At 42.9% G+C, this 288,358-nt stretch overlaps 4 protein-coding genes across 21 annotated transcripts; 2 read left to right on the forward strand and 2 right to left on the reverse strand.

Annotated features, from left to right (window-relative positions):
- Positions 1-13,064: 13,064 nt before the first annotated feature.
- Positions 13,065-17,559, reverse strand: LOC129865334 (probable G protein-coupled receptor 85). 2 transcript variants are annotated; one of them, XM_055938021.1, is made up of 2 exons: positions 17,186-17,559; positions 13,065-15,951 (listed from the first exon to the last, which is right to left on the reverse strand). In XM_055938021.1, exon 2 carries the CDS (start codon positions 15,794-15,796, stop codon positions 14,663-14,665), a length of 1,134 nt encoding a protein of 377 aa, XP_055793996.1. In that variant the 5' UTR covers positions 15,797-15,951; positions 17,186-17,559; the 3' UTR covers positions 13,065-14,662. The 2 variants fall into 2 exon arrangements, with proteins under 2 accessions (XP_055793996.1, XP_055793997.1); XM_055938022.1 differs by having other exon boundaries at positions 17,027-17,559.
- Positions 17,560-61,672: 44,113 nt separating this feature from the next.
- LOC129865336 (uncharacterized) lies at positions 61,673-73,027 on the reverse strand. Of its 2 annotated transcripts, none has more exons than XM_055938024.1 (4): positions 72,676-73,027; positions 66,305-66,357; positions 66,121-66,224; positions 61,673-65,620 (listed from the first exon to the last, which is right to left on the reverse strand). In XM_055938024.1, the coding sequence occupies exons 1-4, from the start codon at positions 72,693-72,695 to the stop codon at positions 62,636-62,638; spliced, it is 3,162 nt and encodes a 1,053-aa protein (XP_055793999.1). In that variant the 5' UTR covers positions 72,696-73,027; the 3' UTR covers positions 61,673-62,635. The 2 variants fall into 2 exon arrangements, with proteins under 2 accessions (XP_055793999.1, XP_055793998.1); XM_055938023.1 differs by lacking the exon at positions 72,676-73,027 and adding an exon at positions 66,964-67,991.
- On the forward strand, positions 71,193-182,627 carry foxp2 (forkhead box P2). Of its 16 annotated transcripts, none has more exons than XM_055938033.1 (20): positions 71,193-71,581; positions 81,244-81,323; positions 84,189-84,242; positions 119,094-119,280; positions 137,534-137,623; positions 147,897-148,034; positions 149,036-149,095; positions 149,551-149,640; positions 151,836-152,019; positions 152,894-153,161; positions 155,174-155,278; positions 161,565-161,652; positions 163,231-163,314; positions 167,136-167,346; positions 167,956-168,032; positions 168,168-168,269; positions 170,827-170,947; positions 171,227-171,303; positions 172,614-172,939; positions 178,859-182,627. In XM_055938033.1, the coding sequence occupies exons 4-20, from the start codon at positions 119,104-119,106 to the stop codon at positions 179,001-179,003; spliced, it is 2,343 nt and encodes a 780-aa protein (XP_055794008.1). In that variant the 5' UTR covers positions 71,193-71,581; positions 81,244-81,323; positions 84,189-84,242; positions 119,094-119,103; the 3' UTR covers positions 179,004-182,627. The 16 variants fall into 16 exon arrangements, with proteins under 16 accessions (XP_055794008.1, XP_055794000.1, XP_055794009.1 ...); XM_055938025.1 differs by having other exon boundaries at positions 71,194-71,581; positions 167,929-168,032; XM_055938034.1 differs by having other exon boundaries at positions 71,194-71,581; positions 170,827-170,948; positions 171,234-171,303.
- Positions 182,628-211,241: 28,614 nt separating this feature from the next.
- LOC129865339 (myoD family inhibitor domain-containing protein-like) lies at positions 211,242-240,094 on the forward strand. Its single transcript, XM_055938042.1, has 5 exons — positions 211,242-211,487; positions 211,773-211,935; positions 213,763-213,891; positions 231,158-231,460; positions 237,348-240,094. Exons 2-5 carry the CDS (start codon positions 211,842-211,844, stop codon positions 237,599-237,601), a joined length of 780 nt encoding a protein of 259 aa, XP_055794017.1. The 5' UTR covers positions 211,242-211,487; positions 211,773-211,841; the 3' UTR covers positions 237,602-240,094.
- The last annotated feature ends 48,264 nt before the right edge of the window (positions 240,095-288,358 follow it).

The raw sequence follows: 288,358 nt of genomic DNA on the forward strand, positions 1-288,358 counted from the left end.
TTATAAATTAATGCTATGTACCCATTGATTCTTGAAGAATATAACTTATAAATGCCTCGGGAATTTAGCTCAACTGTCATACCCCATCAGAACACAAAATATACGTTTTATAAATATAAGGTTTGTAAACAAAGTAAATTTAAACAAACACTATATTGCCTTAAAACATGGTTAAAAATATAATGTTGATATCATGGATGGCCCGTCCTAGCATCCATAGCTGTGTAAATGAATTTGAGAGTAAGAGTGGTGGGTACATTTTTCCAGCCCCGTCCCTCAGCTTTTTACCGAAACAGGGCTGGGGAGTTCGCTTTGTTATTGTTTAAACTGCTGATGCCGCTTTAACTTTCACAGAAGTAGAAGTAATTAGAGTGAATCAGAATCAGTGATTTAATTTGGCCATGGATTGCTCTTGACCCAAGAGACGCTGCATGCATGCAGAGCCAGGGCCACAGCCACCCTCCTTTGTTTTCAGGCATGGATGGCTTAGTTAGTGAGGGGAGGACTGACAGCAGTGAGGACGGCCTCAGAGCAAGTGTGTGTGCATCCCAAATGGCACCCTATTCCCTACACTCTTAGAACTAGTGGTGACTCGAGGAACCGTGAAGATCCTCAAGGAAACCCTGGAGTTTATCAGGGAACCATTGCTAGTCAATGGTTCATATTTGCACCTTCGGTTAGTTCAGGGATTCTTGGAGGAACCTTTAATGGTTCTTGGAGGATGGACTCTTGGAAGATTAATCCAAATGAGGACTAAAAGAGATCCTAATAAAATCAAATGGTTCAATGTAGCAACGGGTTACTGTAGAAAGCCTCTAGTGGAGGCGTGGCTTAGTAGTGGTGTGGATTTAAGTTTAATCTTTTTTCGGCCACCCGTTAGAGTAAATGTCATTCTTATTCATGTGTTCTGTCATCACATCATAAGGTTGAACACTGACAGTTTTATAGCTTTAATGACATCAACAGTGGGGTATGAATTCCTGTAGATCCCAACTAAATCCCTAAATTGGAATTGTTACCACTATATCTACATTTCAGCAGATGCTCTTATCCAGAGCGACTTTCAGCAGTGAGTGCCCACATTTTCATAATTGTGAGTACTGGTCCCCTGTGGGAATCAAACCCACAACCCTGGTGTTGCAAGTGCCATGCTCTGCCAACTGAACCACATGGGACCACAAGTGATATTACGTTTGATGCCGGAGCTCTGTGTCAAAATAGCTAAGCAGTTTATTTCGAACAGTATGCCGATGCTTGTATCACTTTATTAGAAGCACATGATCAATGATGTCCAAAGCTTCGTTACGTCAAACAACTACCTGATTGGTTTGGTAGAAGACAAAAAGGATACACTGCGACGTCATCCATAATTTGTCTGTTCTAAATTATTTGACCAGAAGCTAGTGTACACTGTGTGTTGATCAATGCCTAGCGTAATGAACCTATTTTAGACACAATTGGCTGGAAATGCTCAAAGTTTCATTAAGCTTAATTTCATCATCAGTAGTTATTACTTTATTACTGTATGTAATTAGCAATATTAATATTATTAATACTATATTAGAATATGTAATATGCATAAATGTTCAAGAAATATTTTCAATTTGCAGTGTACAAACTAAACATGACGAACAGCAATGACATTTATGTTAACGGGTGACCAAAAATAACTATCAGAAAGCCACGCCTCCAATAAACCATGCCTCCAATCTGATAGGCTGCCACCTCTACCATATATTATTAAAAAGGTTCAAAATTGAATCGCTCCCATCACAAAAAGGTTCCGGTTCAAACCTTTACACAGGGGTTCCTCGAAGACCCTTTTCAGAGGGGTTCCTCGAGGAACCTTTTTCAACTTGCAAGGTTCCGCCGGTGTGGCAACCCAAAAGGTTCTTCGAGGCACCTTTACTTATAAGAGTGTATATAGAGCACTACTTTTGACCAAAGCCCTAAGGGTCCTGGTCAAAAGTAATGCACTATGTGGGGAATAGGGTGCCATTTAAGACTCAGCCTGTGTGTTTTGAACAACACTGGATCCCGACGTCTCACTGGCCCAGATTTGGCTGACTCCTCTTACTGTTCTGCACAACTAATCTCAGAGGCTGGAGGCCAATGAACCGCTTCTTTCCACAAAAACACAACAACATATCTGTTTTTAACGTTTTGCTTCTTCTTCTAGGGTTGCGGCCTAAGGACTGAAATCGGTTTAGAGAAGGAAGGAGGAAATGCTTTCTCCAAATTCCCCAAACCCCGTCCTCCTTCTTTCTAGTTTTCTTTACTTTATTGCTCCTGATAAAGAACCTGAGCGTCACTCTTTTTGCTACTTGATATTTCAACACAGCACTTTGAATACACTGTCAGTATCTCAAGTACCGAATTGCTGTTATGTCATTTCCAAGGCTTTTATTTTCCTTAATTCAGTGCATATATCCATATGTACATGGAACAGTGGATATCCTGTGGACTGGGCCCTCTCTTGTCTGCTCGGTATGGCCATGATACAAACATCCACAGTTCTAAAACAAGAGTCGGAGGCTTGAACACCATGGGCTGACACTGAGCTGCCAAGGAGGAAGCGGAAGACTCACACGAACATTTACATTGTGTAACATTACATTGTTATGTGTATACAGTACATACTGAATCATGAATGAGTCTGCGATAATGATAGTAAATGTTTTATGATAAATTCAATAGGAATAATTTAAACACTACAGTCCAAAAACAATGGGGGAAAAAATAAGTATACAAAGCTTGAATTCTATGGACATAACATTCATGAGCGTGTTAATAAAAAACTATAAGCTATATTGCAGCACCACCATACAGCACTGTGCACGTGGCTGTGTGAATTCATAGCCTACAGTGGTAAGAACTGCAGGAAAACCAAATAGGGTCCGGCTCCAGCAGATACTTTCTCATGCTACAGACACTGTGAGACATACCAGATGAGACAGGATGTCGAATAGTGCCAGAGAGGATGGTCCGTTATCGCCACCAATAGCAAGGGTGGTCAACTTACATTTAGAATTAGAAGCTAGGTACTAGCTAGTGTGTACTAGCTAGTGTGTACTAAGCTAGCAAGTGTTGTACTAGCTAACTATTGTGTACTAGTGTGTACTATCTAGGTAGCTAGTGTGTGCTAGCTAATGTAGGGTGTACTAGCTGCACAAAACAACAGTGGTTGACATAACGCATTGGACCAGAGCTAGTGCGCCGATTGGTATGTACGTAGCACACTGATGCCCTGGAACAAAGCTACTGACTCAAGCGATACGCGAGACCAACAAAAGTCCACAGGTTGCGCACGCACATTTGAGAAGAAAAAATACACTCTGACCTTCGCAGACCATGTGGCGTAAACGCGCATAATCTTCAGATGGATTCTTCTCTGAAAAACTGTACACGAGACACAATCCCATAAGAGAGCAATAGGTCTTAAAGGGATCATGTTCTGGAATCAATATTAATTGTGTACCATGGACACACACGACTCCCCCCACACCGCACTGCATTTCAATAGGCTAAAATGTATTTGGCCTATGAGGTCGTTACATAATCTGTATTGTTTTAAAACATTTGCCAGAAACCTACAGTAATACTGTGTCCCATATGACACACTAGTCCCTATATACTGCATATTCACTATGGGCCCTGGTCAAAAGTATTGCACTATGAATGGAATAGGGTGCCATTTGGGATGCAAGTTGATTCAGAACTCAACTGTGTGGTTTGTACTGCATGCATAGAGGAGCCATGGGCAGGATGACTCATCATGGCCCTGGTGCTTACTGCTTAGCTCCGGGGACATTGTGTTACAGACAGCAGGACTGACTGTATCACTCTCCTCCTCTCCATCATACTCATAAACAAACATGTTTTCACCCGTATTTATGTTTCCCAATGCATAGGCAGAATTAGTTTAGGATACGCAGTACTTATCAAACATTCAGTGGTGCATCAGTGATGACAGCATGGTATGTATCCATTGTATCCCAAGCCAAAAACACGTCTTTTTCAAGAAATGTCTATGAGTATCCAGCATCGGGTACATAATGTAAAGCAAGTCTTGACTTCCTACAACCACGGAATAGCCCGTAAAATCAAACATTTCCGAAAATAAAGTGAAGAGCATTTGCAAGCTGGTATTTTGGCGAATGTACAAACTCCAACGGAAAAGTCATAGGGCTCTAATGAATGTTTTGCCCTCACGTAATCCAATGCCAGAGATTGATGTGCACAATTTGTTGAAGTGCTTCTAATGATAAAAAGAGCTAGGATGCACAGAACTGCACAAAACCTCATATATCAATTCAACAGCTTTGAAAAGAGAACCAATGCTCAGCTGTGCCATAGCTCCCTATTCAGAAACAGTAGCTCCAAAAACGGACAATAGCACTTCAAAATACAATTGCAGAATATTACATAACAACGAACGCACTGTTTGTACAAAACTCTATTCATTAGCCTTAGGCATGATTATTCCTCATCAAATATTACGCAAATCCTCATTAGGGTTTTTAGTAGAGTGCAGAAAATGTTTGATTCGTTACAGCAGGTTATCTTTTTCATTAGCTAAAAAGATGAATCATTCAGTAACCACACACTTTAATAACAGAGGCTACGACACTTTGAAATAATGTAATTGCTACGACTGAACAAAACGTGCACAGAGGCTAGGTGTTTCACATATTCCGGTGCACATAAAACATGATAGAAACGTGAGTGGCATGACAATGAATCAATGTAGGTGTCATCCTTCAATGTCAACGTCAACGTCAGCGACAACAAGGCAAGTTGTGAACGCTCTCATTTTGTAATAGACAGATGACAAATATACAGTACGTTGTCATCTGTATATATTAGCTCACTTGAGTCATTTCAACTCAATTTCATGAAAATGTTCACCGTTGCTGGTGTTCATTTGTCAACACACGTGTACAGCATATGTATGGGCAGGAAGACAAAGAAAGAAAGCCCTGCAAATGCTGTCTTCCACGCCAAACATCATCCAACATGATCAGCACAGTCGTTCAAGTCACATGATGTTTGATCCTGACAGCTCATCCGTATCCAGGGAGATTGGTTTCCTTTCCATGCACACTCAAACATTCTAATGAGGATGTGCTGGAAGACACAGAAACAGTAGCGCTTGCTTTAGCACAGGCAGGCCTGCCAAGGAACTCAACTCATCAGCATAGCTATATACAGCTACATTCTCCCATTCACCTCTCAATGCAAGCTAGCAAGTTTCCATTCACTAATCACCTAGCATGACAAAGGTTGTGTGCTATAATTATGGTGAATTATGATGAAGTCACATGGTGGTAATTGTTTAATGTTTGTGTCAGTTGAGGGGGAAGCGGGAAAGCTCCCAGTTCTGGTCTTTGCTAATTTCACGAGTAGATGAGGATGAGGAGACAAGCTCAGCTCGCAGCTATAGATCCGGGCCCTAGACCCGAGCCGAGCGTGACAGGCCTGACTCACGAAAATGAGATATTTCCCAAAACAAAAGGAGAGAGAGAGAGAGAAACAGAATGTGCTGAACAAGAAGAAACGAGATTAAAAACCCTCCAAAGCCCAGTGATTCACGACAACACATGCAGAATTAACAGGATCAAAAAGCATGTATAAACACGGATGCATATTTTCACCACAATGTAGTAGCTACTAAAAAACATCATATTACATTAGCAATAGATCAAAATCAAAATCATGACAGTGAAGCAAACTGGATAGAATTGCTTTCTCATATAAGGACACGACTCTATAGGCCTGTGTTTTGCGGAAAATATGCAAAAGATACGCATGCACAAAGCAAAAAAATATATTATTTGCGTTCACTGGGTTTACATGTGAATACATGCATAAATGCAGGACTATCTCTTTAATATTATAATATATTCAATTTGTCCTTCAAATAGATACACTCCTGTTACGCAATATGAATGGTTTACATGTTGTAAATAGACGCGGTAATGCATTTATTTTTGCTTTTAGCATGTCACTTGCCCTCCGCAAAGCTGGTTTTAAGGAGTATGATGTTTCTCCTTCCCCAAAGAAAATAATACTCCATGGGCAGGGACAACCTCTAAATATTTCAAAACAGTTAGATAAAATGTTTGCAGTAGTTCTTGAACTGTAGTAATGTATCTCCTTCCAGATTTGATATGTTTTTAGTAGGTTAGTGACAGTGAAATGGGGAGCACGTACAGCACGTACACTTGTTGCTTGCAGGGAGGTTTTCTTTCACTATATAACCCACAATCAGGGATACCCATTCAATTTTCATGTGACCTAAATATTCCTTTTCATCTGCTGACTAGATATTTTCCACATTTCTCCACATTTCACACCAGCACATCTACTGTGTGTTAGACTAAATTCATCTCCGTAACCCAAGTTACAGTGAAGATGATAATCTATACAGACAGAAAGACGACTCTCTGGTCTCTGGATGTTTAATCTATTGGAAAAAAAAGACAAGGCTGTCATTAGGATCTGAGTCAGAAACACATTCAGTGAAGATGATGACGATGATGACGGAGATGACGGAGATGACGGCGATAACAATGATCGTGACGATGGTGACATTTTGTATCAGACCCATTGATTCCCCCATCAAGATTCGGACAGCACGATGTGTATCATGGGAGACTTTAATCTAGCATGAAAGATGCAAGTAATCCTTGTGCGGATTATACCAAACCAAGCTAAGCCAGCATTCTCCACTTATTCTAACATGCAAACCTCACCGGACACGTTTGCCTGCGCAAGCTTTAGTATTTTTTTTTACACATACATGTTATTCAATCATTTCACACACACCGCTCGCACGTGTGAACGAGTAGAACTAAAGTAGAACTTGTTTCTATTTGAGACGCGCCACGCTCTGGATATCAGGAAGATACAAGCCCCCGTGGACGCTTGAAAGACAAACGAGGAGAGATGAATTAAAGATAAGTAACAAAAAAAACGAACTAGGTTTCCCTTTTTATCTGTGGATTAATCGTCAGAGTAGAGAAACACAAGATTTTGCATGACTCCAGGTCCAAAATTCTACAAAGAACCAGCTACAAAGAGGACCATATGCATGTCAGATAAAACAACAACTCAATGTTCATCTCCCAGGACAAACTAGCTAGGAACAGCTAGCTACCTAAATGTCCATGAATGTCTCATGTGTGTTTCGACCTGACCCCTAAATTAATATAGATGAATAATTGTTTTTGATATTTTAACCTGATCGTGTCTGCTACGTATAGACAAAATCAACATGCACACGCGTGCGTATGGCAGTGTAGTCAGCATGTAACTTTAGAACATGGTAAGACAGCATGGGCTTGTCCACCATTCTCTGACCAATATCCACCCACAACCTCAGTTTCCAGGGTCTATGATATTCTGCATACCCCTAGCCTAGTCCCAAATCTGTTTGTATTTTAGTCAACTCCTCTATCATTTGCTGACATATCATAACCTACGACAAGGAACACAACATTGGCTGAACCACGAATTGACTCTACCAAGCTAGCCTACCCTTGACTGTGCCTGAGTGTACACAGTGTGTTTGCACTGACCATCCACTATGGCTGGTGGGATCATGAAGTAAGGTAAAACACCACAAAATGGGGCCAAACTGGTTGAAATGGTGGCATGATCAAAATGGTTGTAATGATGTCATTTCAACCTGTTTTGACCGCTGGGACAAGACAAGACTGATGCACAGTCTCCATAGCCCCATAGCCCCATAGCACCATAGCTCACCCCCCAAACTGATACATGGCACCCTAATCCAGCTTGCAGGTGAGGAGGACAGAGAAAACACATCACCCTGACAGTGGCATCCCTCCCCAGGTTGCCATTGAAGACCATGTCTGCACACCACCACAGCAAGTAAATAAATAACAAGCCAAGTAAATAGACAGATACACAAATACTGTGGGTAAATAAATAAATAAAGTCGCCCTCCTGCCTGTCAAAGTGTTGTCAAGAAAATACAGCAACCCCAGAAATATCCTCTGCCTTTACCAGGTGAGAAGTGAGTGATTCTGCCCAGCCTAAATCCCCTGCAAGTTTGTGTAATGTATCTCCTGACAAGAATGATCCTTGTGCTCCTCTAAATCCTACATTAGAAAAAAAAAATGCTGTTTAAATATTAAATATGCAAGGCGAAACCTTTGAAGCATCATCCACAATTTAATCAGTTAATATTTAAAGCGGAGATATTCCTTCTTTAAGCCAGAAGCATGGTGGCATGGTGGCCTGGGGAAAATAAAGAGTGTTTAGTTGGTCATTATAGACAGATATCTTCTCTATCCATCACGCCCACATGCAAATCTATTGGAAAAAACATCTGCTTTATCATTTGTATTCAAAGGCCTGAGTTCCCCATAATAGATATCAGCTTGTCAGACGATAAATACAGCAACACATTTTCAAGGCCGGCCCCTAGGGAATGATAATCATCATCTTGTATTTTATAGCTCACTTTCATTCCAGCATCTCCATCTACCATATTTCCCTTTCCATCAACCACCCGCTATACATATTATACATCATATTAGACAATATGTTACATTTATATCCAACCACACATATTTTTAGGGCCAGCATGTCTCTAAACGGATTTGAACAGCATCTGTCCAGCTGTTTTGTTATCAGATCACAACAGCTGAACTTGGCTGGTTTAATACCATAGTAGCTTAAAGAAAAATGACAATGAATTATGAATGTACATAAAGAGCAGAAAGGACCTTACACTTTGAAGCCTACATTAATTTTTAGAAAGGCAGGCAAAGCCTCTGGTGTGAAACCGATGCATTATTTCCCCTTCACACAGTGTTTATAACAAACACATTAAACACAGTAGGATGCAATGATCCCCACATTATCATTCACTTACAGTATTGATTAGCAGTTTACACATTAGTCATACAAGACAGTAGGCTATAGGGTGCATCCTGGTAAAGGAAAAGAATAACCCTCTGGATGCTAGACCCTGGTAGAAACAAAATTGCTGCAGCTCTATCCCTGGAAACATCGATAACTCTTAGACATGTATGTGATATTTTAAAAAGGAGGCTGATGGAATCAGGGACGTTGAGGCCCCTGTCGTGCTTTATAGCGTGTTCTAACAGGCCAGTAATGGAGTGGCCTAGCTCCCTACTGCTTTGTACGGCCTGCGTGATGCATTGGGGAGGGTACAGTAACACAGAAAGGCCACAAAGAACAACACAATGGCACTTCTAGCTTCTAGCAGAGCCACACATGGCTGTATGTGTGATATGTGGAGTCATGAAAAGCAAAGGAGTATTCTCCCTTCACTTTCCTGCGCCGAGTAGTTTGTCTTGTCATGGGCTGAGTCGTCCACTCCATTTCTAGGCAGTTTTCCATTTCCGAGCGCTTGTTGATAAAGACCCTTGAACCAAGCTTTAATCAAGAGCTGGCTTGCATTATTTTTTTAAAACACTAACGTTTGCAAAAAGGCTGCCTCAGATTAATTATTCCCCACCAAAAAGCAAATGTGTCAGAGTCAGGTTATCAACTGAGGATCTGGGGGAGACTATGTTTTCACATCCATTGGGCAGTCCATGAAAATTATACTTAATACCACTGAGATATACAAAGACTTTGATTCTTCATTAGAAGATCACTGTCATTTTAAGGGTAGACCCAAGAGAAGTTCTCAGATCTGAGATAAATTCCTTTCCACCATCAACAAAATCAATGGGAAAATGCTTTTCAAAGTAACATTCAATGTAAAATATACATTCACAGTGATACATGGATAAAAGAAAGGTTTGATTGTAATATTTTATACTGCCGGTAAATACCTGGGCCAAAGTATTCTTTGTATTCTGTGCTACACAGTTTCTTGTGAAACCACCACCATATAGTAGACGTTCAGTCAATGGAAATGAATGACCTTTTACAGATAGGTGAAAACAAATTCAAGAAGACCCAATAGACAATGTGATGAAATAGTCCCATTACTTTCATGATCACAAACGGCATGTTACTAAATGAATATTATGTGATAGGTGATAACCATTGCAGTCATCCCTGGCCCATAGCTAAATGTGACTGACCGACTCAAATCGGTCTTATGTAGCAAAATTGTATTTATTTTTTATTTTTACATTGGATAAAATTAGAGACTCAGAGCTACAAAATGGTTTAATAGTATATCATACACTGCATTTAATGCATGCAAAATGTCCCAGTTAAAATCCCACAGCCACAGAGCAACCACTTCAATCCTAGCTCCATACACGACAAGGTTGGGTTTGCCTCATTTTAGTCCTCCTCTCACTCCTGTCAAAACGTCATAACATTTCATTAAACACTAAACAAAACAAGACTGCTGTTACTGAAAGCAAACAAACACAGTGTTAGATACAAACTAGGGCCGATGTAATTTCTGGCCATGATCTATTCCTGACAACCTCCCATTATCAACATAAGATGGTCTGTAATGATTGCATCCAGAGAAAACTGACAAATGCAAATAGATTGCAAGACGCATATAGTAACTGACAGACCTTTTGGGGTGCACTAATGACATCTCCGACATAATGAGTTGCTTACCTTGCTATGCAAAAAGGCCCTTAAAAAGATTTTCAGGTCAACTGCACCTTCGCAATTTGGCTGTCTTGTTTACAAGCAAGCTTTTCAAGATTCCAGCATCATATTTTGTGTTCCCAAGCAACTGGGCTAAGGTCATTTAATAATTTTTTGAGACTGGCATAGAAACGAAGACGCTTAAATACATGTTCCACAAAAGCAGAAGATAAAACAGTGAATGAATGGGAAGCCTTCAACACAAATACAGCATAAAACTCAATTCACTATCAATACATCTAGACAAAAGAGAAGCAGATTGACAATTAGAAATAAATACAAATTGAATAACTAAAATATAGTTGTTGCATTCACCCCCTTTGTTTAGGCAAGCCGAAATTAGTTCAGGAATACATTTTGACATAACAAATCACATAATAAATAATAGGGATTGACATTATTTGTTCATGACTACTCCTTCCTCTGTCCCCCATACAAGGTCCCTCAGTCAAGTATTGAATTTCGAGCACAGATTAAACTACAAAGACCAGGGAATTTTTCAAAAGCCTCATAAAGAAGAGCAGTGATTGGTAGATGGGTAACAATAACCAATCAGACATGAAATATCTCTTTAAGCATGGTCAAGTTAAGAATTATGCTGTGGGTGATGTATTAAACCACCCAGATAAAACAAAGATAGTCTTCCTTCTGAACTGAGCTGCAGCACAGGAAGGAAACTGCTAGGGAATGTCACCATGAGGCCATTGGTGACCGGGGCAGACTAGTCACTAAGCCCATCTGGCATTTTGTGCAAATACCAGGTGGGCTTGTCCATTGTTAGCCCAGTGGACCTGTCTAACTTGGGTTTTTGTACAAAATAATAATTATCTGGATAATAATGGGGGCCTGAAGGACTAAAATGGGCCGTTGTTGGGTCATTGAGGAAAATAATGGACCGGTGTGTTAGGTATGTGTCACACTCGTTATAATGAGTGGACCAAGATGCAGCGTGGTATAGTTCCATCCTCTTTATTTTGAAGTGAAACTCAAAGAAAACAATAAATGCAAAACGAAACGTGAAGCTGCTATAGTGCTCACAAGCAACTATACATAGTCAATATCCCACCAAGCACAAAGGGGAAATGGCTGCCTAAATATGATCCCCAATCAGAGACAACGATAAACAGCTGCCTCTGATTGGGAACCATACCAGGCCAACATAGATCATTATTCACCTAGATAACCCACCCTAGTCACTGTCACGCCCCAACCAACATAGAGAATAAGCAGCTCTCTATGGTCAGGGCGTGACAGTATGCCAGGGACGATTTCTGATCCCAGTCCGCCCCTGATTGGGGATTTTAAAACAGCTACAGAGTTCAATGGCAACATTGTAGTTATTTCACAATAATGACCTAAATGACATAGTGGAAAGAAGAATACAAATATACAGAATGCATCATGTATGCAACAAGGCATTAAAGTTATACTGCAAGAAAACATGGCAAAGGAATACACTTTTTGGCCTAAATGCAAAGCCTTATGTTTAGGGCAAATCCAACACAGCACATTACTGAATAACTGCCTCCCTTTTTACAAGCATGCTGGTGGCTGCATCATGTTATGAGTGCGCCTGACATCGGCAAAGACTGGTGAATAATTCAGGATAAAAAGAGAAACGGGGTGGAGCTAAGTACAGGCAAAATCCTAGAGGAAAACCTGCTTCAGTCTGCTTTACACCAGACACTGGGAGAGGAATTCACCTTTCATAGGGACAATAACCTACAACACAAGGCCAAATCTACACTGGAGTTGATTACCAAGAAGACCGTGAATGTTCCTAAGTGGCCAAGTTACAGTTTTGACTTAAACCTGCTTGAAAATCTATGGCAAAACTTGAAAATTGCTGTCTAGCCATGACCCCAAACACCTTGACAGAGCTTGAAGAGTTTTGAAAATAATAATGGGAAAATATTGTACAATCCAGGTGTGCAATGCTCTTAGAGACTAACCCAAGAAGCCTCACAGCCGTAATCAGTGGTAAAGGTGTTTGTGACATATATTGACTCAGGGGGGTGAATACTTATCTAATCAAGGTATATTAGTGTTTCATTTTTCACAATTTATAAAGAAATCTTAGATTTTTCCCCCCATTTTGACATTAAAGAGTATTTTGTGTAGATCATTTACAAAAAAAATGACAATTAAATCTATTTTATTCCCACTTTGTGACAAGAAATCCAAGAGGGGTGAATACTTAAAATACCCACTGTATTGGGGAAGTACTATGAAACTGTAACTAGGGAAGAGGATTTATAGTTTATTTCTTTTGATACAACATAGATTATCGGATGGGATGGAATCAAAAAAATCTAAACAAGTGTTACAAAACATCAGATTAAAGTTATGGATTTTTGAACAGTGATCAAATCTCTTGACTTGGTCAAACATGAAGGCCAGATTGAACATGAAATCTCTGTCAGTGAAAGGAAAAAAACAAGTTTGCAAAATGTAAAATTTTATTTTCAAAAATTTAAGCAACAGATTACACAGTTAACTTTCAGCAAATGCAATCCTAATTTAAACTGTACTCACATTCGGGACTTCAAAATGAAAGACTCACATACTTACACACAATCTATCTATAATATACAAAAAATAATACAGAATAAATATTAAAATGGCCACAAGAGAAAACGTAAATTATTGAAAACAATCCGTAGAGAGCAAATGTAGGGAAAGTATAAACATGAAGGTATGCCTTAAATGTTTTTTTCCTTTAACACTTTTTACAAATTGTGCAAGATTTCATACTAAGGCTCTGGTCTTGAAGTGACAGTTGTCTGAAGATTCACACACACGTGCCCGCACACACACACACTCCCTGTGCTCTGAGCACTCTGTGGGGTGTACATAGCAAACCTTTGCAGAATAAACAATGGGCTGCTCTGCTGAGTGTACGACCTGTGATGCTTATGTGAGTGGACCAGCTTTTTAAAATGAACATGCACTTCACATGGATGTGAAACGAATCAAGGACTTTTCAGGAGTGGATAAGAAAACCCAACAACTGAAAAACAGAACAATATCAGAACCATTATGGCAAGAACACCTGGAGTGGCTTCAGCAATACTGTAACAATATTTCAGTGTTTAGGGAACATGGATGTGACACATTTAAGTATATCTTCACTCTCTTTTTTAAGGTTTGTTTGTTCTCAAAAAGCAAGGTTTTTCTCCAAACATCATTTAATCTGTTTAGTTTTTTTGTCAAATGTGAGCAGATTCAGAAAAATAACTATTCCAGACAATAGGGACTTACGGATCATAAAACTACAAGAAATAATTTCTAAATTTAAGTTGCAACTTCAAAACCACACATCATTATTCCCTTAATTTAAGCCCCCCACCCCTGCCCCCCTCACCCCCCAAAATAAAAAAAAGATATCACTTACATTAAAACCAATTTAATCCTCTTGTGAAGGTGTATTCCAACAGTTAGTCACCCAACATTGTTTTGCTTTACATACAGCGAATGGGGTGTCTGTTGCAAATTAAAGCATTCATTGTTTAGTTAGAGGGGAAAACAAGTTGTCCTTGCACCTTGCAATGCAGCCGTTGATCAAAAAAAGCATCTTTACATCTTCTTTTTAGTGCAACTTTTAAATGTAAAACAATTCCAGTGACTCCTTAGAGGAAATCGTTTCTTAGTTTTCTGGGGGGGTTTCACCGTAATCTTTTACCTCACTGAATTATCTTCCAAATATCCAAAGCAAGGGGTCAGTCCTTTGTTTTTGTAGTTTCACCATTTTAATTTTTCTTCTTCTCTGCTTCTAAATTACCTTCCACAGCAGTTGTTTACTAGAACATAAACATAGGAAGGGTTCTCAGCTACCTGCTTATTTCATTCCCTTCAACCTCCATGTATGATGTTCAATCACAGAACCAAGGGAGTGATTGACAGTCCAACTTCTGCCTCAGAAGAGAGGGGAGGAGGAGGAGGAACAGGAGGATGAAGAGAAAGAGAGCTGTACAATGGGACAAAACCCAAATTGATGTCAATCAGTGGAGGAGTGGAAGGAAAAAAACAACCCAAGCCTTCATATAACGCAGTAAGGTTCCCTAGGTAACCTGGATTTTCTGCAGTAAAGGAGAGTGGTGCTGAAGCAGCGCCGGAGCTCCCTGTTGGAGAAGATGCAGATAAAGGGGTTGACTCCCGCCTGGGCGAAGCTCATCCACACCGCCGCGGTCAAGTACCCCCCTGGTACCGCGGGGCCCCTGGCAAACACCCTCCAATAGCAGGCCACTAGGTAGGGGCCCCAGAGCGTGAGAAAGAAGAAGGTCATGATGAAGAACATCCTACTTATCCTCTTTTCAGTCTTAAACTCATCCAGCACCAGCAGGCGTCGCCGGCCCACTGCATTACTGTTCTGCCTGATCCCCAGCAGGGTGGGCGGGGTGGGGCCCCTGCCGAACCCCGCCAGCCAGTTAGCCGCAGCTTGGCCGCTGGCCCCGGGGCCATGGAAGGTCCAGTTCTGGCTGACGGCAGGCACGAACTGGACCGGTTTCATCTTCCGTCGGTCGTGGACGAAGAAGATTAGCTTGAGGTAGACAAGCTGGGTGGCCAGGAGGATCAGGGCGAGGAGCAGCATGAAGCCCAGGGAGTCGTTGGCTCTGAATGAGCGGTGCTGGAACGTACACTGGTCCTCCTCCCTGATGAAGGAGTACGTCCCCACGTCCAGCACCGGGGGAAAGGCCATGGCCACCGACAACGTCCACACCATGCAGATGACTGCCAGACACGTCCAGAAGGTGAGCCTCTTGGTGTAGAAGCGGTGGTGGGCTATGGCCAGGTAGCGTGTCACACTCACACAGAAGAGCATGAACGCTGTGTGAAAGCAGGACAGCACCCCCAGGAAGGCTATCACTTTGCAGGTAAGCGTGCCGTACGTCCAGGTGGAACCATTCTTGACGGAGGTGAAAACAAAGGGGAAGCAGATGGCGGAGCGCAGGATGTCCGAGGCGCACAGGTCCAGCAGGAAGTAGTATGGTGCGCGGTGCAGGCTCTTGTCTTTGACCAGTAGGATGGAGATCAGGAGGTTGCCAACGACTCCGACTCCAATGATAAAACCCAGGGATGTCAGTTTAAGAAACGTGGCGAGAGGAGAGACATTCTGCAAGATGTTGTGGTCCCCTGCATGGCTATAGTTCGCCATAGATGGAGGAGGGATCATAAAGATGTAGTAGCTTCAGCCAAGTATCATTATCTAGAGGCGGCAGGGGGAGGCGATAGATCCATTTGTTGTGCTTTGAAGCAGATTCCCGGCTTGTAAGCAGCCTCTCTTCTACGGCATCCTTTGTTCTTTTGTCTCATCACACCTAAAAATACCTGAAAAATACCAGCCACCGATCAGGATTCACTCATACTCTTTTTACATTGCATTGCACCCTCGAGCCTGTATCTGGGTGTATGATAAACTACAATTCCCCCTAGCCTTTGTCATTTATTTTCCATTTTCAGTTGAATTGCTCATTGCATTTATAATGGTATGCAGTCAGTACAGAGCAGTGCCCTAGCTAGAAAACTTAAGTCTACAGATGAGCTTAATAAGACACAAGCATTAATCCTGGTTACAATAATATACTTTCTTTTATGGGCCACCCTTTTAGAAACCCTTTTAGAAAATACAAGCAATATTATGATAAGACAACGTTTTAAGTCACTATTAAAGGGGAAATGCATATCATTTTATGTCTGGTAGGAAAGGGGGTAAACAAAAGGGCTCCATTCGATTTGGCCGTTTTATTAAGTCGTAAAACGTGTTTAACATTATGCAGCAAGAAAGCTGTTGATCACACCCAAAGACCCTGCAGAATTGATCTGACCAGGGGATGCTTACTATAAACTCTGCCTGTGCCTTCATGATTTGTTGAAAATTAACGGATGTTGCATACAGCATAAAAAGCATCCATGTTTTTGTCTGGTTAACCGTTGACTGGAATTACACGGCAGACGTTATAATAAACTATTCACCTGATTAAGGAGGTTTATTGACCTGGGCTTTTATCTATTTCCCAGCTCAGCTTTGATTTTAGGCGATAGAATATCGAATCTCACGAGCATATTAACAAAGAACACCGTCTTTATATTTGATACCCTATGAATAGTTTACTGATGCTTATAAGAATGAGGTGATAAATCCAATTCGGCATTTCGATGCAAATAAATCACGAATTAAATAAACAATTCAATACTAGATAGCTATGCAAAAACATGACATATTCGTTTTAATTTTATATATATATATATCAAACAAAGGCTATTCGTGGCGGTTATTTTCCGAATTCTGTCATTATAGCAGAGATGCACTTTTAAGCATTATCTATCCTTCGGATGAGCGTCATACGAGTGGTTCCCATGCATTTTGGTTGGAATTCATTCGATTACAATATATCTTTCTCACCGTTCACTGTTGGATTGAACATTACAGTGTAGCGAATCCGCACGTCCATTAGGCAGAAGAATTTCCAAGAACCCGCTATGAATTGAAGGGAATCCAAAACCACAGAAAATAAGCCAATAAAAATCGAAATAACTGCCAAGATATCAATTAAAAGCATACCTGTTGATATTCCTTTTGGTTTCCCTGGAGCGTATTTACATTGTAGAAGCCACTTTTCTGTAAAAAGCTTGGTTTGTTGCCTGCCTGCCCTTTTACCACAGTGAATATACAGTAAACGGAACAGACGGAGCATGCGCACTGATCCTATTTGTGATCCAAGACGTGTCTTGTCTCTTGTTGCAGCACTATAGTCTCTGGTGGCAACATCTTCTCAATGGGTGCAGCATCAAAAGTCCCTCGTTACCTTCGTCAGTCATTATAGCCTACAGTGGGAGAGAGTGCGACCGGATCACTCATTCTGAGATTCATTGCAATAGATTCCCATTTCTGCATAATATGCGTTTAGGTTATAGTCGACCTATATAGCTTATCAATTCTACTAAGCCTATAGGCGGCTCCCACGTTCCTATGCACTAGACCTACACCCACACCCAACACTAATTCAGAAGCAAGGATTAACAACAACAAATCCAGTAGATGTAAAATGTGGTTTTTAGATAATGCTATATTACATTGCTTCATGTATCATGTCATAAATTAATATGTAACAGTAACTGAGGGGTTAAACTAGGTGATGGTTCACCTCAGGCTAAACTGACTTCTCATATGTATAATTAACAAGCACTTTATACAGTATGTGTGTTGGTGTGCATGCAAATAGCATCTTTTGTTATAATTGTAGTGCTTTTCATTTCAAGGTTATGTCAGTAGAATACAGTGATGTCATACCCCACACCCACAGGCTACAGCGAAAGAATATTGACTGGCAACATCCATGCAACCGCTGAAATATTGTAAATCTTTCATTGTTTATGGATTGTTGCTATTTTATGAACAGTGTTGTGTAGGCTTTTCTATAGTCTAAGTTCAGGGGTCACCAACTGGTCATGGAGAGCCGCAATGTGTCGAGGATGGTGTTCCAGCTCAGCTCCAACACATCTGCTTCAAATGACCGTGGTCTAATTATTTTAATTGGCAGCAGTGTTTGTGCTGGACTGAAACAAAAGCCTGTATCTCTCCATGACCCCCCTGAGCTATATCTTATGCTCAGGGGGGTCATGGGGAAGGTTGCTTAGTAGGTCGTTTGGTATGGAGAAACTCAATACTAGACCAGTGTTCAATCTTTACACTGTGTGCACTGTCAATTGTTTTACAGCATAGAAGCTAAGGACATTACACTGATGGTTTAAATATTAGAAGGCTACAAATTCCCTTTTGTGAGCAATATAGTAAAGGACACTGGTCATTTACATGTATGTGTGAAATGAAGGACCCGTGACGCAATTAACAAAGGTATTTATTTTCTATCAAGCGGATGTTATAACATTGTTAGCAGTGAAAGCACTTCTGACAGAACAAACTTTAGCTACTGTGCTTGTAACAGTTGACAGGTGGCAATTCACCTGGCATGGCAATGTTAATTTTTCGTGAAAGGACAGACAAATCATCACACTCTCTTTGGAGGGACATACATTATTTAGAGGTACAGTATCTGAAGATATTCAAGTCCAAGCAAATTCAAATGTTGTTGTCATATTAAGGTAACATAGCCTACTATGTATAGTCCAAAATATGTCATGTCTCAGGGCCTTGGTCTTATGGTGATAGGAAGTAACCTACAGGTACAGGTATGTTATTTTGTCCTGCAAATCCAACAGTGCGCATGCTCCCAGTTCCTGTTCTCAAATTCCTGGTTTTGTAGTTCATTGTTTGTCTTCTTCATTCAGGCAACTTCGTACATTTCAGCAAAATAAGGCACACGACTCTTGTTCTGTCAGTCAAAAATGACCCAGGATAGTCAAGATACTGTAGACCGCGGAGAAACATTTCCGGATACAGGCCAGCAGCCAGTCCCTCGAGCCGTTTTGGTTTCTCAGAACTGTCCATTTCTCTGTCGTGTGTACCAGCCGATGCACGCGCAAATGCCCACCACCGATATGGTAACCCCGAGCAGAAGTGCAACGGCGTCCCCTCCGTCAAATGCCTCCGCGGAGGGAATGAGCGAAATAAACATCACCAACAGCATCGCTAGAACTTTAGGGAGCTCGGGCATGAGAACCATGTTACTTCCAGTGCGGGTCAGATGATTGTTGTGACGCACGACGTAGTCAGATGATATGGGCGCATTTCCTCATTCGTCTGTCGACCAATTAAATTGCTGCATTATTCCTTGTTTTGCCGCTCGTTTTCACTGTCATACGGGATTTGTATAGTTTTGTTACACATTTACACTATACGTACCAACCAAAAGTTTGGACACACATACTCTTTTTAGGGGTTTTCTTTATTTTTACTATTTTCTACAATGTAGAATAATAGTGGAGACATCAAAACTATGAAATAGCACATATGGAATCATGTAGTAATCAAAACAGGTTTAAAGAAATCAACATAGATTTTAGATTCTTCAAAGTACCCATTGCTTTGACAGCTTTGCACACTCTTGGCATTCTCTCAATCAGCTTCATGAGGTAGTCACCAGGAATGTGTTTAAATTAACAGGTGTGCCTTATTAAAATACCATTTGCGGAATTCCTTTCCCTCTTAATGTGTTTGAGCCAATCAGTTGTGTTGTGACAAGGTAGGGGTGGTATACATAACATAGCCCTATTTGGTAAAAGACCAAGGTCATATTATTCCAAGAACAGCTCAAATTAGCAAAGAGAAACGACACTCCATCATTACTTTAAGTCATGAAGGTCAGTCAATGCGGAACATGTCAAGAACTTTAAAAGTTTTTCCAAGTGCAGTTGTAAAAACCATCAAGCGCAAAGATGAAACTGGTTCTCATGAGGACCGCCACAGGAAAGGAAGACCCAGAGTTATCTCTGCTGCAGAGGATAAGTTCATTAGAGTTACCAGCCTCAGAGATTCCAGTCCAAATAAATGCCTCACAGAGTTCAGGTAACAGATAAATCTCAACATCAACTGTTCAGAGGAGACTGCGTGAATCAGGCCTTTGTGGTCGATTTACTTCAAAGAAACCACCACATATCATATAATCTGGACACCAATAATAATAAGAGACTTGCTTGGGCCAAGAGACACGAGCAATGGACATTAGACCAGTGGAAATCTGTCCTTTGGTCTGATGAGTCCAAATGTGCAATTTTTAGTTCCAACCGCCATGTCATTGTGAGTAGGTGAAGGGATGATCTCCGCATGTGTGGTTCCCACACTGAAGCATGGAGGAGGAGGTGTGATGGTGTGGGTGTGCTTTGCTGGTGACACTGTCATGATTTATTTAGAATTCAAGGCACACTTAACCAAAATCAAATCAAATGTTATTTGTCACATGCGCCGAACACAACCGGTTGTAGAGATTTCAGTGAAATGCTTACTTACAAGCCCTTAACCAAGAATGCAGTTTTAAGAAAATACCTACAAAAAAGAAGTAAGAGATAATAATAACAAATAATTAAAGAGCAGCAGTAAATAACAATAGAGGGGCTATACACAGGGGGTACCGGTACAGAGTCAGTCTGCGGGGGAACCGGTGTCAAGGTAATTGAGGTAATATGTACATGTAGGTAGAGTTATTAAAGTGACTATGCATAGACAATAACAGAGAGTAGCAGCAGTGTAGAAGAGGGGCGGTGGGCAATGAAAATATTCTGAGTAGCCATTTGATTAGCTGTTCGGGAGTCTTATGGCTTGGGGATAGAAGCTGTTGAGGAGCCTAGACTTGGCGCTCCGGTATCGCTTGCTGTGCGGTAGCAGAGAGAACAGTCTATGACTAGGGTGGCTGGAGTCTTTGACAATTTTTAGGGCCTTCCTCTGACACCGCCTGGTATAGAGGTCCTGGATGGCAGAAGCTTGACCCCTGACAACCAGTCAGGTTGCTCACGATGATGCAGCTGTCAAACTTTTTGAAGATCTGAGGACCCGTGCCAAATCTTTTCAGTCTCCTGAGGGGGAATAGGCTTTGTCATGCCCTCTTCTTGTCTTGGTACGTTTGGACCATGATAGCTTGTTGGTGATGTGGACACCAAGAATCTTGAAGCTCTCAACCTGCTCCTCTACAGCCCCTTTTCCTGTTGTCCATAATCATCTCCTTTGTCTTGATCACGTTGAGGGAGAGGTTGTTATGTTTGCACCACACGGTCAGGTCTCTGACCTACTCCCTATAGGCTCATTCATTGTTGTCGGTGATCAGGCTGGATCTGTTGTGTTGTCGGCAAACTTAATGATGGTGTTGGAGTCGTGCCTGGCCATGCAGTCATGGGTGAACAGGGAGTACAGGAGGGGACTGAGCACGCACCCCTGAGGGGGCCCCGTGTTGAGGTTTAGCGTGGCAGATGTGTTGTTTATCTACCCTTACCACCTGGGGGCAGCCCATCAGGAAGTCCAGGATCCAGTTGCAGAGGGAGGTGTTTAGTCCCAGAGTCCTTAGCTTAGTGATGAGCTTTGAGGGAACTATGGTGTTGAACTCTGAGCATTAGTCAATGAAAAGCATTCTCACATAGGTGTTCCTTTTGTCCAGGTGTGAAAGGGCAGTGTGGGGTGCAATAGAGATTGCATCATCTGTGGATCTGTTGGGGTGATATGCAAATTGGAGTGGGTCTAGGGTTTCTGGGATAATGGTGTTGATTTGAGCCATGACCAGCCTTTCAAAGCACTTCATGGATAAAGGCGTGAGTGCTACGGGTCGGTAGTCATTTAGGCAGGTTACCGTAGTGTTCTTTGGCAGAGGGACAATAGTGGTCTGCTTGAAACATATTACAGACTCAGTCTGTAATGTTGGTATTATAGACACTTTCCAGTTGGTCAGCTCATGCTCGGAGTACACGTCCTGGTAATCCGTCTGGCCCTGTGGCCTTGTGAATGTTGGCCTGTTTAAAGGTCTTACATCGGATACGGAGAGCGTAATCACCTCGTTGTCCGGAACAGCTGATGCTCTCATGCATGCTTCAGTGTTACTTGCCTTGAAGCATGGTTATAGAAGAGATTTAGCTCGTCAGGTAGGCTCGTGTCACTTGGCAGCTTGCGGCTGTACTTCCCTTGTAGTCTGTAATAGTTTGCAAGCCCTGCCACATCCGACGAGCGTCGGAGCCGGTGTAGTATGATTCAATCTTAGTCCTGTATTGATGCTTTGCCTGTTTGATGGTTCATCGGCGGGCATAGCAAGAGTTCTTATAAGCGTCCGGGAGAGAGTCCGCCTTGAAAGCGGTAGCTCTACCCTTTAGATACACTACAAAGTATGTGGACACCTGCTCGTCAAACATCTCATTCCAAAATCATGGCATTAATATGGAGTTGGTCCCCCCTTTTGCTGCTATAAAAGCCTCCACTCTTCTGGCAAGGCTTTCCACTAGATGTTGGAACATTACTGCAGGGACTTGCTTCCATTCAACCACAAGAGCATTAGTAAGGTCGGGCACTGATATTGCGCGATTAGGCCTGGCTCACAGTCAACATTCTAATTCATACCAAAGGTGTTCATTAGGGTTGAGGTCAGGGCTCTTTGCAGGACAGTCAAGTTCTTCCACACCGATCTCGACAAACCATTCCTGTATGGGCCTCGCTTTGTACATGGGGGCATCGTCATGCGGAAACAGGAAAGGGCCTTCCCCAAAATGTTGCCAAAAAGTTGGAAGCACAGAATCGTCTAGAATGCCATTGTATGCTGTAGCGTTAATATTTCCCTTCACTGGAACACAAGGGCCTAGTCTGAACCATTAAAAACAACCCCAGACCATTATTCCTCCTCCACCAAACTTTACAGTTGGCACTATACATTGGGGCAGGTAGCATTCTCCTAGCATCCGCCAAACCCAGATTCTTCCGTCAGACTGACAAATGACAAAGTGTAATTCATCACTCCAGATAATGTGTTTCTACTGCCGACGCTTGGCATTGCTCATGGTGATCTTTGGCTTGTGTGAGGCTGCTCGGCCATGGAAACCCATTTCATGAAGCTCCTGATATACAGTTCTTGTGCTGACGTTGCTTCCAGATGCTGTTTGGAACTCAGTACTGAGTGTTGCAACCGAGGACAGGTGATATTTACGCGCTAGGCGCTTCAGCACTCGGCGGTCCTGTTCTGTGAGCTTAAGTGGCCTACCACTTCGTGGCTGATCCCTTGTTGCTCCTAGATGTTTTCACTTCACAGTAACAGCGCTTACTGTTGACTGGGGCAGCTCTAGCAGGGCAGAAATTTGACAAACTGACTTATTGGAAAGGTGGCATGACGAAAGTCACTGAGCTCTTCAGTAAGACCATTCTACTGCCAATATTTGTCTTTGGAGATTGCATGGCTGTGTGCGCAATTCTATACATCTGTCAGCAACGGGTGTGGCTGAAATAGCCAAATCCACTAATTTGAAGGGGTGTCCACATACTTTTGTATATACAGCACCAGTCAGAAGTTTGGACACACCTACTCATTCAATGGTTTTTCTTGATTTTTACCATTTTCTACATTTTAGAATAATAGGGAAGACATCAAAACTTTGATATAACACATATGGAATCATGTAGTAACCCCCCCCAAAAAGTTGCCACCCTTTGCCTTGATGACAGCTATGCACACTCTTGGCATTCTCTCAACCTGCTTCACCTGGAATGCTTCCCACATATGCTGTGCATTTGTCGGCTGCATTTCCTTCGCTCTGCGATCCAACTAATCCCAAACCATCTCAATTTAGTTGAGGTCAGGTGATTGTAGAGGCCAGGTCATCTGATGCAGCACTCCATCACTCTACTTCTTGGTCAAATAGCCCTTACATGAAAAACAAATGATAGTCCCACTAAGCCTAAACCAGATGGGATGGCATATCGCTGCAGAATGCAGAGGGCAGTGCGTGCGGCCCAGTACATCTACGGGGCCAAGCTTCCTGCCATCCAGGACCTCTATACCAGGCGGTGTCAGAGGAAGGCCCTAAAAATTGTCAAAGACTCCAGCCACCCAAGTCGTAGACTGTTCTCTCTGCTACCGCATGGCAAGAGGTACCGGAGCGCCAAGTCTAGGTCCAAAATGCTTCTTAACAGCTTCTACTCCCAAGCCGTAAGACTCCTGAACAGCTAATCAAATGGCTACTCAGACTATTTTCATTGCCTACGCCCCCTCTTCTCACTGCTGCTACTCTCTGTTATTATCTATGCATAGTCACTTTAATAACTCTACCTACATGTACATATTACCTCAATTACCTCGATACCGGTGCCCCGTACACTGACTCTGTACCGGTACCCCCTGTATATAGCCCCTCTATTGTTATTTACTGCTGCTCTTTAATTATTTGTTATTCTTATCTCTTACTTCTTTTTTTCAGGTATTTTCTTAAAACTGAATTCTTGGTTAAGGGCTTGTAAGTATGCATTTCACTGAAATCTCTACAACCGGTTGTGTTCGGCGCATGTGACAAATTACATTTGATTTGATTTTGGTTAAGTGTGCCTTGAATTCTAAATAAATCATGACAGTGTCACCAGCAAAGCACACCCACACCATCACACCTCCTCCTCCATGCTTCAGTGTGGGAACCACACATGCGGAGATCATCCCTTCACCTACTCTGCATCTCACAAAGACATGGGGTTTGGAACCCAAAAAATCGCAAATTTGGACTCATCAGACCAAAGGACAGATTTCCACCGGTCTAATGTCCATTGTTCGTGTCTGTTGGCCCAAGCAAACCTCTTCTTATTATTGGTGTCCTTTAGTGGTGGTTTCTTTGCAGCAAATCGACCATGAAGGCCTGATTCACGCAGTCTCCTTTGAACAGTTGATGTGTGTCTGTTACCTGAACTCTGTGAAGCATTTATTTGGGCTGCAATTTCTGAGGCTGGTAACTCTAATGAACTTATCCTCTGCAGCAGAGATAACTGATTTGAATTGATGTTTTTCAATATTAGTTTAGCTTTTGTGTGTTCCTTTATCTTCGGATGAACATTTTGCAGTGACATGCTGTTGCTATGGCATTCGTTCTACTTCTTTTATGGTAGACTACTCATAGCTTTATTGTTTCATTTATCAACTTTTGTCATGTAAAATACCTGTTCCATCACCATACACAATTTCTATTCTTATAATAAATCTATAATTGTCACGTTCTGACCTTAGTTCCTTTTTTATGTCTTTATTTTAGTTTGGTCAGGGCGTGAGTTGGGGTGGGCATTCTATGTTGTTTTTCTATGTTTTGTTCTGTATTTATATTTCTATGTGTTTGGCCTCGTATGGTTCTCAATCAGAGGCAGGTGTCAGTCGTTGTCTCTGATTGGGAGCAATGATTGGTAGCCTTTATATTGTGTTTTGTGGGTGGTTGTTTCCTGTGTTAGTACCATACGGTACTGTTTTCATTTATTCTCTTGTATTTTGTATTCATTCTCGATTAAATGATATTGTGGATACGTACCACGCTGCATTTTGGTCCTCCTCTCCTTCCACCAACGAAAGCCGTTAGAATAATTATTTTATTTTTCACCGACCATGCTTATTCAGTGATTTTTTTTTTATTTTTTTTTTATTTTTATTTTTTTACCTTATTCCTTTGCTTATAGTCTTTCAATATTCATCTCATCACACGGTAAACCAAGCTCGTTAGCTAGTTTTGTTTGAACTGAAAACTTCAATTAGATAGGCCTATGTAAAGTGGCGATTAAGAAATGCACTCTGCACTATACATTGGATGTGCGTCAATGTTTGTGAGTTTTCCTATGTTGTTTCACAGTTCTGAGGGAGAAATAGTCAAAGGAGTTGGCTACATTGAAGTTTTCAAGGCTAAGGGGGAGAATGACAGCCATGTGTACAATATTAACTCCTCTGTGGAAAAAGGATGGACCTAGAGATGACATCATCAGAGGAGATGTGTCAAGTAGGACCTGGGTGAAGCCTTCTGATGTTTCTTGACAATCTTGAATTATGGCCTGATCTTCTAAAAGGCATGTGGTTTGTATCTGTAACAATATGTCTACCTCTTTGGTCATGAGGGCATTAAAAAATGTATGCCTTTTAAAACCCTGTTTGTGTAGCTAATACTTTTCCTGTTGAACACAAATAGACTACACATGTTATGTTGTTGATATTGAACAAACGCGAGGCCCTACTATTGAAATCAAAATGGCTAACAGGAAATCCACACACACTAACACACTGGACTTTGTATTTGATCAATGGGCAGCCAGCCTAGTTATGCTAATTTCGAACATGCCCCCATCCCCTGCTCTGCTTACTGTAGCCTATTCTTGTTAGATGAAATGCATTGAAACTCATCCAAATCAGTCATGTTTCCCCTAACTGACACGCTGTGCTACGTTTCACCTCATGCCACAAATTAATTGGCATATGGTACGACGATGGTGCGGGAGTTTGCATATCTCTGTGCTTGCTCACGTGCGATGCCATGCTGCGGAGTTCTAGTAATTTAATTAGGATGCACCAGCCAAGCTAAAATATCGACCTTTGCCGTGCCACATTACTTGACCTGTTCCACCCCCGCTTCCCTCTCCCCTCCACCTCACCCCTCTCCCTGTGACACCCCAGCAGCATGCCACACACATACACACAAACACACACATATACACAGTTTTGTATTGCTATCCTTGTGGGGACAAAATAATTGATTCCTATTTTCCCTAACACCTAACTCTAAATCTAACACTAAGCCTAACCTTAAGCCTAACCTTAACGCCAAACTCCTAACCCTAAAACTATACCTAACCCTAACTCCTAACCATAAACCTAACCGTAATCCCTAACCCTAGTTGTAACCCTAACCCTAAACCTAACCCCTAAACCTAAATTAGCATTTGTTCTCGTGGGGACCGGAAAAATGTCCCCACTTGTCCAAATTTTCCTTGTTTTACTATCCTTGTGAGGACTTCTGGTACCCACAAGGATAGTTAAACAAACACACACACACACACACACATACACACATACCAGCAGCACACAGGGCATGCAGAATTAATAACCCATGTGGAATGGTGAGCCTGGTATAGCGTACTGATGAGGACATTACAATGCAGAACACACTCCCAGAGAGATTAATGGTACTGTCCTGACCCGTTAGACAAACACTCTAATTTCTATATATTCGCTCATACCCGGTGCTGATCAATTACCAGCCCCAGTGAGAGCCTGGGAGGCTGGAGGCTGAAGGCTGGAGTGAGTGGTGTGGGATCTGGGGTGGTGTGAAGGCTGGCAGGGTGGAGGTGGTACTGCATTGTGGTAATTGTGTCAGGCACCTAGTCCTGTCTTTCCTGTCCCAGCTGACCAGCTCTCCGACAGCCTTCAGATGGGCACTTGTCCCCCGGAACTGATAAAGCTCCAGACAATGCAGAAATCCTTCATGGTCATCTGTCTGTCTGCACGGATTTAAGTACTTGCGTAGTCATACGTGCATGTGTGTGTGTGTCACTGGGCTCCATGGCTGTGATTGAAATGCATATTTAGTCATAGAATCCGCCACTGCCCAAACCACTGAGATTTTGTCAGAAATAGGCCGGCTAAGGTTATGAGTTTTTAACTGTGGTTCAAGAGAGAGAAAATATAAGACACATTTTAGAACCCCAGGGTTTTAGTGAGTGGCATCACTTTGCAATTACCTTCTCCAAATGTGGCGAAAGTGTCATCCACCTTCACTAAATAGCATAAAAACATATTTTCTGAAGATAAATTATACACCAAAATAGTTTTTTTTAGAAAAGAGGTAGGAAAGGACTCTTCAAAGTGATTGGTGCTTTTGTAGTGGCCTTTGGAACGGCCCTAATGAATTCCTGTGTAGGCGGACATGACAAATTGATTGTCCTGTGGTTTTTGTTCTAATGTGTTAGATGTTAAATACTTAACAGGGCCTGAATCATTGGCTCGGAATTAAAGAAGGGCAACTGGTCCTATGGTCCTTCTGAATTACACCATGCATGGACACTGATGTAAGGGATGTAAGACTTTGAATCATGCAGGGACGGTGGATCTGAAACCATGCATCACAAACCTCTGAAACAGACTGAGACATGCTAATTATCTCGTCGCACACTATCTGTTTATGCTGCCTGTGAGGATGCTCACTGCTCACCAATAAACCATCCTCCTAGCAATCCTTGACAGTTGAATAGCACTCAAAGGGTAATCAGTTTGTTTAATTACAATATCAAATGATCATACAACAAACTAGATTTTTTCTTTGCCTCCTATTTTCCAGGTTACAACGAAATGGCGTTCAGTTTCCAAGTTGGTGGAGTAAGTGTGAACTCTTTATGGAATTTATATGTTGTTTTTTTTCAATCCAAACCACTTTATTTTCATGTTTTTGGTCGTATTCTGGACGATATGTATTTTTTCTTCAAAGGAAGATAAATGACACGCTAGAAACAGATGCACGGAGAGCCCTTTACTTTAAATTGATGGACATGTTCTAAAAGCAAGTGATGCGAGTTAAGTGTGTTGTTTATAAGTCGGCTACAGGCGCTGGAGGGATAGTGTTTCTTCAGTAGACTACCGTGTGTATGCGTGCCCTCGTGGGTGTGTGTGAGTATGTGTGTGAGTGTCCCTGTGTGTGTGTGTGTGAATATATATACATACAGTACGAGTCAAAAGTTTGGACACACCTACTCACTCAAGGGTTTTTCTTTATTTGTACTATTTTCTACATTGCAGAATAATACTGAAGACATCAAAACTATGAAATAACACAAATTTAATCATGTAGTAACCAATAAAGTGTTAAATAAATCAAAATGCATTTTTGATTTTAGATTCTTCAAAGTAGCCACCCTTTGCCTTGATGACAGCTTTGCACATGCTTGGCATTCTCTCAACCAGCTTCATGAGGAATGCTTTTCCAACAGTCTTGAAGGAGTTCCCACATACGCCGAGGACTTGTTGGCTGCTTTTTAAAAAAGAAATTTGATGTCATCACTATTATTCTACAGTGTAGAAAATAGTAAAGATAGGGAAAAACCCTTGAATGACTAGGTGTGTCCAAACTTTTGACTGGTACTGTGTTTGTGGGATGGATACCTCATCATGTTTCCTGCCGTAGCCTAAATGACATGAGTGAGCACAACCATGAGTTGCATCTGCATCTATCTATCTCCATGGAGGAAAAAAATTAAAAGTCAGACAGACAGCAGGCTCTCCTCCTCATCTGGAAATGTAATCTAATGTCAGAATGGCTTTATAGCTGGATAATCCTGATTATTCTCCAATGTCATATGTTGTTATGTTTTGAACAGTTGGTTTCTTTGTTTTATAAAAAAAAGTTAATAAATGAATGGACAAACAATGGTTGCCCAAGAACATCAATGACAGATTGGAGCTAATTCATATTTTTTTTTAAATATGAATTAACAAATTATTAGCGTAGCATGATGTACTGCATACCATCCATGGGTAGTGCCGTTGAAGTATCAGAACCCATTTGATATTCCTTACTGCTGCTTTTCAGTCATTTTTGGGGAATGAGGCTTGAGGGATTTGGAGGTGGGGAACAGTCTTCACTCTGCGGGTTAATGGCTACAGTGCCCCTGCTAGGGGAGAGTGGGAGCTGCGAGGCGGAATGAGAGCAGATGCACAAAGAGACAGATGCTGCTGGAGATAGATTGTGCTCCCCAAGTGTACTGGGTCAGAGAATATTCACTATTCCACTGGACTGGCTCAGATTCCTCTCTCTAAGATACAGTAAATGCATGGACACTTCCATCTGCGTCTAGCCTCAGTCTTGCCTTCCATGTAGTCCACTTTCCATAAATGAAATAAATACCCACAGAGAGATTGCTGCCGTCTTTCAGTTGACGTGCATGCTAACATGCTAATAGTGTAGCTGACAGTTTGATCAGTTACATAACATAAGATAATTACGCAATATTATCTCCAGTCACTCAAGGAGCTTCTTGTGTAAACAGGTGGATAAAATTCATCTGGCTTAAATCCTCACCTTCACGATTTGCTTGTAATTCCTACATTATTTGTGTTTGCCTACCTATATTGTATCCAAGTCAAATTTGAATTAGGAAAATGATTGCCATCGTTGATTCTTCTGTGTTAAATGGTTTGGTAAAGTGTAGAGAAAGGGCACCATCTCTGTGATATTTCTGTATCCATGGTGACCCAGTTTCACTTGTCTCTCACTAGTGGAACGTGTGGGCCCGTGCTGACCCCTTTTAAAGTTCACTGCATGTGGTAATAAGAATATCATGGTTATCAAACGTGACTCGTACTGAATGCCCTTGGCTGTGGATCTAAACAATTGTTGTTGTTTTTATCTAGAAAACGATACCGTGCGTAACAACCCAATATAGCTGCTTTATTTAAAGAATTATGCCATACACAATGATTCAATATGACTCCTTTATAAAGAACAAAATATATGACTTAATATGATAATAATAATAATGATAATTATTATTATTATTATAATAATAATATTACTTTTTTATTTTCAACCCAAAAAGATTTTCCCTGACTCAGTACTCACCATATGGGCATGTGAGCCAAATAGAAGACACAGAATGTCAAAGAAGGTCAATGTGGTCATAAAAAGCTGAGATGCAGCTGTTGAAATATCTATTACTTGGACTAGGAGAGCCTGCTCTCCTCACAATGTTGTGTCTGGGGCGTTGGTGAGAATCTCTTGTTTCTCGCCACACCACTTGCTAATGCATTCCATTTTAACCAAAGCTCAATGGTCCCCGCTTTTAGAGATGGAGATCTCTGGTCTCTACTCGCTCCATTTTAGTAATCGTTCTGCCATTGTCACGTTCTGACCTTTATTTTCCTTTGTTTTGTCTTTAGTTAGTATGGTCAGGGCGTGAGTTGGGGTGGGCAGTCTATGTTATGTGTTTCTATGTTTAGGTTTATCATTTGGCCTGATATGGTTCTCAATCAGAGGCAGGTGTTTTGCATTGTCTCTGATTGGGAACCATATTTAGGTTGCTTGTTTTCACTGTTGGTTTGTGGGTGTTTGTCTTCCGTGTCAGTGTTTGTGCCACACGGGACTGTTTTTCGGTTAGATTCTCTTTGTTATTTAGTTATTTCCCTGCTACTCTTCAGACGAAGAGGAGGAAATCAGCCATTACAGCCATGGCGGTTGGCAGAGCACGAGCAGCCCCCCCCCTCCCCCCCTTTCCCATGCATAGTGTCCGATCACGCAGTAAACAACGTATTAGGAGACCATTTGATCTGGGCCAATTCTGCTGGCTCACTCACCTCAATTACTTTGCCTGGATGCCTGTGCTCAGGAATGCTTCTGTTCGGTTTGTTGCTTAATCGATGACTTTGCAGGAATCCCCCATTCTCTCCCTCCCCACACAAGATGAATGGGTTATGATTACTTTACAATAATATCTATTTTGCAAAAGGTAATTTGGGAGAAAAAGAGATGAGCATTGCATTGTGGCTTTTTTCCAAAAGCCATGGTTCTTTCGTCCTTTCCTTCTCTTTTCTCGCCTTAGCAAAACTATTCTCTGTTATTTAAAGATGTCGCAGTGACGACATAGGCCACCGACATATATTTGTAGGGGATCTAGTGTGAGCTGTGAGATGAGGAATGTGCACGGATGTCAGTTCCATTTACTTATGAAGTTGTAGCAGTGCATTTCCTGCAAATGAGCCATCAGCAGTTGTCAGTGGTGGGGAATTAACGATGCTGCTGATTACACTGCTGGTAATTACAGAGTGCGGCCAAAGCACTGCTGTGTCAAAGCTGGGAGTTATTTTTGAAGCTTACGTCTACTCTTTCTCCCAATGACCTGGTACAGCTAATGCACTGCCAAAGGATCAACAAGGATCAAAGTGTCCACTTGGGTGAATGATTGGCCCAGAGGTATAGGCTACTGGAGTGGAGACATGACTTGGGATTGGGAGTTCCTTTGGCTATAACCTGAAAATGGCAGATATAGGCTGAGATTAGTTAAGCACAGGTAGGCAAAAAATTCAATATTTGGAATCCATTTGGACCTTTGGTTATTAATCAATCAATCAATCAATCAAATGTATTTATAAAGCCCTTCTTACATCAGCTGATGTCACAAAGTGCTGTACAGAAACCCAGCCTAAAACCCCAAACAGCAAGCAATGCAGGTATAGAAGCACGGTGGCTAGGAAAACTCCCTAGAAAGGCCAGAACCTAGAAAGAATAATAATAATAATCACAGTGGTTGTAGAGGGTGCAACAGGTCAGCACCTCAGGAGTAAATGTCAGTTGGCTTTTCATAGTCGATCATTCAGAGTATCGCTACCGCTCCTGCTGTCTCTAAAGAGTTGAAAACAGCAGGTCTGGGGCAGGTATTACGTCCGGTGAAGAGGTCAGGGTTCCATAGCCGAAGGCAGAATAGTTGAAACTGGAGCGGCAGCACGACCAGGTGGACTGGGGACAGCAAGAAGTCATCAGGCCAGGTAGTCCTGAGGCATGGTCCTAGGGCTCAGGTCCTCCGAGAGAGAGAAAGAAAGAAAGAAAGAAAGAAAGAAAGGGAGACACTGTGGCCCCGTCCGACTATACCCCCGGACAGGGCCAATAGGGTGTTATCGTTGTTATTTGAGTGTGAATACATTTGATAGAATGATGCTCTCTAGTATCATGGTTCATTAGATGTCCTCAACTTGTCAATGGCTCAGTATACTTGAAAGATACCATTACAAGTCAGGAGGAACAGCTGTGATGTGGTCATTTGAATTCTGTCAGTGCTCTGTTGGCCTTGGCAACAAGGACGTTCGGGCGAAGGGGGGGTCAGAAAAACAAGAACACCAAAACAAAGCGAGGTAATCAATAAGGCAGTAGGACGTGACGGTTTGGAAAACTTGGGAGATCGGAGAATTTCAAGCTTTGTCGTCATCAGAGGGCACACTGCAGTGTTCGTGATTCCCAATAGATTGTGTCTCAGAAAACAGAACCGGGTTTAGAGACACCCACATGACTGGGACTCTATCAGCATAGCAGATTATAGTTGGGGACTGGAGAAGGCGAGGTTAGAAATTGGAGAGTAGGTTGTTTGATGTTGTTAAAGACCTTTCTATTTCTCTGACAGTTTTTTATAAATTTTTACATTCACTATTCATTGCACAGTGTTCAATCATTATTTTTCATTTATTCTTCATTCTGTCTTCACCTTTTATTATTTTTCGTTCTTCAACTTCTAAAGGAACTGCACCTAGGCTATTTTTTTGTGATTTCGACCGACTTCACAATTTCCAAGTTTGCGTGTACTGTAAAGATTTTTTTTGTTGCTGTGTAAACCCAAAGATCATCCTCAGTGTCAGACAGAACCAATCAATTCAGTACATCCTACATACAGTACATGTTGTCCTGTTTGGATCACGAGTTCTTTGTAGGGATTGTTCATTCTGAGCAGCTTCTACTGCAGTAAAACCTTGGGTGATGTGTTTGACAAATGGCATTCTGAATGGTCCTAACAAGAGGCAGAGCTCTGATTAGATATTAAGTGTAGGGAGTGGGGAGAGGGAGGAAAGAGGGGGTTGAGCAATGAATGACATCCATCTTATTGTCAAATGGACAGTGGACATAGATGAGTATGACTCAGCTCTCTCTCTCTCTCTCTCTCTCTCTCTCTCTCTCTCTCTCTCTCTCTCTCTCTCTCTCTCTCTCTCTCTCTCTCTCTCTCTCTCTCTCTCTCTCTCTCTCTCTCTCTCTGTGTCTGTGTCTGTGTCTGTGTCTGTGTCTGTGTCTGTCTCTCTCTCCTCTGATAGGCTACATGCTGTGATGATGTCACCATCCATTCTGGACTGACTGGTCCCACTGAAGAGGCTTACATAATGGGAGAGAGAAGCTAATCAAACCAAATGCCGTTTTCCAAACCATCATGGAGGAAATAGGCCCAGTTCACTGTGACGTTTCTTTTTTTTATGTCAAGTTCTGAGAATGATTATGTTTGAAGTTGTATTTCCCACTTAATTGACGCAGGGAATGCGGAACCAACTTACTTTATTAGCCTGTGTTCTATTGTTTTGATGTCATGCCAGGATAGGATTTCATCAGTTCAGCTCAGGCCGTTATTGTGAGCCCAATTGAGTGTATGTGTTTACAAGAACGCCAGGCAGCCTTGTACTGTATTTGAGGCGATGCCCATTTCCGTGTGAATACCAAACCGAATAAATGGCATATTTCCATTGGTTGAACTCCCATTCTGGCTCCTATTTTTTGAATGCCATTAGGCTCGTTCGCTTCACACTGCAAATTGCCACGCACACAACAAACACCGTGGCAATGTTCGGCAGCCTCATCATTTCTTATGGGAGAGGCAAAAAATGAAATATGCCACATAGGGAAATAATGAGTAGTATAATAGAGCAGTTCTTTAACAGCAGAGAATTTCCCTCATCTTTGAGGTCAGGCTCATCTTTGCCTGGAAGGTGCATAAGAATAGAATTTCATGGAAGAAGAAGGGCAATTGGCACAGGGCATCCGCCTTCACTCGGTTACTCTCTGTGGTTTGGGGCAAAGTGTTATGTAAAGGCCCTCTCAGTATCCTCGCCTCCCATTGGTCAAAGCGGGCGGGCAGGGGAGGAAGGGGCCGACCAGGCCAGCTGTCATTGTGTGTGTGTTTGTGTGGGTGAATACGCTAAGGTTCTCTTTGATGGTGATGTGTGTCAGATGTCAGATGGGGACATGGGAGCGAAGCAATCTCCGGGATTTAATAACATAATCCTAACCACCTCAGGAGCAGAGTGGAGGAGAAGTTCTCTTTGGTTTCAAATTTAAAGTCACGCAACCAACAGAAAACTATAATTTTCCCTTTCTCTAATTGATTTTCTTCTGTTGTACCTTGATTTGTATGGCAACGCCGTCCTTCACCTGGGGGATATGTTTGGAATATCATTCATTCATGAAAATGAAATACAACAGAGATTTGGATTTATCTGTTTGTTAGGCTCTGGCTTAAATCTATAAAAACATGATTTCATACACAAGGCTTGCATAGATTTCCAGAGCTTTGCCATTGATTTTGCTTGTAATTTACAACCTCCGAAAACCTTTGGGCTATTTTCAACATTTCCTGTCTATGTATGTCAAAAAATGCGAAACACACAACAATGGAGAAAAAAATGATTGTTCACAGTTTTTGCTTTAAAATTACAAACAGTTTGAAAGAAAACAATAATAATTAATGAACCTGAGACAAGTTGGAAAGAGAAATTCTTTTCATCGATTTGATTCAAGATTAGAATCTTGAACACTTTTAAGGAGCAATAAGCAGTTGAAACGATGAGAAAGCGTTCTCCCCACCCCTGTTTCGATAAAACGCTGAGGGATAAATTGAACCACTCTCAAAACAGACAGCTGTGGATTCAAGGACTAACCATTCATGATGTCAAAATGATAGTTTAACCATGTTTTGAGCCTATATAGTGTTTGTTTACATGTTCTATTTTTTACAAACCTTAGATTTTGGGTTCTGATGGGGTACAACAGTTGAACTAAGCTCAACAGTTGAACTAAGCTCATTTACAAGTTATATTCTTCAATAATCAACGAGTACATATCATTGATTTATAACACATTGATGTAGAAACTGTCATTGTAAATAAGAATTTGTTCTTAACCTGTTGAGGATGGGGGCGCTGTTGTCACTATTTATGCTAATCGTGTAATTTTTGAAACAGCTTCCCACAAAATTCTTGATCGTACAATATGCATATTATTATTATTATTGGATAGAAAACAGTCTATAGTTTCTATAGGAGTTGAAATTTTGTCTCTAAGTGGAACAGAACCCATTCTACAGCAATTTCCCTGACATGGAGTCAGATTTCAGAAATGTTGGCCCCTGATCTGGAGTCAGTTAAAAGGCCGCAGTTATTGCTATGAGTATACGGACACTGCTTACGTCTTCCCCTGGATGCCTTTACATGATGACGATTTGAATGAGGTCGATTGCGCGTTCACAGGCACTACAAATTAAAAAACCCTGTAGCTAGGAACTCTTTTCTTGCTGCGTAATGCGCCTGGAGGACATCGACCCGCACTTGTTCCAAGCATTAGTGGAGGGAGTAATATTACTCTGGTCATGTTTCTACTCGTTATCGGAGTTAAAAACATCATAAGGTAGTTAATTTAAAGCGTTTTATAGCAATTTATATCCGTTTAGTGCGATTTTGGGACATTTATTTCTGAAACGCTGTGAATTGCTGGGCAAGCTTCCAGTTCATCCCGAACGCAGTTGGCATTTCCACATGGCAAGAGGACAGCTTTCCACCAAAAGACGATTAGACCCAAGAAAGGATCCTTTGCCCAAGATACTGATGGAAGAACAGCTCAAAGTAGGACATTTTTATTATGATAAATCGTGTTTCTGTCGAAAAATGTTAGTGGCTTAGGACGCCATGATTTTTGACGTAGCTTCGCTTGGCGCAAACTGTATTGAAAAGTAAGGATAATTAAAAAAATGTAATTCCGCGATTGTATTAAGAATTAAATTGTCTATCAATCCCTGTCCACCCTATATTTTTTAGTCACGTTTATGAGTATTTATGTATAAGAGTAGATCACTGTCTAATATGGCGCACGGACATTTTCTCACCAGCTGGGCTACATTTCACATTGTCTAACCATGATTTTGGTGGCTAAATATAAACATTTTCGATCAAACTCTATATGGATTGTGTAATATGATGTTACAGGAGTGTCATCTGAAGAATTCTGAGAAGGTATCCTGGTTCCTCTCCAGGTTTCTTCCTAGGTTTTGGCCTTTCTAGGGAGTTTTTCCTAGCCACCGTGCTTCTACAGCTGCATTGCTTGCTGTTTGGGGTTTTAGGCTGGGTTTCTGTACAGCACTTTGAGATATTAGCTGATGTACGAAGGGCTATATAAAATAAACTTGATTGATTGAAACTTGACTTGCCAAGCTAAATAAAGGTTAAATAAAAAATGAATAAAATAAACAGAATTAACTTCAGATTGCCCTTTAAATCAATACTCAAATCTAAACTGAGAACATTACGATGAGCCAACAACAGCTGTTTAGCATTGTGTTTGACCTCGGGTCCCCAGGTTTCCCCAGGGGGAAATCCTGGCATTGGCCCAAGTCAAGGCCCAAGTTACATGCTCTGGGCTTGACCTTGAGGCCTGCGCCCCTGAAACGCACACACACGCACGCACGCACGCACGCACACACACACACACACACACACACACACACACACACACACACACACACACACACACACACGCATTCACACATACAAATACCCCCCCCCCACACACACACATACAGTGCATGCGTAAATGAACCAAGAGGTATAGGACGTTGGGAAGAACTCAACCTTGAAATGTAGAAAACCTGAGGGAGTTCACTCCCTGAATTGCCTGCTTGAGTAAGCTTGAACAATCCTTCAACCCTTCAATGGTCCTTCCTTCCAATGTAAGGGAGGAATGACACCCTCATTCACAGTCCATTTTCTCCACAGAAAGATGATGTCCTGGAAGGAATGACATGACACGGCAATGGATGGTGTTGACTTTCTGATGTTTGACAAGACCAACGACAACCCATGGCTGGAGAACTTATTCAAACACAAGACATTCCTGCTCGATAGACCTGCACCTTTCTCTCTTACAGTCAAAAAAGGAAATCCAGCCTGGTCACAAGACGGAGACTTCGATTTTGGTCGTTTGAAAATGTCCCCAGAACGTCGATATATGCCTTCCTCTGTGCTCACCCCCCCCCCCCCCCCCCCAAAAAAGGTGATGGTCGGAGCAGTAGCACGCTTCTTAGACCACTGCACCACCGCAGTTCACAATGTAAGCTGTGAGAATACTTGATGATAGTTGATGTAAACAGTGCGTTTTTCTTTTATCATTTAGTTTTCACCCTTCCCCAAACCACATTGCTGAGTGATAAAAAAAAATAGACGTTCATCCGTAACACGTCGAATTTAAAAGGGAAACTATGAGATCTTGCTGAGGAAATCAAGAAGCCGATGCTTTTCTCAACCTGATGATCAGCTCCAACTTACTGTTCCATATTAATGTTCCATTTACCTTCATTCCGTCAGAATAGTAGCCTAGATTTATGCAACATTTCCAACAACAACCTGGGGTAGAGGTGCACTGGTGTATATTGGAGTATTGGGGAATTGGCCTACACCCCAAAAGCTGTACAGTAGCTAAAATGTGGGTTTGGCTTTGTCCTTGGCTCAACCTGCCCCAAAACGGGTATACATTTGCATGCATTAGCGATCTACCGTGGTCTACCCGCCCCCGCCACACAGCCAAGCCTGATTAATGATCTATGTGTGCCACCACCTCTCTAAGCCTCTCAGCACAGCTAGCTCACAACACAGTCACACACACACACACACACACAGACACACACCAATCCACCCACTCCTCCCACTCTTGCTCCTGCACCTGCTCCATCAATGCCCAGGGCTACATTATTTCACATGTAATCATAAGCTTTCTTAAAGACATCTTCACTCAATAGCTGTGGTGTTATCCAAGGGTTCTGCCAGACACCAAATGGCTGTAGTTTTCCGTTTACTCTGGTTCTTAAGAATTGATGAGTGATGTAACACAACAAAGAGCCTATTGTCACGCTTCTCGTGGGCTGAAGGAAGAGTGGACCAAGGTGCAGCGTTTAAAGTGTTCATGATTTAATCCAAAAAAACAATCGAACAAAAACAACAAACAGGAGAACAAAAGCGAACAGTTCTGTCAGGCAAACAAAACAGCTAAACAGAAAATAACTACCCACAAAAACCATGTGGGAAAAAACTACCTAAGTATGGTTCTCAATCAGAGACAACGATAGACAGCTGCCTCTGATTGAGAACCACACCCGGCCAAACACACAGAAATACAAATCATAGAAAAAGGAACATAGAATGCCCACCCAAATCACACCCTGGCCAAACCAAAATAGAGACATAAAAAGCTCTCTACGGTCAGGGCGTGACACCTATGATATTTCAAAGATGATCAAGTGTACACATGCCAATCATGATTTTGTCCGAAATGGCATTGCAAATAGCATAGAAGCTATTTTGAGGTCTTTATTTGCTATGGTCTAGTACTTCTCTAATTAGTTTCAATATGATATACTGACCAACATTATCCTCGGTGTACATGTTCTATTTTCTAGCTGACTGGAGATGGACATCAGTCACATAAAAATAACATTCACATCCTGAAGCAACAATCAGCCTAATGTCAGAGAAGAGGTGGTGAATATTCCCTCCATTGAAAACGTTAGCAGAATAAACAGCAGAGATCAGAGAGGGGCTGGTGTTATGTAGTGTATGTGTAGTAGCCAGATGGATTGGCTGCTAAACCCAGACACATTGTGAGTGTGTCGGTCGGTTTGGAACGAGCGTTCTCAGTGAGCCCCCGTGCACACACAACCAGTCCTGTTGCGTTTATTAGCTATTTGACATTCAGACAGGGGTGGAGGAGAGGGGAGAGGGATGGAGGGAGGGAGGGATGAAGGGAGGCGGGGGAGAGAGGGGTAGCCTTTGAAACCGTCAGACTCGCACTGCATGTGCTAGCTGCCATTGGTGGAACGGTCTCTGTGTTCCTGATAAGGATTTCATAGTCTGCAGATGGCTCCCGAGAGGCGCAACGTCTAAGTCACTGCATCTCAGTGCAAGAGGTGTCACTACAGTGCCTGGTTTGATTCCAGGCTGTATCACATCCAGCTGGGATTGGGAGTCCCATAGGGCGGCGCACAGTTGGCCCAGCGCCGTCCGGGTTTGGCCTGGGTAGGCCGTCATATAAGAATTTGTTCTTAACTGACTTGCCTAGTTAAATAAAAAAAATAAAAACATGGAGAGAGGATGCCTCTGTTCTGCTCCCCTCGCTATCTTTCATTCTCCTCTGTCTCTAGGTCTCACTCTCTCTCTCCCTCACACTCTGTCTCCCCTCCCTCCCTCTCTCCCTTGAGCCTTAGTGTGCCTGCCTGTTCAAATAGGAATCCACATCCCCCTTTCAAAACGAGGGCAGGTTCATTTCTGGTGATTCACAAATGGAGAGAGAGCTGGAAGATGGGCTTGGAAAAGGGGCAGTTTCTTCAATATATTTCTTGTCAGCCGTCCCCATGTTTTCTGTGCCATTGGGATAGTAAAGGAATGTCTTTCAGTTTTATCATCATTTGTGTGGCACTCAATTCTCACTGGATTTGGCAGGTCTACTTCACACTGAGATTAATGTGATCTCTATCACTCTCCTCTATGGTTGTAGATCATGCCATGAACCGCAGTAGGTCTTGTGAGGTGTGTGTGTGTGAGAGCGAGAGAGAGAGAGCGAGAGAGAGAGAGAGAGAGAGAGAGAGAGAGAGAGAGAGAGAGAGAGAGGAGAGAGAGAGAGAGAGAGATGAGAGAGAGAGAGAGAGAGAGAGAGAGAGAGAGAGAGGAGAGAGAGGAGAGAGAGAGAGAGAGAGAGAGAGAGAGAGAGAGAGAGAGGAGAGAGAGAGAGAGAGAGAGAGAGAGAGAGAGAGAGAGAGAGAGAGAGAGAGAGAGAGGAAGAGAGAGAGAGGAGAGAGAGAGAGAGAGAGAGCGAGAGGCGGCGAGGAGGAGAGCGAGAGAGAGAGAGCGAGAGAGAGAGAGAGAGAGAGAGAGAGAGAGAGAGAGAGAGCGCGAGAGAGCGAGTTTGTCTGTTTGTCTGTATGTGTGTAGCTTTGCATCTATTTGTGTATGCATGGATGTGCGTCTGTGTGTGGGCGGAGGAGCGGCTGCTACGAAGCGCAAGAAAAGTAGACGGATGTTTGTCTGTTTTTTTAGTGTGTGTTGACACCATCCTCAAACCTGCAACGGACCGAAGAACAACATGCAGTATAAGTGAACTGAGGACTTCATTGATTTTAGAGTGAGTTATATACAGTAGGTCCCCACTTTCTCAACTAATCTTCAAAAATGGCTACCGGCCAAGATGAAAGACCTCCCCACCTTTCCTCCTCCTCCTAGCAGCGCCACGGGGGTTATTCCATCTTTCTCTCGTCAAACTATTTTCATCTCAGTGGGACTACACCTGAGCCCATTGACATTAATGCAAATCATTTCCGATATGTAATGCTCTTTTAATGTGTCTAATATCTTCTGTGCATAATTCATCAGATCACATGGCGGAAGTGAATGAGACACAGCTCTATGTCTTGCCAACTCAAACGTTCCGTCTATGTCGAAGCAGATCGCATGCAGCCCCGTGGAGCGACCTAATCGCTAGCTTTTACACCGATTCAATGCAAAGACAGTCACTATGGCAACACATCAGTCCTGCCTTGAGAGCGTTTCCGGCCCCCTTGCGCTGCTCCTAGACGAGGTATAGGGTCGCTGTATGCTTTGTGATATGTTTGCCTTTCCATAGCTTAGTGGCAGTTGGGAGAGAGGCAACTCATTTCCTAGACTGTCTCAGTGCTATTGCTTCTTCATTTGGGAGTTATGAAACCATTCAAGGCTTTAAAAACGTTTCAATGAGGTGTGTTGAAGTTGAAGATTGGTATAGAGATACTCCTAAAAGGCACAGCCATGTGTTCTAATGATGGCTTACTTGGGGCAAGATGCTTCCTCTGTATTGTGAGTGAGTGAATGTGTGAATAAGTGAGTGAATGAGTGAGTGAATTAGTGATGGGCATTCTCTTTTCAGTGAGCCGGCTCGTTCGGCTCAGCTCACCAAAAAGAGCCGGCTCTTTTGGCTCCCAAACGGCTTAAAAAAAAGATGTTTTGTATGTTTTCAAGTCAAACAGTTTGCGATAGTTTGACTATGATTGGTGTTGAAGCAATTCTAATTAAATTATTACATGAAATCATACTCTACCTTAACCACAATGTATTTAAAAATGCATTGGTTTGTTTTTTTACCTTTATTTAACTAGGCAAGTCAGTTAAGAACAAATTCTTATTTTCAATGACAGCCTAGGAGCAGTGTTCAGGGGCAGAAAAACAGATATTTGCTTTGTCAGGCCGGGGATTTGATCTTGCAACCTTTTGGTTACTAGTCCAACACTCTAACCACTAGGCTACCTGTCACCCCTAGGTCTCAAGCTCTCTCTCCCTGAAAAATCCCACAAATTGAAATAAATGTAAAAAAGAAGTATGCTATTACACATGTGCATTTAAAGTATAACTTTTTTAATGTATATAAACAAAGTGCATATAAATGTAACAATTCAAAACGAATACAATCTGAACAACATAATAATAGAATATTGCACCATATCAAAGTAAAAACAAATAACAATGTGCAAAACTGCAGCATCCCACTTAAAACATTAAACTGGTCCCTCTTTTCTATCTCTTCTTTATTGCCATGTTATAACCAGCAGCACACAGCAATGCTGACCATGTTTTGCTTTTATGAGAGATTTGCATTCAGAAATGCAAGCTGCCTCACTTTCGAGTTGATGCGGTTTCTTCTCTCAGTAATTATTTGTCCCGTTTTCGAGAAGACCCTCTCTGAGGGAACGGATGTGGCCGCTATGCAGAGTCTCCCTGTCATGACTTTAGTAAGCCGTGGGTACACAGAGGCCTTGTTCTTACACCATCTCAGAGGATCTGCAGATTTGGGGCTCCTCCAAATAGGATCGGACCTCCATTATAGCATCTGCTGAGGGATTCCTTCGTGCTGCATCCCCAGTTACTCTCTCGTCAAACAGCATCTAAACAGCAGACATTTGTGGCACTACTGCTGGTGCTTCTGCTCCATCTGATCCCTCTCCTTCCTGTTGCCCTGGTGCCTGAGCCAGCTGACTGCTGGGGCTGTCCCTCCCTGCTGCTGAGGTTATTCTTTAAAGAGCCTCATCAATCGCTCTGGCATCACCTGAAGGCTAACTTCTTAAACCTGGGGTCAAGTGCAGCAGTTTCTGATAGCACGTGATTATATTCCATTCTGTGGAACTTTCTGCCCGTTGAGGATCATAGGGTGTCCATCAACTCTGTCACATGTCCGGTGGTTACATTTGCTTCTCTCTGGCGGCTGGCTGTGATTCGCTGCAGACCCTTACATAGGAGTATAATTTTTGAGGCTGTCACATAGCTGAAAAGAAAGAACAGTAGCTTATTAGTTCAGGTTCATGTTTTGTCTACTGTTACTACATTCTCATCTACTGATTATATACATATATAATACTGGGTTAAATAATGATGTAGTAATAACTGGGTTCCAGGACTCTCCACACCTCCTCCACCACCTCCCATTCCTCTTGGGTCAGAGCATCAACAGGTGCATTGACAATGGCCAGGGTAGAGATGATGGCATCCTTTGACTCAAGAAACCGCATCAACATATAAAATGTTGAATTCCACCTTGTAGTGCAGACTTGTTTAAGCCTCAGCTCAGGCATCCCCATCTGGCGTTGTGTAGACTTTAGTTTTTCAGCACCTACTGTGCTCCTGTGGAAGTATTCCACAGCTGCTTTCACTTTGTCCTCAGTGGGCTTCATCACCTTCAGAGCACCTCTTACAATCAGGTTGATTGTGTTGGCAAGACATTAAGGATGGGTCCATTTAAACATTTTCATGGCTTTGGTTATGTTAGCTGCATTGTCGCTAACACAACAGACCACTTTTCCATCTACTTGCCATCCTCTGGCCAACTCTCAACAGTTCCTCTGCCAAGTTCTCTGAGGTGTGTCTGTCGCTGAACTCAAAGCAGTCCAGAAGACAGCTAGACATCGGAAAATCTTCAGTGAAGTGACATGTAACCGACATGTAAGAAGTGGTTACCCTTGATGTCCAGCAGTCAGTGGCGTTGCAGTTTGCCTTACAGTGTGGGAAAGAGCTTTTTGTACTCTTTCCCACACTGAAGCCTGTGTGCTCTCATACAGCGGTGGAGTAAGTGATTTTGAAAAGATTTTCCTGCTTGGAATTGTGTACATTGGATTTAGACTATTGCTATAATTTCTAAAACCTCTGTCCTCCATGATCGAAAATGGCTGGAAATTGGTGGCAATCATTTTAGCCAATGCAATGCCAATTTGGTTTTGTTTTGCTACAGACATTGGCATAAACTGGTCCATAAGAAGACTGCGTTGTTGTGAGTCGCGGAATATGCCTACTTAACTGAGTGGATACATCTCCACGTGTGGAGGTACTGGCTCCACCACTATCACTAGCAGGCCCGCTAGTTTCTTGAAGCTCCGCTACAGCTCGTTCCCGAACGACCCATCACTAGAGTAAGTGAGTGAGTGAGTGAGTGAGTGAGTGAGTGAGTGAGTGAGTGAGTGAGTGAGTGAGTGAGTGGAGTGAGTGAGTGAATAGAGTGAGTGAGTAGAGTGAGTGAGTGAGTGAGTGAGTAGAGTGAGTGAGTGAGTGAGTGAGTGAGTGAGTGAGTGAATGATCGCGCAAATGGGTGAGAGAGAATGAATGATGGAAGGAGAAACAAAAGGGGGGAGAAATTGAGGGAGGAATTGAAGCAGTAATTCACAGAAACTGACAGCAACAGGCCGAGATCTTGTTTTTCCCCTGGCATGTCACTCAAGTCTGAAATCAATTGGTGTAAAGCAACGAGGAAAACTGCACATCCAGAAATCTTGATCTACTCCTCACATCCCCATCACACAGTAGCCAGTGCCTAGAGATCCGAGCCCAACCCGTTCTCTGACTGTGTCCCTGTTAGAAAGATCTCTGAGAGTCATGGCTAATTTCACACTGCCTAGATCAGTGGTTCCAAAACTTGGTGGTTCCAAAACCCCTTCTAGAACCAGGGTCAGCACACTCTCAAATGTAGTTGTTTTGCCATCATTGTAAGCCTGCCACACACACATTATACTATACATTTATTAAACATAAGAATGAGCGTGAGTTTGTCACAACCCGGCTCGTGGGAAGTGACAAAGAGCTCTTATAGGACCAGGGCACAAATTATTACATAATAATAATCAATTATTTTGCTCTTTACTTAGCCATCTAACATATTAAACCTTATTTGTTCATCACAAATTGTGAATAACTCACCACAGGTTAATGAGAAGGGTGTATTGGAGAGAGTCTCAGTCATTTTCCACACACAGTCTCTGCATGTACTTAGATTTCATGCTAGTGAGAGCCGAGAATCCACCCTCACATAGGTACGTGGTTTCAAAGGGCATCAGTGTCTTAACAGCTCAATTTGCCAAGGCAGGATACTCTGAGCGCAGACCAATCCAGAAATCTGTCAGTGGCTTCTGATTAAATTCAATTTCACAGAACCGCCTGTTGCAATTTCATTGAGGCTCTCTTGTTCAGATATCGGTAAGTGGATTTGGAGGCAGGGCATGAAAGGGATAACGAATCCAGTTGTTTGTGTCATCCATTTCGGGGAAAGTACCTGCGTAATTGTGCACCCAACTCCCTCAGTTGCTTCTCTATAACACATTTGACATTGTCCAAAAGCTGGAGTTCATTTGCACAATAAAAATCATACATTGATGGAAAGACCTGTGCATTGTCCTTGTTAATGCAGTCAGAGAAGAGCTCCAACTTCTTAATCATAGCCTCAATTTTATCCCGCACATTGAATATAGTTGCGGAGAGTCCCTGTAATCCTAGATTCAGATCATTCAGGCTAGAAAAAACATCACCCAGATAGGCCAGTCGTGTGAGAAACTTGTCATCATGCAAGCGGTCAGACAAGTGAAAATTATGGTCAGTAAAGAAAATTTTAAGCTTGTCTCTCAGTTCGAAAAAACGTGTCAACACTTTTCCCCTTGATAACCAGCGCACTTCTGTATGTTGTAAAAGCGTTACATGGTCGCTGCCCATATCATTGCATAATGCAGAAAATACATAAGAGTTCAGGGGCCTTCCTTTAACAAAGTTAACCATTTTCACTGTAATGTCCAAAATGTCTTTCAAGCTGTCAGGCATTCCCTTGGCAGCTAGAGCCTCTGTGGATGCTGCAGTGTACCCAAGTGGCGTCAGTAGCAACTGCTTGCAATCGCGTTACCACTCCACTATGTCTCCCTGCCATGGCTTTTGCGCCATCAGTACAGATACCAACATATCTTGACCACCAAAGTCCATTTGATATCACAAAGCTGTCCAGTACTTTAAAAAATAATCCCTGATGTTGTCCTGGTTTCCAGTGGTTTGCAGAATTCGGATGTATTCATTAATTGACCCCCCATAAACGTAACGGACATATACCAGGAGCTGTGACAGGCCCGCCACATCTGTTGACTCATCCAGATGTAACGCATATAATTCACTGGCTTGTATGCGAAGCAGTAATTGTTTCAAAACATCTCCAGCCATGTCACTGATGCGTCGTGAAACAGTGTTGGTTAATGAAGGCATTGTCTGTATAGTTTTTTGAGCCTTTTTCCCCATCATTGTCCCAGCCATATAGAATTAAGTCCTCCACAATAGTATGGGGCTTGCCTGTCTAAGCCACTCGGTAGCTCACCATATAAGACGCTTCTAGCCCCTTCTTATGAATGGTATCCGTCGCTTTTATTCATGTCTTACTACTCGAAAGTCATCTTTATTCTCGCTCAAAAAAATCCTGTGGCTTATTTTTCAAATTGCCATGTTTCGTTTCTAAATGTCTGCGCAAGAGGGAAGGTTTCCCGCGAGAGAGTAACGGTTAATGTGATTGGATGTTCATTATTTGACTAGGCTACCTGTATTTGACATTGTGTTGATATTTCGCTGAACACTAGATGGTTTAATTCTATTTTTGGCAGTGAAACAAGGCTACTCAGGCGAGAAAAAAACCTCACCCAAATGTATAGCCCCAGTTTGTGAATACCTGGCCTAGGGTATACAGTACAGGTCAGACTTTTAGCATGCTCAGAGGGCAGAGGTGAGGCTGAAAGATGGCTCAGAGCTTGGCTTGACTATCATGGCTTACATGACTGGTTGAATAAGGTTTTTTGATAGTTCATCATTGTATTTTAGTTGTATATGTTACTGTTCCATGATACAGATTCACACAAATCATATCATATAAACCATTGTTAAATGTACACCAATCTACTGCTCGTTTTAGTAACCCAGAGCCATCCTTACTTTCTCTGCTGACTACGCATTTCTACTTCATAAACTATATTTTCTGCCTTCAGATCTTTATCCTACTTCTTCATTTCAGTCTGGTAAATCTAAATTGTTCCCATGGCACTATTTCCCTCAAGCATTCTCTCCTTCCTTCCTTCCTTCCTTCCTTCCTTCCTTCCTTCCTTCCTTCCTTCCTTCCTTCCTTCCTTCCTTCCTTCCTTCCTTCCTTCCTTCCTTCCTTCCTTCCTTCCGTCCTTCCTTCCTTCCTTCCTTCCTTCCTTCCTTCCTTCCTTCCTTCCTTAATTCCGTCCTTCCTTCCTTCCTTCCTTCCTTCCTTCCCTCCCGCCTTCCTTCCTTCCTTCCCTCCCCCTCTCTCACTCTCTCTCTCCCTCCCTTCCCTACATTCTCTTTTTCTCCCCCCCCCCCCCTTTTATGTTCCCACTAAGCCCACGTCTCCTCCCGAGTTAATCATGGGCCTTCCCAATGTCTCTCTCTTTCTTGGGCTGCCTGTCTGGGATCAGCTGATGACCGTGCGCACACATAAAAAGGACAAGAACACACACACACACACATACAGAACAACCAGACCAACAGGCCCTGCTGGCCTTGCTGCTTGAGCTGTTATCAGCTGATGTTGTGAGACAACACAGATGTTTGGGGCGTTAAACACGCAGTGTGTCTGGGCTCATTATCATCCAGCCTTCAGAGCCCATGATGGTATGTGTGTACATGTTTATGATGTCTATGTGTAATTGTGTGTGTGTGTTGCGTAATAAAGACACAATTAAAAAACATAATTTATGTGCTGTACTCACCAGACATAGAAGCACACACACACACACACACACACACACACACACACACACACACCCTACACACGAATCCCTTACATACATACTGTCATGACATTACCTGTCTTGGCCAATAACCACACCATCCCCAGTCCAGGGACATTGTCAGTGGGTTTCTGCCTGTCACAGAGTGATGGCAGTAGCTATGGCGCGCAGACCCAGAACTGTGCAGCATGTGTGTTGGTTGGAGGTGGAGTGTGTGCTGGAAGTGGTCTCCCATTGGGAGCACTGTGGAGAGAGCATTAATCAGGCCCACCAGGGCCCCTCTCATTGACAGGGCCCACTACACAGGGGGCCTGGGCCCTAACACTGCCACACTGACTACCTGACAGGCTGATGAGAACTGATGGAGCACCGTATGGCACAACATCCCCACCAACCATACACTCTGCCTTTTCCCTTTCCCTCTCCCTCTCCCTCTCCCTCTCCCTCTCCCTCTCCCTCTCCCTCGTCCTCTCCCTCTCCCTCTCTCTCTCTCTCTCTCTCCTGTCTCTCTCTCTCCTGTCTCTCTCTCTCTCTCTCTCTCTCTCTCTCTCTCTCTCTCTCTCTCTCTCTCTCTCTCTCTCTCTCTCTCTCTCTCTCTCTCTCTATCTCTCTCTCTCTCCTGCCTCTTGGAATTGGAAATTGATAGCATTACCTAGTGCTTGTCCTACGAGTTACAGTGTTTTACAATACAAGATGTTTAGAGGTTTTAATGTACGGTCACGTTTCAGTCACTCAGGTCCTGGGGATTGTGTTTGGGGGTGAAAAGAAGGAGAAGGAAGATGGATTTCATGACGGGGGCCGTGTTTTGTGAGGCAGCGATAACAAAGCATTATTCGGTGGCACCTGCGCTGAGCACTGAAACATTGTGCGGATGGGACACAGGTGATTTAGGGTTGTGTAGCTGTTCCACAGAAAATCGATCAGACCCAGGGTCACCTCCTAGTCGCCAGGCAGGGAACACAACAGTCTTTTCCTCCTATCCCTCACTCTATCCCTCACTCGATCTTTCCTTCTATCTCTTCTCTTCCTCCTTCCTCCTTTCTCTCCTTCTTATCTATTCCCATCTCCTTACTACCCAACTTTCACCATCCCTTCTTCCTCCCTCTGTCATCTGCTGCTCTGGGCCTAGTGGTGAGGGGGAAAGATGAAAGAGGGGAACACGACAGCCCAAGCTATCTCTGACCCAGAAGGATTAATGCCAAGGAGTGAGTGAGGGGAGAGAGAGATGGAGGGAGGGAGGGAGGTGATAGAGAGGGGCAGTGCTGCTGCTAATGACCTTCCCCTTCAGGAGAGAGAGACACAGCGTCGCATCCCAAATGAAATCCATTCAGGTGAAGCGGTCAGTATTGTGTTGTGTCTCAATATGGGTCTTCGCTCTGTATGAACTTCCACAGGGCACACTCACACACAGACAGGCAGTTGCAGAGGATTGATCTAGCACACAAACACACACACACACACACACACTCTTATCCACATTAACTCACATATACACGCGCACACACACAGTTTCACTTCATCTCTGAACTTTGGATGAATCACCCAGAAATCACCCCTTTCTGTCCAAGATTGTCAATCTCGCAATCCTACTGTGCTGTATATTGTACCCAATATTGCATACTAAATGTGTCCTTTGAAAATTTTAATTAAAAGGCTTTATGTTATTGTGGTTAATGTTGTGTCAATTCTACTTTAATCTTGAAAAAGCAAATATTTGTCACGTTCTGACCCTAGTTCTTGTGTTATTTCTTTGTTTTAGTTGGTCAGGACGTGGGTTGGGTGGGTATTCTATGTTTTGTGTTTCTATGTTGGGTTTCTCGTTTGGCTTGATATGGTTCTCAATCAGAGGCAGGTGTTAGTCATTGTCTCTGATTGGGAACCATATTTAGGTAGCCTGTTTTCTGTTGTGTTTTGTGGGTGGTTGTCTTCCGTGTCTGTATGTTCCACACAGAACTGTTTCGTTTTTCGGTCGTTACTTTATTGTTTTGTATTTCAGTGTTCAGTTTTGTTCTATTAAAATTCATCATGAACACTTACCACGCTGCGCATTGGTTCTCCGATCCTTGTTACTCTTCATCCTCAGAGGAGGAAGAGGAAAGCCGTTACAATATTAAAATTAATTTCGTAATGAACATGATTGAAATAATACTGTTTTTCAATTCACAAAGGGATTAACAAAAGCTATTAACATATTTTGCATAAAAACAGAACAAAACGGTTTTGAAGCCAGGCTCATATATCTGCCTCGGTGCATTAGGAGCAAAGTCTCTGTGATTGAACCCTTCTGTCACCTGAACGCCATGCCAACACCAGTGCACAGCTGTCCATGAAGAAGTGTAGGACAGCAGCCATTACTGCCAACCCAGTGCCCTCACTGTTACATGTTACTCTGGCATTTAGCTCAATCTGGCTTCTATGTAACTTCTGTTTTTTAGACAAATCTAGGGGTTACATTTCTACAAAAGGCTGTAAGATTATCTACACACTGTTATGGGCTTTGGGGTCATCCTCAAGAGAACACCCTCTTCTTACAGTAACCATACGTTAACCATTGGGGCGACAGTGTCACGCCCTGACCCTAGAGATCCTTTTTCTGTCTCTATTTTGGTTTGGTCAGGGTGTGAGTTGGGGTGGGCATTCTATGTTCTGTGTTCTATGTTTTGATTTCTTTGTTGGTTGGACTGTGTGGTTCTCAATCAGAGGCAGCTGTCTATCGTTGTCTCTGATTGAGAACCATACTTAGGTAGCTCTTGCCCACATGGGTTTTGTGGGTAGTTGTTTTCTGTTTTGTGTCTGCACCAGACAGGACTGTTTCGTTTCGTTCACTCTATTTGTTGTTTTTTGTTGTTTCAGTGTTCCGATTATTTATTAAATTAAAATGAACACTTACCATGCTGCGTTTTGGTCTCCTCCCTTAGACGATCGTTACAGGCAGGCAACCTAGTGGTTAGAGCGTTGGACTAGTAACCGAAAGGTTGCAAGATAAAATCCCCGAGCTGACAAGGTAAACATCTGTCGTTCTGCCCCTGAACAAGGCAGTTAACCCACTGTTCCTAAGAATTTGTTCTTAACTGACTTGCCTAGTTAAATAAAGGTAAAAAAAAAAAAATATGTATTAGTTACCAATAGTAAACATTACCTCTGCCTTTCCCTTAGATTGTGGTTGACTGAGTTGGTTGGTTTTTCAAGTTTCAAACCCAACAATGCAGTGATCAATGTAGTACTAAAAATAACACGAGGTAGAACATAAACACATGAGAAGTACACGAGAAAGTAAGAAGCCACTGTATATATAGGGTCAGTTCCAATACCATATTTGCAATGTGCAGGGATACTGGAGTGATAGACAGTGAGTAGATACAGAGCATTCGGAAAGTATTCAGACCCTTTTTCCACATTTCTGTTATGTTACAGCCTTATTCAAAAAAAAAATCCTGATACAGTAGGGAGAACAAGTATTTGATACACTGCCGATTTTGCAGGTTTTCCTACTTGTAAAGCATGTAGAGGTCTGTAATTTTTATCATTGGTACACTTCAACTGTGAGAGACGGAATCTAAAACAAAAATCCAGAAAATCACATTGTATGATTTTTAAGTAATTCATTTGCATTTTATTGCATGACATAAGTATTTGATACATCAGAAAAGCAGAACTTAATATTTGGTACAGAAACCTTTGTTTGCAATTACAGAGATCATACATTTCCTGTAGTTCTTGACCAGGTTTGCAAAATGTGGAAAAAGTCAAGGGGTCTGAATACTTTCCGAATGCACTGTATGTATAGGGGAAAGGTGACTAGACATCAGGATGTATGATAAACAGCAGCGTAAATTAAGATTGTATGTGAGTGTGTTCGTGTGTGTAGATAAATGTGTGTGCATGTTATGTGTGTGTTGTAGTGTCAGTGTGTGTGAGTGTGTCGAGTCCTGTGAGTGTGCATAGAGAGTGTAAATACAAGGGTCAACTCAGTCCGTTTAGCCATTTTGTTAGCTACTTAGCAGTCTTCTGGCTTGGGGATATAAACTGTTCAGAAGCCTGTTGGTGTCAGACTTGATGCACTGGTACCGCTTGCTGTGCGGATGCATAGAGAACAGTCTATAGCTTGGGTGGCTGGAGTGTTTAACAATTTTCTGGGCCTGTGCGTGTGTGTGTAGACCATTTTAAGTTCTTAGGGATTTGGACCCCAAGGAACTTGAAGCTCTCGACCCGCTCCACTGCAGCTCCGTTGATGTGGATGGGCACGTGTTTCAGCTCCTTGGTCTTACTCACGTCAAGGGGTGGGTTGTTGTCCCAGCACCACACTGTAATGTCATTGACCTCCTTCCTGTAGGCTGTCTCATCGTCGCCGGCGATCAGACACTGTCGTATCGTCAGCAAACTTGATGACGGTGTTGGAGTCGTGCGGTCCCAATGGATCTCTGATGAATCTAGGGCCTGGGTGATTTATGGTGGCTCTGTGGCTGTCACAGTGGACATGATGACAAAAGGACAGGCAGGGTAGCCAGGGCCGTACAGGGGTTTTATGAAGAGTTCAGGCCGGGCCAGGGCAAGTGTCCCGCGGGACATTTCCTCAGGAATGGCTTGTCTCCTTGCATTAGGAGCCCTGGCTAAGCCGTGGCTCACAAAAACAACTCATCATATATTCACTCACTTGCTGGAGCCGCTGCTGCCATCGAGAACCTCGGGGGACCTCGGCTCAAACACTTCCTCTCCTGCCTCCCTCCCTACCACCCTGCTTCCTCGAAGCTCATCCAAAATGCTGCTCACCAACAAACCCACCTCATTTCCCCCTCACACATCCTCCACCTCCTCCCCTCATCCCTCTATTTCCTCTCCTTCTTATACCTTATCGCCGTGACATGAAACAAACACACTTGACACTACTAAGGATGACATAAACAACATTGGATCACTGTGATGCCTGCTGAAGATACATGCAAAGCAACTTGAAGCATCATGATGAGTGCTATACATACATACATACATACATACATACATACATACATACATACATACATACATACATACATACATACATACATACATACACACATACACACATACACACATACACACATACGTACATACGTACATCCACACATACATACATACATACATACATACATACATACATACATACATACATACATACATACATACATACATACATACATACATACAGGCAGGCAGGCTGTCTTCTGGGGTATACCCTGGGCTTTCAGGACATACTGGTCTCATGCGCTTTGTCCGCAAGCATATTTTTAGACAAATCATCTCACACGGTGTTGGCTTAGGCTAATTATCAGTGAAAGTGGTCCCACGCAAACAGTATTAAATGCCAAGTGGCAAAAGCAAAAGCAGAAGCCCTAGCTGTTTCTCTGATGTGCAGCCAAATCCTGTGCAGTGTTGATTCAGAGGGGGACAAAGTGAGACAAGAGAGAGAAAGATAGAGAAAGAGAGAGAGAGAGAGAGAGCGAGAGAAAGAGAGAGAGAAATATGGAGAAAGAAGGAGAAAGATGGAGAAAGATGGTGAAAGAGAGAGAGAGGGATGAAGAAGGGTACTGTAGAGGGAGAGAGGGGGGATATAGTGTGTGTGTGAGAGAGAGAGAGAGAGAGAGAGAGAGAGAGAGTGTGTTGGTCCCCAGTCTGTCAGGAGATCATCGGTCTGCCCAGAGAGCTTGACAAACAAGCCCCTGTCTGTCTGTCTCTTATGCAGCATCGTGTCCTCAAAAGTACTTTATCACTCACATATACCTAACAACACGCCGGATAGTTATATTATAGTTCAAATAGGTCTTTATGTCTTTAAATAAGCCTCATGATTATTTGTGTCAATGATTTCAGTTCACATGAGGTTAGTGTGTTATGCTCATATTACATAATATATATTTGCATTGGGAAGGTTTCTGACACTTTGTGACTTTACCGCTGATTAAAAACTTGTGCTGCAGTGCCATCTGCTGGTGGTAAGGGGGAATTGCACTTTTATTATGGTTGTGGCTTTTGCTTGCATTGTGGTAATTTAGACATATTTTTAATTTTAATTTAACCTTTATTTAACTAGGTAATACCAGGTAATAAAATAAATAATTGTGTGCAGATATCACTAATTGAGATATTTTTTGTATATATATATATATAAATATATATTAAAACTCAGCAAAAAAAGAAACGTCCTCTCACTGTCAACTACGTTTATTTTCAGCAAACTTAACGTGTGTAAATTTTTGTATGAACATAAGACGATTCAACAACTGAGACATAAACTGAACAAGTTCCACAGACATGTGACTAACAGAAACGGAATAATGTGTCCCTGAACAAAGGGGGGGTCAAAATCAAACGTAACAGACAGTATCTGGTGTGGCCACCAGCTGCAATAAGTACAGCAGTGCATCTCCTCCTCATGGACTGCACCAGATTTGCCAGTTCTTGCTGTGAGACCCTCCACCTCCAAATCGATCCCGCTCCAGAGTACAGGCCTCGGTGTAATGCTCATTCCATCGTCGATAAATGCGAATCCAACCATCACCCCTTGTGAGACAAAACCGCGACTAGTCAGTGAAGAGCACTTTTTGCCAGTCCTGTCTCGTCCAGCGACGGTGTGTTTGTGCCCATAGGCGACGTTGTTGCCGGTGATGTCTGGTGAGGACCTGCCTTACAACAGGCCTACAAGCCCTCAGTCCAGCCTCTCTCAGCCTATTGCGGACAATCTGAGTACTGATGGAGGGATTGTGCGTTCCTGGTGTAACTCGGGCAGTTGTTGTTGCCACCCTGTACCTGTCCCACAGGTGTGATGTTCGGATGTACCGATCCTGTGCAGGTGTTGTTACACGTGGCCTGCCACTGCGAGGACGATCAGCTGTCCATCCTGTCTCCCTGTAGCTCTGTCTTAGGTGTCTCACAGTACGGACATTGCCTCCTTGCAGCATGCCTAAGGCACGTTCACGCAGATGAGCAGGGACCCCGGGCATCTTTCTTTTGGTGTTTTTCAGAGTCAGTAGAAAGGCCTTTTAGTGTCCTAAGTTTCCATAACTGTGACCTCAATTGCCTACCGTCTGTGAGCTGTTAGTGTATTAACTAATCACCACTTTATTTTAAGAATGTGAAATGTCAGTAATATAGTAGAGAGAATGATTTATTTAAGCTTTTATTTCTTTCATCACATTCCCAGTGGGTCCCAGTGGGTCAGAAGTTTACATACACTCAATTAGTATTGGTAGCGTTGCCTTTAAATTGTTTAACTTGGGTCAAACGTTTCGGGTAGCCTTCCACATGCTTCCCAAAATAAGTTGGGTGAATTTTGGCTCATTCCTCCTGACAGAGCTGGTGTAACCGTGTCAGGTTTGTAGGCCTCCTTGCTCGCACATGCTTTTTTATTCTGCCCACAAATGTTCTATAGGATTGAGGTCAGGGCTTTGTAATGGCCACTCCAATACCTTGACTTTGTTGTCCTTAAGCCATTTTGCCACAACTTTGGGAGTATGCTTGGGGTCATTGTCCATTTGGAAGACCCATTTGCGACCAAGCTTTAACTTCCTGACTGATGTCTTGAGATGTTGCTTCAATATATCCACATAATGTTCCATCCTCATGAAGCCATCTATTTTGTGAAGTGCACCAGTCCCTCCTGCAGCAAAGCACCCCCACAACATGATGCTGCCACCCCGTGCTTCACGGTTGGGATGGTGTTCTTCGGCTTGCAAGCCTCCCCCTTTTTCCTCCAAACATAACGATGGTCATTATGGCCAAACAGTTCTATTTATGTTTCATCAGACCAAAGGACATTTCTCCAAAAAGTACGATCTTTGTCCCCATGTGCAGTTGCAAACCGTAGTCTGGCTTTTTTATGGCGGTTTTGGAGCAGTGGCTTCTTCCTTGCTGAGCGGCCTTTCAGGTTATGTCGATATATGACTCATTTTACTGTGGATATAGATACTTTTGTACCCGTTTCCTCCAGCATCTTCACAAGCTCCTTTGCTGTTGTTCTGGGATTGATTTGCACTTTTCACACCAAAGTACGTTCATCTCTAGGAGACAGAACGCGTCTCCTTCCTGAGCGGTATGACGGCTGCGTGGTCCCATTGTGTTTATACTTGCATAGTATTGTTTGTACAGATGAACGTGGTACCTTCAGGCATTTGGAAATTGCTCCCAAAGATGAACCAGACTTGTGGAGGTCTGCAATTTTTTTTCTGAGGTTTTGACTGATTTCTTTTGATTTTCCCATGATGTCAAGCAAAGAGGCACTGAGTTTGAAGGTAGGCCTTGAAATACATCCACAGGTACACCTCCAATTGACTCAAATTATGTCAATTAGCCTATCAGAAGCTTCTAAAGCCATGACATAATTTTCGGGAATTTTCCAAGCTGTTTAAAGGCACAGTCAACTTAGTGTATGTAAACTTCTGACCCACTGGAATTGTGATACAGTGAAATTATAAGTTAAATAATCTGTCTGTAAACAATTGTTGAAAAAATATCTGTAACATGCACAAAGTAGATGTCCTAACCGACTTGCCAAAACTATAGTTTTTTAACAAGAAATATGTGTAGTGTTTGAAAAACAAATTTTAATGACTCCAACCTAAGTGTATGTAAACTTCTGACTTCAACTGTATATATATATATATATATATATATATATATATAATTATGCTTGTATACTATAAACTCAAGAAATCCACTTAAAGCTGTGTGAAGTAGGCCTAGTCCTATAAATGGCAAATGGCAAAACCTGACATGATCGATCTAAAAATATCATACAAAACCTTGACTAAGGGAACAACTTAGCAGGAATGGACTACTCAAAACCATGAATTTACTCTAGGATCCTTTTGGGGAAATTCCTCGTGACACAGACATGAGAGCAAGAGAGAGTGAGAGAGCATTTGGGGTCGAGACAAGAAGCCTTTGCCAAATCTTTACAGGAACGTATCCCTGAAAATATCTCTCACATGATGGCAACTACTGTCCAATTATAGGCCAATCTCTTTCACACATGTCCTTTCTAATAGCTGCAGCTGAGGGCGTGTGAGGTGGGATGGTTCTGTAAAAAATGACTCCTTGGATCAACCTAAAAATTAAAATATTCAACTGGTTACAAGTATTAGGTATATTCAATTGAAAAAAATTGAAATATTTTGAAACCAAATATATAATTAAATTCAACAGTTTTATTGGATTTTTACCAAACCTATATTTGAAGATGCAACCTATTTCTTTCAACACTCAACGTACTTTTCCCCTTTGGTTAAACCTAATAAATAACAAATACAAACTCATTTTTTATGTAAATTCAACCCATATTGTTCCAAGTTCACTTTTAATTTGTAATTACCTATCCACGTTTCTTAAATTTGGTTACAAACAATTAAATACATTCCCTGTAGATCAAGAAATGAAGCTGGTTTAATAACTTGAAATAATGTTTCCAAACATAAGACATTTAGTAGCGACAATATTGAAACCAAGCACTGGCTAGCTTAACATAGAAAGTGTATAAGGCTAATTAGTATCACATGCACTTATGAAATGGCCAATATAGTTTAAAATGTGAATGAGGAAGGCAATAGACCACAATCACGCTCATGGGTGGGTAAAAATAACAAACTGAAAGCCACGCCCCATTAAGCCACGTCCCCAACACTTCTGATAGGCTGCCGTCACTACATTGCCCCCACCACTATCCAATGCACAAAGGGTGTTGAAAGCAATATAGAAGCTTTCATTCAATATAAAAAATCACCTTGATGTTTCGAATTTATTTGATTTCAGACAAATTTTATAGAATAGGTTGAATGAAGCAAACCGTACTTTTCAATCATTCTAACATTAAAAACACTTCAGATTAACAACAGCATCGACCCAGATTTTACACTATATTACACTATACAACCTAGTCATTATATCTATCATATGATTTGGGTCAAAGCCAACAACCTTTGGTCAAAGACAATTTTTCTTCCTATGGTGGCTCATCTTTTGGTGGCTCATCTTTTGGTGTCTCTGTTTGTGGCCAAAATGGCATCCAGCGTGGGTCAAGGTAATCAAACATGCATTTGGACTATGACCTCTGCAGAGCCATCAAACAAGCAAAAGGACAATATAGGAACAAGGTGGAATCGTATTACACAGGCTCCGACGCCCGACGCCCGTCGCATGTGGCAGGGGCTCTAGTCCATTCCGGATTACAAAGGAAGACCCAGCCATGATCTACCCAACGATGCCTCTCTACCAAACGAACTGAATGCATTTTATGCACGCTTCGATAATAAGAACACAGAGCCGCGCACGGGAGCCCCCGCTGACCCATGGGACTGGGTGATCTCGCTCTCCGAGGACGACGTGAACCTTAATCAGGTCAACACTCGTAAGGCCGCGGGGTCGGACGGTATTCCTGGGCACGTTCTCAGAGCATACGCACAACAGCTGGCAGGCATATTCATGGTCATTTTCAACCTCTCCTTGACCCAGTCTGTAATCCCCACATGTCTCAAACTGACCACCATCATTCCTGTTCCCAAGAACTCTTAGGCTACCTGCCACAATGACTACCGCCCTGTAGCACTCACATCTGTAATCATGAAGTGTTTTGAAAGGCTGGTTATGGCACACATCAACTCCATCATTCCAGACACTCTAGACTCACAATTTGCACACCGCTCAACAGATCCATAGACGATGCAATCTCAATTGCACTCCACACTGCCCTCACTCACCTAGATAAGAGGAATACCTATGTGCGAACGCTGTTCATTGACTACAGCTCAGCGTCTCTGGGGCCCCAGGTGGTGATGGTAGGCAACGTTACCTCTGCCACGCTGACCCTCAACTCGGGAGCCCCACAGAGGTGTGTGCTTAGTCCCCTCCTGTACTCCCTGTTCACCCACATCTACATGGCCACACACGACTCCAAAACCATCATCAAGTTGTCTTACGACATGACGGTGGTGGGCCTGATCACCGGTGACCACGAGACAGCCTACAGGAAGGAGGTCAGTGACCTACAATTTGGTGCCAAGACAACAACCTCTCCCTCAACTTCAGTAACTTTTTAACTCTGCAGAAAAATCACAGCACCTCCAACCTCAAACTACTTCCCACGGCTATGGTTGTAGCCTAGTGAGCTAAAAATGTATAAACTGTAACAAATGCTGATAAACGCTAAAACATAAACCATACAGATGTATAGACAAACTTGTAAATACAAGTAGGCCTAGTGATGCTGCACAGTAGGCCCTATCAGTAACACAGACAGATAAATAAGAAATGGACAGGTCATACTTAGGAACAAATGGTTTTTGAAAGAGAATTCAAACATTTGTAGCCTAAACTAGATGCGCAAGCAATACGTGTCACATATCAAATTAATCATTGAGTTAATAAAGGAAACATGATCTCTTTTTTGATTTCTTGAGTAAGGCAGCTCCAAAATGCAGGTATTTCATCCTAGCTCAGTGCTTTCTGTGGTGGAGGGGCAGCCAGCAGAAAATACGGAGCTTAAGGGTTAGTAATGTTCTCAAGTTGCGTCGTGATTGGCTCAGTGTTCTGTCACTCATGGGGACACTACGTCACCTCAAAATCTACGGGTAGAGCTCGGAAATTCAAGCCCCTTGGGTGCTGCCATAGACTTACATTAGAAGTGCCCATCCAAGAAGCCTCGAGGTCATTGGCCACAGATAAAAAATATGTCAAATCACGCTATATCTACCGTAGCTTTGATTGGACTGATCATGTTAACATCATACATTCAAAATCTTAGCTAGCAAGCTAGATAAAAGCAGTCATCCTCAAGTCGACAATCTACTGGCAAATCCTTTTCAATCCTTGTCATATGAAGAGAAATTATAGATAAAGCATATCGGTGCTCATCGGCCATTGGACATAAACATCACACAACAAGTTGGAAATCGTAAATTCAACAATGAGTGCTGAGGCGCGACTGCAGCCTCGGGATCGATCCCAGGCTGTGTCACAGCCGGCTGTGATCAGGAAACGTATGGGACGGCGCACCAATGGCCAAGCATCGTCAGGGTTAGGGGAGGGTTTGGCCAGCCGGGAGTCTCATCGTGCTATAACGACTCCTTGTGGCGGGCCGGGCGCCTGCAGGCCGACTTCGGTCGTCAGTTTGATTGTGTTTCCTCCGACACTTTGGTGCGGCTGGCTTCCGGGTTAGAGTGTAGTCAGCTGTGTGTGTAGAGTGTAGTCAGCTATGTGTGTAGAGTGTAATTAGCTGTGTGTGTAGAGTGCAGTCAGCTGTGCTGTAGTCACCTATGCTCTGGTCAGCTGTGCTGTGTGAACCCCTTGCAGCCAGTGCCACTGTGTTTTCCAGATTCTGAATCTGTCCTCCTTGTTCTCCTGTAGGCAGAACCAGGCTGGGTTGGACTAGCAGGGGCTCGGGCAACTCTGTGATTCCTCCAAGCAGTTTCCTGACGAGCAGCTCCAACTATGCCAGCCCTGGACTCGGATCGACGCCAGCCCACCAAAGGTCAGCAGTCACAATGCAGCAGACTGGATCAAGTGACTGTCCTTACTGCAGTATCAGTCAAACCACTGCTTTATCTAACACTCAAAGGTGAGTACGTGCCCACGCACTAATGCATACACACACACACACACACACACACAAACACACACACACTATCTTTCACACTCTCTCCCTCTCTTTCTATTTCTCTCTCTCTCTTGCTCTCTCACACACACACACCTACATTCACGTAGTTGCACATAGAATACTTCCTTCTGAACTCTGAAGGATGTCAGTGTGATTTATCAGTTCATTAAACGAGGGCACGAAGGTGGATGACGGGAATGCTGAGTCAACAATAGGCATACCTAATTGTATGTGCATGACCTGCATGCATTTTAAAAAGCGACTGAACACACCGATTACGCATGTGACCGAATCTGACATTTCGGAATTCGGAATTGGAATCTTGCATGTGACAAGATTCCAGTCTTTGGGATGTGGTTCCATATGGCAGTTACTGATGTTTGTCCCCCATGAGACACCATAGGAACAAAGCCAGAATTACTTCCTCAAAATAGTCAGAATGAATCTAAGATATTAAAAAAAGTGTAATACAATTTTTAGGTTTTTGAAGAGGAGGATTTATTCACACAATCTTACGTCTGGCTAAGGTGTTTGGTGCAGTATTTCTCAAGTGAAAAAATGTGTGACGTATTGTCTTACGGAAACTTAAGTAAACAAAGTCAGATCAGTTTCTTTGCCCAGGTGTTGCTGACGCCTGCCAGATCTTCCAACGCCTTGATAGGTATAGTTACGTAACAGATAACCACATCATAATGTATTTTATAGCAATCTGTCAGTCGATGACACAGTTGATGACGTGGCACGCAACCATTGGTTGATGCATGCAATGTCTGAGCAGGGGATTGCGGCCACTGTCTGCAGTACGATTGGTTAAAGCGCAATCGCCGCAGCTGTGTATCCCGTGTTAGTGGGCAAGTGAGCATTATTCGAAATCAAAACCCAACCCTCAAGCAAGTCATGATGAACCCACTTACAGTACATCACCTGCCAACTCTCCTGTGATGTAGCACTACCGGCCCTCTGTGATTCGTCTGAGGACAGCAAGCACTTGGGTAACGGAAGACATATCACGTCCACCACTTTACAAGAAGCTATTGCATTGTACTTTCTGTTTCTTCATATCATGATTAATAATACGTTTTTTGTGAAACTTTAGTGGAGTTTCTGAAAACGTTTGCATTGTCTAACGGAAGGAGGCAAAAAATATCCCAGAAAAATGTAGTCTGTCAAAGTTAAATACAGGACTTTTAATGGAAAGACAAAGCCACAGAAATCACACAACTTATATCATCATGATCATCATCATCATCTCCAATCCTTACAATGATTAAATGATGAAAAAGTGCAATCCATTTGACCTTACTGTCTGTAGGCTGCAAGTCTGAGAAAGATAGGTCAAATAGGGGCAAGTAAGTGATCTCGCAGGATCACAGAGACATTGTAATATATGTCTGCCTAAAGTATGCTCCAGCCCAGTCAACTGCTGCTCACGTGGATGTGCGACTTATACATTTCAAGTTCACTACAGAGGAGCGGTATGATGACAATCCACATCAGCTCGTCTAAATGAAAACATTTGAACTACTGTGCAGCAATGACTATGCAAGGCACTCTTAAGTCAGCTTCTAGAGCTGAGGAAAATCTGGAAAGATTTTTCTTGAAGCTCGTACGTTATCTTTGTTGAGAAGAAAAAATATAAATTTAAAAAAAAAAAGAAAGGAACTTCACTTTCAAATCTCTAATGCCCCACTCGGTTTAGCTAACCCTTTTTTGTCCTCTATTGGAATAATGGATTTCATTCCCCTTTAATACTTTGGTACATTTTCACTTTTGATATTGGGCCCATAAAACACGCCAACAAACTCAAACAAATCATGGTAACTCTTTATATTGAGTTGCTCTCATACCTCTGTAGTAACACTGCCATTACGCTGGTAACAACATTGTATTAACAACTGCATTATAATTACAATAGCTAATACTGAAGTACTATGTACAGTAACAACAATGTTGCTACAGTGGAAATTACAGTGTTACTACACAGGTATAAGAGCAGCTTCATGTAACGTGTTACCCAAATCATACACACACATGCGCACGTGCACAATATATATATTTTTTTACACACAAACCCTTTACCTCTCTCCATCTATTCTGTCAGACCCTGTCACGCGTTGCCTATCTTCCACACAGCATCACCAATACAGTGAAAACAAGTAGAGACCAAAGCACACTGGGAAATTATACACAAGAGTGGTAAAGACAAACACTGCTACCAAAAGGGCATAGACCAACGCTCGGGTTACGCTACTGAGAGAGAAGAACACCCTCAACCATTCCAAGACGCTGCTGGCAGCATCCTCCACTTTCTCTGAGGGAGGAGGGCTCGTACGGCTGCTGAGGGTCTCCTGACCCCCCCCTAATGACGATGGGTTTTGGGTTGACCCCTGACTGACCCCTGACTCACTCCCTTCGCTGCTCACTGTGTTAAATCTTGTGCTTAGAGACGATGAATGAGAGAAGACAGTTGTACCTCTGTTTGAAAGAGGTGCATCTCCCATAGAGGGCTCTGCATTGCTACTGGGTGTAGTTTGGCTAAAGCCTCGTCTCGGTTTAAAGGTCAAACCGGGAGCTGTACGTGCCTTCGTGAGAGAATCTACCTCAGAGTCTATGTCTGTCACCACTTTCTGAGTGAGACGTTTTGTCTGATGGATCGGCACATTTTGAACGCCTTCAGGCACATCTGACAGTTTCTCCTCGTTCTCATTGTCTTGTTCGGCTAAAGGACTATTCTCAACCGACTGCAAATATAACACCTCTTCTAACGTTTCCTCATTCAAACCTTTCTGTTCTCCGAAATATTCATCTCCACCTAACTCTACCTCTTTTTGAAACGATTCTTTATCATCCTTCATAATAAGTTCTTTTGACCCTTCTGACAACTTTCCATTTTCATCTCGTCTTGGCCATTCAACGTTTTCCATTGTCACCTCATGCTCTTCTTCCTTTTCTGTTGACACGTCCTCACTCTCATTTCGGGTGTTTGCTGTATCGTCCGTTAAGTCCTCCACTTCCTCCTTTACTGGAGTTTCGAAACTTATTTCTTCACGTATCTGTTCTGTGTCTCTCTGTCTGGACATTTCGGGCATGACATTCCCTGTCGTTTCCACTTCTCCCGTGGTCTTTTCCCTGAATACTTCAGGCTCTGTTAGGTTGTGTGTTGATGATTCTTCATCCATATCAGTGTCTCTGTATAGCTCCTCTTCATTTAGGCTCTGATAGATATCTTCTTCTTGCATTTTATTGGACCAGAATCCCTCTTCGTGTGTTTGGTTGGATCTGAATTCTTCAACCTCTTCTAGGTTGTCTCGGTCTCTCTGTTCTTCATCAAACTGACTCAGTCTGAATTCCTCTAATTCGTTTGATCTGAATTCTTCATTGGGTGTTTGGTTCGGTCTGAACTTTTCGGCAAATGTCCAGTTCTCTCTGTCTAGCTCTTCCTCCTCATGATTCAAGCGCAATTCTTTGTCTGTGTCGCTCCGTCTGTCATCTTCTTCGCCTTGATGGCTTGGGGAGAAATCCTCTTCCATCTCAATTTTGTTCGGTCTTAATTCCTCTACCTCAGTTTGGTTCCAGCTGAATTCATCATCGAATGTTTGGTTCAGTCTAGATTCCTCTTCATTTCTTTGATTTGATCTGAATTTCTCTGCCTCTGATTGAATCGGTTTTGATTCATCTTCCACTGTATTAAATGGTCTGATTCCAACTTCGTCTGATTCGTTTGGACTGAGTTCCTCTTTGTGTGTTTGTTTCAGGCTTGATTCTTCTTTTTCTATTTGATTGAGCCTGGATTCCTCTTCATATGTTCGACTCGGCCTGAATTCTTCAAACTCTGTTAGGTTCAGTTCTAAATACATTTTCTCTCTTCGGTTAATTCTGAATTCATCTTCCGCTGCTTGACTCTGTTTATGCAAAACTTCTTCTGTGAGGTCTTCTGTGAATTCTTTTTCCTCTGGTTGGTTCGGCCTGAATAGCTCATCCTCTTTGTAAGCCTGTGTAAATCCCTCCTCCACTCCATAGCTCTGTGTGTTTGTTTTATCCTCCGCCCTCTCTCCGACTGTCTCCCTAAATGTCACAGTATCATCAGCTGCTTTGTGCACGTTGCCTTTAACCTCTGCTTCCACATCGGAAGAAAGCGTCTTGTCTTGCCTTTCTCCCTGCCAGATTCTATCTACTGCATTGGCATTCGGAGATTCCACCATTGCTGTCATATCTGTTGTCTCGGTCTCCCCAGAGCTTGTTACCGGCTCTGCTTTATATGGTGTGAAAGGCTCCTCTTCTCTTCTTCTCCCCCCCTCCACATGCTTGTAACACTGAGCCGTGCTGTCAACAGAGCCCCCGACCACCCTTGCAGCACCCGAGGGAATGGGTTCCTGTAGAGTGTCTGTTACAGGGATGGCCTCTGACCTTTGGGAAGGATCATAAACCAACGCTTTGTCGTCTCTGGAGACGGTGACACCCGAGCTTGACAGTGGCTCCTTGGCAATGACCACAGGCATCACATGATTGTGAGCCCCCAACGGCAGTTCATCTACCGTGCAGTGTGTGTACCTTCGTGTATTTGAGTCCAAGTCATCCTCCTGTTGGTTCTCGACTTTTGAGGATGTCTCAAAATCCTCCGTTTCAATTGACGGGCAAACTGAAGTTGCTGTCTGTAGCCATTCAGACTCTGGCACACTGGGGGTATCTTTGGAGTCTGTGCCATTGAGAAAGGCTTCCCACAGATCACAAACAGAGGGTTGTTCTCCCAGATTGTCCTCGGACTTGTCTGATGTGAGCTGAGCTGTGGTCCTCGTTCTAATCCAGATGTCATCCTCATCTGGAGTCCCCGCCCGCACTTTCTCTTTGCCCCAGTCCAGGGATAGTAGGGGTATCTGGTGGTATGTCATTATTTGAGGGGTATCATTGGTTTGTTTCTTCTGGCGTAATCGTAGGAGACTGGAGGCGCTGTCCCTTAGAGGTTTGATGCTGATGTCAGGCAGTGAAGGTGGTTTCTCCAGTCCATTATGTGGTAGCCCATTGGAAATGTGTTCCCGTCTTGCTGCCTGCTCTCGCTGGGAAAAGCATTCCTGCACTCGTGCTGAACGGGCCGCCCTTCGTCTGCTCCTCTGACTATCCCCCTGTCAGTCAACAAAAGAAGGAAAAGGGCATATTTAGGTTTGGACTTAATTAGTTGCCTACGTTAAAATGTGTTTTAACATCTGATCTAACAAGGACTAATATAAAACATATTTTAACTTATTGCAATAAATCAAATATGTAACTTTTGTAGAATATTGCATTGAGATTGGAACTTAGGGTGCAATACCATTTTTTTGCATGACTGCAATAAAAGAAGGTATGGTATGCTCTGAAGTATCATGTAAAATGCCTCACAGCCTCCTCGCGTACAGTAGGTTACACCGACTCACGCGTAACTAGCTGAAGTACAGACATACCTTACTGCAGAAAGAGCATGGTTGGTAATAATGGTCAAACATGTATTAACTATATGTATTTTCTGGTGAGAAATGTGTTAAATATTGTTTTCTGTCAAATGTGTATGAGAAAGTAGCATAGCACCCCACCCAGGACATATCAAAATGTGTGTCAGCCCTTTAGTACAAATTATTGACCTCACCAAATGTTTGTGATGGTAATCCTCATGATGCAAATTAGAGAGCAGATGCTCTGCGTTGTCCACGGTTTTCCTGCCAGCCCCCTCTGCTCTATGTGTAGCTGAATCTGGAAAATAAATGTCTCAAAGACTCAGATCCACAAGCATGGTGTTCAGAATTCACAGACATAATATGAGCGATACACACCTGGAGAGTCTGTAGTGGTCTCCAAAGAGTTCTCCTCAGCGCTGTACATCTTACTGTCAACACAGAGGAGAGATCAAATTACATGAAGTGTTATGGGGCAAAAAAGGGAATAGTGTTCGTCAAGAATCAAAACACAGAGGTAGTTAAGCTTTTGGTCCTAAAGTTTAAAAAATAAAAAATAAAAGGAAACGTGTTTTTTTCCCCCAGTCAATATCAGACGTAATGGAAAGATGGAGTGACAGTAGATCCCCGACACTGGATCGCATGGGGAGCTATTTGATACAGTAGCCTAGCACAATGGAAATCTCTGATAAAGCTAACTCCAACAATCTAACAATCATGCACAGGTGATCCATCTAGAATTATGGAGAAGACATTTTATTTATTTATATATATATATATATATATATATATATATATATATATATATATATATATATATATAAATATGTCACACTAATAATCAAATATTTTCCTATTTCACTAAGAGATAATAATATGCTTTAAGGCTATTACTCAATTTGCTGGCAGAACTACTATTTGTTTGTAATCTATGCTATAGTGATTAATACTTAGTTCTTTAATACTTCAGTGATAGTGTGTTTCTACCGTTTACTGTCAGCAGCGGGAACAAGAATAGGACCTGGATGACTCCTCACCTGTTGACTTTCAGACAGCTTCTCTTCTCTCTCCAGTTATTTACTTCCTCTAGCTGAGGCTCCATCGCTATCAGGTCTCTGCCTCCCTTTTTATGGCAAAACAGCACATAGTTCATGTCACTGTTGTTTGCCCAAAAAGTTCCCACCGATGTCTCGTATCTGAGGCAGAACTCCACTTTGGTGCCCTCCATCTCAAAGGGAGGCACGAGGGTAAGCCTGAACGCAAACCTGTCCGTTGTTCCATCGCTGGAGCCCGGGACGTACTCAGCCAGCAGGTCAAAGTTGGTCTTCCAGCTATCCAGAGTGATCCGGATATAAAGGGATTTATTGTAGCACAGGTTCACCACCCTGATAATACCCCTGAGTGAGGTGGTACCAGGAAGTAACTCAATGCTCTCCAGCTCCAGCTTCTGATCCTGGAGTCTCTGTTCGAGTTCCTCTGGAGACGAGGGCACGGTAAACAAAGATGACAGGAAATACTCGTCCGGTTCTTTAACTTTGACCTCGGGCTCTGGGGGGTCAGCGACCTCTGCCCCCGTCAGGTCTGTACTGTCAAACTCTTTGACGTACACCAGATCTAGACCGAAGGCGTCAGCAAAGGACACCTTCCTACAGATGACGGCCGGGGGCTCGGGCTCCGAACCATCTGACTCGTCCGACTCGTCCATGGCGCTTTTCTGTGGGAGGAGGCTTCCTCCCTCCTCTTCCTCCCTCACTCCCCCCTCTTTAATATCCCTGCTGCCCCAGGTTATGGTGTCTGGAGTCTCCATGAAGTTTGAGGGCCCGAGAGGCCTTGGATCGTCTGCAGACAACAGTGGGCTGGCTGTCTGTCTACATTGGGAAGGGAGGACAGAACCAGAGCACTGTGACGACACTCGAGAGGACGTGACTTGACATATGGGGTCCAGTTACAGCTGAATATTGTGGTGTAAGCCAGGCCTATTAATAGGTCTCATATAATATGCTAGTCTGGCCCCTGCAGTCATCTGTCACAACATAACGTCTCTGATATCTGTTGCAATAAAGAAATATACCAGTAATAACAAAAAATATATAACAAATTTAAGACAGAGGCAAAAATGTATATTGAACTCATCTGTGCAGATATATTAAATGACAGAATAAGATGAATTTGCTTTCAATTACCGATGGTGGAAGGTGTTTATGGTTCCTCAGACCGCAAATGTTGCGTGCAGGTCACTTGCAAGTGTCGATAAAGTCCTCCAGTCATGGATCAAAAGTGGAGCCAGGGCCAAGTCTCAATCCTCAACAATGGATTCCTCATCTGTCCTATACCCTCTTGCCATCATATTACTATAATTCCCCAAGTCTCAGGTTAGTGAGGACAAGAAGATAGCTTTTGTATCATACCACCACCCATCCCCCAAGCAAATTCAGGCCTCTCGAGTGGCGCAGTGGTCTAGGGCACTGCATCGCAGTGCTAACTGCGCCACCAGAGTCTCTGGGTTTGCGCCCAGGCTCTGTCGCAGCCGGCCGCGACTGGGAGGTCCGTGGGGCGACGCATAATTGGGCTAGCGTCGTCCGGGTTAGGGAGGGTTTGGCCAGTAGGGATATCCTTGTCTCATCGCGCTCCAGCGACTCCTGTGGCGGGCCGGGCGCAGTGCGCGCTAACCAAGGGGGCCAGGTGCACGGTGTTTCCTCCGACACATTGGTGCGGCTGGCTTCCGGGTTGGAGGCGTGCTGTGTTAAGAAGCAGTGCGGCTTGGTTGGGTTGTGCTTCGGAGGACGCATGGCTTTCGACCTTCGTCTCTCCCGAGCCCGTACGGGAGTTGTAGCGATGAGACAAGATAGTAATTACTAGAGATTGGATACCACGAAAATTGGGGAGAAAAGGGGATAAAATAAAATAAATAAAAATAAAAGCAAATTCAGGGTAAATTATTGTACAGTAGCCAAGCTCTCCCTGGCTCTCAAACAATCACCTCTCTGATTTTGACGTAAGAGTAACATCTACTTTGTAAAATGACATTTTCATTCCTTGAATCTGGTCAGATAGGAGATGTAAGAATACCTGTAAATCTAACACACCCCTTTCAACAGGCTGTAGGCCTAGTTATACAATACAGCCCAGGTGTGTAGACCGGTTTCACTCTCAATGGATTCTTTGTGCAAGGTTGTTACTGGGGCTAGATGGATTTTTTTAGTCTTGAATTTGCAGGTTTTGTTTTCAACATGACAACAAAACAGTGCATTGTTATTTCTACATAAAATGTCATGAAACTGACATGAGTATGATATTTACTGTACTGAATAATCAGATCAGTAGATGGCAGTGTATGACCAAAGCGGATTTCATCCATGCCCAAGTACTTTGATACGGCATGAGGTCATCTATTCAGCACACCATGTTTGACCTCAACATATATTACTTTTTATCGCTGATATGCATTTCAACATCATCAAATGCATTAGGTTAGGTAAAGTCAATAATAGCTAGATAAACAACACACATTTATAAACCTATTATAAGACATGCAGTACATACCTGTGACCCGTGTGAATAGAATACACTAAATTACCAGTAGGTGGCAGCAAAGCACCATTTTCCACACATACATTTATACGGTTTTTTTTTATACTTCATGACATCCAAAATGATCTTTCCTCCTATTTATAGAAATTATGATGGGATGATCATTCTCACTTAGAATCTTCAAAAATGTCATGGAATTGGATCTTTTACGAAAAATATATTGTATTTTAAACACTTTAAAGATTTTAATCGTAATCGTTGATGCCGTTTATAAAATCTATATGAATTTATTTCATTTTGAATGTACACTATTCCCTTTTATATATGTATCATATCTGCACATGCAGATTAACTGGTGTGAATTGCAAGTTTGAAATTGTTTACAAGTTTGACAATGATATGTAATATTTGTTTTTAAAGTAAGAGTATTGTTCATTTGCTGTGCATAACAAAACGGAACAATAAAATACTAAAAGCATAACCCTAACATTTAAACAAAGCAGAGGTTTGAACGTCACATTGAAATTAATGTACCTTTTTTTTACACATAAAAACGGATGCAAATAATTTCAATCAAGCTTTTAATCAATACAAATTTGTTTCAGTTTCATTACGCCGACTTTATCATTTAAAATATATATACGTGCATTAAGGAAAATGTGTTTTTCCTGTATAGGTAAAACAAACAATTTTCACCCAATATTTTATCTATAGGAAGAGTAAATAAACGTAACATACAACAGGTCAGACCTTGCACGTCAATCTCTCCGGTCCACACCGGTCAATGTAGGTTCATTGCAGTGAGGAGCAGACAATGCGTTATAGCAAATAGCTTTAACATATATAAAGATTTAAAACATTAAGATATTTCTTAATATATTGATGTCTAGCACTGGTCCAATTTTAAATGTTTACAGACAAGACTGATCAAACTGCAATGGCACAAAGATGACTATTAAGTATATTGATCACACATCAATAGATCAAACGATCAAACGTCATCACCATTTACATTCCAACGTTAGCCGTATGTATAGCTTATTCTGATGAGTTTGCGTGTTTATCTAATCTCATCATGAATCATAGCCTATTTTAACATATTTATTCTGCACATGAAAATATAGTAAACAGTGGGCCTATATAAATTCTCTTTTCAAATAAGTTAAATGAACAAAAATATTATAACAAACCGTTAGGCTACATATTTTTGCTAATGCATTTTCTTTGCGCTGACATTACCAATATACACCCTTATTTGGGACTGATTAGTTAGTAAATGTGCACTAAACGTTTTAGTAATTGCTGTTTTGGTGTCTACATCATTTATTTCCATGGTGTGCACATACCTTCCAAATAAATCCGTGTTGATGCTCACATTGATTCATATCTGTTTAAGATCAGTAGGTTAGTCTACAAGTAACAATGTATATGTTTATTATAGAATAGATTACACCTCATTAGGATATTTAAAGATTTCATTTTTCAAACTATTGTCTTTCTCCTGTGGCCGTGTATAGATCTCGGGGCTGGCTTCATCTGGAACAAGATTTACATGGAAATGGCACTGTTTGCTTATCGTTGACTTCCAAAAAGGAACATATATATATATATATTAATATATATATAACTTGCAAATAGTTTTTTGTTTACATAGCAGGTGGACATGACGTCACATGGGACCGTAGCACTCCGAAAAATAACAAGATTTAACTCCGGGTAAGTGCCTCCCCTGGGGCTGCATTCTAATAAGCTAGTCCAAAATAGTTCGTGGAATACATCTTGATGTATTGAATCGCATTGCAAAAACAAGCTACTTCTTCGCATCACGCGTCATGCGAGAGCATTCAAACAGGACTCAGTGTACTGCTTTTTCTGTTACATTAGTAATAACAGCAGCATTGACTGAAGACAGCAGGAGCGCAAGACAACGCTTGTATCTCTGAGTGCAGCGCCAACGGAGGAATATTTGAGCTTTTATTTACTCTACGGCTTGTTGTTCATTTTTTTTTCTGCTTTATGGTTACTTGTACAGTCACGTGTGAAGATTTCTTGAAGCTGAACGTACACCGACTTCTTCTCACCTGGAGGCTCTTGTTTTCCATTAGGAAATAACGCTGCGTTTTGGTAAGTTTGAACCAACGTGTTTATTTCTTTCCACCCTCTTGAGTTTCACTGATTCTCTTTATCGATTATTGCTGTCTACTAACTGAAATTATGATGCCAGAGTTTGTGCGGATGATTGTGAACAACTTCAAATCATCCCAACAACTATATATTGCATATGTATATATGTATATTACATATTTCATGTTTGTTTCTTGTCGTGTACGTCACACAATAGTCGACTGTGCTTTTTCGTTGCCAATGACCCTCATGCAACACTGTCCGGCGTGTGCAGCCAATAGGGAGGATAGAACTCTTCTATAGATGACCACTGACTCGCTGAAGCCGATATTCAACAATGTATCCTACGCATCTTTCATTTCAGTATATCAGAGATGGAACTACGTATTGCCATTAGCACTAAATACAATAAAACATAATGATTTTTTTGTTGTTGCGTAGGTTGAAAAGTCAGATAGATTAGTTGTAGGCAACCAGTTGAAAGTAGCCTACCAATTCAGAGATGCATTAACTTATTCTGATGTTTTTGATCTACTCATAAAATATCCTATAGGTTAGGCGAATTAATTCAAAAATATATGTAATATTCAAAGTCACATTCATTCACTGGAATGGAATCTCAAAGTATTCTCATTTAAATGTAACAATGAAGGTTTGAAATGCAGATACATTTATTTTTGCCCATTGTTCCAATTATAATTTGGAAAGTACAGCATTCACCACTATCATATTAATATGCAATTATTGGGAAAGTATTTTCTCTAAAACTCAAAGTTGAGCTATTATAACTGATTCATTGATAATAATGTATTGCAATCTAGTTTACTATCTGTGGTAATGAGAATTTTTTTGTAGTGTCGTTATCAGTTGTGCCACAATTCTTACTATTATCATCACCTATGCCTAATACTACTATAGTACTACTACAGTAACTTACTTCACTACATTACTATTATCCAATGTCCCTTTTACACTACAGTTACTACATTACTACTGTTGCTGCTCAGACTTCCAATGCTTCAAATGAAAGCAAACGTATAATAGTATAACTAGTTGTTGATGGGGATGATGAAGATCAATGGTTAACACCTTACCGTTTACATTCTTGCTCCATTCCTAGCTACAGCATATTCCATATCTTCATAGTCCAGGTATAAAATGAGAGACCAGTTTCAGCATTATCCTCATAGTTCTTAATGAGCATGATGGACTTGTAGTTTGGATGATGGGTTTCTACACATTGGTTATGGGCCTCCCTAAAAAACACTCTAAAGTAACCCACTACTTTAGTTAGCACTGCACCTAAATCGATAGCCTAGGTGTAGCTTTTTTTCTTATAGAAACGCTAACAAGGTTCCCTCAGTGCTGCACCCCTACGCATGCCCTTGGATCAGTTTTCACCCCTGGTGGCTTAACAGGACTGGACCCTTTTTGTTCAAGCCGTGGGTGCACAGGTGTTCCCCAGCCTGAAATGCAGGTGTGCTCCACTGTTTCATCACTCAACACTTTTGCCCTTCCAACGCCTGTTGTGAAATATTTTAGGACCATACCCTATCAGCCCCTTGTTTGGAACCTCTGTAATCATTGCATGGTAGGAACTATATCAGTCTGTAGCTATAGAGGCCCTGTTTCAGTGCTTTTTAGTTTGTTGTTGAAGTTTACTTTTGGGAAAGTAACCTAATATTTCACTCTGCTGTCTGCGTCAAGGCTATATGGTTGAATGTGGACAAATGGTATCTGACCAGCATTAGTAGCGTGGTGCACTTATTATTGTGCCACTCTGCATCCATTTTCTGATTGCTGCATTTATCATTTTGTGGTTTGCTGCTACATTATGGTAATATGAAAATGAATGTCCTCCCAAGGATGAATGAGTATACGTTTATCATACCTTTTAATCATTTATCAAAATTGAAGCTGCCATATATAACTTTTTTGGGCAAACTGACATAAATCACATAGAAATGTGAGTTATAGATCTGTCATTCTCATTGAAATCAAGTCTAAAAAGCGGTAGATCTGTTCTATGTGCACTAGTTCTATGCTTCCGTTCTTAAATTTCGTGTTTGCATCTTTTACTTTCGGTTTTGTACACCAACTTCAAATAGCTGAAAATACAATATCTTTGGTTATTGAAAAAAAATTCCACAGCTGTTTAGATGGTACAATGATTCTCTACAATCTAAAGTATACATTGTTGTTTTGTCACATAAGCTCTAATTAGGCGAACTATTCGAATTTTAGCAAACAGGAAATGGCGGAGCGATTTCTGCATATTGCACCTTTAAGTTTAAGATTTCAGCCAACCAGTCACAGGTTAATGCATGATGTATGCTAGTAACTGAGAAATAGTAGATGACTTGTTCTGTTTTGCATGTATATTCAGTCTTAATTTAAATAATTCTAAGGACATGTCATGTAGTGCAGTCTGTATTTTGAATAAAGTACATATTGTTTTCTTTTCATTTATTACATAGCAACTTTGAAACAAATACCTATTTTTTCATTTAACTGAACTCTAGCCTCTCTCTTAGCTTTTGTATCATACCACCACCCATCCCCCCCCCAATTTTTTTTTAAATAAAACTGTCTGCTTGCTCAACCTTAGAGGTGTTGCTCTGTTTTGGGGGGAAAAGGAACAACAAAGGGTGGAGCACCCATAGTTTCATTTGTCTAAATATGAGCCCTGTACCCTGTCTGTGTTTTAATGTATGGGCAAGTCAACTCTGCTCTCTAAGTCTAATGGCAATTAAACTGGAAAGCTTTCTGTTTTTATCCCGTTAACTTCATAGAAATGTTTCCATGACAACCTCCATGCAAGTTAAAGCAACCAGAGGTGAGCAAGTCTTTTTTTTCTCCCTCCCTCCCTCCCTTCAGTAAGAATGGAATTTGTTTTGACAGTTTTGGCCTTTAATGGCACTTTTGTGCTGCGTGAAAGTATTTGTTTACCAGGATCATATGCTGCTATCTGTCACCCTAGAAGAGATTGACTTCTTAAGATAAAAGAGTATATAACATGCTTAAGAGGCCCCCAGGCCCTGTAATAATCCACATAATGGTAATGGTGTTTTGTGTGCCACAGTAACTAAGAGGCCGGGAGCTCAGACTTTTTTAGTTACGCTCCGGGTCACTTCTATAAGCTGGACTTTCTGCTGTTGTGGGTAAGAAACACTGTGACTTTTGGCCAAGGAAAGATGTATTGGGTGGGGTCAGGGGATATGGATTAAACGGAGATTGCAGTCTGACTCAAGACTTAAGGCTGCGTTAAGTGTTGTCTTTGAAACAAGTCTCAACACCGACGTGTTTATTTTACACTGAGCATTTGTTTGACTTTCCCGGACTAGTTTGGAGGAGTGTCTCATTGCTCATTGCGTTATGACTCATTTTAGAACGATGGGATGCTGATAACCGTTCTCACTTGTCAGTTTGAAACACTTGCCAATATTTATATTTATGTATAACAGTCCTAAATGCCCGTGTTTCTAAGATAGGCATCTAAATATCACCTTGTACGTCACCGTGCCACGATCTCAGGGTTGTTGCACTACAAACAAACGACCAAACACATGAGCGCCGCAGGTTCAACGGGTTCCCAGAACCTCATAACGACTCCTGTACTTTGACAAAGAATAGAACCTGCAAACTGCAGTCAGACTTGTGACTGATGTAAACAAACTTGCTTTACCACTAACCAACAAACCATTGTTACCATTGCAGTCTACCAATGCAGTCCTGCTGTATCGGCTAAGGTCTAGCAGTAGATGCTTGATCATGACTTATAGACCTTGACAATTGAACCACCGGTTGACCTTTTTAAAAGGCCATTAGTTCTACCTGTTACGTGCACTTGCTGCGTTTCAACCTGTATTATCTATGAAATTGTGCGATGTCTCTTTTAATGGTTTGATTGCCAAACGAGAGTAGATTTGATCGTTTTGGATCACTTCTTGTTCACATTTTCCCCTGTTTTGTGCAGCCAACACTTGTTTACTCTACATGACAGGGATGACAGGGATGCCAGTCCTCAGTGGCCCGGAGTAGTGTCACACTTTTTCCCCATCCCTAGCAAACACAACGGAGTAAACAAATTGCATTTTAAACCGAAGATCATGATTTGTTGATTATCGGAGTCTGGTGTGTTAGCGGGGCTGGGGCAAAAGTGTGACACCAATCATGCCCCCGAGGACTGGAGTTGCCCATCCCTGGTCTATGCTATGGTCACAGCAGTGTAAAAGAATGACAGCTTTTGCGTTTCTTTAAGTCACGGTTGGATGGAGAAAGAAGGGACAGTGTACTGGGCTGGTGTGAAAGAATGTGTTGGTTGCAGGGTCTTGCCCTGAATCAAAGATGGATGGTCACTCATAGTGAACGGCAAGGTCGCCATCACTCAGGCGAAATCTGCCCCAAGACTGTCTGTATCACCGTAAACAACTACTCACTTCAGACAGATTGAGAAATAACAGGGCCATTGTCCTACCTCTACAATTGTTAAACGGTTAATTGAGAAACAGGTCACGTTCACAAAATTGTGGAATAAGTCATGTCTAGATCTGAGTGCTAGCTTCATCTTACAATCTGATTATATTGTTGGTCAAATTAACATGGCTTTTTAAACATCTGGGGCTCATTGAAGTTCTAGGAAAAAGGGAGGGAATGGCTAGTATTGATTTGAAGCAGGCATGTGCTGCTCAAACAGCAGGAACACAAACAAACACTGACCTTCCTCTCACTGGTGCCGTGTGTCTCTGTGGACAATTCTGTTGGAGAGAGATGGCAAAAGAAAACTGTTTATTTCAAACATGTTGTAAAAACACAGGATGTGTGAGGGTAATGCTTTTCGACAGGCACATTAGGCTGCAGAAAGAGCATCGAGCTCGGGGCTGGGGGCATATGGCGCTGCCTTCTGCCGGCGTTGCTCTAGAACAAGTTACAACACTCTGGCAGGGTCACGACTGTCTCAGGTTTGTTCCTTCTGTCTCGCTGGCTCGTCAAAATCAAAACAGCCAGGGAAAAAAAAAACAATAAGGCTTTTACAGCTTTTGTCTTTCAGAAAGACATGGACACACTTTAAAGGACAAAAATGACATTCTTGGTCATGCTGTTTTATAGTGATATAAAAGGGAGGCCATTTTCTGAAATATGCCTAGCTATTTGTTGTTGTGTTTTTGATATCATGGCCACATTATAATATCTACTGCACGTTGGCTAGTTGATTAGACCATAAATGTCTCTAAGAGTCCTATTAGCACATTCTAATACTTTGAATACTTTAATGATTTGCCAATGCATAACACAGAGGTGACATTACACGCTTATAAGCTATTTACTAGCTAGCTATTAGTAACACTTCATACCAACATTTTGCCCACTATAGAGTTTCCTAAAACTTGTACTTGGACAGTAGTCCTTTTGTCATAGGGCCATAGTTTTATTTCCTGTAATTTCAGAGGGATGTACTTGGACATGATGAAGTGAGATGCTGACGCAGTGCTTTGGTTAGAACAGAGGGGATTGGTTGAGAGTAATTACAGGCTACTGTGTGGCTTGTAGGGTTTCCCTGGATGACAGGGCCATGAGCCTTCATTCAGCCACTTTTATAAAAGAAATGGCCACAACATATGGGCGCAGCAACACAATGGTTTATTTTTATGATATTTGATGGGTGGTTTTTGATTTAGATTGTCACTTCTGGCAACCAGCAAGGCAGATGGTGTAGACTTGAGTGCCCATCAGAGCCTAAATACCTTCGGGCAGCTGTTGCTAATAAACTTTTTTTTGTGCATTTTTTTCCTTCTAACATGGCTTGGGTCAATAGGAGTCAAACCTGTTACAACACCTGTTTCTGCATATGTAAATCTGTTGTTTTGTCATTTCATTAGACAAGAAAAAAAGGTAGAGGTCCCTCGTGGTTGCAAACGCGACTGGCACTGGGCCCACTTGGCACGGTACAAAGACAAAAGGGAAAATACCTTAGAGAGAGAACGAGGGATGGAGCGTTTCTGTAGGGAAGCCATAGGATGCCTCCTCTGTTTTAAGCTCTCTATCTGGAAGGTTGCCTGCAATTCTGAAGAGAATGGAGTGGGTCCCAGAGACTACTGGACAGGGAAGAGAAGGCGTTCTCTCTCTCTCTCTCTCTGTCTCTGTCGCTCTCTCTCCCTGTGAGAGTAGCGGTGAGGCAGGACATGCCCAGGAGCCAATGACTGGCACACGCGTGGCTGCCACGCGCCACACGCTTCCCTCCCAACCCACCCATCATCTGGTGTGCCCCTGTGGCTCTCGCCTCTCAACCACATGTGCCAGGGTCTGCTTGGACTCAGGGGCTAATTGTTCTTTGGTAAACCTAACGGCATGCTTGTTGGATCCCGACATTAAAACCGAGACGGGAAGGAAGATCGTGATCTTTCTAATGCAGTTATTTTTCATGAAGTCTTGAAGGTTTGGTTTATAATCTGGTCTGTGTAGCTGAATGTAACAAATGCACCATGAAATTAAAGGTTATTGCCTGAACGTTGTTCGAAAGCTTGGAAGATTAGTGTTTCTCTGTGCAGAATTAGAGCAGGGAACTTGATATGGCTCGTTCTTGCATTTGGATGTTATGCTCCTTGAGAGAAAGGGACTGACATGCATCCAGAAACAATGTTCATTGCCTTGTCTTTCCATCTGTCCTCCATTCTCTGGTGATAATGAGGTATTTGAGGCACTTAATGTTGAAGTGTTGCTGATGTTGATACTGTGAAGCCAATGTGTAATAGTATATATTCTATTCTATCCCACTCTATTCCACTGTCTTCTTCAGTAGTCTTGACAGACCTGGGGTTGTATTGGCCCCATGCAGTGAGCTGGTCTAATGTGGCCCTACAGAGCCACTCCTCCAATAGCTGTGGGTTGTTCTGATTTGTAGCACTTCCTCTTTCCCTTCACACAAGCAGCCAGACAGGCAGCATTAAAAACAGGCACAATCCCCCTCTGATACAGGAGTTCATTAGAGATGGGCCTTTGATGGGCAGCCTTTTTATGTGACTACGGGTTTCAAATACCTTGATGTAGAAGCTTAAGAATCCATTGTGCAGTAAGCCCTCCTTTTGATGCGACTTATTTAGATCTGCATAGTAAATCAAGGAGAGTAAATAACGAGGCAGCAGATGGAAGCAAGGAGATAAGGCCCCGGCCCGAACAATCACATTTGTATTTTGTTATGATGTTGACAGCAGCTAAAACTCACTAATCTAGCTCCACTGATCTGCATTTCAAAGAAATCTCATTTAGCAGCGGGGAGGATAAAGTTCTTCCCATTGTGTCCGTTTTATTGCGTTCTTCGTTAATTTATCTGCTGGCAGATTTAACGTTCGCCGGTGCTCGGGGAGGAGAGGAGAGAGAGCGGCGTGCGCTGTGGCGGTGGCGTTGCAGAGAGATGGGGTCTTAAATTCTGTGAAAGCGGTAACGTCTAGACTGCGAGCCCAGGGTAATTACACGTCCGGTGATGAATAGAATGAGTTTGAAGACTCATCTTTGTTCGGGGGCCTGAATTGCTCGCCTAACACCGATAAGGACCATTTGGTTCCCTGTAGAAAATATTATTGCCGGTGACTTTGCTATAATGCCCCCCCCCCCCCCCCCCCCCACCACCGCCGTAACACAAGGATGGTATTTACGTTAAAGATAAAAAATTATTGTGTACAGTAATCTGACTTGTTAGCATAATGTCCCTCTTTCATCCCCAGACCCTTCTATAGCTGCTGTGGAGGTATTTCTGCCCTCCATTTTAAATAGTTTATCTTGACTAAGTGCAGCGCTTTATGTAAATAACAGCCTATGGTATTATTAGGCCCCTTGAATGCTTGAATGCAGCCTGTATTTATACGTTGATAGAATTTAAAGATCATTTTTTTTGTATTTAGGCTAAGCATAAAGATATGTGTGATATTTGTAAATCTCTTGAATTGGAGGTCACACAGACTAATAGCATTCTTGTTGCTTTTCCTCTGAATAGAGTATTACATCTTCACAGACCACCGCTGTATTGAAGTAAACTCAGCAAGTCATTTTGGATGAATGGAACATTAACTCAAAATTATGTTTTTATCCAACTTATAAGGCATTTTACTTGAACGTTTATTCACACAAATATAGCTAAGTGTTAAGTAGTTTGATGCAGATTTGGTGGTGTGTTATTAGTCCTTTATTACGTGTTTACTTAGCCTTCATGCTAGTACTAAACAGTATAGTATTTTTGTTTGAAGTACATCAGTACTAGAATAGATGATTGTGTACGCCAACAGAAACGTCACCATGCCTATTTTCGCAATAGACAGCACAGTAGATGGAAGGGGAGATGTGTATCCTTTTCCCACTGCACAAATGTTACACGGCAATCTGTGTGTGCACTGTGCAACACTTCTTTCCCCAAACTCAAACAGTAAAAATAATGACACTTGGCAGGTTTTGTTTTCCACGGTGCTCTTTGGGCTGAGGGCTTTTTGTACAGTTCAGAGAGCACATTCCACAGGATTCAGCAGTTGCTGGTTGCCTACAGGGGTCATTGGAATTTGGGAAGAAAAAAAAGAAAGACAAATTCTACAGGAACGTCCAGGCTGGGCCATTGGTCCATGTGTCTTAAGTATCAGAGAGAGAGAGAGGCTGCCTGTAAAACACTCGCTCAACCACGAGGGGAATTCAAATGTTGCGAGGGGTCAAGCGCTTAAACACGATGTATAGGCATTAAAAGCTTCTGAGAGGTTATGTGGCTGCAGTTTGTAATTTTTACCGTAATGTAATAAAATATAGCAAACTTTAGAAAGATGCATGTGAAAATAACAGATTGATGATTGAGGATTGTTTGATACAGAATTGCAGTTAGGTTTATTATAAGGACATGGAACATGTCATTATTGTCGTTAAAACCTGTCATTTACTGGTTGATCATTTGAGGCTTCAAGGCACTGCAACCTTTCGCTTGGGGAAAAGACACTTCACATATATTTCTTTCATGTGTACTGTACATTACCTAAATTCAGAAGATCAGCCCTCATCTTTCTTGCACAGCCACATACACATGCACACACAAGCACATGCTCACACACACACACACACACACACACACACACACACACACACACACACACACACACACACACACACACACACACACACACACACACACACACACAGACACACAGACGCACACGCACACGCACGCACACACACGCACACACACACACTCGCATGCACCCACAAGTACACCCCTCCTTTTTTTTTGCAAACTTCACATTTCCCTAGTATAGGCTACTTATCATAATGAACGATATCTGCAAAAGGCCTGCGATAAGTGATAGGTATGGTCGGTGTTGATAATTTTCGGTTTATCGTCTCAGCTCTAACATGTACACACAGGTACATATTCACTCACATGCATACAGTCATCTAACAGGCAAATCCAGTTGTACTTTGTTGTTCCCAAGTTTATTGCTTTCCCCTAAAAGCCATACTAATAACACTCATGTGAAAGAAAACCTACCCACATTTATCCTATACATGCTTGCGGCAGCACCGTCTACCCCATTTACAATTTACTATTTGAATTGGAAACTTGGTTGATAATGTTTTACTGTATGGGAACATGCTTTTGAGTAATGGTTTCTCTCTAATCTGCTCTCCCTCTGCAGATCCTCTACAGACATCTCTGGACTGGAGTCCTTCCCCTCCTGGAAGAGACGGACAACAACCACACGTTTTCACCCTCAGGGTAAGTACTATAGCACAACCTTTCATGTCCTGTCAAAGGTTTTCTCCCTTTGGACCGATAATTGCTGTGTGTAACTGTGTAACTATTAATGGATGCAAACAATGTTCTTCCCCGAAAACATAGCAAAACTACACAATCTGTTTCAGTAGCTATAGTTAGCTAGCTAACTATATAGCTAGGTGTCATCATCTAAAATAACCCTAATTTATAAGACAGTTCTTATTTGATTAATGGTGGTCGGACCCATCTATGTGTAGCTAGCCACAATAAGGATTAGCCACTATAGTGGACTTTGCGGTTACCCTTCAAAATAAAAGTATGTTATTGACAGTGATGCAAATGTATGCAAATAGTAGAATTATGTCATAATTGAATAGATCATGCTAAACGAGGTTGGAATATTGTTATATAAAATCAACAAAAGACAATAATTTGTTAATTTGACAAAAATCTGTTGAAAGCACACTGGACGTATTATACTTTAGAATTGCATTGGGACATACTTATTTCACTGTACAGCCTTACCTATGGATTGTGGATCAATGACATGGGGTCTGTCTACTCAGTGACACCCAGAGAACATTAGCATCGTAGCTCTTATTGCGAGTCTCTGAAGTTGAGCCAGTTGAGCCAACTGTTGAGCCACATTTATTGTCAACCTAGGTGTATTGAACACTATTCTCGAGGAAAAACAATACTGCGTGGATGTTTTGGAGTCTGATAACTCTGAGGAGGACGTAGGGGTAAACTATCTTGGGTATTGAGTAGACTGTTACCCCATTTCATTGATCCCCAATCCTTAGGTAAAGCTGTAGAGTGCAATAGGAATGTCAATACACACAATAGGCTGACAGGGGTGGTGATTTCACACAGTCACAGTCCTGCGATAAGAGCTACAACGCTAATATTTGCATAAACTCTTCACAGTTGTGTTCTGTGGGTGTCACCAGGTAGACTGATACCCCATTTCATTGCTTCACATTCCAAGCTTATTTAACATTATCTAGTCTAAATATGGCATGATTCCAACAATTGTAACCTTCTGCATCACTTTCAAAAATGTACTTTTATTTAGAAGGAAAGCAGCAAATTCCACTATTGTGCCTAATCCTTATTGTGGCTAGCTTCACAACACATAACCTGGTCAGGTCGAGCCTACCTAGACATATGAAGCTAGCTGGCTGCTTATACCGTTAGCTTTGGGCAACAGTGTTAAGTAGCTGGCTAGCTATTTATTTCCATGAACTGAAGTTCAATTTCAATAGGCGAAAATCAAGTGGCTACCTAGCTAATACACACAAGGATTTCTAAATCATTGCTAAGAGTAGTGAAATTGACTGCAGTTTCTACTGGTCATTGTTTTCAGGCTGGTTGTATTGGGGCTAGCTAGGTACCAACCTAAAGCTAGCTAGCTTCCCCAGAAGTTGCGGTCGAACAAATAATGCTTTATTACCAACGCAGTATTGTAAACACGTCATTCGTGGCCGGTGTTTGCTTGTTTGCAGACTTATTTGTACAACTTGACAGTGCTACTGATAGTAGTGGTGGCGCTTGGCTTGCACGTGCAAATTCAGAACACACAACATTCTATAATGGAACTGTATTATTTGACTTGTCAAATTAAAAGCTTATTTAACGGGTCAAATAGTGTTATTTGACGTGTATCTTTTTTGACACGCAAAGACCCAAACGGCGTTCCATAGTATGTCGTGTAGCTAATAGCAGTGACACTATTACTGTGTAACTCCGGTAGGGCAACATCTGAACAATAGCGCACTTGGTAACGTTAGTGTGTACCGGTGCTCGACCAGTCGCGAAAGCCAACATCACCCACGACAGAGAACGGTTGATTGTCAAGGGCAATGAATTCCATTATCTTGCCGTTAATGGATTTCGCCTTTGAGTTAACTCGCTGATTTTTTTTTACTCTTTCAAATGACTGCTCGACTTGTTGACTGCTCGATCCACACAGCAGACATTGTGGGCTAGGTTAGGAATGCTGTGTTGCAGTTGTAGCGCAAAATTGTACGTGGCGTCATTGCGTCATGTACCTACGTTATATAGGAATGCACGTCACCTCTGACATCGGTTTTTGACATCGGCGTTAAACTAGACATCGGGCCGATACCGATGTTGGCATTTTTAGCTAATATCATCCGATTCCGATATGTTCATCGATATATATCGTGCATCCCTAGTAACTATACTTAATATTTCCATCAAAGATCATTAATCTCAGAGGCGTCATGCATACCTTTTTTTGCGAGGGGGCACTGATGGCCAAATCTTTGACTTATGCATAAAATAAACTATAATTTCTCAATTTTCAGTGTACAAATGGACGAAACTTGCCTCTGCCTCCTTATTTTCAATGGGCATGACACCTTTAATCTTAAGGACAAAGGTGTTTAATTTTGTTGTCGTTTTTTTTACTTGTACCTGGGCAGGAGTGTTACTGCTATAGCCCAGCTGAGGCACAGTTACCACCATAGAATGTAACAAATCTTCATCTGTCCACCATGATAGAATTCCACCTCTGCAATGAAACCTTTCAGGTTGCGCCTGTTTGGTCTTCACACTTCATAGCCTTCCAATCTACTGTAGCTTTGATGTTATGATATGTATTAGATTCAACCATTGTGGACTGGGAGGAAGGATATCTGAAAGTCTTCTTAGTGAATGTTGGGGAAAGTTTTCTAGACGCCCATATTTAATTGAGAATGATCTGTCCGAACACATCACAATAAGCAGAGGTTATTAACGCCGAGAAGCTTGACGTGTTGGAATGTATTATGTGTACATGCAGGAAGGTGGTGTTGAATATACACCAGAATGTTTGCTCATAACCAACGTTCATTTGTTTAGGATGAAATATGCAACGGCTGTGAGAAGAGCATCCACATTCTGAAGTCCAAAGTGGTGAGTCACACTGTCTTTTACACTGATCTTTTGCATGCCCTGTGTTGTGTGTTTGTTCTGATTATTGTCCGATCAGAACAGTCACATCCACTGCCAATTCATGTTGAGATCAGCTCGAGGGATTCACATACACTGGTCTTTTGAGGCTTGAGGTACAAGACAAGACAACTCCTATAAAGTGATAAAGCTCATTCAAAATTTCAAACTGAGAAGCATCGATGCTTGAATCATCGGGAGACCCAGTGGCAACACACACACACACAGTTTGCACAACTCAGAGCTTCTGTAGTCCCCTTCGATTCCCCTCTATGAGACGCTCAGCTTCTGTATCTGTAGCCCCTTAGATTCCCGATGAGATTCTCTATGAGACATCCAGCGGTGATAACCGAGGCAGTTTGTCGTCACCAAGTCAGTACAAAACGAGCGTAAAGAATCCCAACCAGCACAGTAAGTGTGACACACACTGATTATGTGACTGCTACTACGGCGGAGGCCTGCCGTCATTACTAATGTGTCCCCACAGCAGCCAGACTGAGACAGACACACAGGTGGTGTCTCAGACTGAACAGAACATTGCCAGACGGTAAACTGCAGTAGCGATGGGGAGGAGAAGCCTCATCATCGTGAGGGGAATGAGGGAATGGAATTTAGCCGTAATTGGATGGGAGATAGATATCGAATGCTAACTTGACAATGGGTGATTGTTCAGTGAGCACAGAACAGTTGAAGTGAATTGCTTTGCAGCTAAAATCAAGTGTAAAGGTACTGGCCTCCTGTGTTTGTAGTCCTCCATAACTTCTCCACTATCAATTATTAGTGTAATTAAATGTATGTTGCAGGTATTTCTCAAGTATTTTTCATAGAAGTCACCCCATAAACGTTCGAATTTGAATAATTCTGTGAAAAAAAGTCAGGGCTTGCGTTGATCTGTTTTTCAATGTTGCGGAGGAGAACTACTCTTTGTCAGGTTCATTCCTGAACCCAGGCCACTGGTTTAATTTGATATTTTGACCCCGTCTGAGGAAGAACGTCTATTTGTCTCTGTATTCAGCTGCAGAGTTTTGCCTTTTGAGGTCCCAAGTATGATTCAAGCGAGGCAGCTAGGAGCCAAGTGGGGCGAGAGGCTGGGCTAGGGTGGCTCAGCTCAGCTGTAAGGCCTCAGCCCCGGCCCACATCCCAAGAGTCATCTTCACAAGACCAAGCAGAACCGAGATTCCCTTCCCTATTCCGCCTAAAAGAGATTTGAATATTAGTTTTTAATTTGTTGAGTATCCCATTTAAATCTTCAAAGATGAACTCTTAAAGTATATCTGTTCTGGAACAGAAGTACTCTAATCATCCCAAAGAAGTATATTTGACCTAACTTTCACATTACTGTGAATGTACACATATATACAATCTACAGCAATTAAAGCATATCTCTGGCTAGTTTAAAGAAGCAGGCCACAGACGGATGGCTTTTCCTCAGACTTCCAATTTGGAATTGATTTCTTGTTATAGATCAGAGCTTCTGTCATTTCATTTCCAAAACCCTAAAGGGTTTTCTGAGCCAAGGAGTCCGGCTGGCACCCCCCTGAGTAGGAGAGGGTAACCTCCACTACTGGGGAGGGAGAAGAATCAAAGGGACTTGAGTCGTCCCTGTTGGCAGGCTCCATTGTGGGTCTGATTTGGGATTGGAGGGGATGGGGATGGAGATCAGGCTAGCGCCCATTTTTCTAATCTTTATCCACCATTAACCCCGGCGCCCAGTGTGCGGCTGGGATCAGGTCATTGGTCAATCCCCCATTCAGAAACACCCCGGAATATTTCAAAGTTAAGCCCCGTCTACAACAAAAAAGTATTACTCATCAAACGTTCACTTTCTCACTCTCCAGTCCTCCCAAGGATCTGCCTGCCTCTTCTTATATTCCTCTTTATGGTCCACTGTTTTGTCTTCCCACTTGGAGGGAAAAAAAGTTTTGGAACTTCCCCAAGTTTCCATATTCCAGTTTAATGAGGTTTGGTTTGGGGTCTGATAGTGTCATGCTGTGAGCAAATTGGACCAAGAGTGGACCCACGTCCTACTCTTTACAACTCTTTGGTTGGATTAGGAGTTGGAGTTTTTTAAATACGATTCTGGAATTGTACTTTGCCTCACAGGAAATATATATTCACACCTGATGCATATATTTTCAACCTTCCCCTCGTCCTTCACTTGGCGCAAGCACACAATGTGTAGCCTATTGCTTCTCCACAGTATGTTCCTTCAGTTTCCAAAGTCTAACAAGGTAGACTTTAAAAAAAAACTTCAAATCTGTTTTTATCAAGAAAGACCTTGGCGCTGATTTGTTGTCTCTTTACCTTTTCGATCCGTTTTGGTTGTTACAAGGTTTATTCGCCTCTCCTCCTGCCTGTTCAGAAGAGGAGTAATGAGGACCCAGAAAGAAAAGAAGAAGAGGAGTCTGGAATAGATAGAGTGTAGAGGAGTGTTTGTCTGGAGTGGACAGTTGCCATGAGAATAGAGTTACAAAGGGGGTGTCTCTACCTAGCTGCCATCACTCCTGATGGTGAAGACACACTGACTCAATGAGATTATTGATCCAGAGAGGAGAGGAAGAGGGTATGCTAATCAACAGTGTGAATGGCCATGGATGCAGTCCTGGCGGGCGGCTGGTCAGTCAGCCAGTCAGTATCTCTCTAAATGTCTCAAAGGCTGAGCAGATTACACTGGGGGTTGTGGCCCCTTATAAACTACTCATAGGATAAACTATAGGACTCAAGTCCACCTCCCCATTCAGCATGCATTGGTCCCTGCTTGCTAAGTACTTTGGACATGACTGATTGCGGATACTGTATGCACAATCTTAATTTTTTATAAACGAGACACATCTAGTGTTTCACATGTCATTCTTTCCCTCTGATTCAATTTGGGAAGAGCCTTGGTGCGGAAGCCCAGCCTGATGGCATGTTTCCAAGTGCCTGAGATTATTGTGAAACAAAAGCCTCAAAAGGCATGAGATCAGAGCGGCATGACATCAGAGCGGCTTGACATCAGTTTGAACTCGTTATTTCAGGTGGGAAGAATTACGAGCCGCTACAGTTGCAGGTGATCGTGTCGAATGAATTGGTTTCACATAGTTTCCCGTTCTTTGCGGCAGGTCTAATGTTGATTATCTCGACAGTTTGAACCTGTGCGTTTTCGTCGCAGCATTCAGGAAACACGGTCATTTTTCTAAACGTACACATCTTTTGCTATCTGCTTCCTTTGGATTAAGATAGGTGGGGATTTGTCAACACAATGTTTACCGATCATGTTGATAGAATGTATGTGTGTTATAAATATATGTGCCCTCCCTAGCTCCTTAAATATCGTCATAAATCAATATATGTGCAGCGCAGAAAAGAATACCCATGACCCATTTTGAATGAACTGTGGCTGAATCCTATGTGGAAGTTGAACCAAAGTGAAAACATTGTGTAAATAATGTCAATAAAATAAATACGCTATTAGCAGCTATCGGTTTCTAAGAATCCTACATTTTTAAACCTTTGAAGCAATGGAGTCTGAAGGACTCCGGCCTCCCGCGGTGTTATAAGACTCTCCGATTATTGGAATAATTGGCCACAAAGAAGGTTCATATAAAAGTAAATGGTAATACATGTGTTCAGTTTCACATGTTGTATATTATGCAAACTTTTTTTTAATACTAATCCAAATAGAGTAATTATTCACCAACACCACCAGGTTTACATCTTTCATTTTGATCGTGTACGTCAGTAGCGGTCCAAAGTGTAACACGTTTTTGTTTTGGAACATTAAAGAGAACTTAACTGAGATGATTAAGATTGCGGATTTGGCATCAAAATGTAGCGCTGTGTTTGCTCTTCAAGTTAAGATCCTGTAGATAACGCTATTTCACGAGCTATTTTTCCTTGCTTCAAAATCAAGCCCCAGTCACAGCCATTGCAAAAGCTTTTACTACAGAGGCAACAAGCCAACTGCTTTGTTCATTATGATCATTTGATCGGGGCTTGAAAAGAGACGCGGAGGGGAGGAAATACTACAAGCGCCTCGAATCCCACTTCCCTGTCCACAAACCACAATCCTAGACAAAATGTCACTTGCTACCTTCTTTTCCCAGAATGAGAAGAAAGCATCTGTCTATGTGTCGAGACGACAAGCCGACAACTCGCTTGATTTGGGTCAAAACCCTGACAGGAGTTGGAATGTGGAATCTATATATGTTGACAAACTTGGCTACCCCTCTGAATGGGGTTTCTGATTACACCTCATCATGCGTGGGAATTTCAGTGTGTCCCCAGCCCTCTCCGAGAGGTGCCTCTCGGGCAATCATGTGGTCATACTACCTGACTCTGTGCTGCTCAGAGTGCAGTTGACAAAAACAGCCTGAGGCACATCATGTGGAAAAGATTCGGTCTGCATACATACACCCTGTCTGCAGCACCTCTCCAGTTAAGTGAATGAAGCACCAGGCTGTCTGTTGGTCCTGCTCACCTGTGAAGGGAAATGGTGTGTGTGAGTGTGTGTGTGTGTGTGTGTGTGTATGTGTACTTGTGTGTTTTTCCAACTTTCCCCCCTAGAGAGCCTCTCAGTTATACTCTGCCGCAGCAGTTGAGTTCCACTCCTTCTCATGTCATGTAAAATGAAGGTCCCGGTCAGTGAGAGCTTTCACTTGTCAGTCATCCTGAAGAGGTCCTGGGGTGTAGAGCTGCTCACCTGTGTTTATTGTACACTTTCTTGACCTTACTTGTTTCTTTCTTTCTCTCTCTCTATCTCGCTCTCTCTCCCGCGCTTATCTCATCCTCTCTCTCCATTTTACCCACTCTTCCTCTCTTTTCCTTTACCCCCACCCCTTCTCTCTTCCCTCCCTCTCCCTCCCTCTATCCATCTCTACTCTCCCTTCTTCCCTTCACTCTCCTCCCTCCTCCCTCTGTCCCCTTCTCCCTCCCTCCTGCTCTCCCTCCCTTTGTGTTATTAGAGCCCTCTCACTGCACTCGGTTGCTTGCAGCTCAGCCTGTCTGCAGCGTTGCTCCCTCCGCTGCACCTCGCAGAGCACACACACTGCTGCGCTGGCTTTAACGCAGACTGACGCCGCTGCCATAGGACTGATTGAAATTCGTGTCTCAAAGTTGCTAATGCTCACTGAACCATTTTATTGAAGATAAAGTAAATAAAATAGGTTGCCATATGAGAATTCTCTGGAATAGACTGGAATGATCTGGCAGGTAAAACACACTCACTCACAGGCAGGCCGGCCGACAGGCACACACGCACGGATGCACACACGACCGCATACACGTACACGCACACAAACACTCACACGCACGGAGTGTGAAGAGGTACAATTCCTATTGGCTCATGGAGTCTTGTTGATGGACTGGGTGGTGGAGGTGGGGTGGTGATCAGGAGGTATGAGGGAGAGAGAGGTATTTTCTATGGCTCAGGAATTTCACAAGTCCAATGTTTTTTAAGAAGCTTTGCAGAAAGCTAACAGTTTGATTTAAAGCCTGTTCCAGGGTATGCCACCTATACATTCACAATCTATAGATTGTACGGTACAGCGTCCTTGTCTAGCCCATACTTTTGTGATGAGGTAGTGTACATACGTATGAATGTATGGTATGTGGACGAATGACTATCCTAAATCATTGTATGCTTAGGGTAGATGACACGTGTATTGCTAGCATGCAGAAGTTAGCATCTGAAAAGTTGCTTACAGTATTTGCATGAAATAGGAAAACATCCTCAGGGCTCTCATCTATTTGTATTTTGTTGGTTAGTGGTAGGAAACTGTCCCAAACCAAATAGCCCCTGACGACAGTCTCAACTGTGTCGTAAAACTCTTATTGACTGTAAATACAGACTTTTTCCATTACTCTTCAACTTGTGCCTACACAAACAGCCCGAAGGGTGCACATCAGCCAAAGAAGTTCATATCATTTTTTTCTGTTGAACTTTAAACCTCCTTGCCTTTTCTTTCCCATTAATATTTCAATATATTTTCTGAATAGATGGACTAAGTGTGTTGGTTGAATCCCTGACCCAGTCATTGTTACTTCAGGTTTAACCAAATCACATAAAAATGATCATTGTGTTCATTTCTTAAACGTCTTGTAGACCACTATGGACCCCTCGTTTAAAGAACCTGGCTACCTTTCATATTCTCAACCAGAATTATGTAAAATTCCCCTTGTGTTTGATACGATTCCTTTCTGCATTGGAAAGTGGTATAGGTGACAAGGTAATACTTTTGCCATTGTGCTCAATAATAAATATTCTTCCAGGTCTTACTCAGTTGGCTGCTCACGAAAGAGCGTTTGGACTGTGTGTGCATTGTCGCAAGGCGGCGAGGTCATTGGGAATTCAGTCTCTCTTGCTTTTGTCAAATATTTCTGTGCTGCGATAGTTTTCTCATTTATTTAGTGAATAGTTGGGGGTGGAGAGAGAGAGAAATAGTTTTTACATTATGTAAATGATGGAATGGGTCTCATAATCTCACATGTATTCATCATAGCAGACATTGGACCCTGTGATACTGCCCTCCATTTTTACCATTGTTCGCGTTTCTCCCCTCTTACTGTTCCTCTCAATGGCTGTACCAGGCTTTAATCCAACCTGCCTTTCCAATGACAATGTTTACCACCTATCATTCAATAAGAGACCAAGAAGCGCACAATTGCCTTTGTAAGTAAATGCTACATGAATGCACCCGAGCCAGCCACAGAAGAAAGGGATTGTTAGCGGTATGAGGATAAGGTTGAAAGGAAAGGTTAGTTTAGTGTGTGTGTGTGTGTGTGTGTGTGTGTGTGTGTGTGTGTGTGTGTGTGTGTGTGTGTGTGTGTGTGTGTGTGTGTGTGTCTGTGTCTGTGTCTGTGCGTGCGTGCGTGCGTGCGTGCGTGCGTGCGTGCGTGCGTGTTTGTGTCTGTCCTCATAGGAGAACCCTTTTTGGTTGAAGGTAGAGCGCTCTGTTGAAAACGTTCTACCTGGAACCAAAAAGTGTTCTTCAAAGGGTTCTCCTATGGGGACAGCCAAAGAACCCTTTTTGGTTCTTGACAGCACTTTTTTTTCTAAGAGTGTGTAGTTCCACGTAGGCTAGACAGCAGCGTATGTTTCTGGCATTAGCTAGAGATTAACCTGTACAGGCCCTTTGGAAAGGTGTCTGTCTACGGAACAACAAACTGACATCACAACATTAGGTAATTATTGCCTGTAAGTAGGGATTAGATTGTAGATGTTGACAGTAAATTGGCCCTCCGCATGTGTGTTTAATGCACCTTTGTGTGGATCAGACACACTAATGCACACAGGCAAAGTGTCTGCAGGCACATACTAGAGTAAGTCTCACCACCAGTGTCCCTCCCCCCGCCCCTTCCTCCATTTTTACAGATCACCACAAAAGGAGTCTTTATTTTTTTTCACCCGCCGCATTGTCATGTCTCTTTCTGTTTGTGAGATTGTGCATTATAAGTGAGCTAATGAGGTTTCTAAATATAAAGATTTGCTCAGACTCCTACAGTGTGATGAAGGCCAGATGTTTGTCTTGGCGTGTTCTTTTTTTCGCTTTTTCTTCCCATAAATTGTTTTCCCTTCAAGAGTCTTGACAGCATTAAAGATTAGCACTACAGTATAGCTGCTAACAACCATTAAGTATTTTCACCATTGTGTCACACAGTGTTTCTCTGTGTTTCTCCCCCCCAACCCCTTCCTTCGCACCGAAGCAGGGAAAATGAAAAACAATCATTCTGACCTCTGGCGACCCTTTTTGACGCACAGTCAGTTAAATGGTTTGTAAGACGTTTAATTACCAAATGGTATAATCGTTATTCATCTCATCATTAGATGTATGATATTAAGTGAATCGCCTCCCCTGAGTACTGTGTTTCACAGATCAATAGATTTAGACAGGGCTGGAAGGGAGGGGAGATTTAAACACTGGATATGAACAGACACTCTTTCTCTCTGTGATACCCTCACTCATTTATTTATGTAATTAGCTTTTATATAGGTTTAATTATGCAAATTGTCATTCCACACTCGGGGATGGCGGCAGTGTCTACACCTCGTTTTTTCCACGGTCTATACATCCTCGAGTGCATATTTTTCCGGGTGTAAGGACGTGTAACAATGGGCAAGGTTATTGATTTTCATGAAAACATGTCTTTCTCTTGTTAGTTGGAGTTCTTACGTTGCACTGTACACACAATACAATTGATATGAGCATTGTTTTGAAGGCATTTCATGATTCTTAATTATCTGTGTCCCCAAGAGGTGCTAAGAAACGCTTACAGTTAGATAGTGAGCATAAACCAGTGTGAATCTGGTAGATTGGGGACCTTGGTAGACTGGGGACCTATTCGTTGGTTGCACCTCTGTCACTTGGTTACGCCATGCCGTTGTTATGAACGTTCTCAAGCCGCCCTCCACCACAGTGGCGCTCAAGAATCGTAATAATCCCAGGCATTCTGAACAGAGGCTGATGAGTGTTTCATCTAATCACACTACGGTGCTTGGAAATACGATGACATTGCTAAAGTAGGCAAAATATTTAGTAGGAAGCAACTTTGCCGTCATTGTCCTGTCGTCAAATTTACTTTAGACGAATGTCAATCAAATCAAATGTAATTTGTCACATGCGCCGAATACAACAGGTGTAGGTAGACCTTACAGTGAAATGCTTACTTACAAGCCCTTAACCAACAATGCAGTTTTAAGAAGAAAACAAGTGTTTACGAAAGTATTTACTAAAATAAACTGAAGTAAACATATATTTTTTTAAATAACAAATAATTAAGGAGCAACAATAAGAGAACAGTAGCGAGGCTATATACAGGGTGTACCGGTACAGAGTCAATGTGCGGGGGCACCGGTTAGTTGAGGTAATTGAGGTAATATGTACATGTAGGTAGAGGTCAAGTGACTCTGCATGGATAATAAACAGAGAGTAGAAGCAGTGTAAAAATGGGTGGTGGGTTGGGGACAATGCAAATAGTCCGGGTAGCCATTTGATTAGCTGTTCAGGAGTCTTATGTCTTGGGGGTAGTAGCTGGTTCAGAAGCTTTTCGGACCTAGACTTGACGCTCCGGTTGTCATTAGCTAGCAAAGTTTGTAAAAAAGATGCCAGCAATGCCAACGTTAGCTAACTAAAAATCAGATGGCCTCACATTTATACTGCATCTAAAGTCAATCTGGCGACATAAACACGAGACAAAAGGTTTTCCTAAAAATTTTCCTCCGTTTGAAATGTCATTGTATTTACAAGCCACTGTTATGCACTTCTGATGAAATCTTCAACAGCGCTCGTTGACAATACATTGAGGAGAAATATCTTGTGCCTTCATCTTCTGTATTAACACCTTCACGGTCTACTGAACAACCCATCGCCTACACACTGTACTGGCTATATCTGTCTTCTATCTTTCGTCGGATTTATGAAGATATCTATTTGAAAAACCTTTGAATACCTGTAAATATGTGCAAGTTAGTCAGTGGTAAATATCTATTGTTGTTAACACAAACACCGATCACTACAGTGAAGGCTTAAGTATCTATTACTGTTACTGTCAGAGCCCTAATCGGAAAAGGGATCTGTCTGTCTTAGCACTTGAGGAATCCTCCGAAATTTCACTTGATGGCACTGTTTCCTTTTTCCTCCTCTGCGCCCCCAGGCCAAAGCAACAGGGGATGTGTTATGTATGTTCCGCACGCTCCAAAAGCCTGGATCCCTCTTCTACTACTGAGACAGAGTGGCTTTCCCTATCTTTATCTATGGCTCAGGGAAACAAGTTAAGGATGAACCCTCACAAACAAAACAATAATTGAATTTGTTAAAAAAGTAGGTTATTATATTACTACAAACCTGATAGTTGAGTGTGACAGATACAGTATAGTTATGGCCTAAGGCTTGTCTTATTTCAGGTGCCTTATTGAGTATAAATTAACAATTTATTTATTTATTGGATGATATTTTGGACATAATGTTCTTAAAAAGTCTTAATGATATATCTGAAACGCTGATACAAACATCGTTTCCTTGGCTGACCTCTTATCCGTCTGTACCTCTTCAAAGACGGAGCATAGCCTTCCCTATTGTTTAGTATTTCCCAAGCATTGCCAATTCCTGAATTCCAGGAATGTTAATTTTCAATATAAATCTCTTACAACAGGAATTCCATAGTTATTCACCCGTTTAAATTAATTAAATTAGATTCCTCTGATGCTGCCAGGCGTTCCGTTGATAATTGCATCAACCAGGCGGTACATAATAAGACTGAGTGTTTCTATGGCTGCAGCAGTTCATTTAAATCCACATCTTTACCTACCTTCGCCACCACACTTGATATACTGGTAACTATCTGTCGGTAGTGTTTCAGTAATGGCCTCCGCGCGTTTTAAAAGCCTCTAATTCTTTGTTCTTTCTCGGACTTAAGAGTCTAAAACGCTAAAGCATAACGGCTGAGAAAGAGAAGGTGTTCAAGAAGAGAGCTATTGACCTTTTTTTCTCATTACTCCTGATCCTGTCTGAAATAAAGTGAGGGCACCTCGTTTTCCTGTATGAATCAAACTGAGTTTAAAGATGGGGTGGTGGTTTGGGGCGGGGGGAGAGAAGATATTATGTGCTCCAAACTAAATGGTTTAGCATAGCATTGTGTTGGTGTTGGTCTTCTAATGCTCCTCCATGTGTACAAATAGCCTGTATAAAGGCGATATATCATAGTGAAAAATAACCAGGTATGTCAGTAATATCTGCATCATAAATCAAGGTGGGAGTATAATTGAGCCCGAATTATTGCGTGGGGGGGGGGGTGTCTCCCCATGGTGGAGATGAAAAATGGAAATCTGTGTACTGGTAAATAGATAATCACACAAAAGTAATTGAGGTTTTCAAACCTCAATCTACTCTGCCAGCGTGAGCTCGTTTGCATGTTAATCACGGGAGTGATTCCCTTTCCCTTCACCGCGAGGAAGTCCGCACACTTTCATAACCAGCTTTTAATTGCATTTAAAATGTCACAGAGGTGGAACACATGTAATTTAGCCATAACTGTGTCCAAATTAATGGGCACTACGGAGCCGTTCCGTTGGATGGGCTGAAATGAGACAGGCTGTTATGCGTCTTCATTTTATTTTCGAGATGCTTCACTGTAATATAAGTGTCTTTCTGATAACGTCTCAAGGGCATCTTTTGACAAATACGTCGAGATATTTATTTACGCTAAATCAAAATTGAACTCTATGAAACTGTGTGTATGTGTCTTCGTCTCAATGATTGCCACTCATTGGGAACCCGTGAATGAATGCGATTAAAGAGAGGTGAAAGAGTCAACGTATTGGGTTTGAGTGTATTTTCTTTCATCGCCAGGTGTTCTTTCGCGTATAAATTACCGAGATGATGTTTCCATAACACAGCTTAGAGCACTCCGGAGAGGGAAACCTGCAAAACAGACCTATTTAATTTTTCATAGAAGAGGACCATCAGGAGCAATAAGCCAATATTCCTCTTCCCCCCCCCCCCTTTTCCAGATGCTTTTTCCACCCCTGCATCTTTCCAAACCTAGCCCTTACATTTTTTCCCAGAAAAAAAACAGCGGCAGCACTGCCGAGACCTACATGAAAGGAAGGAACTGTTGAAATGTTAATTTTACCATCTGCTGTTGAGGCCTGCTACCTGTTTGGTGTTTTTTCCCCCTGCCTTCTTTAATTCCCAGTAGTTCTGTTCTGTTTTATGAATGTGCTGGTATTTTGGTTGTTTGAAGTTTGGGGATCTCAGAGCACGACTCTGACTGAAGGTGGGGGAGGGGGGGGGAAACAGAGCGCCACGTGGAGTGACAGTCCGGTTAGCCCTCTTTTTCAAGTCCCAGTGCCTCCTCCCAGTCTCCCTCCTACCCGTCTGTCCCCTGATCCCAGTTACACTGTCTCTCCTCCCCAGTAACCCCCCCCCCCCCCGTCTCTCTCTCCCTTTCTCCTCCCTTCTCTCTCTCTACCACTCTCTCTCTCTCTTCTCTCTTTCTCTCTGAGTCTTAGTGTCTTCAGGGACCCATTTAGTGTGTTTATCTAACTGCTTGGGATTTTAATCATTAGTTTACAAGACCCCAAACACCCTTTGTCTAATAATGCTTTCTTTGTAACACTCACACAGTCTGCATAGCTTCCTGTAAGCCTTATAAACCCCCTGAAAAATAAATCATACGAAGCCAAATGTTTAAAAAAAAAAAACGAATTCCTTTCAAAACTGTTCGTCTCCCTTTTTTCCCCGGTAAAAAGTTGACACTTTTTAAAACGACATTTCACCAGGTTTTGCTATAAGGCTTTTGCCAAATGGACAGATTCCATTGTGAGATTTGATAGTTGGCAATTAGGGTGAGACATCCTGTGTGCAGAGTTGCTTAGCATTTTCCTTGGCTGGGATCTGATTGTTTAGTCTGCTCTCATTGTGAGCTGTTTCTGAGCAGCAGTTGACGGTTGTTTGCAAAGTGCTAGGAAAATGTGAGAGGAGGGCAGGGGCTGTGCTGCGCTTTCTCTTATATTTATTTATTTTTCCCTGTCCTTGGAGCTTGGACATCTGATTTGTGTTCATGTTTCTCTATTCTTTCTGAGCGGTTTTTAAGTGTGGCTGCTGAAATCTAGACTTTGTATGACCTCACTGCACGGCCTGTATTTCATTAATGACCAGGCCTGTGGTTTGGGGGGAGAGGAAAATCTTTCATATGATACCGTCTTGCATTAGTGCATAGCAGCAGCTGCAGAAACCCCCCAAAAACATCACATTTTGTGGCTTTGAAAGGTGTGAAAAGTTTTGCTCCTTAAAGCAAGCCTTGCATTTATAAGTGTGTGGTCTGTGTTTAGAAACAGAACTACTGTAAATAAATAAAAAAACATCTATTAATGACACATTTGTCTTTCGTTCTTCCCGGCATCTTGTAAAGTCAACAGGGAAGAAGATACATTTCAAAGCAAGATGTTTCCACGCACACTTTGACGTATTGTACGTCGGAGAAGCCACCTAAAATAACAAGCAGGTATTCAACAGAAACTAGGCTGTCAGCATTTTGGCATTGACCCGTATTCTTTTGTGTACTTTAAGTACTTTAGGCTCTACATGGTCTTCTTGTACAAGTGGGTTGTGTTGTTTCTTTTTGTAGGGTAGTGGCACATCTGGCCTGTGTAGCATTTCTTCACAGATTGATTTGCCAGGCTTTGTTGGAAGCGACTCACGCGAACCACTCCGCAATTGCTCTAAAAAAGCCATTCGACAATACAACAGACTCACTTAGTGAACCTCTGCTCTCTGTGCTCTCTCCTCCTAGCTCAACTTCCAGACACTAGACTACTGTAACTCTTTTGGGTACCTTGCAGGATATTGAATATCCAAAAAAGAAACCCCAGATTTGTCCGGTCCAAACAAAGAGCCCTTGTGTCACCCCCCCACCCCCCCGTCACCCCCCCCACTCCATCATCTCTTTAAACCAGAGAACTGTCATCGTCATCATGACACAACAAATGCTTTACCTCAATGCCATAAGAAGATACCATGTGCATATTTTCCCAGATAATTCCTACTATCATTCATCATCAAACACTCCCCCTATGTGTGTGTGTCAGCGTGAAGTGTTCCGTTGTTAGTTTGGAACAGGGGAAGGAGTTTGGAACAGCAAAGATGGCCGCGTACCAAATGGCACCCTATTCCTTATTATAGCACACTACTTCCAGAGACCGTATTGGCTCTGGTCAAAGCTAGTGCACTATAAAGGGAATAGGGTGCCATTTGAGAGGATTACCCAGAAGATGGAGTGGGGTTGGTTAGTCAGTGAGGCTCAGTGGGTCTGAACAAAGGAGGGATTACCTAATAGTCCCGCTATGTATTTGAAGTCGAGTCTGCTGTTTGTTTGGGGAGGTGCAGGGTGGATGGGATGGTGGGATGTGCTGTGAAACATCTCTGCAGCAGCTGATGGGCACTTTTAAGCTGTCAGAAACAGCCCCATCTGCCATCCGTCTTTCTCAATAGATAGGAACAGGCTTCGACGGGGCAGGGCAAAATGGAAAGGGGATAGAAAGTTTAATGATGTCAGAACGTTCTCCCAAGTTAGTACGCCCTCTAAATACAGTGTAATCGGGTGTCTGTGTTTTAAATTAAAACCCACCCAGATAATAACATCACAACATCTTCCCAGTATATGACTGTAAACTGCGTTAGATGCACAATCCAATAACTATTTTGGGATCTGATGTGAAAGGATCTGTAGTGTGAAGGCTGTCTAAATGCATGTAAACTAACTAATTAATCTAATGTTTGTAAACACACTCCCGGGTTGTCACAGAAAACGGTGTTCCTTATTACGCAGAGATGAATTCTGTCTCAGCAAAATATCATCAACTTGTCGTAAACCATTTAATTGCATGCCAAGAGAGTAAAAACAAGCCTGTAGGAGAAACACAGAACACATCACACGTTTGTTGTAACTGTTGGGGACTTGGGAACGACTTAAGGTAATTGCTTTAATTAAGTGTTGGGTTTTCTTAGATTAACCTTCACAGCCCCCCATTTAAAAATACATCAAAAGTGATAGAGAAACACGTGTTCTCTACACGAGTCAAGAGTTGACTACAAGAGATGGTTTCTTTCATTTGTCGGCAATTTCTACAAAATGAGGGTGTTCACTAAATTATGTCCATTGTAGCCTACCCTGCACAGGACAGCTTTTTTTTTTTTTTTAACTACTTGAGTTTAAGCCACTCAACATTTCTCCAACAAATTTCGAAAATATGACCTTTCTCCTTGTCATTTTGAATCAGCCATATTACAACGTGTACGCCACTCTCAAGCCCACCATCAATTTCTGTTTTGATCAATTGTGCGCCTATTCCCGCTTTTAATGCCATCGCAGTCTGCTTTTCCCTCCACTCAAAGCCCTGAATGTGGACAGCTTTTAAGGTAGTGAGGAAGAAAACTCGTAAGTGGCTCATTTCTCCAGCTAATGTCTTTTTATTGCAACTTTAATAGTCGCTTTATAATAAACTATAATGTATTCCTCCAGATTGCAAATGTCCTCTCATATGTTAGCCGCCTGGCTATGGCTAAAATGTGGTCTGAAAGTTATTGTGACTGTACCTTTTTAAAAAACACCAAATCAATGACATGTTGTTTAGGTAGTTAAGCCCGCTTGGTCACTCTGTGTTCAGTCAATTTTCCCAGTGCCAAATGGAATGGCCGTGGAATAATTGCAGTAGGTAACTATTTTCAAACTGATGTTCTTCTTCATTCACTGTCCCACTCTGCAAGATGAGTCTGTATTTGTTTGTGGTACATGCCCATGGATGGTTGTCAATCTACTACATACTTGAGCTCACCATACAAGAGTGCACTGGAACGAACGGGTAGTCATTGAAAAGCAATGTGAAGCTTATTGCCAATCCCGGTATTTTCAATTGGATGGAACATTGGAGTTTTCATTGACATTGACATGTTCCGGGAAAACCATCAAAGTGACTTCTGAATTCCACCAAAGTTCAGCCAAAAACTTGTTGCTGAAAGACTTTTTTAGTTTTCCGAGGCAAATTGCAGAGCATCACACCGAGTCTCGAGAAGTGTGTCACAGAATCATCTACCAGAAGTAAAAATTGCCACTTGCGTACTGTCTTTGACCGAGGAAAGCCTTAACCACTCCTGAGGAAAATGTGCCGTTTAGAAAGATATAAAGAAGTAATTTTATTACGAGGTACATCTCCCTCTCAGAAGTGATTTCATTTCTCCTTTCAGCCTCCACGGGAGCCTTTATTTGATCTCATATTCCTGAGTTTAACTGCCTCAAACCAGCCGGCCTCAGTTTATTTTCATTTGGAAAACAAATTTTCTGCTGAAGAGGAGGTGGAGGGGGTGGTTGAGGCGTATATCTTGGAACTGCAAGTTTCTGTATTGAATGTAAACGTCCCGTTTACAGTGCGCCTTTTCACTCTATTGGATTGTTGGAAACCAAACCAGACGGAGAAAGAAGCTTGATTGGTGTGTTTTGCCACGCTCACAATTTAATCCCTATCTCCTCCTTCTTCCTCTCCCTCACTTCCTTCCTTGTGAATGGAGAGTTTTAGGAGTCTACCTCCACGGAGCTTAACTTCATGATTTAAAAAATGACATTCCACAAAAGTTTCCAGACAAGCAACTACTGTATCTTCATTGAGTAAATTCTTTGAGACTGTTGACCAAAAGTTGACCACCAGGTGCGGTAAAATAGAGAGAGCTGGTCCAGCATCTCAGTTCCAGAACCTCAGGTGTGTGTTTGCCACCAGCCTGAGTGTAGAGCTTATTATAAACCAAGACTCAACAGAGCTGGCATCCCACCAGCTTGCAGGTCCTCTCTGACCCCCTGGCCTTTTACACAACCCCCCCCCCCCCCCCCCGCATGGGCCTCTACAGATGTCCAGCTGGAGTAGCTCTCTCCCTTTCCTGCCTCTCTCTCCTTCTCTCTATCTCTCTCTCTTTCTCTCTCTTGCTCCCTCTCTGTCCCTCCCTCTCACTCCCTCCTTCCCTTCCACACCTCCATCTCCAGAAATCATCTTTCTCCGCCTGCAACACCTACGTCTTCTTTAAGCCTAGACTGATGACAGCACGATGAAAACTTTTTTTTTGCGAGAAGTGCAGTTTCAAAGCCCGGAACTCCCACTCTCCTGAATGGTTCCCCTTTTTTATTTGGGTAGCCTCCACTGGGCTCCGTTCCATTCTGACAATTACCTCCAGATGTAATTCCTATCCCGCCCTCGCCGAATTAGTGGCTAGTAAAAATTAGGTTTAAATTAGCGGCGGTGTGGTGAACGGTTAAGTTAGAAATGTCCATATAATGATATTATTATTCTTTGGTGAGATGCCATTTTTCCTGAATTAATTGAGGTTTTCTTTTATGTAATTGGTGTCTGGTTGAATGGTATTACTGTCATGAATGGATGGCCTCTGTGTGTCAGTGGTAGTTCAGAACAGTGAGGTAAGTGGAACTCCAGTACCAGACAGGACAGATCTATGTACCACTGAACTGCTGCTGATAGCACTGGCCTTTTAAACACAATCAAATCTACTGTCTATATACACTGAGTGTACCAAACAATAGGAACACCTTCTTAGTTTTGAGTTGCACCCTGTTCTGCCCTCAAAACAGCCTCAGTTCGTCAGGGCATGGACTCTACAAGGTGTTGAATGCATTCCACAGGGATGATGGCCCATGTTGAGTCAAATGCTTCCCAAAGTTGTGTCAAGTTGGCTGGATGTCCTTTGGGTGGTGGACCATTCTTGATACACACGCGAAACTGTTGAGTGTGAAAAACCCAGCAGCGTTGCAGTTCTTGTCACACTCAAACCGGTGCGCCTGGCACCTACTTCCATACCCCGGTCAAAGGCACTTAAATCTTTACTCATGCCCATTCACCCTCTTGATTGGCACACATACACAATTCATGTCTTAATTGTCTCAAGGCTTAAAAATCCTTCTTTAACCTGTCTCCTCCACTTCATCTACACTGATTGAAGTGGATTTAACAAGTGACTTCAATAAGGGATCATAGGTTTCACCTGGATTCACCTGGTCAGTCTATGTCATGGAACGAGCACTCAGTGTGTATCTATGTTATCAAACTAACTCCACCATATGGAATCTACAATGGCACCTGGTACCTGCAAATGTATAGCCAGGATGTTGTTGACATAGTAGACGGAGTTTGTGGCGTGTTAAAATACATGTGTGCGGCCTTTTGATTTTCACTGGACTTTGTCTTAACTCTCATTTAACAGCGTTGCTATGGTTATGTGAAGACTATGGGAAACCGTGGGATCCTCAGCACACAGTGTACGAAGGTCAGAAATGGCTTTCCTGTTTATCTTTAACAGGAAATACATCTGTGGAAGCGGGCTATTGTACCAATCCTTAACCGTTCTCTTTCATCTGATGACACCTTGCCGGCCAGGAACATTAAAACCCAATATCCATGTATTTTTCTATGAGTACGAATCTAATTTAAACTGCAGCCTTTACAATATGATAATATCTACGGTGAAAAAAAAGGGGAAGTTGTCTGCTATGCTATGCTCCTAGACTTTCATCTGTCTCCAATCTGCTGTATAATAGGTAAACTGCTGTGAGGTGCACTTGCTTGTTTAAATTTACCCGCACAGCCGAGCCTTTGATTTCATCAACGCGTCTAATTCAAATACGTCCTTTTGAAGAAAACCTACATTTTAAAGGGAGAGAGGAGAGCGGAGCGCAGGAGAGCCAATTTAACCTGGAGTGTCTGTCGCATTCTCCCCCAGTTTTTCTGTTTGAAGTGCCCGGTCAGCTTGAACTGTCTGACTTCTGTCATTTCGATCTCTTTTATTTTTCTCCGCTGCAGCAGTAACATATATACTTCAGTTCCCCTGCCTGCAGCTGGGGGCTGGTGGAAGGGAAGAGAAAGGAAAGGGTGCAGCTAGGCAGGCAGGTATCATTAAGCAGCGAGAGGAGAGAGAGAGAGCTGAAGCCAGTGGAACGGCGCTGAGCGAGTGCTATACGTGGCTCCTCGTGGCGCATGTTGATATTTCTGTCCTTATGAATGTGCAGCCGGGTTTATTTTCAATAGGAACTGAAGCCTGGGCAGTTCCACCTCAAGCTGCTTATTCGGCCTGTTGATATTGAGTCAAGCAAACACTCACTCTGGGATGTCCTGTTGGGCACCGGGCCAAAGTCGCAAATGGAAGTCAAATGTGAGACTCCTATGTAGGGAGGGAGGGAGCCTAAAGAAAGGCAAGCAGCCAGCCTAGAGGGTTAGGGTTGGTGAGCTGCCCAGTGACCACCAGTTTAAACTATTCACTTAACAGCTAATTTTTAACCACTGGATGGAAGTGGCATACTGTAAATCTTGATTAATACACTGAGTTGCTGTCTTGATCTGTTAGGCTACGTCGCCGTGAATCTGAATTGTACCTCTTTTTTTCTCAATACAGCTGCTTGGCTCAGTCGCGGCCGGCTCCTGCTTCTTTTTTTTTCGATGAATGACTGATTAAAAACACAGTCTCGCTGTTGTGACTGTGGCAGCTGCTCTCTGTCTCTCCCTTTCTCCCACTTCTCCCTTCATCTGAAATATCTATGCAAATATGTTTGGACACTGTCATTATAGGCTACTTAATATGGATTTCATTAGGGATCGTTCTTAGCAAGGCACAGGGAAGTTGCCATGGATACTCCAGTGCTTAAGTACAGTATATTAAAAATATTCAGCCTCTAATATAATCACTGAGCTCTAATGGTCCATTTTGGCCACATTCAACTTGTTGTGGGGGAGGGGGGGGGGGGGGGGATAAAAAGGCTTAAGATCATTATGTCGTGTTAATGTGTTTGTGTTTACATGCAGTATAACTGTGTTATTCAGTTTTGCTTTTGGAAACGTATCATAGTGACATGAAGGTGGTCTGTTTGTAGATATACTAGGAGGGATGCTCATTCTATTGACATACTGCAGGTGTCTGTCTGTATGAAGTCCAACTGTCAGTACCAGTGCAGTGTGTTCGGTGTTCAGGATATTGAGAGGTACCGTCTATTCAGCTGTTCACTGCATATTGTAGCTCTGGTCTGGTCTGGTTTAAAGGGGAGGGGAGAGGAGGAGTGAATTCATGTGGATAACCCTCCATGCAAAGTGAACATCATGGCGTTTGGGCAAAGGGCTGAAACAAATACACACTCTCTCAGTCACTGCACACACAAGCCATAGGGCAGGGATCATAAAATAGATTCAACCGCCGACTGATTTTTTTTCTTGAGTGGATGGTCGGGGGAGGCGGAATATAATTACAAATAATTTGTAGACTGCAAGAAGCCCAAACAGATATAATATTTGACTAAAACATAATCATTACAAACCTTGCTTACATTTGTATGTGATCACGTGTCTCTCTATTACGCGTGGGAATACTTGGGAACGGATTTCCAAAATTAAAATCACAAATCAGCTGTGTTCTTTTTACAGTCCAACAATGAAAATTCTAACGACAATTTTCTTTTTATATAAATATTTTTTTTACTCAGAAAACTTGGAGGGCCAAATAAAACCACCCACGGGCCTAATTTGGCCCATGGGCCGCCAGTTGGGGAACCTTGCCATAGGTCCTCTCTTTGTATCTTTCCCTTTCTCACTCTCCATCTTCCTTTCTCTCGCTCTCTCTCCCTCTCTCACTCTCTCTCTACTCCAGACTCATTCCATTGCTGGGCCCCTTTTTAATGCATTTTTCAAACGCAGCACCTCTAAGTGGCAGTTCCACACCAGTGTTTTCCCCTTCCTCTTAATTTCCATTTGTTTCAGCGTTGAAGTGTTTTGGCCATAATAAATCATTCTAATGGTGGGTAAGGTGAAATAGGCTTTGGGTATCTCTGTGTCAGCCCTGAGCCCAGACAGCTGCCTGTGAGATTGACTAGCCCAATGGCGCTAGTGGTGATGGTGGTGGTGGCAGCGGCCATGGTCTCAGTCTCCAGCATGGAAGTGTGGAATGTAGAGATGAGGCTCTTGACACTGTCTGATGGCCCCGGGCAACGAGCTTTGTGTCTGCTTTAATTGAAAATTAATAGTTAGAGGGTTGCTATGGAAATGATGCCATCGCTCCGAGATAGAAACCTACACCACCACTGCAACTGCCATAGTTATTACCATCCCCCACCCCGGCACTACCCTCCTCTCTACCCCCCTGCTACCCACGTCTCTTCTTCTGCCACGGTGAAGGGACGCTAGTGGCGTTGTTTGTCCTTATTGACCTTGGTGCTGTGAAGGCCTGGAAGAAAATACAGGCAGAAAACACACAGTGAAGTGTTAGTGATGCACAGTGTGTTGCTGTTCTCCGGCTGACAATGTCAAGGAGTGGTGGCCGGGTGGCTTTTCAACGCCCAGACCACTGTCTCGTGTTTTGTCTTTTTAAGGATGGCCCTCCAAGTGGTTTATGGGGTGTTGAAGGAGCATCGTAGCCACGTGGCTCGACGTGTTGAAAGTAAAATGGGTGTAATTGCTCGGCCTAATGTTTGCGCTTAAAGCAATTTAGAGCGTTGAGACAGTTGTGTGTAGCGAGCTGTTTCTCAGGCACAACTCCCCCTTGATCTTGTTAAGTGTTTACCACGCTGCTTCAGACAGTGAAGGCAAATGAAAATGCTACAGTTTTTTGGCCTCTGTTTGCTGTTTTAATAATGATATCATACAGCTCAAATCTGCTGGTTGGTATATCATGTGCTATTCAGAGCATGTTAAATCATGCCAACGCACTGCTCCGAGCTATGAGTTCAAGTGGTCTTATACCCCGAGTTAGAGGCTGGATCTTTTACAAAAAAAATCTGTCATGCCTGCCTTGGGTGCATCTCTCGGAGCATGAACGTTCTTCCTCTGCATACTCTCACTGTCTATGCGTGCGTGTATGCACGCGTGCGTGCGAATTTGTATCTGCTTATCTTTGCTTACGCTGTAAGGAGAGTTTCTTGAATTTCGTGAGTACACGTTCATCCACCAGACTTAAACACACACGCACTTACGCCTGTGCGCGCACACACACACACACACTAGCACACACACTTGTGGGGACACGTGTGTTTCTGGTCTGGGGAAGCCTGTGTGAGTTGTACCAAGCCTTTCCTCCACATCAGCCTCCCCTCGCTCTTGTTTCAGTGGTGTCTACACAAACACAGCCAGCCAGACGAAGCCTAGGATTAAATCTCCCAAGTCCATGTGGTGTTGTGAGCTGGTAGCAGATGGACTTGCTTTTGCATCTGCTGTGTGCAAACTGGGCTTTGTACTGTTCTCTTGGGGGATACCGAGGCTTTCTTCTCTACTAGTAGATTCCTGTCTGCTGGAGCAGCGAAGGAAAACATCTGTGGCATGCAGGAGAGAGAGAGAGAGATTATTTTTTTTTAAGTGAAAATTGACAAACAGCATTAGTTCAAAATGTTCCGTCTCGTTTCTGCCGGTGTGTGTTGTTTACAGTACAGCAAATATGTGGCGACGCTGTAGCTGGCAGACAGAGGGGACGGTTGTTCTTTGGCTCCGGTTAACCATCGTTAAATGATGAAACGCACTTGTGCAAAAGACTTGAGGCTCGATGAGCATCTGTAAAGACAAATGTGTCTTTTGTGAAGTGGTTGCGAAGCTTTATCTAATGCGGATGGAGGAAAAGCTGTGAAAAGCTTGTCTGCTGTTCTTTTCCCCCCCTTGTCTCTCTCCCCTCCGCTCGAATACTTCCTCTGAAAAGAGGACTTTTTCGAGTTTCGCCAGGCTTACAGCACATTGCCCTGAAAAGGGAATACAGAAGCATATTAATCGGAGTTGTGAGAGCCGCATGGCAGAAGAGGCCGACACTCTTCTGTAACTGGTGTTTTCCTGAGAAAATAAGTGAGAAAGGCACTCACTGTTTGAAGATCACGCCTAGTTCGCTCCTGAACCTTTGTCACTCCTCACTCTTGCTACGCAGAAAGAAAAACACCCCCTCGACCCCCCCCCCCACACACACACACTTACCCCCTCCCACCCCCCTGCCAACTCCTACTTCCCCCTACCCTTGCAATCAAACCGCTGATTTTTGTGTACGATTGGTCCTCGGGTGCCAAAACAATCAGAGGGGATGCTTGACTTGTTTTAATTACCAGATGTTGAAGTGCAATGGGTCTTGGACGTGAGCAGGCAGAGGTGCTCTCTCACAGTAGTGTCAATACTGCTGGAAATACCTTTTTGATGATGTCTTTGACAGTTAGCGTCAGCTAGTTTTTCTTTCCTCCTTTTTTCCTCTCTCTTTCTCCCTCTCCCTGAAGCTGTTTTCTACCAGTGGCATTTTTCCCCCCTTGATGCGCCGTTGTTAATGCTCCGAGGCGTCTAAGAATATCTTCAAATGACTCTTACGCGGGGGAGTGGAGTTCTCTCTTGTCATTGTTTCAAAGGTTGGTTACTTTCTCTCTCTACTTCACATTATTAGCCGTTTGTCTCGATGATTTGTGTTTGTGAACATATCTGTGTGCATTCGTAGTTCTGTGTGGTGTGGTCTGAGGGCAGTTATCCAGTAATAGATAGAGCGACGTGTCTAATTGTTTTTAAGAGCTCTGCTACTCTCTCTCTCTCCCGGAGCACAGTGCACCGAGGCTACAGGCTGCTCTGCTACACTCGCTCTCTCCCACTAATCCTATTCCTGTTTAGACAGCGACACAGAGACAGAGACGCTGAGAAAGGCACTGAGCTGTGCTAGAAATAAAGCCAGGCACACATACCTCTCTCCCAGGGTGTCCGAAAACGCTCCTTTCCAGCTGCGGTTCTCCCTCAACTGGTTAGTTAGTTCCCCTCGACGCGCCGCCAGGTAGGGATGCAGGCTGTGCCGGCGAGAGCCGAGGCAGCTCGCTCGCTCGTGTGTGTGTGTGTGTGTGTGTGTGTGTGTGTGTGTGTGTGTGTGTGTGTGTGTGTGTGTGTGTGTGTGTGTGTGTGTGCATGCGTGTGCATGCGTGTGTGAAAGAGAGAGAGAGAAGGAGAGCTCCTGCAAGTAGCAGATGTGCGTTGAGAGCGAGCGGTGTGAAAGAGAGTCGCCTGGCAAGCGTGCAGACGAGGCACGAGGGGAGACCCGGCTCGCATCCTGTGAGGAGTCAGACGCTCTACATGTACGCGTGTAAAGGTCCCCACACGCACACACACACACACACACACACACACACACACACACACACACACACACACACACACACACACACACACACACACACACACACACACACACACACACACACACACACACACACACACACACATACACACACACACGCTGCACTCACTCTCACACACTCACTCACTTACCCTCTCACTCACTAGCCAAAAGCAGTAGTAAAAATTATTATTATTATTTTTTAATTGTTTTTGAAGGTCACTCTCAGATCAGAGACCGAGCCGTAATAATTGAAATGTCTTCAAAGGCAATAAAAAAGGAGAATGAGATGATAAGTAGTGTTTTCAAGTAATTGTGATATATTTCATCAGCGGTCGGCAGGCCAGGTGTATGATGGTCTAATTATGTCCTGTGTGTCAGGAGAGAGAAGGCACTGTGTCTAGGCTATACATTTCCACGTTGTGCACTTTTTTCACTCCCTCTCTCTCCTCTCTCTCTCTGCCTGAGAAGGCAGGCAGCAGCCCCCCTCTCTCCTCTCTCTCGCTCTCCTTCTGATCAGCTCCTATTGGGCCTGTCTGAGAGGGGCTGCCTGTTGGTAATTGCCCGGTGACAACTGGAAATGATAGAATAATTGTCAGGAGGGCCGTTTTTTAATGGGCGACGGGGTGATTTAAGTATGCATGAACAGGGCTTCGAGAGAGGCAGGGAAGAGCAGTGGCGGCGTTGTCTTGTTTATGATGCGAGCCTCTATAAACACAGTTGGAGTGATGACACAGATAGAAGCCCCTCTCCCCCTGTGACACCCCAGTCTGCTCCTCACCACTGCAAACAACACCAACAGCTTTCCTTCTCTGGCCACCAGACACTGTCTCTGACACTACTCCTCGCCTTCAGGTAATAAAGCCACTCCAACTTCATCCATCCTTTCTCATCCTCCTCTCCACGCGCCTCTCTCTCTCTCTCTGGACCGCTCACCTCTCGCTGTATTAATGGCTTTTATCGGCAGGAAGGCGGGCTGCTCGTCCAGTATTTAGCTGCTGTACTCTGGCTCGGGTTGTGTGCTGTGTGTTTCTGTGGGCTGTGCGTTCACGTGCTGGTGGTTAATTGCTCTTGATGAATGAATGGTCGGGCTGGTGATTAGTGTTTGACTGTGGACCTGAACATGCTGCTTTTACGGAGCTCTTAGCCGTCTTAGTTTTGTGTCGGCTTCTTTATTTGATGTGTGCAGTTTATGGCGCTGTTTAGGATGTTGTGTTGATGTGGAGTTTGCTGTGTTACTAATGGGTAAATTATTGACAATTAAAATCAAGAGGTGAAAGTAATGTTTTTTTTTCGGATGAGATTTTACTGGTCTAGTGGTGATTAAAGAAAAAAGGGGTTCCCCTCCACCGTGATTCTTTAAAAGCTAATAAAGATCAAATGTGAACGAGTTGCAGATATTTGTTTTACTAGGGTGAGTCTTTTATTTGGAGTTATTTAGCTAGATAAAATAAAATAAAATGTGCAAGGAAGGATCCCGAACTTTATAGGGTATATCTCAGAACAGCATATCCATATAGAGAAAATCCTTTAAGAAAGGAGAGAGAGGGAGGGTCACTGAAATTATAAGCGGGCGAAATACTAATTATCTTTATCAAAGGCGGGTGAATAATTTGTTTACTTAAATATTCATGACATGGAGTAAAGCATGGTATTGGGCTATTGTGAGCATATTATTAACATTTCATAGGTCTTTGTGCTGGAATGCGGATTGGCTTCCTCGTCATAATTTAATACCCAGATGCATAATGAGCTATGTGATTAGTTCACGTGGAGAATTGGCCCAACTCCATTTTGAAGGCAGATAATTTACATTGTTCTCCAGAGTCCTGAATATAATAGGTTATTTAGTGCAATAAAATTAAATGCTACACGTTTTATATTTCAGCTTACAAATCCCCCTGGCGATATTCTGTTTTGGAGCTTTTTCCCCCCTCTCCTTATTCTATCTGTCTATCTCTCTCTCTCTCTCTCTCTCTCTCTCTCTCTCTCTCTCTCTCTCTCTCTCTCTCTCTCTCTCTCTCTCTCTCTCTCTCTTTGTTTCTCTCAGAAACAATGAATTTTGAAATTGTTTAAATAAAACACATGTTTACCTACATGTTTTATTTAGAATGCACCGTGGCCAATTAACACTGTTCATTAGCAGAACTGAGTATTTGTTTTGAAAGTTTAACCAATCACTTTGTTATGCTAATTGTGATGTAATTTAATTTGAGTCCCGTAATGATGATGCCGCTATTATCCACATAAATGATGCAGTTAAGCAGCACCACGCTCATTTGCATGTGCTTGAAGGGGAGAGCGGAAACGAAGCGGCTCCGGTATCACTTTGCTGTAATTTTCCACCTCTGTTCACTCCCGCCCTTTGGATCGTCCCGGGCTGTCGTTGGCTATTGATGATCAGCACTTGTATCAGATTTTTATAGATTTTTTAATGGCAAAAGAGGGTGCCAACTGATTCCAAGAATTGTAGGATGTGGAAATTAAATAATTGAAAAAAATGCAAATTATTCCTCAATCGACGTATCAAACGTTAAGTGAAGTCTCCGTAGAAACGATTGATTTGTATTTATTTTTCTTCTTCTTTTTTGGGGGGCAGAGGGAGGGAGGGGGGGGGGAGTACCTCCTTGAATTTACATTTGCACATCAAAGTGGATCCTTTGTTGGGCGAGAGCTTAATTTTGTATCTATTGATTCCATCATCCATGGTTTGGACATTATGCAGATGGGGTCTAGAGTGATTAGCTGGCTGTGTTTAAAATGGAAAGTAGCTGTAGCTGGTCCTGTAGTGGGGCGGGTAGCTATAGCTGGTAGTATTTTTAAATCAATTCCTAAAATCCTGAGAGGGGCAGGAGTGATCTCCGTTTGGAAACCTCCAGCTGGCTGCTTGGTGTGTGACTAAGCCACTGTTAAAGACTCCCTTTTATCTGTTTTGTCCAGGGTTAGACTGGTCATTTTCTTCTGAAAAGATGATTTTTCTCCTGACCAATCTCCCCTGTTATGGACCTAATTGCTTACATAAATCTTGTCTCGGTATGAATGAGAAATGTTGGGGTCTTGTCAAGTGTAATCTTCACCCTTATTTACCAATTCATTAAGATCTATCGATGCAGGACTGGTGAGGGGGAATGACAACATAAATCAGGCCGGGGACATAATGACCCTAATCAGCCAGAAATAACTGGAAACGTCACAATGAGCTATGTCTCTGTATCACTCTGACTGGATCCCTCTCTCCTCGCTGCAGCTCTGCCCGCTGTCCCTCCGTCCGCTTTACCGTCATTAGCTCCTCTGTTCCCCCCTCACCTTCCCTCAGAAGAAGCCGTAAGCACCTCTCTGTTGCTTGCATCAGTCAGGAAGTCCATCTCACCTCACAGCTTGTTTTATCTCATGGCCCCAGCAACAAAAGCAGACCATGTCACGACAGATAATTACATCAGAAAAATGCAATGAGATTAAATATGCGTCGGAGGAGTTGGGTAAATAGTCCCTGGTAGATAGATGGGTGTACAGGTCTCCAGCCACTGAAGAAAGTTCTTTCTTCCCTGCTTCACAACGCTGCTGCGTCCTCTCTGTAGATATGATTGGAGCAGACAATGGGGCCTTCTCTTTTATAGGTCAATTACTCGTGATTAGGTGGGCTAAGTTAATTAATGGGAATTTCCCAAAAACGCAAACGAGGGCCTAGCTTGATGAGCTTTCGTCACTGTCTGCTTGTGGTCGCCCACTTTGGTGCCACCTCCTCCTCCTCCTCCTCGCAGAAGGAGGTGCTTGATGGGTAAAATGTAAATGATATGGGAAAAGCTTAAGAGGAGAACTTACGCACTAACCACACATGAGGACTTAGAATCTCCTCCTCCCGTCAGTGCTCTGCTACTGTGTATTACAGACCCAGAGGGAGATAGAGAGAGAAGACACTCTCCATACACAGACAGGTGTAAATCTCCACTGACGTCCAGAAACCTAAAGAACGTTGTGTATTTTCATCTCAGATATAATTAAAGACCAAGTTGAATATTTATTTCCCCGGACCTTTTTATGCATTATCATCGATTTATATCGAGTGTTTTCATATTTAAGGTGATTTGTAACCAACTAGATAATTAACTGGAACAGTTAGCCATTGTTTTGTATATTAAAACACACTGTCTTAATGGAGAATGAAACTGCAGAGTAAGACACTGTGTAATATGAATTATTTAAATGTACTTTAGGACATTTAATACAGTGCAGACTTCCTTGGTCGCGGTGGCAGAATACACATACACACACACACACACACACACACACACACACACACACACACACACACACACACACACACACACACACACAAAACACACACACACTTGCGTACTCTCCCCTTTATCTCATTCTTTCTGTCTCGTCTTCTTAATGTAAACAGAATAGAATTAAGTTCGGAACATTCTCTCCACAGAATGACTGGGAACGACTATTTATCGTCAGCTAAAATGATGAATTGAAATATGACTGAGGTTTTCTGAGCACGGTCTCATTGTGCTGCCGATAATGACGTGTGATACCGTTTCTGGAGAATAATGTTAATCCAAAAAAAGCTAAGTCTATTATTCATTCATATTCATCCCTTTTCCATTTTTTCCCTCCAACCCCTGATTTTGTAAATATGATTTCTCCCCCTGAAGCAATCTCATCTTCCCGTTCCATTGTGAGTCACTTTGAAATCCCTTTATCTGAAAGAGAAACCCTTACCATTATCCACAGGTTTTTAGAAATAGTCATTAATGCTCTTTATGGTGTCCCTTCAGTGCCAAAAGGGAAGCTTGTATTTTCTGAAACGGCTAGATCTGCTCTGACTTGCCTATACTTAATCTCCACTAGTGTAGCTGTGTTGAACAGAACTTCAGCAGTGGCTGTTCTCTCCCTGATCCTGGCTCACTGCTTAGGGCTCCGGGAGAGGTAGCAATAAACCACAGTGACTTCCTTGGGCTGCGAGGAGCGAGGAGCTTCGCTAGCGAATTACACCTCAAGTACAAACAAGCATCTTGGTCACGTGTAAGGGTTTATGTAAGCAACGAGCTGAGTGGTAACATTCAAATGAAATAAAATTGTTTTTTTTTAAACTTCTTTTTTTACATTGTTATTTCAACTCGGGGTTGGTTTTATCATTTTCTAAGTGCCAGCTCAAAGCCAGTGTTTTAAGTGGTTGATATCTGTCATTTTGATTTATTAAGCAATCTTAAGTGTTAAATATTTGAGCATAGCCAGGGCCCGGCACTTCTTTATTTTGAATGCGTTGTAACTTATGGCAATGATTAATTAATTTCACTGGAGCACAGAATATGTGATTATTTAAAACGGTATCTATGTCTTGACTTGATCTGAACTGAAGGAGCCAGCAGACGGTGAAATGTCATTTTTGTATTATTCTTCCAGTGAAAGTAACGTTAGGAATTCCTACTACCTGAACTGTGAACTGATAATGAATAGACTTCTTGGATCACGGAGTTAGTGGTCACGTTTGGTTTCTGAAATGGTCATCGGGCTCATTTAGACCGGAGTGCTGTTTCATATACAGTATCATGCGGTCACAATGAGAATGGATCAGGGTTCCTGACTGCAGAAAGACACTGCAGAGTGGAATCCTATACACTCAGGCTATTTGAATCCTGGGCAAATCTCAAATGACACCCTATTCCCTATAGTGCACGACAAAGTCCACTACGAAGTAGTGCACTATATAAGGATCAGGATTTCATAAGAGATGCAGCCTATGTGACACCCTGCCACCTCAGTTCACTTTTGGGGCAGATGGAGACCTTTGTGTCAAATAGGGGACAGTATAACACAGTACATCTAGATAGATGGCCTGTGTTGTGTGTTTGGTACCTGATGAAGAGGGAGACATGTTAGTTAATGAGGAAACATTAGGGGCTGTTAAAGCAAGGTAAATGTGTGTGTGTGTGTGTGTGTGTGTGCGTGTGCGTGTGCGCGTGCGCGTGCGCGTGTGTGTGTGCGTGCGTGCGTGCGTGAATTGTCTCTGTCCTCCCACATCAGTAGTCTCACTACAAATTCACAATCTCAGCCCGGAATGCGTTGTCAGGATTCTGTCTGGGATTCTTCACCTGATGGAAAAGACAGATTTGCACGGCGTAAAATTCAAGAGCAAACATTTACTCAGCCGTAGAGGAGTAGCAAGCAAGTCACCGTTACAGGGGGAAATAGACAAAAAAAGAGAAGTGACTTTAAAGATTCGCAAATAGTGTGTCTCTCTCACTGTATCTCAAATGATTCTCTTTCTATCAGACCCCGTAATAGGAACGTTGGAGTCATCCGTGATCTTTGACCCGCAGACGGATAAAATAAAGAGTTCCGTTTTCTCTCACTATCTCCCCTTAAACACTTTGTATGACTATTATTTTCCCTCCCTAGCTGTGCACCTATAGTATTACCAGTGAATTACGCTGGCAATAACAGTCTGTGTCTGTGTAACTGATTCATATAATATGTGGTCTGGTACTCCTCATTGGAAGATTATGGCTTGAGGAAATGGCGTCAAATAGCTGGTGTGTTAAAATGCAGGACACTACCAATTTAAGGGATGTCAAACACACAGGCAAGGCAGACATCCCCGAGCCTTATTCACTCACTCATGCACTGTTCAACTCCTCCATAGCCCATAGACTCTGGATTGCGCTAGTCCAGTAAATATTGTTACTCTGGGTGGAGGACTAGATGCTTCCGGTCTAGTTGATTCTAGGACAGGCTGATCCCAGGGCAGACTGGTTGGTACCCCCGAGGGGTATAGAACATGGGAGAAGACCTGCGATAGACATACACTCACATACACACATGTACGCCTAATGCACAAACACACACAGACACACATGCACGCGCGTAAGCGTGTCAGACACACACGACGCACACACCGATACATACTTACCCTCTGGGGCCGTACATTGTCACTATCCATCTCTCTCAATGTGTACAGTGAGCCCTGACACTCCGGCAGTCACCACCACAGTCAGATCCTCTCTCTGTGGTCTGCAGCCAGGGTGGATCTAATTGACATTCTAATTGGCAGATTTGAATGCTGCCTTTAGATGGCTAATTAATTTGTCTCACCGCTGTCATTAAGGTTAAAGCACCATCTGATCTCTCGGAATATGATTAGCATATATCTGCATTGTCATTATTATCATTATCATCGGTTAGACACATGCACAGATTTTTGTGGAGGAGGGAGAAATTCTACCATTTTCATGATTAAGATGGATATTGTATTAATGTTTTGCATTTCCTTGATTGAAATGACAATATGATTCTCCCTTGTTTCTCGTTTAAGCAACATTTGATAGGGGGAAGAGGATTCACCTTCTTTTAACCATATTTCTCATTCCAGTTCAGTTTGTTTTATGATTTATGAATCATTTTCAAGTAAATTACATATAGTAAATTGAACCTGTCTTGTGGGTTATTAAAAATCGAATCGGTTTAATTTCAAAATCCCTTATTTTAAGTTGAGTTAGGTAATGCTTCACATTGTATTAACATGTCATTAAAATATCCTTATTTTTCCCTCATATATCTTCAAGTTTTCCTCGCATCCATCGCCCTTCCCCAAAAAAATCTCCATTAGAATTTTCATAAAATCCTAGTAAAGGCAATCAGGCAGTCTTTCTCTGAATATTTTAAACATTGGGCATGTAAAATGTATGCCTAATTTGAATACTTATTAGCCGCATGATCTCGGCTGCTGCTTTGTGCTTCTTGGGCTGAGATTCATCACTGGTTTGGGTGTCACACATTGTGCCAGTCTTACCCTCTCGCTATGTCCTTCTTTCTCTCTCTCTCTCTCTCTCTCTCTCTCTCTCTCTCTCTCTCTCTCTCGCTCTCTCTCGCTCTCTCTCTCGTGCGTGCTCTCTAACTCTCTTTTTCTCTCTCCCCCTGTATCTGCCCCCCTTTCATGGTCTCTCCTTTTATGTCTCTCTCTGTCCCCCATCTCTCCCTCCCCCTGTCTCTCTCTGCCCCCCCATCTCTCCCTCTCTCCCTCCCTCTCCCTCTCTCTCACCACTAATGTGGCTGTGCCCTGTTTTAACAGGGAGTGTTTGTTCATAAGCACGTCTTGTTCACTGCTTATTTACTGTGGCCGGAGCAGCTGTCACCCTGCTCTGTGTAACTCCCGCTCCTGTTTGTTCTGCCTGTATCCTGTTTATCCTGCACCCTGGACATCCTTTAAAGACTGTCTGCTGTTAGCTGGCTTTGTGGCTGGGTCTGCCCCTCATCACACAGTTACACAGCCTGGCCCTGTCATTCTACTGGCATTTACTGATGTGAGAATGCGGTTATGTTAGAAGCAGAATCTGTTACCTGATCTGTGTTTGTTACCTGAACTGTGAATTGATAATGAATTGGCGTCAGAGTTGGTGGTCACGTTTGATTTCTGAAATAGTTATCAGGCTTTTGAAGACTAGTGTGCTGATGTTTTATATACAGTGAGCTCCGAAAGTATTGGGACAGTGACACATTTTTTTTGTTCTCTAGTACTTTGGATTTGAAATGATACAGTGACGCACAAATATCATTCCCCAAGACATGCTAACCTCTCGTCATTATTCACGACTCATTCAGGATTATCCTTGATCATGGTAGCGTCCACATTAATGTAGAAGTGTTTAGAAACATATTCTATTCTTATTTACAATAAAAGTGACTCCAAAATGACACAATACATTATTTAACATTCATTTCTATTGGGCACAAAATAATCGACCAACTACTACACTTTTGACTGCTTTTATACACATATAAGTGAATTTGTCCCAATACTTTTGATTTCCTTAAACTTCGAAATGGTTCACCCAATATGGATAAAAATACCCTCAAATGAAAGTTGACAGTCTGCACTTTAACCTCATAGTCATTGAATCATTTCAAATCCGAAGTGCTGGGAGTACAGAGCCAAAACCACAATGAAATTCACTGTCCCAATTCTTTTGGAGCTGTACTATATCATACATGATGGGATCTGTGTTTCGACTCAAGAAAGACAGACTGCAGAGTGGCGTACAGTCTATGGGCAAATCTCAAATGACACCCCATCGTGCCTCCTCAGCAGTCAGTTTGGGGGCATTTGAACCTGTATGTGTCCCGTTATTGACAGTATAACAGAGGAAATCTATATTCCCACCAGATAGAGATGGCCAGTGTTGTGTGTTTGCTGCATGATGAAGAGGGAGACATGTTAGTTAATGAGGAAACATTAGGGGCTGTTAGAGTATCCCTTCTAAGGTCAATGTGTAGTGTGTAGTGTGTGTATAGTGTGTAGTGTGTAGTGTGTGTGTGTGTGTGTGTGTGTGTGTGTGTGTGTGTGTGTGTGTGTGTGTGTGTGTGTGTGTGTGTGTGTGTGTGTGTGTGTGTGTGTGTGTGTGTGTGTGTGTGTGTGTGTGTGTGTGTGTGTGTGTGTGCGCACTGTGCACTGTGCACGAGCGCGTACGTTTGTGCATGTGCAGGCATGTGTGTATGTGATTGTGAGTGAGTGATTGAGTGAGTGAGTATAGCATTTCTTTATCAGCATTATCTCTCAATCCAAAATCAGTCATGGTACAGGATGCTCTGAATCAAAACGTAGTATTAATTGCTCAGCCTAAGCATGTGACACAATTGGTGTATTTAATCTCAGAAAGGGAGGAGGGCAGTACTGTACCACCGCAGATATAAAAATGGATATTATTTGAATATGAATAACCATACATAACGATTTGAAATATAATTATTGCATACAGACTACATTAATGGTATAGACATTATATTTTATTGAAGCGAAACTGAAATATTAATCCGCAAAAATGATACATTTGAATTATTAGGTACTACCTTAATTAATATGCTAATTAGGGAGAGGCTGTCAAGTAGAGGGGCCCGTCAGAGTGGTATTAGAGATGCAGAACACACCTCGAACAGTGTGTTGTGTTGGGCCAGTCAGTGTGATCTGACTTATTTTATTTATTGTGAGGATTTCCACTGATCCTGGGCAAGACTCCACATTGCTCCAATTTATGCAGGGAAAATTATTTTAAACGATAAAAAAAAAATGTATTACAAGAGAGGAGGTAATATGCATAATTGATGCTGTTTTTAGCACAATCATTAGTGATATTCGTGATCTATTTTTTTTTTCTCTCCTTCATCTCAGCTTTTCATATCTAATAGATTGCCGGTGAAATTAGTTCAATATCTTACATTTATTTGCCCATGTTAAAATTGGAGGCTTAAGTCTTCGTCTCGTCGTCTCCCACTGTATGGTTTGATTGCAGTTCACGGACCAGTTTAATTGTGTCCCGTGGAGAACAGCAGTAAATGTTTTAAATGTCACCAAAATAAATTAATATTTGAGGTTTGATTAAAAAAGAAAAAAAATCTAGCCAATATGTGACATATGAGCTTTTTCTCTATGGAAGCCTCGGAGGCACATTTTATTTAGACACAGCTAAGGGAGAGGAAGCCTATTATATCATTTATCACCGGGTGATACCATGTGATTTGGATCCCACCTCCTCCTCTAGCACATTTTAATTTTGCATGATTAGCTGTGCGTCATTAAGCAACTTCGTTCAGACGAGACTCGCACTAAAATCCTGACAGAATCAAGACGGGGAATAGTTTAGGAGGGTCTGTGTCTGTGTGTGCCTAGACAGGGTGAGGATATGTCAAGTGAGTGAGCATGTAAAAAGAGAAGTGTGCATGTGTGGGCATGTGTGTGTGTGTGTGTGTCTGACTGCGTGTGTATTTGTATATATTTTTATGCTTCCCTTAGAAAAAGTATTTCTGTATTTTTTAAAAATAAATAATAGTCATACATTAAGTGTCCCATACACATATATTCCCGACGTGTGCGTAATGCAGCAGAGGCCCTATTTGTGCCGAAATCCTAGTGATTAAAACACTTATCACGTTTAGACTCTACACCTCCTTTACAAAGAGACCAAGAGGACGTGCATCTCTTTGTATTGCTTCATTTACACAATGAATGCATAATTCTTCCTGCATCACCCCCTCCCCCCTCTTAAATGCTTTAATTTGCAGAGGGACCGGCGTTGATAATAATGGGAGCTTCAAAAAAAAAAAAAAAAAAAAAAAGGGGGGGAAAAATGAAAAGAGAAGGAAAAAAGGGTTGTAACAAGAGCCTTAACTGGTGCCTCTTAATCACTTCTAGGTTTTAAGTCATGATGCAGGAGTCGGCCACAGAGACAATAAGCAACAGTTCAATGAGTCAGAATGGAATGAGCAGCCTGAGCAGCCTATGCAGCCAATTAGATGCTGGCAGTAGAGATGGAAGATCAAGCGGTGACACGAGCAGCGAAGTAAGCACAGTCGAGCTGCTGCATCTCCAACAACAGCAGGTAAGTTGTGTTTCTCCTGCACATCACAATGCCCTACTGCTTAGCACAGGGGACAGGCACTCTTTTTATGGAGATGACACTGTGTATTTAGTATAGAAATAAGGTTGTGTTTTTGTTTGATGGATTTTTGTGTGTGTTTATGACTGTTTTTATTGATAGTTGTTGATTGTGTGGTTGGGCATTTATGTTTGATTTTGTCATGTTGCTGTTGAGGAGTACTTGTCTGGAGGTTGTGTAGTGTAGTTGTTGCTGGTGTTTTATTGTGTTTTCTGCTGTTTTTATTGATATTTGTGTGTGTGTGTGCTGTGTTGAGAGCACACTTCAGCTGAGGCCGTGTGTGTGTGTGTGTGTGTGTGTGTGTGTGTGTGTGTGTGTGTGTGTGTGTGTGTGTGTGTGTGTGTGTGTGTGTGTGTGTGTGTGTGTGTGTGTGTGTGTGTGTGTGTGTGTGTGTGTGTGTGTGTGTGTGTGTGTGTGTGTGTGTGTGTGTGTGTGTGAGAGAGAGAGGGAGCGACGTACAGAGCCGGCTGCCGCTGCCGTTGTGTGTGTGTGCCCTGTGTGTGGTTGTGAGAGCCGTGGCTCAGCTGTAGCCACCAGAGGGCCTCCTAACTCGGTCCTATAGCCGTCCACTCTACTCTGCCACATCCCCGGGAGGCAAACCTTTGACCGGACCCACTTCTTTAAAAGAACCAATCTGTATGATCTCTGTTCTGACTGCTGTCTCTCATCTGGCCTGTGGAATTAACAAAGAATTCATATATTTTTGTTGTGTAAATGTAGGTGCGTTTTTATTTTCTGTTTTTTTGATGGTGTTGATTTGATTGATTGCTGTGGGATATTTAGATGTGACTGGGGCTGTTGTGTGGGAGCTGTGAGAGTCAGCCGCTGCTGGGGAGAGGAGTCAAGTGCTCGTATCGTTTCATGGTGAATGATGGCTTTGACAGTTTGCCAAAAGAGCAGCGGTAGAGGTCGGGCTGGGCTTAAGGAGGCCAACGCCGCGGGTTTGGAACAATGCGTGTTGCTTTTGTGTTTGGAACCGTGCGAGTGTGTTTATTGCGTGTGTTGTCTACTTGTAACTGTGTTTGTTTTTGTTGCTGTGAGAATGTTTCTATATTTTTACATTTGTGAGTTTGTGTCTGTGTGTGTCCATGTTAGTGTGTGTGTACGCGCATGCTGGTGGAGGCAGCTGAAGCCCTGTGGTTAAGTCGTGCCGGTGTGTGTGTGCGTCTGATGGTGTGTGTGTGTGTGGGGGGCAGCCAGTGTAGCAGAATGAGGCATGTCCTGCAGTCCCCCCCCCCCCCCCCCTACACCCCGCCTAACCCCCCTGCCCCAGCCCCGCACCACCCCCGATGCTCCAGCTGGTGATTACAACAGCATCACGACACCATCGCCTCACCCCCTATTCATCATCACACTGCCTGTCTCTCTCCCTGCAGACGGCTGATTGGGGTCAGTTCTCTCCTTCTCTCATTATTCTTTATGTTTTAACCTACTGTGGAGGACTGCAGATACAAACTGACCGTATGTCTCACCATAGGGCCCTGTGTGCTATAGGGCTGGAAATCTATCTGTGCTTATTCACTAGTGTCGGGTGTGTGGAGTAGAATAGAGGTGCTGGGACACATTTATTTTTAAAAAAGAAGTCAAAAGAGTAGAAACAATAGTCATCTATTTGTACATTTATTTATTTTCACTGCCATTTTACAGACGTACTATTATTATTTTCTAAAATATATTTTTATATTATAATGATGTTTCATGTTATTATTTCACTATGATGATGGTTAAATCGCTTCAATCTAAAACGCGAGAGCAGATCTTCTAACTTTAGTCAGAAACTCATTTACTGACAAAGGAAGTCGGAAGCCATAAAAGAGAGCCACGGAGGGAAAGAGCAACGCAGGCATAAAGTATCTAGTTAAGTCGTTGAGACGGACACATTGTGAAGGGGAAATGTGGAGCGATGTGACAATCTTCTCCTGTAAAGAGCAGCTTTATTTCGTCGGCGAGACAGACACATTGAAATGAGTGGTCCAGCTAACAGGTCTCCCGAGGCCTTTTTTAAACAGAGTCCCTTGTGCTGTTAACTTCACACACTTCCTGTTCTGGGCGCTGGGCTCACATCGCTCTCCCTCTGGTCTGGTCTGTCCGTATGGAGAGGATACCTCTACCTTGGTTAGCATTGGTTAGCATAAGCTTACAGATGTTCATGAGTGGTTAGTGGATTGGTATAAAGGGTTGTTTTGTGTGTGTGTGTGTGTGTGTGTGTGTGTGTGTGTGTGTGTGTGTGTGTGTGTGTGTGTGTGTGTGTGTGTGTGTGTGTGTGTGTGTGTGTGTGTGTGTGTGTGTGTTAACGTGATTTAGGTATGTGCTGATTTTTATCCGTACATACAGCACGGATTGTACTATACCGTATGTGCATGAGAATGCTTATCTAAGTGTATTCCAGCACTTTTGAAGAGAGCCTGAGTTTAATTCTCTGACATACTGTATTTGGAATGACATTGAGTGTTCCAGTGGGCATAAAGGGAGCTGATAGAATCTCCACTCTCTCATCATGGTGCTAGAGAGGATGATTAATAAGCACTGATGAATTCTCCACTGTCCCTTTGGGTGTAGCTGTTTTACGGTCATCGCAACACACCACCTACAGGTATAATTAGAAAGACGGCATTTTAGCATTTTCTCTTTTTTGCGTGTTGATTTTCTTGAAGGACGCAAATCAGCATGTACACGAGAGCTTTTTAACTTTTTGGCCAAAAGGAGGGTGGAGAAGGATTTTATTTTTTTTCATATGTGTACATTTTTTATTTTTACTTTTTTTTACTTTTTTTACTCAATCAAAAACACGATAGCCTTGAGATAATTTCCATGCTTGCATTTGCATTAATAGGAAGGGATTAAAAACATTTCACTAAACAGGTGGATCGCTAAGGTCAATGTCATTGCCACGTAATAAGCCTTTCTGAATAATAAATACGTCCGTGTCACAGCTGAATTTCAATCACACATTATGTCATCCTCTCATCACCATATTCCCAAGGTCTCCCCTAAATAGGCCTAATTTGATTTCAGATTGTAGATTAGATGTTCTGTGTATCTGATTGCAATTTGCCAGTTAGGCACAGGTAGCCACACACTGATACATGTTACATACAGCCTAATTACTATGCAAAACCATGATGATAAAAGCACTCAGAAATGTTGCTCTCGTGTTTTTTAAATGAATTAAATCAACCTATACGGCAGTGGTCGTACAAGTGTATTAATATGCGATAAAAATGAGTATACGTGGTGCTCTGCATTGATCTGCTGGATCCATAGCATAATGTACTTTAATGGAGCTGTTAGTTGATTGCAGTGGCCTATAATCTATATGGACCTTATCAGGAAAATGGATGACTGTAGAGGAAGGAAAGGAATATTTATTTTATTCAGATGATCTGTCCTGTTATGTACGGAGGCCAGGACCATTCACCTCAGCTCTAGTCCCCTGGCTGTCCCATACCAGTTTATCTGTCACCAGTACCTGATGCTCTGCAATTTAAGGATTCCACACTTTCTCAATGGATTTAATGGCTTATTTGAAATAAATCACTCGTTTGAGCTATTTAAAGTTGTGCATTTCCATATTTGTGGAATGTTTATTTGGCCAATTGTTTAAATAAATCCCATAACACAAAATAACACAAGGTGTCTTTTCTTTTCACATCTGTGGTTCCATCTGCGGTTCCAGTGCCACTGTGTTTGTGAACGTGTGTGTGTTATATACATTATGGGAACATCAGCACGTTCCTTACTGAGAACAGAGTTTAAACAGTCACTTAGTGTGTCTGGCCTCGGCTTGTTGGTTTTCACAAATAAACACTCTCCATCTACTGCTGCAATACTAATGACAGAGAGCTCCCCCATCAGCACCTAACAAACAGACCTCTCTCTGTGTGTGTGTGTGTGTGTGTGTGTGTGTGTGTGTGTGTGTGTGTGTGTGTGTGTGTGTGTGTGTGTGTGTGTGTGTGTGTGTGTGTGTGTGTGTGTGTGTGTGTGTGTGTGTGTGTGTGTGTGTGTGTGTGTGTGTGTGTGTGTGTGTGTCAGGTGTGCAGGGGGCCACTGGGAGTTTTAATTACTGTCAGTCAGGAGGATGCAGGCTGGAGACGCTTGTACACAACAGCTTGCCAGACTTCTGTTTTCCTCACAATCCATATTCTGGGTCTTTGCCTATAGGGAAAATGGTGGAGGTGGAGGTGGCAATGCTACATTAAAAAGTCACTGATGTGATGCTGGATGCTGTATATATCTACTCCATCCCAGCTCATCAGGACAAACAAAAAGAAGGATCCCCCCCCCCCCCCCCCCCCCCCTCAGATGCAAATCTGGGCTTTGCCCTTGAGCATAATTGAAAGGCCTAATCACCCTGGTTCTCTCCCCTCTGGAGCCCGGTGAGGGAGGTGACTCTCATTTGCACTCTTACACAAAGAACCTCATTAGGTTTATCTTTACAGACTGGCCCGACTTCGAGTGTGTAAATAACACACCTCGCCGTCAGTCTACCATAGACTGCACTGTGCTTTCCGTCAGGTTATGATAAAGGGTTTCTTCTTGAAAATGGACAGTTGGAAAAGAGAAGGCTGTTGTATGTAGTCATCGTTCTAAATGGAGATAAGAGTGTCGGTTTGAAAGGCAGAAAGTGACAGGAACCCACAGTTTATGTCTTATGTATTTCTTTTTCTTTTTCTCTCCATCACTGTGTCCACAGTCGAAGGATGGCCCGTGCCTCCCTGCTCCATGCCCCACTATACATTTAATTTAGAATATTTCACTACTATCTCCCAGACGGTCCCTTAAGTACTGCACATACAGCCTGACATATAGACTCGTCCTTCTCCCCTCTATGTCGATGACACTCAAGATATAGGATGTGAATGACAGACAGGACAACGTTGCTGCTGTTTGCTCCCCTCCCCAGACAAAACAGGAGTATTATTCTTTTATCTTTCTAGTCACCCCTCGCTTCTTCTTCTTTTTTTTTCCTGCTTTAAACCTGGAGTGTCCATCTGTGTTTAAGACACGTTACATGTGGCTTCATGGAATTTACAGTGTGGCTCCCGCAGTAACTCCATTTCACGTCCTGGTCTCCTGAGACCCACGGAAATGTCAAGCTGCAAGGCTTTGAAAGAGAGACGAGGAGGAGAGAGGAATGGGGATGGAGGAGCGGGGGAGAGGAGAGAGACAGAAAGGGAGAGGAGTGAAATCTGCTGGAAACAAACACTTATGAGCATTTTATGCTTGAGCAGCTGGGTGCAATTGTGAGGGGAGTTGCGTGCGAGCGGGGCGCGTGCGAGCGGTGCGCGTGTGGTTTGAGGTGCATCATGGGTGGAACACAGCAGGTTAGGGGCAGGTGGGAGGAAGGGGGGACCTGGTGGCAGGAGAGTGTGTTCCCCGTGTCACCGACGGTGTCACTGCCCACACGCACACTCATGGCAAGCTGCCACTCTCTCAGAGAACACGTGGCGATGAGGTCTAGAAAAGTTATCATTTAATTTCTGAAGGTGCCATATTATTATGTGATGTTATGGTACTTAGCATTAGCAAGATGAGAGTAAGTGTAGGCTACATCCAAAACAGTAGTAGTGCAACATTCATCTTACTCCATAGTGCTAGAATACTGCTAGGACTGCTGTAGGTTAGAGCCAGTGATTAGAGCCAGGGTTAACCTCTCTTTATAAATAAGACCCAGCCAGCCAGTGCAGGTCAGGATCAATGGCCACTTCACAACTCATTTCCTTTTATGCCTCCTAAACCGCCCTGCTCCGCTCCCTACGACCGGGAAATAAATAGTGCTCGATCCATAGTCCTGGATCCGTAAAGCCCCCGGCTATTGCTACAGCTCAATGCCCAACAATCATTTATTTGCAGATGGCTTTTTTTCGTCTCTCTAAGAATGCATCGCAGATTTTTCAACCCCTTAACAATAATTGTATTGAAACAGGCATTCTGTCATTGTTTGTTGCCACTCCCCTGTCATTGACTAACAATAGACTAGCAGGTCGTTAATACGGCGAGGTGGAGTGGCCAGTCACTGAAGGTGCATACATAATGCCTGGGTTCGTGATGTAGAGTTTGCTGGGGGGGAGGAAGTTAAAAAAGCATCCTTAAAGATGCAGTTGTAGAGAGTAATGCGTTTGCTGCTTGCCTTACACAAGCGATTCCACAGAGCAAGTGGCTTAGACGTTTGATAGCCTGCGACACCGCTATCCATTTAACAGAGCTTAAATATAACACATATGCATATGCCCTACGTCTTAAGCCGACAACCAAGAGGCAGGATTTGCTAGAAGGCAGCTTTGGAGCGTTGTGAATTTAACAAGCATGTCTAGTATTACAGTTTCTCTCCGCTTTAGCCATGAATAGTCACACATCAGCCTCCGAAACGCCTGCCTTGCAGTTGTTGTTTTTCCTTTCCTCCCGTAACAAATATTAAAATGATCCAAATCTTGTTAAAGGGGATGACTAGAAGTAGGCGGCTCCAGTGTCCGCGGTCCTTAGCCCTTTTCTTAACCCCAATAGTTTCCACAATCCATTGACCAAACACCAGATGTCAGCTAGCAGTCTCTACTTCTTATGTACGAACCCTATCAGGTGACTCCAAACAGAATCTTCCTCCTGAATATGTGAATGGTCTGAAAGCTGTGGCTGGAAGCCTGCTTAGGGAAGGGACGCTCATCATCCACCCACAGCCTCCCAACCAACGCTGTATACATATGTAGTAGGGGCCTTTTTCCTCTCTCAACTGGCTGCTCTTCTCCTCTTCAGGGCTTTCGAACAAACGCAGTAAATAAGCCCGGGCCTCACCTCGCCAAATACACAAGAGGCTTTTCAAACAGACATACATGTCACTTAGCTCTGGCTTTACGGTCTGCCTTTCTCACGAGCGGGCTCTCGTTTGAAGCGCCCCTTATTGGTCCAGAGGCCTTAGCCGCTGACGTTCCCGTTCCATTTCCTCTCCTGTCATTCTGGCCCGGACGTCTTCATCACTTCCATCAGCCATTCTGGGTGTTTCTCTCTCGCCTCCTCTCGTCTGGCCTCACCCCAGTTTAAGGGAGGCCACATGGAGGTAAGAGTAGAAGACCTACAGCAAAGGACCCCAGCCTTGCAGACCAGCCAGACCCTCTAAATGAAGCTGTTCTCTGTTCCCCATCCCCAGCAGCCTGCCAATCCTCATCAAGGCCCTAACCACTGGTTATTTACCCGCACTGGGACAACTTAACTGGGGTTGAATTGATCAGTGATAGCAGTGGAAAGCTGCTTCGTTGTTTCAGCCTGATAAGGGAAGGCTATGAGCATATGCAGAACATGCTTTGTGGTATGCGTAGCGGCGCTTCAAGCTCGAGTAGACACTAAGCTGATATTGGGTTTCACGCTTGAGTCTTTGTGCACGAGGCACCAATGAAAATGGGAAGATTTGATTGTTTCTGCATATGCATTTATCAGAAGTTTACATGATAAATATACATTAGCTGAGTGACTTGGCCATGCGTGGGATTGTTTCAGTGATATTGCTGCTTTATGCGTTCACTTGCACCTGTTTGGACTTCATCATCCAATTCCCTATGAAAATGATAATCGTAATTTGCACGAATGTCACATTTTTACCCCAAACGAGTTTCTGTCGTTTGTCAACCATGGGCTTTTGTCAATGTTGTTAGAGTGCAGAAATATTGCTTCTTTGGTACAAGTTTTTATCATCCGCATAATTTCACAGTCGATTTCCTATACTTCAGACTTCAACATTACAGCATGTTTATCACTCTCTGTACGAATTGTAACGACATTATAGGTTCAATAGCATCGACGATATACAATGCATGATCATCTGAACAATGTTGAGGATTGAGACTCTTACAGTATGAAATCACCCCCCCCCCCCTTCCTCTTTTTTATATTTCTATGCAGTAGCTCCTTCCTTCGCTATAAATTATCTGTCATTTCTTTTTGATGTAGATTCAAGTCAGAGGTTTTTTTAATAACCAGTGTAATTGTGCCGGGCCTTGTGTGGAGTGCTGTGGAGGGAGTGATCATGCTTTTGGCACATTTATCAAAGCCTTAAAAAAAAAATAGAAAACGCAAAAAGCCCCCGCTTCTCACATGGACACACTAAGTGAGCGACACAGTGATACATTTTCTTGTTAGGAGAAATTACATCCACTAACTTGAGTTACTTCAGCATGAAATTGAAAAAGAAGCATTTCTCCTGAATCTCCATTCTTGATTCAATGAAAGATGTAGATTAGCCCTTTGGATAGGGGAGGAAAAGAATGAAACTAAAGAAGTATGACTTTTTTCACGCTAGGAGGTTATTCCTATAAGCGTGTTATAGGATGCCGGTGAAAAAGGGCTTTTGTTTATGGAAGCAAGGGTATAGTCAGCCAGGTAGTGGTCTGAAACAAATATATTTCACGTTGTTTTTTCCACCAGTGTGTGTGTGTGTTAGTGTGTGTGTGTGTGTGTTTGTGACGGCTTGTGTCTATGCCTGCAGATGTGTCCACTGGTGTGTGTGTACGTCTTTATCAATGGGGCTTGTGCTCCTCTCATTTCCCACCTTAACCATGCACAACTCTCTAGACAGAGCAGTGTGGTGATAGCGCTTCCAGAGCCATAGCTCCTCTCCTCCTCTCTCCCTCCCAGCCTTCCTCCTCTTCCCAGCCTCCCTCCACCGCGGGCAGGCAGGCAGGCAAGACACTGATTGATAGACGCGGCGTGTCAGAGAGGAGAAGATAACTGTATCTATCGCAGCTCACTTAAAGGTCAGACACACGGAGTAATTGGAATATTCACAAGACAACTGGATGAGATAGAGTGGTGGGGATGGTACGTGCAGAGAAGGAGGTGTTGAAAGCGTAAACTCCATAAGCAGGGAAACAGTTGACGGAGATGCATTGGCCCTCCACGGCTAGATGTAGTGGCCATTAACTTCCGTGATCTTTGGTGGAACCGGGCGTTCATTGAGATTGGGCCCCCGGAGATCCATCACCCTGGCATCTTGGATGGGCCGGAGGCTCTTCCCATAGAGGCTAATGACAACACAGGACCTAGGTAATCGAACAGAAAACAACCACTTTCTGGTCACCTACAGTAGGTGAAGGTGCGGTGAGCGAATCAGTGCACAGTGTTGTCTTATTAATTATTTCGCTGTTTGAGCCGGCATCGTTGGTAGTGTCAGGAAAGCTAGATTAATCAAGTTTAGGACTGCGTTATTCCTTCTCGCGCTGCCAATTGAATCGGCTACAAACATGAGAAACAGCCTAGCCCAAACAACTGCTGTGTGCGCTCTATATTCCAGCCCACACACGGTACTAGCCTAGCTCCACACTCAGCCCAATGGCTATTGGGTTAGACATGCAGTCATTAAGGTTAAGTCATTTACAACTAAGGTCAGAGTTGCATTTAATCGACCCTGGAGGTAACACTTACCACACAACCTGAGCCCCAGCCAGGTCCCGACGCTCTCTATTGACCTGCAGCATGAGAGCCTCCGAGGGGATGTGATCAACTGGCTACAGCAAAGCACACTGGAGCTGATTATCCCCGTTATCTAAAAGCTCCATTTCTGTGGAAGGGAAGAGTCAAGGTTTCAATCTACTGAATGCCAACGAAAGACGCTCTTGTCATTCATGGACAGTACATAATTTCTGGTTAAGTCCACTTTGGTTGATAAGCAATAGGGGGTGCATCAAGGTGATTTGGTAATGATGGGTGTTAATGGGTGAGAATAAACACGCAAACAAGCTCAAGGATAGTTAGTTAATTAAACATTCAGATATGGGCCCAGGCCTGTTTTTGGCATTGGTAATAATGAGTTGGATATGGTGAAGCTTTACTCTCATATTTCATATTTTAATTTCAATAAGATTTTGTTTACAGCCCTATTATGACTCAAGGGTTAGGGTTTTGGCAATGTAGTGTGTGTGTGTGTGTGTGTGTGTGTGTGTGTGTGTGTGTGTGTGTGTGTGTGTGTGTGTGTGTGTGTGTGTGTGCGTGTGCGTGTGTGTGTGTGCGTGTGTGTGTCCGCATGTGTGTGCATGCACTTGTGTGTGTGTGTGTGTGTTTATCATTTTAGGCATGCGTATTCTTATTGACATCCTGCACAAACACATCATCTTCCGTCGATGCCGTTGAAAGGTTCCCTGCACTCCTGTGCCGTAGTCAGAAAGCTCGTAGCCTCCGGCCGTCCACTTTAGTGTGTGAGCCTCTTAGTAACTCCCCGTCATTTAAGACAGACACAAACAGAACACTGATGGCGGAAAACAACTTCATTCTGCCTTCCCCTAGCGCTCAGAAACACACGTTTATAGCTACAATCCATTGCTTTCCAAGCACTGCTTCTTCCACTGGTCGGCCCTGCTCTAAATGAACTGTAGATGCTTTTAATGCAACATTTAATAGTAGGTATTCTTCCAACGGTGTGACGTTCAGCCATCTGGAACTGTGAAAAGGAGATGGATCATAATCACTTGAAGGGGGAATCAGGTGAATCAAGTGTGTGCCTGAACCATTAAGACGTGGTAGGGTGCAGACAAACACACAGGCATGTACACACACACACACCCCAACACATATACTGTATACCAAGGAGGGGAAAAGTACGGCTTGCAAGACATTAAAAAAAATATATATATAACTTTTCCCCCCCCAATTTCTAGGTATCCAATTGGTAGTTTGTCACGTCCTGACCATAGAAAGCTTTTATTTTCTATGGTAGAGTAGGTCAGGCTGTGACTGGGGGGATTGTTCTAGTTTATATTTTCTATGTGGGGTTCTAGGTTCATTTTCTATGTTGGTGATTTGTATGATTCCCAATTAGAGGCAGCTGGTTATCGTTGTCTCTAATTGGGGATCATACTTAAGTAGCATTTTTTCCACCTGTGGGTTATGGGATATTGTTTATGTTTAGTTGCTGGTTAGCACTGCGTTGTCGTCATGGTTTGTTTATTCTTTATTTTGTTTTGTATTTGCTTAAGTTTCACTTTCATTAAAATATGTGGAACTCAACATACGCTGTGCCTTGGTCCGACCCTCAATATTACGAACAACGTGACATAGTTACAGTCTTGTCCCATCGCTGCAACTCCCGTATGGACTCGGGAGAGGCAAAGGTCGAGAGCCGCGCGTCCTCCGAAACACAACCCAGCTAAGCCGCACTGCTTCTTGACACAATGCCCGCTTAACCCGGAAGCCAGCCGCACCAATGTGTCATAGGAAACACCATACACCTGGCGACCGTGTCAGCGTGCGCTAGAGCTCGATGGGACAAGGAAATCTCGGACTGCCAAACCCTCTCCTAACCCGGACGATTCTGGGCCAATTGTGCACCACCTCATGGGTCACGGCCAGCTGTGACACAGCCTGGGATCGAACCCGGGTCTGTAGTGAAGCTTCAAGCAATGGGATGGAGTGTCTTAGACCGCTGTGCCACTCGGGAGGCCCCAGCAAATAGATTTGAACAAATAATTGGTCCCCCAAAAAATGCAGCCCTCCGTTGAATTTCAAAATCCCGATGTGGCCCCCAAGCCAAAAAGTTTGCCCACCCCTGCTGTATACACACACACTAGGCATGCACGCACGCACGCACGTACACTCACACATACACTCTCTCGCCACACACCTCCCTCAGGTGTAAGTGAAAGGCAGTCTCTTCTCTTTTTCATAGTAGATTGTGGTAGCTTTCAGTTGTTCAGCTGTAAAGGACTTCCCTAAGTCGAGCAGATAAAAGAGCTGTGAATGGCCCGTGAGTCACCGTATCTAAAGCCAGTGATATACTGCAGTTTTAAAGTGAAGGCTTTACTAAAGCCACCAGAAGAGAAGCGGGATAAATAGAATTTCATAAGGGAAGAAACAGGGAAGAGATGCATCGAAACGATGTCAGGTGGTTCTCTGACTCGCTCCCAGCAGTGTGTTTTACGTGGTGTATAAGTTCACCTCACAGGTTGCTGGCAAACTGTAAACTATTATGCTCGCTCCATAGACAAGATTTCCTTGTATTTGCACAGAATATCCATGACAGTATCTGCAGGAGGTGGGAGGTGTATGAATGTTTGTGGTTACAGTGAACGATGGCAGGCTCGCTTTGTTTGGTGTGTTATTGCTGGCACCGTTTCTCTCTCCGCCAGGGCGGATGGATAGAATATAATAGAATAGTCTCTCTCTCTCTTTGTCTCTCCATCTCTCTCTCTCTCCATCTCTCTCTGTCTCTCTCTCTCTCTGTCTCTCTCTCTCTCTCTCTCTCTCTCTCTCTCTCTCTCTCTCTCTCTCTCTCTCTCTCTCTCTCTCTCTCTCTGCTGATGGGCTGAGCAGACCCATGTTTTGTCTTTCTCCTGAGCTGGAAAAATAAATGTGAGGTTGCACAATGGAGCAGGATTCCATATTTTCTACCCCCCTCCCTTCCCCTATAAGTGCACAGCTTCCTGGGGTAGCAATGACTGAATTCATCTTCCAATTCACCGGGGAGGGCTGAGCTATGCCGGCTCTGTTTACAGTGGCAGAAAGTTAATATAAATTTTCATCAGAGGGGGAAGTTTACACATATGATTCTATTTGTCCTTCGTTATTAGCACCTGAGTCTGGGGCTGAGGAAGCATAATTGTCTACAGACACAGGCCAAATAGATGCAAGGGGAAGGCAAATAAGCACACCCCAAAATCATTTCCATTGTTTGTGTGTTACAATCCCTCGCCCTGGGATTCTTAATCTAGAGGATCAATAAACAAGGAGAGAGAGGGAGGAGGAGAGAGAAAGAAGGAAAGAAAGAAAGAAGAAATAAATTGAAGGAATTCTTAGAGAGAGAATTACCGAGTGAGAGATAGAGGGGGGTTAAAGATAGAGAGGGAGGGAGAGGAAGAAACAGACGTAGAACGAGAGAGAGAGAAACGGACGTAGAAATAGAGAGAGAGAGAGAGACTTTAGCTCTGTTAGTAGTGAGTCGTGGCACCAGACGGAGGAAGCAGAGCAGAGCAGCACACAGAAGCCCATTGTTCTGCTGGTTAGCTCGCCTCTCCGTCCTGTGGCTGAAGCAGATTCTCAACGGACTGCTCTAGCTCCTTCCACCTTTACAGACTCTGTTGATTTATTGACTCGTACATAAAAATGCTCATTACTCCCACATCCTCTCCCTCTCCTCTACTGCTCAGGTGTGTGTGTGTGTGTGTGTGTGTGTGTGTGTGTGTGTGTGTGTGTGTGTGTGTGTGTGTGTGTGTGTGTGTGTGTGTGTCTCCACAATAACCATAGAAAAACACTATCCTCTGATTCCACAAAAAGCTGTTTTTTTCCCAAGTATGAGATAATGGCATGATTTATTTGTGTGAACTCTGTCTTCCTTCCCTCCGATGCTGATCCACCAACTCACTGACTTTTGTTTACCTCTTGTTTGTTGGGCCTTAGTCGAGCTCTCCGCTCCATGCTTCTGTGTACTCTGACTCTGCGACAATTTGTTTCTGTAACTCCAGTCTGAAAGGGTGTCGTTATTTTCCCGTAATGGTTTCTATTCTGAGGAGGCAGTGAAGCAGAGTGCAGGCGAATCCCCCTGTATTGTGTTGGAATGGCTTTGTGGAGCTGGGGGATGATAAGGGAACCACTGCCAGGTATTGTTGAAGCCACTGGTGCATTACTGTTCTGGGTGACCTTTTATGAAAGGGATACAAATCTTTCTACTCCTGCTAGTAAGTCACTTCAGTTAGGGGAATCAATAGGAGGATACAGCAGACAACCAGACAGAGGCTTTGGTCCTGTGTCAGACTAATTGGACGATTTTGTGTACAGAATATACAACACACTTTGTATGCAGATGTCATTCATGCGTCTGTTTTCCTGTTTGATCCAGTGAAAGACTTCAACGAGATTCCAATTCCATCGTTACAACGGTACCAGGTCACACTTTGCTTGTTTTCGTGAAAGTCCATCCACTTCTGCATTCATGAACTGTGTACAATGTTTTATCCCCCCCCCCTTCATCCCGCCAGCCCCTCCAAGGAAGCCTAAGCCTCTGTTCTACCCTGAATCCACTTACATAACGCAATGTGGTGTCAATATTTTGCTGTGTAGTTCAGGCCCTCCTATGCTATCTCCTGCAGCCGTACCGCCAGCAGGCCACAATCCAATCAGCCCCTGTTTGTTTGTTCAGCTTAAACTGTTTGTGCCTCGTTTTCCATGGTTTTCTAGTTGTGTTTCCCGGTAGCAGTGAAGGGAGGGTAAGTGGAGATAAGCCCACGGTCTGGTGTCTAGTTGGACATGTCTGCTTGGAGATGTTCTGGATGACAGAGTCTTGTTGAACAGCAGCCCTCTGCTCTGCACAGAGGATGGGGCCTACTAGTAACACACACACACACACACACACACACACACACACACACACACACACACACACACACACACACACACACACACACGCACACACACACACACACACACACACACACACACATATACACACACACTAAGGAAGTAGCATCATACAGGTACTCTACATTCTTTAATGACTAGAACGTCCACCACCTGTGCAGTTCAGGAAGTGACATACCCAATCCAAACACAATGTCACGGTTCCTTTTGACATACCGTAATTCTGATTTCAGGGTGCATTTCATACAGTCACTAGTATACGTATTGGAACGTGTGGCATTCCTTCAGATGACTTATTTCTCCCTGGCCTAACATAAAACACAGCCACCATAAGCAATCTGTCGATTTGTAATGGTGTGGCCAGTCATGGCGAGCCGCTAATGTATTTCATGCTTGTTTAAGATGTTGGAATGCCCCCCACCCCACCCCTCACAAAGGTGCATTGTGATGTGTTCCTTATTACCTCTCTGCATTAAGTCTAAACACAGGCTGTGGAATGAAGGGGGGGGGGGGGGGGGGGGGGAGTGGGAGATATGGCTGACATATGTTTCTATAGTCTGTCTCTCTCCTCTTTGCAGTGATCTCTGCACGCCTATTCATGTAGCAGGGGGGAGCGCCTGTGTAAACATTCTAGTTTCTCCCTCCGTTTCGCATAATAGTTGCCTGAATTCATTTCTCCTGACCTGGCTATCTGAAACCAATTACACCACATCCATTTGGGCTGAATCTTATTTTCCTAAGGATCAGTCGGTGGAGCCGTAGCCTTGTGTGTGTGTGTGTGTGTTTATTTTTTTTGTCTTCTATCCCCAGCGATGGATATCAACATCAAATATGCCGTTCTGAGTGCCTTGTTATTTATGTTAGAGCCAGAGCTCTTTTCGCAGGCCCCTTACAGCTGTCTCAAGAATGCATGACATTGTTCTGTTTATACAGTGTGTGCATTAACAGACAGGAGATGTCATTTTCCGTGCATGGCAACCCAGGTTAAATAGGAGGACAGCTCTGTATGTTTTGTCTGCGCGCCGTCGCGAATCTTCAGCAAAAACTTTTGATGACTTTTCTTGGCATGCCTGCTTTGTATAGTCAGAGGGGGGAGAGAGCTCTGTGTGTGTGGAGTTAGGCCAAGTATATATGGATGGTGAAATCGGATAGCTGCTTTCCCCCAGTAACGACTGAATATTCAGAAATACTGACAGTAGGAGAAACGTAACCTCGGCTGCACCGATGACTTTCCCGTCAGTTTTAAGGCATCGCAAAGTCCCGCGCCGCTTCCGAAAGCGGGGCTGTGTTGATACGGAGTGCGTGAGAAAAGTACAATCCTAGCTTGTGACCAGAGTTCTCCTCTAATGAGCTTGAATGGAGTTGAGCTGTACACTCCCAGTCGCAACGCTGTCAGGGCCGATATCGGAAGCGCCATTAAAATGGCTCATTCCCTGTCCTGTTCGCCTCCTCTTTACTTCTGACCCTTGTCTTGTATTGAGTGACTTCCTTGTCTTTGTTTTTCTACAGTTCAGCAGAAAACAGTCCGTATTGATTCCAAGGACAGAGAAACATTTCCTCCTGGTGCCAATTGTTGTGCGGCATCCATCAGCCATTTACCTAGCCTTCCCAGGCTGCCTGATTCACACTACAGAGGGCAAACCAACCCAAGCCACTCGGTAGTGGTTCTGTTTGGCACCGTGTTGTGAATCAGGCATCGTTGCTGGACTTGGGTTTCAGAAAGTCGCCCAATTCGCTGTCAAATTTCGATTCGTTGGAGCCACATTTCAGTACTACACTGATTTCTTGGAAGTCTCGAAGCCGGGAAAGTTGCTCCGTCACACGAATGCGAACATCATTTGAAATCGGAAAACAAATCTGAATTTCTCCTCATTCTAAAAGCCCAAGCAAAGCGTAGAAAGACCGACAAACAGTGACAGAGGTAGTACTGCCAGCCCTGGTAGATATTGGTGATTTTCTTCTGTCTCTTTCTTGTGAAGTTTAAGGCCATGGCTCATCACACTGGTGGGTTTCAGCTGAGGCTGAATCTGAGGCTCGTCTTTCTGAGGTAGACGGATCAATGCAAGTTAGAACCCAGCGCCACTGCATTGTGTTTGTTTACTTTGGTTCAGCGCGTCTGGCTCCTGTGAGCCTCCAGCAGACAGACTGTGGCAGCCCCAGCCCCAGCCCCCTTGCTCTGTCTTTTCATAATTGATCAGGGGGATGGCTGCCGTCCCAGAGGGTTAAGACGTGGCAACCCTCGCTCCCTCTCTCTTTCTCTCTCTCTGGCTCTTCCCTCTCTTTCTCTTTCTCTCTCTTTCTCTCTCCCTCTCTCCATCTCACTATTGTCCCTCTCTCTCTCTCTCTCTCTCTCTCTCTCTCTCTCTCTCTCTCTCTCTCTCTCTCTCTCTCTCTCTCTCTCTCTTGCGCTCTCTCCCTCTCTCGTCTGTCTCTCTTCCTCTCTCTTCTCCCCCCTGTTTGCTCAGCATCTCAATGTACTAGTTCAAACATTGTTCACACCAGCTGGCAGTGCAGTGCCATATGCACATCCTGTCAAAGCAGCTGTTGTCATGGATACTGGCAAGCAGCAGGAAATAAAACAAGGCCCCATGATTCTCAGGGAGGAAGAAGTGTCACTCCATCTGAAGGAGATTTTTTTTTTTTTTCCCGTTCTTCTTCTCCTTCGCTCAAAAATAAACACCTGTGAAGGTGTTGTGTTGTTTTTGTGTTTTTAACTGTATGCGTCTGTTTTTTTTTTGTTGGAAGGATATTTATTCTACAGTATGCTGCTGCCAGCTGCTCTCAATGGTCTTTCTGGCATATTGACTTTCGTCAGATGTAGCCTTGATGCAGTGGAGGAGTAGGTAGCCATCGTACCTATGAGTTTTGTACTTGTCAGACACCCAGTACACTACACGGGCTTCGGTTTTATCTTCTCATCGCACCCTGAAAGTGTCTGGCAAATCAAGCCTGTCTATAAATCTATCAGTCATGTCTAGGTGTTGATGATAGATGTTTAACATTTCCGGAGTGTGATTTTTATAATTCTTTCTGCCATATGTAAACAGCATGTGAGCCAATTTCATCTGGCAGAGAAAGGGCTTCTCTCTCTCTCTCTCTCTCTCTCTCTCTCTCTCTCTCTCTCTCTCTCTCTCTCTCTCTCTCTCTCTCTCTCTCTCTCTCTCTCTCTCTCTCTCTCTCTCTCTCTCTCTCTCTCTCTCTCTCTCTCTCTCTCTCTCTCTCTCTCTCTCTCTCTCTCTCTCTCTCTCTCTCTCTCTCTCTCTCTCTCTCTCCCTTCATGCGCATAAGCAGCGTTAATGCATAGTGTTAAACCTGGCCTCCTAGTTAATTCACTCCAAAGGTAATCTGATGTTGATTTTGTCAACTTTAATTACGGCTTCTAGGAACACTCCACATCGCCTGCCTCTACTTCAAATTGATATTATGAATATGCAAATGGACTAGTAATTTGCCGAGAAGTGGGTATTTCAGTTGAGCACACACTAGACAGGTCAATTCTACTGATGCCTTGCTTTTTTTTTCTCCAACCGCCTCTTCAAGGGTGCTTTAGACAAACTGTATTTATCCTTGATCATGGCTCTGTGTGAATTATCACAAAAATGGATCTCTGTCGCTGAAAATATCGGATAATATTTCTTTGCAGATTTTGGCTACTTTAATAGCTTTCATTAATATTTTCAGATGTTGTGGTTGGTTGTCATCCCAAAGAAATCTAATGTTTCTCTTTTTTCTCTCTTTGTCTTTCTCTTCTGTAATTCTCCCCCTCTCTTCATCCCCCCCTGTCTCTCCCCCATCTCTATCTCTCCCTGCTCTCTCCCCCTTGTCTCTCTCTCCCTATCCATGTTTTCTTCTCTCTCTTCCTCTCCAGGCCCTACAAGCAGCGAGGCAATTACTCTTACAACAGCCAGGCAGTGGCCTGAAATCTCCAAAGAACAACGACAAACAGCGTCCACTGCAGGTGAGCAGCATGGTCACTAATCTCTTAAATCCATCCATAATACATGCTGTCTCGGAAAGAAGATTTCCTCTGCTCCACAAGTGTGTTTGATTTGGCATTGCAATTCTGGAACCTGTCATTGGAATTCGCAAACCTGGGACAGCCTGTCCTCAGAGCAAAGCAAGCTGTTTTATACACAAAGAAACAAATCGATTTGTCAGCCTCTGTTTTTCCAACTTTCGGTGGTCAAATCTCCACACATTGTCTTATTCTTTAGATCTTTCACCAGATGTAATAGAATTAGGGTGGGTGTTAAAGACGATAAAGTATTATGAAGTATTTTTTCTTTGTGTGAAGATAAAGGTTATTGTATGGAATGGAACGCAACGATATTTCCAAGTTGAAGACGTAGGAAGTGCGACGTCGAGGATCTCAACACATTTTCCACAATTGATCCATACTATTGCAACGCCACCAGATCCAGAGGGGACTTGTTTGCACAACACGTCCGGTTGAATCCAGGGGTTGTTAAAGGCAACTCCATTTTAAGTAGCTGTCCTTTGAACTCCTCAACGCTCATTTTGCCTTATTGATTCATAGCTACTGTCTATTTTGGTTGTCAGCGATTTGCATGAAGGTCACAGGTCACACTGCGTCATCTGCTCCGTTCTTCCTTCACTCCTCCTCTTCTTCTCTCCTTTATTCCTGTTTATTCCTTCTCTCCATCCACAGTCACACAGGATCTATCACTCCGCTCATTTAGTCAACAATGAGACGGTTATTTGCTATGCTAGCTTCATGGTTATGTAAGCCCCTTGACATCTGCGACTGCTTCTTAAGTTTTCGTTTTTTTTGGGGGGGGGGGGTTAAAATTGAAGTGTGAGAGTGTGTGCCCTCCACTCGGCTAATAAGTGCTATCAAGGAGCACTGGTTTACCTCATTACTACCCCTGTGCATTTAATGAGAGATGGTGAAAAATTGGCTTTAACCTCATCGTTAACATTTTTCACGGAGTCTAACAATGGCGACACCTTCAATTGGAGTCACACTCCTGTGTACCTCATTACATGGTGGCGATAAGATAAGGTTCAAGCCGCCCGTCGTCACACTTTCTTTTTCATTTAAATAATTCAAGTCGAGGAAATGTGCCTGTGTCGAGAAGTGTTAATATTATCAGGCTTATTCATTCATGGATCATTTTTCTGTCGTGTTTCACGCAAAGAAATTAGCATTACTGGCAGTTTGAAGATATTAATTGTTTATCAAACAAAAGCACTCTATTCTCTATTTCTATACAGTATTGTTAGGTCCATAGCATTTCACCAGTTGGGTATACTGCATACAGAAAATAATGGGTTTCACAACCCAGTGAGTGATCTGCAAATTGCTGTACTTGTGCAATACTTGTGAGGAGTGGGGAATAGTATTAGATGGGGGGGTAAGTCTCTGTGATAGCGCTAGCAGCAGGTCCATGACCGATCCACGGGCTCTAATAACAGCAGAGAATGGTAAATATTGAATATTTACATTTGCTTACTCCCATCCTCTCCTCATGTTAGCGATATGAATCAATATGAATCGGGCGCCGTGTGAGCAGCGTGTAGTGACTCTAGTTAATCCATCTGTTGATCCGTCCTTTATTGACGTCTTCACCTCTTTGTTTTAAGTTGTCCGGACAGAAAGTCTTTGTAGAGAGGTAGTAGGCTAGCCCGTTGTAGGCTAGCCCGTTGTGTCAACTCGACACCACGTTGCTTTGAATGTTGCTTAAGCTGTACGGTTTTATTTTCGAGTCCGCCATTTTGACTTGTCTTTCTATTGTTAATAATGAATATTTGGATCGTTTCAAAACGCACGATAATTAGTACAGTGTGTATGCTAATTCAGGGCCCACGTCACCCAAGAGATTCGCAATAACACTGTCACATTTTCATATGGAACACTTTTATGGGACGGTATCGCCGATCTTCCAATTGAGTTTACCCAACAATCTAGCTTTATTTACCTGGATTACAAGGCCAAAAAGCTCCATATCGTCATCACTTCAATAGTACCTGTCTTGATTGAGTCACTAGCAAAACTAACTGCATGTGTTCCTCTGCATGTATCAGAGAAATTGATCCCCTTGTCTTATTAAAGCAGCTAGACACATGGAATGGATTAATATTAGTGTGACAGGTCTGCTTATTGCTTATACGATTCTAAGTCACTGATAAATCCCAGCGTTTTCCAGTATTTAAGAGCAGGGTTAGACAAATACACTGTAGGTTATTTAGTACACAAGCGTATAAATGCATCAGCTTGCAATTTTAATTACTTGTATTAACGGCTAAAGGCTCGCGCCTGTCTAATTCTATCCGGTGGTTCATCGCGGTGTTGACGTGGCGACACAAGCTGCTTTTCCACATTTGCGTAATGTGACAGGTCTATCATTACCCGGTAAGCCCATGGGAGCGCTCAATAAACACCTATTTCTCCCAGTAAATCCCCTCGCCTTCGCCATGCTGCTTACAAGGATTTCCCAAGGCACACAACACCCTCTCGTCTCTGTTCTACTGTTATACCCTCCCTCTCACTGTGGCAATATCTATCTCCCCGAACGCATTTATACACTGACATTTGGAATACAAATAAAGAGACGGGCGAGATGACGAATAGGGAAGGGAGGATTACCGAGGCCTTTGCAGTCTGACAATTGTTCTCCCGAACCAAATCACCATCTCAAGTTGTCAGACGCCGTCGATAAGGCTCTTGTTAGTTTGTTTGTTTTCTATTGTCTGATTCCCTCCTCCCTTGATGTGGGCTGGTCCCTGGCAGCCTTTGCATTCCACCTGGGACGTATGTGCCTTTTAACACGCTGGGTACACCACAAAGCCTGGCACGGTGACACATGTATAACGTGTGCGCTGAATAACGATGGTGCCGCGCCGTGTGGTAGGCACGTTAGGTGTTTTCGGGGGGGAGGGTTGAGTAAACAGCTGTATATGGGCTGGATTAGCGTGTGCGTGTCGGGGAGTGAGGGGCTGCCGTGGTGGTAGGACATGTCACATTGATGAGCACAGCATAAAGAAGCTGGGGGTGATTTGATGACCTCCTCTGAAGACCGTTGGAAAGGGTTGATCGAGCCCAACACACACACACACACACACACACACACGGTGTGAGAGGCGCATTAACGAGGTGATCGCACCGCACTGTAGATTAACAAAGGAGGTCTTCACTCTGTGTGTCAAAGACACCCCGTGGTGGAGTAGCTAGCTAGACCCTCCATGCCTCTTCAGATTATGCAACCCAGACAATAGATCAGTGCCAGAGGTTAAAATTGGATTTGCCCCTCAGCTCTATTAGCATAAAAGACATAGGAAGACTCTCTAGCCCCTCCCTCGTTGACTTTCCCTGACTCTCTAGTAGTTGACGGTTAACCATCAGCCATGCAAAACCCGAGCCGTGACAGGTGTTTTCGAAAGCAGTTTCTCTTTTATGCAATGTTGTCAAGGAGTGCGTCAACCAAGACTATGTCATGTTTTTAAGGCAGTTTAACGGTAATGACACCAAGTATCATGCCACCAAATCCACCTGATATGAACATACAGTACAGTGGTTGAACTCTGAACCGTGTTAAATGACTGACTGTTCCAGGTTGGTTTTATGGATGAGAGGAGCTGTATTATAAATATGATGTTGGTTCTTGCCTTTCTTCGTGGTTTAGTGACTCCAGATCTGCCTCCCAATCAGACTGTGGGCACTGGGCCATCCTGAGGGTGTCACTGTTTTAAAGGTCGCCGCCATACATCTCATCACAGTAAAATATCCCTACGCCACTTTTCTTAACATTCATCTGACTATAGTCCTCCATCTGGAACACGGAACACTGAGAAAAGGCTACAGAGACATTGGTGGATAAGGTAGGAAACGTAGGCTGAGGATGGTATGTTACATTTACATGTATTAATATCTATCTGCTCTGCATTCCCCCTGGTAGTGGTAGGATCTCAAAATAGGAGAGAAAAAATTATCACAGCGGAAAAACATTTTGTTATTATTCATGAAGAAACCTTCTGTTGACTCTTGGAGAAGGAGGAGAAAAAAAAGTGTCAGCACATTTTTACTCAAACACCCTCGGTGACTGCATGCTTTTGTAACAAGAAAACAAGATTTTATTCTCCCCCCATCTGTGTTAGTTACACACACCTACAGGACAAGATTGCTAAATTGTCGAGGACAGAGGAGGTTCATCATTGTGATGCAAAATAAGTTGAAATATAACCCCAAGGCAGGCGGCGGCAGAGTAGAAAAACACGAAGAAAGTGCTACATCCCCAGACCTTTGATGTAGCAGCAACAAATGTACCTTCTGACAGAAGATGCATGGAAGCAATAAGCGAGTTATACCAGACCCTTACACATGCAATCTGATTATTCTGGCCCGGGTGTTAATTGGATACTACCTGGCAGATCTGATACGAGTAGCAGCCCTGGTGGTGGGAAGCCTTTCCAAGTGATGAACTATAATTCACTGAGCTGCTTGAAGCACTTGTAATTTAGAGCGTGTCATTTGATGAAGCGGCTGATCCAGTGGTCTCTGTAGTACCTGGGACATCACGAGGCGGACGTGCTACTCCAAGAGTACCAGCTACTACGGCACACACCAAGACAACTGGTAGGAGACCCGTTCGGGAAATATCAACTGAGAAAGATAGTACTGTCTGCTAGTGTGATAATACAGTGTGTCTGCTCCTCTCCACTAGCCACTGGAGGCTATAAACACTATTATAGACACTGTTGTAATGACATATTACAGTTACACAGTACATGTCCTCCGCTTTATCAACGAAAAGGTAATCAGGGTTATCTACACAGAGATTGATAGGTTTTGTAGGACCACTGAGCCTACCATAACCCCCCCCCCCCAACTGTTTTATTAGATGACTTCATGCCATTGGTGTCTTTATGTTTTGATAGATTGCATGTCCCATACCGTGCTGATTTGGGAAAACATTTTCTACTTTACTTAGCTCTAGTCCTGACAATCTGGGGTATTGATCTCCTAATCCGAAGTGTGTGTGTGTGTGTGCGTGTGTGTGAAAAAGAGCAAGAGCCATTACATTATGTATAGCACTGTGCCCACTTCTCTGAGAAGTTCTGAAAAGTTAGCAACGCTTGCAGGTAGGGAAGGAGGCCTGGGAGGAAGCCTTGGTGGTCTGGCTGTGAAGTAGCCCCCAATCAATAAGAGCCTGGCCACCATTGGCAGTAATTGGTTAGTAAATGAGCAGTGTCAGCTGAAAGGGACTGGAGGGGTCAGAAGTTCAGCAGCTCAGAGGGAGTCTGTAGTTTGGGGCCCATGGCCCCTGGGGAGCCCGGGATTGAGATGAATTAGTAGGGGACACTGGAGGAATTTCATCCTCTCTCTCTCTCGCTCCTCTCTCTCTTCTCTGGGCTAAAATGGGTCTAACACCTTAATTAACACTGAAGCTTGTCTCTGCCAAGCAGCTCAAGTAATTACCACCTTACGCCCCTCCATTTCTCATTTTATTTATCTTAACAGTATCTGTGGCAGCACTGAGACCGTTTAGCTAGTGCTGAAGAGACCCTAACGTTATTCACTCCATTCACCATCAAAACCCGGCCCCGTTTATGCCTCAGTCCCACATCTAATCGGGAACTTCCCCCACTTATTACCGCTAAGTGAATTCTACGGAAATTGAGAGAAATTCACGTATTTTTTTCACCCCTTAATTGTTTAAGTTTTAACTCTGATACTGTGGGATATCTCCTACTCCGGCCTTTAGTGTAATTTGATTTGGTCATAAATCCATTGTCCTAAAGATAAGCCCAATTGCGTATAATCGCCGAAGGTGCATTCATTTGCCCATTGGTCCGGTTCGATGCCACCGAGTGGCGGTGTGTTTTTAATCGCACAATTCTCAGTCAAATCAAACAAAATACGAGGCCTCTCACCGGAAATAAACCGCAACCGCTGCCTTGGCGGAGTCTAGAGGTACCTGATCACTTCTCTCCGGAGAAGAAGTTGACCTTTTGCAGCCGTGAAGAGGTTTGTTTCGTTCTCTGGTACGGAGTGTGACGAGCGAGAGAGAGAGCACCTTAATGATGTGCTTGTTCTTGTGAGGGGCAGCCAATGTTTTCTCATCAGGATCCAATTTAAAGGTCCTTTTGTTCTGCACTCAGACTTTGGACCTAAGCAGCAAACCACACGGCCTCCAAAGTTCAAGTTGATAGTCATCGTCTTTCCTATATGCCTTCCTCCGCTTTCTTAAGGCAAAGGAAATAAACAAATAGGGAGCAAACAGAAAGCGCCCGAGACTGCTTTGATTGCCATGCTGTGTATTGTTTTGTTTAGAATCATGTTAACCCACATACCAATGACATGATGTGTTACTTTTTGAGGATTTGGAGTAGGATCATTTTGGAACACGCCCATTTGGGAACAATTTGCACATACACAGAGGTAGCAAAACTGTACTTCAAATCTATGATACTCCCCCACTTAACATACTGCTTGACTAGTTGGGCCCAAGCTTGCTGTACAACATTAAAACCCATTCAGTCTGTCTATAAACAAGCTCTCAAAGTGCTTGATAGAAAGCCCAATAGCCATCATCACAAAGGCCAATCAGACTTGTGAACATAATCCCTAGCTGTGTATTGCCGCTTTCCATGTTGTATGTAGCTCATGAGGTGTGGAAACACTGTTGCTTTTATGTATTTTGTTTTGTTGCTTTTTGCGCTATTGCTCTGTCTGCGTGCCACGTGTTGCTTGTTCTATGTTTCTCTGTCTGCGTGCCACGTGTTGCTTGTTCTATGTTTCTCTGTTTGCGTGCCACGTGTTGCTTGTTCTATGTTTCTCTGTCTGCGTGCCACGTGTTGCTTGTTCTATGTTGCTCTGTCTGCATGCTACGTGTTGCTTGTTATATGTTGTTCTGTCTGCATGCTACGTGTTGCTCATTGGTTGTCTGTATTGTTATTGTAATTGTTTTTAATAACCTGCCCAGGGACTGCGGTTGAAAATTAGCCGGCTGGCTAAAACCGTCACTTTTACTGAAGCGTTAATTAATGTGCACTGTCCCTGTAAAAATACAAATAAACTCAAAACTCAAATATATATTTATGTACATCCATTTCTGTTATTTCCGTCCTCCCCAGTTACCAACCTCAAATGTAGCCAATTTTCAAATGATTTAAGAATAGATTGGTAATGGCTGACAGAGGAGCTACTGTAGCTAGCTAGCCTAGCGTTGTTGGATATCATGGTGGTTGTCTGATCCTGTGTGTGAGAGGACCGTTCATTGTCTGCCCGTGTTTATGACGGCGACGGTCCCTGTAAATGCTCATTAATTTTGTCCCTTCGTGGCAAAATCATTTCGAGGAGAAGCAATTCAGCCTCTGTTCCTTTCAATTCACTGCTCTTGTCAATCAAGCGGCCCGGGCTGCGGTATCCTGCGGAATGGAGGTGTTATATTCCGGCAATTATCATGTCATATACTCGAAAATGTAAATGAACGTGTGTAAAATTAAATTTATGGGTTGTCAGTGAAGAATAAGAACCAGGAGAGCAATTACTTATCGTCTTTCATCTTGGAGGCTCTGATACGTCAAGCAGAAAAGCGTGCAGTTAAACGCCTGGAATTAGCATTGTGCTGGGGCTTCAACAATGAACCGAGGGCCGGGGCCTTCCTCTCCTCCGCCTCGCCTGCCTCTCTTTTTGTTTGGGGAAGAGCGATGAAATGAAGATGATTATCATCCATCACTCGCTAGCTAAAAAGCTAATGAAAGCGGGAAAGCCACTTCCGTGACTTCATTTGTTGCCTGTTTTTCAATTTTCGGTTTTGAATCCCCTTGTTTTCCTTCTCAGGATGTGTAGGCTTTTTCCCTGGCTTGTTGTTCAGATACAGTATTATCCTCATCCTGTACAACTGGGCTAGTAATGCATGTATATATACCTCTTACAGAATACATGGTGTTTAGTGGTGTAGGGATTCACTATATGATATTGTATGTTTATGTCTTTTCACTATTTACATGTTTACATTTAAAAACCCAGACTCACACCGGGTTCCCCTTTTCGTCAACCCCATTAACCGCAGGATCCTCATTCAAGCAGCCAATTAATGGGTTTTAATGAAAGCATTGTCATCCTGTCCACCACAATTCAACGGGGTGGCCCCCAGGGTAATTGCAAGTCTCCGATGTATCTTAAGGTTTAATAACACTGAAGGTGGAAGCACAGCACATTTAGTTACGTGCAGATGTTTCATTTGTGACTTTTGTTGCTTTGTTCGGCCTCTTTCTTTTGTGTCTGCTTAACGAAGTGCGGAAGAGAGTGAGGCTACTGCTATACCACAACAGCCTTCACTCACGCCCACACACACACACACACACACACACACACACACACACACACACACACACACACACACACACACACACACACACACACACACACTTTCTCTAAGACCCTAATGAACAATGGTGTCCAGACTAAGATTTGTTTGAATATGAATGTGGCGGTGCAGCGGGGAGGAGGAGGAGGATGGGGCTGGGGATGGAGTTTGACCTTCAGCTGTGATTTTCAGTTCATCAGGATTAGTCAAGCTGGGCGATCAGGAGCGCTAATGCATAATGACTTCTAAAATGAAAAATGTGTAGTGACCATGCAAATGTCTCAGCTAATCAAAGAGGGGAACCTGGGCCGAGGAGAGGAGGGAAGAGCAAAACAAGGACGTGTCAAGGCCTGAGAGATGGAGGGGGGGGGGGGGTACAAGGAGAGATGTATGGAAAGTAATCAAGCAGCTTGATTAGACAGCAGCGTTGCACGTTAGGGGGACAGGAGGGTCTTATTGACCCTTTTTGTCATGCCGTCGTAGTATACTTTCATAGCGACTATGTGCTAAACGATGTCGCAATTAGCGAGGGCTATGGAATGGCCACGACTACATACTAAAAGATTCAGTGTAGTCCCATTCTTTAAAGATGCCTGCAAGAGGTTTAATCAATCTTATCTTAGCATAAGATACTATTTGGTAGACTATTCTGCATCTGCAATGGTTGGATGTGTAATAGAATATTAAAATGACCAAAGTCCTTACAGTCAAATAACACTTTCAGATTAAACCGTGGCCCCAACAGGTGAAAGTGAAAGACTCTGGGGAGAGTTTCAGATTCCTTCGTTGAGCAGTTTTGAGTTTTTGTTCCAAACTTCACTGCAGCGTAGAGGAGTAAACAAACTCATCCCAGCGTTTGTTTTCATTCCAGTCATTGTAAAAAAATAAAAAAATAAAAATACCAGGCATGAAGAATTGAACATAAAGTGATAGAGACATTAGAGGTACATTCCCCTGTTGCTATGTGCTCATGCAGGCAATCAAAGTGAGAAGCAATGAAAAGTTGGATCTTTCTTGCTTTGTTATTGATCTGTTGTGTTAGAAAGTCACTATCTACTGTCTTATAAGACTTTGGCTGAGAAAAATCTGTCTTTGTTTTGTTTCGGGGAAGTTCTCTCGAGCAGTGTTGACAGCAGCTCATAGTCGAATGATTCTTATCACCTTAGATAATGTCATAGGTTTTTCAAAATGACACGTCAGTCAGGAGAAAGAATTGAACCTCTGGCTGCTTTTCGTGAGAATGAAGAAGTAGCAGAACTTCAGCAGAAAGGCAGCTGGTAATTCCACTCTATAAACAGAATTGTCTACTAGCACCAATCGCTCTTTTCCTCTCTGAGAAAGCTTCTCTAAGAATCATCTCCCTCTCTGTCTCTCCAAGGCTCTTTCTGAGTGATCTCCAACCCCAGGGTCTGTCTGGGTGCTTGCATGCTGATTGTGCATACCAAGTGTCCACTTCAACTGTGTTATTTTAATCAACTTTGGAGTTGTGCATTTTCCTGCTGTTTCACAATGGCCGCCACTGATAGGCATGCCTAAGGCGGTTCAAGGGTTCAGCTAATTAGGGTATACGTCTATTTAAATCCCTCTCTTCTCCCAGCGGGCGGACTGTCAAAAATAAGGCAAGGAAACACAAAGGCACAGCACCCATCCATCCTTCAGCACAGAGTGCCACAGCACAAGGGTGACGGGAGACATGCTTTCTCTACCTTTTGGTCCCCAATTACCATGCTCCCAGTGGGGTCTGAGGCCAGACCTGATGAATTCTCTCTCTCTCTCTCTCTCTCTCTCTCTCTCTCTCTCTCTCTCTCTCTCTCTCTCTCTCTCTCTCTCTCTCTCTCTATGTATCTCCGTTGCTCCCCCCTTCTCTCTCTCTCTCTCTCTCTCTCACCCACCCTCCAGGTGCCGGTGTCGGTGGCCATGATGAGTCCCCAGGTGATCACCCCCCAGCAGATGCAGCAGATCCTCCAGCAGCAGGTCCTATCCCCTCAGCAGCTCCAGGCCCTGCTCCAACAGCAGCAGGCTGTCATGCTGCAGCAGGTACCTAACATATACACACACACCTAGTAGATACACACAGAGAGACACTCACAGTAACACACCCACCCACACAATCACATACACATCGAGAGACATTCACCTAGATATATACACACATAGTTAAATAGTCATACGCGCACAGTTACATGCATATGGTCACATAATGCCTGCACACATTGAACCACACACACACACACACACACACACACACACACACACACACACACACACACACACACACACACACACACACACACACACACACACACACACACACACACACACACACACACACACACACACACACACACACACACACACACTGCCTGTGTAGCACTGTATACACAATACACATAATGTACAGTACATCTACGCCCGCTGCGCCCTTGACACAGTTATAAAAGAGAGACTAGAAGTGACGCACTTGACCACGTCACAACCAATTACCTGTATCCCTCCGAGGGTCTATTTCCTGGGAGCCCTTGGGAAAGGTAAAAGGTGTCAGGATAAAGACATAGTTACTGTAGTTATGAGGAAGTCAATGAAAGAGGGGTGGAGCCAGTACAGGAAGGGAGACAGGCTGGGTTATATGTGGAAGGAGCTGACTTGTAATTTCATCATTACTTCCTAGATAGACTACAGTGAGGATAACTTTAAGTAGGGAATTATTGTTTCATGAACTACCCTCTTTAGTGGAATTTATGAATGAATTAAGTTTCAGGAAGATGTCCCATGTAGGCTAGAAACTGATTGCAATTTTCTATTCTTTATAAGACCTTTCTTTACCCTACTGTACCTCCTCTATCTTCAAGAGTCACTGAGAGTCGCATAGACAGCAGAGAGTGGGTGTGATGTGTGATGTGTGTTAAACGCCTTACGTTTAGAGTGATGAATCCGTTCCTTTGAGTGTGCTGTATTCACTTTAAAGCATTTCAGTGCCTGTCAAGACATTAGACCAAAAACTGTATACTAGTTAATATGATTAATTGTGCCCCCTCCAGTACTGTGCGAGGCCATTTAAAGTCCATATGGAGAAGACATGGCGGGAGAGCGAGACTACAGTATGTGTCCCTTCCCCCCCCTGCTAGAAAATGAATCAGATTATGTATGGCACTTCAAATATGTGTTATACGTAACCAACATGTGTCGGTGTTGTCATGGCACCTCATTTTCAACAACAGCAACAAAAAAACTAAAAAACAACAACAAACAAAATGAATTACAACATGTCAGAACCTTGGCGAGTGCTCTTTTTGCTGCTCTGGTAAGGAAACAGATTCCTCATTAACTTTACAAACACATTGCTACAGTATTATACCGTATGATCAATATACTCTGTCTCAGTAAATCGAGGCTTTCCACTGCCCAAAACGACACACACCATACCAATGAAACCAACAGCAAAAAAAAGCATTTGCCAATGTCTATTTACATAGCCAGAAGATAATATGGACATTCTCCTAGGTTACCTGGAATATTTTTTTTATCATCTATCTCTCTTTCTTCCCCTTCCCAGCAACATCTGCAGGAGTTTTATAAGAAGCAGCAGGAGCAGCTACACCTGCAGCTTTTACAACAGCAGCACCCTGGAAAGCAAGCGAAAGAGGTGGGTATCTGTTTAGACCCGGAATGGCCTGACAGTGGAAGTGGGAGGGAATGGGATTACAGGCAAGACAAGTAGGTAAGAAGTCTAGAGGATGTCTGTTCTGGCTGTCTCACTCAGTTCAGTCTTCAGGTTAGCAGCCGTGGTTTGGGGAAACCTTCCCATGTTTCTGGGATTCCACAGACCAAGCTAGCTAATCCAAAGCCAGTGTTCTCTAATGTCAGTTAATGGTTCTCCCAGTGTTACTGGATGTGTACAGTATGTGCCTTTGGTGGACAAAGCACTGACACTTGTTATCTGCCGCTGGGGGAGACTTGGGGAGAAATGACGGGGGGGTGGGGGGGGGGGGGTTCTCTCCCTCCTTCTAAAACATGTAAATGGATGGACGTGACGTTAAATAGCTAAAAAGCCCGGTTTGAGCCGAGAGAGAGGACCGAGTCACAGGGTCTGCTGATTAATGAACTGCTTCTGTGGGTTTGGGCCGAGTGCGAGGAGCAGAAAAGTTAGAGTGTGACGCGCTCATAAATCACACTGACAGCCCGCCAGTCTACCGGGCGAGGCTCGCAGTCTGTCACAGGAGCCGAACATCGTAGCACGCCACGCGCTGTGCCAGGGCCAAATCTAAACAAAACATGGGGAAGCAGTTAAATTGATCAGGAAAAGGTATCGCAGGCACCTTTTCCCAGACACATCTCTCTACCTCTCTCCCTCTCTCCCTCTCTCTCTATCCCCTCCTCCCTCCCTCCATCTCGCTCTCTCTCTCTGTCTCTTCAAGCGGCCCATTATGTGGACCATACAGGAAGCTGCTACTGACCTCCCGGAGGCTTTGTTTCTGTTTGGATTTGTGAATAGAATTTTCAGCCCTCCGTCGCCATCAAATATGGAATAGAAATCGCTCCCTTATTTCTCCAGAGACAGTGGGTCCAATCCACATGACTTGCTCCATTATGCAGTCTGTTTTCCAGTGAGCGCATCACAAGTTTTGTCTGTCCCCCCATCCCACCCCCCCCCAGGCTAGAGAGGAAAGGGTCTTCCACTGCAGCTTGTCTCTCTGTGAAGTGTGACGTCCTCCACATATATCCTCGGGAGTGTCTCTCCACAACTCGATGGCCACCTTGGTCTTGTAATTCTTGTCAAGAAAAGCAAAACATTTATCCTAGACTCTCCTATAATAACAAGCCTTTCCTTGAGCGAATTGAAACACATTGCAATGGAATCTGATAGTGGAAAGATAGTGGAGGGAAAAAGAGAGGTGGACAGAAAGAGAGAGAAAGAGAGGAGGGAGAGAGCGATGTGGAGCTAACAGAGCCAGTTGTATGATAGCTCCAGTACCTCCCATGTTTCCTAATAGACCACCAGAGATTTCATCAACAGCCCACTGAGGACTAAACATGTTTAGCTGTGAAAAAGAGGTGCCATTACACTGGTAATGAAGTCATGCTCAGTTCTTGGCATGTTTACTGTTATAGAAACTGATTATACCATGGTGATACACAGTTACCTGTCTGATCGACATCTGCAATAACATCAGCTTATAGTTCTGATTTATAGTTTTGTTTGTGTCTGTGGGATAGTACTGTTATGATTAAGCCACACAAGTCTGGCCGTTTTTTCCCCATGTTTTTCTGTGGTTGCTTTGGCAGTTGTTTCTTGTTGTTGTTGTTGTTGATGTTATTGTTTAGCTCGGGCTGTCTGGCTGGCCCAGTGGTAAACAGGGTTGGGAGGGTGGGTGGGGTGTGGGCGTAACGCTGGTGTGCTCAGTTGCTGTAAATCTCCCAGCGAGTTCCCCTCGGCCCCATAAGCTGTAATAGACCATCAGCAAATGGAAGACAATTAACTATCAGCTGTAGGGGGGAAGGGATTACCCAAGGCATAATATCACACAGAAAACTCATCTCATAGCAGTCTGGAGGGGAGAGTGCAGTCTATCAGCCCAGTGTGCCTAGCTATGCCTCGTTCAGCAAGAGGAGGAGACAGAATAGAACAGGAACTAGGCAAAAAAGGAGGCGAGGAAAAAGAGAGAAAGGAGAGAGGAAGAGAGACAGGCAGTAGTTAAGATCATGGAAGGAGCACCGGCAGCATCGGCAATGGAAGTATCCTCGTCGTCGGTGTGGGCGCCCACTTCCTTGTTCATTTGTGTCATTTGTGCTCCTTTCCTCCTCCACTCCTCCTCCTCCTCCTGCTCCTATTCACTATAGCAACAACAGCAGCAGCAGCATCAGCAGCAGCTCGCCGCCCAGCAGCTCGTCTTCCAGCAGCAACTCCTCCAGATGCAACAGCTCCAGCAGCAGCAGCACCTGCTCAACATGCAGCGCCAGGGCCTGCTCTCCCTGCCCCCGGCCCCAGGACAGGCAGCCCTCCCCGGGCAGACCATGCCACCAGGTAAAGGGGTGGCTGAAGGGAGTGAAGGGGGAGAGGAGGGGGAAGGGGAGAGAGCCTGGGGCTTCTGGGGCTGGGGGGCTGTAGCGCACGTGACTGCCGGCGGCCACACCAATCTATCTCTCTCTCTCGCTCTCTTCCCTTTTTGTTTCTACCTCTTTCCCTCTCCCTCAGCTCTGCCTGTCTCTCTGTCTCTTCCCGTTGTCTGTGAGTGGTTTTTTTTCTCTCCCTCGCTCCCTGCTCACCCCTCCCTTTCTGGGTTGTTGTTGTTGTTGTTGTTGTTGTTTACTGCCTGCCTCACAGTAGGCAGCGCAAGAAAAGAGACAAGAGAAGCCGCTTCCATTTTCTCTCGCCTCGCCAAGAAGTAAACACGTGTTTACCAAAATGGCAGGGGATAAAAACAACAACAACAACAACAACTAGGAAGAAACAAAATGAAGGGGGGTTAATTACCGGTGTGGGGCTGAAACAAAAGGGCAACGCGCCGTTTATCTAGCTAGATAATATCATTTGTGCTAACTGAATTCTGCTTCCTCTATGAATGTAATCCAGTGGCAGCCATTGTGGATCGATGCCCGTGGATCCCTGTAGATTTCATTGGAACACTGCATTCTTATTAAGCAGAACCGCTGACAAGAGATCATCCCAGTTAATCTCTCAGTGTAGCCGTGTGCCATTTGGTTAAAATCCTAAGCCTGAGCGGTGTATCAACAAGTAAGATGGAGATGTATGTAGGCAGTAAACAGGAGGAAGTTATTTGTGTTGGTTTGTGATGACTCTGGGTTTACGTAGTCTACAATACATCATCTCCGGGCATAGTAGTGATTGTGTAAATGGATTGTAACTGTGTTGGTCCTCTGTTTCTCCCCTCTCCCAGCTGGACTGAGCCCAGCAGAGCTCCAACAGTTGTGGAAGGACGTGACCGGCGTCGGCCACAACATGGAGGACAACGGCATCAAACACAGCGGCGGCGGCGGCGGCCTGGACCTGACCACTACCAACTCTTCCTCGACTACCTCCTCTACCCCATCCAAAGCGTCACCTCCCATCTCGCACCACTCCATCGCCAACGGCCAGTCTCCCGCACTCAATTCCAGAAGAGAGAGAGAGCGAGAGAGGGAACGGGAAAGGGAGAGGTACGGAAAGTGAGCTACTCGTCCGCCACCCACTACACAACACGTTGTAGACACAGAAGTTGGGACGCACCAAAAGCTTGTTGTTGGCTGGTAGTTGTTTGTTGTTTCGATGGCTTTTAATAATGTACAAATACATTTGATATCTGTCTATAGAAACTCCCGATCAGAGTATTTGTCCCCCGTTTAGAAAATGAAAAAAACATATTTGTTCCTGCCGGGTTGAACGTGATGTTTTGTTTGTTTGTTCAATAGTTTATTAGTGTCTTGGTAATATTCAAAAACCAGCCTCGGCCTCCCTAGGGACAGCGTAGGATGCTATTGAACACAGTTACTTACACCATATCAAAAGCAAGGAGAGGAAGACACCGGCAGCAATACACTGCTGTGCGAGCAGAAAGCAAAGGTAACCACTTCGTACATTAAGTATTTAGTGGCTCTATCTTTTGAAATTACCTTGCTGCTCCGCTTGTCATGTAAACAGAATACGTGATGCCAAGGTGGTATTTTAGAATGTTTATCCTTGTGATGCCGCCTTTATATGTGGTTCTGACTGTAAGAAAACACCGTTCACATATCTGTCTATCTGGTTCTATGCATTATTCAAGGCTCTTTCCTGCGATATATTAAGAATGTGGCGTAGTGTAGCGGTGTGGAGAGACTTCAGTGGAGGCGGATGTGTTGCGTAATTGGTTTAAAGTAGATGCTATCTGCTACCGCCACTAAAAGGGGGCTTGAAAAAGATATCTTTAGATGTTCCCCTAGAAGAGAAACAAAAACAGGAGGAGGCGGGAGGGGAAAGAGAAAGCACTTTTTATCTGTTATTGTCCCCCGGGGGGGTGTGGCGTCTCGTAATGATCGAACACGGAGTATTGTCAAGGAGAGATGCTTACTAACACACAGTGGATCGATGGAGGGAAAGCCTGCCTGTAGAAACCGTGTGTGAGCTCTCACACACACACACAAAAGCCCCCTCACACACACCGACACACAAGCACACACACACCCTCCAACCCGCCAAATACAGAAACAAGTGGAGCCGAAAGGTTAAACCGTCACTTTTAATAGGATGTGCTGTCTACTCGGGGTCATAACTTATTTGGGTGCCATTATCCAAGCAGAACCCCCTCTTGTCCTCAAAATAACATAAATGACGGAGAATATTATTAATCTCGTGATGAAAATTATATGGCCGTCTGGATTTTTCATGTTTACTTGAAAGCCCTCCGTTGATCGCTTTACAAGATGAAGAAATAGGGGTCGGGGAAAAAAATAAAAGGAAATTGGTCCCTCTATGAATGGATTGTCTGGATGGTTTTTCACACATTGTTTAGGGGTTTGCAATAACACTGGGGATAGGTAAACCTCTAGATCAATAATCAGATGTTAACCATATTGCTAGGCCACCCGCCCTCATCTTTTCTCCCTTCTGTTATTAGGAACACCCTAGTCCCTTTATAGTGCACTACCTTTAGCCAGAGTAGCAAGAGTCTCATGGGCTCTGGCAAAAAGTAGTGCACTATATAGGGAATAGGGTGCTATTTCAGATGCAGACAGTAACTTCCATCCTTGGCTTAATTAGGCTCCTTCCCTCCTCCTCCTAGCATCCTTGGCAGTTGAACTATTCAATAGAACAGGGCTGAATTGACCTGTTTTGACCTGCTTGTCACTGATGGTAACCTGACAGCCACCAGCAGCCTCAAGCCATTATGGCTTTTTTGATGAATCTGACGCCAGTCTACCCTTCTCTCTCTCCTTCTCTCTACCTTCGATCCTTCCTTTTTTTCTCTCTCTCTGTCTCTCTCTGTCTCTTTCTTTCTCCCTCTCTCCCTTTGTCTCTCTCTCTCGCTCTCTCTCTCCATCCCCCCTCTCTCTTTCTCCCCCTTCTCTTTCCCTCTCCTCACCTCTCTCTCTCATCTCACTCTCTCTATCCATCGCTCCCTCCTTCTCTCTCCTTTTCTCCCGCTGTCTCTCTCCCTCTCTCTCTCTCTCTCTCTCTCTCTCTCTCTCTCTTCTCTCCTCAGCTCATTACACGAGGAAAGCGGAGCCTCCCACTCCCTCTATGGTCATGGGGTGTGCAAGTGGCCCGGCTGCGAGAGCGTCTGTGAGGACTTCGGACAGTTTTTGAAGTAGGTCTTACTCTGAGAATGTGCTCTACGCTGTGTCTTATACTCACCTCCCCTTTCCTGTACTGACCGACCTCATATATCATCATGTCTTAGCTTACACTGTGAATTTACTTCATGACTGTGCAATACGTTACAGTCTCCTGTGTTAATACTAAAAAAAAAGGACAAGCTCGATGACAGTTGCGTTTAACAACCACGGGTAAAGACAACGGCCCCCATGATATCCGATAAAGCTTCATGTCACCCAGCCAAGCATCTCTCGTGCCTCTTTCCCACAGCAGAAACGACGTCTTATGTTCCATGGTATAAAAGTTGCCATTCATCAACTAAGATGAGCTTAGCTGCTGTACATTTTTTTGTTTCTCGGTAATGAAGCTGCAGAGGCCTATTCCGGGTTATTTTTCCACAGAACCAGAGCGGCTCTTTGCGAGCTTAATCGAGGGGGGCCCAACAAAGAGATAAACACGCTTGCATCTCAGTGGGGATATTTGAACGTGTAGATTGTATAGACTGTCAGGCGGCTGGCTACATTAACTCTAGATGTAATTGATCTCCGATTTACACCCAAATCTCCTCTTCAGCTCGCAGAGTTGCCTGATAGGCTGGTGTGAAGAGCCTCAAAAACGAATGGCAACTTGTAAGGACGCGCAAGGGGCCCCACAATGGCTGCATTCAGTGTTGTCATGGCGCCTGCGGACGGACTGAATGAACTCTTCATGCTCCATCAACAATTTAGTTAATTAGCTCATTTGTAATTGGTCTGCTTTGTTGTCTGGGATGTTAGTGGGGGACATCAAAAGGGGAAGGTGTTCGCTCGTGCCATAGATTACAGGTTATCACGTTGCCACTCTGGAGTAGCGAGGTTCTTTCTCTCTCTCTTCATTCGAAAAGAGAGAAAAAGAGGCCGAAGCGTTCATTGGAATATTCTAATTAGATTTGTAATTAACTGAGAAATAATGATCGCGTCGAGCGTTTTCACGGGTGTAAATGTTCATGTAAATTCCACACAAACTCTTTTGAAATTGGGATATTGTTCTATTTTGGGGAGGCAGATTCTTCCTTACATTACAGTGCTGTAACTCCATAACTGTGGTTCTGTGATGACATGGAAGCCCACCAGGGCCAAACCAGAGTTGTAGGATTTAGGTCAGGCAAAACCAAAGGCGGTAGCTTGGTTAATTATACAGCCGTCTGTAGCACCAGCATGTGCATTAGGGCTAATGTGTGTCTGTGCAAAGAGAAATGACTGAAAGCCAGACTGGCTTAATAAACAAACCTCTACAGACCCCACAAGTGAGACAGACAAGACATTTCATGTGCATTATGTCAACGCCTCTGTTCAACGGACAGGCCAACAATAGACGCACCTTTGAATTCATTATTTCCAGGTGTATTTTAATGGATATGATGTGCTTATCCCCAGGGGAAGATGCACTGCGTGGGGCAGCATGGTGGATGTGGGGGAAGGCAGTATAGTCAATCCTATAAGGTTACATTATAAACTGGGTGATTCGAGCACTCAATGCTGATTGGCTGACAGCCGTGGTACATCCGACCGTATTTTTAGTGCTCTAATTATGTTGGTAAGCAGATTATGATCGCAGTAAGGCACCTCGGGGGTTTGTGATATATCGCCAATATACCACGGCTGTGGTACAAGGGCTGTGTCCAGGCACTCCGCGTTGTGTCGTGCTTAAGAACAGCCCTTAGCCGTGGTATATTGGCCAAATACGGCACCTCCCTTATTGCTTAAGTATATTCTGGCGGAGGCCCTGGAGCAGAGGAGAAGTTTACCTTGCAGCTTGAGAAAGATGTTGGCTGTGTGTGAGACTGCATGGCTATAGCGGATTAGTGGTCTATAGTCATACACTCAGTTCACTTTGTCTTACTGAATCCACCCGCTACTGTAAATGGCCTTCCATGTAAACACGGCTAAGTATGTTTACTGTATGGACATCTTTATAGCTTAGTTTCTCATTTAGGTTAGGGCATAGGTACACAGTAGGCTATAAAACATGTGACTGTATATATTCTTTAAGAACAGTGTAGAAAAAAGGATTGCACAGATATACTTTACAGTAGGCATATACTTTACAGTAGGCATATACTTCACAGTAGGCATATACTTTACAGTAGTAGACTAGAAAGAGGCGTTGCAGGTAATTCTCTGACAACTGGTATAGTATGGAAGGGACCCTGCTTCAAACAACTGTCTTTACAAAACAGCCTTAAAGATTCTGGGTGAGACTCCACGTCGTTGCATCCAGCCTGCGAGGAGTCAGAGGTTCATGTACTGTAACCGGCACATGAAAACAGACAGCAACAGAAGACAGCGTGATCCTGGCAGAACAAAGATGGCTGCTTGTCTGCCTTGCCTTGGAGGAGCTATCGTCTGTGTCAGGGAGAGCCTTTTAATGTTTTCGGAGATGCCACTCATCTCCTCTGCAACAGCCAGGTACACACGCACTTTAAAAAGGTTTACATAAAATAGGTGTCAGAATCAAATGGCACTTTAAGACGAGAATGCGAGGAAGGGGGGGAAACCTAGGTAACCTGCTGGTTGGTTGCTGGAGGTATGAAACAAAATCTCATGCAGCGGGCGCGTTTAGTAATCGTTTGTTGTGTTGCGGTAGGAAACTTGTCAGGATCAGCATTTAATAGCTCTTCAGTGTCTCTTTTATGTGTGTTCACCTGGAGAGCTAGCCTAGAGGTTGGCTGGCACGTTGTGTTAGCTCTGTAGTTCAAATGTAATATTAGCGTGGGAGTGTTCGAGGGGGTGTCGGGGGGGGGGGGGGGGGGGGGCGTGTGTGTGGGCCTGTGCGTGCATGTTGATGCATGTAAGTGTATGTGCTTCTAAATAGTTTTGAGGCGCATGTATTTTCAAGGAGGGTTATACAGGATTGAGAATAACTAATTTCACACACAGGTTAGATTAGTGTTACAGTGATATGTATACATTTTTGGGAATGGTACAGAACTGTACAGTGCAATCAATGCAGAAATATTTCATTCATTCACATCACATACCTTTTAATACTCCATTCTGTTTAGTATTATTATATAATGCTTCCTGCTCTGTTCCCTAGTTCTATATTGATTTACTCTCCCATCTGTGATCTCACACACACACACACACAAACTCACACACACACACACTCACACACACACTCATCCATCCGAGAAGAGTTAGTTACCGTTTGATTATCATCTCCAATTAAACATCCTTCAACCCGTCAGCCCATATATATTCATACCCACCATCCAAACCTCCAGCATGCCCCGACCGCAGACCCCTCGGAGCAGGGTCTCCCTAAATCGATGCACCTCGCCGTCTACACAGACAATTTATCTGCCTCCTCACTTAACTCTTCCCCTCTCCCCCTCCAACGCCATGTCCCCCTCTTCCCCCTTACCCAGCAGGCAGTAGCATCAGAGAGAGAAATGGCAAGCGGAGAGAGAGAGAGAGAGACGTTAACCTGACCGCGAGTGTCTCTAACCGTTGCTTAATTAAACCCACAAGGCAGTAAGAAGCCCCCGGATAGGCCCCCTTAGCGCTACTCTGCCAGACGTCTGGCTGGGTGTGACAAGACCTTTAAAACTGAGGGCATTACATTAGTTATGCATATGCTGCTGTCTGGTCTGGTGTGGGTCTGCAATGTGTGTTTGTGTTACTCTGCGCCATGCTAGACAGTCAGGGAGGATGGAGGCCCCGGCCTAGCTAGCATGAAGGGTCTGGGTCGACGAAGCTGTGATAGGACACATGGACAATTAGGCACACCATACTGTACGTGTGCTTGAAGGTATATTAGCAGGCTCTTAGAACTCTGTGTATAACTTCAGTATATTGTGTATATATTTGTCTTAGTGGTCGGTGAGGATAAAAAATGGACAACATAATATGATACTCCATAGGAATAACTATCCCAAAGTGTATAACAGCCACTTCTCATAAACTAGGAACCTTTGCTTTGTTTTTGTCTAGAAAACCCTGCTATACTCAACACACAACTGTATTAGTGTGGCCTCGCTGTCTCTGAATCGCTCCATCTGTCAATCTCCCCAGCTCTCCCTCTTTCTTTCTGCCTTCCTGTGCTATTGGGCCCATCACATTGGTTATTCCCCTCTCAAAACAAAAATCAATATGCCTGTAAAGTGACCCATAAATTATGTGGTGGCTCCAGAAATGTTTGTTCAGAGCTGTCTTTGTGAAGGCGTCCGGCCTCTCTTCCCTCGCTCACCTCTCTGTTTGAACTGCTCTGAGTCTGACTGGGCCCGGCTCATTAGGGGATATTCTGGTGACGATGACGGATAACCTGTCTCTCTCGCTTTCTCTTTCTCTCTCCCTCCTCCCCTTTCTATTGCTTGTTGTCTCTCACTCTCTCTCTCTCACTCTTTCTGTGTCTCTCTCGCTGTCAATCTCTCTCCCTCACGCCATCTCTCTCTTTCTCTCTCTCTATGTCTCTCTCACTCTCTCTCCCTCTCTTACACTCTCTCTCTATTTCCCTCTTTCTTATGAATGCATAATAGCAGCGCTGGCCATTTCAATATTTCATATGCAGGCCGTAATCTGTTTGTAATCGCCTTGCTAACTGGCCAGCAGGAGAAGAAGAGGAAGACAAAAAAGGTCGGAGGAATATCGAGAGGCCTTCTGCAGCTAATTCACAACCTCCTCCCTCCGACAGGAGAGAGAGAAAAAACACCGGCTGCTTGTCTGTCGATGAGAGGGAAACTTAATAAAGATTTTTTTTTTTTTTTGTATTTGGTAATGAAGGATCTTCAGGGATAGTGGGCCAGCCCACTTGGTGCTTTTGAAGTAGCTGTAATTTATGACACACGCCATACATCAAGTGCATAAGATAGCATTATGAGCATTGAAATGAAAAGGGTATTTGCAGCATTAGTTCCCTCTTCCTGCGAGGGACGTGATTAAATGATTAATGAAATGCCCCTTTGCATGCGCATTCTGAAACAGCAATTAGACACGGGCTGGAGAAACCCACCAGTCCAGCCTCTCCCCCTCCTTTTAATGCTATCTCATTCCTGATTTATAATGGAGCATATCTGAGCATTAGACCTGAAATGGTTACAAAAGCATAAAACAGGAATGAAATTGGAATGGTTTTAAATGTGCCCGGCCATAATTGAAAGGTACTGGGCTATTGTGATTACAAATCTCCCATTCCATGCTTTGATTGGCATACTAAGGCAGGCTGGTGAATACGTTTGTATTGTTTAGCATTTTGCTGTTAAACAGTAAATAGGAAAAGACTATAAAATATAATATATGGTGGAACTTGTGTGTGTGTGTGTGTGTGTATGTGTGTGTGTGTGTGTGGTGTGCGTGTGTGTGTGTCAGAGAGAGCGATTTAAGCTCCCACTAATGCACTGGAGGCAGTGCTGTAAATGATCATTGAAGGGTCTGCAAGCTAACCTATAATTACAGGAAAGAAAGTGGCAGCTCTGGCATTTCATAACCATGTCTTCTCAAAGCCCGCTTTGTGAGTTTGTCACCAATGATAATTCAGATAGAGGCTCATTACCGAACATCACAACACTTTAAAAAACCTTTTTCGCCTTTGTAGCGCGGTGCAGGGAATAAAGGTCTATTTTAATGGCGAGGTTCTTTTGTGTCCTGCAGACAAAATCCAATCAAGACGAACCGTCATCAACTGTTATGGCTGTCTGCTTTTTTTTAAAATTCTAATGAAGGAGATACATTTAATAAGTCTGCCGCTGAATAAATGCCCACTTTGGAAGGGGAGCATTTTTTAAATGTTACTCAACGTTAAATTGCCTTTATTGTTTTCTGTAAATGAATTGGAGACAAACCCATTGTGCCAGACCAGCGTCTTTTATCCTCTAAAGACTAGTGCTCTGGGTAGTCACTGACTCCTATCCACACTACAGAGGGCTTATTGTCATGGAAGATATGCTGCTGGAGTCATATTGGCGATGCTTTCACTGTTTTATATCGGAACAACATGCACCAGTATTACATATAATTTCAGAATGATGTTGACAACAACAACAACAACAACAACAACATAATAATAATAATAAGTTATGATAATACATCATCTAATAAATAATCACAATAAATAATCACATTTTTGCATTTTAATAATTTATATTACAATGCCTGATTTTGTGAATTTGTATGCATATAACATCATTAACGACTTCTCCCTCCCTCCCTCCCTCCCTCCCTCCCTCCCTCCCTCCCTCCCTCCCTGTCTCTCTCTCCCTGTCTCTCTCTCTCTCTCCCTGTCTCTCTCCCTGTCTCCAGGCACCTTAACAATGAGCATGCTCTAGACGACAGGAGCACGGCCCAGTGTCGAGTCCAGATGCAGGTGGTACAGCAGCTAGAGATACAGGCACGGCTCTTTTAGCATTATTACATTGTCGTTGATTTCTAATTCTTTTCCACGTGCCTGTTTGTGTGGCCGACTAGACCAAAATGCAGCACACTAAGAGGTGGACACAAGCACACCTAACAGAAGCTTATATAGCGAGACCTAAACAAAGGAATCCTTGGGCCCGCACCAAACCCATTGTGACTGTTTTAATTGAATTAAGGATGTGCTTATTTTCTCTCCTTTCCAATTAATAACGGAGTGCATCTCTCCCCTTTCCCTGCATGTTAATTAAATGCACTTTGCACCTGAAGAAATCTTCTGAAGAAGGGAACTATTTTTAGTAGGTGGAGCGTGACCTTATTAGCGTGTCACTCTGTCGAGATAATGAGTCCGGTGATTGAACGACATTATTACTCAGCATCCACAGCATTCCCACAATGCACTGGATTTACACCACGGCTGTCTATTTTCTGTACTGGATTTACACTGTGGTACTGACAGTCAGGCCTGCTTTAGGCCCGGGGTAGCATGGACAAACAGACATGCTCTTCAAGTTCCAAGTTCCCACACACTCTCGCCCTCTCTCTCGCTCTCACACACTAAGCTGGCTTGATGCTGATCTGAATGCTGCCCAAGCGTTCCACTATAAAGTTTTTTTCCACTCCGACAAACATTTCGTTTTTATATTGTTGGGGTTTTAGAGGATCTTAGAACCAAAGAAAATGAATAATTCTTGTTTATATGTAAAAGAAAACTAAAAAGTATTGTTTTTTTTTCTTTGCTTTTTTTGTTTGTTGCTGACACCCATAGCCACCAAACCTCGTGTTTACAGTGTGACCAATTACCAGTCGGCGTGTGCTGTTTTATGTCCTTCCTCTCCTCCTTTTTTCCCTTCACTCCATCCCTGAGAGCCGTCACTGGTAATGAGGCCCAGTTCAGTCTAGTCCAGTGTTGCTGGATGCTGCTGCCGCTGTCTTCGTGTTGTAGCTAGTGCACGAGGAGTGTAGTTCAGTCTGTTCACACTACCTGGTCCCTGTCACTCCCAGTGAGTTAGATTGATGATAGCAGATCGCAGGGCCTCTAACTGGACCTCCAAGGGAACAGGGGGGAGCATGGAGGCGGGCCTGGCTGGCACTCTGTTTGGAGGACCCCTTCACCTCTTGGCAGCTGTTGGCTAGGGTCCATCTCTCTAACAGTGTCCACGGGACTTTGAGGAGGCACTCAGGACCCTCTAATTTAGAGCCTGAGTAGCTTGTTGCTGTCAAAGCATCCGTGACCTAAATTCTGCTATTGACAAAAAGATGAAGCGCTATTTGTTTTCCCTGACCTCTTCGCACTAACTCCCCCTTGCCCGACACCACCACCAGCAGCAGAAATATTTTGTCTCTCTCTTCTCTTCTCCTCTTCCTTTCCTCCGCTGGTTTGGTTTAAGTCTGTGTCTTCAAGGCAGACTTAGCTAGGAGCCGCAGACTGGGCATATGCAGGATTCATTACAAGAGAGAGAAGCTCGATAACAAGATGTATTACTGTTGCAGTCTGGGGAAAATCGCTCATTTCTAAAACTGTTTTATTTTCTCTCCCTCTCGCCGCTAACAGCTTTCTAAAGAACGTGAGCGTCTTCAGGCGATGATGGCCCACTTGCACATGCGGCCCTCGGAGCCCAAGCCATCTCCAAAACCTGTGAGTGCATATTGCTCTATATACAGTAAACAGGGTTTGGCTGAATGAGCCCCAGCAGATGAAATGAGACAGTTTAACCGTCAGCAGTTGAAATGGAGGGATAGAGGGATAGAGGGATGATAGTGGGATGGAAAGGCAATACCAGGTTACACATCTCCCATCAGATACATCTCAGTCTATGACAGAGAGGACAATAGAGCCAGGCGTGTATTAAATCACAGGCTTGAGTCCTTTGCCAAAACGCTGGGCCATTTCATTGTGATAGATATAATGGTCAAAACAACCTGTTAGCAGTGCAATAGCTGCTTAGAACCACAGTCCAAAGCAGCACTTAAAGTCGAGTGGGAGAAATGAGAAGATGTTTCATTTGGACAACAAACATCTCAACTGATAGCTGTACTGGTAAAGATGATGAGCAATGAAATAGCCCAGTAATAAGTATGCAATAAAATGGGCTTAAAATAGATACAAAATCCTACAAATATAGGCTAAAATTGGCAAAAATCTATTTGACACTATTTCACTTTAGTATATATTTGCATTTAATATGGATACACTCAAGATACAAATGTATTTAAATTATACACTATTTTTTTATATTACATGTGCAAAAACAATGCATAATTTTTGTTAGTATTATTTACCTCAATTTTAAAGCAGTTTTAGAAAATGAGAGATCAGAAACGTTGTTAGTATGTTGCTGCTGCTTAGTAAGTGCCTCATTTCAATGGAATAATGCTCCATTGAATAAAGTAGAATCACAAGATAGAATAATTATCCTGCAAACCCGTCAGGAATCATCTGCTTTCCTCCAATTTATTATTCAATCACTTTTTTTTTCCCTCTTTTTTTTTATCTTTTTTTTTTTATCTTCACAACTCCAGCAGCTTGGTTACATCTAGTCTAATAAAGAATGTTCAGGACTGTAATCCAAGACTGCATATGAATGAATACTGTTAATGAACTATTGCATTACATAAACCGCACATGAAAGAACTGCTAATTGCATTTGATGGTGGGTAATTCAGTTTTAAGGCTCCCCCCTTTGGAGAACTAGAGAGGATTGTAGTTATACTGTAGATTTTGGCATGTGAAAATGACTACATGTGTTATATGTGAAAAAATGCATAGTTCCACCGCAAAAGGAGATGAGTAATAGATATCATCATAGCATGGGTTTACAGCCCGAACATGGCTGGGGTTGAAACAGCCCACATATTTGATAAATATTAATAGTGTGAATTTATTGCCGGCTGCTGAAATGAGTCTTGTTGGTTCATCACTGCAACCCTTAACAGCTATCAGTAGCCCAACACAAGGTGTTCCTCGCGCTGGGCGCACTGTCTATTATATGACCCCATTTACTCTCTGAATGGCACTTCATTAAATGTTACCTTTTGGCCATGCCATGGATGGATGAAAAGCAAAGTTACCAAGGCTGCAGGTCCCTGAATAATGAGTTTTTTTTCTCTCTCCCAGACCCAACCTTGAATATATATATTCAGATGAGCAGAGAGGTGGCAAAGTGCTCATCCCTGCCTCTCATTCACTCTCCCTCTCAGTTAGGGCTTTAATAAATTCCATTTTGCAAATACTAGGATTGTATGCCTGCAAACATGTTACGCTTGTTGCCGTACCTGGTGTGGGGAGAGGAGGGGGGGGGGGGATCTTAACACTATAAATATACATGTGATTAAACACACACACACACTTGATAGGATTTATTATGGAGTGCATTTTTGCTGTGTTTGACAGCGTATCCAAACCCTTTGTGGGTCCCTGTGTTGAACATGTAACACATAATGACTGTTCAGTGTAGCTGGGGCTGTGTCGTGTGTGTCGTGTGTGTGTGTGTGTCGTGTGTGTGTGTGTGTGTGTGTGTGTGTGTGTGTGTGTGTGTGTGTGTGTGTGTGTGTGTGTGTGTGTGTGTGTGTGTGTGTGTGTGTGTGTGTGTGTGTGTGTGTGTGTGTGTGTGTGTGTGTGTCTGATGCTGTGAATGAATGGGGGATTAAGTAGGAACACACTTTAAAGACCTGGTTGGTTTGGTGCCTTGACCTGTTATGAATTATAGGGAGATTTCTGTATTATACACATCCAACACACACTTTTGTAAGCTGTTGTAGGGGAAATATGCATTTTCCTTTTCAATTGTCATGCTAGTTTACTGGCTGTACTGTGTTCTACAGTGACAGTTGCTGTCGTCTAGTCTGCTTTCCTCCCAAAAGTAGTAAAGCCTTTCTGTCTCAGACAATGATGGATATGACTTGTCCATCATCCTTATTATTCCGTAATTCAATTACATAATTAGCACATGAAAATTAGAATTCATTTGCAATTGATATTTTTCACCTTTAAATAAAATCGGCTGATGTGCATGTTTTTGAAACTTACACTCGTCAGTCGTAGATTCATTCCTGCTTCCACTGTGCGGTAGAGTAAACTTGTACTAAGGCCACAGCTAGCCTACGCAGTAACTCTGCCGTCCTATGGAAAGTTCTTCTCTCTTCTGACTAGTTCGAGTTGATGTAATACATAACAATATATGTCACTTAGCAGAGGCTTCTATCCAAAGCGACTTGCAGCCATATATTTTTTTACGGGTGAACCCGGGAATCAAACCCACTATCCTGCCGTTGCAAGCACCATGCTCTACCCAACTGAGATACAGAAGTACTGATGTCAGTACAGGCCATACTGTTAACTAGCTGCCAGTCATCTCAGCCCAGACATTCCCTCCCAGTATCAGCTCATTAGCTTTAAGTGGTGCTATAATGATCAGCTGAAAACCATAGATGCACCATAGTCTTTCCAATCTGACATCTCATTGCATTTATCAACACACGCTGTCGCAAATTATTGTTGAGGCCTCTTGCTCTCTCTCTCTCTCTCTCTCTTACAACCTTGCTCCCCTTTCAAAGTGATCTCCATACACTTTTAATTCACAACGTTCACAAGCATTCCACTCACCCCATTCGCAATTAAGCCAATTTGGTTTGAATATGTAATGATGTCATTTCCATTCCACCTAAATTAGCGCAGAGACTCAAAGGTCAGGGTGGAAGTTTCCACTCGGTTGGTTGGAACCCCTACAATCACATCACATGAGCCCAAGTAAAAAAAGAAATACAAAAAGAGGGCGAAAAGCTATGTGGATTAGTGATGGGTTTCAGTTAGCGTTAGCGGAGAGGTAAAGTGACTCTGCACAGGTTTCAAAGAGGAAGGTAGCCGCGGCCACCAGGCGCATCGCTTTTGTTTTGTATCCAGGAATGGTCAGGGTTGCCTGTGCTGTAGCCTGGCCAGCTGTAGCCATCTGTAGCCAGGTGGTGGTGGTGGCTGTCTCTGGCTCTCTCCCTACCACAGTTTAGTACACACTACACGGTGAGTTGTCTCTATGTGGGCGTTAGATGGTGGTTGGGATAACATGGATGGCTGATCATTAGATCATCTTTAACAGCATGCTCTAATTAGAATTCTTATGATACAATTTGATCCTTTAATTCGTGGAGATTGGTTGCTTCCTCTAACACAGCTTATTAGTGGAACCACGGCTGTAGAACTGTAGAGAATCCACTCTCGTTTTGTCAGAGAGCCCCTTCTAATGTAAAACCCTGCTTCTTTCTCCCTCTTTCTCCCTCTTGCTACTTCCTTCTTCTCGCCCTCAATCCTATTTCTCTCTGTCTTTCTCTCCCTCGCTCTCTTTCCCATGTTCTCTCTTCCTCCCCCCCTTTCTCTCTCTCCCTCTTTCACTCCACCCTGTCTTACCCTCTTTCACTCCCTCTCCTTCCTTTCCTCGCTCCCTCACTCCTTTCCTCCTTACTCAGCTGAACTTGGTATCGAGCGTCACCATGTCGAAGAACCTGCTGTCGGTGTCCCCTCCGAACGTACCTCAGACCCCCACCACGCCCAGCGCCCCCGTGACACCCATGTCCCAGGTGCCCCAGGTGCCGTCCCTGCTCAGCGCCGCCAACGTCCCCAGCATGGGCGCCATGCGCAGACGTCACTCCGACAAGTACTCCATGCAACTGTCTTCAGGTAAGAACCTCTACACTAAGCCCAGTCACCTAGAGTTAGGATCATTAATAAAGTTGGGTTCATTGAATTGAATTGAATACTGTGTTGGACGTTCAATGCATTGTCACGATTGGTTGTTGTTGTACAACCGCACAGTGTTTGTTCCAATATGGAATGTTATATTTAAAAGGGAAAAAAGCATCTGTATAATCAATCTATATGTAAATACACCAGAACTTTTTTCTGAGCGTAATTATTACATGAATGTTAATTAGTTAGAACGTTTAGATGTTCTATGTTTTAAGCTCTTTGCATCTGTCTTTGATGTTTATATTTACTCTCTGGTATTTAGTATCCAATGTGCATGAATTATTCATGTTCATACAAAATATCTACATTGATCTAATTTCATATGGATGTATTAGTGTTTAAGATTTCTCATGAGAGAGATTAATAAAAATGATATTTTGTTAGACATGGAAAATGCTGATTTGATGTGTGCTGCCCCTCCCTCTTCTCTTCTCTTTCTCTCCCGCTTTTAATTTGATGAAACCCTCAACTAATTCCAATGCCTTGAAGAATAAAATTTACCAATTATTTCAGGTGGTGACACAGTATTTATTTTTCCAGAGATCGCCCCAAACTATGAGTTTTATAAAAATGCCGATGTCAGACCGCCATTTACTTATGCAACCCTCATAAGGCAGGTGAGTGGGAGAAAAAATAAATTAACTTTGCCTGATTAGATGTAAATTAATTGCTGCTTGAATCGCAGGCAGCTCTGAGAGTGTGTATCATGCTGCCTAGTTAGTAAACCATTATTTGATGTCATCTCATTTCAGGGTATCATGGAGTCGGGCGACATGCAGTTAACGCTTAATGAAATCTACAGCTGGTTCACGCGCACATTCGCTTACTTCAGACGCAACGCAGCTACTTGGAAGGTACCTACCCTAAACCTACTCTTACAGCCTTAGAGTACACTACTTCCTCATTTAGAGACACCTCTTTGTGCCATACCTGCAGTAAGAAAAGCTTGGAGGAACATTTATTTACTTGACACCAACAGATTAGTATCCCATTCCCCTCTCTTTAACCTGACCTCTTGAATAGAGTGAATTTTTCCAACCTCTTTCTCTCAGATGACAAGTGAAAGAATAATTCTGCCTCTGATATCGTTTTCTAATTTGGTGCAGTGGGGAGGAGTGGGACCTGGCACGCTAATTACAATACAGCCACTCAATCATCAGCACCTTTTGTTACCATGCACCGTATTACTTCTCCTCCTGTCCCTCCCCTCACTCTATATCTATCTCGCTCTCCTCTTTCTCTATCTTTCTCTCCTCTCTCTCTTCCTCTCTCTCCCTCTCCATCCCTCCTCCCACCCACACCCAGCCTCTCTTGCATATCATTGGTTAATTAGTCTGAAAGATGGCTGTTTGCCTAGGGAGGCTGGGGCTGTGGCAGGGGGTTTTGTGTTTAGTGTCTGGCCCGTGTGCTCCTATACACACACACCATAGCTCATAGTGGCGGGCTGGTGGCCGCGTGTCCGACTGAGGGGTTATGGCCGTTCAGCCGGAACTAAAGGAGACCCAAAGTGAGAATTAGCCTGTCAGGGAGAGAACACACTTCATTTACCAGGACAAAAGGACTCATTTGTATCTCTGTCCTATACAACTTTCATTGCCTGCCTCTCCAACACAGTTAAAAATGTCTTCTTGATGCATCTGTTTTGGGGGGAAATGTGTGTGTGTTGCTGATAAGTATATATTCCCTCCCTCTACCACAACACTACATGTATCCTATCCGTGTTTTATTCTCACCCACCTTAAGCATAATTCGTTAGCCAGTAAGAGCCAGTGGCCATTGTGGATACTCAGGAGGAGGAGAGGATGGGGGGGGGGGGGATCAGGATACATCCACCTCTCATCAGCATGCAAAGCATATCAGAGCACTAGGTTTAGCAAAGTGAATTAATTTGGATTTGGGATGCAAATGATGTTGGCGTGTGATTACTGATCCACAAGGGTGTGCTGCAAAAGACTCCGGACTCTTCCGGATTGTCACACAGTCCTGTGTGTTTTTTTTAACTTGTTTAGTCAATTGTTTTATCACTAACTGGTCATTAACTAGCACATACACTGCACACACTCTCTCTCTCTCTGACACACACACACACATTTTCTTTTTTTCGTGGCCCGGTCATGATATTGAGAAGGGGGCACAATGGGCATTAGAAATATCTCAGTCCCTCTCTCTTTCACAATAACCTGGGTGATATATTTACATGTTGAGCTCCCACATTTCTTTTGTAAGGCGTTAGAGGGATGATCCGTGACGGGCTTGTCATTTGATTAACTGAGAGAACTTTAGAAAAAAGAAAGAAATGAAAGGTGATTTAATATCTGAGCTTGGTCTCATCAGCTCTGAGACTGGAGGATCCAGCCTCCACTCTGCTCCTCACTCCTCAGCAGCTTATTAGATCTAACTGTATAGCATGCATAATAAAACTGCTCATTTTCTCATTAATATTAAAATGATCATATTCAAAGCCATGGGCATTAAGATCAATCAAATCCTGGGATTTTCAGGTCAGATGCGAAGATCTGCTTATGGGCTGTTTTTCTCTTTTCTGAATCTCTTTTCTTAAAGGGAAAAAACTGTATACCTCGTTGGAAAAAGAATGCATGTGAAAGCGGGCGATATTAAAGCAAAGGTTGTTATTTCTAGGCTTTTTGATGCATGTTTTAATATTGATTTATCTGGAATGTTGGGGAAGAATATTGTATTTCTTTTGTTGATTTTCTTTTTTTGTATATATTTAATGTTTGCATATGCACGCAGTAATGTGTATCTCAGGTCATTTTGATAGCAACACTTTGCTTTAAGGGTATGTGACAATATTACAACAAAAAGGTGTCAAGATCTGATCATTCGTTTGACTCCTATCTTAACAGCATGCACAGACTATTTCGATATAGTAGACATCCTTGTCAGCCTACCCCAAAACCACCTCACACTCACAAATCGTACCTTCTCACACCAACCCCCCCCCCCCCCCCCCCCTCCTCTTACCCCCCCACACCTCATATCGTCACCGGGTTAGCTGTTAGCCACCGGATGGGGAAGGGCCTCAAATCTCTGCTACTGTCATCTTCTTAAGATACTGCCACTAGAGCAGAGGGTTGAGGGCTGCTGCTTGCTACTGACATCACCATCATCACCACGGCATTACCACTTCTGTCACCAAAAGCCATTCGCTATGCTGATTACCTCCTTTCAGCCTACTTACTCTGATTGATATGTACTGTGTGTGACTTGTAAGTGCATTCGTACTCGTTCACTTTTACTAATTAAATCAATGGCGCGTGAACGTTAAGAATTTCAACCAAAAAAAATCTATTTCCCTTCCTTTCTTTCCTTCCTTTCTTAGGTGGATAATAAAAATAAAATAAAAATGGACTCTTTCCATAACCTTTCTCTCCTTGTTTCCGCCTGTAGAACGCCGTTCGCCACAACCTCAGTCTGCACAAGTGCTTTGTGCGTGTGGAGAACGTGAAGGGGGCCGTGTGGACGGTGGACGAGATGGAGTACCAGAAACGCAGGTCTCAGAAGATAACAGGGTACGTTAGAGCAGAGCTGTCACTCTAATTCCCCACCTAGTCCTAGGGCCTGTACCGTATTACCACTAATAATCAGCCATTTTTAAATATCACTGTAGTACAGTATATGGTGTCTGTTCAAGGGCTGCCGTTCATTCCAAAGTGATTTAATGTCACAGCTATTAGGAGAAATAGGTATTATACAATGATGTTAGATATTTATTTGTTTATGTTGGAATATGCCATTTTGTAAAAATAAGAATGTTTATTTCAAACTGTTTTGTGTATTTGTGTTTCCTGGTGTAGAAGCCCGACGCTTGTGAAGAACCTTCCCTCCAGCCTGGGCTATGGAGCTGCTTTAAACGCCAGCTTACAGGTAAACACCCAGTATTAACCTGCGATTGCTCTGTCAGGTCCTGTACGCTAGACAAAATGTGACTGATTCCCCTCCGTTGTATTGAGGGTACTATAGCCTACAGCTGTCTATGTGTGGGGTTTCTGTGGGGTTAAATGGAAGTAGTTCTTAAGACCTCAGCCTACTGTATTGTATGTTCATAGTCAGCAAGGGAGATGCAGAAGAAAGTGGCTAAAGTTGAGTGGAGGGTCTCACTCTTCTCCCTCTCTCCTCCCTCCTCCCTCCTCTCCCTCCCTCCATCTCTCTCCTTCTCTCTCCATCTGTCTGGTAGAGATCAGTGAGAATGGTGGCCACCCTGTGGTTATAGCAGGCACCAGCTCTTTCTCTCTCTCCAGCTTGAATACAGGCACAGATTGATAGCAGCCGCAGCAAATGCAAAAGCATTTGCATTAATATTTATCCAAGCTGTCATAAATGATTTGGCTTCGTACTTTCGGGCCAGCCGGCAAGGTGCTCATAGCCAAAACGTTAATTTTTTATCGCAAATATAACTTTAATGCGCAGGAGGCAAAAGTGTCAGGAGTTCTATCTTATTTTGGAGGTAAAGTTTTTGGTCTGTTTTAATAGTCATCGAAAGCCAACATGGTGATATCAGTGGCATCAGAGATCTTTCATTGTGTGGAGTTATATTGAGTCGAATAAACCATCAGTGAAAACTGTTCAATGATGGTTGTAAACTATCCAATCATTAGTCATTTACAGCCTATAGAAAGCATCCAGTAATTGTCTTAAAGGAAAACTCCACCCAAAAACTCTCTTTTGGTATTTGTTTCATTAGTTCATTGTTGATATAGTCCCAAAAATGTTTTGCATGTCAGCAGTCAAGTTTTCAAGATATACAACTTTCAAAATACAGCTCGCCATAGCTGTTTTTGTCAGCATAATTACTTGTTAACAGTCTTTACTAGTGTTATCTGTATTTTGAAAGTGATATATCTTGAAATTTGATTGCTGACATGCAAAACATTTTGGGACAATATCAACAATGGACTATTGAAACAAATACGAAAAGATAGTTTTTGTGTGGAATTTTCTTTGTGTGGAACTTAGAAGTGTGAGGTTTATCTCAATGATGGCCTATAATCTGAATACCCTTTTGTCTCTAACTTCCATCACTTTCTCTCTCTCTCTCTCTCTCTCTCTTCCTTTTTCCCCCTTCGCTCACTCCCTCCCCCTCTCTATCAACCACCCCCCTTTTCTCTTCCACTCTTTTCCTCCCTCTCCCCTTCCTCTCCCTCTCTCTTCCCTCTTCCTCCCTCCCTCCCTCCCAGGCGGCGCTGGCTGAGACCTCCCTGCCTCTGCTGGGGAACCCTGGTCTGATGAACAGCAGTTCGTCTGGCTTGATGGGAGGCAGTCCTCCTGGTTTAATGGGCGGGAGCCCCCCTGGTATGCTCGGCGGTAGCCCCCATGGATTGATGGGTGGTAGCCCACATGGATTCATGGGCGGGAGCCCCCATGGGTTGATGGGTGGCAGCCCCCCAGGAATGATGGGTAGCAGCCCCCCAAGCCTGCTCCAGTCCGACTTGAACGGATCGCTGGATCACCTGGACACCAACGGCCACAGCAGCCCTGGAGGATACTCCCCACAGGCACACATGTAAGTAGCACTCAGTGGCTTCTCGTTGGTGGTGATGCACGCACACACACACATTAACGCATGCACACACACACCTACCCCAGTGTGTTCACTGTAACACAGAGAGAGAGTTGGTGACAGACCTCCCCCTCTGTTCCATGTACCAGATGATACAGTAGCAACAGTGGATCCCCACTCTCCCCATAGCTGTCTTTTGTTAGCATCGTAGCTTGTTAAAAGTCTTTACTAGATTATAACATAGTGGGAGGTTTTTGGGGACTAATTTGATTTTAGTACAAAATTAACAGCGTATTTTGGCGGTTCAAAGAAATCTTAATTTCAACGACATGTTATGCCACACCTGAGGTGAGTTTTACATACATGGTTGTCAGTTGTAACAGTTATAACCTATAAAAAAGAAGATAATTACACATTCGGTTTGAATTACTCCAATGTCTGCATTGTAGGGGTTTAGATGTCATATTTTATTCAAGACCGTCCATATTAATATTTAGCAGCTAACTGTATCATTAATTACTTAAAAATCTTTGCCTTCTCTATCTTTTTTAATGGAGCCCAGAGAGAGAAAGAGGGCCATTAAAAATGTATGTCATGTGGATTTCAGGAATGTGTACGTTACAAATGTGCTCTCCCTCTAACCAGTGATGTCACACGTGTCACTGTAGTCCATGTTTACCTAGCCAAAGATAGGAAATGGAACACCAAGGGCGCTGTATGTGAAGCTACTACTTCCTCCATCCCCCACACACTTCCTCACCCCCCCCCCCCCCCCCCCCCCCATTTGAAATCAACGATGCAAGCCCAGCCACAGTAGCTAACTTGCTAGCCATCTCTGGAGTAGCACTGGGAATTAAGCCAGTTCCGTATCGAAGAAGGGGACTGACTGTTCTGAGAGGAGCTGGCCTAACCCATACATTAATTTGTTTAGAAGTGTTTATTTCTTTCAGAAATGGGCCAGAGTGGGGGGGGGGGTTAAGTGGGGCATATCTGCAGTGCCAGACAGAATCCCTGTGTATCCACTCCCCCAGGCTGTTTAACTTTTAATAACGGACAGAACAGGAGACTCTCTCTCTCAGACGGCCTCGCCTCAGTGTGAGGGGGTGCCGTGGAGGCTGCCTCCACTACCGCTCTCCGTCCTTTACACGGCCGCAACATCCTCAAAATGGAAGAAATGTGTTTTTATGAGTGGGTTCTCTGGGATGCACTTAATAATGAAGGGAGAGTAACACTAACTAAAGAGTACACGGCGTACCAGCCGGTCCTCAGGAGAGAGCAGGGAAACTTCAGAAACCAAGTGAATCGAACAATTAGACAAACCTTTTTCCCCCACTTCTGGAGGTTAATGCTATCAGCCAAACAGCGACTCAGATAGCTCCAGGCATGTTACCATTTATGTGTGTGTGTGTCCCCTCAAGGGTATGCTTAAGAGGAAGAAAAGACTAAAAAAGACAGGAACTAGATGTGCCAGCTAGAATTACAGTACAGTAGGATGCTGCTTAAGGACTTCAGTAAAAACAGTTCCACTTTGAATAAAAGAGATTTAGACTTTCAAAAATGTACGCATATTGACCACAGTATCACATTGTAAAATTTGTGAAAAAATTTACCCAAAATCCTTAGTTTTTTATGTTGCATTGTTATGTAAGGCCATTACGTTGTTGTATGTACTTTATATCACTCCACACTCCTTGATAACCGTAAATGATCCATGTTCAGACGCTATCATGTGTGTCACTCTGTCCTCTGATCGTCCCCCGCCCCTCGTTAACATACGACACATAGCTAATGATGTTATTTGCATCCCTGCCATGCCTCATACAGAGCGTGATTACCAGTGATCATAATCTGCCAGTGATGGTGATGAGTCTCTGTCCAAGATGCACTTATGAACCACACACACACACACACACACACACACACACACACACACACACACACACACACACACACACACACACACACACACACACACACACACACACACACACACACACACACACATGAACTTCACGCACACACACATAGCTGGTATTTATCAGACACAGAGCCTAGGCATTTAGTCCAGACTTCATAATGCCAGCTAGCCATTAACGAATAAATGACTCATCCAATGGTTCTCTAATACAGTGTAAAGCCACAACGAGGACTAATCATTTTTCTCCTTTCTTTTTTTCATTCTCCAACCACACAAGCATGTTAGTGGTTTATAATGAATACAAATGAAAGCTATGAGCTATGCCTGTGATGATGAGGAGACAGGGTTGTGCTGCTGGGTGTCTAATGGCTGTATCACATCCGTCCGTGATTGGGAGTCCCATAGTGCGGCGCACAATTGGCCCAGCGTCGTCCGGGTTTGGCCGGGGTAGGCCGTCATTGTAAATAAGAATTTGTTCTTAATTGACTTGCCTAGTTAAATAAAGCTTACATTTAAAAATATATATATATATATATTTAAAAAATGGCTGTGCTTCTGACCACCATCTGGTCATGCCTCATTTATCTCCTGTTAAGAATATCGTCAATGTAGCATGTTTGTTGTAACATGTTAAATACAAATGATTTATTACAAAGCTTGAGGGAGATCACCAAGGATTTCAATATACTTCAGAAAGTATTCACACCCCCTGACTTTTTCCACATTTTGTTGTGTTACCAGGAAGGATTAAAATGGATTTCATTGTCATTTCTTGTCAACGATCTACACAAAATACTCTGTAATGTCAAAGTGGAAGAAGATTTTGCCTGTGCTTAGCTCTATTCCGTTTATTTTTATCCTGAAACACTCCCTAGTCCTTGCCGATGACAAGCATACCCATAACATGGTGCAGCCACCACCATGCTTGAATATGAAGAGCGGTACTCAGTGATGTGTTGTGTTGGATTTTCCCCAAACATAACGCTTTGTATTCAGGACATAAAGTTAATTCCTTTGCCACATTTTTTTCAGTTTTACTTTAGTGCCTTATTGCAAACAGGATGCATGTTTTGGAATATTGTTATTCTGTACAGGCTTCCTTCTTTTCTCTCAGTCATTTACGTTAGTATTGTGGAGTAATTACAATGTTCTTGATCCATCCTCAGTTTTCTCATGTCACAGGCATTAAACTATGTAACTGTTTTAAAGTCACCATTGGCCTCATGGTGAAATCCCTGAGCGGTTTCGTTCCTCTCCGACAACTAAGTTAGGAAGGATACCTGTATCTTTGTAATGACTGGGTGTATTGTTACACCATCCAAACTGTAATTAATAACTTCACCATGCTCAAAAGGATATTCAATGCTTTTTTTATACCCATCTACCAATAGGTGGCCTTCTTTACGAGGCATTGGAAAAACTCCCTGGTCTTTGTGGTTGAATCTGTGTTTGAAATTCACTGCTCGACTGTGGGACCTTACAGATAATTGTATGTGTGGGGCACAGAGATGAACTAGTCAAAAAGCATGTTAAGCACTATTATTGCGTACAGAGTGAGTCCATGCAACCTATTGTGTGACTTGTTCAACACATTTTTACTCCTGAACTTATTTAGGCTTAGCATAAGAAATGTGTTGAATACTTATTGACTCAAGACATTTCAGCTTTTTATTTTTAATGAATTTAAAAACAAATTCTAAAAACATTATTCCACTTTGAAATGATGGGGTGTTGTGTGTAGGCCAATTTTAAATTCAGGCTGTAACACAACAAAATGTGGAAAAAGTCAAGGGGTGCGAATACTTTCTGAAGGCACTGTATATGTTTTTTTGTAAAAAGATGAATTGGGAGAGATATCAAATACTTAATATCAAAATATCAAAACATATGTCTGTTGATTAGAGTGGTAGCTCTGAATATGAATATTGTTCATTGTTTTTATTTACGACAACAAAATAAATTCAATAAATGTGTTACCAGATAACTAGAAAGAGTGTATAGAAATGAATCCCAGATAATCGTTTCATCCTCCTCTTCTCACCTAGAGGGGAGAGTTCTGTTTATTCTGGTTTCTCCTCTTGAGTGTGTGGGTTGAGAAGGAAACAGAAATATTCAGCACACCGCCGAGCATCCTGGAAAGGCAAAGCTTCTCCTTCTAGCTACCACATCTGAATATGAATTTATTTTGCTATAAATATTAAAGTAATCTGTACCTTTTTAAAATTATTTTCAAATTCAAAGTTCCTCCTGCCATTGATGAAGGCAACCCAGGAGATGGCTGCCAGACACATTCTAATACAGAGAGTACTTGATAAGGATTTTTCTTGGTCTCTCTCTCTGTCTCCTTCTCTCTCTCTCTCTCTCTCTCTCTCTCTCTCTCTCTCTCTCTCTCTCTCTCTCTCTCTCTCTCTCTCTCTCTCTCTCTCTCTCCCTCCTGTTAGTCCACAGGGATTCCCTGATGCATCTGACGTGTCAAAAATAATTAGGTTTTGTCAGATTTATCATCGCACCACAAACCCTTTCCCTGAGTAGGGCCCCGGATCATGTTAAGCCTTGTTTGTGTGTGACAGCATTATTATTCTTGTTAGTAGCCAACCACACTTCCTCCCATCCTCTCTCTGTTGTTCTGAAGGGGAAACGTCCCCACTTCCTCACTCAGTCCGGTGTTTCAGTGTTTTCACACTGCCTTTATTGACAGCGGCTAAAGATATTCATTCGTTTAGAGTTAAAAACATGTATCATGTATGTCCGACTGAACTGCCGGGCTGAAGCTGATTAATGGCGGAGACTAGCTGCAGGTTTTTCCTCTGGAGGAGCGACACGCACGCCCCTGCATATTAACGACGCATTGCGCTTTCTATTAACCAGATAAAAAAAAAGCTTGACTCCCCTTGCTCCGGGGGACTAGAGGGGATGAGAAATTCTCCATTATTTAGCATGCAGTGTGTTTTATATATATATATTTTTTAAGTCAACCAGGTGTCATCAGTAAACTCTTGATGGCCAACCATGTCTGGGTATAAGCCATTTTCACATTTTTGTCATAAAAATGTTGATGCAATTGCTTAGAGTGGAAGTGATCGTTTCACAAATACTATGGTTGTTGTTACACGCTGGTTAGCAACGTAATGCCAGATTTGATATGTTTATGATAATTCGGGCTGATTTCAATTATTGCGTTCAAAATGTTTTATGTTTTCTCTGAAAAATACATACTGTAGGTTTATTCTATGGAATATCTTTGGGGGACCCGGGTACGATCCCGGGCTGTATCACAACCTGCCGCGATCGAGAATCCCATAGGGCGGGGCGCAATTAACCCAGCGTCGCCCGGGTTAGGGGAGGGTTAGGCCGTCATTGTAAATAACAATTTGTTCTTAACTGACTTGCCTAGTTAAATAAAGGTTAAATGAAATACAAATAAATATTGAGGATACATTCTGTAGAAGAGGGAGGCTATTTGAGTTATTTATTAGTTGTTGTTTTTTTATGGTTCACCCCCTGTTAATTGTGCTGAGGAGCTTCTCCCTCACAATCTTTCTAATTACCTTTAACAAATAGCAGCGTGATAAAATATGTGACCAGGGCGAAGAGTTGATACCCTAGAGCCTTGTACGCAAACAACTCAGATATTCATAAGAGGATCTCTTTGACTTCACTGCCACTGTAGACCCCTGTCTGCAGCTCACTGACCAACCACCGGACAGGCAGAGAGACAGGTTTAGTTCAAAGCTGTGTGCTCAAACACCTTGGTAGTGCATGGGTGAAATCCAGGCTTGTGGCACTCATTTGAATTGTAACCAGCCTAACTTCTCACTTCAATCATAGTTTTTGTGTTTAATTGTATGGGAGTTCACACATTCACCACTGTATGACAGTAGCTTCTACCTGGGTGGACTATGGGACTAAGGCACACTGGTGGAACAGTATCAATTTCCTACTCGGATATCATATGTCTTTATGTATAAAATAATTTACAACATATTTCATAAATTCCTTTCCAGGTCAGCGATCCACGTCAAGGAGGAGCCATTGAACATGGACGACGACGACTGTCCGATGTCACTGGTGACGACAGCCAACCACAGCCCAGAGCTAGACGACGACCGGGAGCTGGAGGAGGGCAACCTATCAGATGACCTGGAGTGACTACTGGAGTCCCTCCCACTACTACAGGCCCCTCCCTCCACCTCCGTCACACTGTCCTCCTACCTGTTTCCTCACAGGCTGTCCTCCTAGAACCTGCTAGAACCAGAACCACTCCTCACCCAGAACCAAACAGAACCAACAGAACAGACCACAGCTGACTCTCCTCCCTCCCGACCCGCGGACTGGAGTATTTATTGAGCATGCATCCGGAAGACCAGGCCCAAAGGGACTCTTTGTTGCAGCCCTATGGGATCCCTGACTGAACATGACAGGCATGAGATGTCTGGTTTTTAAAACGACTTTCAGACCTGTTTCATTAAGATGGCTTGGCGACTACATACACACAGACACACACAGAGGCTCATGGACGGAAAACGACAAAAACACGAGTCTGGAAACCCGTTCTGTAGAAAGCTAACGGCCTCATATACTGCCAAAAAAAAAGATGTTTAATTTTGTGAATATCAAAAAACCCTCACAGTAGTTGTTGATGTTAGAAACAATTGCTGGTTCAATTCAAACGTTGTTGCTCTGTCCGTCATTTGCACAGGAGTAGTATCAGAAATTAGTGTCACTGCCTGTATGTTGCAAAAATTCAAAAAAAAAAAAAAACAGTCTTTTTTTTTCTTCTTTTTGCGTTCTACTTTTTGTATTCTGATTTCTGGCACCACCAACTGTAAATGCCATTTCCTATTTCCCAACAGTAACAGAAGCACGGTATCAAGACTGTTGCAGCTGTCAAAAAAAGTAGGCTTCCAGTCTGAACCTGTTTGTGATGAAAAGTAATTAACGTGACATTAAGTTTGAGTAACTTAACTGTTTGTGTAAGCACCAACCAATACGGGGGAAAAAATGCATTTCTGCATATTCTTCTGCTGTTCTCTTTTACCTCCTTGTTCTAAAGCTTTGTCTACCTGCAAACAGTCACAGGCAACAGCTAGAAACCAAAGCCAACACTATCAATGGCCAATAGCTTAGACAGAAGCCACCAGACTCTTTGGTCAGCCTTCTGTGACTTTAACTAGTACAAAGAGAAGCTTTCCGCAAACTACCTTCTAAATAACCTCTGGGATCGTTTCATTTAGCCCTGTACAAAGATGATTCAAGAAAAAAATACAAGATTTTGATGTGTAATTTGATAACTTGTAGTGTCCACTTGGAGTTTAGGGCGAGAGAGGAGAGGTGATGTGATATGTAACTACAGGCTATGTGATAGGGACTGGTAGAAAGCAGCTCTACTGTAAAAGTGGATCATGACCAAAATGAACATTTGTGTGTTCAATGGAAGTGCAGAAAATTGTGTTGTTGTGAAGATTGTTTTTGATTTCTTTGTTTTTGTTTTTCCGTTACCCATCATGTCATAGTTTTCTCTAATCTAGTGAATATGTCATGTTTAGTGGGACTGTCAAATGTGTCATGTCTTATTTCCATGCGGTTTGTTTAGAGCCGCGTTTGAAACCGAAACTGAAAACATAGTAACCAAACATTTAAAATATCTAGTAAAGCCAAATAAGTCATAATTTCAAGTTGATATGAAATGATGTGGCTTGGTTATCACGTAAAAGCAAATAATATAGCCATTGTAGAAGAGGGATATCAAAGGTGAAAAGAAGCCTTTTCTAGGTGATATTTGCTTTATTCTATAGTTTAAATACGTCATTGTCTAATCCATAGCTTCTTAACTATATAGATACAGTCAGTGGTAGCATAGGAGAAGCTATCTTTAACTGCACTGCATTCTGTATAGGGTAGGCAACTTGTATATCACATTTGGTATTCTAGTGGCAGGATTAGAAGTTAGTGATTGTCAAAAAATATATTTCATTTCTCTCAGCTAAATGTCATCTAGAAAAGTGGATGTTGTTGCTTTAATGGTCATTTCCGTTTTCAGTCAAACCAAAGTTACACAAGATTCTGCCTCTGGTTATGGGATAGACACTCTAGAAATGACACACACAAACCCTTTCAAAGGCACACACACACACACACACACACACACACACACACACACACACACACACAGTCCTGTGTGTTTGGTCTGCCAGCTTTCCTGGTCCTTGTTATGGTAACCTTCAGATGCAGAAAAACAGATACTGTCAAATAACTGACTGAGTTGTATTGTATTTTAACTATCAGTGTGTGTCTGCTTTGTGCGTATGTATGGAAACATACTGTGCATATATGTTGTTTTCAAGTGTTGTGCCAAGCCAGACAAGTTGGCTGCTAGAGCTTAGCGCACTACTGCATACGTAACCAAACACACATGCATAACCAAACACACGTTACACACACAGTCATGCCAGTTCCACTTCAAGAGGGTGCTGGGCCCAGGAACAAAGCTTCTCCCTTATGTACTTTGACGGAGTCAGCAAAATGACTTGAAGACAACGTTCAGAATAGTCTTATCACACCAAATATAAGGACACAGCGTCTTTCAAAAAAAAAAAAAAAAAAGGATTCTCCCACTTTAACCCCAAAAATGAAGGCTTTCTAAAAGGTTCTACCTCTGCACAACCAATTCAGAACAATTAAATGGCGGATTGCACGTTGAGTTATTAGAAAGCCACAAGAGCTGTTATACTTTACTCAATGGACATGGCTCAACGGACAGTTTACATTCCCAACATCAGATACAGAAAGAAGATTAGTATTGTAATAGGTTGTCCTCAAACATTTGTAGAATGATAATGTAAAAATACCTTTAAGGGAATATTGTGTTTTAAAATGCATGTCTAAAATAATTTGGTGGACTGGAAAACAATCATTAACAAATAAAAAATAATATAAGAAATACAAATGATCAGGAGGATGACCTAAATGTAAGTACAATGCATAAGAATGCGCACCTCAACTATACTGTTTGGGAAGGAAAAAACTGTCAGCCACAGAATGCATATTACCTGTAGATTTTGCATGGGTTTTGTAAAAATAAAAATGTCTAAAATAGTTGCTTGCACATAATACCAGAAAGATCCCAGAACTGCAATCTGCTCCTCCACTAGATTTTAGGATTGTCTGGATTTTCTGGGATGATTTTGTCTGTATTTTGATAACTGTGCATACTATGTAAAAATGTTGGTGGACCCATAAAATTTACCAGACTTTTTTCTAAGCGAAGAAAAAAAAAATCTGTGTTTCTTTTCTGAATTTCATGATTTTTTACTGTTCTCTCATTGCTCGCTAAGAATAGCAAACCTGCTTTTTCTGCATCTGCTTTGCGTAGCTGTAAGGCTTAACCTAATGTGTGTATTTATTGCTTGTACCTCTGTGCATACTTTATGAAGTATTATGTCAGGCAGTTGAGTCCTGTATACTTTCTACTACTATCATTCTCTAATAATTGGGAACATGATCCCTCTATGTATACAGTAAATTGGGACTGTAGCAAACACATATGTTTATGTAATTGGTGAATACATTTTATGTTTTTTGTTTTATTCCTTTAGGATCGAGGTTAACTCATTTTTGATACCTTCATTACCGTGTACTGTGTCCATGCGTTAAAGATTCTCTGACACTAGAAGGTCATGGTTGAGAATTGTAACAGTCGTTATTATTTTCTGTATTCATGGCTTTTCACTGCTGACTAAAATAAAGGACCAAAACTAGGATTTTGAAAAGCAACTGTCTACCTCCAACTTCAGGGAGTTCTTACTTTTTTTGTACACATATACATTTTATTCTACAAAGGCGCAACCATGAAACATCTAGCTGGAATTACGCTTTTAACGTTTCAGGACTGTGCTACTTCTGAGAATGAGAAGGGGGGAAAAAACAATTCAATTTTAATGTGTATGTTACAAGGCTTTGTTCCAGATTCTAGCACCTAGAGTCTTGTTTAGAGGATGGGGACATGCGGATCCATTGGCAGAGCCCTCTGGAGCCAACCGCCTGGACCAGTAACGGCTCAGGGGCCACGTGTTCAAGCCACCCTTTGATCAAGTACAACCATGGCCCAGTACACTATTAGGCCTGTAGTTACTGGAGAGTTTATCATAAGCCTTGACTGGGGGTAGTTTATCCAGGGAATAGCATACGGTAGGGATCAACAGAGACTCAGAAGAGAAAGGGCATATAACATGCTTTTTATAAATTGCTGTTTATGGTTATATTCCAATGTTGCTGTTCCTTCTCATTTTTCAAACCAATTCTCGATGGAGATGTGTTGACTGATGCTATAGAGAAAGGAACAGTATGGATGACAAACAGTGGATAGCTCAACTCATCCCAGCTAGGTTACACCTTGTCGGTCATGGAGCGCTCTTACTGACACGCTCATTGAGATTCACACTGAATACACCATGACCAATAGGTCCCCATTAGCTCCTCTGTATTCTAAGGGCTCGTTCACGTTCCAAAGAGTGGCCAGGGACATTCTATCTGGGATGCTTTGAATCATGTCCGCTGGTCATTTAATGACAACTCCAACCCGTATGTTATTTTCTCTATGTGATGTCCCATGAGGAGTCAATTGGAGAACACACACACAACCCCCCCCCCCCTCCTCAATGACAGCCTGAGCCGCAACCATGCCTGCTGTTATCTCCCTCAACGGCGTTCCAGAGCATTACCTCGCGAGGCACACTCGTCTCTCGTGCTATTTATGCACTTGGAAGTGTCTGTGAATCCAAGTGAGGAGTTGCAACACGGACGGGGCTGTGTACTACACAACATCAGAGAGAGCTCCCACATTAAAGTGTGAGGCGACGTTACAGACCCCTCTTTCAAAGACCATGAAATAATAATGTGTTGTGGTTAGAGAGGTATCCGTGAGTCACACTGGCTGCTCTTCATAAAGTGGAGTTATTTACAGTGCGATGAATAAAAGAAAGGGGTAGTGGTGCAAACCTTTTCCACATGAACGCCGGGAAGAGAAGTCCCTTTTATATCCAGAGGAAAAGGAGAGAATTCTCTCTTAAATAGGTCAGAGTTAATTTCGAAACTCCTTTAGAAGGAGCGGTGCACTGGGTGAATGTAGCAACACCTATATAGTCACACACTGGAAGTGTATCTGTTATAGAACTACAGTACATTTTTGACTCAAATGCACATAAAAGCTGATGTAGCCTGTATGTAGATTGTTTTAGTCTCAGTGCTTTTATTTGTTAATATTCATCATCTTTTAAAAAATAGATTAGAACAGTTAACATTGTTATTGAATTCGAAAGTTACTTGATCCTTTTAGCTCTTGTAGGATACTGACTTAATCCTTCAAGTGGTTGTGTATCATTTGAGCTTCGGAATTAGTCCTAGCAAATGAACTCCATCCAGCTACATTTAATTTAATTTCTAACACTGACCAATTAGGTCAATTTAGGCCGTCTCCTCCTGGGACGTTGCAGTAAATATCTCCAGTCACACGTTTATTGATTGAGCGTCCGTCCGAGGACTCGTCTCCCTCTCCTCCTCTCCTCCTCCTGGTCTGACAGTGTGTGTCAGCTCTCCAGAATACCCTCACCCCCAGGCTGCAAAATTGCCTGCTAAATAGTCAGAGGCAATGGCGACGCTAATTGAGATCATCATTATTATAATTGCGGGCCCTGAAAAGCGCGTCTTAAATAATTTGCATTGCTCTCGAGTTGATATTGGACTCAGTGCAAAAATAATTGCATAGCTTCGAGGCACGTTTGGGTTCGGCACTCGTTTTTCTAGCGGTGCCAGTTTTATGCCATGACTCCATGTTCCGTAACGGACGCGGTCACGCCACTCACATGTTTGCCCTATCAGCAGCACAGAGCCAGACAGGGCTCTGCACTGTTTCAGTTATATTAGGCTGACAAATGCTTTTATTAATGAAATCTATACAAATGATACAATGTCTTGCCATGATGCAGTATTATGTGATAACAATATAAAATGGTATCAGTTTAGTTGAGACTGATTAGATACCCTTTAAAAATAACAGTTTTCACCCCTTTTTGTTTCACTGTTTAAACTAAATAAGACAATTAAATTAACAGTTTTTAATTTTACATGTATAACAAACCTTTATTGAAACTAAGTATCCTATTTGCTCGTAATGTTATACAGCGTTGCCTCTGTGGGGCCAAAAATGATGTGGCCCATAGACATTCACAAATCATGACATCAGTGGGTCCTGGGGTAAAGGTACATTTTACTTCCTGTGGATATAATGGGCTGTAAATGAAGTAATGCATGCTGGAAAAATGCATATTTCTCCCACTGAAACAAGGGATTAACCGAACAAAGTGGTGAGAAACTGCTGATGTTCATGAATTCTTGCCTGTGGCATATCCAGCACCTACCACACACACACACACACACACACTGCCCCACGAGACACACACACACACACACACACACACACACACACACACACACACACACACACACACACACACACACACACACACACACACACACACACACACACACACACACACACACACTGCCCCACGAGACACACACACACACACACACACACACACACACACACACACACACACACACACACACTGCCCCACGAGACACACACACACACACACACACACACACACACACACACACACACACATGCTCAAAGCACAAATAGTGAGACTCCATAATGACAGTAATGAATATTATATGGTAACATGATATCGTTCAGTAATTGTTTTACAGCTGGTTATTCAGAAAACAACACATTGAGAAAACACATTGAGGCAGTGGGTAAATCTCAGACTGTAAAATGAGAACACATCAAACATGTATGAATGAATGAATGAATGAATGAGAATCAGATTAACTAAATCAGTTTATCAACAACATCCAATCCCTTCCACATAAGTATTTTACTGCACGTTATTACTTATAATATATCAACATTTGAGCTTGATAATGTGAAAGTGGCTGGAGTGATATGGCTCAAGGACCTCCACTATCAATTTCAATCCATTCGGTGGGAATCAGATCAAGACCTAATTGCCAATTCATATGAATTTATTAAGGAACGATTTCAATTACATACCACCACCATTGAGTTCTGATGCACCAAATTAAATTAGGACACTCGATTGTATCTCTGTCTTTAAAACCCAGTGTATTTAAGTCTGGCATTTTTCTGCTGGAACTTCTGAGGAGGAACTTTCTGATCGGTCTTGGCCCCCCCAAAAAAATTGACGAAGAGGGGGATGAAAAAAACCTGAGGAGAGGAGTAAAAAAAGACAAATCTAGCATTAGTGGGGAAAAGTGGGTTAAATCACTTACTGAAGATTTTTAATGACATTTCAGTGTTCCTCGTATAATTACTCTTCATCTAAGATATCCCATAACGATGTTGGACAGTCTCGGTTCAGGCTCGCTGGCTCGCTTCATTAGCGTGTCATTCCCATTTCACATCAGAAGATTTAATTGTAATGCTGAATATGCACAGCTCTCCACTGAAGCCCTAATCAAAGTGGATCCACTTGTATTATTCATATCAGAAATCGGCCTGCTTGCAATTTTTTATAAATAAAAGAATACAGATGCATAAATCAGCTGTCATTTATTAGCACAATGCTGGCATATCCGCTAGACATGCTAACCCTAACCCTTCTATCTTTCTCTCTGTTCGTCCCTCTGCAACATTTATCCCCCCCCAAAAAAAATTGAGAAAGAAAAAGTGGGAAAAAATTACATTAAATACACATACTTATTCCTCACATGAAGTAGTCAAATTACAAAGCAGGTGACATTGGGCATTGGAATTCAAATGATTGGCAATACGAGAATGAGAAAGGTGCATGCATAGAGAAAATACAAAGGGATGGGGCAAGGACACAGGGAAGAAAATGGGAGGGATGTGGGAAGGACAGGAGAGGAGGAAGAGAAGAAAAGAGGGAAGATTAAGGATTTACATTTAATGGCAAATACTTTTGTCCTGGGAAGGAAGAAACATTGGCTTTGAGGTGGGCTGAAGACTGTGTCAACCTCCCACACAGGTTCTGCTGACCAACCATAAAATACAGCTAGCTGTGTTTAGATTCTTCTGTCAGTCATGCATCCCGTTCAAGTGTTATCCAGATGGGCCAAAGCCTTTTATATTAGTGAAGAACACTGCTGATCTGGATGGCACACAGGGTGAATCAGAGGAGGATTTGAAATGGCAGGTTATTGTGACTGAACTATGAAGATTAGAGAAAGAGGCATTTTTGGAGAGATTAACCCCTCATTATTATTTGTCATCCACATCAATAAAAATGCTTTGTATGCGTTTGGCATATATCCTCAGATTGGAAATTATGCTTATTTTGGAATAAATCGCATTACCATTGTTCAGATCTAACCAATTCTAAATGCAATCTTTTCATAAAGCCTCACAAATAATTGTCTTTAGTAATTCTTATTATTTTGTTACTCCTAATACTTAAACAACACAGTATTTACATACAAAATATTGACAGTATTGTCACTGACCTACACTTCCCTTATCTACACTTCACAGTTGCGTTTGTTATGACGTCACCATTATAAAGCAATATGATTGGCTTCTCCTCCAGGTCAGATGGCATGGGTCATTAATAGTAGCCATGGCAACGCCGAGCCAATCAGAGCCACATTCTCAGCTGTTCTTCGTCTGCTACTTAGACCTAGGAGGCTTCTCACCTGCTCATCTCACCTCTACACACACACACGCCAGGGATGGTTTGCAGGATCTGAATTCTGAAGTATTGCTGGATTTATTTTCTCCCTGGTCATTATAATAGATTGATTAATCACGCCACTGATTGGCCATATTTTCCACTCACCTGGTGTCCCAGGTCTGAATCAGCTCCTGATTAGAGGGTATAAAAATCTGCAGTATTTCTGACCTTCAGGTCCAAACTTGAGAAATGCACTGCTAGGCTAGTTTCATGGACTATAGGCCTATACATTGAACACAGTGAGTGTTAAAGTATCTGTCCAGTCAAAATCTCACTTTTAAAAGTTCATATTCTGTTAACTCATATTCTGTTAACTCATACCCAAATAATGTTGTTGACTCATCTTATACTTGTATTTGTGGCCAAAGCATAAATTAGAGAAAAAAAACACAAAAAACCCCACCCTAAACTTGTATCTAAATAAAAAATGCTTGCTATTTCCTCATAGAGCATGGTGTCATCCTCCTGAGGAGGACAAGCTGGCCAATCAGCGGTCTACTTGCATGAATATTTTTTATGACCGGTATATGCCCACACCATTCTGTTGTTAGGGTACGCCCAAACCATTCCAACATAGAAAAGCTGCTTTTTAACATACTTAATTACAAATTCACTCATATTGTAATTAATTACAGGTCAAAGTTGAAAGAAATCTGGAAACACTGGACAGTGACTTTAAAAGAGAAGCACATCCTTATGTGTTAAAAAGTGGTATTGATTATTTAGAACATGAGGTTCCTATGTGATGTTTATGTGTTCATGACCGGATAGGAACTCTGATGTTTTATCTACAGTAAGTTGGGAAGACAGTGTAGAGTACTGTACAATTGAATCAGGCTGCCAATATCAAACATCATCGTCATGCCAACAAGTAACAGGGGAATTTGGCATTCCTTTGTGAAGAGCTCTTGTAACCTAAGCAAACGATCTGTGTGTACTGAGTGATGAAAGGGGGAGTGCTTTTACCACAGTGACGAGAGAGAGACGGGGTAGAGAAAGAAAGAGAAGGAGGGAGAAGGAGCTCCGGTCCAGCACAGGTCAGCTATGAGTTAGGTATCTCTCCCATACCCATTATACATAGCCCAGTGAAGTGTCATGGCGAGGAGCTGTGATGATATTCACTCCAATCTCTCCAGTTTTCCCTTCCAAACCCCTTTGATCTATCATTTGCATTTTACTGCCCACAGGGCAAAAACATTTTGGAGGAGATTTTCTTCTTTACCCTCAACACACCCAGCGTACCTACTGTGGCTTGTAGTCATCCCTCTCTCCCTCCTTCTCTCTCTCTCTCCTCCCTCCCCACCCGCCCTTTAATGGCTACTCTCTCAGTTTAGCCCGGGATCGAAACAAACAAATCCGGGGACAAGAGGAGGCAGGGATTCAATCTTCCCTCTTCACCTTCCATGAACCCCAGAGCATCCTGTACAAGCCTCCCAGACAGCAGAGCACGACCAGAGGGAGTCCGACAACATGGATCCCCCTGAGGAGGGGAGGAGGAGGGTAACCCTTGGCTGAGTGATTCAGGTATAGAGGTTATGGAAGCCTGCACTGCCATTTTTTTTTTTTTACAGCAGAATGGGCCCGGCAGAGCCGAGCTGAGCCGAGGTCTCTCGATATGAATGAGTATGTGTCTCCTGCTGTCTTTGTATCCGGCCTTGGTTCTGTGTGTCTGTATGTCACCCTCTTCTAGATTAACACCATAGCAGTCCGGGTCTAGCTACAGCTCTCCTCGCATTTGATGTTTTTAAACAATTTATATTTGTTATCATATCAAAGAAGGAGGCGTGTGGTTATCAAAAGCGTGAGGAGAACAGGCTGCCGAGGGCTACTCCAGCGTCGCGTTCATTCCTTATTCTATTTTATCTTTCTTTTGGTTTTGACTAATGTCAGTAACAGCTACCGGTAATAAACTGGCTTGTTAGGGTTTTGCTGTTGCCTCAGAGCGCAGGCTTTGATACATTGTCAGCCCTATTTGGCCATGTTTCCTGATTACCGTATACCCCGTATACCCCGACTGCATGTTTATTGATGGAAGTGAATAAAGCACAAGCAAGCTGACTTCCACCACCGCTTCATTTTAAAGGAGACGTTTCCTTTGATGTGAAAGTGATACATTGTCCCGGCAAGTAAACGTCTGGTGTGTGTTATAATGTCAGCTGTGCTTCAAGGCCCCCCCATGCCGAGATTGGTGTTATACCTTGGAAATGAGTGATCGTTCACTGCTGGTGGGGTACAGACACACAACAGAGGCTTTTTCTCTGACTGCAGACTGATCTCATTTCAACTGTATGAACAAGAATATCAATGGGACAAAACCCTGTCTGTCTGTCTGTCTGTCTGTCTGTCTGTCTGTCTGTCTGTCTGTCTGTGTGTGTGTGTGTGTGTGTGTGTGTGTGTGTGTGCGTGCGTGCGTGCGTGCGTGCGTGCGTGCGTGCGTGTGTGTGTCTTGTGCCAAACTGTCTGCTATTCAGATCTCTGACCAAACAAATGATCTTGTTGTGTGTCTTCCCCTTGGTTTCCTCCTTAGTGACATGCTTGTGCCTCCGTCTCTCTCTGCCTCCACAGACAAAGGCCCTGTACTGTATACAACCCTCTCTCTCTGTGTCTGTCTGTCTCTACACTCCACTGAGCCCAGACTCGTGTCAAATCAAAATAACATCTTGAAAAATTCAGTCAACATAGCCCTACAAACAGCAAGGCTCCTGGTTTTGTATTCATGTATTCAGGTGTACATTGTATCATGGTGTAGGCCGTTCTGTTGCTCGGGAGACGAACACGGCGATTCCCATCAAAATTTGATGTATTCATTTATAGTCACTAGTAAGTCTGTTTGTTTACAGATAACGGTGATGTTTACCGGGTCCAGACCTGCCAGGAAGAGTGACTACACACATGCAAATAGGTGTGTTATCATACAAGTGGTCGCCTATATACAAACCTGCAGGTCATATGTCTTCTGGCGAGTCTCCTATGTACGGTATGTATGTCTCCACAACTCCTACATTCTCATTCTCCAAATGCTCTCCTTCGTCTCTTTCTCTCTCTCTTTCCCCCCCCCTCTCTCTCTAACTCTCTCTCTTGCTCTCCCTCTCTCTCTCTAGCTCTCCCTCCCTCCCTCTCTCTCTCTCTCTCTCTCTCTCTCTTTCTCTCGCTCTCTCACTCTACCTCTCTTTATCTCTCTCTCTCTCCCTCCCTCCCTCTCTTTCCCTCTGTCTGTCCCTCTCCATCTGTGTGGCGGTCTGTCTATAAGCACACACACACACACCTGAGAGAGGCCATGACAGTAGAGCCAGGTTGAACACATAAAGGCTGGTGTGTATGTGTGTGTCGCGGTGTCAAGAGCCACAATATAGCCCAAACGCACGGCTGTCACAAACACCAGATGTGCCCGGTGTGAGAATTATTGGCTCCCTTTCCTCCTTTCCCTCTCTCTCAGTGTATTTACATCCTTGTTTAGTGTCATCTTCCCAGGGTCAAAATAAAGTGCTTTTGCCTGGGGCTGGCTCCGAGGTTTGTGTACCACTGTGTTTGCTGAACGTTCGCACAGCCTGGTTCCTATCCTGTCATTTTTTTTTCAAATGAGTTATTATAAGATACCCGATGGCGGTCTCACTTGCAGCCTGAGCAGATCTAGAATAATATGTAAATAGAGAGTACTGAAAGTTCATTTAGTTCATTCGCAGACAGCTTACTAAATCAGGAAGGGGAGCCTGCCCTTGTTGGCCTCCTCTTGTGACCCCCCTCCACCCCCTCTCTCTTGCCTGTCCCACATTTCCCGTTGTGCTCTTTTTTTGGATCCGTCCCAAAAACTCCTTTCGTGTCAAAAGGCGTTACGAACACCAAAACATTTCTGTTTACAGCATCACGGTCGTGTCAATTAAATCTGATAAATTATTCAAACATTTATCTTCTCCCTGGCTTGGGGAATTTTTAATCAAGCTTTGGTATTTGCTTTAAATTAATACTGTCAAGTGTGCATTTGTGTAAAATCCCTCGTATCATTAAAGATTTATCAATTGAAATCTGTTTGGGTTTATTTTGCTGTTAATTGGCTAGCAGGCGTATGGAGGCTGACTGGGGCTCCATGTTCCATGTCTTCTGCTGCAACAAGTGGCTCAGAGCCAGAAGCTAGAGCCAGAAGAGGCATTGCAGTGGGAGGACAGATGTGAACCACATGTGAGGGGTTGGCATGCAGGTCACACGAGGGTCAAATGCCATAACGGCTCTCTCTCTTTCTTCTTCTTCTTCTTCTCTCTCTCTCTCTCTCTCTCTCTCTCTCTCCCTCTCTTTCTCTATCAGATTCAGATTGCTTTTTTGGCATAAAGTACAATTTGTAGATATTGCCAAAGCAGTATAGTGGTACAGCATTTCGTAAATACAGTACAATGCAATGAGGTTAACAACAAAATGTATATGGATGATGGTTGCACTATGCTTTACTTGTAAGTTATATGCAATGTAAATACTTCAGGGAATGAATGTTTTAATTCCAATGTATCTCTCTCTCTCTCCCCCTCTCTTTCTCTAAATGTTTTTCTCTCTCTGTTTGTGCCTCTCTCTCTCCCTCTCTCTCTCTCTCTCTCTCTCTCTCTCTCTCTCTCTCTCTCTCTCTCTCTCTCTCTCTCTCTCTCTCTCTCTCTGCAGATCACACCATCCACTCATTCCTGCCCAAACTTCTTACGTTATGTGTTGTGTGTTGTGCAGTGTACTACTTACACTTGGCATGTTTGAAGCAATATCAGTGGTGATATGTTTTGACAACATTTCAACCCCTTTGCTTTGTAATGCTAATCTCACTGATTCAATAGGAAAATGCGGACACATGCTAAATGGATAGCTGACGGATGGTTGAAGTCTTAAACATTGATGGTTGGACTCTACGTTCGTGAAGGATAATAATATTAACTGGTTGTGATGGAAGTGTTTTCGGGGGTTTCACTGGTTCCTCTCGCCGCTCGGACCCAGGGGTCATTGTCAGGGCTGGAACACAGGCTCCGTGTGCCCCAGACCCGCGGCTCACATCTGGCTGCAGCGCTGTTCTCCTGCACCACTAAACGCGGCCAGGTGTTGGCCCACAGCGACGCTCACGTCTTCAGGCTTGCAGACGCTGATGTAATTGCTCTTTTCGTTGAACTGTGAAAAATGAAAAGTCAGATAGACACAGAACTGTGCGTGTGTGTGTGTGTGTCTGCCTCTGTTCATGCCTGCGTCTGTTTGTCTCCGTGTCTGTGTGTGTTATCTGTGTGTTTCTGTCTCTATGTGTCATGCGAGTCCACTCCCCAGAGAAACAAGGCGGCCTTGCACTATAGACGAGAGGCCTGCTTGCTTTTAGAGATGATATGAGGGCAAGATCCATTAATGTATTCATGATATTTATATATTTAAATATATTTATAAGGGAGTAACCCATAGGGGTGGTGGCCTCCCATCTTCCTAATGATATGCAAATGGGGTGTAATACTTAATGTTTTGTTCTGTCTCAAGTTCATCCCAGTGTGTTCAATGGGGTTGTGAGTGACACGGTAGACAGCAGACAGAAGATGACTAGATGACTGGCCTATCGAATAACGCCACGAACACTTGATGCAATGGGCCGTTAGAAATCACAAAGGAGCTTCACCAAAGCAAATAGCAAAACAACCATTTCTAATGCAAAGCTACAGTAAGAACATATTGAATTGTAATTTGTGAGTTAAATGTGTTTTGTATTGACTGTAATTAAGTCTCTTATCGATGGGTTGTCTTATCTCCTCTAATATGAAACAGCGTCATAACACACGCACGCGCACGCACACGCGCACAGTCTCATCAGGATGCTGAAGCAAACCCTCCCAGGTTAGCCACATAGGGAGATATAATTAATCGGATCTAATCTTCATTTAACTGGAAACCACAGGGGGTCTCAGACAGGTAATGCTGCATTCATCGCCTGGTGAATTAAGGTTGTTGTTGTTCGTATTAAAATGCAAGGCTCTCAAATCCAAATTTCATCGGGGGGTTATTATAATAATCATTTAAAAAAAAAAAGCTATTGGCTCCAAAGTCAAACATCAAAATATCAAAGGGGTTTAAAACTGTGAACGTTGAATAGGTATTAGTTTGTGGGACACAGTATCGTCTTAGAGTGCTGCCCGTGATGAATGTCCTCTTGGTGAGACTGGGCTGTTGTAGTGTTAGTGTACAGTGCAGTAGCTACAGTATGTGACAAGGTGAGAACAGGTCACCATGTTGGCTCCCCAGCCTGGTTCCAGATCTGTTTGTGCTGTCTGACCAATAAAAGGCCATAAGAGTTGACAAAACAGCACAAACAGATCTGGAACCAGATTATTTTACTGGAGCACAGGTTAGCCACATCTACATTCCTCTGTCGCCATGACACTGGCAGGAGATAAACGCCGAACCGAAACAGAGCTGGAACAGACTCGGTTCTCTGTTGTTCTGTCCAAAATGGCACCCTATTCCCTACATAGTGCACTACTTTTGAAAAGTAGTGCACTAAATAGGGCAGGGATGGGGAAACGCCAGTATTCGGGGGCCTAATTTGTGTCACACTTTTGGCCCAGCCCCAGCTACCACACCTGACTCCAATAATCAACTAATCGTGATATTTAGAATGCAGTTAGTTTAATGAGCTGTGTTTGCTAGGGATGGGAAAAAGTGTGACACCACTCTGGCCCCCGAGGACTGGAGTTGCCCATCGCTGATATAGGGAGTAGGATTCCATTTCAGACACAACCTGGAACAGACTCTTCTCGCAGCACCGCAGATAGCATCAGCCAGCAGTCATTTGTAATGTCAATGTGGTCATTGAGGATGTTTTCCAGAGGCCCCTCTGCCTTCTGATAAGATTTGTCCAGACTGTTTTTCAGTTCTGTTCTGTTTAGCGTCCTTCCATTTCTAGGAACACGTGAGCAAAGGTACTGTAATTAACAAAAAAACATGTTTTTTCTGAATCAGCCGAGGATCATATGTACTTTATTGAGTTGTTACATTTCTCAGTTCGCGCTCAACACGTATGTATGATTAAACCTCAAAGTTATTTTGCAAGTATATTTTTTCATTATGGTTAATATCATATTTATTGTATTGATTTGGCAAGCTGATTGGTGATTTATCGTTTACCTTCTCAATCCTAATCCTCTTTAGTAATGCTGACATTTGGAGAATTCTTGATTTACATAATTAGACATCTTTGATCAGAGATTTGTGAAATCCCCTCTTTCTCCCGTCCTGCCTTGTTTCCTTCCACATCTCACAACCTTCACATTAATTCTGTGAGTCCTTGGCTTAGATTTGACATTTGAAAAGGCATGTTTGACTGTATGAAAATAGAAAAATAGCATCATCACATTCTGAATGGATACAGGCCAACTCAGGCTTGTATTTACGTGAGGTGACACAGGCACACACTCAAGCGCACACAAGCTGTCACGGCTGTCAAAGGAAGTGGACCAAAGCGCAGCGTGGTGAGCGTACATTATCCTTTTATTACAGAAAATGACGCCAACAAAACAACAAACGAAGAACACAAATGTGACGCTCACGAGGGCTAAGTGCCACAAACACAAGTCAACTTCCCACACTGAAAGGAGGGAAAAGGGCTACCTAAGTATGGTTCCCAATCAGAGACGATAGACAGCTGTCCCTGATTGAGAACCATACCCGGCCAAAACATAGAAATACCAAAATCATAGAAAACATAACATAGAATGCCCACCCCAAATCACACCGTGACCAAACAAAATAGAGAGGCTCTCTAAGGTCAGGGCCCACACAAGCACACATAAAAAATACATACTCACAAATACACATAATCACAACTCTGGGCCTGACGGCTTTGAATAGTATAAAGATGCCTGTGGACGTATTTCCCCTTTAACTGAGTTGTCAGTCTATGTTGGGAGCAGGGTCCTCTATGATCCACAGAGAGAGAACACACACACACACACACATACATACACATACATTTCTACTCGATGAAGGAGACCACAGAGAGCTCCAGTGCTTTATTGATTTTTAGGTGCGCTCCTCTTATTCTTACCAGAGGGTGCTGAGTGGTGCTCATCGGACACATACCTCGGACTGTGATCCCATGTCAGTGAGACCAATGCCTTCTCAACAGGCCACCCCTTACTATACTAACAATACCCATTCTACCTGTTTGTCAATAACATACACTGTACATCAAAGTCAATTGATATTTTTCAATGACAAACTACAGCAAGGTGTATTTGACTGGCGTGCATAGTAATGGCCGATAATGAGTTGAGAAGGAAGACATGGTTGGGGTTTATTTGGGATTTTAGAATTCTAGTCTAAACAAAGTGCTTGACCTGATTCTACAATCAAGGTAAACAGCCATCCGGGCACTTAAAATGTCTCGTCAGAACACATCAAACAGTCTAAAGAGGAGATAGCTAATTACAATTCCCTAATACTGTTACACTGTCCACTATTGTGCCAGCTATTCGTACCAAGCCGTCTGGATGTTACACCATTTCAACATTGATGTCATTGTGTCTCGCCTTTAGCTTGGTTTGTCTTTAATTATTGTCAGAGCCGCACACAGAGCCAGACCTCATCAACTGGATAAATATTTGACTGCTGTTCCATACAAATTGCATTGGGTTTATTTTATATCTGCACAGCCAGCCAAACCTAGACACTGTGGATTGGCTTCTTTGCAGGTGACCGCAGTCCTCCACATGAGGTAAATTAAAACCCACATTTATTAAAAATGTGATATTTCTTCACTTCCAGATTTGCCTTATTTAATTATAATATATGTCAAAGTCTAATCTGAGGCTTATGCAGGGCCATTCAATTAATCAAAAATAGGCAAAATTGTAGTTTTGTGGAATATTATGGCGGCTTCACAGCGTTGTGTATGTGTATGAGCACGAATGCGTGTGTGTGTGTGTGTGATGATATGCCTCTAGTCTTGCCCTGCTGCACTCAGGGGGGTACACTAACAGGACTCTGGGGTATGTGTTTGGCACTGTGTGAGACGGCTCAAAGCTGGACACACAGGCTGTGTGGCGTCACGCCTTCCCAAATAAGTAACCTACTGTGCTTTTTTAGCCAGTCTCTCCACTGTATATCTTTGGCTTAGGTTTATGCTAACGATACGTCTCTGATGAATCAGAAAAATCCAAATATTGTGATGGTGTTCAGCTTTGAAAACAAAGTCAATCAGATCCAGCCAAGGACAAGAAATGCAAAAAAACTGCTCAAAACTTTAAAGGGGCAATCTGTGATTGCTACATCCATTTTTGTACTTTTTTATATAAACCCACTGATTCTTGAAAAATATAACTTATGAGTTTAGTTCAACTGTTATTATACCCCATCAGAACCCAAAATATAAGCTTGGTTACCTCCATTGTTTGCAAATAATATACAGTACAGTAATATACAAAACCTGGTTAAAACTATACGTTTGATATCATGGATGGTCAATCCTTGCGTCCATAGTTATGTCAATTCATTTGAAAGTGTTTACATCTCAACAGCCCCATCCCTCATCCCTTTACCAAAACATTGGTGGAGAGGTCGCTTTGTTATTGTTTGAATTGCAGATTGCCCCTTTAAGTTAACAAATCATATATTTTATATTAACAAAGCAGAGAAGAGGTTTTACATATCTTTGGTTTGCATCGCAACAGTCATACCGAACACAGACTACATGTACTGTTCCTTCATCACGTACCACATCAGCTGTGACACAAAGTCCACATCAACATGCAATCTGTAGCTTATCAAAGAATGTTAACACGAAGGGAATTAGCAACACAACCTTTCACGTGTCACACTTTCCGTAACCTAGAATGACATGTATTTAGCATGTAGTCACACATTCCTCACTTACTGTGGTGTCATTTGACATGTTGTTGGTCTCACACTATAACTCTGCTGAAGCTGTGAAAGTGGAGAAACTGGCATGAGAGCTACAGGCTGCTGGTGGTAGGGGTTAGGGGGGTTGGTTGAGTGTGTTTGTGTGAGTGTACATGTGAGGGCGCGTGTGTGTGTGCTTGTGTGTGTGTACATGGGTTTGGGGGTGCTGATGAGTGGTGCAATGATCCCCAGGGCCAGGGGGTCCAGTTCCACATTTAAAACAAACTAATTCTGACTCAGATTAACTCCTTATTCACTCTTACTCTCTGCTCATCTGTATCAACAGCAGAAAATTAGTGCAGGACTGCGATGGATTGGATTATATGACACATGTATCTGTGGCTTGGGGTAGAATGTCAACAAGGTTAAATTAGCAGCAGATGGGCCTCGACTTTGATCTTTGGATCCCATCAACAGGAGCTGTCAGCCATATTGTTCTAGCCTAACTGTCACGTTGTCCTGCTGCTGTACATGTGGACTATGAGTTGTCTGGCCTTAGTTATCATCATGAAAACCTGCCGAGCTGTCTTTTGTTTTTTTAAACATTGGTTTTCCATCAACTTCTCTTTTGCTCAGACCAAGGGCCGTTCTTTTGTTTTTTTTTATTGGAGAGAGGGATACATATTCATGAACTCATGGCTAGTCTGACCCGGTGTGAACATTTGCTACGGATTACGTGCATTCTTCACTCATTCCAAAGTTTGAGTCCAGATGTGTACAAGGCAAGCGGAGGAGCAATATTACTCAGCTGCTCTCTTCTTCTTCTTCTTCTTCTTCTTCTTCTTCTTCTTCTTCTTCTTCTTCTTCTTCTTCTTCTTCTTCTTCTTCTTCTTCTTCTTCTTCTTCTTCTTCTTCTTCTTCTTCTTCTCTTCCTTCCCTTGAGGCAGCTGGTGTTTGTTTGCATTTGAATCACCAATCAATTATAGCAATTACCCAACAGTGCTGATCACCAGGAAACTTTTTAATGAGTCTCATGTCTATTCATGTCATATTTGTTTCAAGCAGACAGCTCCAGACTAGGCTTGCTCTGTGAAAACAAAGTCTGTCTCAGTGTCTGACAGTGAGACCAATAAAAGGGTGCAGAGTGTTGATCAGAGAGTATTTCAAAAGCCGTCAGAAATGACCATGATGCTGTTAATCACGCAGGGCGTCAAGGGTCACCCAATGTCACGGTCAGCTTGGTCTGTGGATGGCTGGCATTTTTTTCCTCTGTTAGCATCAAAGCTCGACGTATTAAGTTTCTCTCATTCTAGCCATTGACTTCCTTGTGAATTTCTTTGAAGGTTTGATCAGTTACGGGTGTGTATTGTGGCTGTGCTGTGGTGTTGTGGTTCAAAGTGTCACCTTGTCATTTCACTTGGCCATTAAAGTCAAGACGAGGACCCGGGTCCGTAGGTAAGCTTCACATTTCGATTCCAATCACAGCGCCGAAGAATAAGCTCATTAGGCATAATTACAGGTTTCCAGTTCTACTGCTTTTCTTTTACGCCGTTTGGTGTGAAACTTTAATTCCATAACAAAAACCAAATGCTTCCACCACAGGCCGCTGGTGAGAGCGATGCATAAGGACCATGGTGTACCTCTTAGTTAACTATAAGTACATCAGCAGGTCCTAGTTTAGGGCTATTCAACTCTGGGCCTTGAAGTTCTCCTCAGCACTGCAGGGTTTCCTTTCTTTCCCTCTAATCAGCGACTGATTCAGAGCTGAGAATGAGTGGACTTTCTGGGCAATCAATGACATTAATCCATTAATCAACCAATCATGAACTTCCAGGAAGAGAACAAAACAGCATGAGGCCCAGATCTGAATACCACTGACATATTTCCGTCCCCTAGCTTTGAACAGTTTGTTCTTACCTAGGAGCACCCACATAGCCTACTGTAATTAAGTGACACTTTTCTCATTTGGCTTGTATAGTCATTGATTATCAGTTAGGAACACGTTGCAAAGCACGTGCCTTGACTCTCAGACAGAGTGGGCCTCTGTGGCAAATACAATGTATACATATAGTACCAGTCAAAAGTTTGGCCACACCTTATCATTCAATACTCTTTCTTAATTTGTACTATTTTCTGCATTGTTGAATAATAGTGAAGACATCACAACTATGAAATAACACATATGGAATCATGTAGTAACCAAAAAGGTGTTAAAGTAATCACAATATATTTTATATTTAAGATTCTTCAAAGTCGCCACCCTTGATGACAGCTTTGCACACTCTTGAAAAACAAATGATAGTCCCACTAAGAGCAAACCAAATGGGATGGTGTATTGCTGCAAAATGCTGGTTAAATGTGCCTTGAATTCTAAATAAATCACTGACAGTTTAACCAGCAAAGCACCAACACCATCACACCTCCTCCTCCATGCTTCATGGTGGGAACCACACATGCGGAGATCATCCGTTCACCTACTCTGCGTCCCACAAAGACACAGCGGTTGGAACCAAGAATCTCACATTTGGACCAAAGGACAGATTTCCACCGGTCTAATGTCCGTTGCTCGTGTTTCTTGGCCCAAGCAAGACTCTTCTTATTATTGGTGTCCTTTAGTAGTGGCATTTATTTTGTAAGGAACGACGCTGCAGAAGAGAAGCAGGTACGGGGAGTTGACATTTAATTTGGAACGGAAATGCAACAGGACAGGAACAGCGTCAGAACTGGGAAACACAAAGACAGATGACAGTCAATACAGCAGCGGGGAACAGAGCTGGGAAACAAATATAGAGGTAATAAACAGGTAAGGCAGGTGTGCGTAATGATGGTGGCAGGAGTACATAATGCAGGGCAGCCTATCGCCCTCGAGCGCCAGGGGGGAAGAGTGGGAGTAGAGTGGGGGAATATTTGGGCAGCAATCTGAGGTACAGTTAACTTTAATGAACTTATCCTCTGCAGCAGAGGTACAGTAACTCTGGATCTTCTTTCCTGTGGCGGTCCTCATGAGAGCCAGTTTCAACACAGCGCTTGATGGTTGTTGCGACTGCACTTGAAGGAACTTTCAGAGTTCTTCACATTTTCCGTATTGACTTACCTTCATATCTTACAGTAATGATGAACTGTCATTTCTCTTTGCTTATTTGAGATGTTCTTGCCATAATATGGACTTATATCTTCTGTACCACCCCTACGTTGTCACAACACAACTGATTGGCTCAAACGCATTAAGAAGGAAAAAGATTCCATAAATTAACTTTTAACAAGGCACACCTGTTAATTGAAATGCATTCCAGGTGACTACCTCATGAAGCTGGTTGAGAGAATGCCAAGAGTGTGCAAAGCTGTCATCAAGGCAAAGGTGGCTACTTTGAAGAATCTATTTTGATTTGTTTAACACTTTTTTGGTTACTACATGATTCCATATGTGTTATTTCATAGTTTTGATGTCTTCACTATTACTCTACAATATAGAAAATAGTACAAATTTTAAAAAAAATGGAATGAGCAGGTGTGTCCAAACTTTTGACTTGTACTGCAGTTCTATATCAGGACTCTATGACTTTCTCTAAACAGTGTGCCTGGGCTGCACAGTATGTATGTTGTAACATTATAACACCGGATGGCCTTTTGTCACTAGAGTAGCGGCGGTGGTGACAGATAGTTTTGCTTCAATTTTTGCACTGTAAAGTAATGTGTTTTGGACAGTGGACTCAGAGAGTGAATAGGGATTACTGACTGATTTGTCTGGATCCTTTCTACTCCAGCAATCAGGCAGGCTGCCAAACAAACAGATGAAGTCAATAGAGACATTTCCTGTGTCTTCTGAGATGTGACTGCAACAGATGCACAATGCTGACACGGCGCTGACACGACACTGACACAATGTGACAACCTGCTGTGATGTAGTGTGTACACAGAGGATTCCACCTCGACTTATTTAGGCGCTGATACCGCACATGATCACACACAAGATAGTGTTTGTCAGTGTGTGTCACTCTCTAAAAAAGGCAGGGGAAAATAGATTTTGCAATGTAGTCTGAATGCGTGAAAAATCACTGTCTCAAAGAAGAAGCTTAACTTGAGCAAGAAGATATACATCTGAGGTACAGTATTTGAGCTATTTGTAGTGCACAGCATTCAATCTTTGACTTGTACAATATCCATTCCACCAAGATCAGTGGCCTATTACTTTAATGCGATTTTAGCCATTTCCGTTCCCAGTTACCATTGAAACACCCCAAACAGAAAGGGGCAATAGCTTGGAAGCACAGCAACCGTGGTTTGCCGAGTTTTTACCTTTAACAGAGTATCTGTATCCAGGTAATTACCATCTGTGGGGCACAGAGGCCCACTGTGATTACAGATGAGCCCAGTAATAGATTCAACACTTAGAAACAGAGAATGCTGCATTCCACCAGTCCGGCTGCAAGGTGGGTAGATATCTGCAAGATGGATTATGTGGGGTTTGTGAGTTCAACATTGACACAGATTCATCGTAAATCATTATGCCAGAGACCCGGAGTGATTTCTGCATTAGGAGCAGAAAATGGAGTTCACCCAGTCAATGAGGAGGGCATATTTCACATCAGTCAGACCCATTCTCATGTTACATTTCACTTCTGTTACCAAAAGGGTTCATGGTACATAATAGCAATCAGCAAGATACTGCGCTAACAAAAGGCCCTATACGGATCCTGCACAGGGGCCACGGCATGGGGTGCTATCTTACTTTAAAACTAATGTTGAACTAAATAAATGCATGTCCAATGTAAACGTTTCGAAAACAGCGTGTTGTCTTTTTAAGACATTTGGCACAGAGCTGTGAGGACAGTTCCCACTAAGCACGGAACGACTTTTGGACGTATTTTTTTGGTCCTGTGGCCTTGATTTCAATGTCCACGGATGTTGCTTTTTGGTCCGGTCCGGACCATATCCAAACCAATCTTAGACGTTTATGTGTGGTTCAGATTTAGTCTGGACTGGCCTTGATTTCAACATCTATAGACGTCTGGTCTGGTCCGGACTAGCCTATATTTGGCCCAAACATAGACGTCTATAATTGATTCAGATTTGGTCCGAACCAAATCTGAACCAATCATAGACATCTATGCTTCACAAGTTTGGACATCACAGTACAGTACAGTAGAGCACAGCAGAGTTCAGTTCATTACAGTACACTATAGCACAGTACAGTTATGAAAAGTAGAGTATAGCACAGTACAGTACATTAGAGTATAGTACAGTAGAATAAAGTACAGTATATTAGTATAATGTACTCTACTGAATTAAACTAGTCTGTACTACTGTACCATACTGTACTTTACTCTACTGAATTAAAATCTACTGTACTGTACCGTATTGTACTGTACTCTACTGTACTCTACTCTAATGAATACAAATGAAAATCGAATCAATATCAAAGCAAATGCTATTTGTCACATGCTTCGTAAACAACAGTTGTAGACTAACAGTGAAATGTTTACAGGTCCTTTTCCAACAGAGCATAATTAAAGATAAAGATGAAAAAATATATAACAATAGAAATAGTGACACAGGGAATAAATATACAGTGAATAATGAATTTATTTATTTATTTATATCAGGTAAGTTGACTGAGAACACATTGTCATTTACAGCAACAACCTGGGGAATAGTTACAGGGGAGAGGAGGGGGATGAAAGAGCCAATTGTAAAACTGGGGATTATTAGGTGACCGTGATGGTTTGAGGCCCAGATTGGGAATTTAGCCAGGACACCGGGATTAACACCCCTACTCTTACGATAAGTGCCATGGGATCTTTAATGACCTCAGAGAGTCAGGACACCCGTTTAACATCCCATCCGAAAGACAGCACCCTACACAGGGCAGTGTCCCCAATTACTGCCCTGGGGCATTGGGATATTTTTTAGACCAGAGGAAAGAGTGCCTCCTACTGGCCCTCCAACACCACTTCCAGCAGCATCTGGTCTCCCATCCAGGGACTGACCAGGACCAACCCTGCTTAGCTTCAGAAGCAAGCCAGCAGTGATATGCTGGCTTATAAAGTAAAAATAATATACAGGGTGTACCAGTACCGAGATGATGTGCAGGGGTACGAGGTAATTGAGGTAGATACTGTATCTACATATACAGTGCATTCGGAAAGTATTCAAACCCCTTGACATATTCCATATTTTGTTACATTACAGCCTTATTCTAAAATAGATTTTTTTTTAAATAATCCTCATCAAACTACACACAATACCTCATAATGACAAAGCGAAAACAGTTTTTTTTAAATGTTTGCAAATTTAGTAAAAATTAAAAACAGAAATACCTTAATTAAATAACTACCCTTTGCGATGGGACTCGGAATTGAGCTCAGGTGCATTCTGTTTACATTGATCGTCCTTGAGATGTTTCTACAACTTGATTGGAGTCCACCTGTGGTAAATTCAATTGATTGGACATGATTTGGAAAGGCACACACCTGTCTATAAAAGGTTCCACAGTTGACAGTGCATGTCAGAGCAAAAACCAAGCCATGAGGTCGAAGGAATTGTCCTTAGAGCTCCGAGACAGGATTGTGTTGAGGCACCAAAAAGGGTACAAAAAAACGTCTGCAGCATTGAAGGTCCCCAAGAACACAGGGGCCTCAATCATTCTTAAATGAAAGAAGTTTGGAACCACCATGACTCTTCCTAGAGCTGGCTACCTGGCCAAACTGAGCATCGGGGGAGAAGGGCCTTGGTCAGGGATGTGACCAAGAACCCAATGGTCACTCTGAAAGAGCTTAGGAGTTCCTCTGTGGAGATGGGAGAACCTTCCAGAAGTATGACCATCTCTACAGCTCTCCACCAATCAGGCCTTTATGGTAGCGTGGCCAGGCGGAAGCCACTCCCAAGTAAAAGGCACATGACAGCCCACTTGGAGTTTGCCAAAAGGCAGCTAAAGGACTCCGACCATGAGAAACAAGATTCTCTGGTCTGATTAAACCAAGATGGTTTGGCCTGAATGACAAGCGTCACGTCTGGAGAAAACCTGGCACCATCCCTACAGTGAAGCATGGTGGTGGCAGCATCACGCAGTGGGAATGTTTTTCAGCTGCAGAAAACAAATCTAATTTTATTTGTCACATGCGCCGAATACAACAGGTGAAATGCTTACTTACAATTCCTTATCCATCAATGCAGTTTTAAGAAAATCCCCCCAAAAATAAAGAAATAAGAATAACAAATAATTAAAGGGCAGCAGCAAATAACAATAGTGGGGCGATATACAGGGGGTACTGGCACAGAGTCAATGTGTCTGTGCGGGGCATCGGTGTCAAGGTAAATGAGGTAATTATGTACATGTAGGTAGAGTTATTAAAGTGGCTATGCATAGATAATAAGAAAGTAGCAGCAGCATGGGATGGGCAATGCAAATAGTCTGGGTAGCCATTTGATTAGCTGTTCAGGAGTCTTATGGCTTGGGGATAGAAGCTATTTAGAAGCCTTTTGGACCTAGACTTGGCGCTCCGGTACCGCTTGCCATGCAGTAGCAGACAGAACAGTCTATGACTAGGGTGACACCGTCAGATTTGCCACATAGACGCAGAGGGATTGGGTTAAAAAAAATGGTAATACGGATTTAAGTTTCCCTGCATTAAAGTCCCCGGCCACTAGGAACGCCACCTTTGGATGAGGGTTTTCCTGTTTGCTTATGGCCTTATACAGCTCACTGTGTACGGACTTAGTGCCAGCATCGGTTTGTGGTGGTAAATAGACAGCCCCGAAGAATATAGATGAAAACTCTCTTGGTAAATAGTGTGGTCTACAGCTTATCATGAGATACTCTACCTCAGGCGAGCAAAATCTCAAGACTTCCTTAATATTAGATTTTGTGCACCAGCTGTTGTTTACAAATATACACAGACCAACACCATTTAACATTTAATTAAAGTCTTGCCGATGCAGCGTAAACCCCGCCAGCTATATTTTATCCATATCGTCGTTCAGCCACTACACGGTGAAATATAAGATATTACAGTTTTTAATGTTCATTTGGTAGGATATTCGTGATCGTAACTTGTCTATTTTGTTATCTAATGATTGAACTTTGTCTAATAGGACTGATGGCAGAGGCAGATTACCCACTCGCCGTCGGATCCTTACAAGGCACCCCGACCTACGTTCCTAATATCTCCGTCACTTTCTCCTGCGAATGACGGGGATGTGGGGCATGTCAGGTGTCTGAAGCAAATCCTTTGCGTCCAACTCGTTAAAGAAAGAATCTTTGTCCAGTACAAGGTGAGTAATCGCTGTCCTGATATCCAGAAGCTATTTTCATCATAAGAGACAGTGGCAGAAACATTATGTACAAAATAAGTTACAAATAATGCGAAAAAACACACACAATAGCACAATTGTTTCAGAGCCCGTAAAAGAAGACTGGAGACTAATCAGGATTGAGGGAAAGATGAATGGAGCAAAGTACAGAAAGATCCTTGATGAAAATCTGCTCCAGAGCGTTCAGGACATCAGACTGGCACGATGACCTTCCAACAGGACAACGACCCTTAGCACACAGCCAAGACAACGCAGGAGTGGCTTCGGGACAAGTCTTTGAATGTCCTTGAGTGGCCCAGCCAGACCACGGACTTGAACCCGATCGAACATCACTGGTGAGACCTGAAAAAAGCTGTGAAGTGACACTCCCCATCAAACCTGACAGAGCTTGAGAGGATCTGCAGAGAAGAATTGTAAAAACTCCCCAAATACAGGTGTGCCAAGATTGTCATACTCAAGCAGACTCAAGGCTGTAATCACTGCCAAAGATGCTTAAACAAAGTACTGAGTTAAGGGTCTGAATACTTATGTAAACTTGATTTTTCAGTTTTTTATTTTGAATAAATGTGCAAAAATGGCTAAACCTGTTTTTACTTTGTCAATGTGGGGCATTGTGTGTAGATTGATGAGGGGAAAAATGATTTAGAAAAAGGCTGTAACGTAACAATGTGGAAAAGGTCAAGGGGTCTGAATACTTTTCAAATGCACTGTGGTTAGGGGTAAAGTGACTAAGCAACAGGATAGATAATAGACAGTAGCAGCAGTGTGTGTGTGTGTGTGTGTGTGTGTGTGTGTGTGTGTGTGTGTTTGTAAGTATGCGTGTGTGCACATGTTGTGTGTGTGTGTGGCCGTTTGTAGTTTGTGTTGCGGTGTCAGTGTAAGTATGTTTGAGTGTGTGGGTAGAGTCCAGTGTGTGCATAGAGTCAGTGCAAGAAAGTTAGTGTAGGTAGTCCGCGAATCCACTTGATTAGCTATTTAAAAGTCTTGTTAAGCAGTCTTATGGCTTGACTGTAGAAGCTGTTCAGGTTCCTGTTGGGTTCAGACTTGGTGCACTGGTACAGCTTGCCGTGTGGTAGCAGAGAGAACAGTCTATGGCTTGGGTGGCTGGAGTCTTTGACAATTTTTAGGCCTTTCTCTGACTCTGCCTGGCATTGAGGTCCTGGATTGCAGGGATATCGTCCCCAGTGATAAAATTCTACTGTACCGTACCATACCGTACAGTACTGTACTCTACTGTTAAAACTTGTGAAACATAGCCTAGGCGTCTATGATGCGTTCGATTTTGGTCTGGTCGGAAACAACCAAATGTGGACATGTTTGGGGGCGGGGCTTATTATAATAATACCCAACATGCTTTGTAAGTGTTTATTTTTTACATTTACATTTGGTTTTTCAACAGGCAATCTTATCCAGAGCGACGTACAGTGCGTTCATGGTAGATAAACAACAAGATATCAAAGTCATAGCAAGATTAGTTTTTTTCTGTAACCGCTACTGAGAATGTTATTGTAGTTGAAGTGGTCTGTTGTTTTATTCTTTAGGACTACTTTGAACATTATAGCTGCCAGTTTTAAATCCCCCATGCAGTCTTTTACAATACATTTAAAATCATCATTGTGTGTGTTAATTTCATGACAATAACTCAACATACATTAAAAAAAATATATATATATATTTTTTACCCTCTTTTTCTCCCCAATTTTGTGGTATCCAATTGTTAGTCCTTACTGTCTTGTCTCATCGCTACAACTCCCGCACGGGCACGGGCACGGACTCGGGAGAGGCGAAAGTCGAGAGCCATGCGTCCTCCGAAACACAACCCATCCAAGCCGCACTGCTTCTTAACACACCGCGCATCCAACCCGGAAGCCAGCCGCACCAATGTGTCGGAGGAAACACCGTACACCTGGCGACCTGGTCAGCGTGAGCGTGCACTGCGCTCGGCCCGCCACAGGAGTCGCTAGTGCGCGATGAGACAAGGATATCCCTGCCGGCCAAACCCTCCCTAACCCAGACGGCGCTAGGCCAATTGTGCACCGCCCTATGGGCCTCCCGGTTGCGGCCGGCTGCGACAGAGCCTGGGCTCAAACCCAGAGTCTCTGGTGGGAGGCAACATACATTTTTTAAAATGCATTTCCCTGAGCCTCCTTTTGCCATTGCTCAGTCTGATTGCGTGAGCTTGTTTTTAGTATTTTATTTATTTTAGTACTTTTTACCCCTTTTTCTCCCCAACTTGTAATTACAGTCTTGTCCCATCGCTGCAACTCCCGTACAGACTCGTGAGAGGCAAAGGTCGAGAGCCACACGGCCCTGCCAAGCCGCACTGCTTCTTGACACACTGCTCAGTTAACCCGGAAGCCAGCCGTACCAATGTGTTGGAGAAAACACCCCAACGTCAGTGTGTATGCGCCCGGCACGCCGCAAAGAGTCGCTAGAGCGTGATGGGACAATGACATCTCAACCGGTCAAACCTTCCCCTAACCCGGACAACGCTGGGCCAATTGTGCGCCGCTTAATGGGTCTCCCCGTCGCGGCCAGCTGCAACACAGCATGAGATCAAACCCAGGTCTGTAGTGACGCCTCAAGCACTATATATTTACATACACAGCTCTGATTGGCAGATATGATCATCTCAACTAGAGCCTGCCCCTCTTACCCCTTCAATGTAGGAGAATACAGCACCTTCAGAAAGTATTCACACCCCTTGACGTTTTCCACATTTTGTTGTGTACCAGGTGGGATTATTATTTTATTTTTTATTGACTTCATTTTGTTAACGATCTATACAAAATACTCTGTCAAAGTGGAAGATAAATTATAACATTTGTAAAAACATTTTTTTATTTTTTATGTAACTAATATATCTTGATTAGACACGTATTCGATACATGTTAGAATCACCTTTGGCAGTGATTACAGCTGTGAGTCTTTCTGGGTAAGTCTCTAAGAGCTTTGCACACCTGGATTGTACCATATTTGCAGAGAATTATTTTTTTAATTCTTCAAGCTCTTTCAAGTTGACCTCATGGTGAAATCCCTGAGCGTTTTTATTTAATTTTTTATCCATATTTTACCAGGTAAGTTGACTGAGAACACATTCTCATTTACGGGAATGACATGGGGAATAGTTACAGGGACGAGTAGGGGGATGAATGAGCAAATTGGAAGCTGGGGACGATTAGGTGGAATGGTATCAAATACATTAAAAAAAGTAATTTGCTCCGTTCTAGCCATTATTATGAGCCATTCTCTCCTCAGCTGCCTCCTATGCCCTACTCTTACGACAAGTACCATAGGATCTTTAGTGACCACGGAGAGTCAGGACACTCGTTTAATATCCCATCCGAAAGACGGTTTCCTTCCTCTCCAGCAACTGAGTTAGGAAGGATGCCTTTATCTTAGTAGTGACTGGGCGTATTGACGCACCATCCAAAGTGTATCAATTAATAACGTCACCATGCTCAAAGAGATATTCAATATCTGCTTTAAAAATATATATACAGTACCAGTCAAAAGTTTGGACACACTGACTTATTCCAGGGTTTTTCTTTATTTTGTACTATTTTCTATGTTGTAGAATAATAGTGAAGACATTAAAACTATGAAATAACACATATGGAATCACGTAGTAACTAAAAAAGTGTTAATCAAATCAAAATATATTTTATATTTGAGATTCTTCAAAGTAGCCACCCTTTGCCTTGATGACAGCTTTGCACACTCTTGGCATTCTCTCAACCAGCTTCATCTGGAATGCTTTTCCAACAGTCTTGAAGGAGTTCCCACATATGCTGAGCACATTTCCTTCACTCTGCGGTCCAACTCATCCCAAACAATCTCAATTGGGTTGAGGTCGGGTGATTGTGGAGGCCAGGTCATCTGATGCAGCACTCCACCACTCTCCTTCTTGGTCAAATATCCTTTACAAAGCCTGGAGGTGTGTTTGGTCATTGTACTGTTGAAAAACAAATGATAGTACCACTAAGCACAAACTGGGATGGTGTATTGCTGCAGAATGCTCTGGTAGCCATGCTGGTTAAGTGTGCCTTGAATTCTAAATAAATCACTGACAGTGTCACCAGCAAAGCACCCCCACACCATCACACCTCCTCCATGCTTCACGGTGGGAACCACACATGCGGAGATCATCCGTTCACCTACTCTGCGTCTAACAAAGACATGGCGGTTGGAACCAAATATCTCAAATTTGGACTCATCAGACCAAAGGACAGATTTCCACTGGTTTAATGTCCATTGCTCGTGTTTTTTGGGCCAAGCAGGTCTCTTCTTATTATTGGTGTCTTTTAGTAGTGGTTTCTTTGCAGCAATTCGACCATGAAGGCCTGATTCATGCAGTCTTTTCTGAACAGTTGATCTTGAGATGTGTCTGTTACTTGAACTCTGTGAAGCATTTATTTGGGCAGCAATTTCTGAGACTGGTAACTCTAATGAACTTATCCTCTGCAGCAGAGGCAACTCTGGGTCTTCCTTTCCTGTGGAAGTCCTCTTGAGAGCCAGTTTCATCATAGCACTTAACCGTTTTTGCCAATGCACTTGAAACTTTCTTGAAATTTTCCGCATTGACTGACCTTCATGTCTTAAAGTAATGATGGAGTGTCATTTCTCTTTGCTTATTTGAGCTATTCTTGCCATAATATGGACTTGGTCTTTTACCAAATAGGGCTATCTTCTGTATACCACCCCTACCTAGTCACAACACAACTGATTGGCTCAAATGCATTAAGAAGGAAAGAAATTCCACTATTTATCTTTTAACAAGGCACCCCTGTTAATTGAAATGCATTTCAGGTGACTACCTCATGAAGCTGGTTGAGAGAATGCCAAGAGTGTGCAAAGCTGTCTTCAAGGCAACGGATGCCTACGTTGAAGAATCTCAAATATTACATATTTAGATTTGTTTAACACTTTTTTGGTTACTACATTATTCCATATGTGTTATTTCATAGTTTTATTCTGCAATGTAGAAAATAGTAAAAATAAAGAAAACCTCTGAAATAAGTAGGTGTGTCCAAACTTTTGACTGGTACTGTATATTTATCTACCAATAGGTGCCCTTCTTTGTGAGGCGTTGGAAAATCTCAGAGTCCATGCAACTTATTATTTATTTTTTTAAGTACTCTTCAATAAGTTTTAAACTTCAGTAGTGATCAGCCTAATAGTTAGATAAAAACTATTTGAGTTGTGTGATGAGTTGGAGGATGCTCTGCCACATTATTGGACAAGGTGCATCGATGGATATCAAGATAATGATAGGTAATACTATTCAGAGAAAATAAGCAGCAGCTATACTTCGAGGACACTTTGTTTAGGATACAGTCAAGTGGCAATAGTTTACACGTCAATGTTTACTTCTCCAACATTTTCCCATGGTCCTTAGACACACTGCACGCGAGCTCTCTAATTTCTGCAGCTGGCCGAGCATGCGCGAGTGCCTTTCGGAATCCGGATATGATGAAAATGTTTAAGTCCAAACTTTTTTCAAGCGAACCAGCAGAATGTCGATGACATTAGGAGTAATATTTCAACTTTTCCCGCGCGAATAGCGCGATAAACGGAATCATTGGAAACGTATTGATAACTTTGGAGATATTTGAATTTACAACTCGTGCGGAAATTTCCAACGAGAAGGCGTTTCACTGTGGAGGAGGGATGGGAATAAGTCAAACTTGAGACAGGGAGTTGTCATGTTTGTAAGGTACTTATCAACAAACTTATTATGCATGTTTACATCGTTTTGCTTATGATTTATTCGATAATAAATAACCATATTTATACATTTAAACGACTTAGTTGCAGATTTCCTTTCCGTTTCTATAGTTTCTGTAAGGCAGTAAAGTGGGAAAATTCCACTTACTTTTAACGACATATTGTGGTTTGACGTCACTCATACTCTGCTCTCTATGAGAGAGAACCAGTAACTAGCTCATTGTCGTTTACTTGAGTGGTAGTTTGTTACTCAAGTCAACATTCAAATCCCCAGGGTTGAGGACTAAGGAGGAAACGGAGGCTCATCTTTATCTGTCGTGTATCACTCCAAGAGGACTGTCTCATGTCCACTGAGACCGTCGTACCTCTGGAAGGGCCTGCTGGGCCAGGGAAGAACATTCAACAGGAGACAAGTCCTCTTCTCCCAAACTCTCACGGTATGACATTATACTGCATATAAGGGCTGACAACATGGCTGTTATGCAATTGTTGTTTATTTATTTGGTGAAGGTGTTGTACTTGTGCTCTATGTCTCTTCCACTTTCAATTAACCCTGTTGTCAATTTACCATTGATGGAATATTCCATCAATAATAACTTGGTCAAGATGGAAAATTAGTCATCATTGAAATCATGATCTTGTTTTCCTTGCATGTCAGAATCCATCAGTTCACTCAGAACAATAATAACAACCAACATGAACCCATTCCCTCTAAATTATATTCCTGTCGTTTTGCCAGACATCAGTAGCTATACACCAGCATTAGGCATGATAATGTTTTCATTATTTCACAATAAAGATTGAAGGAACGCCTTGGTGACTATTAGCAGGAACCACAGCCAATTATAGTTTTTAATTAACTTTGTAGTTGCCCGTAAGATTATCACATGTAAAATAAGCTTGGCCCCGTTTTTTTCCCCCTTCTTCTTTCAAACAGCCACTGAACCGTTACCCATCCTATTTATACCAAGCATCATTACAGCACTGTCAAAAATAGCAAAGTAGGACAGAGTAAGCAATCACAGGGACGGGTGGCAAATGGATTTTTGCTGGACCTTCAAAGCCTTTCTCAGTTAAGACTGGATTTCCCCTCTCTCAGGAGGCTGTAGATGTTCTGAGAATAGGCTAATTTATTTCTAACTGTAATCACTAAATACAGCGATGCATCACACACTGCTACTGTAAGTGTGCATCGATCTGAGAGGGAGGGAGTCACACCAAGACTAAAGACTTGCCATCTATCAGCCCCTGCCTCTGGCTAAGATTGGGCCATATCTCTAGAGCCACTGTGGCTCATTTATCTATCTGCCATTGCTTACTAAACAGAGCGACAGCATTACAGGCCTGCAACAAATACATCATCCGGCCAAGGAAAATAACATTTGCCATGTTGTGCTGAGCCATTCGTCAACTTTTTTTTCAGAACAAAACAACATGAAAAGGGCTATGGTTACAACCAAAACATAAAATGAAGAAGAAAGAAACAGGATCTGTCTGAAGCAAATGGGAATTTGTTTTTTCAACTATGTCATAAAGATTCCCTGACGAAAGCCATGCAGCCTAAACGCATGAGAAATGTAGAACTTTGTTTCCATTGAGCATGCCATACAAATAAAGGCATTTTTAATTAATTGTATGAAGAGTGCCTTGGTCCTCCTTTCTTTTGTATGTCATAAAGCCATTGTAGATGTTTTTTGTTGTTGTAGCCTATTGGCTAAACATAGCAGGAATGGAGACGGCACTCTTGCAATGATTATTTAATGTACAGTATTTGATGAGGGAACACAGTACTAATAACGTCACTCAGAGAGACGGCTGACCTTTTGCATAGTTATTGGAGCAGGTTTTTACCTACATACGTTTTTCAATGTAGATGAATGCTGTTTTTATGGTTCTAACAACCTTGGCAGGTAGTGCACAGCCGGGAGTAGAGAAAATTAGATCCAGAAATCTGGCATTGGCTTTTACCTGAACCGCCTTGCTCCCGAGTCTGTTGTGTAACCTTTCGACAAAGGAAAGGAAAGGGACAATGTTTTCTCTGGCAAAAATAAGGCAGCCCTGGCTTGGCTTGTCTTTCTGTCCCTGATATTAGTATTACGTCCACCGAAGTTGACCTTCTCCTCACCTTTTACATCTGTTTCTGAGTAGAAGTACATAATGCAACTTTATTTTGACCAGTTGAGTTGTTCAACGGGAGGGCATGCAAACAATCTTTTTAGGCTAAACAGTTGTTCAATTTCTTATGTTGTGTGCTTTGATCCTAGATGCTTGTGGCAGTAACGAATCATCTGAAACTACAAACCCATCCAGAACATCGTGTCCCAGAGGCACGTCCACTGAAGTACAAAGTCACGTGACGGGGGAAAACCCTACCTATTGTGACCCTGTTCGAAGTAAGTGTTACAATGAGGGACACCTCAGGAAATCCTGCTATTACGTGTTTGCCCAGATCCTCATCTGTTACTTTAATGGGATCCACACAAAACACAATACCTAACAATTGTACTGTACACATTGACAGAAACAATGACATAGCGACAGAAATACTCTAAACATGTATAGCCTTGTGCAGTAGCCAAGCCCAGCTATCTTACCTGAGTAATGTTTTCGTTATGACCATGCTCTGTCAGGAACTTCGGACTTGTCATAAACTGGCATCATCAATCAACACTTGTCACTGCTAGGCCCTGTGGCAGAGTGACGTATGCCCGTTGACAGATGGTCCCTCTGAAAAGTCACCCTCCCAGTTTCAGAGAGAAATGGCAAGATGGTATTGAAGTCTAATACAATGGCTTGTGGGATTAAATAACAATAACATGGGATGAAGTAACATGCACGTTCTCTCATTCTGCTATAAGGATGAATAGTTGGCATGTTTCCTCCTGGTTGCTCTTCTAACCCTTCAGCTTTCTGTAGTATGAGTGAGGAAATCCTGTTGTGGTTTGGCTTTGACTGTCTAGGCCCACTTGTTTCAGCTTTCAGTGCACTTAAATAATTTTAGGAGGCACGTATAGTGTTTGCGCTGTAGCCATATTTAGAGTGAAGCAGATAACATGCTTAGTTCTCCTTATTTGTGAAAAGAAATCTCCCTTACTAGCGCTGACTTTGCTGATGGCTACTTTGAGGAAGAATGTACTATTGACTGATATGTGGTTGTCCCGCCTACCTATCTTAAGATGAGTGCACTAACTGTAAGTCGCTCTGGATAAGAGCATCTGCTAAATCAGGGTTTCCCAAACTCTCTGGTGGGGGCCCTGATTCAAATAATCCAAGCTTGATGATGAGTTGGTTATTTGAATCAACTGTGTAGTGCTAGGGAAAAACCAAAATGTGCTGTACTAAGTGACTAAAATGTAAATATGCTACCTGGCTGAAAGATTCAGTTACTAATGAAAGGAGAGAAGGGGCCATAGCAACAGCAAAGCAATCTGTGGTTATTTTGCAGTTAAGGTGATACACACTTGGTTGTTTCTTAACCCTTTACACTCATACCAGTAAATGGGTTGAAAATGTCACTAATAAGCGTCTAAATTGGAACATAGTGGCTGTACAGTAACATGCTATACATGACGTCAGAGCTTTGGCTATGTGCTTCACAGCGCTGTATTGATTTCGACTGGCAGGCGTTCTGAACTTGAGCACCGCGCTCGACAAGAAGAGTTGAAGGCTGTTCTTTGAATCATTAGAAGTGCATTGAAATTGCTTAGGAATTGGGCACACTTTGGAAAGGTGTGTGTGGCCACTTGGGGTCACCAGTTAGTCCTCAACCAAACCCCTGTCATTTATTTGTCTTATGATGCACCGTCCCCACATTTTCCAGGAATAGTCTTATCATGTTACAGAATGTCTCCAGTGTATTTTCCGATTTCATTATCAACAAATGCGGCAACATGTATAGAAAATCAAGTGTAATGGTTGGATTGTCTTGTCTGGTGAACTGTTGTATCCTCACCTTTTAGAGTAATAATTGTCCCATTATCGCCAAACTCTTCCCTTTCAACTGCTACAATGGTTATGCATTTCATATTTCTTCTGTAAAACATTTAAATTCCCACGAGTGTAAAGGGTTAAGCAATGTAAACGCTTCCTCATGCATCATTGTGCCCTTTTGTTCAGCAGAAATAATAGTGGAAACTAAAATAAATTGATTGGAAAGTTCTCACTTTTTTGGGGGGGAATGGAAAGTACATGTCACACCCTATTTACAACTCTGAGTCCCACTGAGTTAGAACTGTGATAATAGAAACAACCTGTTCTGTTCTATCCAGAATGTTCTGCCAATTCACAACCAACCAATCTCTTGTCTTCAAGTGTCACTATTAACCCACTCACAATGCCTCTTACTGCTTGTCATTTAACCTGCGGAGTTTGCCAAAGCAATATTTTACACTTAAATCACACTGCTTTGGCCTCTTGGCAAAAGAAAATCTCATTACCTCAAGATTTACCGTTTTGAAACAGACTTGATTATCCACATTACAGGTCTGAATAGTACAGCAGTAGAATCAGAAAAAGCAGCAACTCTAACTCCTCTAAACCCCTCTTGTGTTTGCCACTCCATGAGGAGAGTGTGGTTTCCGGCAACGCTAATAGCAACAACAACCCGATTGCTTCCATCCATGTAGTTGTGGTTAGAGGATTGTTTACATTCTGACACAGTAGCTCTTTGTTTCTAGGATGTTCAACCTTTCCTGAGCGCCTTTTCGGTCTTACGCTAATGACATGCCATTGGTTTGTTTACCGGAGCAGCTTCGAAAAAGGATTTCGAAGCAAGAACTTGTCAAACCAAGGTTAGCTACTGTAGCTAGTAGGTGTAGGTAGGGTTGTGATGGTTATGGAATTTTGGATGATGGTTGGCCACACTTTCCACCTGTCTACCCCAACCCTGGCCAACAGCTCTGCACCCCCCGCAGCAACTGGCCCAAGCCCCCCCCCCTGCTTCTCCTTCACCCAAATCCAGACAGCTGACGTCCTGAAAGAGCTGCAGAATCTGGATCCCTACAAATCAGCAAACGATGTTTATAATCAATCATCTGTTGTTTTTATCCTAAATAATCGATATTTCAACCGGACAATAGCGTCGTCAATATAAAAGAAAAACAAGAAAGCGCGCTCTCGGGATTGCGCACCAATTGGGAAATTCCACTGGCCTCTCATTGAAACTGCTCATTCTCCCTCATTTTTCAGAATAAAGGCCTAAAACAATGTCTAAAGAGTTCACAGCTAGTGGAAGCCATAGGGAATGGATTCTGGGTCCTATCCCTTTAAATGGTGGATAGGCTTTCAATGGAAAAACATCCATTTCAAAATAATAGCACTTCCTGGATGGATTTTCCACAGGTTTTCGCCTGCAATTTCAGTTCTGTTATACTCAGACATTATTTTAACAGTTTTGGAAACTTTTGAGTTTTCTATCCAAATCTATCTGTAATTATATGCATATCCTAGCTTGTGTGCAGGAGTAGCAGGCAGTTTACTTTGGGCACTCTTTTTATCCAAAATTCCGAATGCTGCCCCCTACCCCAAAAAAGTTAACGAACTTCCAAACGAGCTTCAATGCCATACAACACTCCTTCCGTGGCCTCCAGCTGCTCTTAAACGCTAGTGAAACTAAATGCATGCTCTTCAACTGATTGCTACCCGCCCGCCTGACTAGCATTACTACTCTGGACGGTTCTGACTTAGAATATGTGGACAACTACAAATACCTAGGTGTCTGGCTAGACCGTAAACTCTCCTTCCAGACTCGTATTAAGCATCTCCAATCCCAAAATTAAATCTAGAATTGGCTTCCTATTTCACAACAAAGCCTCCTTCACTCACGCTGCCAAACATACCCTCGTAAAACTGACCATCCTACCGATCCTCGACTTCGGCGATGTCATTTACAAAATAGCCTCCAACACTCTACTCAACAAATTGGATGCAGTCTCTCACAGTGCCATCCGTTTTGTCACAAGCCCCATGTACCACCCACCACCGGGACCTGCATGCTCTCGTCGGCTGGCCCTCTCTACATATTCGTTGTCAGACCCACCTGCTCCAGGTCATCTATGTCTTTGCTAGGTGAAGCTCTGCCTTCTCAGCTCGCTGGTCACCATAACACCCACCCGTAGCACGCGATCCAGCAGGTATATCTCACTGGTCATCCCCAAAGCCAACACCACCTTTGGCTGCCTTTCCTTCCATTTCTCTGCTGCCAATGACTGGAACGAATTGCAAAAATCGCTGAAGTTAGAGACTTATATCTCCCTCACTAACTTTAAGCATCAGCTATCTGAGCAGCTTACTGACCGCTGCAGCTGTACATAGCACATCTGTAAATAGCTTACCAAACTACCTACCTCATCCCCATGTTTTTATTTACTTTTTTTGCTCTTTTGCACACCAGTATTTCTACTTGCACATCATCATCTGAACATCTATCACTCCAGTGTTAATTTGCTAATTTGTAATTACTTCGCTACTATGGCCTATTTATTGCCTCACCTCCTTAGTCCATTTGCACACACTATATAGATTTTTATATTGTGTTATTGACTACTTTTGTTTATCCTATGTGTAACTCTGTTGTTTTTTGTTGCACTGCTTTGCTTTATCTTGGCCAGGTCGCAGTTGTGAATGATAACTTGTTCTCAGCTGGCCTACCTGGTTAAATAAAGCTGAAATAAAAAAATTAAATGTAATGTATGTAATGCACTACTGGCAAGTAAAATGCATCACTTTCATCTAAAAATAAAGAAGTCTGTGACAACAGTTTTAATGTAGTAGTTGTAATTACCCCCCACAGACTGGGTGTTTGGGGAATATGAAAGTGAGGGACACGACAAATCTCCTTTTGAGGGAAAGGTACAGAAACATGTCTTAGTCACTTCAAATAATTATTAAAACGTAATCTGTGTATAGAGTTCCATTCAATTTGCTAAACAGAACATCTTTTGAATATACAGTTAGCTTACAGAATGCAATGTTGGATATCCAGGTCGAGGTGCTGATGAACACTGAACTGGTCTGGTTGATTCTAATGAAGCCCTCACTTACTGAAACAGGAAATCATCTGACTGACCACACAGTGCCAATTTATTCCTTTTTTCTTTCATCCCTCTGTCCGATTTCCAACTTGTTGGGTGCCCTAGGCTGCATGTGATTTGTCTTGGGCTGTTGTTTTTTATTAGCCTGAATCAAAACAGAAAAGCTGGCGCTTGTTATTTGAACGTGTTGTCTTTGTCTAAAAGGGGAACTTTAGCCCCAATTTCAACCTTTGCCCAACCCCTTCCCCCCAAAAAGAATGCATTCAGGTGAGAAGTGGGTGGTGGGGAATGCTCCTAAATATACATTTTGTGGGTGGGTAAACTTAGTTGTACCTGATCCCAACAATTTCTCACTAAAACATACTTACCAGAAGTCCACTGGCAAACTCTGATAATACACTGCTCAAAAAAATAAAGGGAACACTTAAACAACACAATGTAACTCCAAGTCAATCACACTTCTGTGAAATCAAACTGTCCACTTAGGAAGCAACACTGATTGACAATAAATTTAACATGCTGTTGTGCAAATGGAATAGACAAAAGGTGGAAATTATAGGCAATTAGCAAGACACCCCCCAAAACAGGAGTGATTCTGCAGGTGGTGACCACAGACCACTTCTCAGTTCCTATGCTTCCTGGCTGATGTTTTGGTCACTTTTGAATGCTGGCGGTGCTTTCACTCTAGTGGTAACATGAGACGGAGTCTACAACCCACACAAGTGGCTCAGGTAGTGCAGTTCATCCAGGATGGCACATCAATGCGAACTGTGGCAAAAATGTTTGCTGTATCTGTCAGCGTAGTGTCCAGAGCATGCAGGCGCTACCAGGAGACAGGCCAGTACATCAGGAGACGTGGAGGAGGCCGTAGGAGGGCAACAACCCAGCAGCAGGACCGCTACCTCCGCCTTTGTGCAAGGAGGTGCACTGCCAGCGCCCTGCAAAATGACCTCCAGCAGGCCACAAATGTGCATGTGTCTGCTCAAACGGTCAGAAACAGACTCCATGAGGGTGGTATGAGGGCCCGACGTCCACAGGTGGGGGTTGTGCTTACAGCCCAACACCGTGCAGGACGTTTGGCATTTGCCAGAGAACACCAAGATTGGCAAATTCGCCACTGGCGCCCTGTGCTCTTCACAGATGAAAGCAGGTTCACACTGAGCACATGTGACAGACGTGACAGAGTCTGGAGACGCCGTGGAGAACGTTCTGCTGCCTGCAACATCCTCCAGCATGACCGGTTTGGCGATGGGTCAGTCATGGTGTGGGGTGGCATTTCTTTGTGGGGCCGCACAGCCCTCCATGTGCTCGCCAGAGGTAGCCTGACTGCCATTAGGTACCGAGATGAGATCCTCAGACCCCTTGTGAGACCATATGCTGACACATGCACATTTGTGGCCTGCTGGAGGTCATTTTGCAGGGCTCTGGCAGTGCACCTCCTTGCACTAAGGCGGAGGTACCGGTCCTGCTGCTGGGTTGTTGCCCTCCTACGGCCTCCTCCACGTCTCCTGATGTACTGGCCTGTCTCCTGGTAGGGCCTCCATGCTCTGGGCACTACGCTGACAGACACAGCAAACCTTTTTGCCACAGTTCGCAGTGATGTGCCATCCTGGATGAACTGCACTACCTGAGCCACTTGTGTGGGTTGTAGACTCCGTCTCATGCTACCACTAGAGTGAGAGCACCGCCAGCATTCAAAAGTGACCAAAACATCAGCCAGGAAGCATAGGAACTGAAGTTGTCTGCGGTCACCACCTGCAGAATCACTCCTGTTTTGGGGGGTCTCTTGCTAATTGCCTATAATTTCCCCTTTTTGTCTATTCCATTTGCACAACAGCATGTGAAATTTATTGTCAATCAGTGTTGCTTCCTAAGTGGACAGTTTGATTTCACAGAAGTGTGATTGACTTGGAGTTACATTGTGTTGTTTAAGTGTTCCCTTTATTTTTTTGAGCAGTGTACAATTCTGTGCATTGCGAGTATGTTAGGCTCTGGACAGTTGGCTCACAGTGGTAAGGCGCTGAGTTCTTTATCTATTGCCACCTGTGGTGTAAGTTCAAATCCCCCATGGGGCACAAAAAAAATTATGAAACGTGGACTCACATTTATTGCGTTCTTGCTTTGGGAAGAAAAGTGCAATCCTCACCTTCAAAATGAAAAATAGGGTCTCAATACAATTTGCACTATTGAAGTAGCTCTTTTTCCAATGGTCAAATTAACTCTCAGATTGGTCTTGGGTACTGTATATAAATCTACAACTACTATCAGGGTGACCCCTCACAGGTATGGTTTCACTTTTCAGAATTAAAAGTGTTTGGGCACAGGAAAAATATCTGCCCCTTGTGGGATTAGAACTTACAACCAGTGAACTAACTATGTGCTGTTTAAGCAGACTGTGCCAGTTATAGAGATTGGGGAAAATAGTTGGCATGACCACCATTGTCATCTGTCTTTGGACGATGGATGTAGCTACAAATATAAACGTATAATTCTCATAGCCTACATTTTTTTTTCTTTTTTTCGTAAAAGCACATGTGTATGAAACGGTAAGCAGAAATGTTGAATTTGGTCATGTGGAAACGTGCCTTACTGCCTTTTGAATTTTGTAACGTCAGTAGTCAAGGAAGCGTCATGCAAGATATATTGGCACACTCCACTTACCAAGACCATTGCCAAATAAGGCGCGCTGTCATCTGCTTTTACAGTAAGCCTTGAGGTGGTACCACTCAGCACATCTAGAAGGAAGTGTATTTCATACTGAACCCTTCCATTGAGATGACATATTGGAACCTTCTCAAGGTAGAGTTGATCCGCTAAGGGCAAAAAGAGCTAGATTTTCTACTACAAAGACCAAAATATCACTTTTGCAGTAAACTGTTAAAATGAAGACCGGAATTGACGTGTTTCACTACAACTTAGCCAGAAACATCTGGTTTTCGCTGAAAAAAATAGTTATTTCATTAAAGTTACTCTTTAACAGTTAAACTTGTTTATTTAGCTCAAGTTATTTCTGACCTTTTTTAATATGCAAAGTGTAAAGGGCATGTATCTTCAGGTCACTGTTTCTTGTTAGAGCCCTTCAACTATAAGTCCCCAGTATGTGGCAGCTAGCAGGGTCTTGTGTGGCTCGGCCCCTAGAGGAATACACTCAGCTGATATCTCCTCCAGACTGGGCTTTGGCTCTGCAGGCCCGGGCCTTAAATAAATTGCCATGATCTAACGCCAGTTTTAGGTGTTTAATCGACACATTATTCACTGTGATTGTCAAATAGTTGAAGTGCTCTCGCCGTGGATAAAGAGACGTGAGGTCAAATGACATGGCTGTCGCCTTGAAAAGAAAGACATTAGTGTGGCCTTTGTGTGAATCCCTGATTGTGCTTTTACTCTGGAAGCTTCAAGGTTATTACCCGGGTGCAGAAATGACCTTTAGGAAGTTTAATTTTTGACACTTCCAATGGTAGATGTATGTCGATGAATTATTGCTCCGCTGGTGGATGTCGCAGAAGAGCTCTTCTTGCTTATTGATGCCTCAATATAGCATCTATGAAATGAATGCAGAATAGTGAGACATACAGGTATCGTCATTGTTTTGAATAGTGTTGTGTAAAGATGAGTTAGACCCACATGCAAAATGTAACACCCTAGTTAGTATACAGGGTAAGGTCCTGTGAACTTCAGAAACGTTTATATATATATATATATATATATATATATATATATAATATAAAAATGTCTATCAGTTTTTTTTTGTGCTAGTATTTCTGACAAAAAGAACAGCGTGATGGTTGTTGTTATCCAAGAGCTAAATCTTTATTGTAATCCAGTAGACCCCCGTCTATACTGAAAAAATGTGTCTAAAGCAAGAGCCCATTTAAAAACCGAGGCGTAATTTTCAAGTGATTACTTACCAGTGGGTCATGGAATCAAAAACAGTATAAATAGGGTGAAATGGTAGCACGGGTTGATTAAAATGGCCAATGTAATTCTACCTCTGTGGTAATTATTTCCTCATTGTCTTGCTGTAGATGGATTTCATCTGGGAAATTTCAAGCATTCCAATTAGCGTTTCCAGAAGTGTTGAAGCCTATTCATTGTGGATGTTTTAAACAAAAAAAGAGATTGAAAATACTTAAGTGAAATGATTAGATACAGTGCCTTCGGAAAGTATTCAGACCCCTTGACTTTTTCCACATTTTGTTAGGTTACAGCCTTATTCTAAAATGCGTACATTGTTTTTCCCCCTCATCAATCTACACACGATACCCCATAATGACGAAGCAAAAACAAGTTTGTAGACATTTTTGCTAATAATAAAATGAAAAAAAATATATATCACATTTACATAAGTATTCAGGCCCTTTACTCAGTACTTTGTTGAAGCACCTTTGGCAGCGATTACAGCCTCGACTCATCTTGGGTATGAAGCTTGGCACACCTGTATTTGGGGAGTTTCTCCCGTTCTCTGCAGATCCTCTCAAGCTATCGGGTTAGATGGGGAGCGTTGCTGAACAGCTATTTTCTGGTCTCTCCAGAGATGTTAGATCAGGTTCAAGTCCGGGCTCTGGCTGGGCCACTCAAGGACAGTCAGAGACTTATCCCGAAGCCACTCCTGCGTTGTCTTGGCTGTGTGCTCAGGGTCGTTTTCCTGTTGGAAGGTGAACATTTGTCCCAGTCTTGAGGTCCTGAGTGCTCTGGAGCAGGTTTTCATCAAGGATCTCTCTGTACTTTGCTCCGTGACATGCACTGTCAACTGTGGGACCTTTTATATCGACAGGTGTGTGTGTGCCTTTCCAAATTATGTCCGATCAATTGAATTTACCACAGGTGGACTCCAAGTTGTAGACACATCTCAAGGATGATCAATGTAAACAGGATGGACCTGAGCTCAATTTCGAGTCTCATAGCAAAGGTTCTGAATACTTATGTAAATAAGCTATTTCTGTTTTATTTGTAATACATTATCAAAAAATTCTACCAACCTCTTTTCGCTTTGTCATCATGGGGTATTGTGTGTAGATTGCTGAGGATTTTTATTTATTTAATCAATTTTAAATTAAGGCTGTAATGTAACAAAGTGGAATAAGTCAAGGGGTCTGAATACTTTCCGAAGGCAGTGTATGCACACCTCCATTTATGTACTGAAATTTCATACACAAGTATTTCTAATGTGTGGATATCAGATATCACCGTCATAATTCAAACACACAAGGTTATTGGCTATGGAGAACAAAAGAAACAAAGACTATGGAGAATGAAAGATTGATTGTTTTGCACTGTTGGAGGGAGGATTTGAGTATTCAAACAAATTCAAATTATTGTCAGTTTTTCTAATAATAGTAAAACACACAGGCCTAGATCGCATTCCCTAGTTTACCTGTCTTCTTGGAGCAGTCAGAGCAGGTGTGCACAGAGCTCCACTGTATCAACTCTACTACAAAGGCTCTGCTGCATTCCCTGAACAGTAAAGCCCTAGTGCAGCTCCACTCTGTTGGCTCCCAAACCAAACCAACCCCACAACACAGCACAGGGGTAGTGCCTTGGAGCAGAGAGAGGGAAAGTCTCTCTCTCTCTCACACACACACACACACACACACACACACACACACACACACACACACACACACACACACACACACAGGGGCCCACTTCAAATGAGAGCGGTGCAGGGGGGATTACTTGGCCTCTAACAGGGTTTTGGCTCCGACATTAAGGTTAAAACCCTTTTCTATTACAGAGATCTCGAGTGATGTTGCCCCCACGGTGTTTGCAGGTTCACCACCTCTCTGGTAGGTCATTCTGTCAGGGCTCTGATCACTGGACTGTGACTGGGGACCTGGCTGGGCTGGCTCCATTCAGACACAGTGCAGACGGCGCTCCCCGGCTAGAGCTGAAATCAATACGGCCGTCTCCGTTAAAAACCCACTCAGAGGCAGACTAGCACCTCTGTCCCCTAGTCTGATCACACAGCTTAAGGCCCTGATTGGCACCTATGAAGACAAAGACCATTGACCCACAGCTGTCCCATTAGCTCTGGTTAATGCTCAGATTGATACTGAGCAAATAGAGGAACCATGTCTATAGATATTTTTTATAGACTGACTGCCCTATACAGACCCTATACTGGCTGGTTGTTTTGGACTGCTCAGTTTTGCCTAGTTTTTTGTTGTTGTCGACTGTGTGTTAATTTGAAAATGATTTGTCCTCTCAGGTGCTGTGTTAGTACAGTAATGCCCTCCCTCCAGATGCATTGTGCCCCGTTTTGAATTTCAAACAAGTCAGTTTCCTGTGGAACTTGTAGCTAACTTCAGCAAAGAGATTTTGAAATTGGTGGAATCTATGAGTCATCGATTTCAACTGAAATTGAAAATACTCCCCCTTCTCCTTACCCCCCCCCCCCCCCCCCCCCCCCCCTTCACTCCACTTCTCTGTTGCTTTGTTTTGGTTTTGAGTCGTCAGAGAGAGGGTGGAGCACTCTGCGACGATGGAGTCTGGCAGCTCCCCTAGGCCTGCTCTGAGTCACGTCATTATTGTTCTTTCTAGAAAATGTGGTAGCTGCCTGTGTAAAGCCTAAATCTGTGCAAGATGTGCACTTTCTCAAACTTGTGAAGACGTTTTTACATTTGATTTTACTACATTCCTCTTTTGCTCTCAGATGGAAACAGATTGGGGGAGAAAATGGGGATTTGATAAAGCGTAAGACAAAATCACAGCGCAGGTCTTTTTTTTCTATCTTAGATGAAAAGGAGGGAGAAAAGTGTCATTCTGCTGCGCTCAGGTTTTAAGGCTGTGGTGGATGCCCTTGATCTGTTCTGTTATGCTACATTAGCACCACTCAAATTAGCAGCACACCAAATTCTACACAACACAAGAGGGGGAAAGATAAAAACTTCAATGCCTGTACACTTTTGGCATTTGCACAATGTGAATGATTTTTCTCTGAATGTGATTAATTTAAGAGAAAAAGGCAGCTCATTGGGTGTTTTTAATGATTTAGATAGCAGTCAGACATTCATCTCACCAAATGTTCCGTTTTGAAATCGAAGGATAATTGATGATAGGCTCCACCTCCCCCAAGAGCGCCTGAAAGGTTCAGGTCGTCGAATCAAGCTCTTGTCTTTCAAGTTGCCTTCTCCACTGTAAAATATAATTAAGCAGAACAAGGTCCGAAGGGGTTATTTTTTTCCCCCTCAATCAGCGGCGAAATTACCAAATTTGAAATTAGTAAATCCCAGACGCCCTGCTTTCCTTGCCATTGTTATCAAGAGCGTGAGAGCGAGGCAGTCTAAAATAAGGAAGGAAAGAGACTGGAAACAAGGGAAAGAGAGGATGGCTCAGAATATTAAAACACTCAAGTGTCAGATCACGACAGCAGGTTACATTTGAAGACCTAAATTTGAATGATAATTTGTCACAGAGAATTAAGTGTGCCACGGTGAAAAAGAGCTGAGTAATAGTGACTTATTCCTCATTCAAAACGGCAGGAAAATAAGACATGAGTGTAGATATGGGTGTTTCTCCAGGAATTAGATTCTATATTATACAATACCATCAGAATAGGGGATAGGGGGGCTAATAGAGTTAACACTTCTGTCACATCACATGTCACATCCTGCTGATAGAGTATCCTATCAGAGAAAGTAATTTAGTTCCCTCAACAGGCACAGATGGCCCATCGCCACTAGGCTAAGATGAATAGAGCTGTGATCAGTTGGAAGGTTACTTTTTTTAGTATAGGAGTGATCTGACATTACCACGACAACCACCACAGAGTCATCCTGTGATTGTCACATCTTTTATCCTGTTGAAGCAAGATACATTTTCCCTAATTACTTCTTAGTTAAAAAGTATTGTTTTTGTTTTATAAATATTATATTATAATCAACCAATGAAGTCCCTGATACAATTACACTCAAAAAGACATATCCAGTCTACAAGCTTTGAGCTGTGACGACTAAGGATGCGTTTATACAAGCCGATCACAGCCTGAATGTCTTCCTGCTATACTACATTTTTTTGGTGAATGCTAGTCAGTCTCCATTACAGTTTGACTAGGCTAGTTGGACTAGCTTATCCAGGCTATTCTAAGCTACAGCACCCTAACACTCCAACATTTTCACGCTTGATTTTTTTTATTTAATCAATTTGAATGCAATTAAAATACTCGCATGTACAATGATCACAGCCTGGGTTGTGTTGAGTTGGGATAGTCGAAAGGACAATTCATGATGATTCTGACATTGCTTGTCCCTTCCAGCAACCTGTCCTTCGACACAATAAAGGAAGTCCTTGTCATAGAGTTGGAAGGTCAAACTGTAAATGAGCTTTGATATGCCGAAGGAAAATTTAAATCAGAGCCTTTGTAATAACGTTCATGGTGCTATTCCCCCCCCCCCCTTCTCTACATATAATTCCCCTGGTTTTGCGTCTATAAATATGGGAATGGGAGATGTATAATTTCTAATGAGAAAATATATCCCTTTGGATTGAGCAGCCCAGCTAGCCAGACATTACAGGGGTGTTTGTTAGGAGGGGAAACGCCACCCCAGGCTGTTTAGGGGATGATGAGACCGCTGCTAGGTCATTGGCACATTCACAAATTAGCATTTTGATCAACCAGGTATACGGCCAGAACATGTACAGGAGACATGTTTATAATATGTACATATGTAAAGAGTACAAAGATAAACAAACAAGTTACTGGAAGAATTACCATTTTAAATGTCTTTCAGTGTTTTTGAAAGATGCTCCTGTTGGATTAGTTTACATCTTGTTTATCATATTTGTATAATTTTTCCTGTGAGTATTCCACTTTCCACAGTGCATTTTGACTCATGGTGTATCTAGCTAGCTATTAGGAGATGGGGCTGGATGGATCTGTTTAGCCTGCTGACATGTGACATTTGAATAACTAACTGTATGTTACTTATGATAGGCATCCTAATAGGTCTCTGCAAACAGAACTTGCTCTCTCTCCCCCCATTAATATTAAAAAGGATTGAGCCATAGAAACACCGCTCTAGTTTTTGCACTCCTATCCAGCTCCTGCCTTACCTATGACTTATAGTGTAGTAATGTGCAAATTAGAATTTCAAAGCTGCCCTGTTTTGACCTCTTAGTTATATTTCCGGTACCTGAACTATTTTAGAATTCTTGTTTATGCAGCACATTTGAGTTGATGTTCATACATATTCCTCTGTCTTCCTGTTGGGTCCGTGTGATATACTCCTTGTGTCTTCTGGGTGCAATTTTGAATTCTTCCTATAGGACCTATTTTCTGCCACATAAAAAAAAAGTAGGTGTTTATACACAGTTTTACATACAGAGTGATCCCGCACACAGACCGTAGCGCTCTCTAGGCGCAATGGCGCTGCGGTCCCCATGGCGTCGCGTACTACTCACTGAAGACTTGGTGACAAATGGCAATTATATTTGTGTGTTCTTCATGAATCCATCAAACACTGGCCTTTTTAAAAATGCTCCCGAGATATTTGAGCCTGTCAGATACAAGGGACCAAATTGGGATGCTGCTTAGACAGTCAAGAACCACTCACCCCCCAGTTCCATCTGATATGTTTGACAGCCTGTGTAGAGGAATACTCCATGTATTATTCAACTACAGATGTACACTCTCAACAGTTGTTGATGTGTTAGAAATAGGGTGGTTAGAAGTCCAATTGGAAGTGTTTTTTTTTCTTCTCCTCTCCTAAACATGGTGTTTTAATGCGATCTGTCAGGTTGTGTACGTCCACCAGCTCCGAACAAGTTTTTGTGGTAAACCACACAACTGTTCAATTTTAATCGCTTATGATTATTTCAACTAGCAGGAGTTGTTCCTTTTTTTTATGGGGGATATGTTTCCTTGTCCGGATAGGAACACTGACTTTGCAGTGCATTTATATTACATAGGCATTTATATTGTATACCCGATCTATAGAGTATACAGTTGTTATCCAAGTTGATGTTTAACTGTTATTGTCTATTGCTGCTAGTTCTATTTCTCTATTATTACCAGAAGGAGTTCTACAGTATATTTTACATTCTACTAGCTGGCTTGGTTCAGTGTGGTTACATGGTTCATCATGCCATCATCTTTGGCAGGATCATCATTACCGTGATCAATGATTATGAATATTACCCTGTTCCTGTCCATTCATCTTCGTCTCCCATTGCTTTCACTGGATAAAAATAAAACTCGGTCTCCACGAGAGACTGGGAACCTGTCCCTGGAAATGTGTCTTCGTAGGCTCGCACTTGAACCGCTTTCTAGTGTCGGAAACTCGAACCGCTGCTTTTTTTATGCGGTGGTTTCCTAATAACTATTTATACTTTGTAAATTGAAAGCTTGACTTTCTTCAAAGGGGAAGGTAATTATGCTGGCTGAGGCAGAGAATAGACAGACTGTGGGTTGGTCGTTTGTGGATGCCTCCATGACCTCTGTATGAGAAAAGAGACTGCTTTATTACACAAGCTGCTATGGGTAATTTATTTCATAGGCAAGTGTCGTCTTTTAGGCCAGAGTGTAGCGTCACATAGTCCTGCCTACATACTGTGTTTGTACCTACACAGTAGGCTACGCCAGTAAAGGGTATTGAGCTTAAGAGAACTTATTATATATTTTTTAATGATAAAAAAAAAAAAACTTTTACCCTCCAGTTTTGTGGTATCCAATTGGTAGTTAGTCTTGTCTCTTTGCTGCAATTCCCCTACGGACTTGGGAGATGCGAAGGTCGAGAGCCACGAGTCCTCCGAAACACGACCCTGCCAAGCCGCACTGCTTCTTGACACACTGCTCGCTTAACTCGGAAGCCAGCTGCACCAATGTGTCGGCGGAAATACTGTCCAACTGACGACCGAGGTCAGCTTGCAGGCGCCCGGCCCGCCACAAGGAGTTGCTAGAGCACGATGAGACAAGGAAATCCCGGCCGGCCAAACCCTCCCCTAAACCGGACGAAGCTGGGCCAAATGTGCGCTGCCTCATGGGTCTCCCGGTCACGGCTGGCTGTGACACAGCCTGGGATCAAACCCGAGGCTGTCGTGACGCGGTGCAGTGCCTTAGACCGCTGCACCACTCGGGAGGCCAGCTTAAGATAACTTTTGTACTAGTTATAGTATGGTTTGTTCGTTGCTGATTCTGAATTCCACTGTTAAAATGTGTATTATTACAGAATAGATTGTTGATGTTCACTATATAAGAACAAAGTTGATATCTCACAAGTTACATGTGGATATTTGCGAAAGAAAACAAGCAATTGTTGAATCTTCTTGTTAGCCATCCATAGTTTACTAACAATGTCACGTAAAAAGCTGTCAAATCCATCAACCTGGGTTTAAATCGGAGCATAATGAATTCTCCTTTGTGCCAACCAGTTGTCTAATTCAAATTGCATAGAAATCTGATCCCAAAAGTCTATATTTGTTTATAGAGGCGGCGTGCGGACCACTGTACGAGGAGACAAAGCAGTGTCTGTTTTTAATTGCATTGTTTTACATCTACATTCTCGTCAGAGAGGTCTCCCTGGGTGCTGAGAGTGTGTTGTAAAAAAGAGGTGGGCTAGAACTCGATTTTCCTTTCTCTTGTTAACAATAATTGCACTAGTTGGTGAGCAGACAGGAAAGAAAGAACGAAAGAACAGGCGTATGCAGATCGCTGTTTGGCACATCCACTTTGACTTGGAGAAGTTCAGGTACAGTAGTAGCACTCTACAAATCAACATGACATCGTGTGGCTGTCACCAACAAAGTTCCCCTATGAGCGTCGTATTGCCGTACGGGCCGCCGCTTGTACAGCACTCGCACCCTAAAATGCAGAGTTAGTGAAAAAGAAAAAAAAGAGATGAATAATTCAACAGAGATCAATAAGTCACCGTGCTGCTACTTCTCTCTCCTTTCTGATGCAGATGGAAGGTAATGCAGGAGTTATCTCCCTGTAGCGCTGGATGTGCAGGAGTCTCTTCCCCTTCTTCCCCTGGAAATGTCACCGCTCCCTTTATTTTATCAGATGGCACGACATTCATTCGTTCGGTGGTTGACTCTTCATGGCTGGCTGCTGCCTGTCACACGTGGAGCGACTGTAAGAATGTAAAGAGCCAGAGCTTTGAGAATGGGGAAGGGAAATCACTACTCTACTGTAGCAGGGGCAGGAATGCAGCATCAGTCTTTCTCTTAACTCACCTGGGTGCTTCTCCAAGAAAATGCTTGTTCACTCATTGTTCACCTACAGGGATACCGTACTATGTGATCATTTGGCTGTGTGAGGGTTGTAATCCTCTTCTTCAGTTCTCCTTTATTTGTTAAGGTTCCATGATGGCAGTACAAAAAAAGGACAGTTATTGAAGGTTTAGCCTCGATTCCCGTATCTGTTCTGATGGCATCAAAGCAAGAAATCTTGAGGGTTACAAAAAAAGTGATCTTAAGTGACTTATTTGATACTTGTCATGAGCACCCAACATAACAAAGACAGTCAGTACCTTGAACGTTCTAAACATCCTTCTCATACCCAGAATCTAGCTGTAAAACCTTAGTAGAGAATAAATGGCATGTTCTCAGTCAAACATGCTGAAAGCACAATAAGTGCTCTCTAACTGAAAGAGAGGAGTGTGACATTTTAAAAATAACTTTTCCCATCCAGCTCAACCTCAGCCGCTGCCCCAGCCAACCGCCTCTGCGCAGGGAGAGCCCGACGAGGGAGAAGATGCTGCTTCTGACAGGAGTCAAAATGGCCACCAGTCCTCCACCAGCCTGAGTAACGGCAAGGGAATCCGCCGGCAATGTTCCTGTGGGGCGGAGCAGCACAGGAAGCAGCACCCATCGCCCGGCGTCTCCGAGAAGATGCAGAGCCAGCTTCGTTCCAGCCTGTCGGTCAACAGCGACAGCAGCAGACGGAGTAAGGGAAGCTCCACCGGATCTCACAAGCCTGGGACGTTACCAGAGGGTGAGTTATAAGTACTGGGCGCCGACTGTACACACACATACTCTGTCTTATATATAACACACTCTCTCACTAGGAGGTAAGTACTGTGCTCCAACTTAAGGTCATTAGAGTCACTCACAGACTAATAATCACACAATGAACACACATCCCTCATCTGCTTGGCTTGACTTTCCGCTAGCACTTCATCAACACCTTTAGTGCAGGTCTTCCACCATTAACGTTCCATTTGTCGAGAGGACAGAATAGACAGTCAAAAATGGACAGATTCTCTCGGTTCTCTTATTTTAATGATGAAAGCGTACTTTCATTTGGTCAAGACCTGCTTCCTATGGCTTTATTTTCCTCAACAACAACCGAAAGGATGTATTTTAGAATTCAGGGGGAGCCATCATTTTCTCAGGTGTTGTGCGGAGGTGAGTGCAGTAATGAAGGTGATTGGTGTTCTGAATGACTAATGGTCAGTAAGGTGTGACCTTCTAATGAGGCTGAGCCGCCCAGGGTGCCTGCCAAGTGTCATCCCTCCTTCCATACCTCCCTCCCTCCCCTCTGCATGGGTCTATGTCTGTCCTCCAGTCTCCAGCCTTACTGTGGCTCCTCATTAACATTGGCTCCATCTGTCTGGGATTCACACACGCGTCCTCTTTTTACCTTGTAACAGCTGTCTGCTATCTGTTATCTGCTATCCATTATCTGACCTGCCTGCTGCTCCCTGCTTATCATCGCCTCGTCTCTGACTCCGCTCGCTTTGTCTTTTACTTTGTCTTATAGAGGAAGAGGGAGAAAAAATAAGATATGATAAGTGTGAAATATGTAATACAGTGAGCTCTAAAAGTATTGGGACAGTGACACATTTTTTATTATGTTGGCTCTGTACTCCAGCACACTGGATTTCAAATGATATAATGGCTGGGGTTAAAGTGTAGACTGCCAGCTTTAATTTGAGGGTATTTTCGTCCATATTTGGTGAACCGTTTAGAAATTACATCACTTTTTGTGCAGGGGACCAAAAGTATTGGGACAAAATTCAGCTATGTGTATTAAAGTAGTCAAAAGTTTAGTATTTGGTCCCATATTCATAGCATGCAATGATTACATCAAGCTTGTAACTCCTACAGACTTGCTTGATGCATTTGCTGTTTGTTTTGGTTGTGTTTCAGATTGTTTTGTGCCCAATAGAAATTAATGGTAAATAATGTATTTTGTCATTTTGGAGTCACTTTTATTGTAAATAAGACCATGATGTTTCTAAACACGTCTTCATTAGTGTGGAGGTTACCATGATTATGGATAGTCCAGAATGATACCCTCAAATGAAAGTTGAGTCTGCACTTTAACCTCATAGTCATTGTATAGTTTCAAATCCAAAGTGCTGGAGTACAGAGCCAAAACAACAAAATACTTTTGGAGCTCACTGTAAAGTGTGTTTTTATATGAATTGGGGAATTTGAGATTGTTTGTCTTCACCAAGGTTAAGCTATTTGAAATATGCAGCAGATTGATGGTAGGGCTAAGGCTAACAAGTTATAGAGTTCCCTATAAATAAAAGGTATGATACAAGTTAAATATTCACCAATGATGTATTCCACAGGCGTCATGTTTTTCTTCCACGTCTTAATTGGCAAAGAAAAATAGCAGCAACAGTTCAATAAGTCTCATTACAGCTTTTGTGTTGGTTATTTTTCGACTTGTGTTTTCTAAATCAATATGTTCACACTCAAGTATTTATTTCCCGGCGGAAAACAGCAAGCTGTTGTGTTTTAATGTTTACATGGATTACCATAATCTGTTTGCCTGTGAAATTAGCTACTAAACAGCCCCTATGAACACTAGAAGAATAAAGCTCCACTGGAAGAGAACCTAGCTCAGGGGATTCTAGAGCAGAGCATTCTTGGCACATGTTCTCTGGCACTGAAATGAAGCTGTGATAACAGTTCTGTATACGCTACTGACTGGAGTCGTTTAACGCTCGTCTTTTAGTCAGGCTGGGGTTCGGTTGGGGCCTTTTGTTTTTTTTATTTGTTGTATAATCAATTATGATTTGAGCTCCTTTTTAAGGCACATTCAATACTTTTTAAGGCCTTTATGGTGACTAATTTGGAAAGCTTTCTTTGCGCCAACTTCACATCTTGGTTTGTCTGTATATTTCCCGTAGCCACAAGTTTGACCCTCCTTCATGCATAATGGACTTGCACTCTAAAGACTACTGCATGGCGTGGGCCTCTCCTCTCAATCGCTATCTCTCACCCTCCCTCTCACCCTCCCTGTGCCTGGCAGGCAGCTAGGCAGTATACTGGCCCTCCACCCAACAGTCTCTCTTCATTTTAATGTTTTCGCTTGGCTCGATGGTGTGCACCCATTCCAGCTTGTTTTATGTCATGCTGCTCCCTTTGGAGTTTTTCCCAGATGTCTCAAACTATTTCCTCTGAGGCACTCGCCGCTGTTTTTGGCCCTCCAAAATCTGGGCATCTTCGCCGCTGCCTGACATTAAACATGAACGCTCTCTCACTGAGGCGGTGTCAATTTGTGCCGTATTTTTCTTTGTGGTAGGAGAGATGTCTGGCGTTCTTGTGTACATGACCCAGCCCCCCTCGCCCCCTTCTGTAAGGTTTTCACTAATCGCTGCTGTTGAATTATACATCCAAGTGAATCGCTAACTAAGATGCCCCAACTGCTTGATGCTATGGACATTATTTAGATCATTTTGTATCAGAACATGATGTACTGTGCTGGTACTAGCTTAATTATCGTAAAGCGTCTTTCAAGGTTTTAGATGCTTTGAGATTTCATCATTTGACATTGGCAAAGTTCTGCTCTTCGCTTTCTCTAGTAGTACAGAGTTTTAAGTTCTAGAATACGGTGCACAATAATTATATGAATGTTTTTTTCAATAACAATCATCGTTTCAAATGCGGAAATATGATACATTTGTTCTAAAGTGTCTCCGTTGTTGTTTCCTATGATAATCAGCGTTCAAACATCTTGGGGAACCCGCTTGTATCGCTTCATGTTTGCATTCTCTGATTTGTGTCCGATACAGCGCTACTGGTCAAGCTTTATGGCCTGCCTGTGTGAGGGAACGGGAAGAAAACCGACTTTGATTAATCAAATGAGCATTCAGCGTTCCTCAGCCCGTCCCATCCTTTCCTCTTTTCCTTCTCCTTCCCTTCCTGCTCTCTTCCTCAAACCCAGTCAAAAAGGAACCCCGTCTTTCTGACAGGCTGAGAACGTCTGATGAAAGTAATGCAAAGACACTGTTTGTACTGGCATTTTTCTATCCATATCCATGTCTTGCATCTCCAAAGCTCTGCTGGGCCTTGACTACAGTGTGGGTAGAGGTGCATGCTCTGGCCGGAGGGTGTGGTGTAGAGGTCGACCGATTAATCGGAATGGCCAATTTAATTAGGGACGATTTTTCACATTTTCATAGCAATCGATAATCTGCATTTTTGGATACAGAGTATGGCCGATTGTATTGCAATCCACAAGGAGACTGCATGGTAGGCTGACCACCTGTTACGCGAGTGCAGGCAGCAAGGAGCCATGGTAAGTTGCTAGCTAGCGTTAAACTTATCTTATAAAAACACAATCAATCTTAATATAATCACTAGTTAACTACACACGGTTGATGATATTGCTAGTTTAACTCGCTTGTCCTGCGTTGCGTATAATCAATGCGGTGCCTGAAATTGTGTCACTTCCCTTGCGTTCAGTGTAAGCAGAGTCAGGGTATATGCAGCAGTTTGGGCCGCCTGGCTCGTTGCGCACTGTGTGAAGACCATTTCTTCCTAACAAAGACTCTAATTAATTTGCCAGAATTTTACATAATTATGACATAACATTGAAGGTTGTGCAATATAACAGCAATATTTAGACTTAGGGTTGCCACCCGTTCGATAAAATATGGAACGGTTCTGTATTTCACTGAAAGAATAAACGTTTGGTTTTCGAAATGATAATTTCCGGATTTGACCATATTAATGACCTAAGGCTCGTATTTCTGTGTGTTTATTATATTATAACTAAGTCTATGATTTTATATTTGATAGAGCAGTCTGACTGAGCGGTGGTAGGCAGCAGCAGGCTCAAGCATTCATTCAAACCGCACTGTCCTCCGTTTTCCAGCAGCTTTTCGCAATGCTTGAAGCACAGCTCTGTTTATGACTTCAAGCCTATCAACGCCCGAGATTAGGCTGGCAATACTATAGTGCCTATAAGAACATCCAATAGTCAAAGGTCTATGAAATACAAATGGTATAGAGAGAAGTAGTCCTATAATAACTACAACCTAAAACTTTTTAACTGGGAATATTGAAGACTCATGTTAAAAGGAACCACCAACTTTCATATGTTCTCATGTCCTGAGCAAGGAACTTAAACGTTTAGCTTTTTTACATGGCACATATTGCACTTTTGCTTTCTTCTCCAACACTTTGTTTTTGCATTATTTAAACCAAAATGAACGTGTTTCATTATTTGGGACTAAATTGATTTGATTTATGTATTATATTAAGTTAAAATAAGTGCTCATTGTTCATTCAGTATTGTTGTAATTGTCATTATTACAAATATATATGTAGAAATTGGCCGATTTTAATCGGTATCGGATTTTTTTGGTCCTCCAATAATCTGCGTTGAAAAGTCATAATCGGTCGACCTCTAGTGTGGTGGGGAGAACCTTCACGGCTCCTTGCATGGTACAGAAAACGGCATGGCAGAGGAGATCTGTGATTTAGTACCCATGACTTATTACAAAGATGTCTATCTATTCATTTCAACTAACATTGTTTAAAATGCTTGCATGTGCTTTTGATTATTTTAATTCTACCTGTTCTTTACTTATTTATTGTTTTGCCTAAATCTGTCCATCTGTCTTTAAAAAAAAAGTGTATATTTTATTTTTTTACTGTGTACCACCTGACTTTCATGTAACGGATGTTAGTGCATGACATCACTTACATTCCGTAAAATGTTTTAACACCACAGAACAAAAAAACGTAATAATAAATTCCATAAAATAAAACAGCTGTCTTATTGGTGAAATAGAGAAGAGGGTTCTCCATCCGTTCATTGGAAAACAACAGTGATTTGGCGTCATGCTCCCCAGACACGTTAAAAGGTCTACAGAGGTTAAATGTTAATCAGTGACGAGAGAAACGGCAGCATTAGCACAACAATTTGCCAGGGAGAAGAATTCGGACTTTGCTAATCAGCTTTACGTAATCAAGTCTGTGCATTTGCATGATAATGCCCCAATTATTTAGAAAGCTGCTAATCAAAACCCAAAAGTGGAATTCAGTCCCTTTGGAATTTTCCCTGATTCCATTTGGCTCTCCTTCCTCCTCCCTGCTTAGTCTGCAACTTCTACTCAGCTTACACTCACTCTTATGCACCTGAATACACACACACACACACACACACACACACACACACACACACACACACACACACACACACACACAGAGTTTTATCCATGGAGATACAATATTCTACTATTGAATATACTACTGTTCCAGTTCATTCTGTGGTTTCATCTGTTTTGTCAGTCAATAGTGATAGTCTTATCTTATTTACTGTAAGGACGTTATCATACTGTACGTGTCAAAGTAATTGGCCAGTCTGATTTGTGACTGTATAACTGCCTGAGCCCTGCTCAAGGCTTCTGATTACAAAAGACCAGGGATTAACTCGCTCTGTTCCAGGCAGGGGTTTTAATCAGATTTTTTTCCCCCCACTGGCTTTTAAGACTTTTGTTCTTGTTTTCGGTTTGTTTTCTTTGTATTTGATCATGCTTTGTGTGGTTTTCTGTGTTTTTCATCCATCCTTCATCCTTTTTCATCATCCTTCCTCCTCCACCCGTCTCTATGGACATGGTGTGTGTTGGACCCAGACTGCTGTGTCCACTGCATCCTGGCCTGTCTGTTCTGTGAGTTCCTGACCCTGTGCAACATGGTGGTGGCCCAGGCTAGCTGTGGCACCTGCACCTCGGAGACCTGCTGCTGCTGCTGCTGCGCTGAGGACATGGGAGACGACTGCAACTGCCCCTGCGACGACATGGACTGTGGCATCATGGACGCCTGCTGCGAGTCCTCTGACTGCCTGGAGATCTGCATGGAGTGCTGCGGCATCTGCTTCCCCACATAGGAAGGACCATGATGGGGATGGGATTGGGAATGTTGGCCGTAGTGCTACTGCTACCTGTACTTTACGCTCCAGCAGAGAGGGAAGGAGAGAGGAAAAGTGTGTGTGCTAATTATGTGTGTGTGTTAGCATAGGTGTGTACAAGTGCGTGCCTTCGATAAGCCCACACAGAGAGATCTATTAATCTACACTGGGCCTCTCTGCCAAAATGGCCAAGCAGGGGCCAAAAATAGTTTTATAAATGCTTTTGTCACATACCACAAGTATAAACATGCTATATGAACATTTTTTTATTTACCAAAGTGTGTGTTTAATGTTGACCAATATGTTAATCATCTCTTTAAAAAGTATTACCTTAGATGCCTTATTGGATAGGAAGATCATCTCTATCATTTCAGGAATATTGTCCGACTGACATCTTTGCCTTGAAAGTTTTCTTCTTTTTCACTACCAAAATGTCAATTCCTGACACTAAACCAAAGGAATACATGTTTTACCTTGATATTTAGCAGCCTTTTAGTGTGTTTAGTCAGTACTGTATGACACTGTAATAACTTTGATGTTTTTGGGATGTGTTTTTCCTACTCTTATTAATAACCCTTCAATTAGAGGTATAAGAACTACGAGACACACATTCGTGAACAATGTGTAACAACAGAACAGCCGTAGTTATAGTCCATATCTACTGTAGTTTGCAAAATGATATGTATTGAAACGCTTCATGTAAAGAAGTATTGGAAAGCTTCATGTAAAGAAAGTTTGAAGATCAGCACTAAATCGGGTAGATTAGTGTATACCTTTTCTGTTAACAATGTATTTAATCCAGATATCAGTTTTTGTTCTGTAACATTTATATTATGTAAATAATGTACGTGCTTTGTAGGGCACATTTTAGTTGTCTTTCGGATTCAAGTGTGCTTGAGTTACAAAACTGCACAAATGGAGCTCCATTATGTATAACCAATGCTAATCTCGGACACCCACAACTAAAATCTCTGTTGCTTGTCGTCGCATCCCAGTGTCTTTTGGCAGATGTTACGAAACCATTTCTGTTACGTAGTCTGTCCGCGAGAGACTTCTGCTAATACCAAAATATCTACCTGTATCAACAAATCTCTTTTTGAGAAAAATTGATGGATGACATGCAGGGTTAACTATAGGGTTAACATGGCGTTCAAGGACATCTGGGTTGTCAGGCTTTGGAGTATACTGCCATTGCTGTTATTAGATCAGAGGAGATTTTGATTTAGGCCTACCGTCAGCAGTTCACTCCAGATATGAGTAGTATTATTCTTGTCTGATTGTTGGCCTGATATAACTAATGATTAATGCACATTTGAGTTATACTGTAGCGTGTGCCCTCACGCAATGTTAAAGCCATATTGTTGGAAATAATGGTTTTAGTCTATCCTGAAGACTCTCACCATGGTTTTCACCTGCCAGTCTTTCAAGCCGTGAATTTACTGGATATACATTGGAATACTGGCTTCCTGGAATATACAAGGGATAAGAAATTTTTCCGACTGGTGAATTGCGCAACATTGTATCATTGTCATAACATTTTGTTCCCTACAATCATTGTTTTATATTGTTGTCAATCAATTATTTGCTCAGTCTTACACTCCACTTTGATTACATACTGTACGGTACGACTGTTAGTTGTGATGTTATTTAGCATGTATTTGGGATACTGCCTCAGTATTACTTGTTCAAATGCACTCTTTTTAGTAACAGAAAGTGATAAGGAATTAAAACATGGCTGGCCCTGTTTGCCATAAGCGGCTTTTGGATTACAAGTGAATGACTCGCAACACAATAAGGAAATATTCTGGACTGTCAGATTCAGAGGAGAAGGGAATCCTAAACTAATGCACAACATTTTTTTCCCCAGCAGATTTTTTCTCTTCTTAATTCTGTGTATCAAGTTGAGTTTGGTGAATCATTTTCTCAGTCTCAAAGATTTGCTTTGATGTTGTTTTAGTGATACTTAACACAGGGACTCATTAGTGTGTTGCTTTTCTAAATGCTAATGTTCCTTCACTTCACACCATCAAAGATAATGTGCTGTCAAATCTTAGGCCTGCTTCTCTAATGGTGGATTGTCATTATGTTTAAAGGAGTTGGAAGGACACCTCCGCAGCAGATAGTGTTCCGTCGCACTCTGTATGAAACTAAGCCGCAGACCTCTTAACATTCGTATGATTAACTAACACGGTCTTTCTCTGGATATTTTCTTCTGGATATACAGGCCTATGAACAGGAACAACACTATAGATAATGTGAAGACATAGTATTTCCATGTATTTCTTTTTCTCTCTAACTGTAGTATGTTTTTATATTCTGTCCACTAGTTGTGTATATGATATACTGTACCGTCTTCACCTTTTCCATCTTCTAGAATACCTCTTTTCACTGCATTTCGCATACAACACAGTTTGTAGGTTGTTGTACATTAATTCAGAATCATGTCTGAAATAATAAAAAATATAAAAATAAGTATGAACATTGTAAATTTACTTTTTATCGCTTGTCTTCAGATTTGCTATGAGTCATTTTGTAACAATTCCTGGCATGGAAGCAGATCCTTTTGGCGCTTTAGCCAACTGTATTGTCACTCTTTGTCATGCCATACATAGCATTGGCATGAGATTAACAGGATGAACACATGGCTAAAGCACAAAACGATCTGCTCGTAAGCTACCAGTATGTTATACATACAGTGCATTTAGACACCTTCACTTTTTAACATTTTGTTACTTTACAGCCTTATTCTAAAATGGATTAAATGTTTTTCCTCATCAATCTACACACACTACCCCATAATGACAAAGCGAAAACAGCTTTTTTGAATTTTTTGCAAATGTTTTCAAAATAAAAAACACCTTATTTACTTAAGTATTCAGACCCTTTGCTATGAGACTCTCAATTGAGCTCAGGTGCATCCTGTTTCCATTATCATCCTTAATGTTTCTACAACTTGATTAGAGTTCACCTATGGTCAATTCAATTGATTGGACATGATTTGGAAGGGCACACACCTGTCTCTATATAAGGTCCCACAGTTTACAGTGCATGTCAGAGCAAAAACCAAGCCATGAGGTCGAAGGCATTGTCCGTAAAGCTCCGAGACAGGATTGTGTTGTGTCACAGAAATGTATGCAGAATTGAAGGTCCCCAAGACTACATTGGCCTCCATTATTAAATGAAAGGACTTTGGAACCACCAAGACGACTCCTAGAGCTGACCGCCCGGCCAAACTGAGCAATTGGGGGAGAAGGCCCTTGGTCAGGGAGGTGACCAAGAACCCAATGGTCACTGACAGAGCTCCAGAGTTCCTGTCAGTGGGTGAACCTTCCAGAAGGACAACCATATCTGCAGCATTCCACCAAGTAGGCCTTTATGGTAGAGTGGCCAGAAGGAAGCCTCACTAAAAGGCACCCTCCTTAAGGTGAAGCATGGTAGTGGCAGCATCATGCTGTGGGGATGTTTTTCAGCAGCAGGGACTGGGAGACTAGTCAGGATAGAGGCAAAGATGAACAGAGCAAAGTACAGAGATCCTTGATGAAAACCTGCTTCAGAGCGCTCAGGACCTTAGATTGGGGCGAAGGTTCACCTTCCAACAGGACAATGATTCTAAGCAAACAGCCAAGACAACGCAGGAGTGACTTTGGGACAAGTCTCAATGTCCTTGAGTAGCCGAGCCAAAGCCCAGACTTGAACCCGATTGAACATCTCCGCAGAGACCTAAAAATAGCTGTGCAGCGACGCTCCCCGTCCAACCTGACAGAGCTTGAGAGGATCTACAGAGAAGAATGGGAAAATCCCCAAAATACAGGTGTACCAGCTTGTAGCGTCATACCCAAGAAGACTTAAGGCTGTAATCGCTGCCAAAGGTGCTTCAAGAAATTACAGAGTAAAGGGTCTGAATACTTATGTAAATGTGGTGTTTCATTTTTAAAATGCATTTGCATTAAAAAAATATATTTGTCATTTTGTGGTATTGTGTTTAGATTGAGGAAAAATACAATTTAATCCATTTTAGAATAAGGCTAACAAAATGTGGAAAAAGTCAGTGTCTGAATACTTTCCAAATGCACAATATGGCATATGTACATCCTTTTTTGGTGGGCAGCAGTCAATGTGTGGGGGTCTCTTTGTGTGTGCTCTCTTTGACCAACTCTATTAGCTAGTGTACTGAAATTGTACTGTCTGCTTTCCTAAATACTTATGAATTGGCAGGTACTATAATCCCTCAAATTGCATATTAGAATATTTGTTTAATCAATGTATAGTGTAACAAATGACACTGGTGTGTAATGTGGGGGGTCAGTAGTATGACTACAGCACTGACCAGAGAACCTATGATATACTGCCTGTTACGCTACCTTTCCTTTTTCATCTTCACCACAATTCATCACTCATAGACAATAGGTCGTCTATGTAGTACGGCTCAGTGTGGCTCCCCTCTGCTCTACTCTCTATTAGAGCCTCTCACGTCGACGCAGCGGAGGGTACACGAAAACACGGCCACCAACACTCGGCGAGGTCAGCAGGGACCATGGAGAGCAATGCCCTGACCTTTGACTGACAACCTCCTGTTAACCTCTCAATTAACCCCCGCGCCTAGCCCACCTGGCGATTGGGTGATGATGGCAGGCGAACCCGCTGCAAGCTAACAGAGATAGGGAGGATCCTTCCCTTTTGTCATTTTCTGCCTGGATACACTCTGCCCAGGAAATTACCATCTTATTTCACTAATGCATTGTAAAATATTGTCCCCGGCCCCCGAAACGCCTTTCCTTTCTCTATAATCACATAGGAGTTCTTTCTTTCACTCTTTTTTCCCTCTTTCTCTTTTTTGAGAGGAAAATATGTGAAAACCCCAGGTGTGTAAGTGTGCGATGACCTTTTCACAAAGTCACCCACCTTTCCCGTCCTTTTAATCAGTCCCCCTCTGTTCCTGGCTGTGTGAGTGCCTGTAATGTCACAATTAAGACACATCCATTGTTTCTGTTTTCGGTCTTGAAATTTGGTGCTTCTTGGACCTGGGGTCATCTCTCAATATTAAATAAGTCAAAGTGCCTCACCACCCCTCCTTTCTCTTCCTCTCTCTCTTGCGCTGTCTCCTTTCTCTCTTCTTTCTGGGTGGGATGGAATTGTCACTCAGAAAATGAATGTCTGCTGCCCTTAGCCATAAGAACAAATTTATACTGTCACTTTTTATTGCATAAAGGGATGGGGCTTTTAATGGTGTTTAGTTGCCTCATTTTCACATTAGAGGTAGGCTTCAGTCACATATTGATAAGATTAACCATACTGATAATTATAACTAATACAAGTAATTTGATAGGAACAAGAGGGTGGTTGCATTACATGGCAATTTGCCGCATAGGACCGTGTCTTCCAAATGGTCCAGCTATAGTACTCTTCATTATGTTTAGCGTTAGTGTGTTTGTGCTTTTGTACTGCTGTCCTTTCAGCCCGTGCGAATTAAACCTCGTTACCTGGTAATTAGAACAGAGACGCAGCATGTTTGGTAAAAAGACACATCTCATGTTCCATTTCACTTATGAAGCTTGGGTATTTTTTTATTCTCCGCCATGGCTAGGAACACCATGCAGCCCAGTGATGCACCTGCTCCGAACATCACATGTGATGATGCATAATGCAAGCAACGTCCTTTCTTCTCAGAGCCTGTGTCAAAGTTTGAAGGACTCCCGCTATTTGGGCTTGTAGCGCGGTATAAAAATAATATGAGGCAGATCTTTCGGAGGGGGTAAGCAAGATGGAGGGGGGGGGAAAGGAATGGAGTTCAAGTCATGTCACTCTAAATTAATCTCCTCAGGTAGTGGCCCCATTAGGGTTCACACACGGGCCCGGTTTACTATGCAAATGGGGTCATTACCTGGAGAAGTTAATTGACTCTGACACAGGGCCAGAACGGTGAAAACACGTGATGTTTATTTGCTTGTTATGAAAATGCTTGAGAATATGGCTTGAGTCTGCACACATGAAAATTATATTGATGAAAATATTGTGGAGAAGTCGCGTTAAAGGGATGTTTGAGATTAGAAAGTTTGCCGTTTTTTTATTATCATTTTGATGGATGATTATTTATAGAAATGGCTAGATATCTGAACCTTTTTAATTTTTTAATATAGTAGCGATTTGATGTATGTGCATTTAATGATGTAATTTATATTTAACATGAAATATTCCACCATCACCTCACACAGGATATCACTGTCATACTTTACAAACAAATGTATTATCTTTTACAAAAATGCTTTTTTTTAAAACCACAGTTAACTACAAAACAGACACCCAGGAATTAAATGTAAATGGTTAGATTTGTACTCTCTTTTTTTTCTTTTGCGCAGCAATGTGTCGTTCCACTCATACCCTAAATATTTCAAGACCCCCTTCACTAAAGCTTTGCTGCTGTACGAGGGCATCTCACTGTGCTTAATCTTTCTGTTACCTGGAGGCGCTGAAGACAACAAGCGCCATGCGCTTACAAAGATCACGAGCTGAGCCCAAAACGTGCCAGATGAATGGGGAGCAGAGGTTCAAAGTTTCTACCATTTGACTCTGTGAAGTGGGGACTGACAACACCTGCCTGAGAGATTGAAATGAAGGAAAGAAAGCAAGGAGGGATGGAAGGAAATAGGGTAGACACATTGAGATGTTTTCAAATAATTTCCGCTCGATTGCGCAAAGTGCCCCCCACCCGTTACAGCCTTCTAGCCCCCCACCCCACCCTCTGTGGGTTGTATCTGTAAGTAAGCATGCATGTAAATGGACCATTTGTGTCAAGACCTGTCAGCTTGTTTCCTTTGTTTGGGGGGTGTTTAAGACTGGTGGGCTGCAGGCTCAGGCCTCTGCACTGCAAGTGAGACATCATACTAAAGTTGTACACTTTCAACTTTTTTTCCTTTCCAAAGGTAATGGACCGTGGGAGAGGCAAATTGAGAAGGACGTGTGGAACAGAACTGCCTGTTTGTTTGCTTGTACGGGGTCCTTGAACTATAAATTAGATGTCACCATTGTTACCTGTCATTTACTGATGTGGATGTGTTGTATTTTCTCCCCGGGTCGCTGGTTTGATTTTTTTGCTCTTACATGACTTAAATGAACGGCTCCAACTGGCCTCCAGTCATCTCGTTGGGATTGACAGTTTGGAACGCTGAGTGCTTGCTTCATTATACTCAGGTTATTTACAACCAGGTAATGCTGCCATGCTTGTCAAAGGTACGTAACTAACTAATGCAGACACTAATATCAGATATGTACAGTGCGGTATCCCTCAGGGCAGTTGCCTTGGGCTGTCACTGTTCTCTCTTTTTACAAATGACACCTGTAAAACGTAAATTAAACGCAGTCTCAAATAGCTGCCAGTTACTTTCTAATAGCCCGGTATTGGCCCACGTTTGAGCTAATAAATGACTGTTTTAAATAAACACTGGGTTTAAATTAATTGTTTACGATGTTACCATGAAATGGTTACAAAGTTTGTTTGATTTGTTACATTAAATCATTCAGTAATGGCAGCAATAATCAGTTTTTCTTGCCAGTGAGAAACTGCTAGCCATTGGCTGCTAACAGCTGAGATGCTAGCCCACTGGCAAGCACAAAAACAGTCAACTGGGGAGTACAGACCCCTAGAAATCACCAGATCGCCCTCTAGTGGCGAAAGTAAGAACTTAAATGCACAGTCAAAGATGTCAGGTCAGCAGCATACCACCCTGCATCCCACTGCTGGCTTTCCTCTGAAGGTAAGCAAGGTAGGTCCTGGTCGGTACCTTGATGGGAGACCAGGAAGTGGTGTTGGACGGCCAGTAGGAGGCACCCTTTCCTCTGGTCAAAAATAATATCCCAATACCCCAGGGCAGTGTGATTAGGGACATTGTCCTTTGTAAGGTGCCATCTTTCGGATGGGACGTTAAACGGATGTCCTGACACTCTGTGGTCACTAACAATCCCATGGCACGTAACATAAGAGTAGGGATGTTAACCCCGGTGTCCTGGCTAAATTCCCAATCTAGCCCTCATACCATAATGGCCACCTAAGCTTCCAATTGGCTCATTAACCTCCCCCCCCCCCCCCCCCCCCCCCCCCCCCTCTGCTGTAACTATGCCCCAGGTTGTTGCTGTAAATTAATGTGTTTTCAGTCAATTTACCTGGTAAAATACAAATGCTGGAATTCAACAATGAACTATGCAAATAAGCAAAAGCTTTGTGCATTAAGGACATAGACGCCTGGCTTAAATAGAAGCCTGTCTCTAAGCACCTGTTGTGTTCAGTGATTTAAGCAAATCCATGTCTTGGCTATTAATGGAAGTTTTACAGTATGTATGCTACTGATTGCACACACTACACGTCAGCACCTACAGCCAGTGAATTCATTGAGACTCTTAGCAAGGAGGTACAGTCTGTGTCCAAATGGGTAATGAACAATAAACTGGTCTTAAATACATATAAAACCAAAAGCATTGTATTTGGTTCAATGCATTCTCTTAGACCTAAACCTCACCTGGAGTTGTGAGTGAAGGGTGTGACCATTGAACAAGTTGAAGAAGCTGAACTTTTTTTTATTTATTTTTTACAAATGTGTAAATAAATATAGACTTTGGCAAACTCCAAGCAGACTGTCATGTGCCTTTTACTGAGGAGTGGCTTCCATCTGGCCACTCAACCATAAATGCCTGATTGGTAGAGTGCTACAGAGATGGTTGGCCTTCTGGAAGGTTCTCCCATCTCCACAGAGGACCTCTAGAGCTCTGTCAGAGCCATTGGGTTCTTGGTCACCTCCCTGACCAAGGCTCTTCTCCCCCGATTGCTCAGTTTGGCTCTAGGAAGAGTCTTGGTGGTTCCAAATTTCTTCCATTTAAGAATGATGGAGGCCACTGTGTTCTTGGGGACCTTCAATGCAGCAGACATTTTTGCTACCTTCCACAGATCTGTGCCTCAAAACAATCCTGTCTCTGAGATCTACAGACAATTTCTTATACCTCATGGCTTGGTTTTTTGTTCTGACATGCACTGTCAACTGTGGGCACCTTAATATAGACAGGTGTGTGCCTTTCCAAATCATGTCCAAACAATAGAATTTACCACAGGTGAACTCCAATCAAGTTGTAGAAATATCTCATGGATGATCAATGGAAACAGGATGCACTTGAGTTCAATTTCGAGTCTCATAGCATGACTAAGGTATTTCTGGTTTTGCTTTGTCATTATGCGGTATTGTGTGTAGATTGCTGAGGATTTTAAAAAAGTAATCCGGCGAATTTCAGGAGAACGCTACCTGCTCCAATGCATAGTGCCAACTGTAAAGTTTGGTGGAGGAGGAATAATGGTCTTGGGGTGTTTTTCATGGTTCGGGCTAGGCCCCTTAGTTCCAGTGAAGAGAAATTTTAACGCTACAGCATACAGTGACATTCTATACGATTCTTTGCTTTCAACTTTGTGGCAACAGGGGAAGGCACTTTCCTGTTTCATGACAATGCCCTCGTGTACAAAGCGAGGTCCATACAAAAATGGTTTGTCGAAAGGTGTGGAAGAAGTTGACTGGCCTGCACAGAGCCCTGACTTCAGCCCCATCGAACACCTTTGGGATGAATTGGAACGCCGACTGCGAGCAAGGCCTAATCACCCAACATCAGTGCCCGACCTCACTAATGCTCTTGTGGCTGAATGGAAGCAAGTCCCGACAGCAATGTTCCAACATCTAGTGGAAAGCCTTCCCGGAAGAGTGGAGGAATGTTATAGCAGCAAAGGAGGGACAAACTCCATATCAATGCCCATGATTTTGGAATGCGATGTCCACATACTTTTGGTCATGTAGTGTATGCATATTGTGTAAAAAAATAAATAAAAATAGTTTCTCTTGGTGTCCTTCCAATATAGAACTCGTATTTGATTTTTTATTTAGAATTTAATATCTTACGATGCTCTTGTCTATAACTCTTCTGTACTTTGTCATGTATGTTTTATGTGGACCCGAGGAAAAGTAGCTGCTCCGTGCGCAGTAGCTAATGGGGAGCCTAATATACTAAACTAAACACAGACAATGGCTTCTTTTTAAGATTGTTCTTAAAAATACAATCTTCACTTTATTACGTAGCCTATTCAGATCACGCATTACTTTGCACACGTTTTTAAACAGGCAGAATGTAGAAATAATTAACGTTCATGTTACTATGTAGGTTCTACAAAGAATCTACATAGTAACATGAATGTTAGTTTTATATGGGAGAAGACATAATTGCAACAATGCTATCAGGCTTTTAGAATCCTGACAGGAGGTGGAACATCATATCTAATGGTGTGTAATAACAAAAACTTTTGTGTGTGCTTGCGTAGATACACACCAGGCTGGCGTTAACCCCCCCGAATAAGCCCAGCGGAGCGACTATACACAGGCTGGTAGTTAAGAGAGCGTAGTTTACCTCCTTCCATGCAGAAAAAAACATGGGCGGATGGATAGAAGGTCTTAATACTACCAGCTCTGTGCTGCTATAGGACTCAAATTTCCGCTTGGAGCAGCCCTCTTCGCATTGAGTTAACATGACTGACAAGTGAAGTCTCATATACACAGAGGAAAGCACACACACACACACACACACACACACAGCAATGTGGCTGCACATTCAGAAAGGCAGTACAGAGATGAATAAATGCCTATTATGGTTTTAGTTGAGATTCATTGTGATAATTGATCAATCGGCGTATACCTATTGAGTCGTTTCATATAGCACTTTTAACAATGCGTTTCTAGTCTTTCAGTCTCGCTGTAACAGAGATACCACCTACTGTAGGCACACAGGTAGTACTCTACACCTGAGACTCTTTCTCAACTCAGATGCATCGCCTTGATGTGTTTGTTTCCTTGTCAACCTCTTAATTGTCTCATCCGAAGTCAACCAGTACATCTCTGTTTACATCCTTGTTTACCAACCATTCAGTAACAACCTGTCACTGTTACACACAATGGCTTTGTTTGTGATGGTGAAGTCAGCCCCATAATCTGAAGAAGGAATCTGCAGGTTTCATGCATGTGTAACCTAGGGGAATAATAATATGTGAGAAACTTTGCAGGTGTATGTGTATCGAAACACCTGCTGCCGTCACACTTGGGACAGACCTTTTTGTCACAACATACTTGATGAATATATACAGTGTTCTATGGCCCCCATTAGTAGTACTGTGTCATAATTATGTTAATGTGAACTCTGTGACCTAGCCTCTTGCTTGATTGTTTGTCAGTGCTCTGCAAGCGTTAAAACTAGTTTCTACGTTAAGATACTTCAAATATTGGTCTTTCATGCCGTCATCTCTTTTTCAATTGTGTATTTTATCATCTGTTAATCAGTACCTCATCTTAAAGTATTCTATATGTTTGCTGTAAAGTCCTGACCCTTCAAAACAAACCAGTTAGTTTAAAACCTGGTGCATGCTTCTTTTAGACAAAAAGCTGCAGCTGCGGAGACCGTATTGTGGGGCGGAGAAGGTTTCAGATATGTTCCAGGTGATTAAGTGTTGATATCTGCCCTTAAATAAGTTGTGCCCTTAAAGAAGATATGCCCTGTGGACTTTCACACAAATGTGTGTCTTTCTCCCCTTTTTTCCCTCAACCCATCCTTCAAAATTCAAACGCACATAACAAAGAGAAATTTTCCTCATGTCTGCCTGGCAAGAATATTCATGATTCGACTTCCAGGTTAAAAATGTATATTCAAATTTGCCTACATTAGAGCATGTGTGGTTGTTAATAAATTAACACGTGGCAGAAATAATTCAGTTTTAGCGTGATGCTCCCCGACGCAAGCTGTCAGCTGTCGCATTGTTCCGGATTGAACGTGATGCTGAGGCGGCAACACAGTGCAGTGAACTGTGATGTTTTAGTGTACCTAACTCTTAACTCTCAGGGCTCAGTCTTTCTGACAGACATACACCCACTGAACTGTGATGTTTTAGTGTACCTTACGGTTAACTCTCGGGGCACTCTGCCTCAACTCCTGCCTTTTTGCATTAAGAATTGCTTAAGAAGGTATGAGCGTGTAATATTCCCTTTTCTCTGAATGTTCTTATGAATGCTTCTGTCTGGTTACAAACATAGCATCCCACAGCCTTGTTTATGCACAAGCTATGCCTTTAGGCAAAGCAAAATACTTTTGTGGATAAACATCTGCAGCTGAGATTTGTCGCCAGTCCAGAGATATGTTTGTGTGTTCCTTGACGTTACAAGTGTTAATTTCAGCAATTAGAAGAGTCAACGCATAGTGAACAGTAAGTGCTGGGTGTTTTTTCTCATCGGTTGCTGTGGCAGCCACACTAAGCCCCTGATTGTAGGAGGCTTTAACATCTTGACGTGCCAGCATGGTGTGACGCATGGCACTTCTCTTCTACATCTCCTCGCTTTCTCCCGTCCCAAAGATTTACATAGTGGAATCCAGGGACTGGCACCGTGTGACAATCTGTTTGTGTAGCTCTAGGTGCAAGATGTGTTAGATGTCAAGTGATTCACTGTAAGTTTTTAATAAGCAGCATTTGTTCAATCTCCTGTTTAAACACTCCTCTTGCCTTAGCGACGTATCCTTAAAGACTATGGCCCTATCTTTTAATTAACTCTCTGGCTAATGTGCCACTTAATTGACTAATCAGGAGATTTTGTTTTCTCTAATTTACTTGAAAACTATCTCTGGTTAAGCTTTTTAATATCTGCATGGCGGGAACGGATACTTACCGGTGCCTCTCCAAAGGGGAAGCCCTACTGTAGCAGGGGGAAAACAAAGTACAGTTAATTCCTTATCAAACTCTCTTGGTTCTGACACAAACCGCTAACAAGGCCTAGGTGTGATTCTTGGGCATCTTTTCTTAAATGCCTGTGCAGTTTTTAATAACGAAAGCTTCATGTTCTATGCAGTGCTTGAGATTCTTGATATTGCACTGTTGTGGTTTTGTCAAAATCTGATATACAGTAGTAAGCCATACAGTTCCTTGTTTGATTGCATTTAAATGTTTTTATTATAGTTTTTGTTGTTTCCTTTTACGATATAACATCAATGCAATTGAATTACATTTGGCATTAAACAATAACTTGACAGACATGAATATACAGAGCACCTGGAAAGCACCCAGACTCCCCGCCCGCCTGCACCCCGCCACGCCACAGCCCCACTCCAAGACGGATCAAATTAAAAACAACCTAATCCATTCAAGAACAAGGCTGCAACGCAACAAAATGCGGAAAAAGTCAGGGGACGTGAACACCCCCCAAACGGCACCGCACACACAAAGATAGAAAAGGAAACAAACTTTCAATTTTTCACCCACAATCCCCCCTCCCCCATAACAACTATTACAACAAAAGGAAACATGTTTTTATATATATATATATATATATATATATATATATATATATATATATATATATATATATATATATATATATATATATATATAAAAAAATCCCTACCCCTACCAGTTATCTACGTATGTCTGTAGTCTATCAGGCCATAGATTGCATTTTTCTGAGGTAGAAGTGTATTCTCTGTGGCCGGTAGTGAAACAAAAGGCTAATTCAGTAGTAACTTTTTCCAGGGGTGTTGCCAACATTCTCTGAGAACATTACCCGGCAACCTGCGATTCCATTTAACGTTCCAGTGAGGTGTATGTTTTTATTTACTTGATGCATTCTGAAGTGGTAAAAATGTTTTGTCCTGAAAGACCTGTAACATGTTGCCCTAATATGTTTTGATTTCTGAATGTTATTTTGTCGGTTTGAAATGTTATGGGATGGCAGGTAGCCAAGTGGTTAGAGCGTTGGACTAGTAACCGAAAGGTTGCAAGATCAAATCCCCGAGCTGACAAAGTAAAAATCTGTCGTCCTGCCCCTGAACAAGGCAGTTAACCCACTGTTCCTAGGCCGTCATTGAAAATAAGAATTTGTTCTTAACTTACTTGCCTAGTTAAATAAAGGTCAAATAATTAAAAAAAATGTGTTTACACTTTGTTGATATTCTTCTTCACCTTTTTAAAGTGCTTGACATGTTCCCCTTTTATTGGCATATTTCTACTGTATTATACAGCAGCTGGTAAAAATACCAATGACAGATTCCTGCGGACAGCAGGATTGTCGAGAGGCCCGTGAGAGAGCGAGACAGTCTCCTTTTATAGAGGAAATGTAGGTCCGGCTTAGTGTCATGTTGCGACATGCAAAGGTTGTGATTCAATGGAAAAGTGGCGTCACCGTTGTTTGATAGGATAGCAGAATGGAAAGGCCTGTAAACAATGACTCATCCTGCTGCTGTTAGCTGGGGAAGGAAGGAAGATCTCCTGTCTGTGCTGCTGCAGCCTCCAGTCCTCACACAGAGTACAGGAGAGCAAAGCCAGGCCACACAAAGACAATCAGGACTCTGTTTACAAGGCTCCGTCACCCAGGGGATTGAGCTGTCTCTTTCACACACATACACAGACGCACATACACACACACATTCACATGAACACACTTTCATACACTGACAGTGGCGTCGTTAGGCCTGGGATTTCGGGGCTGAATCCCCGGATGTTTTTGGTCCAGGCCCGAATGTTTTGATGGTCCAATAATTATTGTAGTTATTTTTATTTCAGGCTGTATGTCTGATGCAAGCTTCCATACCTGCACAATGCAGTATTTACACTGGATGAAAATATAAACGCAACATGTAAAGGGTTGGTTTCATGAGAGGAAGTAAAAGATCCCAGAAATGTTCCATATGCACAAAATGCTAATTTCTAAAACCAAAATGGCACAAATGTGATTACATCCCTGTTAGTGAGCATTATAGGATAATATGTCCACCTGACAGGTGTGGCATATCAAGAAGCTGATTAAACAGCATGATCATTACACAATTGCACCTCGTGCTGGGTACAATAAAAGGCCATTCTAAAATGTCCAATTTGTCACAACACAATGCCGCAGATGTCTCAAGTTTTGAGGGAGCGTGGAATTGGCATGCTGACTGCAGAAATGTTCTCCAGAGCTGTTGCCAGAGAATTTTATGGTCATGTGTCTACCATAACCCACCTCCAACGTTGTTTTAGAGAATTTGTCAGTACGTCCAACCAGCCTCGCATGCCAACTTTTTGTGCGTATGGAACCTTTCTGGGATATTTTATTTCACCTCATTGAAACATGGGACCAACACTTTACATCTTGCGTTTCTATATTTTTCTTAAGTGCAAGTACATATAAGTATATACAGTGCATTCGAAAAGTATACAAAGCGAGATCCGTACAGAAATGGTTTGTCGAGATCGATGTGGAAGAACTTGACCAGCCTGAACAAAGCCCTGAACTCAACCCCACCGAACACCTATGTGATGAATTGGAACATCAACTGCGAGCCAGGCCTGATCGCCCAACATCAGTGCCCGACCTCACTAATGCTCTTGTGGCTGACTGAAAGCAAGTCACCGCAGCAATATTCCAACATCTAGTGGAAAGCCTTCCCAGAAGAGTGGATGCTGTCATAGCAACAAAGGGGGACCAACTCCTTATTAATGGCCATAATTTTGGAATGAGATGTTCGACAAGCAGGTTTCCACATACTTTTGGTCATGTAGTGCATGTGTAATACTTATTTTCTACATTGTAGAATAATAGTGAAGACATCAAAACGATGAAATAACACATGGAATCATGTACCGTAATTTCCGGACTATAAGCCGCTACTTTTTTCCCACGCTATGAACCTCGCGGTTTATACAATGACGGGGCTAATTTATGTTTTTTTTTTTTTTTTTTCACAAGATTCAGGCCGCCAAAAAACTGAGCACCGTCACATAATGTTACGTAAATCGAGCGCGCTCAAACTTGCCATCATTCTGATTACGGTAGTCATTTTGTCACCCTCATCATGGCAAAGACACGGAGAAATGCATATGATGCAGCTTTCAAGTTGAAGGCGATCGATCTGGCTGTTGGAAAAGGAAATAGAGCTGCTGCACGGGAGCTTGGCCTTAATGAGTCGATGATAAGACGTTGGAACTGTGCAGATCCGACTGAAAGCCAAAACAATCGCCACCGCAATGAAGTTTGACTTTCTTGGTAGGCTACTGTTTACTGCTATTTATTTTTGATTTTTGTTACAAGCCGTGTTTCGTTAAAGCCTATTTATTTTTGTTACAAGCCGTGTTTCGTTTAAAGGCTGTGTAAAGTTAATTTGTTTCAATGTACCGGTAGGCACTTGCGGCTTATAGACATGTGCGCTTTATTTATGTACAAAATACATATTTGTAAAAAATTCAGTGGGTACTGCTTATATTCAGGTGCGCTTAATAGTCCAGCAATTACGGTAGTAACCAAAAATGTTTAAACAAGTCATAATATATTTTATATATGTGATTTTTGAAGAAGCCACTCTTTGCGTTGATGACAGCTTTGCACACGCTTGGCATTCTCTCAACCAGCTTCATGAGGTAGTCACCTGAAATGCATTTGAATTAACAGGGGTGCCTTGTTAAAAGTTAATTTGTGGAATTTCTTTCCTTAATGCATTTGAGCCAATCAGTTGTGTTTTGACAAGGTAGAGAAGGTATACAGAAGATAGCTCTATTTGGTAAAAGACCAAGTACATATTATGGCAAGAATAGCTCAAATAAGCAAAGAGAAACGACAGTCCGTCATTACTTTAAGACATGAAGGTCAGTCAATGCGGAAAATTTCTTCAAGTGCAGTTGCAAAAACCATCAATGATTAAACTGGATCTCATGAGGAACGCCGCAGGAAAGGAAGACCCAGAGTTACCTAGTTCATTAGAGTTACCAGCCTCAGAAATTGCAGGCCAAATAAATGCTTCACAGAGTTCAAGTAACAGACACATCTCAACATCAACTTTTCAGAGTAGACTGCGTGAATCAGGCCCTCATGGTCGAATTGCTGCAAAGAAACCACTACTAAAGGACACCAATAATAAGAAGAGACTTGCTTGGGCCAGGAAACACGAGCAATGGACATTAGACCAGTGGAAATCTGTCCTTTTGGTCTGCTTTTCCAAATTTGAGATTTTTGGTTTCCAACCGCCGTGTCTTCTTGAAACACAGAGTAGGTGGACGGATGATCTCCGCATGTGTGGTTCCCACCGGGAAGCATGGAGGTGGTGTGATGATGTGGGGGTGCTTTGCTGGTGACACTGTCTGTGATTTGTTTAGAATTCAAGGCACACTTAACCAGCATGGCTACCAGAGCATTCTGCAGCTATAGGTTTGCGCTTAGTGGTACTATCATTTCTTTTTCAATAGGACAATGACCCAACTCACCTCCAGGCTGCGTAAGAGCTATTTGACCAAAAAGTAGAGTGATGGAGTGCTGCATCAATCACCTTGTCACGCCCTGACCTTAGTTATCTATGCTTTCTTTATTATTTTGGTTAGGTCAGGGTGGTGACGAGGGTAGGTATGCTTGTTTTTGTATTGTCTAGGGTTTTGTATATGGTTTTGGTATGTCTAGGTATATGTAGGTCTATGGTGGCCTGAATTGGTTCCCAATCAGAGGTAGCTGTTTATCGTTGTCTCTGATTGGGGATCATATTTAGGTTGCCATTTTCCCTTTTGGTTTTGTGAGTTCTTGTCTATGTGTAGTTGCCTGTTCAGCACTCTTTGTATAGCTTCACGGTTCGTTTTGTTGTTTTGTTAGTTTTGTTCAGTGTTCATTCTTATAATAAAGAGAATGTACGCATACCACGCTGGGCCTTGATCTCCTCCCTATGACGGCCGTGACACACCTGACCTCCACAATCACCCGACCTCAACCCAATTGAGATGGTTTGTTGGACTGCAGAGTGAAGAGTGAATGTTTTTTTATTTGTTTAACATTTTTTTGGTTACTACATGATTCCATATGTTTTATTTCATAGTTTTGATGTCTTCACTATTGTTGTACAATGTATAAAATAGTAAAAATAAAGAAAAACCCTTGAATGAGTAGGTGTGTCCAAACTTTTGACTTAAGGATGTTCTTGATAAGTAATTGTCACGCCCTGACCTTAGAGATCCTTTTTATGTCTCTATTTTGGTTTGGTCAGGGCGTGAGTTGGGGTGGGCATTCTATGTCTTGGTTCTATGTGGTTTATTTCTATGTGTTTGGCCGGGTGTGGTTCTCAATCAGAGGCAGCTGTCTATCGTTGTCTCTGATTGAGAACCATACTTAGGCTGCCCTTTTCCCTCTTTCTGTGTGGGATCTTGTTCTTCGTTTGTGGGCCGCTAGGTTGCACGACGTAGCTGTTCGGTCGTCGTATTCTTTATTGTTTTGTTGTATCGTAGTTTCACTTCGTGATTAAAATTATGTGGAACTCAAAGAACGCTGCGCCTTGGTCTCATTCTTCCCAGGACGATCGTTACAGAAGATCCCACCACAATAAGACCAAGCAGTGTTTCTTGGAGGAGTGGACATGGGAGGAAATCCTGGATGCCAAGGGACCCTGGGCACATGCAGGAGAATATCATCGTCCTAAGGAGGAGCTGGATGCAGCTAAAGCGGAGCGGAGATGCTACGAGAAGTTGGCTAAACAACTTCGGCCCGGGTTATACTGCACCAGCCCTACGCACGGTGTCCCCGGTTCGCCAGCACAGCCCACTGCGGCCTGTTCCAGGTCCCCGCACTTGCCGGGCTACAGGGGGTATCCAGCCAGGACGAGTTGTGCTAGCTCTGCGCTCGAGACCGCCAGTGCGCCTCCACGGCCCAGTGTATCCGGTGCCTCGGCCAAGGAAGAGGTCTCCTGCATGTCTCCCCAGCCTGGTGAGTCCTGTGCCTGTGCTAAACCCTAACCCTCCTGCATGTCTTCCCAGCCTGGTGAGTCCTGTGCCTTCTCCCAGAGCCAGGTCTCCTGTGTGTCTCTCCACTCCAGTGATGATCCATGGCAGTCCGGAGCCTCCAGCGACGATCCCCAGTCCGGAGCCGCCGGAGTCGCCCTCCTGTCCGGAGTCGCCCTCCTGTCCGGAGTCGCCCTCCTGTCCGGAGTCGCCCTCCTGTCCGGAGTCGCCCTCCTGTCCGGAGTCGCCCTCCTGTCCGGAGTCGCCGGAGTCGCCCTCCTGTCCGGAGCTGCCAGAGTCGCCCTCCTGTGGGTCAAGCCTAAGGTGGAGCAGGGTCTATGTCCCAGTCTACGTCCCAGTCTGAGCACTGATGGAGGGATTGTGCGTTCCTGGTGTAACTCAGGCAGTTGTTGTTGCCATCCTGTACCTGTCCCGCAGGTGTGATGTTCGGATGTACCGATCCTGTGCAGGTGTTGTTACACGTGGCCTGCCACTGCGAGGATGATCAGCTGTCCGTCCTGTCTCCCTGTAGCGCTGTCTTCAGCGTCTCACAGTACGGACATGGCAATTTATTGCCCTGGCCACATCTGCAGTCCTCATGCTTCCTTGCAGCATGCCTAAGGCACGTTCACGCAGATGAGCAGGGACCCTGGTCATCTTTCTTCATGGTGTTTTTCAGAGTCAGTAGAAAGGCCTCTTCAGTGTCCTAAGTTTTCATAACTGTGACCTTAATTGCCTACCGTCTGTGAGCTGTTAGTGTATTAACGACCGTTCTACAGGTGCATGTTCATTAATTGTTTATGGTTCATTGAACAAGCATGGGAAACAGTGTTTAAACCCTTTACAATGAGGATATGTGAAGTTATTTGGATATTTATTATTATTTATATTTATTATTATTTATATTATATTTATTATTATTTATTATATATTTATTTCTTTGAAAGACAGGGTCCTGAAAAAGGGCAGTTTCTTTTTCTCCTGCATTTATGTGTTCCAGAAGTATGGAGTGTTTTAGAGTAGAGACCCCGGTAGGTATCCTAGTGGTTAGAGCGTTGGGCCGGTAACCGGAAGGTTGCTGTATCAAATCCCAGAGCTGACAAGGTAAAAATCTGTCGTTCTGCCGCTGAGCAAGGCAGTTAACCCACTGTTCGCCGGTGCCGAAGATGTGGATGTCGATTAAGGCAGCGCCCTCACCTCTCTGATTCAGAGGGGTTGGGTTAAATGGGAAGACACATTTCAGTTGAATACATTCAGTTGACAACTGACTAGGTATCCCCCTTTCCCACAGTAGCTACTGTAATTACATACTGGCAGTGTCTGCTGTGGAAGGTGTAAGTTACCTGAATGTATTGTATTATAATATTTTTGGAAATATGATAACTGAAGATATGAATTGATATTTGTCTGAATATTATATCTGTACCTGTTTAACCCCCCCATTGTAAAACTGACAAACAAAATAAGTTGGTCACCAAAAAAAACTTGTTCATCTCAAAGTGCACCAAATTCATGCAGTAGAAATACTGTTTTTCTGCAGTGGGAGAATACCCCAGGACCCCCCTACTGGCTTTGGGCTAAATCCCCAATGTCTTCTAATCCTAGAAACGCCCTGTGCACGGATAAAACTCACTTCTACGTATACATTCATAATAGCACACAGACATTCATGCATAAACTCAGTGAAAGAAGCCGCCATACACACACACACAGATATGCAAACAGGAAAACACACACATGAACATACAGAAATCGGATAAATAATTAAACCTCTTGTGGCGGCCTTCTTTCAGAACCACTGTGATACATTAATTGGGTGAAATTAGCATGAATTAAAGCAAATAAGTGTAATGTCATTTATTACTGATCAAGCGTAGTTTAGCAGTGGAAGGCTTCCGATTTCCCTCCAGATTGCTTTAACAGCTATAATGCATTTCTTAATTTACTATGTGGAAAATAAAAAAAATTCAGAGTTCATTAAGCACCAATATGTTACAATGCTGCTCCCCTGAGCACCCGGCTACAAAAAACATTATGCAAATCTCCGCCAGTGCGTTCTCAGTATGTAAATAGCTACTAACACTAGTGTCAGGTCTCGGTGGAAAGATTTGTTAGTGGAAAACCCTTTGTTTCTATGCCCATGCGTTGTTTATGATACGCTGGTCTGGCTGGAAGAAAACAAGGGTTGTGATGTGGACTCAAGGACATAGCCATATTATGACTGTCTAGTAGTCTACCCCACTGTACCTGATCCAATATTGATTATAGTTTAATTTCATACAAATTATATTTGACAATAGCACCCTGTGGTCCGGCCCTGTCTCTGTGTTTACCCCGCTGTATTGTGTTTGTGGTGTAACCTTAGACGTTTTCCAGTTCACATGCACTCTAGTCTAATTAAAATACTCTGAGTGGGTGAATGGGCTGCTTTCTTCATCCTAGCTGGGAGAAGAATATGTGCGAGAGCAGTCCACCGCTTTGCTTCCTCGGCCAAACCCTGAAACGGAAAAAGTCATTTTTAAGAAGGTTAAGCAGTGATCCAAGGCACAAAATAATCCCTCTGAGTTTTCAGTTGGTCATCTGTTTACACTCATGTACTTTTCCGTCCCAAAGCGCTAATGTTTACAACCTTCATGGGACTTCTCATGCTCAAAGTCCAATTGAATTTCTCCAAAATAGTCCATACACCACCCCTGTGTCATTGTCGACTCCAAACCAACTTTTTGTTTTTCCCATGTGTGTACATGGGGAATTGTTTCCTGTTTTGGTAAAAGCAGTACAGAGTTCTTAATGATATTACGTAACACTTGAAACAATAAGATCCTCAATACAGTATGACACAGCCCAGATAAAAAGAACTTGCCTGCCAACAGTACTGCACATGTTGTCTTTCCTCTAGTGGAGAATAGACCGCTAGATACATGCTACAACAGCAGGTCCTGTGCCCTGTCACTGACTATCTCTGTGATGATGAGTCTTATTGTCAATGTAATCTTTCCTGTGGGGAAGACTTAAGCACAGGCTGCAAATATCTGGAATGGACCGCTATTCTTATCCTGGCATAGTGTCACAAGGCTAGTTGGATGTCACATTTGCCTTGGCTACAAATCAGGTTGTATGATATTGCCTCACCCTACGAAAATCTGAAGTCAAATGTCTACTCTTTGCTGATGATCTGGTGCTTCTGTCCCCAACCAAGGAGGACCTACATCAGCACCTAGGTCTTCTGCACAGATTATATCAGACCTGGTCCCTGACAGTAAATGTATTTATTTATTTCACCTTTTATTTAACGAGGAAAGTTGGTTAAGAACAAATTCTTATTTACAGTGACGGCCTACCCTGGCCAAACCTGTCCTATGGTACTATGGTATGGACTCCCAATCATGACCGGATGTGATTCAGCATGGATTCGAACCAGGGACTGTAGTGACGACTCTTGCACTGAGATGCAGTGCCTTAGACTGCTGCGCCACTCGGAAGCTCCCGAGTAAATCTCAGGAAGACACAACCTATGGTGTTCCACAAAAAGTTCCAGTTGCCAGGACCACAAATACAAATTCCATCTAGACACCGTTGCCCTAGAGCACACAAAAAAACTAGCATGTAGTGCCTGAGTACTTATGTACAGTGCATTCGGAAAGTATTCAGACCTATTCATTTTTTACACATTTTGTTACATTATAGCCTTATTCTAAAATTTATTAAATAATAGTTTTTCCTCATTAATCTACACACAATACCACAAAATGACAAAGCAAACCAGGTTTTTTAGAAATTTTGTAGAAATGTTTTTAGAAAAAAGATACCTTATTTCCATAAGTATTCAGACCCTTTGCTATGAGACTTGAAATTGAGCACAATAGCATCCTATTTCCATTGATCATCCTTGAGATGTTTCTACAACTTCATTGGAGTCCACCTGTGTTAAATTCAATTGATTGTAAATGATTTGTAAAGGCACACACCTGTCTACATTAGGTCCCACAGTTGATAGTACATGTCAGAGCAAAAACGAAGCCATGAGGTTGAAGGAATTGTCTCTAGAGCTCCGAGACAGGATTGTGTCGAGGCACAGATCTGGGGAAGGGTACCAAAGAATGTGTGCAGCATGAGGACCGTCCCCAAGAACAAAGGTTTACCTTACAACAGGACAACGACCCTAAACACACAGCCATGACAACGCAGGAGTGGCTTCGGAACAAGTCTCAATGTCCTTTAGTGGCCCAGTCAGAGCCCGGACTTGAACCTGATCGAACATCTCTGCAGAAACCTGAAAATACCTGACAGAGCTTGAGAGGATCTGCAGAGAAGAATGGAAGAAACTCCCCAAATACAGGTGTGCCGAGCTTGTAGTGTCATACCCAAGACTCAAGGCTGTAATCGCTGCCAATGTTGCAACAAACAAAATACTGAGTAACGGGTCTGAGTACCTATTTAAATGTGCTATTTCAGTTTTTTATACATTTGCTAATATTTCTACCAACCTGTTTTTGCTTTGTCATTATGGAGTATTGTGTGTAGAAACTATTTAATCCATTTTATAATAATTCTGTAACGTAACAAAATGTGGAAAAAGTCAAGGGGTCTGAATACTTTCCAAATGCCTAAGTATCAGTGCTACAGGTAACTTCCTCTGAACTGAGAGACAAGGCAAGAAGGCCCTTCTACGCCATCAAAAGGAACATCAAATTTGACATACCAAATAGGATCCATCAAAAAAATACATTGAATCAGTTATAGAACCCATTGTCCTTTATGGTTGTGAGGTCTGGGGTACGCTCACCAACCAAGAATTCACAAAATGGGACGAACACCAAATTGAGACTGCTAGAATTGTAATTTTTTATTGAACCTTTATTTAACTAGGCAAGTCAGTTAAGAACAAATTCTTATTTACAATGACAGCACAGTGGGTTAACTGCCTTGTTCATGAGCAGGACGACAGATTTTTACCTTGTCAGCTCGGGGATTCAATCTAGCAACCTTTCGGTTACTGGCCCAACGCTCTAACCACTAGGCTACCTGCCGCCCCAATATGCTCAGTAAAACACCAAATAATGCATGCGGAGCAGAATTAGGCTGATACCCACTAATTATTAAAATCCAGAAAAGAGTCGTTAAATTCTACAACCACCTAAAAGGAAGTGATTTACAAACCTTTCATAACAAATCCATTACCTACATAGAGATAATGGGGAAGAGTCCACTAACCAAGCTGGTCCTGGCGCTCTGTCACAAACACACAGACCACACAGAGCCCAGGATAGCAACAGAATTAGACAAAACCAAATCATGAGAAAACAGAAAGATAATTACTTGACACATTGGAAAGAAATTACCAAAAAACAGAGCAAACTGGAATGCTATTTGGCCCTAAACAGAGAGTACACAGTGGCGGAATAGCTGACCACTGTGACTGACCCAAAATTAAGGAAAGCTTTGTCTATGTACAGACTCAGTGAGCTATTGAGAGAGGCCGCTGTAGGCAGACCTGGCTCCCAAGAGAAGACCGGCTGTGCACACTGCCCACAAAATGAGGTGGAAGCTGAGCTGCACTTCCTAACCTCCTGCCAAATCTATGACCACATTAGAGACATATTTCCCTCCGATTACACAGACCCACAAGAAATTCGAAAACAAATCCAATTTTGCTAAACTTCCATACTTATTCGGTGAAATACCACAGTGTGCCATCACAGCAGCAAGATTTCTGACCTGTTGCCACAAGAAAAGGGCAACCAGTGAAGAACAAACACTGTAAATATAACCTATATTTATGTTTATTTATTTTCCCTTTTGTACAGTACTTTAACAATTTGCACATTGTTACGGCACTGTATATAGACATAATGACATTTTAAATGTCTCTATTCCTTCGAATTTTTTTGAGTGTAATGTTTGTTGTTTATTTCACGTTTGTTTATCTATTTCACTTGCTTTGGCAATGTAAACATATGTTTCCCATACCAATAAAGCCCTTCAAATTTAATTTATTTGTATTGCTCAATAGAACAGTGGGGTGGGTACTGTAGCTCATCTCTCTCACTCGTGCTCTCTCTCTCTGGGACGTGTCACTTTGAAGAGTGTTATTTCAGTCAGAGGAGACATGGAGGCTCTTTCATCTTGTGACACTTCATCTGTTCTCTCCTTCCTTATCTCTGTCTGAGGGGCTGAGAGGTTACGGCTAATGAACCTACTGTCCTTCCTCAAAACTCCTCCCATTCCCCCCTTCTCTCTCTCTCTCTCTCTCTCTCTCTCTCTGTCTCTCTGTCTCTCTGTCTCTGTGTGTATACAGTACCAGTCAAAAGTTTGGACACGCCTACTCACTCATTTTTGCTATTTTCTACATTGTAGAATCGTGAAGCCATCACAACTATGAAATAACACATATGGAATCATGTAGTAACCATTTTTTTTTTTAAACAATTCAAAATATATTTTCTATTTGAGATTCTTCAAAGTAGCCACCCTTTGCCTTGACAGCTTTGCACACTCTTAGCATTCTCTCAACCAGCTTCATGAGGTAGTCAACTGGGATGCATTTGTGCCTTGTTAAAAGTTAATTTATGGAATGTATTTCTTTCTTAATGCGTTTGAGCCAATCAGTTGTGTTGTGACAAGGTAGGGGTGGTATACAGAAGATAGCCCTATTTGGCCATATTATGTCAAGAACAGCTCAAATAAGCAAAGAAAAACAGCAGTCCATCATTACTTTAAGACATCAAGGTCAGTCAATGCGGAACATTTCAAGAACTTTGACATTTTCTTCAAGTGCAGTTGCAAAAACCATCAAGCGCTATGATGAAACTGTCTCTAATGAGGACCGCCACAGGAAATGAAGACCCAGAGTTACCTCAGCTGCAGAGAAAAAGTGCATTAGAGTTGACTGCAACCTCAGATCACAGCCCAAATAAATGCTTCACAGACACATCTCAACATCAACTGTTCAGAGTAGACTGCGTGAATCAGGCCCTCATGGTCAAATTGCTGCAAAGAAACCACTACTAAAGGAGAAGCAATAATAAGAAGAGACTTGCTTGGGCCAAGAAACACGAGCAATGGACATTAGACTGGTGGAAATCTGTCCTTTGGTCTGATGAGTCCAAATTTGAGATTTTTGGTTCTAACCGGCATATCTTTGTGAGACGCAGAGTTGGTCAACGGATGATCTCCACATGTGTAGTTCCCACCGTGAAGCATGGAGGAGGTGGTGTGATGGTGGGTCCGTATGTACCATTACATACCAGTACAGGCATTTGATATGGTGATTTTGAATTTGAACCCAGTAATTCAGTGATTTCAGTTGTCAGAATATTGGTAAGTGAGCCAATTAACAAGGTGTTGCTCAAATCAGAAATACATGTAAAAGGATACAATTAGCAAATCTGACAGGGATATGCAAATCCATTCATCTGACAATAAATTGATTTCAAAACAGTAATGTATTTATTTGTGCACTGTACATGAGTGTACATTTATGATGCATCTGCATCTATTTTTTACACTTCTCTGAATCTCCCCTTCTCTTCCACATGACACCATTGCTCATCCACCCTAACAGAGAAGCATATGTCTGGGTTTGTTCTCCACACAGAGAGCCTGCTGTTTTGTTGTGAACGGAGACAACAGGAGAGGTTCAGGCGAGGTGACACACCTTAAGCTGTTCCAGTGTGTTTGCGCGCGCACACCCGCCCTGTGTGTGTGTGTGTGTGTGTGTGTGCGTGCGTGCGTGCGCATGCTTGACTGCATGCTCACGTGTACGTGTGTGGCTGATGGGAGATCTTCAAAGAGTCACAGTCCCATCCTTCTCCTCCATTTGATCTTATGACAGAATGCCAAGGTGTCACTCCTGCTTTGCCCCTGGCTCTTCTTTGTGGCCCTGCCAGGGTATCTGTTTATAACAATGATCTACTGTTGTCTTGTGTTTGTGTGTGTCTGATGGGAGCTTTTCAAAGCAGACAGAGCCACTGACTCAGTCACATCTCTCTCCTCTATTTGATCCTGTGACAAAATGCCAAGGTGTCACTCCTGCTTTGCCCCCTCTCTGTTGCACTGCCATCTATGAGTACTTTTTTATAACAATGAGCTAGTCTTGTCATGTGTGTGTGCGTGAGAGAGAGCTGATAAATGAGTGGCTTCCTACAGTAGGAGTGACAAGATTAGACGTTAGATGCGTAGGGCCCTTTCTCTGTAACGGCGTATGCCATTAAAACCAGTGTGTGTGTGTACAAGACCTCTATCCAGCTGCTGCTGGATGCTGAAACACGAACAGCGTGTGAAGCCCTAGGTCTAAACCTACACGGCCAGATGGGAGATCTGACAAAGGCACAAGTAACAGGCAAACGGGGGGTGTAGGGTTTAGATATGCCGCCTGTCCACCTTAATGTGCTGGACACAATGAGTATGTACAGTGCAGGGTTGTAGGCTGTTGTGTACTACTACTGGGGATGTCACCCAAGCCTTGTCAGCTCTGTACAAGTGGAGAGACTCGTACTGGACAAGTGGATTAGGCTTCATATAGAGCTACTGTAGTGTAATGTCAAAATACCTGTTTTATATACGGGGGGGGCCCTGATGCTTCTTTGAGCAGTGTAGCATGCAGCCAGTTGACAGTCAAGGCTGTTTTCTCTGCTGTATCCCAATAGGCCTCTCTTCTTGTCTTGGTGTGTACTGCTGATGTGTTTGTGTTGTGCTGTGTTGGTATTGCCTTCCTCCCTGTTTTGAATTAGAGGCGTTCACATTTAACTCCCCTGGGAAACATCAAGAGACTAAATGCCAGTCCCTGGCATGCTTGTTTGGGTAATTTACTCTCAAATGAGTGTCATTTCTCGTCTCCAGGTGGTCCTTCTGCCATGTCTAACATACATACAGGCATGGAGGCTTTGATGGCTTGGCTACACCTGAGAGATTTGCCCAAATGTGTCTCGTCTCATATTTTCCCAGAAGTGTTTTCGCTCTGGGGTTGTTTACCCGTAAATGTTTTGTGATTCCCCCAAGCAACTCGAGTGTTTTTATGAGGAACATTGCATTTTTTCTATTTATTTTCTTCTCAATGGTTTGGCTAGCTCACCAGCCTTCTCGCCACGGCTCACTCTCAAAATACAAAGTTGAGTTCTTATTAACCTTGAAATCCCCATGAAGCCCACATACAAATGAATGCAAAAAACACACTTAGACACCTCCATGACCGCCACCTAGTATACACACACACACACACACACACACACACACACACACACACACACACACACACACACACACACACACACACACACACACAAACACACACACACACACACACACACACACACACACATACTGTGGCCCCTGGAATAATATGGAAATAGTGGTCCTTTCCTTCCTGTCCCTGGCCCTTGTGATCCAACCGTCTGTTTTCCATAATTGCACTAACACTAGCCTGCATGCTAATTGCTGTGGGCCCCCTGTCGCCACATCATTTACTTGGCCTGCTTGATTGTAGAATTTCATCAGCTTGAAGGGTTTGTATTTCATGCTTGCTTTAAATTCTAATGCTCTGTGGGATTGCATTGAGTTTACAGTATGGCTATGAAATAAATCCTACAGTGTTATATTTCCATGGTTTATCATATGGTATTTTTTCTTCTCTTGTCGGCATCACAAGCTAGATCTGTTTTATTGTTTTGTTTTACTATCAGAGTGCGGTTTATGATGTTGACAATGCCTGACTGAACTTCAATCAATTGTAAGGCTTTTTGTTTTGTCTGTAGTCAACTCAGCGCTGCAGTCACTCCAGTTTTACCCCGCGATGAAATATCAAAGAGTGAAATTGATGAGATGGTGTTGGAGGTCTGGTCTGGGTTAGGTTTTAGGGACTTTTTGGAGTTAGAAGGCATCGCATGGTATGTTGCCCGCCTGGCTTGATCTTTCTAGATGGCCTTTTTGATGTGAAGGTTACGGGACAGCATTGATACAGAATGAGGTGAGCTCATGTGTTGCAATGCAATCAAAGGCCAAATAAAGTTATTTCACATTCTGAGAGGTCCAGTTGGTCCTACACATGGTCTCTTAAACAGTCTCAGTATGGCAGTCTCAGTATGGCGGTCTCAGTATGGCAGTCTCAGTATGGCGGTCTCAGTATGGCGGTCTCAGTATGGCGGTCTCAGTATGGCAGTCTCAGTATGGCAGTCTCAGTATGACAGTCTCAGTATGACAATCTCAGTATGACAGTCTCAGTATGACAGTCTCAGTATGGCAGTCTCCACAGCCTTACAGATTGATCAAAAGCAAAAGTCAACAGTATACCATAGTATTGTCTTTTGTTAGTGCTATTTTAATTTCTATAGTTACCTGGTAGTCAGAATAAAGCCAATAACTACAAAATGTGACATTTCCCAAAGTAATGGCTTTTAGAAGTGGAGGGCACTTTTGTGGTGACATTTGTTCATCTGAGCAAAGAGACAAGGATGTGTCTCTCTCACCCCCCAACACACACACACATACGCTCTCCATCTGACATGCGGCACCATTTTATCCCCAACCTGGAGGTTTGTCTTGGTGTGTAACAAGACAGAGCAGCTGACATGAGACCTGCTCATGCCTCTCCTCCCTCAACTCTCCTAACTCTCTACTCCTGCCACTCCTCTCCTACCTCCAAATGCACAGCAGCAGAATAATGAAGCCATTGTGGTCACGTCCAAATTCCTCACCCCACAGCAGCATTCTCAGGCGAATGGAGCCCACTGTTGGGGAATAACGCTCCTGTAATGGAAGTAGAGCGAGAGAGGACGTAGGGGCTGATACTGGAAACGGTTGTTGGATGGTGGTGGTGTGTGTGTGTGTGTGTGTTTTCTTGTTAAATCACACCAGTTATGCAACACATCTGGCCAAGGGGACAGACTGGTGGTAAATATGCCTCGCTGTGTGTGTGGTAGCGAATAGCTAAGTTAGCTCACCGTACAATACTTTACAGTCCTGTCCATGTTTGCCGTTTAGTATCTGGGCCGCAGTCCCAAACATGCTTGAGTTCACTGGTGTTCCTGGGTAATTCTCTGAGATCCGGCCAGTGTTCCCAACTGTCTCCTCCCATAAAAGGGACTTTGAGAGCCCCTGGTGACTTCACTGTGACCTCCTCAGTGTACAGGACACTACCACAGAGGGAGGCTGTTGGGAAGGAGGGAGGGATGGAGAGAGAGAGAGGAGGAGGAGGGGGGAGGACTCCAAACTCCACCAACTAAAATAAACTATCCCTTATTAGCTGTGGTGAAGAACTAAAGCTACGGCTGCACTCAGGGATGGTTTTATTTATGTGCTGATAGACAGTACAGACTGCATGCATCAGTATTGTGCTCCATAAATTAAAGCGCTTTCCTATGCCTTTTCTACCATGTTCAATCAAACAAGAGAAAAAAAGAAGAAATACAGCAGATATCAACTCAATTATAAATATTTATAATCTACACATTTTAGAAATCCTGTCAATCATAAAACGAAAGACTAGGAGGATAAGCTTTTTGTATCTGTCGTCCGGATGCTGGATGATTTGCATGCCACAGAACTTGGCCAACCATTTTGTTTTGACTTTGCATGCGTGCTGTTCGCAGTGCAGATTAAATATAGAAGTTTTGTTCTCTGAGAGAGAGAGAGAGAGAGCGTGGTGGTTCTTTTTTCACACAGCAGTGAGTGTTGATGCTGATGGCGATTCATTATTGAACAGGAAATCGTCTTACCATGGCGTGAGTTTTGTTATGTGTGCTTTGTTCTTGTCATCCATATTGCAGAGTGTCTTTGTCAGTCAATGCAGTAAGATCTGTGTGTGTGTGTGTGTGTGTGTGTGCGCTTGCCACAGACTCTTTGCAGCAGTGTTTGTCGGTTATGAGTAACTGTCCTCAAAAGGTCTTGTTTGTCATTAGATTGAAGAGAAGTGTGTGTGTGTGTGTGTGCGTGCGTGTGCGCGTGCGTGTTTGTGCATTAAAGCCATAGATGCTAGTCCCTCAGATTCCGTCTGTTTGACTGACGTTATCATCTTCAAAATCCCAGTTGAGGCCTTATCATATCTACTCACAGGTTTCATGCTATAGTTGTACAGTAGTTTCACTGTGTCTGTTTAGACCTAGCGACAGACAGACATACAGTAGAGACAGCATTGCCTATTACACAGAAAGTCTGGAGAGCCTGTTTCATAACCCGACACATGGCTCTTCAGTAGTAAGACTGTGATTGTCAGCCTCGCACCCACTTGACTTCCACACGCAAGAATTCAAGTTTATTTAGAGAGTACGGCGTGTGCGTTCGTGTCAGGAAGGCGAAGTGGCTCTTGCGAAAGGCGGCTTGTTGTGTGTGTGTGGCATTCTCCCCTGATTTCATGCTTTGCTGATGGAAAATTAGGCCCCCGCGTATCGCTGAATGAAGAGGGGTGGGGGGATCGCTGCTGTTATTGCCTCAGGACACTCCACCCGACAACAAGACAACTAGAGCGAGGAGGCTGTGTCACTGGCTGCTAATGCACTCTAAACAATATGATGTGCGCACGGAATCCCAACGTGGTGCCTTAGCAAGGAGCTTCAAAAATACATCTCCCCTCTTCTGTCTTTAAAAAATATGTTTTTTTTCTTCTTTTAACAGTGTTATAAACCACCAGCTGCCAGTCTGGCATTTTGAAAAGGCCGCTAAATGTATTTTGCTTTTCTGAGGTGATTTGAATGGCATGTTGAAGAGTTCATTTGCATTCTCGTCAGGGCTTTTTTTGTATTCGAGGCCAATGAAGCTCTAAGGATAAAGTACTTAAAATACTGCAGGCACTTCACTTGACTTGTTTGGTTGTTCAAAGATATGGTACAGTACCCTCCTAGTTGAAATGCAGTCTTCGCTGTAACAATTGTGAGGAACATTTTGAAGCAAAAATAAATCTATGGTTTAGTCTTGTTATGTAAGCATATTTATAGGCTGGCTATGTTTACTATATGTATGATATACAGGCAAATCTGAAATGTTTTAATTTGTAACATAGCTGTACGTGCTCTCTCTCACACGGAGACACTCACTCACTCACTCACACTCTCTCTCTCTCTCTCTTTCTCTCTCTTTCTCTCTCTTTCTCTCTCTTTCTCTCTCTTTCTCTCTCTTTCTCTCTCTCTCTCTCTCTCTCTCTTTCTCTTTCTCTCTTTCTCTCTTTCTCTCTCTTTCTCTCTTTCTCTCTTTCTCTCTCTTTCTCTCTCTTTCTCTCTCTTTCTCTCTCTTTCTCTCTCTTTCTCTCTCTTTCTCTCTTTCTCTTTCTCTCTCTCTCTCTCTCTTTCTTCTTCTTCTTCTTCTTCTTCCATCTAATCATTTACTTGTGTTTCCTTCCACTTCTACCAGCTAATAAACAATAGGAGTCCTGACCACCCAAAGGGCACACAGAACAATAACTACAGTGAGAACATCAACATCTGGTCATGAGAACAAACAATGCAATATGCATTTCAAACAGGAGCTTTATTGATTCAACATTACATAAACATGTTGGCTACGTGACATGTACATAAACTGTCTTTAGTCATTACCAAGTGGCTTGTCCAACCATACACGTTCCCAGGGTTTGCTGCTTTCCATCCCTCAAGTATCATCTGTTGGTCTTTGTTCCCTGTGGGACCAGTAACTTCCTAACCAGCGTGATCATGGAAGACTCTACCCTGCCGCATCTGGCCAGCGGCATTCCAGTCTGGGTGAGTAGATGACATGTCATTCACACTGCAGTGGAAGGTTAACTCCTGTAGTTCATCTTCACTGGCGCCTACGCTCTGTTTCTTTCCCTGCTACATCACTTCTTATGGATAAAGCCTAGAGTTTTCCCTGAACACATCACCAGACCAGGAGAAACTACAGGCCATAGAACTTGAGTGACTATAGTGTGGTCAGGAAAAACTCCACCCACGGGGATTATGCACTATGGTGTAAGCGCAACACATCAGATGATTGTTTATTCAATGTGTCAATGTGTTGGACGTTATGTCCCTATTGAATTAAACATAAATACGTGAGTGGGAAACAGGGTGCAGGGGAACTGTAGAGATGGGGCACGGCAGGGTTGAGATGTATAAATTCCCCACACACCTGGGAATGCTCAGCACAATGACGCACACAACAGAAGCCAGGCCGCCCTGCGCTGGAGCCCGGCCAGAGGCTGGCCACGTCTGGACAGAGTTTCCATGAGGAGGGGCCTCCAGCCTGCTCCAGCTCTGTGGAAGGGCCGAGGTGGAGGCTATCGCAACACCTCAACCTCATATCATGGCCAGAGAGGAATACCATGTGGGAGAGAGGGAGGGACGGAGGAAGAGAGAGAGCGAAAAGGATAGGACTTCAATTATGAATGTATTGCTTTTTTTTGTTTGCGTAAAGTTAATTTAACTGATCAGATTATACAGGAAGCAAGGGAGTACGGAAAGTTTTGCACACTTTTCCCGGTGTCTAGGTTTACTGTTAAATCCATATTCATAGTTATTATCACGCCCTGACCATAGTAAGCTGTTTATTCTCTGTGTTGGTTGGGGCGTGATAGTGACTAGGGTGGGTCATCTACGTTTTTTGTATGTCTATGTTGGCCTGATATGGTTCCCAATCAGAGACAGCTGTTTATCGTTGTCTCTGATTGGGGATCATATTTAGGTAGCCATTTCCTCATTTGTGTTTGTGGGATCTTGTCTATGTTTAGTTGCCTGTCAGCACTAGTTGTATAGCTTCACGTTTCGTTTGGTTGGTTGTTTATTGTTTTTGTTCAGTGAGTTTCAGTTTATTAAAATTATGTGGAACTCTAAGCACGCTGCGCCTTGGTCTACTCTTTTCAACGATCGTGACAGTTATTGGCTAAAATTTGGTGTCGAATGTGATTTCACAAGCAAATCAAGTTGAAAAGGACTTTTGAAGAAAGTGGGGAAAGACATTCTAACCTTAAAGGCACGTTTGTCTTGGAGCTTGGACTTAATTACAATGACTTTACAACATCCAGCTTGACTTGAGCCTCCCTCTCTCCCTCCCATCCAGGCAGAGCCAGCCAGCCCCCCTGCCAAGCAACCCACTCCGCCCCTTCCCTGTCCCCACCGCCACTAGTCCTGATAAATTACTTCTCCCTCATACCCAGTCAGAGAAAGAGAGAGAGAGATGGACAGATAGAGACATGTATAGTGCTACCACTGCATGCAACTGCACATTACATACACTCCCCTACGTATTTGTGTGGACAGTGAAGCTAAACCCTTTAATTTTGCTCTATACTGCAGCGTTTTGGATTTGAAATCAAATGTTTGATTAGGCGACAGGACAGACTGTCACCTTTTACATATTTGTCTTACCGTTTATAAATTAATCACTTTATGTATCTCGTTTTCCCATTTGAAGGCATCATAAGTATTTGGAAAAATTATTTAGTGCCATATTTCTAGCATGCAATGACTACATAAAGCTTGTGACTCTACAAACTGGTTGGAGGCATTTGCAGTTTGCTTTGGTTGTGTTTCGGATTATGTTGTACCTAATAGAAATTAATGGTAAAGAATGTATTATGTAATTTTAGAGTCACTTTTATTGTAAATAAGATTTTCTGAACACGTCTACATTCATTTGGAAGCTACCATGATTACGGATAATACTGAATGAATCGTGAATAATGATGCGTGAGAAAGTTACAGATGCATAAATATCATCACCCCAAGAAAATCCTAATCTCCCTGTTATTGGTAATGGTGAGCGGTTAACATGTTTTGGGGGCGTGATCTTTGTGCATCTTTCCCACTCATCATTATTCATGATTCATGTATGATTATCCGTAATCATGGTAGCATCCACATTAGGCTAATGTAGAAGGGTTCAGAAACATATTCTATTTTTATTTCCAATAAAAGTGACTCCAAAATGATACGATGCATTATTTACCATTACTAATTTTTTATTTACCATTTTAGCAAATTTATTTAAAATGAAATACAGAAAAAACAAATTTAAATAAGTATTCACACCCCTGAGTCAATACATGTTGGAATCACCTTTGGCAGTGATTACAGCTATGAGTCTTTCTGGGTATGTCTCTTAAGAGCTTTGTACACCTGTATTGTACAATATTTGCACATGATTATTTTTTTAATTCTTCAAGCTCTGTCAAATTGGTTGTTGATCATTGCTAGACAGCCATTTTCAAGTCTTGCCCTAGATTTTCAAGCCGATTTTCAGTCAAAAATGTAACTAGGCCACTCGGGAACATTCAATGTCGTCTTGGTAAGCATCTCCAGTGTACACTGAGTGTACAAAATATTAGGAACACCTTCCTAATATTGAGTTGCACCCCCCTTTTCCCCCAGAACAGCCTCAATTTGTCGAGGCATGGACTCTGCAGGTGTCGAAAGCATTCCACAGGGATGCTGGCGCCTTGTTGACTCCAATGCTTCCCACAGTTGTGTCAAGTTGGCTGGATGTTCATTGGGTCGTGGAAAGCTGCCAATGGCTTCCTGGCCATCTTCAACATCTATCTTCTCTTGGTCCCTCCAAAGCCTGAAGCAGCGCGTGCTCCGGTGGGGTCGGTGGTGTTCTGGGTGCAGAGTAGTTTGAGTGGGTGTTCGTGGCTGTGGCTGAATGTTTTTTTGGGTCGTGGACCATTCTTGATACACACAGGAAACTGTTGAGCGTGAAAAACCCTGCAGCGTTGCAGTTCTTGACACACTCATACCTGTACGCCTGGCACCTACTGCCATACCCTGTTTAAAGGCACTTCAATATTTTGGCTTGCCAATTCACCCTCTGAATGGCACACATACAGTACACAATCCATGTCTCAATTATTGTCTCAAGTCTTTCTTTAACCTGTTTCCTTCACTTGGATTTAACAAGTGACATCAATACGGGATCATAGCTTTGACCTGGATTCACCTGATCAGTCTACAGTATGTCATGGAAAGAGCAGTTTCTAATGTTTTGTCACTCAGTGTATATTTGGCCTTGTGTTTTAAGGTTATTGTCCTGTGTAAAGGTGAAATTGTTTCCCAGTGTCTGTTGGAAAGCAGACAGAACAAGGTTTTCCTCGATGATTTTGCCTTTGCTCAGCTCTATTCTGTTTCTTTTTATTCAAAAAAAACCCCTCCCAAGTCGTTGCCAATGAAAGCATACCATTATTAGGATGCAGCCACCACCATGCTTGAAATTACGAAGAGTGGTACTCAGTGATGTGTTGTGTTGGTTTTGCCCCAAACATAACACTTTGTATTCAGGACATAAAGTTTTCCACATTTGTTTCAGTTTCACTTTAGTGCCTTATTGCAAACAGGATGCATGTTTTGAAATATTTGGATATTGTGGAGTAAATACAATGTTGTTGATCCATTCTCAGTTTTCTCCTATCACAGCCATTAAACTATGTAACTGTTTTAAAGTCACCATTAGTCTCATGGTGAAATCCCTGATGTGTTTCCTTCCTGTCAGGCAACGAGTTAGGAAGGACACTTGTATCTTTGTAGTGACTGGGTGTATTGATACACCATCCAAAGTGTAATTAATAACTTCACCATGTTCAAAGGGATATTCAATGTCTGCTTATTTTTCATCTACCAATAGGTGCCTTTTGCGAGGCATTGGGAAACCTCCCTGGTCTTTGTGCTTGAATCTGTGTTTGAAATTCACTGCTCAACTGAGGGACCTTACAGGTAATGAATGGTATGTGTGGGGTACAGAGATGAAGTTGTCATTCAAAAATCATGTTGTGCAGAGTGAGTCCATGTAATTTATTATGTGACTTTTCATTTTTATTAATTTTTAAGAAAAAAATCTTAAAACTATTTGACTTTGAGATTATGGGGTATTGTCACTGGCCTACACACAATCTCAATTTAATCCATTTTAAATTCAGCCTGTAACACAACAAAATGTGGTTAAAGTCAAGGTGTGTGAATACTTTCTGAAGGCACTTTATGATGAACATGACAGGTTGGTGAAAGTGCACAGTGATCTTGATGCTCCTTTCCAATAAATATTGAGGGTCTTATTCTGGTGACATGGTGATCGATGCTTGACTGCCGTTTAACAAGTACAAATATACTTACTCTTACCCATAATAGGCTCATCATGTAAACTAGCCTACCCACGCATCCTACCTGCACTGTATCTGCGAGCTGTTGGCTAAAGCGTACGTATAGGCACATTTGCTATTTAACACAACCATTTTTGTGACAAAACTATCAGTAGAGTAGAAAATGCGATGGAAAAGGAAATGTTGTGTGCACTACTTCATCATTCACTGATTTTGTTTTATCCCCGAGAAGTTCATTTGGTGGAAACACACCACTGGTTTGAAAATGCGCATATTTTCTTTATGCGAATTTTAGAACATTCGCATGTAAAATCTGTGTGCTATGAATATGGGACCAAATACTAAACTTTTGACTACATTTAATGATACAGTACTTAAGACACCTTCAAATGGGTGGACTAGATACATAAAGTGCATTCATTTCTAAACAGTAAAACAAATGTATGGAAACCCCCTCAAATAAAAGGTCACATTCTGTACTGTCGCCTCATAAAAAACATTTGATCTCAAATCCAAAATGCCGGAGTATAGAGCCAAATTAAAAGTTTTAGCTTCACTGTCCAAATACATATGTAGGGGAGTGTAAAAGGAATGCAGCAGAAGTAGAGAGGAGAAGAAATAAAACGATTGCCCAGCACTGGGTGCGAACTTGTGATTCTCAGAGCCGAAGCACGGTGCTCAGACCACTGTGTGTGCGGTGTGAGGTCAGCCCCCTTCTGTACTCCCTGTTCACCCATGACTGCGTGGTCACACACGTCTCCAACTCAATCATCAAGTTAGCTGACGACGCAACAGTGGTAGGCCTGATTACCAACAATGACGAGACAGCCTACAGGGAGGAGGTGAGAGCCCTGGCGGAGTGGTGCCAGGAAAATAACCTCTCCCTCAACATCCTCAAAAGGAAGGAGCTGATCGTGGACTACAGGAGACAGCAGAGAGAGCATGCGTCCATCCACATCGAAACATGAAATGGTCCCTTCACACAGACAGTGTGGTGAAGGAGGTAAACAGTGACTCTTCAACCTCAAGAGGTTAAAGAAATTCAACTTGGCCCCTAAGACCCTCAGAAATTTCTACAGATGCACCATTGAGAGCATCCTGTTGGGCTGCATCACCGCCTTGTAGGGCAATTGCACCGTCCGCAACCGCAGGGTTCTCCAGAGGGTGGTGCAGTCAGCCGAACGCATCACCGGGGCCAAACTGTCTGCCCTCCAGGACATCTACAGCACCCGCTGTCACTGGAAGGCCAAGAAGATCATCAGGGACCTCAGCCACCCGTGCCACGGCATGTTCACCCCGCTACCATCTAGAAGGTGGAGACAGTACAGGTGCACACACAGCACACACACACATACGCACAAAGGCAAGTGCACAGGCAAGTGCGAGCACACACAGTCAGTGTCAGGATTTGTCATTTGCATGCTGTACTCTATCCGTTTCCCACCCTTAGAGTCACTTTCTGACATGAGTTGAACTTTGATTAAGTGTTTGTAGGTAGCGCCTCAGGCCCTGTCTCTCACAGATAAAACGCAGACATCGTGGTGTGTTGTATGTTTTTGTGGATTTCAGAAGCTCAGCGGGTTCAGATTGTTTGAATTTCATGGCGCAATTTAATTTATTTCCTCCCCTTGCTTGTTTCTACATGAATTTTCCTAAAAGTGTCATTAACTTCCCTTGCATTCATATTGTGTAAATGAGCTGAAATGAGCCTCATCTACACTCTCATCTAATTCCTCTATTCTTAAAGTCAATTACAGATCAGATCGGAATGACAAAACAAATCAGTATTTAAAATACATTTAATCTCATTCATCATCTGTATAAAAAAATCTGTAGGAATGGAATTGGGGCCACAGATTAGAGTTAAAAAGTGGTGCCCATGTTTGACGGCACGCCACTCTCTCTAACTACGCAGAAATGCTGAGCTTCCCACTTAATAGATCTATATTCATTTTCAAATGAGTTGATTAGCCAGCACAATGTCATTGGATTCAGGGGCCTATTACACATTTATGATAGTAAATTACTGTACATTTACAATCCAAAATGAAATTTCATGAGGAGGGGATATTGAAAAAAAAGGAAGCTGTGCTCATCTCAGTAGTCATGCCTGGTAGTCCTTGTTCCCTCTCTCTCTCTTGGCAAACACATTACATCAGCGCCCCCTGTGGTTGAACGAGGAATTAACAGTGGTGGGGGTATGGTACTTTTCTCATGTTTGCTTGATGTCAGTTGTTTTCTACTGTTATTAAACCACATCAACAATGTTGAGGTTTATATTTCGTTCCACTTTCTAAAAGTTTACAGGCAAATATTTATTTATATGTGCTGTTGTGAAAGTGAGGGAAGGCAGGTGTGTATAGCTGGGAGAAGATGGTGTGTGCGTGAGCATGCGTGTCACTATTTCTGTGGTACAGCATATCCTTATGGCAACGCCTCTCTAGTCCTGTCACAGCCCAGCGCCGCAAAGCCACAGCTGTGTCCCCACGTCCACATCAATATTTGATTTCTGCAAATTTGTGATGACACACATTAGTACAATTAAGGCCAACTTTTGGTTGTAATCCAATCTTTAAGGAGAGATGAACCGGTCTGCCTGCCTGCTCTACACTCCTGCCTGTTCATTCCACAGCCCTCTGTCTCTAAATAATTCATCATCCAATCAATCACTTTCTCTTTGTTTTGGACCCCAGTGTCTGAGATGAAACGCGCGGCTGCCAAAGCTGCTTTGCTTCATCTGAGGGGTGGAAAACATGATCTGCCGAGATTACAAACTCACCCCCAAAAAACACCTAGCAAGCACTCCAGCATCCCCCTGCCGGGTCCCACAGCCGCATCGTTAGGAATAACACACACACACACGCACAGATACACACTCTCTCTCTTCAGAGTGCCGGGATGTTGAAGCATTTCTGTCTGACTCTAATTTGGGAACAAGACGACAATACCTCGGCTGGTTATGTTAACAGCCAACCTTAACAAGAAGTTTTAATTCTTCCATTAGGAGAGCTAGAGACAGAGCAGAGCAGTCAGTGTCCCATGGTAGACGGTGGTGAGGGAACCTCAGGGAGGAGATGAGACAAAGACTAAAATATACAGGAGTTCTCTTGGTTATCATCGTTCACATCCTTTTACTGGGAGCTGTGTGATACATGATATAATACTGGTACGTGTATGTATGTGGTGCTACAGTATCTCTCTAATCTCTCCTGTGGAACTACTTGATAAAACCAAGAACGATTTTGTTTAATCTTATCACACAATGCCCATGTACTGGACATCAATAACATATTTCAATCTGCCTGTGTTCTCAAACAATCTGCACTCTTTGGTTGACAGAGTGAGATTTCATAGCAGGGATTCTCTATCCCAGGTTTAGCCTGATTGCCAGTGATTTCCCTGACTTTAAGTTTGACATCTCCCAGCTTTCCAGTGATGGGGGATTTTATAAGGAGCTCGGTTGTCATCTTGTGTATCGGCAGCATCAGGTCCTCTTCTTGGCATTATAACTGTTTCTCTTTAAATGGCATCGTGCCACTGCAGGCTGTTCTAAAGTATTGCCTGGCCTACTGTATGATCTCCCATCTGTAACACTGCGTCTTGGTTAGCTCATCTAAAGGGCCTGTCTCAGTCTTTAAGCCTGCATGGAGTCAGCTTTAATAGGGGGAAATGTCTTGGACAAGTGATTTGAAGATATTTTAGCTTCAACCGTTTGGAGCTCTCGGCAGGTGATGACGGTGTCTTCCTTCCCCCTTTTGATGTCAAACAACACAGAATCGCATTGAGTGATCGCTTCAAATGCGGGAAAGAGTGAGACCTTATTCGGTGTGAGAGGCTCCTACTCGAGCTACATCAGAGGATCTGACATCCATTATGGCAAGGAAAGACAAGTGTTTGAAGAAGGAATTCGAGGACGCGCACAAGTGTCATGAATTACAACGTAACGTTTTCTCTCTCTCATTTTTTGTTTTAATAAGGTGGTTGAAACCAGGTCTGCATGAACTCCAGCGGGAGGGGAATATTAGGAATATTCTACCCAGTGTGGTTAGTCTCCTGTGCCTCTATCAGGGGAAACGAAGTTAGACTTTACGGTACTACGACTTAGAAAGACGTTTCAATTTAGCAAGTTGGTTCATAACTTCAGCCACTATCACAGCGGAGAAGCCAAACTTTTAGCCACCGAAGCTTTGACAGCCAATGCTCCAAACCTGATCCGTTGTTGTGAAGGTACTGATCTAGAGTGAAAACTGCCCAGACACTACAACACTACATCCACCATATTCACCTCAGCGCAGAAATAGTTGTCATGAAATAGAGCATTGGGCCTCCTCTCATCCAGTCAGCGGACGTCTAGAGAGGCTGATAAATAGCAGTGGGGATGAAGACACATTAGCTGTAAACGGCACGGGCACTGTAAAAAGAAAAAACAGCTTTATTTATCTGCCTGGCAGGCAGATACATTACAGAGACGGACGCGCCACTAGGAGTAAATAAAACATACTGGCAATATAAAATACAACTGGGAAGGAAGGGGGGGGGGGTGGCAGGAGTGTGTCAGGCAGAGAGCTGAAAGATCACTCTGGGTCTGGTAATCATGCCCCGTAGGGCTGCAGTGCCAAGCGGATACACTGAACGAACGAGCGCTTGTTTGTCACACAGACAAAGATACATACACACACCCACCCACCCACCCCAAGTGCATTGTGTGTAATTTCAGATCCACTTCTAGAAATGAATTGGCCACACACCAGAGGGAGCGGGACTGAGTATACTGTACTCCCAGAGAGGCATCTGTTGTTACTATTGTTGTTGGCTTTTAAAAGATGCCTGAGAGACATATCTTTTTTTTAAATGGCATTTCAAATGGCATCGGCATGTGGCTTCAGCATGCATGCTGTCAAGTTTCACGGTTGTAAGATATTTATAACAATTAAAGATTTAATTGCAGAAAATATTTAGTTCATTTATCTAAGTGTAATATAAACCAGAGCAAAATGTCTCAGTCCGTTTTATTAGAATGTCATTAACCTAGTTATAATTAACCTCCTTGAATAATTAACCACATGTTATTAGGAAATGAAGCAAATAATTGAAGCAGCAGAGGCTTAATCTATAATTTGACAATTTCCTACCTTTTCCCCTTCCTTGTATTTCTTAGTCTTTGGGTGAGAAAAAAACAATTTAACAGTAACGACCTTAATGAATGGAGAGAGCCTGGTGAAAAGGGAAAGGCAGAGTTATCTTAAATAATGGTCTCTGTAGTCAGTCCTCTTTGACAGGCTGGGCCTCCCCAAGAGACCCTCAGTCTGCATGTCTGTGAAGCAGCTAGGCCCTTCTCACAGAGAGCTGAGAGGACACTGGGGAATCCTATGGAGATTGTGCTTCACTCTGCTCTGTGGAAAATTGCCCCACCGCTAGTCCGCCACAGTATATGTTACATAGTGGCTAAACAAGGTGATGAATGTCATCTCAGTTGAAGGGGTTTATAAAACCATTGAGAGCAGAGGAGCTCATCTGGACTGAGGGCCGAGACTGCATTGAAATGATAGCTGGCTGTGCTCAATGTCAGAGGAGATTTTAATCTGGTTGGAACCCCAGGAACCTGGCCCTGCCATCTCAGACATAGAGACTAGTGCAGAAAAACAGGCTCTGCTTTTTAGCGTTGATTCAAACCTATTATCTCCTTCCAGGTGGAAAATGAGACATTCTGTTTTTCCTGTTGAGGGCCCCTTTTTTTATTATAATCATTTTCTACAGTTCAGTTGGTATCAGATTGAGTCGAATGTTTGTTTGGTAAATTACCATTCTATGTATGTCAGTTATGGTACATAGAAACCAACCCGGCCAGGCTTTCTGATCACTGAACAGACACTGGTGTCTGGTCTCACTGTCTCAGGCTGGCCTTTTGCTTTACCCATCAGCTTGTATTTAAAGAGACTCAAGCTCATGTATAAACCAGATGCCATATGCTCTACTTGACCCTCTCGATCCCCCTGATCACCATGTAGTATGGCAGACCAGGTTTCCCTGTCTGAAGGTGAGAGTGGCCCTCCTCCAAGCTGCTTCGTCATAGGTCTCGGCGGGGTCCCTTTTGGAAGGACAGACGTTTAACTGCCACACAAAACTGGATGCCTCGTTGCTTCTTCAATCATTCATGTGACAGTTAACAGCCTATAGAGGCTAATGATTTTCTGTCATGTTCGGGCCCCGACTGTAGCCGAGTATTACATATCGGCCAGCAATGGACACATCAACTACTAAAATGGCCCCATTCCCGGTGAAATATCTGCTCCCCTGCGCTACGTCGCGTGCACTTTAGGCGCATTCTGGTCATTGGTCATCCTCCAGGAGGGTATAATGTTAATGTTAACAATGGGAAAGAGGATTTCTGGCAACATGCATATATCGAGACAAGGTAGGATCTACTTTGTCATCGTAGACTAGAGATGATAGCATGGCCTTACAGAGGATTTATCTTTGGTTCAGTGGGAAAGACAGAAACTAAATGGTGTTGAATTTAATTTGAGGCACTTGTACCACCCCATGGACATCTCACACTGTTTGTGCAACAGGCAGACACCCCTCTTGACAGTACTGTACACAGATTTGACCTGCTAGAGTTGCAGGCCTCAGCATATTCTCTTCTTGAAGCCATTGTGCTCCATCTGTTATTCACTAAGGCATCCTCCACATATAGTATCTATCCTCTCCCACATCAACATTGTTTGCTCAATAGGTTTTTCCGCTGGCACACCTTGCTGGAAGTTGTGTGAAACTCTGGAGTATTACTTATTCAAAGGGTTTCCTGTATGCTGTTTTAGAGTGTTGGAGGTGAAAAGGTCTGTGTGTTTGGTGGAGGGGAGATGATGCTGGGCTGCCACTGTCACTGTTGCTCTGACAGGAGAGGTGCATCGAAACCCTTTTCAGAGTTCCCCAATTATTTGTTACCAGTCCAGGGAGGCACTGGGAAGATCACAAAGCGAGAGGTCTGTGTATAATGTAATGTGTGGTCTCTGTTTGTGTCGGTGGCAGGAATATCTCACCTGTTGTGGTAAAGTTCTGTTACTATTGTGTGAGCCTCCTTTTAAAAGGATAGTTCCTTAACTGTCTGTGTTTCAGTATAATCTGGTGGTAAACATATGATAACAACCGTAAAAAATAATTCACCTGTGGCTGTTGTATCGGTCTATCCAATTAATTACAGGAAATATAATATGTCACACACACACACACACTCTGTACCACAAAACACACACTCTTTTCTTAGCAAACAGTCATTACGAGCACCAACGTCTTCCAGTCTTCACGCCTCTCCCTGTAGACAACCAAACTTCCTACACTTTGCATACAATATTCATACAGTGTGTCTGCGAATGAGGCTTCAAGGTCTGGTCATTTGAAAGCCCTGGCAATCACTGATTGTCTCTTGTCCTTATAAAAGAGAATAATTCTCTAACATGCACAGAGATGGTTCAAAACAGACTTTTTGATGGCTGACACTGCCAGTCCACACAGATGCTTTTTATGTGTCTGACTCATTAATAACCCAGCACCCTGGAGAGAGAGAGACGGAGGAGAGAGAGAGACTGACTATATGTGGGTAGCTTTCAGTGTTTGAAATGTCAGGTGTGATTTTGGGACTATGATCTTCAGAAAACAACGTTCAATCACCGCGGTCGCACCGCTATTTATCGTTCCCGCTCTCTTTTTTGACAAGCCCTCTGTTTCTGTAAAGTGGTAGCTTGTTTTTGAGGGTGTCGAGAATGTAAAAGAGTAAAGTCAGGTGGTGGAATTCCCTGCTGTTTCAGATGTAAGCTCCTGTATTCCCAGTATAACACAAGCAACGTAGTGAACATTTTAATTCAGACATAATAAAATAATGCTGAACTTCCCAGCAATTTTGTGAACACACTCTTAGAAAACAACACATTTTTGTCATATTTTACTGTACAAAGTTCTATCTTCAGTCTGTTTTTCTTTTATTATTGCACATACAGAAGAATAATAGACCAACATTTGCATATCAATATTTTCAGTCAACATCTGCTTAGTTTCTTTATTTCTTCTTATTCTTCCGTCAGAAGCGTAGCATGTGTGTGTGTGTATAGCGTTTGAGAGCATATGAATGGTAATCTTGTGTGTCGGCTGCCTTTTGTGTGCTGTCTTGCTTTGTGCCTGTTTGTGAGGAATTAGACGTTGGTTTGTGTTTAGGCCTCTTAGGGGTTCTCTGTATTAAAGCTTAATGCTACTTCCATGCTAATAAGCCGTGCAGTTTGATGAACGCAGTGAGTGCATGTTTTGAGTCTGTATTATATGCAAAGCAGCATCTTATCTACGTAATGCAAGCGTATTTATGAACCCTTATGCTACAAGAATGTTTTTCAAAGTGAGTGAGTCTGTGCACGCGGAATGCATCTTTAAGATTCTAGCTAACACACAGCGAGGGAGGGAGAGTAATTGAGAATCGTGGCGAGCTTTTAGTCAGCATATTAAATGTGTCAACTCATAAAGTAAAATGTTGTAAATGCTTTTAATATTTATGTTTTCCTATTTGTCAACCAACATTTTCATAACAAATTCATGACAAAAAGCTCTCAAAGGCTTGCTAAGGGAATGCTTTGTGCAGCACATCCATTTTTAAAAAGACACCATCCATTTAGGCCTCATCATCAAAGATTTGCATTCTCTCCGACTTTGAAAAAAATATAAATATTTTTGTTTCATACATTTTTTAACTCGTCACCAATAAAATATCACCCCTAAACTAACCCGTATGCTCAGAGTAATTTCTTGTTTCTTGTTGAAAAACACTAATGGACTTTTTTGTCAGTTCGTTTACTAAATAATTAACTCTTATACAATTATGTACAAATGCAAAGAGTTGCATTATTAAACTATGATTTGTTTTTCACATCTTGATCTTCTTCAGTAGCAGTGTTTCTTAAATAAATAAAATGTGGCCCTGGCACACTGTGGCACATACAGTGGGTGTATGTAGAAAGGTCTTTGAAATCTGCCGTTGGCAGGTATACTCTTTGTTTCTTAAATAATCCTCTGTTTCTGATTGCATTTGTGGATTTTACACTTCTTTAGTCTAAAGGTAATCTCAGATGTATTTCGTTTTTCATTCTTCAAATCTCAAGACATTTCCAATTAAAAGAGTGTCAGAAATGGGAATTTAGACTTAGAACACAGACAGGTTACACTGCCCCTGAAATCGACTACTACTGTTGATGTCGTTCACAACGGTTATGATACTTTTGATTGCTGGGGATCCATAAAGATGAGATACACTGACTAGCTTATAGGACATTGGCGGATGGTCAACCACACTGTCTCCCTGTCCTTTAGATTATATCACCATCCACCCACCTGTGCTCCATCCCATATTCCCCAGCTTTCATAGGACCAATGGGGTTGTGGGAAGCATATAACCTAGAGGGAGGGTGACCTCTGTTCATATAAACCCTGTTCACGAGCATGTCACAGATGCAACGTGGGAAAATGTAGAAAACAGGTTTCATATGAAACCCCAAAATGTGTACACTCACATTCTGGGGGTCGCGGGGTGAGGAAACAGAATGGATGTAAGGTTTCTGTGTCTCCTCTGTCACATATGAAAGGACAACGCTAGGGTAGTGCAGCTAGCTAGCAACCCTGCCAGATTATGTCTGCGATTTGGCACCCTCAAAGGTATTTGCATGATCAATTAATGGAATAGTTAAGGCCTTAGTGTATGCAAATGTTCTCATACAGGATATCCATCTACACCTCACAGCATGGTTCCTATAGTTAATTGGTATTTTCATAGAGCAGCAGGAGTTGCTACTACAGTACTATAACGGTCTGTGTTCCCTGTGTATGTCCACTCTCTGGTCCAGCCCTGACACGCCTCTTTCACAGTTACACAGGAGCTGAGCTGAGAGCTCATTCACTCTCGCTTTAAGATGAGTCCCTCAATGAGTATTCAGATCTAGAAGATGTATATTCGGAATGTATAAGCTGACCAACAGGTCATATGTAATGGGTATGTGTGGTTTGGTGTGATGTGTCGCCCCGGGTTATTTTGGTCTACCTGGGGTATTAATGTAATCATTTATGAGGATGACATTGAGTCAAGACCAATAGGGTATTGCCTGAGGAGCCTATGGACATAGATGTTACTAGAAGCAAGAGACCTCGTGTTACTTTAGTCTAGACTAGAGATCAAGGGTGCTGTTTCTGATGTGTTTCTAAGATTTAGGTAGTCAAACTGAGAATTCATAGTAAGGCTTTCTCACGAACTAAAAGAGGGAAATCGTGTTGCTCAGCACTGTATGTAATATTGTGGTTTTGGAGTTATTGTATGAATAATATTATGCTGGAGTTTTACTGGAGTTCAAGCTTATATGTTAGTTTTGCTTCTGTGAATATCCCAGACGTCTCAGTGATACTAGGGGCCTGGGACAGACTGAAACCAGAAATCGGTCCGGGCATTCCTAAGACACCGGCCCATTTTTTTCCTAGAGACCCCCACAGCGGCCAATTTTTTCCCTCTCATGGCCCGGACTGATTAATGATCATTTTGCACAATTTAGTCAGGCCCACTGGGCTAAAGATGGACCAGCCCATCTGGAATATGCAAGAACTGCCCTATGGCCAGTTTCTCTGCTAGGGGACACATACTATAAGAGAGACTCTATTTCTCTCTCCATTGTAATAGTGCACTCATCTGTGAAGTGGATATTGGATATAATATCCATTAAGAAAGATACAATAGGAGAAATACTGGATAATGTAACTCTAACTGGGCCTGGTTAACAGGGAGACAAATAGGGAAAGGTGTTTGTTGGGAACCAACCGTCCCCGCCTTGCACAGAGACACAGACATCTCAGACGTCCTATTCCTTCCACATAGTTAACCTTTTCATTAAACCACATTGGGTAATTATTGTGAGAAGTGGCAGCATCCCTCTATTGATGCTTAATTAGCCAGTTAATGTTGTTACTGTGCGCTGCAAACCCTTCATTTGTCTTGCTTAAGGAGCCGCTCTCTCGCCATTAACGGTGAGGAAATTGAGTTTGTTATTTATTGTAAAGGGAGAATATGTGGTTATGTATGTGGTTATTAACTTTTAATAAGCTCCTATTTATACCCAAGCCGCGTTGATGGCTGGTGATGACTTTATTTGTTTATTATAGCGCGCTGTGGAGTGTTCGGTATAAATCATATGAACCGCAAATGTAAACCATGCTATTTGGGTTTGCTTTAAACGTATGCATCTGTCACGCCCTGACCGTAGAGATCTTTTTATTCTCTATGTTTGTTTGGTCAGGGTGTGACTCGGGTGGGAAAGTCTATGCTTTCTGGTTCTTTGTTTTTGGCCGGGTATGATTCTCAATCAGGGACAGCTGTCTATCGTTGTTTCTGATTGGGAATCATACTTAGGCAGCCTTTGTTCCTTTTCTCATTTGTGGGTTGTTGTCTTCGTTTAATGCATGTATAGCCTTACGGAGCTCCACGTTCGTTTTTGTTGTTTTTTGTTTTGTTGGCGACATTTAAAAAGAAAGAAAAATTTGAGCTCACCACGCTGCACCTTGGTCCGGTCATTTTCAAGACGACGATCGTGACAGAACAACCCACCACAAGCGGACCAAGCAGCGTGGCCAGGCGGGGCAGACAGTGGAGGACATCATGGACCTGGGAGGAGGTGATGTCAGGACACGAGAGCCTGCCGTGGAAGCAGGCAGAGGCAGCGAGGAAGGCGTAAGCAGAGAGAAAAGGGGACCAGCGTTACACAGGGTCACGGCTGGCAAGGAAGACCGGGAAGCCACTCCCCCCCCAAAAATTGTGGGGCACACGGGGAGATTGGCGGAGCTAACGCCCCGTGCTCACGGTAGGGAGCGTGGTACTGGTCAGGCACCGTGTTATGCGGTGAAGCGCATGGTGTCTCCAGTGCGCGTTCACAGCCCGGTGCGCTCTGAGCCAGATCTCCGCATGTGTCGTGCTAGAGGGGGCATCCAGCCAGGACGGATTGTGCCAGCACGGCGCTCCTGGTCTCCGGTGCGCCTCTTCGGCCCAGGGTATCCCGCAGTCCGGGGCCCGCAGCAAGGGTCCCCAGTCCGAGGCCTGCAGCGAGGGTCCCCAGTCCAGGGCCTGCGGAGAGGGTCCCCAGTCCGGGGCCTGCGGCGAGGGTCCCCAGTCCGGGGCCTGCAGCGAGGGTCCCCAGTCCGGGGCCTGCAACGAGGGTCCCCAGTTCTGGGCCCGCGGCGAGGGTCCCCGCACCAAAGGCGCCACCAAGATAGATGCCCACCCGGACCCTCCCCTATAGTGTCAGGTTTGCGGCACCTCTGGGGGGGGGGGGTACTGTCACACCCTGACCGTAGAGATCCTTTTATTCTCTATGTTTGTTTGGTCAGGGTGTGACTCGGGTGGGAAAGTCTAGGCTTTCTGGTTCTTTGTTTTTGGCCGGGTATGATTCTCAATCAGGGACAGCTGTCTATCGTTGTCTCTGATTGGGAATCATACTTAGGCAGCCTTTGTTTCTCATTTGTGGATTGTTGTCTTCGTTTAATGCATGTATAGCCTTACGGACCTTCACGTTCGTTTTTGTTGTTTTTTGTTTTGTTGGCGACATTTAAAATAAAATAAAAAATAAATGCACTCTCACCACGCTGCACCTTGGTCCGGTCATTTTCAAGACGACGATCGTGACAGCATCAAACTGATTGCACTAAGTGGCCTTCAGAGCAGATGTGGCATTTGGCTTGGAGATGAGATGATGATATAGGCTATCCACACCAACCATACATGAAGTTGCAGTCAATTATTGATCCTTGCAATATTCATCAGCACTTAACCTTTACACTAGTTGAACGGGATATGAAGTCTGTTTATTGAATGTGTACTTTTATGTTCTTCTCTGGCGACAGCCCCTAATCAATAGTCTCTCTCTCATTAGTTGTGGGGGCCGCTAAGAATATCCTTACCACTGAACTCTATCTGCTGGTTAGAAGGAGGCCAGAGACTAGTTTGTTCCAAATGGCACCCTATTCCCTATGTAGTGCACTACATTTGACCAGGCCTCTATAGGGAAAATGGTACAGGTTCAGATGCAGACAGAGACTGGGCTAAGATTCCAATGTTACGCTCTTCATTTAGAATCCTATCATTAATGCTTTCAAAATCAATTTATTGATTAGGTTGGATGCTTCAAAACATTCAGCCTTGATGAGAGGGACATTAGTAAAATTGCTTAAATGATTGTGTCAAACATCTCAATAGCAAACGGAGGGTAGTCTTTTTATGCCCATGCAGTAAAAGGAGCCACTACCTTCTTCCTCTTTTCTTTGTTCTTGTGGCCAAGATGTTTCCACTATTAATCACTCCTCCACATCTGTTCATTTTTACACTTTCACCTGAAAATCCTCAGTCTCAAACCAAATCTTCCGCCCCAAAACGAAATTACATCCATCTTCAGGACTTCTCTCTCTCCAATTGCCTGACACATCATCTCATTAAAAGGTACAAAGAAAACTCCTTTTCTTTATCTCCGATTATCTAATTAGCATCAGGCAGATGGTTTAATAAGCGATATCCTCCGCCGTTTAGCCTCCCCAACGCCCTAGCGGAGAACAGTGGAGGAGAAAATCTCTCTCTGGTCGGTAGGCTTGCTCTTCCCTGTGAATAGCTCTCCGGGGTTCACATTATTGCTTCCTCTGCCTCGGGCTACAGCAGAACCACCGCTCCACTCCGAGTTTAGAGCAATAAATAGATAGACTCAAAGTGAATCAAATACTAAGGTGGAATGTTGGTAAGTGAGACTGTTAACCAAATACTCACATACTTTAATCTCTGGTTCCCTGAAGGAAGATGGAAGGAGGGAAAATAGGGATCTGCCCAGGGCGGATCGGATTTCTCATTTGGTGGTAGGTTGTGACCGACCGAAAGGGA

Source organism: Salvelinus fontinalis, chromosome 11 (assembly GCF_029448725.1).
Source record: "Salvelinus fontinalis isolate EN_2023a chromosome 11, ASM2944872v1, whole genome shotgun sequence".
In the NCBI taxonomy this organism is placed as follows: domain Eukaryota; kingdom Metazoa; phylum Chordata; class Actinopteri; order Salmoniformes; family Salmonidae; genus Salvelinus; species Salvelinus fontinalis.

Coding starts and splice junctions, on each gene's coding strand:
- LOC129865334 (XM_055938021.1), bottom strand. CDS start 15,796: ATGATCCCTCCTCCATCTATGGCGAACTATAGCCATGCAGGGGACCAC.
- LOC129865336 (XM_055938023.1), bottom strand. CDS start 67,733: ATGGAGACTCCAGACACCATAACCTGGGGCAGCAGGGATATTAAAGAG. Junction 66,358..66,963: donor AGCTGTCTGAAAGTCAACAG/GTGAGGAGTCAT, acceptor CTGTGTTGACAG/TAAGATGTACAGCGCTGAGG. Junction 66,225..66,304: donor GACCACTACAGACTCTCCAG/GTGTGTATCGCT, acceptor TTTATTTTCCAG/ATTCAGCTACACATAGAGCA.
- foxp2 (XM_055938025.1), top strand. CDS start 119,104: ATGATGCAGGAGTCGGCCACAGAGACAATAAGCAACAGTTCAATGAGT. Junction 137,624..147,896: donor ACAAACAGCGTCCACTGCAG/GTGAGCAGCATG, acceptor CCCACCCTCCAG/GTGCCGGTGTCGGTGGCCAT. Junction 155,279..161,564: donor GACTTCGGACAGTTTTTGAA/GTAGGTCTTACT, acceptor CCCTGTCTCCAG/GCACCTTAACAATGAGCATG.
- LOC129865339 (XM_055938042.1), top strand. CDS start 211,842: ATGTCCACTGAGACCGTCGTACCTCTGGAAGGGCCTGCTGGGCCAGGG. Junction 211,936..213,762: donor TCTTCTCCCAAACTCTCACG/GTATGACATTAT, acceptor CTTTGATCCTAG/ATGCTTGTGGCAGTAACGAA. Junction 213,892..231,157: donor CTATTGTGACCCTGTTCGAA/GTAAGTGTTACA, acceptor TTTCCCATCCAG/CTCAACCTCAGCCGCTGCCC.